Source organism: Anoplolepis gracilipes, chromosome 6, assembly GCF_047496725.1.
Source record: "Anoplolepis gracilipes chromosome 6, ASM4749672v1, whole genome shotgun sequence".
Taxonomy (NCBI): domain Eukaryota; kingdom Metazoa; phylum Arthropoda; class Insecta; order Hymenoptera; family Formicidae; genus Anoplolepis; species Anoplolepis gracilipes.
The window spans coordinates 2,931,816-3,186,806 of record NC_132975.1 but is presented as its reverse complement, the minus strand read 5'-3'; the positions used below and the strand labels follow the sequence as shown (position 1 = coordinate 3,186,806).

At 33.6% G+C, this 254,991-nt stretch overlaps 17 protein-coding genes, 4 non-coding genes and 1 pseudogene across 38 annotated transcripts; 10 read left to right on the top strand and 12 right to left on the bottom strand.

The window, feature by feature from the left end:
• Positions 1–2,155: 2,155 nt before the first annotated feature.
• LOC140667301 (uncharacterized) lies at positions 2,156–5,555 on the top strand. The gene is made up of 2 exons (XM_072895099.1): positions 2,156–3,061; positions 4,653–5,555. The coding sequence occupies exons 1-2, from the start codon at positions 2,559–2,561 to the stop codon at positions 5,176–5,178; spliced, it is 1,029 nt and encodes a 342-aa protein (XP_072751200.1). The 5' UTR covers positions 2,156–2,558; the 3' UTR covers positions 5,179–5,555.
• A 1,864-nt stretch (positions 5,556–7,419) lies between these two features.
• Positions 7,420–24,803, top strand: LOC140666596 (uncharacterized). Of its 8 annotated transcripts, none has more exons than XM_072893946.1 (7): positions 7,420–7,809; positions 9,348–9,413; positions 15,927–16,087; positions 19,629–19,759; positions 23,571–23,775; positions 24,171–24,286; positions 24,585–24,704. In XM_072893946.1, exons 3-6 carry the CDS (start codon positions 15,971–15,973, stop codon positions 24,264–24,266), a joined length of 549 nt encoding a protein of 182 aa, XP_072750047.1. In that variant the 5' UTR covers positions 7,420–7,809; positions 9,348–9,413; positions 15,927–15,970; the 3' UTR covers positions 24,267–24,286; positions 24,585–24,704. The 8 variants fall into 8 exon arrangements, with proteins under 8 accessions (XP_072750047.1, XP_072750039.1, XP_072750042.1 ...); XM_072893938.1 differs by having other exon boundaries at positions 7,449–7,809; positions 24,171–24,251; positions 24,585–24,803; XM_072893941.1 differs by lacking the exon at positions 15,927–16,087 and having other exon boundaries at positions 7,543–7,809; positions 19,615–19,759; positions 24,171–24,251; positions 24,585–24,803.
• Pcid2 (PCI domain-containing protein 2) lies at positions 23,571–27,361 on the bottom strand. Its single transcript, XM_072893937.1, has 5 exons — positions 27,229–27,361; positions 27,110–27,151; positions 26,916–27,037; positions 26,359–26,840; positions 23,571–26,275 (listed from the first exon to the last, which is right to left on the bottom strand). Exons 1-5 carry the CDS (start codon positions 27,247–27,249, stop codon positions 25,758–25,760), a joined length of 1,185 nt encoding a protein of 394 aa, XP_072750038.1. The 5' UTR covers positions 27,250–27,361; the 3' UTR covers positions 23,571–25,757.
• A 5,905-nt stretch (positions 27,362–33,266) lies between these two features.
• On the top strand, positions 33,267–52,783 carry Eps-15 (Epidermal growth factor receptor pathway substrate clone 15). Of its 7 annotated transcripts, none has more exons than XM_072893919.1 (14): positions 33,267–33,471; positions 33,895–33,939; positions 34,026–34,259; positions 34,336–34,608; positions 34,933–35,157; positions 35,250–35,410; positions 35,495–35,651; positions 41,877–42,122; positions 43,409–43,471; positions 44,527–44,870; positions 45,021–45,210; positions 45,311–45,433; positions 45,544–45,840; positions 50,730–52,783. In XM_072893919.1, the coding sequence occupies exons 1-14, from the start codon at positions 33,445–33,447 to the stop codon at positions 51,450–51,452; spliced, it is 3,108 nt and encodes a 1,035-aa protein (XP_072750020.1). In that variant the 5' UTR covers positions 33,267–33,444; the 3' UTR covers positions 51,453–52,783. The 7 variants fall into 7 exon arrangements, with proteins under 7 accessions (XP_072750020.1, XP_072750019.1, XP_072750023.1 ...); XM_072893918.1 differs by having other exon boundaries at positions 33,271–33,471; positions 45,535–45,840; XM_072893922.1 differs by having other exon boundaries at positions 33,271–33,471; positions 45,535–45,840; positions 50,734–50,924.
• Positions 35,882–39,704, bottom strand: LOC140666825 (uncharacterized). Its single transcript, XM_072894373.1, has 8 exons — positions 39,569–39,704; positions 39,222–39,405; positions 38,971–39,139; positions 38,617–38,899; positions 38,322–38,527; positions 36,728–36,906; positions 36,479–36,634; positions 35,882–36,053 (listed from the first exon to the last, which is right to left on the bottom strand). The coding sequence occupies exons 1-8, from the start codon at positions 39,702–39,704 to the stop codon at positions 35,882–35,884; spliced, it is 1,485 nt and encodes a 494-aa protein (XP_072750474.1).
• An 8,116-nt stretch (positions 52,784–60,899) lies between the features above and the next one.
• On the bottom strand, positions 60,900–60,971 carry Trnaq-uug (transfer RNA glutamine (anticodon UUG)). Its single transcript has one exon. It is a non-coding gene; the product is annotated as a tRNA-Gln (tRNA).
• Positions 60,972–62,326: 1,355 nt separating this feature from the next.
• Positions 62,327–63,212, top strand: Mrps16 (mitochondrial ribosomal protein S16). The gene is made up of 2 exons (XM_072894618.1): positions 62,327–62,623; positions 62,847–63,212. The coding sequence occupies exons 1-2, from the start codon at positions 62,501–62,503 to the stop codon at positions 63,135–63,137; spliced, it is 414 nt and encodes a 137-aa protein (XP_072750719.1). The 5' UTR covers positions 62,327–62,500; the 3' UTR covers positions 63,138–63,212.
• A 1,315-nt stretch (positions 63,213–64,527) lies between these two features.
• Trnai-uau (transfer RNA isoleucine (anticodon UAU)) lies at positions 64,528–64,621 on the bottom strand. The gene is made up of 2 exons: positions 64,584–64,621; positions 64,528–64,563 (listed from the first exon to the last, which is right to left on the bottom strand). It is a non-coding gene; the product is annotated as a tRNA-Ile (tRNA).
• Positions 64,622–67,816: 3,195 nt separating this feature from the next.
• Positions 67,817–69,292, bottom strand: LOC140666735 (uncharacterized). Its single transcript, XM_072894242.1, has 5 exons — positions 68,948–69,292; positions 68,653–68,863; positions 68,441–68,570; positions 68,140–68,373; positions 67,817–68,061 (listed from the first exon to the last, which is right to left on the bottom strand). The coding sequence occupies exons 1-5, from the start codon at positions 69,073–69,075 to the stop codon at positions 67,925–67,927; spliced, it is 840 nt and encodes a 279-aa protein (XP_072750343.1). The 5' UTR covers positions 69,076–69,292; the 3' UTR covers positions 67,817–67,924.
• A 12,411-nt stretch (positions 69,293–81,703) lies between these two features.
• On the top strand, positions 81,704–93,057 carry Adp (WD and tetratricopeptide repeats 1). Of its 2 annotated transcripts, XM_072894010.1 has the most exons (15): positions 81,704–81,863; positions 82,488–82,603; positions 82,775–82,905; positions 83,033–83,144; positions 86,542–86,925; positions 86,989–87,109; positions 87,207–87,377; positions 87,461–87,588; positions 87,985–88,112; positions 88,194–88,274; positions 88,608–88,750; positions 88,884–89,031; positions 89,162–89,354; positions 91,706–91,949; positions 92,633–93,057. In XM_072894010.1, exons 2-14 carry the CDS (start codon positions 82,538–82,540, stop codon positions 91,910–91,912), a joined length of 2,013 nt encoding a protein of 670 aa, XP_072750111.1. In that variant the 5' UTR covers positions 81,704–81,863; positions 82,488–82,537; the 3' UTR covers positions 91,913–91,949; positions 92,633–93,057. The 2 variants fall into 2 exon arrangements, with proteins under 2 accessions (XP_072750111.1, XP_072750110.1); XM_072894009.1 differs by lacking the exon at positions 92,633–93,057 and having other exon boundaries at positions 91,706–92,458.
• On the bottom strand, positions 92,360–96,287 carry Bbs5 (Bardet-Biedl syndrome 5 protein). Of its 2 annotated transcripts, none has more exons than XM_072894012.1 (8): positions 96,086–96,287; positions 95,698–95,846; positions 95,542–95,591; positions 95,351–95,478; positions 94,107–94,242; positions 93,919–94,020; positions 93,539–93,730; positions 92,360–92,690 (listed from the first exon to the last, which is right to left on the bottom strand). In XM_072894012.1, the coding sequence occupies exons 1-8, from the start codon at positions 96,124–96,126 to the stop codon at positions 92,475–92,477; spliced, it is 1,014 nt and encodes a 337-aa protein (XP_072750113.1). In that variant the 5' UTR covers positions 96,127–96,287; the 3' UTR covers positions 92,360–92,474. The 2 variants fall into 2 exon arrangements, with proteins under 2 accessions (XP_072750113.1, XP_072750114.1); XM_072894013.1 differs by having other exon boundaries at positions 94,107–94,215.
• Positions 96,288–96,366: 79 nt separating this feature from the next.
• Positions 96,367–98,114, bottom strand: LOC140666633 (pre-mRNA-splicing factor RBM22). The gene is made up of 3 exons (XM_072894011.1): positions 97,960–98,114; positions 97,758–97,811; positions 96,367–97,571 (listed from the first exon to the last, which is right to left on the bottom strand). Exons 1-3 carry the CDS (start codon positions 98,011–98,013, stop codon positions 96,444–96,446), a joined length of 1,236 nt encoding a protein of 411 aa, XP_072750112.1. The 5' UTR covers positions 98,014–98,114; the 3' UTR covers positions 96,367–96,443.
• A 2,357-nt stretch (positions 98,115–100,471) lies between these two features.
• On the top strand, positions 100,472–104,135 carry LOC140666829 (tubulin gamma-1 chain). Of its 2 annotated transcripts, none has more exons than XM_072894376.1 (8): positions 100,472–100,631; positions 100,960–101,162; positions 101,319–101,465; positions 101,808–101,944; positions 102,013–102,319; positions 102,740–102,871; positions 102,978–103,160; positions 103,280–104,135. In XM_072894376.1, exons 1-8 carry the CDS (start codon positions 100,583–100,585, stop codon positions 103,481–103,483), a joined length of 1,362 nt encoding a protein of 453 aa, XP_072750477.1. In that variant the 5' UTR covers positions 100,472–100,582; the 3' UTR covers positions 103,484–104,135. The 2 variants fall into 2 exon arrangements, with proteins under 2 accessions (XP_072750477.1, XP_072750478.1); XM_072894377.1 differs by lacking the exon at positions 100,472–100,631 and adding an exon at positions 100,663–100,818.
• Positions 103,823–105,418, bottom strand: Trmt61 (tRNA methyltransferase 61). Its single transcript, XM_072894378.1, has 4 exons — positions 104,981–105,418; positions 104,652–104,924; positions 104,256–104,425; positions 103,823–103,978 (listed from the first exon to the last, which is right to left on the bottom strand). Exons 1-4 carry the CDS (start codon positions 105,333–105,335, stop codon positions 103,823–103,825), a joined length of 954 nt encoding a protein of 317 aa, XP_072750479.1. The 5' UTR covers positions 105,336–105,418.
• Positions 105,419–107,147: 1,729 nt separating this feature from the next.
• Brf (Brf RNA polymerase III subunit) lies at positions 107,148–152,873 on the top strand. The gene is made up of 15 exons (XM_072895104.1): positions 107,148–107,406; positions 107,826–108,036; positions 108,117–108,198; positions 108,285–108,421; positions 108,965–109,081; positions 139,867–140,016; positions 146,092–146,185; positions 146,260–146,389; positions 146,519–146,615; positions 148,186–148,344; positions 148,429–148,505; positions 148,775–149,009; positions 149,098–149,245; positions 149,312–149,499; positions 149,636–152,873. Exons 2-15 carry the CDS (start codon positions 107,826–107,828, stop codon positions 149,761–149,763), a joined length of 1,953 nt encoding a protein of 650 aa, XP_072751205.1. The 5' UTR covers positions 107,148–107,406; the 3' UTR covers positions 149,764–152,873.
• Positions 118,192–118,263, bottom strand: Trnaa-ggc (transfer RNA alanine (anticodon GGC)). Its single transcript has one exon. It is a non-coding gene; the product is annotated as a tRNA-Ala (tRNA).
• Positions 118,423–118,494, top strand: Trnaa-ggc (transfer RNA alanine (anticodon GGC)). Its single transcript has one exon. It is a non-coding gene; the product is annotated as a tRNA-Ala (tRNA).
• Lute (BTB/POZ domain containing protein 3 lute) lies at positions 122,385–137,144 on the bottom strand. Of its 2 annotated transcripts, none has more exons than XM_072895106.1 (7): positions 136,626–136,789; positions 133,139–133,426; positions 132,874–133,021; positions 132,395–132,611; positions 127,095–127,281; positions 123,875–124,053; positions 122,385–123,284 (listed from the first exon to the last, which is right to left on the bottom strand). In XM_072895106.1, the coding sequence occupies exons 1-7, from the start codon at positions 136,642–136,644 to the stop codon at positions 122,820–122,822; spliced, it is 1,503 nt and encodes a 500-aa protein (XP_072751207.1). In that variant the 5' UTR covers positions 136,645–136,789; the 3' UTR covers positions 122,385–122,819. The 2 variants fall into 2 exon arrangements, with proteins under 2 accessions (XP_072751207.1, XP_072751206.1); XM_072895105.1 differs by lacking the exon at positions 136,626–136,789 and adding an exon at positions 136,860–137,144 and having other exon boundaries at positions 122,422–123,284.
• Positions 152,874–154,358: 1,485 nt separating the features above from the next.
• LOC140667204 (uncharacterized) lies at positions 154,359–159,864 on the top strand (annotated as a pseudogene).
• A 46,834-nt stretch (positions 159,865–206,698) lies between these two features.
• Positions 206,699–208,232, top strand: LOC140667203 (uncharacterized). Its single transcript, XM_072894951.1, has 2 exons — positions 206,699–206,807; positions 206,985–208,232. The coding sequence occupies exons 1-2, from the start codon at positions 206,699–206,701 to the stop codon at positions 207,971–207,973; spliced, it is 1,098 nt and encodes a 365-aa protein (XP_072751052.1). The 3' UTR covers positions 207,974–208,232.
• Positions 208,233–209,666: 1,434 nt separating this feature from the next.
• Positions 209,667–211,132, bottom strand: LOC140667143 (uncharacterized). Its single transcript, XM_072894863.1, has one exon. It carries the CDS (start codon positions 210,844–210,846, stop codon positions 210,025–210,027), a length of 822 nt encoding a protein of 273 aa, XP_072750964.1. The 5' UTR covers positions 210,847–211,132; the 3' UTR covers positions 209,667–210,024.
• A 414-nt stretch (positions 211,133–211,546) lies between these two features.
• Positions 211,547–213,327, bottom strand: LOC140667202 (uncharacterized). Its single transcript, XM_072894950.1, has 3 exons — positions 212,710–213,327; positions 211,750–212,593; positions 211,547–211,564 (listed from the first exon to the last, which is right to left on the bottom strand). Exons 1-3 carry the CDS (start codon positions 213,147–213,149, stop codon positions 211,547–211,549), a joined length of 1,302 nt encoding a protein of 433 aa, XP_072751051.1. The 5' UTR covers positions 213,150–213,327.
• Between the last annotated feature and the right edge of the window lie 41,664 nt (positions 213,328–254,991).

Here is a 254,991-nt window from a genome sequence, read left to right as displayed (position 1 = left end):
AAAGTATTAGACTAAGATAATCGAAAAATGAATATTTTACGAGATATCTTGCATTTTATGTCAAAATATTGCAACTTTGAAGCCTTATAATTCGAAAAGTACTTCACGATAAAACATTTGATGATAGTGTTTTGGAAAGTTCTCAAGATAAGCTACAAGAATATGCAATAATACATAGGGTGTTCCATTTAAAAAAATCGACGTGACCTTCACATAATCTTTAAATGAAAATTCAAGATCAAACCAATGGTACTATCTTATGGCCCCCCGAAACCCTACAACTTTTGTTTAAAACTTTTTTTCCGGCAACGCTTACTTTTCGAGATATTTCACTGGAGGAATTAAAATGGGACACCCTGTATAAGTATTATACAAGGTGTCCGGTAATAATCGCCTCACCGCTGATATACAGGTAGAATAGGTCAACTGAGTAGAAAAGTCTTCTACCATTTTTCGATTTTCGAAATAATTATCGAGAAATTAATTAACAAAGATTGACAAATTCGGGCAAGTATGTACAAGCTAGCGGCGAGAAGGCCCATCCTACTGCTACGCGGTTACTAGGCGCTCATTGAATGATAGGAAGAGCGGTGTACGACTGGAAATGGATGCATATGAGTAGAGACCATAGAGATATTATATATAGAGCACGGGAGAGGGCCGAAAACGCGATAGCGAAATAGAAAGAGAATATGGGCCCCTGCTGTCCTTGTCTATCGCGTATGCGTGTTATAAAAATGTTACTCTTGTTACACAGATTAATAGATAGATAGCCAAAGACCCCTATAAAAATGAGACCTCCATTTTCGTGCGACAGAGTTTGCCCCTTATCGACACACTTTGCCCCTGGTTTGAGTCCGTGTTAAATTCCGCAAAAGACTTTGCTCCTGGTTCGAGTCCGTGCTAAATTCCACAAAGGACTTTGCCTCTAATTCGAGTCCGTGCTAAATTCCGTTGACTTTATCAAAAGACTTTGCCCCTGGTTCGAGTCCGTGCTAAATTCCGTTGACTCTTCACTGATTTTGATCTCCTTTTTTGTGGTGAATCTGTATTAAAATTAAGTTGATCTGTGTTCGAGCTTTTTGTCCAATGTGCCTTGTAATATTTTTTTATACTTGAAATTTAGAGAAACATTCATGTTTGTTATAAGACCTAAAGAAATATGTATGTTCGATCAGTGTCGCTGGCGCAGTGAAATAGCATAAGAATATTAATTCAAGGATCTTAGGTTCAAAACTTGAGCTGTCATAATTTTTTTGTTATTTAATTTAAAAAAATTTTTTATTACTTTGTACGTCATGTAATATGTATTATTTATTACATAGTATTGAAGAAACATGTGATACCGACGTAGGACTGAGATAGAGAGTGCTCGATTTAAAGTTGGAGGCGCTTGAGCGGGCCCCGCGGGTCTGTCGCTGAGGCTTGCTCGTTCGGGGCTGGTTGCCTACGCGACGCGTTGTTTATCGGTGTGTATTTTCTTGCTTCCGAATTACGAGCGTTTTTGTTCTGTTATCCGTTTCTTCTTACCACGCGACATTTCTAGCCTTGATTGGTGTCAGAAAGTCCAACTGGGGACAACGTACTTGCCTTTTAAAAGTGTGAAATTTCGAATTGGGGACGATAAAGTTTACAAGCGAGTTGCTCTTCTCCCTTCAGCCGCAAGGTGTGAGTCTTCTCGACTCTTTCGCTTTTTGCCGACGACTCCCTACATTGGGACGAGGTGATGGATACTAGTCTCATTTTTTGATGATACGACAAGGAAACTAGTCCCAGATCGACCTGTTTTTCAAACATTACATTTCGAGCGACGAATCTCATAAAAAGAGAAATGTACGAGAGAGCCTAACCACATTACAACTTCCTTAGTCTAATATTGCAATTTATCCTTCCTTTTTTCAGCTAAGTATTATAAGCTTATTTTAGTTATTCTTTTAGTAATGTAAAATATTATTTTTTTGTGTTCGAGCTTGACATACATATGAAACATTTAATTTCTATAATTTTATTAGATTTTTAATTTTATTGTACTTTAACATAAACAATTTTTCTTCATATTAGATTAAGACTGAGATTAATAAATACAATATTTTGACGATTGTTTGGTTTATTAAACTTTTTAATATATAGTTATTTCAAAAAATCAAAAAACCGCGTGTGCATTAAAACGTTGCATTATATAAGATCAAAAGAAAGCAAATAATTTGATATTTTTATGTTACATTATACGTTATTTTTCTTATTAATTAAGATTTTCAGAAATTCATTTCATTTTTTAATTTTAATAAATATTCCTTTTCCTTACTTATTTTATAAAATTTCCTCAGCGTAATCATTCCTTCTACCAACACTAATTTTCAGCATAACACCTAGCAAACTACAACACATAGAAATAAATATTCGGCATATATTTATTGTTAGATGCATATATTTCCTCATATAGTTAAAATGCATAAAATAATCGTAATATAAATAAAATATTCTTACAGAGAAATATTTTTAAAAATATTTTTACTTAAAGAATTAAAAAATAAAATAAATAAAGAAATAAAACATAAATGTTTTTATTTTTATTTTTTACGGAGCTTCACTGGTGGTGCAAGGCCGCAACCTTCACTTCCAACCTCCACAAGAGGAAGACCACACACTTTCTAACCACAGACGCGGCAGATATAGAATGGGGAGCACAATTAAATAGGACTCTTCTGTCCGCAAACTGGTCGGTGGGACAAAGAAAATGGCACTCGAATCGCAAGGAGATGTACGCAGTGTTCGCGTCGATAAAACACGAGGCACAGTCTCTCAGGAAAGCCCACATTCTGTTGCAAACGGACAATCGTACGTTTGTAGTGGCCTACGTCCAGAAAGAAGGAGGCACGAAATCTCTAAATCTTCTCAATCTCACGTTCCAGCTACTAAGATTAGTAGACAACCTTCAGATAGAGCTATCGGCGGCTTATCTTCTGAGGAGGTACAATGGCATTGCAGATCGTCTCTCAAGGAAGAAAGCTCTGCCGGAATGGCATTTGCTCCCAGAGGCAACAGACTGGATCTTCAAAAGGTGGGGCATGCTGGACATCGACCTTTTCGCATCAGCAGAGTCAGCAGTAGTCAAACATGTATTCAGAGACTCCAGAGATCAGTGCGCCTTCTTTATAGACGCATTTAGTCGTCCATGGGAATGCAAGCTGGGATGGGTATTTTCACCACCCAATCTAATACTCAGAGTTTTAGCTCAGCTGAACAAATGCAAAGGACAGGTATTGATCATAACACCCAGATGGGAGAAGACATTTTAGATGTCAGATCTGGAACAGAAGAGCAAGGAGCCCCCAATGACCATCGAAAAATTAGAGGAGGTCCTGATAGATATCACAACACAACAACCTCCCCTAGAAGTGCAACGTCTTGGTCTCCAAGTGTGGAAAATTGGATGTGGGGACGGGAGAATCCCAGTTGCGCACAGACCGATTGAACACAACCAATCAACCGATGCTTAGGGTCACCAGCACAATTAGCCAATCAAACCAGTTTGTGTCCAATCGGTCTGTGTGCAACTGGGCCTCACTCGTGGGGAAACCTAGTCCAGAACTGGTCTCCTGAAGAAAAGGAGCTAGTTACAAAGAGCTGACGTCTGTCTACACTAGAGACCCAGGTAGCACTGTTCGTTTTATAAACGTTTTCTAAACGTATCTAATACGAAAAGATGCGTTTAGAAAACGTTATAAAACGTTTATAAAACGAACATGTGCTACTTGGGGACATATCCCAGGTAGCACATGTTCGTTTTATAAACGTTTTCTAAATGTATCCAATATTTTTTAACCGTCAAATACCAATAAGAAACGTTTCAACAGAAACATTTTTAAAGTCATGGTTTAAGAAACGTATTTTTTAAGTTTCTATAAATAGAACAAAAATTAATTTTTTAATTCAAAATTATATATATATACACATTATTAAGACGATCCCCAGATAGCACAGAAAACTAAAAGATGACGAAAAGATGTCTTTTTTAAATTATCTTTCTGACAAGGCTAAAAGATGTGTAAAAGGATGTCTTTCTACCTACAAAAAAAAAGTCATCTTTTGAAAGATGTCTAAAAGATGTCTTCTAAAAGTCATAATTAATTTTAGTCGACGAAAAGATGTCTTTTTGATCATCTTTTCGACAAGATAAAAAAGATCTATTTTATAATATACGTGTTCCTTTGTTTGCCGCTACGTGGCGTATTCAGACTTAAATAACTCGTATTCAAGTTTTCATAACATGTATATAAAGCCTAAAAGAACAGATACTAAAAGTATAATTTAAATTATGTCTTTTTTGTTAGTTTGACTTCTCATGTAATCTCGACAAGAGATTCAGAACATGATGAAAATAGATGGATTATATCCATATATGTATTATTTTATTGAATCTGTGAATAAACAAATTTTTCACAAATAAAGGAAAAAAACCGTATTTTGACAGTTTCTTAAACGTTTTTTTTTTTTGTTAGAAAATGACGTTTCCCTTAACGTTTTTTAAGTGGACATTTTAACCAATTAAAAACGTTTTCAAAAGCCGGTTTTAAAACGTTTCGCAGAAACATTTGTGAAACGTTTTTGAAACAAATATGTGCTACTTGGGATAAAACTCTCATCCGTAGATGGATTAACTGGTGCAGAGAAAACAACGTCGACCCTGAAAATCCGCGTACATGGGACCTGACAAGATTTTTGGCAAATCTGTTCATTACAAAGAGACTTGCTTACAGTACCATCTTAGTTTATAAATCAGCAATTACCACTTTCTGTTCTGGGAATTCGACTTCAGCCCTATCATTAGACTTCTTAGTACGCCAAGTCTTGAAAGTGATTTCCCTGGAGATGAGGACAGAGATCTGGGACGCTCAATTATTACTGAATTGGTTGAGCATAAGAACACAAAACTTATCCTTTTTTGAGATCTCGAGAAGGACGACAGCCCTACTTCTGTTTGCCTCGGAGCGTCGCATCCATGATCTCACTTTACTAAGGATATCAAAAAACTTTTTAACAAACCTCGGAGACGAGATAATTCTATGGCCGGCTTTCGGCTTAAAAACCGATCGAGAGCATTTTAGGCAGTCAGGATGGAAGCTATCAAAACACCCTAATATCTGGCTTTGTCCAATCATGGATCAGGGCCCTTAGTAAAAAGTCAGAGGAAAGACGAACAAAAGAAAAGTTGGACGAGCTTTTCATTACTGTCACAGGTCCAGTTAAGGCGGCTTCCAGAACAATAATTGCTGGATGGATCCGTTCTGTTTTAAAAGAAGCAGGAATAGATTCTCCTCCGGGGAGTGTTCGAGCGGCAGTAGCTTCCCGTAGTTGGCTAGAAGATTTACCAGTTCAGGACATTCTAGACAGGAGTAACTGGAGATGCGTCGAAACCTTCAGAAGATACTATTGCAAGCAGATCTCGAGTACGAACCAAAGCAGTTCTAGTTCACTATATTTAAGAGTTTTTCACCAATATAACACATATTAGAGTTATATAACTTTATAATTAAAAAAAAAAAAAAGAAGGAATTTATTTTCTTTTTAAATATTATATTGTTTCAGGTCTCAAGGACTTTACAATAAACAAGAGTTAGGTTAATTTTGTCGTATAGTATTCTACCTATTCCATTCTAAATCTTTTCAGCATCACATAGCGTTGAGTTGGTCGCCAGCAGATACCAAACACGTCTCTCTGGGGATGCCATGTATCGGCTAAGAGCACATAATGCAAGTGTTTTGAACTCCAACAAAACACGTATTATGTGCGGGAGCCGATACACGGCATCCCAGCAAGTATCTTGCTGGACGAGAGACACTATGACGAAAGACGTAGCTATTGCTGCGCAGCAGGCGACTCGCGCATGCTCAATATAAGGAGTGTGGGACAAGAAGTAGAATTAAGGTGGATACTCAATAGCTTCTTTCATGGGGATTCAAAACACTTACAAAACACAGTATAATATGAATGTATAGTGGTGTGTGAACGCTCACTGTGTCTTGCATAACCTTTATATGTAAAATAATAATATAATAATAATAATAATATAGAAATAAACATATAATAATATAGAAATAATATAAAAATAAATAATAATAATAATAATAATAATATATAGTAATAATTTCTTAATAATTCATATAGCTTGTTAAAAACCTCTCTGTTATGCAAAAACTGTATTTGTTCCGTTTGTAAAAAAAAAATGAAATATTAAATTATTCGAAACTAGTACCAATACGTTGTTTTAAAGAAAACGCATTGTTTTTTGTCAATCAAAGCAACATTTAATGCATTTTTACAAATGGAACGTATATTCCGACAATGTGAAAAAAATGTACAATTCTAAACCACATATTAACATAAGAAATGAATTACAAAAACTATTTGTAACTTATATACAATGCAATTTCATACCCAATTATCATAAATTAAAATTAAAAATTTTTCGAAGATTTGTTTTATTTAAATGTAAGATCGCATATAAAAACATAAAGAAAAAAAAAATTTTGATAGCAAAACAATAGCGATGCATAATACGATATAAAAAATAAAATTTATTATTTATATAACTCGTATCTTTTAATTTAAAGCCTTACAAAGGTTAATTTCGCGGCATTAGCTGAAACATGGCGGCACCAATCAACATCGAGGACCTTATTTCGCGACTCTTATTTGAGGGTCTCTAATTGAAAATTGAAAATTGAAGATTGAAGATTAAAAATTAGAATTTGATTAATCAGAACAAAAGGAACTAAAATTGCTTTGTCCTGATTGGTCAAATTTCAATTTCAATCTTTAATCTCAATTTTTAATGTGTAGTCTGATACGGGCTTAAATGTTTCTACATAATTCCTAAAAATGGATGCAATGGCGCTACTGCACGACATGTAGAAAGCGTCTCACGAAAAACGCCGGCATGGTCGCTCTCAAGTTTCTCTCTGGTATATAGAAGATAGAAATCTATGATATGTATTGTAATATTAAGGGTCGAGAGGACCCACGGTGAAGACCTCATGCGGAGACTTCGGAAGTACAAATTCTTTTCGACGATATTTCGCCTATAAATTAAAAAAGAATTATATTTAAAAATGATATTATTATTCAGGAGGATTTCTCGCAGCCCGCTAAAGAGCGATTTTTTTAAAAATAAAATTTCATAAAGTTGACATGAATAAGGTATACTGATCGTGAATGAAGTATACAGACCAGGTGCACCGATTGTAATTATTATAAATTTTTTAAAAGCCAAAATGCAAAATCCGGCTTTTTAGCGGGGTAATAAACTTTACAAGGAATGTAGCAAAAAAAGTTTTATAAAGAAATATAACTTCTTCGAGGCAAAATATTATCGAATAGAATATTATATCTGTACCTAAAGTGCAAGTGCAGCTAATTGTAAGAAATTGAGTTGGCAGCACCGCTTGCTAAGGAGAGACAATGAAAGACAATAACGTCGTCTTTGTCTCTCTTGAAATGCAATAATTGTACGTATACAGATATATACCAATACATTGAATAAGAATTCATTTCTCAACGTTGGTGACAGTGACACTGGAATTTTCTTATCGGTCCTGTCGATCCTTGATTGTAAACAAAATTTCTCATGTGAAAGTTTAATACTTTACATTATGGTATTTTGTTCTAATTGAGAAAATCTAAGACAAGAGAAGAAGAAGAACTTTCTCTTCTTAAATTTTGATAGAGTGTACTTCAAAATATATTTTTTCATATGAAAAAAATTACAAAATTTTTATGAAAAAATATATTTTTATATGCAAAACAAGGTTTGTAAAATTGCTTAATATAAGAATAATATAATTGCTTAATATAAGTGTTTAATTATAAGAAAATAATCAGTTATTAATAATGAATTTTATAGAGACAGCTAATCATTCCAAAATATAGAGATTTAAGAATGTGCTATGAAAAAAATTATAAAATTTATAATTTTTTAAATGAAATTATCAAAAATAAAGTTTATTTTTAACATTATATTAATTAAATTTTTTTATATGATAAACAAATTATTAAATTTTCAATAGACTGAAGAAAAGAAAAATTTTTTACTTTTTTTTAAATAGAATTATATATTTTTTTAACATATCAAGAAATAATATATTTCACACCAAGTCATGGATAGCGTACAATAATGAAGTAAACTATGTATTTGTACGCCATTCAATTATATAGGTTCTATGTTTTCACTGTATATTGAATTATAGGGATTGATCATATAATTTTTTACTTTTCGCAGAGAAAAAATTACATGATTGATACTGTGAACTGAGAAGTAAGAAAGTATCCAAGTTTTATTCTTTTACCTAATATTTTCAAATTTATTTTTTTTTAAATACATCCATTCATTTAATATGGATAAGTAATATCAAAACTTTCTTTTTTTTATTAATAAATATAAATGTTGATCAATATCATTATAAGATTTATTTTTGCTGCAAATGTTAAACATGTATATGAATTATACAAGAATTTATTGATACAAGATGACAAAAAAGTGAGTTTTCTGAATATTTTATTAATTTATCCATATTATTGAGAATAACTAATATTTAAAGAAACTTATTTACTTTAATATATTTTGCAAGAAAAAACTTGGATAAAATTTTTCCTTTTTGATATCATAATTCAATATGACATTAATAAAGGACTAAAAACTTTAAGAATTGAATCTTATTAATGAATGATCAATAAAGATTTAATCAATAACTTGAATCTTAACATATAATCTTACAAGTTGTTTTTGCTAAAGTTAAGTACAATTAAATATAATTATAAAGTTTTTATTATTGCTCTACGTATATATATATATATATATATATATATATATACATATATATATATATACATATATATATATATACATATATATATATATATACATATATATATATATATAGTAAGAACAGAGCAAAATTCTAATATGAAAATTTTTCTTTTAGTAGAGAGAAGTTTCTATCTGGGGTTTGCTTGTTTTGAAAAAGTAGTTTGCTGAAAGTAGTTAAATTCAAATTTAAAAACCAAATTTTTTTGCTTTTATAAAGATTTTAATATAACGATTACTACTAGAAAATTCTTTGATTGTGATTGTTTTTATAAATTTATTTTTAATTTATAATAGAAAAACTTAATTCCTAGAACTAAATTTTTATTAATTTGATAGAAATGATTATATTATTATACATTATATTGTTTATTATACATTTGATAAAAATGATTTAATATAAATAGCATAAGAATGATAACATAACACAATATACACACATAAACTCACATACATATGTTTATAAAAAAATTAATATTTTAGGTTATTACAAAAGAATGTTCTTGAAAAATGTCAAGACAACATTATTATGTGGCCCAAAAATATTGAGTAAGTCTTTTATGTTTGAGGTATGTAACATAAATATAACAAATTCTTAATCTTTTATTAACATTAACTTTTGGTGCTTATGAATCTTTCCATAAAATAACATTTTTACATAAAATACATAAAATAGAAAAATTGTAACAAAATTAATTATATTAGAATATAGTTATAAAAAATATTTTTAAAAATTGTATGTTTTTTTAATTAACATTGAATAACACATAGATACAACTTTGGAAACTTGCTCGTTTTAGAAATAGACAATGAGAGAAAAGAGAGAGAGAGAGAGAGAGAGAGAAAGAGAGAGAGAGAGAGAGAGAAAAAGAGTGTGTGAGAGAGAAAAAGAGAGAGAGAGAGAGAGAGAGTTCAACATTTAAGTAGCAAAAAAATATATAAACACATAAACAGAATTTATTGTAATGCTGAATAATGAAATATTTGCAAAACATTTATGATATAAAAATATTTGTAATTATTATTTAAATATAATTATAGTTACATTAATATGAAATTTATTATTTATATTCTTAATTGAAGAAAATATAACTGAATAAAAGGATTTTTTAGTTTATTTTTTAGTTTACTTTTTAGTTCATATTCTCTAATAAATATAAATGATGGTATCAAAAAATTCATTTATTTTTACATATAACTATAAGAATAAAAATAAAAATAAACGTGTACGATTTTTAATTATTTAGTTATTTAATATAGTGAAACTTTGAAATAGTGTTCTGTATAAGGCTCTATCTGCTTTTTCTCCTTTCTTTTTATTAGCACTGAACACTTTTGTTCATATTGCCAAAATACAAGTTCTTGCGGTCAAATTCAATTGACTTTTCAATCAGTTGTCACAATATAAAGATTGCATCAACTATTGATCTGTCTTGCCCTTATTGTTCCTCATTGATAGTTATCATCTATAGTCATTTCTTGATATAATTTTTGCCATTAGTTTTAATATATAAAATTAGAATAAATTTGATAAAATTATCCTTTTATAATTAGTTGGGTCCTTTTGGATCTTTTTTTTAAATATGATATTGTAATATTTATTTTCTATTTTCTATTATTTGTTACTATTCCATGCATAATCCTTTGGAATAGTGTAGTTATTTCTTATTGAATTTCCATATTTAATCAGCTTATTGGCGATATTGTCAGTACACCAGGTGTCTTTCGATTCTTAGAATTAATTATAGCTTGTTTTACTGTTGTTATTATTTCATAATTGTAGTTTTTCCATTAGTAATGTTTAGGTTTAGATTTAAATTCGCCTCTTCTTGTCTTGGCTCATGGTTCTTCAATAATATTTTAAAGCACTCATATTATCCATGTTTTCGATGTTATTGATTGACTTTTATTCCAGTGTTATGTTGTATTGATTTGTACTTCCTTATTTATTGATTTTTTTGTTTTTTTGTTCTAGACATTCTGATCGCCGTACATGTCCTTAGAGATTTTCAGTAATTCATTTTTAGTTGTTTAATAGTGTCAATTGTTCTATTTTTTATATTCTTCTTTATGTTCTTTATATCTACTGTATTTCTTCTGTAATTTGTTACTTAAGTAGGCTTTTTTTCCCTTTGCTAATGTTTTTATTTTTTTTGTAAATCAATATGTTTGATCCCTCTCATATACGAGGGCTGTATGATAAGTACCCGTTTTAGCGACTGATGGCACCACTGACGCAAAATGTGTATGCCATCATTTAACACCATCTTTCAAACGATGACTGTCAAAATTTCAGACAGATTTATCGAGTAGTTTTGTTTTGATAGCTGTTGAAAGTCGTCAAGTTCGTGTTTGTTTGCAACCATGGAGAAAGAGCAATATCGATCAGTGATTCGATTTCTTTTTTTGGATGGGAAGACGTGTGAGGAAATCAAAGTGAAGTTGCATGCCGTTTATAAGGACCATGCACCTTTGACGACTACCATCAGATATTGGTTTAATGAATTCAAGCGTGGCCGAACATCCGTTTTTGATGAAGAGCGCCCAGGCCGTCCGATTGAGGTGACTACGGAAGATATGGTTAACAAAATCCATGATATCGTGTTAACAGATTGCCGGGTGAAGATCAAAGAGATTGGTGACATTGTAGACATCTCAATTGAACGCATACAAAATATCCTACACGAAAAATTGGGCATGAGAAAGCTATCGGCGAGATGGGTGCCGTGTTTGCTCACAGAGGAACAAAAACGGAATCGCATGACAACTTCGGAGTACTGTTTGGACATGTTTAAGCGCAATCCGAAAGAGTTTCTATGGCGTTTCGTGACTGTTGACGAAACATGGATCCATCACTACACGCCAGAAATGGAAGAACAGTCAAAACAGTGGACTTCACCCGGCGAACCTGCTCCAAAGAAGGCGAAAACGGTTCCATGAAAGGTCATGGCCACCGTTTTTTGGGATTCTCGAGGCATCATCTTCACCGACTATTTGGAGAAAGGAAGGACAATCACGGGGCAGTACTATGCTGATTTATTAGACCGATTTGATGCTGAATTGATGAAAAAACGGCCTCATTTGGCGAAGAAAAAAGTGCTGTTTTACCATGACAACGCACCAGCTCACTCATCTGCAATCGCCACAGCAAAACTGGTCGAATTACGCTACGAATTGCTGCCTCATCCACCCTATTCTCCAGATTTGGCCCCATGCAATTTCTTTTTGTTTCCAAACATGAAAAAATGGCTTGGCGGAAAGCGATTCACGTCAAAAGTCAGGGGAAGTCATCGCCGCAACAGAGGCCTATTTTGCGGAGTTCAACAAACCATATTTTTTGGATGGCTTGAAAAAGTTAGAATATCGCTGGACTAAATGTATCGAGCTGAAAGGAGACTATATTGAGAAATAAATTAAAAAAAGTAAAAAAAAAATGCGTTTTCTTGCCTAACACGGGTACTTATCATACAGCCCTCGTATATTAACTTTTCTTAAACCTAAGGCTTTTGCTGCTTTAATATTTAATTTTATTCTATTTCACTCTTAATCCATGATGACTGTTTTTCTCATTGTCAAATATGATGAGAGTCATTAATTTTCTCTTTCATTCTTTGTTGATATAAATATTTTATAGAATCATTGACCAATGATTTTATATTGATTTTAGAAGTATATATTATTGGCTTATTCTTCTTTATCGTGATAGGAAGGCGATATGTACATCAAACTGTATTAAATTGTAATGTATTCCAGCATTTGTTAAAAATACTCAAGTAGCCAACTGTCTGTGAAGTTGCTATCACATTGTCAATAATTATGTTATTGTTGGCAACATGTCAAAAATATGATTTATCATATTAATCAACATGATTAATAGCAATATGATTAATCAAAATCAAAATCTGAATTATTACACTTGGTTATTTGATTAGTACTTTGACATTCAACATTTGACTGTGGCTAACTTTATTATTGGTGATTATGTAATTTTTGCTCGTTTGTGTTAGAGAAGGTGTATTTATATTGTATACATGTTGTATACTTTTATACATGTTGTTCATATGTAGATCATTTTGAACAAATAATGTTATGTACGTGTTCGCATTATCATTTATTAAACCTATTCGTTAAATCTTTGCTTAACGTTTGAACGACATTGTCATTTCTGATATTGAAAACACCTATGATAAAAATTTTCTCGTTCCATGGAAGAAGATTTAATATCTCTTGTGTTGAAAAATTATAAAATAATATATGGAGATTGAAAAGATAAAACTTTTTTATTTAAAGTAGTCGTGATGAACATACGTTAAGAAAAAAAACAAAGAACAAGATCAACATTGAGTATAGCATAGCATACTGTCGACTTAAAAAAGGGAAAAAAAAGAAGTACAAGAGTGTTGCCCTCGTGTTGAATCCTCTAGGAAATAATAGAGTCAAATTGCCATTGTCAGTATTCCTCTTCAATTTGACGATATATTTATTATCTTCATATCATTAGATCTTCGCAATCCAAGTCTTAATCAAAGTTTGATAACTTGAGTTTTGAATAACGGCTTCGGAAGGATGTCAGCTATTTGTTCCTTTGAGCTAATATACTCAATTTCTATCAGTCGCTTATCGAGTAAAGTATCGTACAAAATTATATTTTACATCAACATGCTTCAATCGTTTGTATTCCTAGTTTGTGAAAGAAGAGTACATGACTGGTTATCTTTGTGGATTTTGATAGCTTTTCACTGATTATCTTAAAATCAACGAGAAGATTTTTCACCCACATTAATTTTACTGATGCAGTAACTAAAACATGTTCGATCTCTGTTGATGATAGAGCAACTGATGTTTGTCTTCTGGTGACCCAGGAAACTGTGTTGCCAAATATTTTTATTAAAAATTTTTATTAAAAAAGAGATTGTTTTCCTATCTAACTTACAAAATCGGCGTCAGGATAGCATGACAGATATTCACCTTTTCCTTTCTTATAACAAAGACTAAAGTTCAGAGTTCCCTTACGTAGCATAATATTCTTTTTAGTCTTTTCCATCGAGTTCCTATCTATTCATGCTGAAATTCAGCTCGGATTTTGTAACTAATATAACGTACATTAAATAATCAACATTCTTTATATGGTTTTATATCGTTGAAAGATTTCTTTTTGTTGTCAGGAATAGCAGTGTCGATAGGTCTCTTTGTATTGCATTTCTCCATATTGAAACGCGTTAACCTTTCGAGATAAATTCGTTGGTTTAAGTGGAGTTCTCCATGCATTCGTTCGATGTTAAGGGAGCGTCCCGTTTGACCACGTCACGATTGACCACAGCCACTTATATCAACCGATGCCTAGGGTCATCAGCAACGATTAACCAATCAGAGAGCCTCATTTTAAACTGGCCAATTGGCGACGTGATTAATATACTCCCACCCGACGTTAATATCGAGAAACAAAAAGATTTCAATTCGCCCAGATTTTTCATGTGGAATCTGACTTTCAATGCATACTTTATGTAGTCGATTTTTTGTAAGTTGTTTCCTACAAGAATTATGTCATTAACGTACAGTAGAAAAATGTAGGCGTCACTATGTTTCCAAATATATAGACACTTGATTTCAGACTTTGATTTCAGATTGTTTAAAACTCAGTTCTATCAGAAAACTCAAAGGTCTTATTCCAGAGTGTCAGAGCCTGTTTGAAAGCGTAAATTCTTTAATTTGCAGACTAACAATGAACCATTTTTACTTTCGAATCCTGGTATTTTCATGTACCTCCTCTTTGAGCTCATCATGTAAAAAGGCATTCTTTACGTTCATGTGATTTGCCGCCAGATTTCTTTTGATGATTATTGATAGAAGAGTCCCCAAAGTACATTTAGTCACATAGGGAGCATACGTTTCCTCGTAATCGTACTCTTGTTTTTGAGCACAGTCTTTAATCACAAACCTTACCTACGTCTAACCTTATATTTTTTAATGTTTCTTTATCTCTGTTAATTTTAAAGATCTATTTATTAACCATCAGTCGTTTTTCCTTTGGGGAGATCAATTAATTCCTATGTATCGTTTTTTAGAAATGCGTGAATTTCTTTATTTATTGTTTACATCTTATTGGTTCTTGTACTCTTCACGTAAGGCGATTTTTTCAATGGTGTCTGGCACATCTTCTACAAATGTCTCTGTGTATAAGCAAAATAATATAATATAAAAAAAAACTGAAAAAGTCTTTGAAAAAGTCTTTCAAACTGTTAAATGACAAACATTATATTTAAAATAGTTATGAATAGTGGAGACTCTGAAGTTATGAATCGAAAACATACCTTGCATCTCCTGGCTTATTAACTAGAGAGGAGCGTGTTAAATAATTTTGATCCAGACAACAGCCAGATGTCTATGTCAGACAAGACAATATCAACGTTTTCTTTCCATGTATCACCATTCATGATTTATATGCGTTACAAGTATCATGTATTTATAATTGCGCTGAAGCGGGTCAAAAGATTTACCGAAACGTTCGCATTTTTAATTATATACTACATCTTTAAGAGCATTTTTTTGAAAGGTAATTTCATAGTATAACTAGTATGGGCACTCTTTGTCGGCACTTTGATCTTTTTGTCTTTGATCACGTGGTATTCCACCATGTTTTTGGACTAATATTCAGTGGCGTATCAATCGTTCAGGGAATCTGCGTTATATTCGTGCCGTGAATGGAATGTATAAAAATTTTATAAATTTTTAAAACATTAAGAAAAAGTTAAAAAATTATGTAAAAAATAAAATATAATTTAAATTAAACGTAATAAAAGCAATCAAGAACTAATGCGAGTGGAGGGCGTGAAAAAACTTCTCTCTCGATCGTGTTGAGTGTAAATCATCTATATTTCCTCAAGTTTTTCGGACTCTATTTTTGAGCCTTCTTTAGTGACTTTAACAAATAAAAAAATAATAATTAAAATGAGATAGCGATAATAGAATAGAGCAAAAGTGAAAAAAAATTTAAATTACATCATACCGCCGTTACAACGTACCGCGATACGTCACGTCCATAAACTTCATATATGTCTATAGTTACGTCATACTCCAACGTCTATCCAACGTAAAACGTCTCCTACATGGTGCCAAGTGCAAGGATAAATGCACTAATGGAATCACAACTTATGATGATTAAAAATTCGAGTGCGAGAATCGAAATAATTTTGAAAGAGGCAACTTACTTGAACCGACGAAGGGTAAGTTAAATTTTTTTTCACTTTTGCTCTATTCTATTATCGCTATTTCATTTTAATTATTATTTTTTTATTTGTTAAAATCACTGAAGAAGGCTCAAAAATAGAGTCCGAAACGTTTGAGGAAATATAGATGATTTACACTCAACACGATCGAGAAAGAAGTTTTTTCACGCCCTCCATCCGCGTTGGCTCTTGATTGCCTTTATTACGTTTAATTTAAATTATATATTATTATAAAGCTTAGAATTGGTAATTTTTTCGTAGTTTAAAAAATAAAAGAAATAAAAATTGTTTTATATATTTTTCGACGTTTTATATTCACAAATATATTATAGTATAACCTCTGTGATGCACTCTCACAGATTTCACACACACGGGAGTGTCCGAAATGGCCACGTTCGGATTGGACACCACCAATCATATCGACCGATGCTTAAGGTCACCAGCAACGATTAGCCAATCAGAGAGTCCTATTTGAATTGGCCAATCAGATACGTGGCCATTTTATACTCACTCATTTCACACTACCACATATACAACAATTGTCTGATTCGTTCTCCCCAAAAACATAGCGGATGCGCAGAACGAATCGACGCAAACCTCGAAAAAGCTCAGAGTACCCATACTAGTTATACTATGATAATTTTATGTGGTGCTCACTAATTACAGAGCTTAGTTCTTATTTGCCATTTGTATTATTTTGTATTTAATCTCTAAGAGCCTCTCCTATTCGTTTTATTATTCAAATTCTTTATCTATAACTTCTATTTCTTCTACTTTGTCTCTGTCTGTAGTTTCATTCTCTTCAAAACATGGCACTTCTTCCTTCATGATGAATCCATGCTCAAACTTTTGAAAAAGAAAATTTCATCAAATACATTATACCCAATTTTTCGTTCATTAGTGGCTTCAGAACTTATAATCGTTTTGGACAGTATCCTACAAAATAACAACCAATCTTAAATCAAATTTGCCTTAATTAATTCTTTCAGAAACTCAAATAACTGACACCCAAAAACTTTGAGTTTTTCAATATTAGATTTTATATCACCATAAACTTGCAGGAAGTCGACCATTTAAGGATGACGTTGCACTTCGATTTATCGAACACACCACAGTTTGACCAGCTTCAAGCCAAAATGATCTCAATTTGCAGTTGAGAAACATATATTGTGCCTTTTCCAAAATCGGCAATTCCGTTTTGCTGTGGAGTGTATCTAATCGTAAATCCAAATTGAATCTCTTTGCTTTCGAAATATTCTTTTATTTCTTTAGAGTTGTACTCTCGTTGCATCTAATTCACAAGGGAATTTCGTAAACCCGAAAATTCTGATTGTGATGAAACAGCATACATGTAGGGGGTCAATAGATGAATTTAGAAATTTTTAGTTGCTGTTAAAAAACGGTTCTAACAAGTAAGCTTGTAAGCAGTAAAACTATAAATAAAATTTAGAAACTAAAACTGTAAATAAAATTAAAAAAACTAAAACCATAAATAAAATTTACAAAAAAAATTTTTTTTTTTAATTCTTTTTTTTTTATTTTGTTAATGTGATTAGTGGTGATTTTATCATGAAACTTTTACAAAAAATATTTTTTTTTGTATTTTGAATAGTTTTTGAGATATATCTTGAAAATCGTAAAACTGCTTACACATGAGGAATGGTTTTACCTCTTAAAACTGTTTTTTAGCAGTAACTGAACATTTTTTAATTTATCTATTTACACTTTCTACATATGTGTATGTGTAAAGTTTTATTAAAATCAAAATTATCGGGTTCGTGATGTTTCCTTGTCAGCTTTAAAGCTTAAAAATTGATTAAAATGAGTAATCGCTATAGCTTCATCTATCTTGAAGTATTGTAAGATTTTGGATTTGAATTCTAAAATGTAACTCGTTGTTGCTACGTTGTTATATTCTGATGACATAATAAGGAGAAGATAACAGACAATATCTATTTCTTCTAGTTATATCCATCAAGCGTAGGTTACGTAGGTACAAGTTTATCAAATTTTAAAAAATAATAAGAGTTGTTTTTCGCATCAAATTTTATGCTTAAGAATGACTTACGTATCAGTAATTGACTGACTATTCCTTTATCTCGTACAAAGTCGTCTACAGATCAAACGCCGTATGTTTATCCTTAGCGTATTCACAATGACTGTCCGCCATTTTTTGAATTATTTAAGACTTTTCGTGTTTACTATGCTCATCCAGTTGCCTTTCTTTTCTTGCTTACTCTATAGCATTATCAGATTCATAAATCTGTACCATTTCCTTATAGGACTTTTCAACGTATTTGAGTAAGTTTATTTAATTTAAGAGTCTCTCATCCATTCGGAATTTCCAATTACTAAAATTGGTTCCATCAAACAATGAAATTCTGTACTTTTCCACTTCGTCAGCCATCTTTCACTTTTTGGTTACTTTCGCGGTCTAACGCTGTATAATTTTATATTTTATAGCATTTACAATATTTTTCTTATTCTTTTTTTATTCGCGTATACTTGGGCCTATAACCTGTTGGAAGGTGTATGAAATAATATATGGAGATTGAGAAGATAAAGTTTTTATTCAAGGCAATCATAATCAAACACACATCAAGAAAAAAAACAAAGAACAACAATTAATATTGAACGTAGCATATCTGCAATAAAGAAAAGGAAAAAAAGAAGTACAATAGGTGCTGCTCTCGTATTGAATCCTCTAAGAATTAACAGAGTCGAGTCAAATTACCATTCTCAACATTTTTCTATAACTTTTTTCGATCAATTACAAGAAATACTGAATCTTAGCATAGGCTTCTTTCAGAACTCATGTCTGATATATACACGGTCAGTATATTCTATTAGTATTGAATTTTATTCTAATATACATAATATTTTCGTAGGTATTTCTGTTCTTCAATAAGATTCTCATATTCTTAATGCACTAATATACCTACTCTAATCAGTACTCTGTCTTCTTTATTAATTTCGCTACAAAACAAGATATAATCCTGAAATTACCATTTTTTGTCTTTTTTTCTTTGTTTCAAACAATAGACATCTATTTATTTCTAGGATTTCTTTATTTTTTCCTTTTTTATTATTCCAAGATGTGACATTACAACATATTTTTATTTTTTTTTTGATATTTTTACTGTGTTATTTTTCCGTAAAATTCATCTTTTATCTAAAATTTAATTGACAGTATTAATTTAACATTTTTATAGGAGATAAGGTACTGACCTCTCAATCTTTCTCTTTTTTCAACCGAGCTTGAGGCCTAAAGCAGAGTAATGTTTAATATATTAAATTTTTTCAATATATTACATTTTGTGTGTAACAATTTATACTTAAAACTTTATACGGATTTTATTTAATAACTTTTTAATAAACAATGAGTGACAGCTAAAAACATAATACTACTATTTAATTATTTTGATTTAATATGAATTATTAAACTCAATATCCATGTGTTTTAACATTAAAATAGTTACGTATTTTTTTATTTACATTTCTTAATAATTTTATGTTTTAAATAGTTTTTTTTATGCAGACAGCAATATATTGGGCGGAAAAGGGACGACGTATCATTTATATTACGCCAACTCCTTTAGAAAGACGACCAGCGATTTGTCATGACAGAAATAATCCAGCAGTTGCGGCTCTCGATTTAATGAGATTTATGTAAGATTTATATAATATACTTTATATACAGGGTGTCCCGAAATTAAATATCAACAAAGAAAAGTTATGTAGAGATTTATTCGTTTTTGCCTTGTTTCCGAGAAAATCGCAAAAAAGCAAAAACAAACATTTTCATTTTTCTACTTATTTATTTATTTATTTATACTTACACTTATTATATTATCACTTTTTTAGTGAAGATTTTGTTCAAAATGTTGTCCTCTTGCAGCAATGCAAGCATTAGCTCTAGTATTCACAGCTCGCACTGCTATATATTTATACATTTATATTTATACATTTTTGTTTTTTTCCTGAATTAGTTACTCATAAGACGAAAATTTAAATATAAGGCAAAGACAGATTGTGTTCTTGCCTTATGTTTATATTTTTGCCTTTTTCCTGAATTAGTTAGGCTGGATTGGACGTGCAGGAGCAGTACCTTTGCCACTCGATCTGACACCGATGGATTTCTTCGTATAGGGAAAACAAAAAGTTGAAACAAAAAGTTTATTCGTTGAATCAAAGTTTATTCGGCAAAAACGAGCAAATCTCTACATAACTTTGGATAAATTTCCGAATAGGACATATGTCTAATTTTCTTGAAATTACGACTTACGTATTTTGACGTGCTGATTACAAATATGATAGTGAAAATTGGCGCAAATTTCATTTTCATGGTAAAAACCATAAAAAATCGTCAAAAATTGGCGTTTATTTTATTAAATACTAGAAAATTCAAAAAATGTTTCAAACAGAAGTTGTAGATCTCTCCGAAATATGCATTTTATGTCGTATTCATTTTTACATACAAGTGATAATTTTCGAGAAAATCAAAGTTAAAGATATATCTCAAACCAATTGCTGTGTAGGTGAAAAAATGTATGCGCGGATACATTCGGTTTCGCCTCCATGCGAAGGGCTCCACTTCCAATTGCTGTATAAGTGCGAAACAATCTGTACAGACACAGATATATAGTCCCGTTATACGTAGAAAAATATTGGAGGTATACGCAACAACAAAGAAATCAGAGGCTTTATAGAAGCTTTTCGAAAGTACAGCCCGCTTTTGTACTCAGCAGTGCAACTTATTGTTACATGTGTTACTTATTGTTAGTGTACCTTACTATAGCATATAGTATTTTCATTCAGTATTCAACGATATAACTCATAGCTGTTTAATTCGATATTTTATACGCGCAATCATTAGAATACCACCGTTGTGACCTAAACATACACACACACATACACACGGGGGGTGCAAGGGGGGCCTTCGGCCTCCCTCCCGCACTTACTCCGTCCATCTCGCTTCGCGTGGAAAGTTGCAAATCCATGTGGAACCTCGCTTTGCATAGAAAAGTGTATGCATAAAAACAGTGAGTTCGGCCCCTCTGTGGGAAGCTCCACTACCAAAAAATTAAACAAATAGGTTGCGTGAAATTTCACTTTGCGTGGAAAGTTGCAAACCCATGTGGAATCGTATATGTACTGCAAAGTACGTGCTTAGATGGGAAGACAGATATAAGATTTAAAGTCCATCGTGTTTCTCGAAAACTATCACTCGTATGATAAAAATAAATAGGATATAAAATGCATATTTCGGAGAGATCTACAACTTCTGTTTGAAACATTTTTTGAATTTTTCAGTATTTAATAAAATAAACGCCAATTTTTGACGATTTTTTATGATTTTCACCATGAAAGTGAAATTTGCGCCAATTTTCACTATCAGATTTGTAATCAGCACGTTGAAATACGTAAGTATACGTAGTTTCAAAAAAATCGGACATGTTCTATTCGGAAGTACACCCATAACTTTTCTCCTTAGTTTATCGATTCCCCACACGGTCCCGAAGTGTTGACATTTAGTTTCAGAACACCCTGTATATACAGGGTGTTCCATTTTAAGTGTGCATCCCAAATAACTTTCTTATTTTTTATTTTAAAGAAAAATGTTTCAGATAAAAGTTGCATGGTTTCGAGGAATACATAAGATGGTGTCATTGGTTTGACCTTGAATTTTTATTTGAAGGTCATGTAATGGTCACGTCGATTTTTTAAAATGAAACATCCTATATATTATTGCATATTCTTGTAGCTTATTTCGAGAGCTTTCCGAAACACTATAATAAAATGTTTTTTCATTAAATACTTTTCGAGTTATGAGACTTGAAAGTTTCAATATTTTGTTTCAAAATACAAAATATCTTGTAAAATATTTAGTTATAAAAAAATTAGTTTTATTTAAAAAAAATTAAGTTAATCTTTATATGGCCTTGAAAACTGATCTTACAATTAGTTAAAACTCAAGATCATCAATTTTTTCCCTCTTAAAATTACATAAATTTTGTCTGAAACATTTTTTGTGTGACGTCAAAAGAAAGAATACAACTGTTTTAAAGATAGAATACATCTTGTATATATACGCACAAATGCATGGAAACTCTGGATTAATATAATGCATCTTTTTTAAATTGAATAATGTAAAAACTTAATAGTAACAAGTTGATCAGAAAATCTTTTGTATTTTTTGAGTCGCTCTACTTAGTGCGTCTGCATTTAAAGTAAACCACGAGAGGGAGGGAAAAGGCAATTGTTTTGAATTCACCTAACCTTAACACACAAATTGTTGCAGACGGAAAGCGTCTGCGAACTATTGTGAGTTTACAAAAAAATCACAAAATGGAGCTTTCAAAGCAGCAAATTAAGTCAATTTTATTGTACTTTTAAAAGGGAACGAACGCATTTTAGGACTCATCGGTATAAAGCTTTCGGACAAGATGTAATTACCGTTTGGTCATGCAAATTTTGATTTGAAAAATTTCGAAATCATGATTTTAATCTGAAGAACGAGCCCAGATCCGGAAGATGTTCCATCATCGACAAAGACCGAAGCAGAGTGAAAGAAACCCCTGATATTACCACTCGCAAGATCGAGACAGAATTCGGGGTAGCTCACGGAACCAGTATCAACCGCTTTCATCAACAGCTTTGTGTCAAAAGTGAACAAGTGGGTGCTGCATGCATTAAGCGAGAGGAACAAGCTTAACCGCATCTCCAAGTTCATTACGGTGTTCAACCGGCATTACAAAGAACCTTTTCGCGATCGATTGATTACGTACAATGAAAAATGGATCTTTTTTGATAATGTAGTACGAAAATGAAGTTTTGGTGTATGCTCAGAATTACAGCTCAGAAGACTCCAAAGTGGAACATCTATGGAAGATATGTTAAATGTATGGTGGGAGTGCGCGGAATTGTCCATTATGAGCTCTTACCATGAAACCAAACGATCAATAGGAACCTCTACTATCAGCAGTTGGAAAGAGTTCAGAGAAAACTCAAGGAGCTCTCCAACTTGTTATCTGTAAAGATATCTTCTTCCATCAGGACAGCGTTATCGGCTCCATATAAATGCATTTACATTGAGAAAAATCAGAGAGCTTAATTGGGAACTTCTCGAGCACCTACTATACTCTCCTGACTTCGCACTATCCATCATCGTTTTAGACCCTGCAAAATTTTCTTAACGGAAAAAATTCAATTTAGTGGACAAAATCTAAAGAGAGTTTAATCTTTTTTTTCACGACTAATATCTTTTTCGAGGACGGAATTTTCAAGCTTGTAGATCGATAGAAGAGGTCATTAAACGAGACGAAGACTACATTGATAATTAAAATAAAAGCGCTTTTTGAAAAAGAATTTTTTTCTTTTTGCATAAAGTACAAAAGACTTTCTGACCAACCTAATGTATATTAAAATTATTAATATATACATATGTATACATATATACCATTTTAATACTTATTTACAGATATTTGCCGGATTATGAAACTCTTATAGAACAACTTGTGAAATTGCATACCTATGCAGCTGTACCTTCCGTACTTTTGATAGATGATTTGGATAACTACTTCAATGAAGAAGCCATTAAAAATGACTCATTTATGGATATTGCTAGAATTTGTGCTCTGATACTTCATTCAATGAAATCTTGTTCAAGAATTTTAAAAATGAACGTAAGTGAAGATATATTTGCATAATAGAAACAACTTTATTTTAAATAAAAACCTACAAGAATATGTCTGTTTTAAGTTTCAAATGTAGTACAGTATCTATAGCACTATACATATATGTGTACACAATGTATACAATATGGGTCATTCCATATCAAATCGACTACCCTCCTGCCCAAAATGAATTTGCAACTAGCAGTTACAAATTTTTACTTTAACATAATTATGTGTTTTAATTACGCCAATTGATTTGTCTCATTATTCTGTGCATAGAAGTATTAGGGTAAGATAATCGGAAAGTGAATATTTTACGAGATATTTTGTATTTTTATCAAAATATTACAACTTTCGAGCTTTATGATTCGAAAAGTAGGCAATAAAAAAACATTTGATTACAGTGTTTTGGAAAGCTCTCGAGGTCAGCTACAAGAATATGTAATAAAAAATGGGGGGGGGTGTGCCATTTAAAAAAAATTGAGGTAACCTTCACATGATCTTCAAGTGATTATCCAAGGTCAAACCAATGGTATCATTTTATAACCCCCTCGAAACCATACAACTTTTGTCTGAAACATTTTTCGATATTTCGCTTAGTTTACGAGAAAATTGACCGTGCTGTTTAAAATGGTCTACCCTGTATAGGCCACCTAACCTAACCTAAACTAACCTGTATAATCAGCGGTTTCAAATATTTTTAAATAGAGTTTTATATCAGTTAAAAAAAATTTTTATCATTAGAAACGTTATAATGTCTCTGCAACCTTGTAAAACATTTTTACATTGATAAAATTTAATTTTATTATTTATTATAGGTTTATGTGTGTGTGTGGACCAATTCGATTCTCGTCAATAATTTCCTTCAAACAATCTACTTTCGCAATATCTGGAATTTGATAGAAGTAGAAAATGGAAAAATAATATTAGTGGAAAGATTTGCTATTGGATTATCATTGAAGCCATCATATAAATATCATAAATTCAAAGATGGAATGCGGGCTCTTCAACAAATATACGATTCGGTGGAAGCTTAGTGATATATTTTAAATAAATTTATTTATTAATAATATAAATATTTTATTCCTTTTCCTTTTATTCTTTATAAAAAATAATATAAAAGTGAAATTTTCTAAAAATGATTATACAGAATGTTCTGCAATATGAATAATCTTTGGTAGGCATAAAACAGGTAAAAATAACTCCATAAGGTTTTATAAATGTCTTTCTACAATACATTTTTATCGAGATATATTCGTCTTAAAAACTAGATTTTTAAAAAGCATTTTTTAATAACTTTTATACTGCGTTGCAATTGTGATAATTTATAATAGTTATTTCCATATTAAGCAAAGATCTATAAAGTAGTTTGATACATTTTTTGATACCATGTTGCTCAGTCAGATGTGAGTTATTTTTAATTATTCTAATAAACAAAACTTCAAAACTAGTGAATTTGAATTTTTATATATTTTTTTAGATTCTGCGTATCGTTTTATAAAAAAAAAGTACTCTTGTTTCGATAAAACCAGTTCCCGAGAAAAACACATTAAAGTTTGTCGGTTTAATTTCCGAGCACCCTGTATATATATATATGCAGGATATATCGTATTAAACATATATAAAACATATCACGAGATATACAGAAGAACAATCCAAATATATATATATATATATATATAAGATTGAGAGAGAGAGAGAGAAAGAGAACAAGAGAGCAAGAAAGCGACAGAGCCAGAGAGGAAGGGAAGAGTGTGTAATGAAAAGAGAATTAAATAAAAATATAAATACAAATTTATAACATGCATGACTATAAAATTAATAGTGCGCGCCTGTGATGTTCTAGTTTCTCTAAAAAATGACAAGATTTGCACATGCTTTCTTTGATATATATATATTTTTTTTTCCTTTAGGTCTTTATCAATATTTACATTATAAAATTATAAAAAATAATTTATTGCAAAAATAATAATGATATAAATTACAATCATTTATAATACAATCGTTGATAATGGAGGAAAAGGATTTTGTTTGGATATAACTAACTTTTTATGTTGATAAGATATGTAGCCTTTAATCTTGCCTTCATATATCAAATTTGCAAGAAGACATTCCGTTTCATCCATATCTATATCTTCCATCCCATTTATTTGTAATGCTATAAGCAAACTTTGAACTGGTATTTGATATGTATTTAGTGTTAAATATACTTTTTTAAATAAATTTCTGTAAGCAATCAGTTTCAATTTTTCCACAATTAAATATATACCAGCATCTATAAAAAAAATTTCATGTTTTGCCATTACTCCTTCCAAAGAACGTAAATCTCCTTTTCTTACAGACTCCTTCAGCTCCCAGAATTCCATTAAATTATATTTTTCTAAAAGACTTTGTTTTGGCATATATCCTAATAACATTTTAACGGGTACAAGGTAAGTTAAGATTAATCTCTTATTTTTTGTACATTGTATATGACAATGTTCAAATGCATAAGTCAAATATTCATCAGCTGAAACAATTTTTCAACATCTATACATTCCAATAAAATTATAATATGATTGTGCTTATAAAGCTATAGAAAAGTGTACTTACCAATTTTATAATCGCTATCAAACATTGCTTTTCGACCAACAAAAAATTTATATGTAATTTGTTGTGCCAATGAAAAGTGGTCTTTATAAGGAGATGACTCTATGGCTCGTATTAAAGGTCTACACAAATGCAACTTATTGATTCTAAAATATACTTTCAATAATTGATTAATTAAAGCTAGCATTCCCCATCGCTTTGTATCTTCTTCTGAACTTCTATTATCAGCTGCGCAAACACGGAAACAAGCCATCAAACACTCGGCACACTTCTCAAGAACTTCTCCATGCTTTATATTTTTGTTAGATTTTGAATTTTCTGCACCTATCGCAGATAATCTTAATTCTAGACACATTACATTCATTACTGGTAACATCCAATTTTCTTCCTTTTGCATTTGGAGAATCTTAGCAAGACATTGTACAGCTGAACTTTGATAATTATACATAGTAAGGGCATCATTCTTATTCATAGCAGATATAGCTCTAGAAAAAAAAAACATAATATACAATGTAGTACATATTTTAATATATAAATATATTGAGGAGAATTAATCTTACTTTAAGTGACAAAGTACCAAATCATCTAATGGCGCAGATAAATGTTCTATAGCCTTGATTATAGCAGTTTCTGATCCAACTTGAGATATTGAGATATGATTATGTCTCAGAGATAAAAGATCCTTTAAAAAATGACATTTATACACAATTTATATAATTATCTTTAATTAAAATATATTCGTATATACACTTACTGCCAATGCTTCTCCATCCTGATTAAGCCATGCTCGTCGGATCTGCAAAATAAAAAATTAAGATAAAACATGAATTTTAATGTCACACGATATAAATAATTATTAAATTTTCATATTACCTGCATTATATAAGAATCCATTTTGATTAAAATACAAATAATAGATTTTCGTACGTGAAAATTGTCAGTCAAATCATACCCAAACTAGAAGTCTCAGAGCTATCACACCATAGAGTATAGAGTTATAGAGCATAGAGCTTATACCATAGACTTCTATGTTATAACTAGACCGCTAATTCCAGTAAAATACATAACACCGAAAATTATGTACTAAATTTATGCGCATGCGTCATCATTGGTGGTATGACAGTCACGCTGATTGGTTGAATTTAAAGCAATATATATATCAATATATATATATATATATATATATATATATATATATATATATTACATGCTACACGCAATGTTTTATGCGCATAATGATATGTTCTAATAAAAATATTTATAATTAATGTACTTTAACTTAAAAAAAATTGTTTTTAAAAATAAAATATTACAGACTGTGCCTTTTGTAATGTACATAAAATGTGGTTTAATATACAGGGTGATTCAAAACAACCTGATGCCTTTAAAATTACATATTCTTGACTGAATTCTAAGACGACTTTTCCTTTTACAAAATTTTATCTGAAGCTTAGTTTCTGAGTTATAATTGAAAATAGTTAGCCATTTACAAGCCGGATACAACGGGCATGCAAGGACGGCGCAACACGTCATCAGACTAATGGCCTCCTTACGATCAATAATATTGTATAATATCGTATATAGAATGCAATAATAATTCAATAAACTTTAAACGATAATATTATGTAATAATAATAATTATTGTGTATGTAATATTATTAGCCGTCTAGAGCACAGACTTCTATATATGTATAACTAAACTGCTAACTTCGGCAAAATACATAACTTCGAAAAGTATGTACTTATGTGTATGCGTCATCATTAGTAAGATGACAGTCACGCTGATTGGTTGAATTTAAAGCAATATCACTCACAAACGAGTTTTCTATAGTAGCCATATTATACATATCTATACCCTCCTTTTCTATCCTACTAATGTTATATATATTTTTCGAGGTCACTTTTTAGGTCTAGTATAAAGTAAGTTAGCGATCTAGTTATATATAGAAGTCTGGGGAGCGTCCCGTTTGACCACGTTACGATTGACCACAGCCACTTATATCGACCGATGCCTAGGGTTATCAGCAACAATTAACCAATCAGAGAGCCTCATTTTAAACTGGCCAATTGGCGACGTGGTCAATAGACTCCCACCCGAAGTCTGTGAATATACAGGGTGTTCCATAATTCGGAAACCACCTGTTACGTGCAGATAGAGTAGGTTAAACTGAGTAAAAAAATTATCTACCATTTTGCAATTTTCGCAATACTTAATAAGATATTAATTATAATTGATCAGCCAATCGACGCCCGACAGGAGCGCATGGCACAAAGAAACCTCCCATTGTTACTTGATACTAGGCGCGTCGACAAAGCGGTGAGAGGAACTTGCCTGCATTGACAACCTGAAGAGTCACACACATATCGGCGCGCTTAGTATCAAGTAACAGTGGGAGGGTTCTTTGTGCCGCGCGCTCCTGCCGGGCGCCGATTGGCTGATCTCTTATAATTAATATCTCATTAACTATTGCGAAAATTGCAAAATGGTAGATAAATTTTTTACTCAGTTTAACCTACTCTATCTGCACGTAATGGGTGGTTCGCGAATTATGGGACACCCTGTATAAGGAAGTTAGCGGTCTAGTTATACAGTCGGACCTCTTATTCTACGACATTTTCGGTCCGGAATCTTCCCCTTAAACCTCTGATCCTACGACAAAAATTTGAGAGTAGGGGTATAATTCCCCTTTGGCGGTCGTAGCATGAGAGGATTTTTTGTCGTAAGATAAGAGGTTTCATAGCATAAGAGGTCCGAACCTCTGTGAAGTTGGCTCCCCGAAATTGATTTTTTAATAATTTCTCTTATTATATCGTTTGTCGGTGTTTGTTGGATTAATTCCAACGTTTGTCGGATTTTCGTTTAGGAGAAATAAAAAAAAAATTTAATGTGAAGTTAGCAATAATTTTTTAAATTTTGATTATTTTTAATTGATCTATAGCTCAATCAAAAGCGCAATCGTTTGTCGATCACGATTATCATAATTAAAACGTTTGTCGGATTTCGGTTTTTTATAAAATAAATAAAAAAGAAATTTACTTAGCGGTGATTCGCGCGCGCATGCGCCGTCGCGTTCGATCGATGATTCGCAGATTTGAATTTTCTAGACCAATCATAAATAAACAGAGTTTATTTATCTAGTTTTACTATGATCGAAAAACATTTTCTACTTTATCGGCTGCATTCATTTTGCGATGAAAATAACGTTTTATTTTTCATATAATTCAGACTCTATATATATATATATGTATACTTTATAAACTATATCCTGTCTGACTTTTTACTTTTCGTCATTTTAAATCTATCCGGTCATGATGTAAGAACATATGTATTCATACATCATGTATCCGGATCAGTTTTTATTTTTTTAATTTAAAATTTATTAATTGTCGGAAAGGCTGAATCTTTCAGTGCTTTCTCTTAATTTTTTGACGGTTTAATTTACATCGTAAGTGAATATAAAACCGTGATTACACTATAGGTTCGATTGCGGTTGGGGTTACTGTTGGACATTGGGAACCAACCAATCATAACAAAGGTTGCTTTGCTGAAATGAAAATTCAGGTCTGCGAATCATCGATCAAACGCGGCGGCGCATGCGCGCGCGAATCACCGCTGAGTAAATTTCTTTTTTATTTATTTTATAAAAAACCGAGATCCGACAAACGTTTTAAATATGATAATCGTGACCGACAAACGATTGCGCTTTGATTGAGCTATAGATCAATTAAAAATAATCAAAATTTAAAAAATTACCGCTAACTTTACATTGAATTTTTTTTTTTTTATTTCTCCTAAGCGAAAATCCGACAAACGTTGGAATTAATCCAACAAACAACCGACAAACGATATAATAAGAGAAATTATTAAAAAATCAATTTCCGGGAGCCAACTTCACGGAGGTGAAGTTTGACTGTAGTATAGAAGTCTGTGATTGGTATTTTTATTTTTGGTCACGTGATGTCTTTTGACGCTGGTATATATAGGCATTTCCGTCCAAAGAGTAAAAAGAAACAGGAGGAGCATATGGCTCGAGCTAAACGGACGGAAATGCCTATACAGGGTGTCCTCGAATTAGCGGATCAACTCTCGTGGGTAGATAGAGCGTGTTTAACTGAAGAAAAAAATCTTATATCATTTTGCTAAATTCACAATAATTAATGAGATATAAATTAATAAAGATCTGCCAATCCGTGCCAGTATAAGCGCGCGGCGCGAAGAAACCTCCCAGTTGTTACTTGATACTAGACGCGCGGCAAGACATAAACGTAGAACGCAACTGTACGTATCTCTTTTAGTACGCCCTTTGTACGTCCGTTGTACAGCGCTTCGCCTACTGTCTCGCTGCGCTTAGGATGCGTTCCATATGAACGCTCACGCGCTGTAAGCGCTCACGCTTATAAGCGCTATTTTCAATCGTTCCGTTTGCTGCTTAAACGCTTAAAACTGCAAACGGAAAGTTGTTCCTTTTGGGTGCATGAGCATCGTGAGCATGTCAAAATGGCGGAAAAACAGACTGTTCTTTTGTGTTCGCTAATTGTAATAATGTTCGAAATATTATTTGATGACGATGGAGATTCTTTAAAAACTTAATACAGAAGTAGAAAACATTCTTTTAATTTTTAATAAGTATCGTGAGAAAACTGCAATATTACCCCTAAAGAATTACGTAGAAAAGATTTTACCATATACATTATACCGATGTACAATTTAAATCACATTTCAATTATTAATCATATATTAATCATATATTAATCATATATTAATCACATTACAATTTAAATCCATTTTTCTATTCATTATGCGATACTACAGGTGCGTTCCATATAAACGCTCACGCGCTGTAAGTGCTCACGCTTTTGCTGCCCTACCTCGATGAAATAAATATTTGTGAGCACGAGTTATGACGTCACAGTGACGTCATTAATGCGTTTATAAACGTTTATAACTCCAAATGGAACAGTGTAAACAATGCTTATAAGCGCTTTAAGCGTGTAAGCGTCCAAAAGGAACGCACTCGTAATATCAAGTAACAAGTAGGAGGTTTCTTCGCGCCACGCGCTTATCCTGGCACGTATTGACCCATCTTTATTAATTTATATCTCATTAATTATTGCAAATTTAATAAAATAATATTAGATTTTTCTTTTCAGTTTAACACGCTCTATCTACCCACGAGAGTTGATCCGCCAATTCGGGGACACCCTGTATATACCAGCATAAAAGTGGACACTCAAAATGGCTGCTTATGGGCGCCAAAATTGAATGGCTTTTCGGAGATGCTGGAAGAACAAAGTTTTAAATATAAATATGGAATATACTTAATATTTTTAATAAAATCAACTCAATAAGATTAAATTGAAATATATAATTTTAATATGCAACAAATAAAATAATATATATTAATAATATTGAAATTTTAACACATTGTTTACTGTCCTTTAAATTGTATATCTAAATAAAACATTAAATTCTTGTTATTATATTGATAACAATTATTAACCGATGAAATGTTATTCCATAATTTCGCGTTGTTGTTATACCACAGGCCTGACAATGCACCATAATTTTATTTCACTATTTTTTTTTAGAATTAATAATTGTGTAAAATAATATGCGCATGCGTGTCTCTCTGACAACAGCAGCAGACGATGCTAATAAGCGTCAAAAAAGTAGACACTCAAGATGGCGGCTTCCGTCAGCGATTTGACTAGCCCCCACCACCGATACATTCCCTCTTGTTTCTTTTTACTCTTTGGCCGGTATTCATAGTCCGATCTTATATTTAAGGTTGTCTTAAGAGCTCTTTCAACCAATAAAATGATGCTATGCGGCTACTTCATTGGTTTAACGGAATCTTAAGATGGTCTTAAATATAACATCGGACTATGAATACCGACCTTTGTATTCGTCCATTTAGCTCGAGCCATATGTTCCCTCCTGTTTCTTTTCACTTTTTGGACAAGATACTATAACCGGTATTCATAGGCCGATATTCATAGTCCGATCTTATATTTAAGATCGTCTTAAGATCCCGTTCAACCAATGAAGTAGCCGCATAGCATTATTTTATTGGTTAAATGAGATTTTAAGACGACCTTAAATATAAGATCGGACTATGAATACCGGCCTATATCTCGTCGGTGCCCCATAATATAACTAGTAGGGGCACTCTTTGTCGGCACTTTGATTTTTTTGTCTTTAATCACGTGGTATTTCGCAATGTTTTTGGACTAATATTCAGTGGCGTATCAATCGTTCAAAGAATCTGCGTTACATTTATGCCGTGAAAGGAATGTATAAAAATTTTATAAATTTTAAAAAATTAAGAAAAAGTTAAAAAATTATGTAAAAAATAAAAGAAATAAAAATAATTTATAGTTTTATATTCACAAATATATAATATTGTTACCTCTGTGATGCACTCTCACAGATTTTACACTACCACATATACAATAATTGTCTGATTGGTTCCTCTCAAAAACATGGCGGATGCGCAGAACGGATCGACGCAAACCCCGAAAAAGCTCGGAGTGCTCCTACTAGTTATACTATGGGTGCCCATAGCCTTTAAGCCCGTATCAGACTACGCATTAAAAATTGAGATTAAAAATTGAAGATTGAAATTTGACCAATCAAGACAAAGCAATTTTAGTTTTTTTTATTCTGATTAGTCAAATTCTAATCTTTTATCTTTAATCTTCAATTTTCAATTCGTAGTGTGATAGCGGGCTTTAGGGTTCTGGACTAATGCATATGTATAAGAAATTTGATTGGTCTATTTCCTGATGCATGTGCTAATGGACCAATCAAATTCCTTATGTTACGTGCATTATACAAAAGTCTGTGCTGCATTCTTAAAAATTATTTTGGACAAATACATGTATATTATAAAATATTTCCGTTATAATTTTCTCTTCACATGTCGCATATGATCGTTAGTTAAATCATGATAAAAGTGTGATAATAATAAAATAATTCGAAATACATGATATTAAAATACCGCCGTCATATGACATTAACGAAATAGTTAAAATCGTATATGCTATCGATTGAGAGTCTGATTGGTTAAGTCAGTATTTAATGCAAGCATGGCCGCTTTGCCGTCACCTACGCAGGTACATTGTAATTTTGACGATTTTATGAAGATATAACATTTGATATACGGTTCACACACATCGAAAGAGTTTCTTTTCATAAAATTTTATCATAATCCGCGCCAAAATTATTGCACTAATTAGCGAATTTTTACTTCCTTATCAGTAGTGCCTTGGACAGTCGAATTCGTAGTATCCCGATTCGATGGCGGAGTATTATTTTACATATATATCTTCGATAAATTTTTACTTATCTGAAAGAAATACTTTATTATTTTTCATCATTTATTCATCATATATTCGATAAAAATAAGAATTGAATTTTTTGTCAGTCTTTCACCAATTATTTTCTTACTGAATTATTTGCATATTATTTATGTTTACTATTATTGTTTTATTTTGTAAGCAACAAATTATTAAAGAACATGAATATCGTTTTTATAGGTGGCTGGAAGCCATAGCGCGATCTATGAAGCTTATTACAATCAGGTATATATTATCCGCATAAAAAGAGCAAATATTTTTATAAAGCATATAAACAGTTATATATAAATAAAAAGTACTATTACTCCTAGATTGACCCAAATGGATATGGACAAATTGAAGCGATGGATGCTGCAAGATTTCTTAAAAAATCCCAGCTGAGCGATGTTATTCTAAGTAAAATATGGGATATGGCTGATCCACAATCACGTGGTTTCTTAGATAAGTCTGGTCTCTTTGTCGCTTTGAAACTATGTGCATTAGCTCAAACAGGAAAAGATTTAAATATGTCTAATTTAAGTCTTGAATTGCCACCACCAAAAATGGTAAATATCTATTATCTGTGTTTTCTATGTCTGTTTAACTAGAATAAATACTACATTGCATATCTTATTTTATTAGGGAGATATTCCAGTTATTCCACAGAAGACTATTACTAATGCTCTGCCAGTAATAACATCTATCAACAATGGAGATTGGTCAATTAATCCTACAGAGCGAGCAAAATATGATCAACTTTTTGATAGCTTACAGCCATCGAATGGATATATATCTGGAAATAAAGTAAAAGGTGTTCTCATGGATAGCAAACTTCCTTTAGATACTCTTGGAAAAATTTGGGATTTGGCGGATATGGATAAGGATGGTATGCTGGATAGACATGAATTTGTAGTTGTAAGTATAACACTAATATAAGAATATATAAAATTACAAGTTATAATTATTTTTTTTTTTTTTTTACTATGTACTATATAACTTTTACTGCTGCAGTATTAGTAAATTAATTTTTTTTTTTTTTTTTGTGCATTGAAACATACTTTTTGGTATAGAAATATATTTTGCATTGAGCTGTACTTGATTAGCTGTACTTATTTGAATGATAAATATTGCTGATGTTATACTGCTTTTTCTAAAATTATTTTTTATAAAAATAACATTTGTATATAATTAAATTATATATTCTCTTTTTTTTATACAATTCTGATGGTTATTACACAGGCCATGCATCTTGTATATAAAGCATTAGAAAAATATGCCATTCCAAATGTACTTCCACCAGAATTAATGCCACTTAGTAAAAGAAAAGATATGATTCCTAAGACTAAATCTCCTATACCAATGAGCATAGTAGCTGCAGCATCACCATCATCGCAACCACCACCAATTCCACCTTTACCAAATACAACAGTTGTAAAAGGTTTAACTGCATTGGAGACTGTAAAAGTATGTACTTCCTGGACTGTAATTTAAAATTAATTACATTTTCATAATATTTTCATGTTGTCAAAAGTTGTTTGTGCTTTATATATTTGCAGACAGGCGTACAACAATGGGTCGTTTCGATTGAGGATCAAATAATCGCAGAGAAATTGTTTTTACAAGCTGACATGGATAGGGATGGATATGTCTCTGGGTTAGAAATCAAAGATGTCTTTCTGCAAAGTGGACTTCCGCATCCTGTATTAGCGCATATATGGTGAGAAAAATGTGAACTTAACAACAATTTGTTCAAAATTATTAATTATGATCATGATAAAGGTATATTTAATATGAATTATAGGAGTTTATGTGATACTTGCCAGAATGGTAAACTGAATAAGGAACAATTTGCCTTAGCTATGTGGTTCATTAAGCAAAAACTCAATGGCGTAGATCCTCCAGCAAGTTTAACTTCTGAAATGATACCACCTTCCATGAGGAAAGGAGAAACTATCGTGGTAACTTTTTATTCAAATATTTATTCAATATTCTATTAACGATATGTTGTACGGCGGAATCTCGTAATAGCGCATTTGGTTCGAGGTTCTACTGTATTTATAGTAAATTATTCATTACTTTTTGTGTGTGTATATGTATATGTTATATATATATATGTATATATGCATATTTGATTATATACAGAAAACAATGTTGATATAAGTAGTTTAATTTGTATCATTACAAAATTCTAATGTATTGTGTATCGTGTCCGTCCTTTGAACACTCTCCAGAATATTACTAAAAGTATGCTAATTATGAGGATGGCGCCAAGTGAAATAACATGGTGATTCAGTTTGATTTCTATTTCTCCAATCACGTTCAATTTTATTATTCCAACAATTTCATTACTTTGCCAGCAACTGATAATAAAAAAAAAACTAATAATAAAAATAAATTTTTAAATTAAATGCTATTCAGTTAACAATCTAACTGAATAAATTTCGGATTTAAATGAACTGATACTGATAGGTTCTCTAAAGTAAAATAATTTTAGATTCCTTGGATATAAATAAAGATCAATTGAATAATAATGCATAAGTTCTATAGAGAATTAATTTTTCAAGAAACTAAATAGTCGATTAAAATGATTTCAGAATTGAAGATTTTTATTTTTAATAAACAAAATGTTTAATAAATTGAGATTATTTTAATTATTTGAAATTGCACTAAAAGTCTCTCCCTAGTGCAATTATTTAGTTTCCAGAAAAATTAATTTTCTATAAAATTTACACGTTATTATCTGTAGTTAGATCTTTTTGTTCAGGGGATTTTCAATTTGACTTACCTATATATATTAGAATCCTCAAACTTTAAGGATTTAAATAATATATGAAATTGAGAATTAATGTGAATTCTTCCATTTGATTGAAGTTTGATGTAAGATGGAATTATCATTTTATCACCAATCTGCCAAATAATTGGAATATCTGCATTCAGATTTCTAAAATATTAACAAACATGTAGTGTTTTTTATTTTTAGTTATTTTTGATTATTGAAGAATCTTTGTAGCTAATTTTATGTGTTTTATATTACCCTGGACAGACGAGTTTGATTTTTTTATTATATTTTTCATAAATTACATTATGTATTATTGATGGTAATGGCTGAGGTATTTCTTGAGCCATAGAATAGATACCAGCAGTATTGTTTGCACTTTCAAGAATGTTACCTCTCTCATCACGCACTTCAAATATGTTTGTTTGGCATTTTTTCTGCATAAGAATAATTATCTACTTTTTTTATTTATTAAATTTTTGTTAAAGTTTTTGGTTCCTTATTGCAAACATGTTAAATTTATAACCAAGAAAGCATTTTTCTCTTGTATGTTGTATAATTCTATCTCCCTATATTGAAATATTTTTTATACGTATACAGGATAGGCCATTTTAATTTATGCACTGTAATATCTCAAAATCCATAAGTTTAAGACAAAAATGTTTCAGACAAAAGTTGTATGGTTTCGAGGGGACCATAAAAGGGTACCATTAATTTGACCTTGAATAGTTATTTGAAGGTCACATGAACGTCATGTTTAATTTTAACCTAACCCTATATATTATTGCATATTTTTGTATCTCGAGAGCTTTCCAAAACACTATAATCAAATGTTTTATCGTGAAGTACTTTTCGAGTTATAAGGCTTCAAAGTTCCAATATTTTGACATAAAATGGAAGATATCTCGTAAAATATTCATTTTTCGATTATCTTACCCTAATACTTTTATACAGAATAATGAGACGAATCAATTGGTGTAATTAAAACACATAGTTAGCTTTAAGAAAAAATCTGAATTTGCAACTAGCAGTTACACATTTTTACTTTAACATAATTATGTGTTTTAATTACGCCAATTGATTTGTCTCATTATTCTGTGCATAAAAGTATTAAGGTAAGATAATCGAAAAATGAATAATTTTCCAGATATCTTGTATTTTAAGTCCAAATGCTGCAACTTTGAAGCCTTATAATTCGAAAAGTGTTTAATGAAAGAACATTTGATTATAGTGTTTTGAAAAGCTCTCAAGATAAGCTACAAGAATATGCAATAATATATCGGGTGTCCCATTTAAAAAATTAAACGAAAATTTGACGTTCATGTGACCTTCAAATAACTCTCAAGGTCAAACCAATGGTACCCTCTTATGACCTCGAAACCATACAACTTTTGTGTGAAACATTTTTGTCTTAAGCTTATGGATTTTGAGATATTACAGTGCATAAATTAAAATGGCCTACCCTGTATACATATATACTACTTATTATTATTCATAGAATTTACTAAAATATTCTGAGAATTGAAAATTTTTTCCTTTTTTCAGCTTTTTTATGAATATTAATAAAGTAATTAATAAATAAAGTTATAAATTTTGATCAAAATAAAGTTCATCATATAGATTGTTGTAAATATATAATAGTATATAAAAATAGTATATAAAAAATAGGATATAAAAAAAGGGAATTTTCAACATAATAATCTATATTACTGATACGTGCGAATAGTGTCTAATTTTTTTTTCTTTTTTTACACATACAAAGAAGAAAAATCATACAGCTTTTTTCTGACATTATAATTCAATACAGTTACAGGAAGGGACCAGAAGCCTTAATAAAGTTTAATGTAAATACCTTGCAATATTGTCTCATAATTTTGGTGTTTCTGTTCTTAATAATCGGCATTGATTGTATTTGTTTTGGCACAAGACTCGATTTGCATGGTAATTCATTTTTAAATAACAATAATGCCATTCTTAATTGAACTTTCAGACTTGAATTTGTTATTGTCATTTGTTGAGTTGTATTTTCGTACATTTCATTCCACTCATATGTTTTAGCTTAAAGTAGAATAAGCGAAAAACTCTTTAAAAAACTTAATTTTTTATTTACCTTCGCATTTTGTATTATTTATCGATTATCAATGTACTTTTGCCAATGGAATATCCGTTTACTGATGTTTCTAAAAGAGAAATAGTGCAGTAACCATATCGAAGTTTTATTCCAACTGCATTGCACACAGAGCAGGGACTCCAAATAGTCCAACTAGTGTGAATCTTCAACTTATAATCCAGAATTTCAGTTGATGTTAGTTGTGACACATGAGATGCTATATTTAAATATAGATCTTCCGCCTCACTATCGATATGTAAATAGTGAGTTAGTCCCATGGTATCTCCCATTTCACACCAATACGCTCCCGCTTGTTCGATCTTAAGAAAAAAAGACGTTTTTCACGTATGATCTTTCGTGTTTACATATATATGTAGTTTGAATTTTATACTTTGACGTTATACATGATGATATATTGGTTATCCGGAGAATTAAGAATATGATTAGTATTTTGTACTGTATTTTGAACAGTACCGTTTGTATTGCTGTTATTGAAATACCACTTTATTAAATTGACCATGTGCATTTCCACAGGTGAGGTACAAATTTGACACTTCATACTGTAAATTACATTGTACAAACTTTTTATTTTTATCATAATTACATATTATAAATTCGCGATTATTTTCATTAAGAGCGCACGTTATAGATGTGCCTTCTAATGCTATGAGTGCACTTGGAGAGATGATCTTCTCAGGCCCTACATCTGCATATGTTTCTTTCAAACACTTGTAATAATCTAACCACTGTTGTTTATGTAATTGTCTTAAAGTTTCATTAGTTCTTGGATATTCATATTCATTAACATTTAGAAATATGTTATCATCTAGATTATTATAAGAAACTATTATAGACAATTATATAAATTGATATATACATATATATATATATATAAATTATTTATATGTATATAATTACCTATGTGTCCAAATCATAAACTTAATAATAATAATAATATACAGAAGTCTGTAATTCAAATACACTCTTACCTTGTTTGCTATTAAATGTATGATCAATCTTTTTTCGCAATTCTTTATGCTTACTTAATAAGTTTGGTTGTAGTAAAATTAAAGACACATTATTTAAATAATAGCAAACTAACACAGACAACACATACATCTTCATGATGTCATAATTATTATGACATGACTGTTACATGATTAGATCACACAAAGCTACTGTGAAGTTATTCACTGATGAAATAAAATATCAAGCCTGTCAATTTTTGAAATTATGTAAATTTATTTTTTAATGCTTAAATAATAACGGCAACTTATAAAAGTTTTTAGAGCTTACCTCGAGAGCTTTTCAAAATACTAAAATAAATTAGTCGATAAAAGGGGCTTTAATAGCCGAACGCAAGGTGAGGGGCGTGAATAAAAAAAATTGTTTTGCATAATAAATTCAAAATTTATTCAAACGTTTTGGTCCTTCTTCGGACCATCCTCAGCGATGCAATGTAATATATAAAAACAAAGCAGTCACTTACAGTCGCTTAGTTACAACCTATATACTGAATCACCTACCGGCCTCCCATTACACAGTTCAAATTGTGAAAGTACATACTCCAATACACTCTCAAGTATTACTCCATTAATCTGCATCCCTCATCTGCAATAACCACACTGTTTCTCTATTGTATATTAACTGTTATTACATTATAATAAAATATTTTTTTATTAAGTACCTTTCAAGTTATGAAACTCGACAGTTACAGTATTTTGATATAAAATATCTTATAAAATAGTTTTTGGTAATCTTATATATATATATGTATGTATGTATGTATGTATACATACATACGTATATACATATATATACACGCAGGGTGTCCCATTTTAATTCCTCCAGTGAAATATCTCGAAAAGTAAGCGTTGCCGGAAAAAAAGTTTCAAACAAAAGTTGTAGGGTTTTGAGGGGGCCATAAGATGGTACCATTAGTTTGACTTTGAATTTTCATTTGAAGGTCACGTCGATTTTTTTAAATGGAACACCCTACATATTTTTGCATATTCTTGTAGTTTATCTCGAGAGCTTTCCAAAACACTACAATAAAGTGTTTTTTTATTAAATACTTTCCGAGTTATAAGGCTTCAAAGTTGCAATAATTTGACATAAAATACAAGATATCTCGTAAAATATTCATTTCTTGATTATCTTACCCTTGGTGTAAAGAAAACACAAAGTTATCTTTAAGAAAAAATCTGAATTTGCAACTAGCAGTTACACATTTTTACTTTAATATAATTATGTGTTTTATTTACGCCAATTGATTTGTCTCATTATTCTGTGCATAAAAGTATTAGGGTAAGATAATCGAAAAATGAATATTTTACGAGATATCTTCCATTTTGTCAAAATATTGCAACTTTGAAGCCTTATAACTCGAAAAGTACTTCACGATAAAACATTTGATTATAGTGTTTTGGAAAGCTCTCGAGATAAGCTACAAGAATATGCAATAATATATAGGGTGTCCCATTTAAAAAATTAAACATGACGTTCATGTGACTTTCAAATAACTCTTCAAGATCAGACCAATGGTACCATCTTTTGGCCCCCTCGAAATCAAACAACTTTTGCCTGAAACATTTTTCTCTCCCGGGTTTGATTTTCGAGATATTCAACTGGATCGATTAAAATGGCCTACCCTGTATACACCTACATAAAATTATTATTTTAATTATTAATTATTATTCTTCAAACGGCACTACAGCGAACCTTTGGCCCACACCACTACATTCCTCTCTGTTGCGAGGCGTAGTAATGTTTTCGTGACAAGTTTTTAGTTAGGTTTAGGTAGGTTATCAGCTCTACGCTAATTATGACGACCCTTCTACATATTCTGCAGTGTGCGTTTCCTGCAGCTATATGGGACCTATTTTAACGCCGGTTCTGAACGGCCTAAATTAGAAGGGTTCGTGTGGCAAGATACTGTCGGTGGTTTGCCATTGCCTTCCGAGGGATGGCGATCGAATAGACTCGAATGAAAGTTCGGTGTTTCTTATCGGATTTAAACCCAGGATCTTTGGCATAGAGAGTAGACACGCAACTCACTGTGCCACGATCGCACACTATTAATTATTATAATATACATGAATTATTACAATTAACGAATCATACTTCATATGAAAATCCTAATTTGAATTAAGTTAATCGAAATTTTTGTAATTTGTAATTATCTTTTTATGATACAGATTAATTTTTTAAAATATACTTACACTGAATTGTATAATAAGAGATATTACAACAATAAAAAAGAGATATTAATATTCAGAACATGTTTATATTGTGCAGGAAAACAATAACATATCAGGTTATTCAAATCCAGAGCTAGATATGATAAGTAAAGATATAGCAGAGCTTGTACGTGAAAAACAAAACATGGAACAGGATATAGCGCAAAAGGAAGCAGATATTAAAATAAAAAACGGAGAGATTAAGAGCCTTCAAAGTGAATTGGACACACTTGCGGCAACTTTGAAACAGCTCGGAAATCAAAAGGGTGAGGCGCAGAAGAGATTAAATGATTTAAAAGCACAGGTAAACAATAGTTCTCAGTAAGTTATCGCGACTATGTTGCTTGCTTAGTGAATGTGCGCTGCTTTTTAGACACAACTACTTGCAGTGCACACTTGCAGTTGCTGTTTATACATTGCTTTTTTTAAAATAATTTCGATTTTCATAATAACAATGAATGTAATAAAGTAATAATAAAAAGATAGAAAATTTAGTATTTTAATTTTGCATGTGCCAGAGTATATTTTGATATACAACAACAAAATAATATAGATCACATTATATAGGGTGTCCCCAATTTAAATGGCAAAATTTCGGAAGCGTGTAGGGGACCGAGAAACTAAGATAAAAAATCCTTTAGAGATTTGCTCGTTTTTGCTCCATTTTGGAGAAAATCGCAAAAAAAGGAACAAAATAAGTTTTCGGTTTTTTACTTATTTATTTACATTTTATTTATGTTATCATCTATTTAATACAGATATTGTTCAAAATGCTGCCCTCTTGTAGCAATGCAAGCATTACATCTAGCATTGACTGCATTAATTGCAGCTATACATTGTTCTGGTACAACTGATTAAAGACTGATTAAGGATTCGTAGGAGCAATAATGTAAACAAACAAAAAAACGTAAAGAATATCAAGTGTTTACATATGTAAGGAACCTTGAAGCAAAATGTTTATTCGGTGCCAATCAACTCAAGAGAGCAATTTACAATAAAAGATTGAATTTTTATGATTTTCTCCAAAATGGAGCAAAAACTTTTTGTCTTAGTTTTTCCCTACACGCTCCCGAAGTTTGCCATTTAAATTGGAAACACCCTGTATAAGTATTTAATACTTACAGAAGCTGTTAAAATTGTGATTGTATTTATTTTACAATAATTTTTTATTTTTTACAAACAAGAAACTTAGAAATCTGAGCCACTAATTGTAAGCTAAACGTAGATGATCGTGTGTTGATTTTGCAGTAATTTATTATTATTTTTTGTTCTTTGTTATTATTTTATTTTAGTTTCTGCATATTTATAAATCAAATACTGTTTTACATAAGAGAGATAATTTAATAATCTCTATGCATATTTTACATGTCCTCAATTCTTTTCCCTTGTCAAAGGGTGGTGACCTTTCTACATATATCTGTGTTGTGCGTTTTCTGCAGCTATAGTTTACATAATTATAATTAATTATTAAATTGAGTGATATATTTGAAAAAAGAAAAGAAAAAGAGTAATAGAGAATCAATTATTTATTTATTTTGTCTCGTTTTTCATTTTTTTATGATTTTGTTTTTTTTATGTTTTGATTTGTAGAAGGCTGAAGTAGATAGAGATTTGAGTGAAATCGAAGAGAAGATACAGGAAGAACTGAAAAAGGTACATAAAAGATCACAGTATATCGCGGATTATTATTTTAATATATTTTTAATTTATGTTTAATATGTGATCTTTTCCGACAGGAAAAAAAGTTTTAGGTAAAAATCTTTTTTACTTTTTTTTCTTTTTTTTTTTTTTTTTTTTTTCTTACATAACTTTTATTTTTTCGAGACTTATATTATTTATATGCATCATATCTATATATGTATTTTTAAAAAATATTATCAAAGTAAATAAAACACAATATTATTGTTATTTTTTACTATGTGTATAAAAAAGTATACTGTTATATAAAACATGTTTACTAGATACAGAGTTGGGAACGTTACTTCATAAAAGTATCGCGTTACCATTAAGTACCGTCACTAATTTAAAAAAAATAGCCGTTATTCATTACTAATTTTAAAAAGTAACTCGTTACCGTTACCGTTACTAAGAAACTAGCGATTCGTTACTTTTTGTTATTAAAGATATATTCCAATATTTACTGCTAGTACTGAAAATCTATATGTATATTACATATACACTAATTAATATTTCTAGCCAATCAAGAATACCTAATACCCTATCAGCACGTGACCAGCGCTCGTTCTATTGATGAATAGGGATAACTAAAATAACAATAAAAGTAATGGTTAAATTCGTTACTGTTACTGTAAAAATGTAGCGATGTTACTATTACCGTTACGGATAAGAAAAGTAACGATTGTTATCAAAAATAAGTAACAGTAACAGCGTTAAGTAACGCGTTACTTCCCGACCCTGACTAGATAACGCTATAATGCATTATTAGCGCTTTGCAGGTGAACTGTTGCGTGCGTGCGTGCGTGTTGCATTCTTAGATGTACAAAATAAATAACATAAAATTGAAATGCACATATTTTCATATTTTTACTATTTTTTAATTTTGATTGAATAAATACATATAACACATACAAAGGCATATTAGTTAAAAATAAGTTATTCCTATTTTTAAAATGTCTTACACAATATTATTTAAATTTACACGAAAAAAACGATTCAAACTTTTCATGAATAAATCTTATGTATGTAAGGTTGATAAACTTCGTCAGCAAGCTGAAGAACAGGAGTCAGTTTTAAAAATTCAAGAAGACGAACTAAATCTTAAGAGACAAGAACTCGAGGGACTGCGCCAAGAGGAACAACAATTGGAACAGCAACAGAATAAAAACAGGGACCAATTAAACGAACTCACAAAAAAATTACAAGATACACAATTAGAAATTTGTCAAGCAAAGGCAAAGATCACACACTTGCAAGAGCAGCAACGTCAAATGAGCGATGTCATTGCACTTTACGATTCTGCACTTGCCGCAGGGAATGTTGATCTTGTACCTGATACTAGTTTACGATTTATGCCCGAGATCGAAGATATAGAGTGCGTATTTGCGCGTTTCACTTAAATATTATAATTATATAATTTTTCTTTTCTAAGAAAATTATATAATGACATGTATATATATACATATATATATATATATATATATATATATATATACTATATATTATATATATTATATATAAATAGGTATGAAACAAAAAATGCAGACGAAACAAAGGAAACAAAAGCAGATGAAATTTTTTCTGATGTAACCGGGACTGCTACTTTAGATGGATTTGGAGAACAAGATCTTTTTGCAACGAATAAAGCCAAAGAAGCATTTAGTACACCAGTATCTGATCCATTTGCAAATACATTCTCTGCACAGCCGTCTAATGTAAGTTTTTCATTAATTAACATTTATACATTTATAATATTTATTTTCTCGTTTCGATTTTGATCTTGTAAGCGTGGTCACTAATAAAAAAAATTTTTAGGATAATTTTAGAGCAGATCCTTTCGCCGCGTTTGACAATACTGGTACAACAAAGCAAGATCCGTTCGATCCGTTTAATAACGGAAAACGATCCGAAAACAAAACACCTACAAATGTAACATCGGTATGATTTTTATATTATTTCTATGAATATATTTTATACATATATTTAATATATTTTATAGAGACAACAATTATAAGACGCTAATACAATTTTCTATTAAGAACACAAAGGATCCATTTGGTGATGATCCTTTTGCAAATCTTCACGCTCCACCGCGTCCTGAAAGCCCTAGTCCTGCTCTTCCACCGAAAAAGGCAAAACAACCACCTCCACGACCAGCTCCACCACGACCGAGTCAAGGTCCTACTGGTCCATTAAGAGCCGCACCGGCCCCTCCAACGCCTTCGCCCACACCGGATCCATTTGCGAACGCAAATTCGGATCCATTTAGTGTTCAGCAGACGATCGACAACAATAATAGTTTCACATCTTCTGGATTTGCTGATTTCACCAATTTTGATTCTAAGGTTTGTATCTAGCAATCTTGTTTTTAAACAAGTTTTTTAATTTTTTCTTTTATCATTTTTTTCAAAATAGTATATTGTTTTTTAATAATTATTTCAACACAGTATGTTTTTTTTTTATAAAGTATTTCTATTATACCTGATATATTCCTAAACATACCTGAATTTCATTATTTGTAATATATTGTTTAATATTATATATTTAATAGCTTTTACACTACAAGGTGTCAATTTGTGCTTACTAGATACATAACGAAATTCAATTGAAAAATTAATTGAAAAATTCTGCATTATATCTGCAGTGCAACAAAGAATTATCAAATAAAATTTATTTAATTCAAACAGCGTTGTTTGTTGAACAGACATATGTGAGTTATGAACTGGTGATAATGTATAGATAATTACATCTATATAGTATTTAGCACGGAGTTCACGGACGTATTCCTGTTACATAATGACATTCTGTATGTAAGCGTACGTGCATGCGTGTATAAACGCGCGTATATTTGATTGAGTAAATCTTATTGATAATTATGCATAATAAAGGACGATCTCACAGATTTCAATTATCTTGACATACGCTATCAAGCTTATGACTGAATAATAACATTCAAAAATTTTAGCGTCACTAGTTGTTTATTAACCTTTTCAGTTATATATGTTTCCTTACATTCAAAATTTTTGCAAATTTATTTCTAGGGATTTTTTTTTATCGCTGAATCCGAATTGTGAGATCAAAATTTTCAATTTTAATAAATCCTGGCGGATCCAATATGCTAGACCAAAATACAAAAAAAAATAGTCACATTATATTTGAAACTGATTTATTGAGTTTTCTTTTATAGTTACAATCACATAGTGCTTTGCAATGGGTTTCTTCCTATGCGTTTTTATGTTTCATAACTTTAGTGTTTTGTTTTTATACTTATGATCTCTATGACTATATATGTCCACTATAATTATAAATTTTTTGTCTACTATAAATCTAAGATTCGCATTTAGCGACTCAGAAAACGTTTAAAAGACGAGTTAAAAAAATTAAACTATTTTTGGAAATTCCCATCTGCATATTGGCTCCGCCATCTTGAATTTTGAAAATTATAAATTTTTAACCTCAGATTTGTTATTAGTACCGAGCATGGAGAATAGAACCTAGAAGGATGAACTTCGGTGTTCTTTCCACCATGTGAGCTTAAACCTCGGTTTTAATGGTGTTTTAAAATACATGTCCCGATGGCGCTATGATCGACATACTCTTGTCAGTTGGGAGGGAATGAGTACAACTAAGCGATATCCGATATCTTGTACGTGCGTTTCGTTTTCGTGCAAAAACAGGAAAAATAACTGAAAAACGTAAATAGTCATTGCCATTTTCCTAAATAATGAAAAATTGTATATTGATTTATTTAAGTCCACTAATATACATATATTTCACATTGTCTCTACGTGGGACGGAGTCATAAAACGGAAACGACATCTCGATTAGCATTTTGAATTAGCGTTGTTAATAGTCAATTATTAATTGTACAAAAGTACCATATATAAACAAATAGTCAAAATTAGTATTTTTTCAGAGAGAAATGTATTTTCGGTGGACAAACTGAGCTCTCTTGTATTTTCCACTAATCTCTCTCAGATGGAATTTCCACAAATTACATGTAATTTTTGAACATTATGTATATTTTATAAAATGTATTCTTAATAGATATTATTTATTTATGTGTAATAAATTGAATGCTCGGAGAGGGACGGAACCTTCCGCGCCTGTTTTCAATTTACTATATGTAAATAAATGAACCATACTCGTCGATTTTATCATACGATTCCACATGAGTCTGTCGTGAAAAGAAATTTTAGGTTTTCAACTTTTCACGTGAAGCCAGATTAAAATTATTAACGTATACCAGTATGAGAGTAATACGAGTTGGTTTTTGTTGCATATACAGGGTGGATCATTTTAATCCATCCAGTCGAATATCTCGAAAACCAAGCCCGGGAGAGAAAAATGTTTCAGACAAAAATTGTACGGTTTCGAGGGGGCCATAAGATGGTACCATTGGTTTGACCTTGAAAAGTCATTTGAAGGTCACGTGAAGGTCACTTCAAGTTTTTTAAATGGAACACCTCATATATTTTTACATATTCTTGTAGCTCATCCCGAGAGCTTTCCAAAATACTTATGACAAAGTATTTTTCATTAAGTATTTTTTGAATTATAAGGCTTCAAAGTTGCAGTATTTTGACATAAAATACAAGATATCTCGTAAAATATTCATTTTTTGATTATCTTACTCTAATACTTTTATGCACAGAATAATAAGACAAATCAATTTGGTGTAAAGAAAACACATAATTATGTTAAAGTAAAAATGTGTAACTTAGTTGCAAATTCAGATTTTTACTTTAACATAATTATGTGTTTTCTTTACACCAAATTGATTTGTCTCATTATTCTGTGCGTAAAAGTATTAGAGTAAGATAATCAAAAAATGAATATTTTACGAGATCTTGTATTTTATGTCAAAATACTGCAACTTTGAAGCCTTATAACTCAAAAAATACTTAATGAAAAATACTTTGTCATAAGTGTTTTGGAAAGCTCTCGAGATGAGCTACAAGAATATGTAAAAATATATAGGGTGTTCCATTTAAAAAACTTGAAGTGACCTTCACGTGACGTTCAAATGACTTTTCAAGGTCAAACCAATGGTACCATCTTATGGCCCCCTCGAAACCATACAACTTTTGTTTGAAACATTTTTCTCTCCCGGGCTTGGTTTTCGAGATATTTGACTGGATGGATTAAAATGGTCCACCCTGTATTTTTGTGTATAACACATCATATATTTATTTCTCAAATGCATAAAGTGTCGGAAAATGATCTCATACTTGGAGAAGTTTAGATTATCATATTTAATACATGTTCTTACCCTACACGATTTAAAATTATTTAAATTGTGTCGGAAAATTACATGTAATTTGTGAAAATTCTTTTATTGTTTTAATAAACGAGACGACAGTTAAAAACCTTTGGAAGATTATTCAGGATCATGACCTTGACAACATATATCAAGGTTGTTCAAATGTGAGGTCACTTTTATTATGTATAATTACTATCTCTTTTAATAATTTCTTTTTGTTAAACATTGTCATTGACGTAATATTATTAATAAAGACTAATGGTCTTACGGGATTTAGCGTGACTAAAAAAAATTTCGCTGCTACTGTAAATAAATAAATATCATCCAACTATTGTTTTATTATTATAAATGTTTTGTTAGCAATAATTGCATTGTCAGTTGTGCAACAAAGTTGTGATTTGATACAATAAGATATTTATTTTGTTATTCTTAAGATAACTACATAAAAGATCTCTACATTTTTAATAATAAAACAATAGTTGGCTAAGTTAAAATATTCACATGATTTAAATAACTCGTATAATTTTCTTCAATGCAGTCAATCGGCCGAATTGCAACGAGCAATTACATATTTTTTCTCAAAAATAATAATTTATAAATTCTTAAATAAAACTAATAACATCAAGGAGAAAGGCGATATAAGCTAGCGCAGGGTGTAAGGGCGCAAATAAAAACTCAAGTTTTTTTAATAAAAAAAATGCACTTATTTGAACGTGTTAGTCTCATCTTCGGACCATATTCAACAATAGCTCACGTTACATATATTATAGATTTTCGATAGAGAAATTATAGAGTACTAACAATAAATTTTAGAACACAGCCTGTATATACTGTATCGTTAATTTTTTTAATCAGGGCTCTTCTTTAATTAAATCATTAACTATATAAAAGATATATACAGGAAGAAATGTAATTTGTATTAGATGCAATATTTTTTTTTATAAATATAAATATTTCTAGAAAAATTTATAAATATTTTTTTATAAATATTTATTAATAAATAATTATTAATAATTATAAATAAAATTATAATTATATTTTTTTCATATACATATAAATTTTTTAAGAATTTTACATTGCATAGAAAAGAAGAAGAGAAAGAAGAGAGGGAAGAGGGAGGGAGTGAAAAAGAGGAGGGAAAGAGTTTTTTTCCTTCCTTATGTTACGATTTATATATTTTTTATAAAATAACATTAAAAATAAATGTAATAAAAGAAACAAAAATAGTATTATTTTACAATTAAATAATTATCGAATTGAATGTGTTTTAAATTTAATTTGGATAAAATATGGTCATTATTGTTTTGAATTTCTTATTTTTTAATTATCAGTAAAATCCGGTTTCTTCTCTTAACAGACTCCATAAACGAGCGTCACCTCAACTAAATAAAGAAATACTAGCAATACTATTTGTTCAAATAATTTTTATCACGAATTATATACATATAATTATATTAATATTAAATATCTGAAAAAAACATAATTTTCTAATGTCGCTATTGAGTTTTTTTTTACAATACTTATCAATATACTAATTGGATTTCATTTTGTTTTATATTTAGGTAGAAGCTGCACAATTTTGAGTTTACCTACCATTGAGCTGCCTTCTGAAGCACACACACACACATATGCTGCCTCCAGATTAATTTATTTATTACTTTTTTCTTTCTCTATTTATATATTTATAGCATATTCTAAGTTTATTTATGTCATAAAAAATATAATTTTTATTACTAATCCTAAGTTGTATAGAAGATATTCGAATCACGTAAATGAATAATGATTCTTGCTTTGTCACGATCATCTTCCGATACGCGATTCGAATATCACGTAAAATTACAGCACTGCATCTTTATGATACAAGAATAATCTAATCTAGCTAGCAGCCAAAGGACGGTCGACGGTATCCGCGTTATTTTCTTCTACCTTTTCAGTAAAACAAAACTGACCAGTGACAAAAACCTGCTTCAGCCAGAACCAGCGCCTAATCGGACTGCATCATCGAGACCGACAAATAAAACGCACGTAGTATCGGAGCAATTGAAGCTATCAGATTTTACGGAGGATCCTTTCCGAGACTATCGTTACGAGGACCCCTTCAACATAACGGACCCGTTTGCCGATGAAACAGAAGACTTGAATGCGAATAAGAGCAGCAGGGTGGACAAAATGGATCTTTTCAACTTCGGGACAACATCTGCTTTTTCGGATAAAAATTCAACGGTTAAAGTTTTCGACAACGATTTCATAGCGAGCACTTTTTCGCATGTTAAAACAAAAGTCGAAAAAAGTAACGTGAATAAATTCGATGTCGATTTTGGGAAAGCATTTTCTGCTGATAACAGAAATATTAGAGGCATTGAAACTGATTCATTTACCAAAGTCAAGACGAGAACAATTGATCTCGATGACGCATTTTCAACTAAAAATGCGAAAGCCATTATGAGGCAAGAATCGGACATAGCACAAACTTCGAAGTATAATGTTCATAACGACGAGAAGTTCGCGAATAATTTCGGCAAGATGTGGAACAGTAATAACATAAGTAACTTATCGGAAGAGGAGCAATTAGTTTGGGCGGAGAAACAAAGTATAAGAGCGGAAGAAGAAAGGCTTAGACTTAAAGAAAAGGAAGACGCCGAATTAGCTCTAGCTATCGAACTGAGTCGACAAGGAAAATCAGAAAATGTCTGAAATTTAATCGGTATGCTATTTCTTTGTATTGGTATCGCCGTAAAAACTTGTTAAATTGCATGATAAAATTTTACATCTCATAATAATAGCATTGTTTAAGCTTACACTATCGTGTATTAGCACCACATATAAAAGCGAAATGTAGATGCAAATTATCAGATTGACAATAACGTCGGATACAAACATTTAAAAATATCCAAAAGAAGAGAAGTTATTATGGATGTTATTATAGCGTTTTCTCGATTTTGAAATAATTCATTACAATTTTCTAATATTTTCAAGTGAATACAAAATCGATAGATTTTTCTATTTTTTTTTCGATTTTTATTTTTTATCTTTTTTTTATCGATAATTAACAATAATTTGAGATTTACGTTATGAGCTTTATTTAACGTTTGTTGTGAACACTATTGATTCAAGTGCGCATTATGCGGCTATATATATTAAAGTCACAACTATAGATATATTAACGATAATAGATAAAAATATAATATATAGCGAATTTACGTTGTACAAGTTATTCAATTATAAGAGCAAACGATAATATAATATCATTAAATGCATTATCAATATGTAAACACCTTTTAACAACATATAGTAATTGAAAAATAATATATTATGAGATTTCAAACAATATTCATTGCTGATTGCACAATCATTTGCCATATGAAAGATCACTTTATCAGTTGTAACTTTATGTAAAAAAAAAAAAAAATGAGATGAATAAGTAAATATACATTGTCAATGAATAAAATATGTAATGTCTGCACCAATGCCATCTATTCAACTTTTGATTTGATAGAATATAGGTTCCAAAGAATATAGTGTTCAAAGATGTGTGTTCTGTGCTTGGCGGAAAGAGCTTTATTTGATAAAACTTTAAAACCAAACACGAAAGATCACGTTTACCTTGACTACATTATAGTATCGTATAATTTCGACAACGACGTTATATTTTATGTGTATATATTATCGTTACGATATATTAAATCGCGGTAATTCTTATTATGTAAGTTTCTATTATCTTGTCATAATTGTTTAGTTGTAAGATAGTATACACTGTATGTAAGGATGTATTCTATTATAAGATACCATTAATAACACCGGTGCAAAAAGCAAACTTACGATATAGCAATATTACGTGAGTCTTTATTCAGGTTCCCATATATTTGTTATGTATTTTTATTTTTATTTCATCTTTATAGGTGTTATAACATGTATGTGTGTATATGAGTATGTGTATGTACTATAGACACTCGTTACTTATACTGTAGATATATTATAGGTACGTATTAAGGTTTACCAAAATAAATGTATAATAATTTTAAAAACGTTCCATTTTAGTTTACATACACATATAACTCGTTCGACGTAGGCTAAGCAAGTTCTCAGTTTTCTTTTTAAAAAATTGTTGACCAAACTGGTTATTTTTTAAACGTTTTATTTGGATCTGTTTATCATCCTCGTGATTTACGGCACCAACGTCACTAATAAATATATATATTAATCTAAAAATATATAAATATATAGGGTGTCCCATAATTCGCAAACCACCCGTCAGGTGCAGGTAGAGTAGATTAAACTGAGTAAAAAAATTATGTGCCATTTTGCAATTTTCGCAATAGTTAATGAAATATTAATTATAAGAGATCAGCCAATCAGCGCGCGGCACAAACAAGCCTCCCACTGTTACTTGATACTAAGCGCGCCGACGATGTGTCTATGTGTACGACTCTTCAGGTTGTCAATGCAGAGCGTTTCTCCCACCGTTTCGTTGGCGCGCCTAGTATCAAGTAACAATGGGAGGCTTCTTCGTGCCGCGCGCCGATTGCGGCTGATCTCTTATTAATATCGTATTAACTATTGCGAAAATTGCAAAATGGTAGATAATTTTTTTACTCAATTTAACCTACTCTACCTGCACCTGACGGGTGGTTTACGAGTTATGGGACACTCTGTATATAGTATCATGAAAATACATGTGTGATGTTAAAACAGAATCGCACTTATGGTTTATTTGTTAGATCGCACATAATATACATAAGTACTTGCACATGTATCATATAACATTGTAAGTATACAGATTTCGTAACACAGAAGTGATTCTTTAAAATCGATAACAGGTTTGAACAAGCCCGGTAAAAAATTTCTCATATATAATTATATATAACAATATAAAAGTATATAAAAATATATAAAATTCTGTATAAGTTATGTATAGTTATGTATAGTATGCATAATTTTGTATTGTCGTTGACTGACATCTAGCCAACATTAATATAAAATTATATATAATTATATAATAATAAGTGATATATTATTATATATAATTATACATAACTTATACAAAATTTTATATATTTCTATATGATTTTATATGGTCATATATATCATTATATCATATATGATTATACATAACACATTTTTTACCGGGGACTTGAGACAATGTAATAAAAACCCATTATATTTTATCGAAAATAATTGATTGCAGCAGCAATCACTAATCAAATCATTTTATCGCTAGTATTCTCTGTGGAATATATTTTTAACCGTAATCTAATACTTAAAGATTCTTTTATAATATTTTTATGTTTATTACATTATAAACATGTACACACATAATACATACATTGAAATAAAATATTTATTTTTGTACATTTCAAGAAGCGCGTCTCAAAATAAAGAAAGTAAATTAACAATATTTCCTGAAATTATAATAATTAGTTAAAGTGGTGAAATAAATAAAATCTGAAAATAAAATTTATTTTTATCACTTTGAGACAATTACATAAAAAAATAAACTTTTAATTTTGGCAAGTATTATCTAGTTCTCTCATATAAAAGTAGTAGTGTGCACGTGTAATTTATAGGATTTTAGAACCTTTTGAATCGGAAAACTTCGAGACCATATTTACTGATTCCTCTCTCAATATAATTATTGAAGCTCTCTCTATAATAAGGTCCAACGCATAGAGAAAACAGAAATAAAAACTAATATTAGGAATAGAGAGAAAGAAAGAGCTTATCTCTCTTTTTTTCCTATTCCTAACACCTCTTCTATTATTATGTATATTGAGTCTAATTGTAAGTCTCCCGCACAATCAAAAATAAGAAACAAGGTACAGATATTAGTGATTTAGAAATGAAGAATGAGGAATATAACGCACAAAAATAAAAAAATATAAGTGATAGATTTCATAGCTTCACAAACCGATAGTTTTCGGTTTAATAAATGTCATTGCGCACACATTTTGATATAGCAACAAACATAGTAATCATGTATATGTATAGGATAGCGTCCCTGAAAAATTGACAAGAAAATTACTTTAACAAAAGTCAGTTGAGTGAGTTACTTCCCAAGTAGCACATATTCGTTTCAAAAACGTTTCACAAATGTTTCTGCGAAACGTTTTACAACCGGCTTTTAAAAACGTTTCTGATTGGTTAAAATGTCCACTTAAAAAACGTTAAGGGAAACGTCATTTTCTAACAAAAACAAACGTTTAAGAAACTGTCAAAATACAGTCTTTTTCCTTTATTTGTGAAAAATTTGTTTATTCACAAATTTAATAAAATAATGCATATCTGGATATAATCCATCTATTTTTATCATGTTCTGAATCTCTTGTCGAGATTACATCAAAAGTCAAACTGACAAAAAAGACATAATTTAAATTATACTTTTAGTACCTGTTCTTTTAGGCTATATATACATGTTATGAAAATTTGAATACGAATTATAGTTAAGTCTGAACACGCCACGTAGCGGCAAACAAAGGAACACGTATATTATAAAATAGATCTTTTTTGCCTTGTCGAAAAGATGATCAAAAAGACATCTTTTCGTTGACTAAAATTAATTATGACTTTTAGAAGACTAATATTTTAAAAAATTATTTTTTTTGTAGGTAGAAAAATATTCTTTTAGACATCTTCTAGCTTTGTCAGAAAGATAACTTAAAAAAGACATCTTTTCGTCATCTTTTAATTTTCTGTGCTATCTGGAGATCGTCTTAATAAGTACAGTCTTAATAATGTGTATATATATATATAATTTTGAATGAAAAAATTAATTTTTATTCTATTTATAGAAACGTAAAAAATGCGTTTCTTAAACCATGATTTTAAAAATGTTTCTGTTAAAGCGTTTCTTATTGGTGCTTGACGGTTAAAAAATATTGGATACGTTTAGAAAACGTTTATAAAACGAATATGTGCTACCTGGGTTGGTTCTCAAACTTTGTATGGATAGCGCGAATAAAACTAATTGTAAACGAGTCTGAATCTGCAAATGTTATATCTCATGTTTATTACTAAAGATGAGAAAAAGAAAATAAAAGATAACCCTGATGGAAATATTTTACTGAAAAATATAATGAAATTTTGTTAAAAATTTCTCTCAATTGAAAGAATCCCCGTTTCATTATTATTTCATCAATATTTACTATTTCAGTAATTTTTCATTTAAAAGTAACACAGTTTTCAGTTTAATTCAGTAAAATTCATATATAATGTCTGATATATTTCAAAACTGTTTTATTACTTTCAAAAATATATTTAACTTATTTCTTTATATTTTGCAGTATTGCATTGAATTTTATATGGAAAATTATGATTTATTTTGAAATATTATCTTTAGTATTTTTTCAATAAATATTTTTCCATAATTCTTTCATTTTACTTTTCATTGATTTCATAGTTTTTCAATAAAATTTTTCCATTAGTGGGTGTCACGACATTAATAGGAATTTTTAATTGTTTAGCTATTAAAAAATTAATTGTTAATTTCAATTGTTTAATTTTTTAATAGATTTATAATCTTTGCAATTTCCATCTACGCATTTTTTATTGTTGCATTATTTTTGTTTATCTTTTTTCTTGTGATAATTTTTTATATATGTGGATATGATCGAACTATAATAATGATCGTTATCTTCTTAACATTTTTGTGCACATTGAATAAGATTTTCTTTTCATTATATAGGGTGGACCATTTTAATCCATCCAGTCGAATATCTCGAAAACCAAGCCCGGAAGAGAAAAATGTTTCAGACAAAAGTTGTATGGTTTCGAGGGAGCCATAAGATGGTACCATTGGTTTGACCTTGAAAAGTTATTTGAAGGTCACGTGAAAGTCACTTCAAGTTTTTTAAATGGAACACCCTATATATTTTTACATATTCTTGTAGCTCATTTCGAGAGCTTTCCAAAATACTTATGACAAAGTATTTTTCATTAAGTATTTTTTGAATTATAAGGCTTCAAAGTTGCAGTATTTTGACATAAAATACAAGATATCTCGTAAAATATTCATTTTTTGATTATCTTACTCTAATACTTTTACGCACAGAATAATGAGACAAATCAATTTGGTGTAACTTAGTTGCAAATTCAGATTTTTACTTTAACATAATTATGTGTTTTCTTTACACCAAATTGATTTGTCTCATTATTCTGTGCATAAAAGTATTAGAGTAAGATAATCAAAAAATGAATATTTTATGAGATATCTTGTATTTTATGTCAAAATACTGCAACTTTGAAGCCTTATAATTCAAAAAATACTTAATGAAAAATACTTTGTCATAAGTATTTTGGAAAGCTCTCGGGATGAGCTACAAGAATATGTAAAAATATATAGGGTGTTCCATTTAAAAAACTTGAAGTGACCTTCACGTGACGTTCAAATGACTTTTCAAGGTCAAACCAATGGTACCATCTTATGGCCCCCTCGAAACTTTTGTCTGAAACATTTTTCTCTGCCGGGCTTGGTTTTCGAGATATTCGACTGGATGGATTAAAATGGTCCACCTGTATATATATATATTGTAGTGAAATTAATCAGGTATTAATGAGCGAATGCGCCATGACTGAATCGTGTATAATTTTACTAATTATTTATATTCTAACACATGTTTCTTGGTTTTATTCTTATTCCTTCATTGTTCGTTAAACTTTATATTTTCAAAAATCGAAACGCAACTGTTCTTTTGAATCTTTATCTATAATATCTGTTATTTGTTTCTTATATATTTTTGATTGTGCAGAAAACTTAACTCTATAAAATATATTGTTTTATTACATAATTTTTATGACCGGAATTAATAATCCGTCCTCCTATTTAAGGTCATCTTAAGTAAAGTCTTATTAAGATGCCATTCGGCTATCGGATTGACTGCGAACGAAGTCTATTAAGACGACTTAAACAAACTTAGGATAAACTTAAGTATAAGTACAGATTATGAATATCAGCTTACACCCAGTAAACGCTAGATATTCCTATAAAATATTCCATTATTCGTATTCTAAAAAATCTGTATATCCTGGAATAGTAGAGAAATGTTCATATATAGAACCTTCAAATAATTGTAAAATATTCAGAATATTCTATATGAATATTACCTGTATATTTAATAAGAAACATTCAGTGTAAATTTTGATATGTATGGAACATAAAAAATGAAATAAAAAATAGAATAAAACCCCAGTGAGAAATGACTTATCAAATCGATGTCGATTTGATATCAATTTGATGTAATTTCGATGATTTGACGTCAATTCGATGTCAATTTGATATCGACCCAGTAAAAAATTTGTTATGTATAATCATATATGATATATGACCATATAAAATTATATAAAAATATATAAAATTTTGTATAAGTTATGTATAATTATATATCATAATATATGACTTATTATATAATTATATATAATTTTATATTAATGTTGACTAGATGTCAGTCAACGATAATACAAAATTATGCATACTATACATAACTATACATAACTTATACAGAATTTTATATATTTCTATATATTTTTACATTGTTATATATAATTATATATGAGAAATTTTTTACCGGGGATCGATGGGTCATTTCTCACTGGGACAGTATACAAAATGATAAAAAATCAGTACATTTTGTGCTTATTTGAATATTCTTTGTACATTGTTTAAATATTCCGGAATGTTTTGGCATAATCTTGGGATGTTTATTTTGGATTTTAGGAACATACTATAAATATTTTAGGAATATCTAGCGTTTACTATGGGTATATGAAAAAAGTTTTATATACAATAGTTTTGAATCTGAAAAAAATGTTATGCTTTAACTTTATTTATTAAACGCATAAAAGCTTATCTTAATCTATTCTCAGAAAAAATACACACACACGCATACGCGCGCGTGTGTGTGTGTGTGTGTGCGTGTGTGTGTGCATGCGTGCATATGTGTAATTATAATTAATAATATAATTAATTATATCTAATAATAATTATTATAATAATTATTCTTTTTATTATTATATTTTTCTATATATAGGGACAGAGAGAATAAGCAAATTATTTCTTCAAGATTTTCTCTTATTTACTTATTTTTTTTACTTATACCCTAAGTCCATAATATTATATAATATTTAAGGTATATTCTTAGAATATTATATCTTCTAAAAATATACCTTGAATAGATCTTAAATATTATATGTATAATATTATGCGCTTATATATATAGGGTAACGGGTAGCCATATGTTTTGAATTCTGACCCGGTAAAAAATTTGTTATGTATAATCATATATGCTATATGACCATATAAAATTATATAGAAATATATAAAATTTTGTATACGTTATGTATAATTATATATAATAATATATGACTTATTATATAATTATATATAATTTTATATTAATGTTGGCTAGATGTCAGTCAACGATAATATAAAATTATGCATACTATACATAACTATACATAACTTATGCAGTATTTTATATATTTCTATATACTTTTATATTGTTATATATAATTATATATGAGAAATTTTTTACCGGGGATATCAGACGCGAAAATTAAATTCCACATTTAATTAAATTCTTTTATATATATAAAACATATATACGATATTATACGTATAAGTAAGCAATGAATAAAGTTTTACAACGAGAATTCCACAAATTTGCATTACCTCAGATTAGTGCACAAGATTTAATGTGTAATATGAAAAAGAATAATATTCATATATTATCACAAGTAGTACATATTCGTTTCAAAAACGTTTCACAAATGTTTCTGCGAAACGTTTTAGAACCGGCTTTTGAAAACGTTTCTGATTGGTTAAAATGTCCACTTAAAAAACGTTAAGGAAAACGTCATTTTCTAACAAAAAAAAAAGGTTTAAGAAACTGTCAAAATACGGTTTTCTTCCTTTATTTGTGAAAAATTTGTTTATTCACAGATTCAATAAAATAATGCATATATAGATATAATCCATCTATTTTCATCATGTTTGAAATCTCTTGTTGAGAGTACATCAAAAGTCAAATTGACAAAAAAAACATAATTTAAATTATAGTTTTAGTGCCTGTTCCTTTAAGCTTTATATACATGTTATGAAAACTTGAATACGAGTTATTTAAGTCTGAACACGCCACGTAGCGGCAAACAAAGGAACACGTATATTATAAAATAGATCTTTTTTGTCTTGTCGAAAAGATGATCAAAAAGATATCTTTTTGTCGACTAAAATTAATTATGACTTTTAGAAGACACATATTTTAAAAAATGACTTTTTTTGTAGGTAGAAAGATATTCTTTTAGACATCTTTTAGCCTTGTCAGAAAGATAACTTAAAAAAGACATCTTTTAATTGTCTGTGCTATCTAGGGATCGTCTTAATAAGTACAGTCTTAATAATGTGTATATATATAATTTTGAATTAAAAATTAATTTTTGTTCTATTTATAGAAATGTAAAAAATACGTTTCTTAAACCATGATTTTAAAAATGTTTCTGTTGAAACGTTTCTTATTGATGCTTGACGGTTAAAAAATATTGGATACGTTTAGAAAACGTTTATAAAACGAACATGTGCTATCTGGGACCCGGTAAAAAATTTGTTATGTATAATCATATATGATATATGACCATATAAAATTATATAGAAATATATAAAATTTTATATAAGTTATGTATAATTATATATAATAATATTTGACTTATTGTATAGTTATATATAATTTTATATTAATGTTGGCTAGATGTCAGTCAACAATAATACAAAATTATGCATAGTATACATAACTATACATAACTTATACAGAATTTTATATATTTCTATATACTTTTATATTGTTATATATAATTATATATGAGAAATTTTTTACCGGGGATACATTACTGTATATATAAAACGTATGAATATCTATTCACGTGTAGTAAGAAAATTACATATGTTAGCTCTTATGCGCTAATCTGATTTTAAGAAATTAATAATACAATAAATTTATAATATGATCCTCTTGTTTCATTGTTTACTTATATCGTTATTTATACTTAATATTATACACTTAATTTTGAAAACCTTTATTATTGTGTGCGTATTTGTATATCATTAAAAAATATCTATATATTTACATAAAACAAAAAAAAATAAAAATTATACTTGAAAGGTCCCACCGAGATTTGAACTCGGATCGCTGGATTCAAAGTCCAGAGTGCTAACCATTACACCATGGGACCGATACTAACAGCTGATTCTATTAAAGAACTTTTTTAGAGCATTTTAAGGATATTCTATCTAAACACATTTTCATAAACGTATAACCTAACACTTTCGATAATTCTCAGTGGATACCACTAAAATATGTACATACCACAGACTTCTATACTATAGAAGTCTGTGGTATATACTCCCCTACACGATATATACCTAGATGGAATATTGTGGGAATATTGTTTTGCAAGATTGGTATATTGCATGCAATATTAACAATATAGATGTTAAATTCGTTCGAATGAGGCTCAGTTGCACACAGACCAATTGGACACAAACTGGTTTGATTGGCTAATCGTGCTGGTGACTCTAAGCATTGGTTAATATGATTGGTTGTGTCTAATCGGTCTGTGCGCAACTGGGAACTGGGATTCTCCTATTCGTTCCATAGATATATTAAATATAAATAAAGCTTTATTGATCTTATCGAGTGTCAAGATAAGGGACAAGGGGACACCACAGACTTCTATACATATATTACTAGACTGCTAATGGGTGGGAGTCTATTGACCACGTCGCCAATTGGCCAGTTTAAAATGAGGCTCTCTGATTGGTTAATCGTTGCTGATGACCCTAGACATCGGTCGATATAAGTGGCTGTGGTCAATTGTGACGTGTCAAACGGGACGCTCCCCTGCTTAATTTTCCAAATTTTGCTTATATAAAATGTCCTCGAATTTTATGTACTAAGATAATTTTTTCTGTGTATGTGCTGACATGTGTCGATGCCATTATGATCAGTACCACGCACTAAAGGCCGCCGCACACACTTTTACATAACGCATAATGCATATACATAAGGAATTCGATTGGTTGAATTCCTTATGCATGTATTTATAGACCAATCTCATTAATTATTGCGAATTTAGTAAAATGATATAATAAAATTTTTCTCTTCTGTTTAACACGCTCTATCTATCCACGGGAGTTGATCCGCCAATTCGGGGACACCCTGTATAAGGAGCTTAGCGGTCTAGTATTATATAGATGTCTATGGTCTATACTGTGGCACAGTATATACAGGCTTCGTTCGAAAATATATTTAGTTGGGATTGGGAAAAAAAATAAATTAAATTAGTGGTTAATATAATTAAAAGAAATATTACGTATATAAAGATAATATTTTGACAATCAATAAAAGCATATATTTTTTTCGCAAACTGTTATTTCATAAGATTGAGAGAGAGTGCAATAAAGAAAAAAACAAAGACAGAAGATCTCTGCTCATGATTGGTTACACATCAAGTCCGCGCAAGTGCTATTTATTTTAACCCACGCTTAGATCAAATGTGCCGACAGAGAATTGCGCTACTGTATCTACTGTGACTGTGATCTAGTATATAGAAGTCTGTGGTCGCATGCCATACGATTCACTTAGTATGTATAGAGTTTGGTGCTACTAACTTTTAAGCCAATTTTTACATACACTATAAACATCGTGAAAAGTAATTACTCAAGTGTGTGTGTATGTAAATAGTTTTTAATATTAACAAATATGCCTCGACTGCCTTTGCATCCTGCATCTGGAACAGGTATTGTTACGCCGTTTGGCAAAGCAATACGAATGGTTCGTTATGGCTGCACTAATAGACCGTTCTATCATATTATTATAATTGATGTAAGTTCACCTGATTATTTTTAAAAAATTAGAATTACATAAATCCATCTTTTTTAACTATATTTAGTTTATATAATTTTTATATTTCTAAAAAACTTGTATTTTTAAAAAAAATGTAATTTATGTTTTTAAAATAGAAAAAAAGTGAAAAGGAACATATAATAAAATGAAAAAAAACAAAAGATATTTATAATGTCAATAAATTAATTTTTTTATATCATAGGTTAAAAGGTTGCAAAAGAGGCCACCAATAGAACAAGTTGGTACTTATGATCCTATTCCAAATATACACAATGAGAAACTAGTATCATTTAATTTTGAAAGAATACAATATTGGTTCGCTAAAGGAGCACAAGTATCTAAACCTGTTGCGGATTTATTAGGACTTGCTGGATTCTTACCTGTTCATCCAAGAACATATATGAGAGCATGGAGAAATCGCAAAATTGTAAAAGAAAGTGCTTCTAAAGACAAAGAAAGTATACTTAAAGAACAAACTATGTCTAAGAGTTAAAATATATTTCTTTTGTAATAAACATTTGTTTTTTTTTATATTTCACGGTTTATTAATAAAGTTTATGTTAAATAATTGTATGAAAAATGTATATATTGTTTTAATATTTAATTTCTGTTTGAGTTTTACAGACATATTTAATATAGAATAGAATCCAACTTCTGTAATTATGAATGTTGTTAAGTAAACAGTGTTTATACGCTCTGTTGGAAAACAATTAAATATTTATATTTTAAAGATGCTTTTACACGCGCACATACACACACACACACCCATATATATACAGGATGGGGCATTTATATTGAGATACCTAAATATCTAAAAAATAAAGCAAGATCGAAAGAAATGTTTCAGGCAAAAGTTGTTTGGTTTCGAGGGGATCATAAGATGGTACCATTGATCTGACCTTGAAGAGTCACGTGAAGGTCATTTTGAATTTCTTAAATGGAACGCCCTATATATTTTTGCATATCTTGTAGCTTATCTCGAGAGCTTTCCAAAATACTATAATCAAATGTTTTTTCATTGCGTACTTTTCGAGTTATAAGGCTTCAAAGTTTCAATATTTTGACATAAAATACAAGATATCTTGTAAAATATTCATTTTTCGATTATCTTACCCTAATACTTTTATGCACAGAATAATGCGACAAATCAATTGGCATAATTAAACACATAATTATGTTAAAGTAAAAATGTGTAACTGCTAGTTGCAAATTCAGATTTTTTCTTAAAGATAATTATGTATTTTACGGCAATTAATTTGTCTCATTATTCTGTGCATAAAAATATTAGGATAAGATAATCGAAAAATAAATATTTTACAAGATATCTTGTATTTTATGTCAAAATATTGAAACTTTGAAGCCTTATAACTCGAAAAGTACGCAATGAAAAAACATTTGATTATAGTATTTTGGAAAGCTCTCGAGATAAGCTACAAGAATATGCAAAAATATATAGGGCGTTCCATTTAAGAAATTCAAAATGACCTTCACGTGACTCTTCAAGGTCAGATCAATGGTACCATCTTATGATCCCCTCGAAACCAAACAACTTTTGCCTGAAACATTTCTTTCGATCTTGCTTTATTTTTTAGATATTTAGGTGTCTCAATATAAATGCCCCACCTTGTATATATTTATGTGTATATATATGTATATATATATATATATATATATATATATATATATATTTATTTATTTATTTATTTATTTATTTATTTATTTGTTTGTTTATTTATTTATTATATTGTCTCTCCCTCTGTGTATATACGTGTAAAAATTTTAATATGAATGCGTATTATTAATTAATATTATTAATTATAATCAATAATAATATGTCACTAACAATAATATATTATATAATACAAAAATAATAAAAAAAAATTTTCCCCAGGTGAGGCTCGAACTCACAACCCCGGCATTGCTCACAGAATTACTGTCTTATAAGTACCGTGCGCTAACCGATTGCGCCACTGGGGACTTGTATCAGTGTTTCTCTTATGTAGTAGATCCAATAGTGCAATATATATATATATGTATGGATAAGGATAAATGCCTACTTACATGAATTTATGCACATATAAGGACAAGTATACATTTTTCATATATGTATATATAAATGTATTGATAATTGATACGTGCATTTTGTAAAGACATTAATATTTATCCTTTTTTTGTACATGTCTTCATATATACACTCCTCAAAAAAATTAACGGAACAATTTTTTGACGTAAAAATTGTCAAACTTTGAAATGCTGTAACTTTGCGAGAAATTATCCTACTGAAACGAGCAAAAAAGTAATTAAAGTTTTTAAAAGTAATTAAAGTTTGAAATGTCTACTTTGTTCTTAGACCCATGACAATACATTCATTAATTTTGAAGTTATGTGATTTCGGAGCGGAATAATGCATAGAGGAAATGAAAGTCTCAACTTTAACGCACGTTTTGAATTGTAGGCGTGATGAAGAATACGTTCACTATATGCATATTCTGTTTAAAATTCTCTCACAAACTTTAAAGTTGAATATCTCCGCCAAAAATAATCAAATTTTAAAAAACCAAAGTGGACTTGAAAGAGTACATTTTCAACTTTTATTCTTAAGCTAGAGTAGTCGAAAGAATGATTTTTACATTATGTGCAGTCATCTTAATTTGTATTGACGTATTAAAATTTTGGAGCTAAGTTCAAAGTATAAAATGGCATGCAAAAAGAAATCATATCTGAAATTTAGTCTTACTACTTGAAAGTTGATACTTTCAACTTCAAAATGCTTTTTTTTCGTTCTTGTACATGATCTGTTCGCCTAATATGGCCTACTAAAGTTTAAAAAGAGTTTTTTCGTTTAAAGTGAAATTGACAAGAAAAAATCGTATGACAAAAAATAAAAAACAAAATTAAAGCTAAAGAAACAGCCTTCATGTGAAGTTGGTTTAATAAGCCACAAAAAATCGCCTCACTCGGTGTGAAGCGTTAAAGTTGAGATTTTCATTTTCTTATTTGTCTTATTCCTCATCAAAGTCACATAACTTCAAATGATTGTATCGTCATGGGCGCAAGAGCATCTCAATGTAGACATTTCAAATTTTAATTTGCTTTTTTGTTCGTTTCAGTAGTATAATTTCTCGTAAAGTTACAGCACTTCGAAGTTTGACAATTTTTTTGTCAAAAAATTGTCCCGTTAATGTTTTTGAGAAGTGTATACAGAGTGTCCCATAACTCGCGAACCACCGGTCAGGTGCAGATAGAGTAGGTTAAATTGAGTAAAAAAGTTATCTACCATTTTGCAATTTTCGCAATAATTAATGCAATATTATAAGAGATCAGCCAATCGGCGCCCGGCAACAGCGCGTGGCACGAAGAAGCCTTCCACTGTTACTTGATATTAGGCGCGCCGACGAAACGGTGGAAGGAACGCTCTGCATTGACAACCTGAAGAGTCATTCCTCAAGAGTCGTTCCTCCCACCGCTTCGTCGGCACGCCTAGTATCAAGTAACAGTAGAAGGCTTCTTCGTGTCGCGCGCTCCTGCCGAGCGCCGATTGGCTGATCTCTTATAATTAATATCTCATTAACTATTGCGAAAATTGCAAACTGGTAGATAACTTTTTTACTTAATTTAACCTACTCTACCTGCACCTGACCGGTGGTGCGTGAATTATGGGACACCCTGTGTATATATATATACACATAGTATCCGGTAAAGATTGAATCAACGTTCGTGAGCAGGTAGAGCGTATTAAACTGAACAGAATAGTGTCCTTTATCATTTTGCAATTTTCGTAATAATTATTGAGAAATTAATTAAAAAATGTCGACCAATTCGCGCCAATATATTAGCGCTCTGCAAAAAGACAGCCCGCTGTCAAGCAGTCGGTAAAGCACAGCGAGAAGAGACAACCCACTGTTACACGGGTATTATGCGTGCGACTATAGCAACTACATGACAGCGGGCTAGCTTTTCTTGCCACGTGTTAATACTCACACGAATTGGTCGATATTTTTAAATTAATTTCTCAATAATTATCGCAAAAATCGCAAAATGGTAAAGGACTTTTCTGTTCAGTTTAATACATTCTACTTGCTCACGAACGGTGATTCAATCTTTGCCGGATACCCTGTATTTAGAATTCTTTTGTCTCTCTTTCAGATGATTCCTGTAATTGAAAGACGAGTTTGGATATAAATGTCAAGTCAAGAAACAGAGTATTATTGAAATCATGATAATTTTCGTGTTTGTAGTGATTTATTTAAATTCACATATCCGAATAATATAACATTATTATTTAAATTCACTTAATATCCGAGTAATATAACATCAGAAATACCCAATTTATCAATACACAGAATTTTAAAAGTATAGCAATATTATACCTTCATCATATTATATCTATCAGACTTTTAGCAGAAAGAATAAAGTATTAGCCGGTTATGCGATTTTTTAAAATGTCAAAGATATAATAAATAATAAATTAACAAAAAATAATGTAAAAAATCGTAACTCAAAAAGTATTAATTATTAAATAGAATTTTATTATAATAAATTTTGAAAGTTTCGACGTGAACTTTAAAAATATGCAATAAAATAGGAATTCATTAAAAAAAGTTAAACTTGTTGTCGTAATTTTTTAATGCAATAGCTTTAATAGATTTTTAATATGCATGGTTAGGTTTTGTAGTACAAACAAAAATAGTTTTTGTTCCAAATATTTTTGTTTATAATGTTAAATTTTTGAAATAATTGTTCAAGCAAAAATATTCTGTACATGTATAATGTGCATGCGCACATGTATACACTTATAGAAAAAAAATATTAATAGTTATAATATATTGAAAAGAATAGTTTCTTTTAATAAATTTTATGCATCAACTTATTTAACATTATAAATGTCCCTTTATTTTCATTGCTGTTTGAATATTTTAAGAACTAAAATATACAAATTATATATTAATTATATATTTTTAAAATTATGTATATTAATTATATATAATTAAGTCTAATAATTCATTTTTAAACCAATTTAAAAAAAATTTTTAATAAATAAAAATTTTAAGAATAAAATAATGTAGTCTTTCTAATCAGCATGCTTACTTTTTTGGAATTGCTTTAAGGAATTTAAGTAAAGGAGTAAGAAAGAAAACTTTTTATATTTTAATTATAGAATTATTTAGTTATTAATATTGAAACTTCAAGCTTTTAATTTATTTAAATAATGAAATAGTTATAATTCATATAAAAATATTTTAAATATTCTCTGCAAATATTGTATTTTGAGAAATACATTTATGCATTTGTGTTTTTAGCATAATTATCAATAGCAATGCACAATCTATCCCATAATTCTACAAGTTTGTCCTTTGTCAAGCTAATTTCACAAAATTCTTTTAATAAAGTTCGATTTTCCTTAGAAAATTTTATTCCTAAATCAACAAATTAATAATATTTTGTATCTATTTAACTACTATTGTAATTTCTATTTAAAATGTTTATTTTTTTACCTATATCTGTAGGTTTTACTGTAAAAAAATGTTCAACGTGCCATGTTAGTTCCAAAAATTTCATTGTCCACTGGAATATTATATAGTTTTTTTCTGTATTTATGGATGAGTGCACATATAATAATATACCTCCATTTTCCTGAGTATAAGGTTGTATAGTTGCATATTTATTTGATTCTAAACTATGGAGAATCTTAGATCTAAGAATGTTATTTTCATTGTAATCGGAAAGTGCTGAAAGAAGGATGATTTATTATATGGCATTAAAATTGTTATAGTTTATATCATTGTGATTATTTACCAGACATAAGAAGAGAAAAGTTTTTTATGTTTGTAATTTTCTCAAACCAAGGAGATATTTCGAGCATGTAACAATGCTCAATGTCTATAAAGTAGCATATTATATTGTCAATTTTAAAGTCATCCATATCCTGAAAAGAGAAGTTAAAAAATTAAAAAAACAACATTAAAAAAATTAGTTACAACGTATTGAATTTTGCAATTCTCTTATACCATGAGAATCACTGTCAATTCAAGATTCAAGGAAATTGTTTTTGTTATCACTCTTGCTGTATAAATAAAAATATTGTTGCATAACCATTTTTTATTGATATCTTTGAATGTTATTCCTGTCACCTGACCCGCAATCTCACATAATTTAGCCTTGTATTTGATGGATTGTGGTTTCGATAATTTGTAATCTTCATTATCAAAAGATAGTGGGCTACAATTATTTGGAATGGATAAGTTTATTGATCAAAGAATTTGCATAGGAAAGAATTAATTACAGAAATAATTAATCAAATACATATTGAAATTAATTAATGGTTGATCTTTGTCATCTTCTTGAGCCTTTAGTTTGTCTTTTAATTGAATTGCTTTTTTTAAAAGTTCTTTTTTTTGCTTACGTAATTGTACTATCTCTTCATTTTCCATAATTTCACTACTATTTATTTTCTTTTTTTCTTTTTTTAATTTGAATATTAGATTAACAAGAGTCAAAGAGAGAAAGGTTAGAAAAAAACAACAACACCTCTAACAAGACCTTTACGGGCGCGTTTGAAGAGACACTATGGGTGCGTTCAGGGAACTCGCTATCACCAGAGAGAAGAATGAGAGGGATCATGCCCCCGTTTTTTAGAGAACGCTTTTTCTCCGCCGTACAGTGGCGCTAACTGGATCCACAATTGAGTTTTCGGAACTACGTGGCTGGATCCACTTTCCAGTGCCACGATAAAACGACCGATTGGTTCAAGTCCGTGCTAGATGCACAAATTATGGTTCGTGTCCGTGCTAGATCCATAATTATAGATCTCTAAAGTACGAAACATATAAGAGATTTATTAATATGTTTTATTAAATATTATTAGCTGCGTGATCTTTTTCCACTTTAGCATATATTATGAAGTAATATATATGTATATATAGAATTAAAATGCATATTTTATTTTACATAAAATTTAATATTTTAATAATTTTAATAAAAAAGTATTTTAATAAAATATATATGTGTATATTACTTCAATATATATTACCGAAATGAAAAATAAGATTATACGCAATAATGTTTCGTACTTTATTAAGTGCTATGTATATGTGTACCAATCAACTGACACAATATATATGTGTATATATATATATATAAAATTTTATAATAGGAAATAAAATCAAATAACTCTTTTATTTCATATTTTGTTAAAAGTAATTATTGGATTAGCAAGACATTTGCGTTTAAAATGACACTGATATACATATAAGACATAATCACAACAACTAAATCGGATAATTTTGAATTAGATTAAGGCTCCTGAGTACTCGCCACGAAACTTCGATGTCGACGGTGGCGACATATAATTCTGTCTCTTTCCTTCTTTTGGGAAATATGTCAGAAGCGAGAAATGACAACCCAATTTATGTTGCAACCTACGTCGTAATTATTTGCTTTTTACTAGTGTTGTAATGTGCAACGTATTTATGAAACTTATGAAAACGGACGGCTGCCAAGCTGTGTAAGGAATAAACTGTGTAAAGTAACATTTTCCTCTCTTTTCAACAGCTGTCAAATCGCGTGTTTTTCCGCATTTCAAGGATTCATTTTAGACTCAAGTTACAGTTATTTATCAATTGTCAAAAGAAAGGATTATCAGCCGTCCATTTTTACAAGTGTTCTGAAGAGATTGGTAGTATTATTTCGTTGAAATATGTTTTTATTTACATGTCAGTTGCAATATAAATCAGGGTGTCATTTCTCGCTATTTCTCGCTTGTGACGTTACGATTTCAGTATGGCCGCGGTGACTACTCAGGAGCCTAAAGATCTTCGATGCTGGAGCTCAAGGAAAGCGAGAGAGAGAACGAGTAAGGAGCAAGCGAGATAGCCAACATTAAAGAGAGTGCCGAAGTCTCGTCACGAGCCTTCTTTTATCTCCGGTCTTTCGAATCGTATTTCATTTTAGCATAGAAAATAAAATTTTAACATTTCGCATTTTATCGGTCCAAAAATAATTGTAATGGATTAATGAGATTTTTGCGATTAAAATGACATCATAATAAAAATATATTAATTATTTATCAATTTATGTAATTAAAAATTATGCGATTTATATCGTGTTTGATGTCAATATATATAAAATTATATATATATATATATATATATATATATATATATATATATATATATACATATATATATATATATACATATATATTGTGTCAGTTGATTGGTACACATATACATATCACTTAATAAAGTACGAAACATTATTGCGTATAATTTTATTTTTCATTTCGGTAATATTTATTGAAGTAATATACACATATATATTTTATTAAAATACTTTTTTATTGAAATTATTAAAACATTAAATTTTATGTGAAATAAAATATGCATTTTAATTCTATATATACGTATATATTACTTCATAATATATGTAAAGTGGAAAAAGATCACGCAGCTAATAATATTTAATAAAACATATTAATAAATCTATTATATGTTTCGTATTTTAGAAATCCACAATTATGGATCTAGCACGGACACGAACCACAATTTGTGGATTTAGCACGGACTCGAACCAATCGGTCGTTTTATCGTGGCACTGGAAAGTGGATCCAGCCACGTAGTTCCGAAAACTCAATTGTGGATCCAGTTAGCGCCACTGTACGGCGGGGAAAAAGCGTTCTCTAAAAAACGGGGGCATAACCCCTCTCATTCTTCTCTCTGCTACCAACGCTACCAAAAATGTTCGCGGAGCCAATAGCGTGATAGCGGTAGCAAGCTCTATGAACAGCAATAGCGTAGCATATTACCAATTTTAAACCTAACTAAATACTATTTCACATTTTAGGTATGATTTACTAATATTACTGATTTTTCTTTTTGGAAGAAAAAAAGTTATATTTTGATATAAATATTTATAAAATATTTAAATAATTATTATAAATATCTTGTAAATATTTTATAAATATTGTCAATATTGTCATATTTATCTAAATATTGATGTATATATATCGCTGAATTTTTCTTTATTACGTATTATGCCGGTCAGTTATAATAAATTAGGTTAGGTTAGGTTAGGTTATGCTGAACACTACTGGTGCGTTTGGAGAACTCGCTATCGCACTACCAACGCAAATGCTATCGACACACTTGTTTACACCGACATATTTTGATACGCGTACTAAATACTACTGGCCAATCATAGCCATTCCATTCTTTAGAAGACTGGCTATGATTGGCTAGTATAGTATTTAGTACACGTATCAAGTGCTCGGTGTAAACTAAGCTATAGAAGTTTGTGGTAGCAATAATTAATATTATATTGTATTATAGCTTAGTAGTATTTGGGTGCAATCGATACATCCTATTATGGATGGAAAGTTGACCATTTCATAAAATTGATTTTTATTCCTTCGACGTTTTTCTTCGGTGGAAAAATTAATATATACACTTAAGTGTGACGCTAAAATTCTGGAAACTCGTGCAACAATTCTCGATACTGATGCTTGACTGTATCCTCGTAAATCTCCATTAACAATCTGCAATTAAAACAGCATATAAATAAAATAAAAATAAATTATCTATTTTAATTTATATATATATATATATATATATCATAGTGTCGGAACAAAATTTACAAACCTGAAAGCTACTCGTTGCATAAAAACGCAGTGTTATTAAGACCTGCATTAACGGAGAAATCGGCAGTTCTCGATTATTGAACCGTCTTAACTTATCATTCACTAAAGGTAATAGGATCTCGATTATGGCTCCTTTGTTGAATCTATATCTTTTTTGAAAAGGAACATCTTCGAAAAATTCCACAGGATTTTCCCAATCACGAATATATCTTTTCGCAAGTCGCAACAAAATCCAATCCTCTACATTTTCATCTTCAAATCCTTCGTCAGAATCGTTAAAAAATTCGTTGTTCATCATGCACTTTTAATGTGAATGCGTAACATCACAAATAATAACAAATTGAAATGTGACAGCTAAACTTGAAAAGGTTATGTTTGCGCATCATCCGCTAAAAAAAGTTAAAATCTCCTCCTTAAGAAAGCTCGTGACCTTCTTTGAAATAAGGGAGCTAATAAAGTTCCTTGTTTGGTCAAGGAAGGTTTATGAAATGTCGAATGAGAAATAAGGAATCCTTATTCCTCAAGAAAGGACTATGAATGCAGGTATTAAATATAAGATCGGATTATGAATACCGACCTATATCTAGAATAAAACCACAGTATATACATTAGACAGTAGCGCAACTCTCTGTCGGCACCTTTGATCTTAGCGTGGATAAGACCGGGTCTACAATAGATGTAGTAAGCCTTAAGCCGTAAGAAATTAACCAATTACATTTGACTTTAGAGAAGAATAATGAATATGATTAGTTCATTTCTTACGACTTAAGGCTTACTACAGTTATTGTAGACTCGGCCTAAAAATCAACTGCACATGCATGTGTGAGTTATGTAACCAATCACGACAGTGCCTTCTGTCTTACTTACTCTCTTGTTTATAGTTATCTTTCTCTTTCTATCTTACTGCGTATACTTACACTATGGCATCTTACATTAAAATACATACACTATGGCTGCGTTTGTTTTAGGCGCTCGCACGCTGTAAGCGTCATTTTATCTCTGTTAAGGCACAATTTCACGCAGCGAGTAAAAGCTGGCGTTCTACCTTCACTCCATCAATTTTCGCTAGAATGGCGAATCCAGCGAATGAACGCTCAAAGTTCGACACAGTCCAACTTTTAGCGAATTGAAGCAACGCTGAAGTTTAAATTATTTTACATAATTAAAAGTGTATAAAAGAAGAAATTATGGCTGAAGGGTTTAATCAATTGACAGCACCCGAAAATATGGACGAAGTTAGTATACAGAGTGTCTCATAACTAACGAGCCAACGCTCGTGAGTGGGTAGAGCGGGTTAAATGGAATAGAAAAGTCCTGTACCATTTTGCGATTTTCAGAATAATTATTGAGAAATTAATTTACAAAGATCGGCAAATCCAACGCGAGTAACAGCCCGCCGCAAAAAAGATGGCGAGATGGACGACCCACCGCTAGGCCGGTCGCTAAATAATAATCGCTAATCTATTGTTCTTATCAACGCTTCTCGTCTATGCCCCTGGTACCGCGAGGCAATGGCGCCTATTTATGCCGCGCGCACTTAGCGACCGTCATTAGGGCCGTCTTTCTTGCTATCTTTTTTTGCGGCAGGCTGATACTCGCGTTGGATTTGCCATTCTGTATAAATTAATTTCTCAATAATTATTTTGAAAATCGCAAAATGGTACAGGATTTTTCTATTGCATTTAACCCGCTCTACCCGCTCACGAGCATTGGCTCGTTAGTTATGAGACACCCTGTATATTATATACATACAGTATTTTTTAATTTATATACATACAGTAAATTTTAAAAATTTAAAAATTTTTAAAAATCGGAGCTACCCAAAACCTTTTCTTCTTATATTTATTACTTTTTTTTTCACAAACACATCACAGCAACTGCAGCAGCTATACGCCGTCTTCTAATTTCAGCTATAACCGTTACTGTATGTCTATATTTTATGTACTCGACGTATTGATTATATTCTAACTCCATTTTTGCGGTTATATCAGCAATTATCGCTTTTTAAACGCTGCTTTGCGTTGTGATGAAATGAGGGTAAAACGCCAGCTTTTATTCGCTCCATGAAAAGGACAGAGGCGATAGTGAACAGCTTTTTAATGCTGCTTTGCGTGGCGGTGGAGTGGGGGTAAAATGCCAGCTTTTACTCGCTGCGTGAAATTGTGCCTTTACCAGGGTTGGGTAGTAACAAGTTAAATAGTTAAAAGGTAAGTTAAAAAGTTAATAACTTATAACTTAACTTAGTTAATTTTAATGCCATAAACTTTAAACTTTACACTAGTTAATTTTAACTTAACTTATTTTTATACCAGTTAATAAATAATTTATTAATATCAAAGTCATATGAAAATTGATGATTGTAATGTATAAAATATATATATATATATATATATTTAATATTTTATTTGTTTATATGTCGATTTGTTATTAGATAAAGAATTATTAGAGTACTTGGGAAAGAAATAAATTAGGGACTTTAGAAGAACTGTATTTAAAATTAACTAATAATTCATAAGTATTTATAATTAATATTATATTTTAATAAAAATATTTATTTAATAAAAATATTCTGCCTTTTTCTTGTATTTTATATCTTTTCTTTTGTATTTTAGATATATTTTAATAATATTAATTAATAATGTAATTTACCAATTAATAATATATAAAGAAAAATAAAAAATAATAAAAAGATAGTCTTTTATAATTTATAAGAAAGAAAAATATTATTTCTACTTTTTTATATATCTTTTTATTATAGCCTAAATTAAAATATTAATTAAAAGATTAATTATGCAAAAAATGTAGTTTTATATAATTAACGTTAACTTTTAACTTTAATTTTTAACTTTTTAATTTAACTTTTAACTAAGTTAGTTTTTGTTTTTAACTTTAAATGTTAACTTATTTAATTTATTACCAATTAACTTTCAACTTAACTTAGTTTAAAAAAAATTAACTTCTCCAACCTTTACTCATTATATGTCAAAAAGAGATAGAATGACGCTTATAGTGTGCGAGCAGCCAAAACGAGCGCAGTCTATATTTTTTGTTTATTAATTTTAATTCAATTATTTGTCTATACATTATAACTTAGGCCGGGTCTACAATAGCTGTAGTAACCCTTGGGTGGGAGTCTATTGACTACGTCGCCAATTGGCCAGTTTAAAAAGACTCTCTGATTGGTTAATCGTTGCTGATGACCCTAGGCATCGGTCGATATATATGGCTGTGGTCAATCGTGACGTGGTCAAACGGGACGCTCCCTAACCCTTAAGTCGTGATTACACTATAAGTTGCGGGTTCGGTTGCGGTTGGAATTAGTGACCTTGTTTACACCGAGCACTTGATACGCGTACTAAGTACTATACTAGCCAATCATGGTCAGTCTTCTAAAGAATGGAATGGCTATGATTGGCCAGTAGTATTTAATACGCGTATCAAACACCGGTATTCATAGTCCGATCTTATATTTAAGATCGTCTTAAGATCCCGTTCAACCAATGAAGTAGCCGCATAGCATCATTTTATTGGTTGAATGAAATCTTAAAGGTCGGCAGGACAGCTCCGTAAAGTTAGCCGAACTACTTTGATTTTTTTTAATTAAAATTAATTAATTGTTTGGAGATGATTGGAAGTCTAATTAAAATGTTTCATCGTTTTTTTTTAATTAAATAATTAAAATTTCGATGTAAAGTTAGTTGAACATTTTTATTTTTCGTTCAATCGAGTTAAACAAGAGTTTATTCGATGCAGAATCGTTAGGTCGTCACGAATAAATTATTTACAACGTTTGGTGATCCATAGTTTATCCGAAAAATAAAAAAAATCATGTGCGGTAAAATGACGACGATGACTGTGAAATTAGCTATGCAATCACGCGCGCATGCGTTTTAGTAACTTACACAAAATTTTAAATAAATCCTTTTTAAGGCTCCTGAGTACTCGCCACGAAACTTCGATGTCGACGGTGGCGACATATAGTTCTGTCTCTTTCCTTCTTTTGGGAAATATGTCAGAAGCGAGAAATGACAACCCAATTTATGTTACAACCTACGTCGTAATTATTTGCTTTTTACTAGTGTTGTGATGTGCAACGTATTTATGAAACTTGTGAAAATGTACGGCTGCCAAGCTGTGTAAGGAATAAACTGTGTAAAGTAACATTTTCCTCTCCTTTCGACAGCTCTCAAATCGCGTGTTTTTCCGCATTTCAAGGGTTCATTTCGGACTCAATTTACAGTTATTTATCAATTGTCAAAAGAAAGGATTACCAGCCGTACATTTTTACAGGTGTGCTGAAGAAGTTGGTAGTATCATTTCGTTGAAATATGTTTTTATTTACATGTCAGTTGCAATAAAAATTAGGGTGTCATTTCTCGCTATTTCTCGCTTGTGACGTCACGATTTCAGTATGGCCGCGGTGACTACTCAGGAGCCTTAATAATGTAACTATGCAAGTTGCCAACCCATGTGAAATTGTATATGCATTGCAAAGTACATGCTTAGATGAGAGTGCATAGGGGGACGGGGCTTCGCCCCATCCGTATGAAAAAATATGACAAAACTTGAAAGCGTAGAAACTACCAAGACTGACAGTACTGTGTGGAAGTTTCAAATAAAATCTTAATTCAACCTATGTCCGAACTCTTACATTATATTTATAATTTTTTATTCATAATCTTACAAAATAAATACTGAATGCATCGATGCACGATTCATAGAGCCATTTGCCTAACAACGCTTTAGTCAAATAGCATTTGCTTAGGAAAATAGAATTGAAACTTCCACACAGTACTGTCAGCCTTGGTAGTTTCTACGCTCTCAAGTTTTGTTATATTTTTTTAGTTAATGTTCGAAATATTATTTGATGTTCGAAATATTATTTGATGACGATGGAGATTCTTTAAAACTTAATACAGAAGTAGAAAACATTCTTTTAATTTTTAATAAGTATCGCGAGAAAACTGCAATATTACCCCTAAAGAATTACGTAGAAAAGATTTTACCATATACATTATACTGATGTACAATTTAAATCACATTTCAATTATTAATCATATATTAATTACATTACAATTTAAATCCATTTTTCTATTCATCATGCGATACCACGGGAGCGTTTTCCATATAAACGCTCACGCGCCGTAAGCGCTCACGCTTTTGCTGCCCTATCTCAATGAAATAAGCATTTGTGAGCACAAGTTGTGACGTCACAGTGACGTCATTAATGCGTTTATAAGCGCTTATAACTTCAAATGGAACAGCGTAAGCAATGCTTATAAGCGCTTTAAGCGTGTAAGCGTCCAAAAGGAACGCACCCAAAATTTTACGTGAAAAGGTGAAATCGAGCAATAATGAATAAATATATTATATATATTTATTAATAAACTAATTGTTTTATAATTTTTATATTAATATAATACATGATTTATATATATATATATATATATATATATATATATATATATAAATCATGTATTATATTAATATAAAAATTATGTATTAAAATAATAAAAATTATTATTATATTTATTATATATATATATGCATATATATATATTTAAATAATAATATTTATTTATTAATAATTAATGTAAATAATAAAATAAATATATATATATATATTAAGAATATATAATAAACAATAATTTTCAGTAATATTCATTTTTTTCTAATAATAAATAACTGTATATATATATATATATGTATATAATAAATATGTATATATATATATGTATTTATACATATATATACAGGGTGGACCATTTTAATCCATCCAGTCGAATATCTCGAAAACAAGTCCGGGAGAGAAAAATGTTTCAGACGAAAGTTGTATGGTTTCTCGGGGGTTATAAGATGGTACCATTGGTTTGACTTTGAAAAGTCATTTGAAGGTCACGTGAAAGTCACTTCAAGTTTTTTAAATGGAACACCCTATATATTTTTACATATTCTTGTAGCTCATCTCGAGAGCTTTCCAAAACACTTATGACAAAGTATTTTTCATTAAGTATTTTTTGAGTTATAAGGCTTCAAAGTTGCAGTATTTTGACATAAAATACAAGATATCTCGTAAAATATTCATTTTTTGATTATCTTACTCTAATACTTTTATGCACAGAATAATGAAACGAATCAATTGGTGTAAAGAAAACACATAATTATGTTAAAGTAAAAATGTGTAACTGTTAATTTCACAAATTCAGATTTTTACTTTAATATAATTATGTGTTTTAATTATGCCAATTGATTCGTCTCGTTATTCTGTGCATAAAAGTATTAGAGGAAGGTAATCAAAAAATAAATATTTTATGAGATATCTTGTATTTTATGTCAAAATACTGCAACTATGAAGCCTTATAACTTAAAAAATACTTAATGAAAAATACTTTGTCATAAGTGTTTTGGAAAGCTCTCGAGATGAGCTACAAGAATATGTAAAAATATATAGGGTGTTCCATTTAAAAAACTTGAAGTGACCTTCACGTGACGTTCAAATGACTTTTCAAGGTCAAACCAGTGGTACCATCTTATGGCCCCCTCAAAACCATACAACTTTTGTCTGAAACATTTTTCTCTCCCGGGCTTGATTTTCGAGATATTCGACTGGATGGATTAAAATGGTCCACCCTGTATATACATATTTATTATATAAATATATAATATGTATATATATATATATACATAAATCATGTATTGTATTAATATAAAAATTATAAAAATTATGTATTAAAATAATGAAAATTATTATATTATATATATATATATATGCATACATATATATATATATTTAAATAATAATATTTATTTATCAATAATTAATGTAAATAATAAAATATATATATATACATTAAGAATATATATACAGGGTGTCCGAAAAATCGCCTACTCCACTTCGGGAGATTCGGGATTCAAAAACAAGCAAAAAAGTTTATACAAACATAGGTCCGGAAATGAACCGTTTCCGAGTTATAGCCACTTTTATGTTCAAAAATCGTAATTTAGAATCCGTTTGGCATCCATCTTTCTTAATTATTTTTTAAATTAAAAATTTTTATTTTTTAATTTTTATTTGTTATTTTTATTTAATTTTTAATTTTCAATTTTTATTTTTACATTTTTTTCAATTTTTATTTTTAATTTTTTTTTATTTTTATTTTTTTAGTTTTTTTCAATTTTTCAATATTTGTAAATATGATTACATTGTTTTTAAAGTAAACATGAACAGATATTTAAATTGAATTAAATAAGGTGTTCAAAATGACCACCTTCAACACGAATGCAGGCCCTTATTCTTCTATCAAAGGAATTCCGAACTTTTTGAAAATTTGGATTAAAAATAAAAATTAAAAATAAAAATTTAAAAAAATTTAAAAATAAAAATTGAAAATTAAAAATTAAATAAAAATAACAAATAAAAATTAAAAAATAAAAATTTTTAATTTAAGAAATAATTAAGAAAGATGAATGCCAAGCGAATTCTAAATTACGATTTTTGAACATAAAAGTGGCTATAACTCGGAAACGACTCATTTCCGGACCTATGTTTGTATGAACTTTTTTGCTTGTTTTTGGGTCCCGAATCACCTCCCGAAGTGGGGTAGGCGATTTTTCGGACACCCTGTATAATAAACAATAATTTTCAGTAATATTCATTTTTTTTCTAATAATAAATAACTTTTATTATTTTAACCTTACTTTTACACTCTATGGTCATAAGTGAATTTGTGAAAACATGAGATTATTATTACCGAAAATGCCTAGTTACTTCACATTTTCATTCAACCGTTCCATAATTGAGTGACTAAAGTCACGTGGAATGATAATGTGAAAAGTGAGTAAACTCACCCAAAAACCGTAATAGACCTTCTGGTTATAAGCTCCGTAAAGTTAGCCGAACTACTTTGATTTTTTTATAATTAAAATTAATTAATCGTTTGGAAATCGTGTGGAGATGATCGGAAGTCTAATTAAAACGTTTGGAGGTTCATCGTTTTTTTTAATTAAATAATTAAAATTTCGATGTAAAGTTTGCCGAACATTTTTATTTTTCGTCCAATTGAGTTAAAGAAAAGTTTATTCGATGCAGAATCGTTAGGTGGTTACGAATAAATTCTTTACAATGTTTGGAGGTCCATACTTTATTCGAAAAATGAAAAAAATCATGTGCGATAAAATTCCAAATTCTTTTAAGGCTCATTCACACTTTGACAGAAAAACAGAAAGCAGACAGCAAAAGCTAATCAAAACTCGCGTTGGCAATTGGCTGTTGAGTAAAAAATTTCTAATGTTTTTATATGATAATATGATTGCGATCCAGACACGTCAGATGTTTCAAAACATTTGATTAATCAATTAAAATAAATTCAGTAAAGATTTCTTTAACTTGATTGGTTAATGCAGTACTTTTTAAAGCATCTGTAGCAATTTTTCGACTACGGCTCTAGCCTCGTTTACAATAGCCGTAGAACGTAAGGTCGCAAGCAAATTGACCAATGACAGTCAAGCATTTTCGAAAATGCTTGACTGTCATTGGTCAATTTGCTTGTGACCTTACGTTCTACGGCCATTGTAGACGAAACTTTAAGGCCGGTACAGAGTAAGGAGTAAGAAGTAAGGAGTATGAAATGGGATTTGCCCATTTCGTTACTCCCGGCTTTTAATTCGTCAGTTGTTACTTCTTATTCTGTCTCGCTTACTGCCATTGTAGATTGGCCTTTAGAAATTCTTTACTCAACAGCCAATTGCCAACGTGAGTTTTGATTGGCTTTTGCTATCTGCTTTCTGTTTTTCTGCCAAAGTGTGAATGAGCTTTAAAAGAATTTGGAATTTTATCGCACATGATTTTTTTTTATTTTTCGGATAAAGTATGGACCTTCAAACATTGTAAAGAATTTATTCGTGACCACCTAACGATTCTGCATCGAATAAACTTTTTTTAACTCGATTGGACAAAAAATAAAAATGTTCGGCAAACTTTACATCGAAATTTTAATTATTTAATTAAAAAAAAACGATGAACCTCCAAACGTTTTAATTAGACTTCCGATCATCTCCACATGATTTCCAAACGATTAGTTAATTTTAATTATAAAAAAATCAAAGTGGTTCGGCTAATTTTACGGAGCTCTGGTTATAATACTTTCGTACAATTGAAATGGCCGCGTAGCATGGAGTCAAAATGGCGGCTATTTTTCTTCTAATTGCAGTATGTACTTTACTATCTAGTAACTTTACCTTAAGGTTATGTTGAAACTGGATCTATCTAGAACTATGGGCGCGTTCGGGGAGACACTATTAGCGCTAACAGCGTCATTCTATCTTTGTTCAACTTTTAATGAGTAACAAAGATAGATTGACGCTGTTAGCGCTAATAGTGTCTCCCCGAACGCGCCCTATATCTACATTATTCTTTTTAGTTCTAACAAATTCCGATGGAGAGTATGTGGTAGGTGTACAACTTATACTTTTTGCTGTATACCGTGCTTTTAATTATACGTACGAGGAATGAATATTTATATGAAATGCACGAATCGGTCAGTGTGACAGTATGGAATTTATTTGCAAGCTGCTTCAAATAAACAGGTAAATATGTCGCGTTCTTATATATGTTTACACAATTTTAATATATACATATAATGTGTTCTTAAATGCCTTTCTTAAATATTTAAGTATTTTCTTAAACATATTTATATTTTTATTTGTGTGAATATGTGTGTGGCTATTAAGAAAAATATTCTATGTATTAATACGTTTTGTATTTTATTTCATTTATCAGTATCAGTATCTTATTAATAGAACTGATAAAGTAGTGTATATTATTAAAATGTTAAACTAAAAAAGTGTCACAATCTTCAACAAAATTTTATAACAAAATTAAAAGTCATAACAATAGGATTCTATTTTTTATCTATAAATACATTAAAACAAAATTGTACTTATATAAAACCAAAAAATTAGAATAAATCTTAGTGATTAAAAGAGATTTATTCAATGTATTTCAACGATTGTAATAAAATTATAGTGATTGCTTTAGCTAATTAATGAAAGCTCTAAAAAAAAAAAAAGGATTTTAAGTCAAATTACACATACTAAGATAAAATTTACTTTTTTTAATCAATACTTGTATTTTTTAAAATTATTTTTTAATTGTTTAATTATTATAATGAGTCTTTATGCACTAATTATATATATTTTTTTAATTTTCAGAAGTCTTTAGATTATTCTGTGCCATAATAAATAAATTGAATTATATCATAATGTTTCCTAATATCCAGAAGAAAGACTATAGGATCGTTGATCTAGTACGACAAAGAGAAATACAAGTAAGTTTTGAAATTACTTTTAACTATTAAATACTATATTTAGCTCTTAATAAACTTTTAATTTTATATATATATGTTATAATTAATTACATATTACTAATATATATTTTTATATGTTTTATTAACTATGTTATATAATTGTACAAAGTTAAAATTATAATTAAAATTTAGGACTCAGTGACCCATACAATTTTGCAAAAACTACATGTTACCGAAAATCTAATATCACGTCTAGGTTTAGAAAAGGAATTAAATGGTCATACAGGATGTGTTAATTGTTTAGAATGGAATGAAACTGGACAGTATGTATCTGTTATATTCATATTATTTTATTGTCTCCTAGTTTATATCGATTATTTGAAATATGTATTAAAGTATATTGGTATAAATTAGCCAATATCAATGATATAAAATATTATATTTATACAGAATACTTGCATCGGCATCAGATGATAAGGATATCATATTGTGGGACCCTTTTCGTTATGAAAAAAAATTGGTACTTCATTCTGGCCATCGTGGGAATATATTCTCTGTAAAGGTATATATATATATATATATTTTTTTTTTAAATTAATGTTAATCTATATTATTAATAATGTATATATATATTAACCTATTATTATTATTAATTAATATTGATCTAATCTTTAAGATATTACTTCATTTGATAATTATAAATAAAAATCACATCAAATAATTTTCAAAAAGAGCAGCCAAGTTTAGCTTTATTTTGGCATTCAAAATCTTAATAAATTATTTTTTGATAGAATTGTAGCTATTGATGTAAATAAATTAAAAGAGATATATATGTGTGTATATACAGGGTGTCCCATAACTCGCGAACCACCCGTGCAGGTAGAGTAGGTTAAATTGAGTAAAAAAGTTATCTATTTTACTTGCTACTAGGCGTACCGACGAAGCGATGGGAGGAACGACTCTTGAGGAATGACTCTTCAGGTTGTCAATACAGAGCGTTCCTCCCATCGTTTTGTTGGCGCGTCTAGTATCAAATAACAGTGGAAGACTTTGTGCCGCGCGCTGTTGCCGGGCGCCGATTGGCTGATCTCTTATAATTAATATCGCATTAACTATTGCGAAAATTGTAAAATGATAGATAACTTTTTTACTCAATTTAACCTACTCTACCTGCACCTGACGGGTGGTTCGCGAGTTATGGGACACCCTGTATATACAGAGTGTCCCATTTTAACTTGGACAGTAAAATATCTCGAAAGCTGAGCCCAGCAGACAAAAATGTTTCAGACAAAAGTTGTATGGTTTCTAGGAGGACATAAGATGGTGCCATCAGTTTAACCTTGAAGAGTCACTTGAAGGTCACGTGAAGATCATTTTGAATTTCTTAAATGGAACACCCTACATATTTTTGCATATTCTTGTAGGTTATCTCGAGAGCTTTCCAAAACACTATAATAAAATGTTTTTTCATTAAACTTTTTTTGAGTTATAAGGCTTCAAAGTTGCAGTATTTTGACATAAAATACAAGATATCTCATAAAATATTCATTTTTTGATTATCTTATTCTAATACTTTTATGCACAGAATAATGAGACGAATCAATTGGTGTAAAGAAAACACATAATTATAGTAAAATGTGTATAGTAAATGTGCAACTGCTAGTTGCAAATTTAGATTTTTTCTTAAAGATAACAATTTGTTTTCTTTACATCAATTGATTCGTCTCATTATTCTGTGTATAAAAGTATTAGGGTAAGATAATCGAAAAATGAATATTTTACGAGATATCTTCCATTTTATGTCAAAATATTGGAACTTTGAAGCCTTATAACTCGAAAAGTACTTCACGATAAAACATTTGATTATAGTGTTTTGGAAAGCTCTCGAGATAAGCTACAAGAATATGCAAAAATATATAGGGGGTTTCATTTAAGAAATTTAAACTGACCTTCATGTGACTCTTCAAGGTCAAACCAATGGCACCATCTTATAGCCCCTTGGAAACCTGCAACACATGTCTGAACCAATTTTCGATATTTCGCTTAGTTTACGAGAAAATTGACCGTATTGTTTAAAATGGGCTACCCTGTATATATATATATATATATATATATATATATATATATATATATATATATATAAGTATCAAAAATGATATGCCTTTTTTTGAGGGATAAAATGCCCTGAAAAGATACACTTTATATATCTGTCAAATTAATGGTATTGTTAAAACCCGTACAGGAAATGTATAGGAGTGTTACAAGAAATGAGAGGAAAATTTATCAATAAAATAATATGGATTATAAATCCTAATAATAAAATTTATTAATTTAGAGTGACTTTTAATAAATTTCAATTATTAGGTGTGTGAGTTAATTCGGTCCGTTTTTTTTCTTTCAAAAAAAGACTTTAGTGTGAAAAAACATGAAAAAGTACACTAATTAAAGTATTTGCCATCGCTTGCTATTATTTTATCCAATCTGTCTGGCAGTTGTTGTATTCCGTGACAGAAAAACGACTCATCTTTCGAAGCAATCCATTTATTTCTCTATTTCTTCATAATTGTTGAAGTGCTGGTCCGAAAGCCCGTGTGCCATCGATTTGAACAAGTGATAATCGGATGGAGCAATGTCTGGTGAATACGGCGGGTGAGGTAAAACGTTCCAGCCAAGTGCTTCCAAGGTGGCCTTCACAATCTTTCCAACATATGGCCGAGCGTTATCGTGCTGGAAGATCACTTTATCGTGTCTCTTTGCATATTCCGGCCGCTTATTCTTCAATGCGTTGTTTAAGCGGATCAATTGTTAGTAAAGTTCGGCAGTGATGGTTTGGCTCTGTTTTAATAGTTCATGATGCACTACACCCTTCTGGTCCCACCATATACAGAGCATTACTTTCTTACCGTGAATATTCCGCTTTAGTGTCGATGTGGATGGTTTTCCTGGGTCGCAAATGGATTTCCTTCGATTATTGAAATATATCCACTTTTCGTCTCCAGTCACAATACGATGCAAAAAACCTTTTCTTTTTTGCCTGGCAAGCAAGATTTCAGACATGGCTTTTCGCCTCTTGATGTCTCTTTCTTTCAGTTCGTATGGCACCCATCTTTCTTTGTAAATCTTTCCCATGGCTGCCAAACGCACAGAAATTGTTGATCGATCAACATTCAACAATTGTGCGAGCTCATGTTGCGATTGACATGGATCTTCATCGATTAGCGCCTGCAATTCCTTGTCCTCGAACTTCTTCGGCTGACCTGGACGAGGTTTGTCATCGACACTGAAATTATCACTTTTGAAACGTCAAAACCATTCTCTGCATGATTTATCGGTGGGAGCACTTTCACCATAAGCTTCTACGAGCATTCGATGAGCTTCAGCGGCTGATTTCTTCAAATGAAAACAAAATGAGAACTTCTCGGAAATGATGCTTTTTGGGCTCGAATTTCGACATTTTCGAATCAGATAAATACGATGTAATTGTTACTAACTCAAACGTTTATCAACTGAATATTATTGCCAGATGTCAACACTAAATCATAAAGTGCCTTTTGCAGACATTAGAGATTAGAAAATTACATAGTACAGCAATTGACCGCCAGATGGACCGAATTAATTCACACACCTAATAACTTAATCATCGATTAATTCTATTGTTTTTAATAGAATTAGCAATTTTTTTTATCATTTTCTCTCAAATGATGAGGCTTATCACTTTGATACTATCTTTAATCTATCACTGACTACAATGCTATCAACAAATAATTTAAGATTTTGAATGCTACAAAATGAGGTTGAAAGCTTACGAGAGTTTCGTTGCTCTCGTTATATTATATTACTACTTTGCACAAATATTGATATAAATATATATAATATATAAAAATAAAATTTTTCTTAAAGTTTTGTTTCTGATGATGTTGCATGAAATTTATTTTAATACTATTTGTGTTTGCTTTTAGTTTATGCCAAAATCAAATGACAGTATACTGGTGTCAGGTGCAGGGGATTGCAGAATTCGGGTGCATGATTTAACACTCTCTGAACCAATATTCACGTGTAAATGCCACAAACAACGTATTAAACGTATCGCCACTGTGCCCAGTATTCCCTTCTTGTTTTGGAGCGCGGGTGAAGATGGTCTCTTTTTGCAATATGACATTCGTACACCACATATTTGCAGGAATAACAACCACAGTGTTCTTGTGAACTTGGTTTATCACATGGGTCGTTATGCGGAGGGCAAATGCATTGCCGTAAATCCAAGAAAGCCTGAGCTGATAGCCATTGGCGCTAACGATGCTTACATTCGAATGTATGATCGACGAATGATAAAGTTATCACAGGTATTTTCAGCAGATTTCGGTCAATAAGTTTCACATTACATCTAACTTTTTGAAACTCCGTAGATGCCTCCATCTCCCTCCATACATGACAACTCAGATTGGGCAAATATTAGTACCTATCGAGCAGGAAAAGGTGATCCAGATGACAATATCCCATTGGGAAGCACACAATATTTTATTGCAGGTTTGTATAATCAGAGTTGTCATATGTGTTTTTATCTTTATTCTTTTTTTACGATATAATTTTAATTAAAATTATCATTCAATTTAATATTGAGCAGGCCATCTACACTCTCGTGATGGTAATAGGAGCATCACAACTACTTATTTGACATTTAGTGATAATGGAAATGAGTTACTCGTGAATATGGGTGGAGAACAAGTTTACTTATTTGATATCAATGAATCAAATAATTCAAAAACATTTTTTAGTTCATCAAAGAAATATTCAAGTAATTATTATATAGTTCGTCTATTTTATATGAACATTTACGCATGAAATTATTATATATGCAATAATTTTACATTTTACTAGAATTAATCGAGCGGGATCAAGAGCTTGGCAACTATTACATGAAACAAAACAACATAAGCTACACAGAAAATCTTGTAGACAAAACTGTAAAAATATTGCCACCACATATTGAAGAATTAAAACGTCAAGTGAGTTTATAGAGTTGTTTTTTACATGTATAAATAAGAAATTTATATTGCAATATAAAATATGAGGTAGCTTCAGAAAATTTTCATTTCAATTCTATATTATAAGCTGTATTAATATAATTATAATTTATAAAAATTTATCCTAAAATTAAATTTTCCCTAAGAAGCATTTTTTTATTCATTTCACGATAAATTTTGCATTATAAATTTTGTGTTTTTTTTTTTTGTGACATTTTCTTTTAATATCCAATTTTTATACTTATGTAATTTGAAAAGGAAAAATATGAAAAGTTAAAAACATGGAAAAAGAGTCAAAGTATATTTGAGAGTTAAATAAAATATTAAATAAAAAGATTTTTAATATTGTGATTAATATAAGACATTTTTTATTAACAGGCAAATGAGGGGTTTGAACAGCAAAAGTATTCATTAGCAATTAATTTGTATAATAAAGCAATTTCTTACTGTCCATGGGCAGCAGTACTGTTTGCCAATCGAGCAGCTGCCTACATGAAACGGGCTTGGTAACTTTTTGCTGATAATAAAAAATATGTAAATATTAAATAATTTACAAAAACATACTTCCATGTAATTTTGTGATATAGGGATGGCGATATTTATGCCGCTTTGCGAGATTGTCAGACAACATTACTTCTCGATTCAGAACATGTGAAAGCTCATTTTAGGTAAATTAAATAAACATTAGCCTTTATAGTTGATGAATTTGAGAAAATGCTCAATTACATCAGCAAAAAAACATGTGAAATTCTTGTCTTATAATTTTATTTACAATTCCAGTTATGATTCAGATAAAAAATTTATTGTTTTAAAGGACAATACATTCAGTTCAAAAGCTTCAATAAGAGTTTAAAAAGTAAAAAAAAAATGTTAAACGTGAATGTTTATTTTGCCTCAATAAACATTGTTATTATCGAATTCTTTAATTTAATTTTTTATGTTGGAATCAATCAATTTTTTTCTATCATTGAATTTTTATTATAACTTACACATGTGTACAGATTGGCGCGTTGTCTGTTTGATTTAAATCGATCAATTGAAGCTGACAAAGTACTCAAGAATTTTCAACAAAAATTTCCAGAATATACATCTAATTCAGCATGTAAAGCGTTGAAGATGGATATAAAGGAAGCTATCGATGCTGGTAACATTATTCGATTTCATTAATATAAAAATATGTATAAAATAATAATATATAACTTTATATGCATAAATGTGTGTAAGCTTATAACTATAGAATTACTAATGCTTTATGCTAATGTATTATTATTCATTAGGAAAAGATGTGACACAAACCAATCAAACATTTTTTCCAATATCAGAATATGAGCAAGAATGGAGACGTAATACAATCGATTACAAAATGAGGTTTTGTGGTCATTGTAATACTACGACTGATATAAAGGAGGCAAACTTCTTTGGAAAGTAAATGAGTTTAAATAGTATTAATGATATAATTAAAATTTTGTGCTTTATTTCAATTTCTTAACTTTACGCAATTTGTGTAAGAGATTTATCTCATCATGATCATGTAATAATTAATTTTTGCTTTAAGCAATGGTCAATATATAGTAGCTGGATCAGATGATGGTTCCTTTTTTATCTGGGATCGTAATACTACTAATATTATACGTGTGCTACGAGGAGATGACAGAATTGTCAATTGTTTACAACCACATCCATCTACATGCTTGTTAGCTACCAGTGGTATTGATCCAGTGATTAGATTATGGAGTCCATGGCCAGAGGTAAATCATATTTTTTTTTTCTTATTTAGTACTTGTGCATATAGTATATGTACACTTTGACTACATAAGTATGGATTGCTAGCTGCATATCCTATAGCAATGGACTGCTAGTTGCATATCTTATAGTAATGGACTGCTAGCTGCATATTTTATAGTAAAATCAAATGCATAGTGTTTCCATTTGGTCACTCGCATTTTGCGCTCAAAATATAAATCATTATCAGCTACATTTTTTTCAAATTCTTTTATATTATTTAATTCTTATTATTTAACAATAAACTGAAATTTTTAATTATTTTTTAATTATTTAATTATTTTATTCGCAATTTATAAGTTATCTGTTATCTATACTCTTTAGGATCACAAACACAAACTATCTAATTTTTAGTTCTTGGTTACTGATGGCGCTCTTATCTGACAACCAACCTGAACATAGCAACTGACAGTCCATGCTTATATAAGGCGCGTTCCGATATTCACTGCCAGTACTGAAAATCTATAATTTACGTCACGTACACTATAGATTTTTAGTACTGGCAGTGAATATCGGAACGCGCCTATAGTCAAAACATGTACTTTTTCAGGATATTATTATTATAATTTATTTAGATATTAACAAACTAAATAAAATCCTTCTATATTTCAATAATTATTTGTTCAATTATTTGAAAGAAATTATTGAAAGTATCTTAAAAGTTGAAATTTTGATTGTTTATTATATTTTACTCTCTTAATGAAATCAATTTATTAATTTTCAAATCTGAAATAAAACTAATTGATTAATTTTGAACTGTTTATTTGAAAAAAAAAATTGGCATACTTGTAGGTTAAAATCTATTGATAACTGAATACCTTAAATAGAAAATTTCTTACAAAAAATTAAAATATTTAATTTTTCTAATTAGGAAAAGATACTTTCGGTTTCATGGTTTTTGGTTTTTACTAACAATAACAATAGAATTCAATGAAAATGTTATGTGAGAATCCATTCTCATTTTGTCCATGCTACCAAATTCTCAAATATGTGATGGTTTGTGAGTCAAACTGACAGTGTAGATTGTCTACTTTTCCATGGCCCATTTATGAACCATAATACTCAAATCTCATGGCAAAAATAAATGGAGGAGAGCATTGAACTATACAATATACTAAATGAAAAAAACCTTTAGTAGAGATAATTGAACTGTCGAAGAAGCATATCTATATAACTGAATGAAATAACATCCTTATTTGTATGATGTTTCTAATTGACTAATTATAATTCTTTATAATTAATTCAATTTGTTAAATGTGTGAAATAAATATTTTTTAAGCTGTCGTTAAGCTGTTATTGCATGTTGATAGAACTTTAAATGACTTTAAAATACCTAGATCAAAATAGGAAAAGATTAGAGAGGAAAATGTCGATCAGGTACAAGAATTTAAAAAATTTAATATGATAAAAATTAGGAATTTCCACTTTAAAAAACCATGTGGACACAATCTTGATAATTTCAACCATAGGCAAACTATTATTGCCAGATTATTTCCCTATAAAAACTATAACTTTTGTTGGAAACATTTTTTTGAAAAATTATTTCTTTACAAATTATTTGACTAGATTGAAATCGATTATTCTGTGTGTGTGTGTGCGTGCGTGCGTGTGTGCGTGCGTGTATAACATTGTGTATATATATATATATATATATATATAAAAGTACACAAATTCTTTAAAGTATTTGATTCTGACTTCTAATTAGAACAAGAGAAGCAAAGATTTTTTACCTTGGTAAATTTTAAATTGTACATGGTAGGCCAAAATTCGTGAACCAATCAAAGGTTTCTATGTCTCAAAATAAATCAAAATGATTCAATAAAATTTTTTTTCGATTAAAGCTCCTCCTCCCCCCCCCCTGAAAAAAATGAGTTTGAAAAACTTTAAAGTACGTATACATTATTTTAAGACTTGAAGAATTAAAAGTGCAAACCCGGTAAAAAATTTCTCATATATAATTATATATAACAATATAAAAGTATATAGAAATATATAAAATTCTGTATAAGTTATGTATAGTTATGTATATAGTATGCATAATTTTGTCATCGTTGACTGACATCTAACATTAATATAAAATTATATATAATTATATAATAAGTCATATATTATTATATATAATTATACATAACTTATACAAAATTTTATATATTTCTATATAATTTTATATGGTCATATATCATATATGATTATACATAACAAATTTTTTTACCGGGAAACTAGAAGTACTTCAGCATAACTTAATTGCAGAAATTGTGCGAAAGATAACTTTGGCAAAACGACAAATATTATTAATTTAATTTAATTTTAATTATAGGATGGTAGTGTAAATGAAAGGGAAATTCAGAATCTAGATGATGCTGCATCAGCCAATCAAATACGTATGAACAGTGATCCATTCGAATTAATGCTTATGAACATGGGATACAGATTTCCTGTTCCTCAGCATGAATTTAGTGATGAAGATGGAGAGGATCAACAAGATCAGCCGATAACACAAGCTTTAAATTGCAGACCAAGTTAAACCTTGCAAGAAATCCATAAAAAAGGAGACTAAAATGGTTAGATAATTGAGGATCTATATTAATATACATATTATGATCTTTCACACTATTTTAATTCCAATTATTTATTTTTTCACCAAAACATCTTGAATTTTTATTTTATAATAATAAAAGCATTTTTGTAAGATTGAATACAAGCTAAGATTTTATTTGTTAAGATATAAATGTATTAAGAAATGTAAAACAAAATTGAACAAGAGATATATTTCGAATCTAAAAAAATATAATTAATATATTATGTATAGAGAGAGAGAGAGAGAGAGAGAGAGAGAGAGAGAGAGAGAGAGAGAGAGAGAGAGAGAGAGAGAGAGAGAGAGAGACTGTGTGTGTCGATGTGTATGTGTACGTGCGCGCACGTGTGAGTGCTTTGTACAAAATAAATTTGCTTCTATCCTCTTGTGAGTATATTGTTTTCTAAAATATAATAAAAACTATTATATAATCCATAAGTTGGCATAAGTTGGTGGCATTAATATGAATAAATAAAATTTAAAATTTCAAAAAAACGATTAAGCTAAAAATTTAATTAACATTTGATGGTATAAGGTCCCATAAATTCTGCAATGTACTGCTTTCTCTTGGCTCTTCCGCCGCGAGTCCTAAATGAATCGAAAAACTAGGTTTTCTTTGACCTGTATTTCCTTCGGAAAAATAATAACCAAACACATTTGATATTTCAGATTGATTATCTTGTATCTCAGTGAAATGTTCCACACTAATATCTTCTTGTGAAGGTGCCTGTAATACATACACACATAATTTAACTCTTTTCCATTGGGTGATGTTTCAATATGTCTACATTCCAAATTCGTCGAACAGCAAAATATTAATGTATACTTATGAGATATATGTCGTACTTAAAAAAAATTTATCAAGCAATTTGATTTAATTATACAAAAATATTCTTAAAGACGAAAAATAAGTGTTAGTTATTAAGACAAAGGCTACAGCTGGATAAGCATACTAAAAATGTCCTCGACGAGTTTTTCCAAATAACATTTGGCCTGTCATTTTCAAATTAAAAAAAAAATTCCTCAAAATCTCAGCTCCCTAACTCTATTATTTCCTGAGTTATCGAGAAAAACGTCATTTTCAGTTTTTATTTTTCTTTTCTGTAAATATTTGAGATGATTTTATACCGATGTTTTTCTGAATATTTATCAACAAAAAACACAAAAAAATATTTTTTCATTAATCTCGAATAAAAGTTCGATTTTTAAAAAAAGAATGAAATGAAGAAATGGCTTTTTTAACGTGTTCCTCGAAAGGAACATGTTAAAAAATCCATTTCTTCATCTCATTCTTTTTTTTTAAAATCAAACTTATTCGAGATTAAATTTTTTTTGTGTTTTTTGTTGATAAGTATTCAGAAAAACATCGATATGAGATCATCTCAAATATTTACAGAAAAAAAAAATAAAAACTGAAAATGATGTTCTTCTCAATAACTTAGAAAATAATATATAGAGCTATAATAATATATAGAACCTGAATTTTGAGAAAATTTTTTTTACAGTGAGGACAGACCAAAAATGTTATTTGAAAACTCGTCGGGGCATTTTTATAAAATATGCGTTATAAAGTACCTGATGTTCAAAAGTGTATTCCACACCAAAAATAGGAAACTTTCTGAATTCTGAAAGAAGTATTGATACTTCCTTATGAATAATGTGAAGCTGTTGTAAGGGATTAACTCTAAAACCTAAAACATATCCTCCACTGGCTTCTGTACTTAAAATTACTAAAGTCGGTCCAAATTTCGATGTCCTAATAGTAATCTGCAAGAAATTTATATCATATAATTCACACAATTTATCAAACATGTTAAATATTACGTATATGTTTCATAAATCTTTTTTTCCAATTTCTATATAAAGATATTAAATAAAAAATATATATTTTTTTCAAAGATCTCTCTGACAACTGTTTCTTATCACAATATGCATATTCGTGTTTTAAAACTTACATTTTCAATTATAAGATAAGGTATCGATACATTAAACTGATGATTTACATCTGCATACCATACCAAACGTATATTTGTTATAATAAAAGTTCCGATATTTCCCTATATAAAACAACTACTTTTTTTATTTGCGATTATCATATGTAACAATTTAATTCTGGCGATTAGAAATTAAAATTTTTCGAAACCTGTTCAACAGACAAATTCCAAACATCTTGTATAGAAGAATGCACTTTTTCTTGAGGTAACAAAACCAGTCGATTTTCACGTATGATACCACTTCTTAATTTAATTTCTCTGTAAATTTTCGACGATACGTAAGCTCTGCAATAAGTGTTTTATAAAAATAAAAATAACTTTTATCGGTATACAGAGTGTCCCATTTTAATTCTTCCAGTCGAATATCTCAAAAACCAAGCCTGGGAGAGAAAAATGTTTCAGGCAAAAGTTGTATGGTTTTGAGGGGGCCATAAGATGGTACCATTGGTCTGACCTTGAAGAGTCATTTGAAGGTCACGCGAAGGTCACCTCAATTTTTTTAAATGGCACCTCCTATTTTTTGTTACATATTCTTGTAGCTAACTTCGAGAGCTTTCCAAAACACTATGATAAAATATTTTTTCATTAAACACAAAAGAAAACACCTAGTTATCTTTAAGAAAAAATCTGAATTTGCAACTAGCAGTTACACATTTTTACTTTAACATAATTGTGTTTTAATTACGCCAATTGATTTGTCTCGTTATTCTGTGCATAAAAGTATTAGAGTAAGATAATCGAAAAATGAATATTTTACGAGATATCTTGTATTTTATGTCAAAAAATTGCAACTTTGAAGCCTTATAACTCGAAAAGTATTTAATAAAAAAACATTTTATCATAGTGTTTTGGAAAGCTCTCAAGATAAGCTATAAGAATATGCAAAAATATATAGGGTGTTCCATTTAAGAAATTTAAAATGACCTTTACGTGACCTTCATGTGGCTTTTCAAGGTCAAATTAATGCCACCATCTTATGTCTCCCTAAAAACCATACAACTTTTGTTTGAAACATTTTTTTCAAATTTTCCATATTTTTCGAGATATTTCACTGGAGGAATTAAAATAGGACACTCTGTATATATATGTGTGTGTGTGTGAGTTGTGTGTGTGAGTGTGTGTGTGTGTGTGTGTGCGCGTGCGTGTATTATTATGGTAGATATGTTTTACATAAAGTGTTACAAGGTGTTTTTTCCGAAATTTGACATCATACAAAAATGTTTCAGATAAAATTTGAGAAAGAAAAAAGTTGATAATCTTGAATTTTAACTAAGGTTATTTTTCCAAGTTATACGAAAGTCAATTTAATTTTTTTTAATGGATGAACCACCCAAATTATATATATATATATATATATGTCGATAAATAATATATAAAATGGTATGATGATCACCTGTAAACGCCTATAACCGAAGTATAATGTCTCGTACTTTTGATATCATGATTCGTAAATATAAATTCAAATCGACAGTTTCGAAATGAAGTTAATATATGAAGAGCTTGCGTATTTCCACCATGAATCTAAAAAAGAAGTTATTACTGTTATAGCAAAGCAATAAATATTCGCACTAAAATGATTCTTACCATATGAAGAATTTTCGTGTTTACTGTGACAAATGTATTGTAGCCTATGCCTAAAATCATACATCTTTTTCTCTTCCGTTCGAAAAAGTTATTTATATGAAGTAAATAAAATTATATTAAATTACAAATTATACTATATGTATTATTATATCATACTTAAATTGATTCGTGGCAAAGATAAAGAATGCCATATAATTCTCAAGTTTGTGACAATTAATTTTCCTAAATCTCCAGTATTGCCTTTTATATCTTCTATCATGTCAAGTTTATCAACAGTCAATTCACCAGGTTGCAACTGCATATTACTACATATAAAAATAATTATAATTTTAAAACATTGTACTCTTTTTATATAATTTAATTTCTCATGATACATTTCATACTAGATATATGACTATTTATTTACATATATGTTTGACTTATTTAATATATAAGGAATACTGTGATATAAATATGAAATAAAAATCGAATAGCTACATTTTTAGTATTAAATAACATATCAAAATCAAAAATAAATTTGAAAATGATAAAATTTTATAATTACGAGTGAGAAATATCAAATCTGACTTCATTGTCCTGCCACATTTTGGATATCAGCTAGCTCTAAGCTAAACAAGACTAGTTGACTTTAGTCAGACTGAAAATCAATAGTGTTGTCATGTCTACAGAACTGCACAACAGTATGCTTTGTAATGTAGGAGATTCTTTCTATATAAAATCAAACTTACCTTATTACTAATAAGAAATATTTAAATTAATTGCATACATAAATAAAAATCAACATTAATAAAAAGTTTAACGACAAAAAGAATTGAACACCATGTGTTGTAATTTTAAGGAATTCAAGGATATATATTTTTGCTCTCACATTTACAGTTACATTAAAAACTCATGTCATTATATTATTCTTCTGGCCAAGGTTTGCCTATACCCTGTGATGCACCCATTCTAGATGGATCTTGGCTTGGATAATGTATAGGAGTTGTTCCTGGAGGGAAAATCGGTGTCGCAGCTGTAGCCGCCATTTGCGGTGGAAACATAAATTGAGGTGCAACAGGCGGTGGTGGAATCATCATTGGCGGCATCATGCCAGGCGTTGTCTGCAGGTTGAAAAAATTATTACCCATCGTTTCTGGTGGCGGTGGTAACGCGCCAGGTAATCCCGGAACAGGTTCGAGAATTTCTCTCATTGCTTCTGTTGCGGATATAGTTTGCCTTCCCTGAGAACGGCCCCATTTTATAGTAAGTCGCCTACCACCCAATATCAACTTGTTGAACGTTCTTTCTGCCGCTGCTTCGGCAGCGCTTCTCTGCGTGTATTGAATGAAGGCACATTGTTGACGTGGCACCATAGTCACCGAACGTATCTCGCCATATTGATAGAAATGATCGCGCAATTGTTTTTCTGTCAGTACATCACCTAAATTGCCAATATACAACGTCGTAATAGATTTATCTTCTGGTGGATCGAGTTTGGGCATGGCTGCTGCTCTTCGCATAAGTTTATCTGCCACTGGATCATTCACACCATAATAACGATCCTTTATGTTCTGATCGGCTAACGGATCGTCAGGATCTGTCGGCTTTTCATGACGATAAGGACATTCCTCACCCCTTTTGCATTCGCCTTTTACCCAAAATGAACAAATATGCGGTCTATTTCTTTTATAATATGGACTTGTTCTAGCCAATTTCATTAAGAGATCACTAGCTGCGGCAGATTTGCCAACAGCACCAGCTGGCGTTGTTGGATCAATTTTTCCAATCTCATTGTCTATATTTTGTACATAATATTCCTTGTTTACATCTGAACGTGGTAAATCGTCCTTAATTTTCAAAGCAGCATCACGAACTTGAATAGGTAGACCATATTCCAAATCTAATAAACATGTTTGACAAACATTTTTCAACCGACTACATGTTTGACAAACTTCAGTCTTTTTAAATCTCATCCTTGCCCCAGGACACCATCTAAATACTGTAAATGGTCGCATACATATCTTGCATTCTTTTCCATATTTTTCCTTTGTCTATAAACAAATATATACTATAGTAGTTATGAAATATTTTAATAAAATAGACTTTATTGTCATTTGAAAGCAAATATACTAGATTTTACAATTTCATTGTTATTTATTAAATTCGAACAAATGTACCTATTGATATATATTACTTCATCATATAAAAACATTTGTAACAACTGTCAGATAACTTACCATACGGATATATGGATTATCTCCTAAACATGTTTGACATAGTATTGGAAATTCCTATATGAATAAAATAATAATATATAAAGCTGTAGATATATATAAGAAATAATATAAAGCTATACATACATATATTGTAGGAAAAAATTCACATCATTTTTAAAAATCAAAACATTGGTATAAAATGATTTAATTTCTTCATACTTACCGCATCCTCCCAATTTTGTCTGTTATATGTGTTGGTAGTTTTCGATGTAGCCATAATGCATTAGTTTATCTTAATATTCAGCCAGAAGAAATGTACCGTCACCATTTGCAATATAAGCATTGTGACACTATCATGGATCATGGATCCAACCATGGTGTAAGGATACAAGGGGCGCGTTCGAGGAGACGCTATTAGCGCTAACAGCATCGTTCTATCTCTGTTTAACTTTTAATGAGTAACAGAGATAGAATAACCCGTTAGCGCTATTAGCGTCTTCCTGGACGCACCTAAGGTGTAACATTGCGCATAATGGCGGCAGCAGAATGGAATTAGCCAATCAAAATTCGGTCCAAAATGCATCCGCGCAATTCAAATATATAATTAAAATTTGTAAATCTTATGGAAATATCAAAAATAAAATTAATAATAAATAATAATAATTAATAATAAAACTCAATAAAGTCTGTTATCTACTTTTTATCTTTTTTTTTTTAAAATAAGCATATTACTTTTACAACCATATTACTTTTCAGCATAGTTGATCAATCAAAGGTTCTCATTTTTATCTGACCAATAAGCATTGTGTCCGATTGATACTCACCCTTTCAAAATTCACTGCCAGTACTGGGAGTTTTCCAACAAGCGATACAGACCACACAGCGACACAGTGTAACACAGTGTCCATTAGTGTAAGTGAGACACAACGAATGTTCTCCCTCACACTAATGGACACTGTGTCGCCTGTGTTATTTGCTGAAAAACGTTCTATGTAAGCAAAATCTAGGGAGTTAGCAGTCTAGTATTATACGGCGAGACAGTAGGCGGAGCGCTCTACAAAGGACATACAAAGGCGTACAAAGGGCGTACTTAAAGAAACACGTACAGTGCGTTCTGCGTTTACGTCTTGCCGCGCGCCTAGTATCAAGTAACAACTGGGAGGTTTCTTCGCGCCGCACGCTTAAACTGGCACGGATTGGCCGATCTTTATTAATTTATATCTTATTAATTATTGCGAATTTAGCAAAATGATATAAGATTTTTTTCTTCAGTTTAACATGCTCTATCTACCGACGAGAGTTGATCCGCCAATTCGGGGATACCCTGTATAGAGCGCGTTCGGGGAGACGCTATTAGCGCTAACAGCGTTGTTCTATCTTTGTTCAACTTTTAATGAGTAACAAAGACAGAACGACACTGTTAGCGCTAATAGTATCTCCCCGAACCCGCCCATAGAAGTCTGTATTTCAGGTCCATAGAATCTAGTAACTATATAAGGAGCTTAATGATCTAGTATTATATAGATGTCTGTGGGTAGAGTCCATAGACTTAGGCCGGTATTCATAGTCCGTTCTTATATTCAAGCTCGTCTTAAGTAAGGTCTTAAAATTCTATTCGGCCATCTGATTGGCTGAACATAGTCTTAAGTCGACTAAAAACATGTCTTAAGATGATTTTATATATAAGAACGGACTTTGAATACCGGATTCAATTTACGATTATTTATCAATCAACCGGCCATAGGCCGGTATTCATAGTCCGTCCTTAAGGCTTCTGAGTAGTCACCGCGGCCATATTGAAATCGTGACGTCATAAGCGAGAAATAGCGAGAAATGACACCCTGATTTATATTGCGACTGACATGTAAATAAAAACATATTTCAACGAAATAATACTACCAATCTCTTCAGAACACTTGTAAAAATGGACGGCTGGTAATCCTTTCTTCTGACAATTGATAAATAACTGTAAATTGAGTCCGAAATGAACCCTTGAAATGCGGAAAAACACGCGATTTGACAGCTGTCGAAAGGAGAGGAAAATGTTACTTTACACAGTTTATTCCTTATACAGCCGTCCATTTTCACAAGTTTCATAAATACGTTGCACATCACAATACTAGCAAAAAGCAAATAATTACGACGTAGGTCGCAACATAAATTGGGCTGTCATTTCTCGCTTCTGACATATTTCCCAAAAGAGAGAAAGAGACAGAACTATATGTCGCCACCGTTGACATCGAAGTTCCGCGGCGAGTACTCAGGAGCTTTAAGGTGCCTTTTCATGCTGACGCTCAACGCTCATTTTTGCGTCAAAACAGATTACGTGATCAAAATTGACGAATTGGTATTTTTATTTTTGGTCACGTGATGTCTTTTGACGCTGAAAATGAGCGTCGAGCGTCAGCATGAAAAGGCACCTTTATATTTAAGATCATCTTAAGATCTCGTTCAACCAATAAAATAATGCTATGTTGTTACTTCATTGATTGAACGAGATCTTAAGATCGACTTTAAATATAAGATCGAGCTATGACTACCGGCTTATCTTTAGGAACCTGCGGATAATGTTGCTGATTAAAAATATCATAATTTTATTGCGATTTTCTCTAAATTTTAGCTGTAATACGACAAAAACGAATCCGTAGTTCGCAGCCGGCCGATAGGAGTCTTCACAGTGCCTCTAGCTGTCGATCCTTTATATCTATGGATGTCTACACATTTTATATATCAATATCTTATCTGTCTATTGTTTATGGTCACTAGTATCAGTTGTGTTTTTCTGTTTCTGTTTAAAGTAAAAAATAAAGTGATTTATATTTGAATATTGTTTGTAAACTGTCAAAATGCCGTGCGAAATGATAACTTTGCAACTTGGCCAATGTGGCAATCAAAGTATTATATTATTTTGCTATGGATATATTCCTTTCATGTGTTGAAATATTTTGATACAAAATTCTATATAATTTCCAAACAGTGGCAAAACATATTATGAAAATACAACAGTAGCAAAATACATTATGAAAAAATAATGAATATGTATCACATGCTTTTTTTACATGTCAGAAAACATATTTAGAAAGTAAAATCAAAAAGCTTGAAACATAATGATTCAAGATTTTTACAAACTTAAAATTTTTTTATTATAACTTATAAAAATATATATATATATTTTTTATATAATAAAATTTATATTTTTATTTATACATTATTTTATTTATAGTTGGATTTGAATTTTGGAAGAGATTATGTGCAGAACATGGCATTAGTCCAGAAGGAATCTTAGAAGATTATGCAATAGATGGAACAGATAGAAAGGATGTTTTTTTTTATCAATCGGATGATGAGCATTATATACCACGAGCTGTACTATTAGATTTAGAACCTAGAGTAATTCACACTATTATGAATTCTCAATATTCAAAGGTAATATTAATTTTTTATGTAATATCATATATATATATATATATATATACAGGAATATATATATATATATATATTCCTGTTTTTATATAGTTACTATATTAATAGTTATTTTATAATTGATATAAAATAAGTTAAAATTTTTTTAATTGTTACAAGCTGTATAATCCTGAAAATATCTATTTATCAAAACATGGTGGTGGTGCTGGAAATAACTGGGCATCAGGATACCATCAGGGTGAAAAGTTACAGGAAGAAATCTTCGATATACTAGATAGAGAAGCTGATGGCAGTGATAGCTTAGAAGTAATTATTTTTATTCTTTTAGATTTTACTAATAATATAATATAGATTTTTTTTCAAGTTAAGAAATCAAGAAGATTTTATTATGAAACATTTGAATCTCATGGACCAATAAGAGGTAGATGCAGGATAGTTGTGCATCATTTTTTTTTATTTCTATCCTGTCTATAGAACATAGTAAAATTTATTTGTTTAATCTTGAAGCACCCTTTATTATTTTAATTTCATGTCTACAAAAGCATATAAAAAGCTTATTATTAATTTCTTGTCATATAGTTATACAATCTATTTCAATATACTTTGATATAATTTATTACGATTAAAAAAAAACTATTCATTTTATAGGGTTTTGTTTTGTGTCATTCAATAGCAGGAGGTACAGGTTCTGGTATGGGATCTTTCATGTTAGAATCTCTTTCTGATAGATTTCCTAAGAAATTAATTGAAACATACAGTGTTTTTCCAAATCAAGATGAGATAAGGTAAATATTTATTTATTAAGAAAAAATTATTCGTCTTTAATGTTTAATATATCAAATTTTTGTTATAGCGATGTTGTAGTGCAACCATATAATTCATTGTTAACATTAAAAAGGCTGACTCAATGTGCAGATTGTGTGGTGGTCTTAGATAATACTGCTTTGAATAGAATTGCTTCAGATAGATTACATATTCAGAATCCTAGCTTCACACAAATTAATAAACTTGTTTCGACAATAATGTCCGTCAGTACAACAACTTTGAGATATCCTTCATATATGAATAACGATTTAGTTGGTTTGATTGCACCACTTATACCAACTCCTCGCTTACATTTTCTAATGACTGGGTACACTCCACTTACAACCGATCAAGAGGTAACTAATGATCAAAATTTAAAATTTATCATGTCTTATGATTACTGATAAATAGCATGCAAATGAAAACATTGCTCTCTATCAGTATTACAAGTGCAATGGGAAAATTGGCTATAAAAGACAATGACTTTTAAATCTTGTTAATGATTTGTATAGATAAAATTTGCTAATTGTATACATTGAAATTATATATGTGCACATCTGTATGTGTATTGTATATTTAATATTCTCATGCTATGTTTATCCAAGTTCAATTTCATATTTAAATTTTAAGTTCTGTCACATATAATTATAATATAAAATCAAAATTATTTTTTATAATTATACATTGCAAACAATGACTGAATTTTGTATAAAACATAACATATGATCTTGTTATAATATATATCTGTATTAATAAAAATTATTTTTAAAAAATAGGGTGCATCAGTTAGGAAAACATCTGTTTTGGATGTAATGCGACGACTGTTGCAACCAAAAAATATGATGGTTTCTACAGCATTAGATAGAAATGCATCTCATTGTTATATATCGATCTTAAACATAATTCAGGTAAATTTAACGAGATCACGTTTAAAATTATTTCTTGAATTTTTTAAACTTAAGATATACACATAAAACAATGGCATAAAATATTAATAATATATCTTATTGTTAGGGTGAAATAGATCCAACACAAGTGCATAAATCCTTACAAAGAATTAGAGAACGAAAGCTTGCACAATTTATTCCTTGGGGTCCAGCTAGTATACAAGTAGCTCTTTCAAGAAAATCTCCTTATATACAAAGTACACATCGTGTTTCTGGTTTGATGTTAGCCAATCATACTAATATATCATCGGTGAGTATTTTATGACCATTGCAGTCATTAAAAAATTGATCGGCACAATATGTGACTTACAATATTGAAACAAAAATGGACTGAAATATATACATATATATATATATATATATTTTTAGCTTTTTGACAGAGCTTTACAACAATATGACAAACTACGTAAGCGAGAAGCATTTCTGGAACAATTTCGTAAAGAAAAAATGTTTGAAGATAATCTTGATGAATTAGATAATTCGCGAGAAATTGTAGAATATTTAGTAAAAGAGTATCAGGCTGCAACTCGACTCGATTATCTTAGTTGGAATCCAAACAAGACAGATGCATAAAATATTTAACAAACAAATAACAAATGTGTGAATGATCAGTTTTTTTTTTTATTTTCCAGAATTCCATTTTTCTGATATTTTAATATACATTTTATATTTGTTTCATAAGTAACAGTAGATGTTTTCGAAAATTCCATTACAATTTAGTATAATTTCAGAAAAAAATATTTAATTTTAAAAACAAGCAATTACAACGTAGTTTTAAAATTATATAATTTTTATTTGAATGGCAGTGAATTTTATTAATTCTATACAACTGCTACTTGCATGTTCTAATTTTGTATTTTTGATTAGTTGTTTCTCTTGATCAAAATCTGTTTTTTTTTCTTTTTCTTTTTTTTACTTTTGTACATAATAATGACAGTAAGGGGGAAAGATGGCAATTGTAATAAAGCCTGTGTGTCCAGGTAATGACTGAGCATGCATGACTGTAAGGAGTTTTTCTTGTTTCCTCTCTCTTCTCTCATTCTTCTCAGTCATGTCCTCATTTGTGTGCTGTAATGAAACAATTATATATTTTATATTCTATGTGTTCTTATAATACACTATATTTTCATTATTTAAAATTTATTTAATTTTTTCAATGTCTTTTAACAAATTCATGTTAACAAATGTAAAAAAAAAAACAAAATAAAAAATTTTGAAAAAAGTATTTAAAGCTTTGGTTTAAGTACCCAAAAATATTCTACATTTTATATAAATTTCAACATTCTGTCAAACTTTTATTTCAATTAAAGATGGATATTCAATAAATAAAAAAAAATACACGAACCTTGTACTTCAAACAGTCAAAATCTAATATTGGCAAAGATCTGTATTGAACATTCATTTCTCTTTGCAAACATTCATATGTATTTAATTCTATGAATCCTTCACAAATAAGTTTGGCACAGGTACGTTGAACTTGCTCAATGCAAGGAGAAAAAAAACAAAGTTTTCCACCTAACGGATAACAAGCATTGTTATATATACATATTATGTATAATTCAGAATATAATTTTTGCAAAATATGCATATGTCTTTAATTATATTTATATATTGTAGTTTTTACTGTTACGATATAAATATATCTCTGTAAATATTATAAAATATTTTTATCATAAGAAAATCTATTATTATATTGATATATATTTTCCACGAATAATAACTAAATTAAAAAAAGCTTCACCTGTTCGTTTCAAAGCAACAGTAGCATGTTCTACAGCTAACCATGGATGTGGAAGATCCAGAAAGACTGCGTCAACTTTATGATTTAGCTCTTCTCCAAATCCTTCTAAACAAATATCCCTTTTTTTCAAAGTTACAAACTCACTCAGTCCATGTCTATCAAATTCTGTGCTAGCAACAGACACACGCTGTTCATGAAAATCAAAAGTATATAAATGACCACTTGGACGTATCACTCGAATTAAAGAATGTGATAATGAGCCACTACCAGTGCCTAAAATTAATTATGAAAAGAGTATAAAGTTTACTTCAATTAATATTATAACATACCTGTTTCGATAATTTTACTGCCTGGTTTAAGTTCCATTAAATGTATAATAAGACTTATATCTGGGCTATAAATGATCTGTGTTCTATGTGGCAATATCATCGTCCATAATTCCGGTGTTGGTTGTAATATATGCGCCCAACCTCTAGTTAACTCTATTTTTGAACCGTATTTTTGTCCGACAAGCGAGATGACCTTCAATGCGCCGTATGTAGTCTGGAACACATTATCCACGAACTCGCCTTTCTTGCTAACAATTTTTGCCTTTACTTCCAAAGAATGCATGTTACTTGGATTTAAATATAAAATAACAACATCTCCCTCTTCTATGATTTCTTTAGTTTTATTAAAACTCATCTTTTTTGCGAATGTTAAAGGGCCACTTTAAACAAACTTCAAACTTCGGTTAAAAGCACAGACTTCTATATATAACTAGATCGCTAACTCCGGCAAAGTACATAACATCGAAAAGTATGTACAAAACTTATGCGCATCCGTTATCATTGGTGGTATGACAGTCACGCTGATTGGTTGAATTTAAAGCAATATACAGTCGTATCCACAGACTTCTATATAATACTAGACTGCTAACTCCTTATGTATAAGGCAGCTCTAATTTTATGTACAAACAAGTATGTATGACATTCCTTTCTGCGCATGCGCTGTGAAGGCGCGTGTTGCACGCATATACAGGGTGTCTCATAACTAACGAGCCAACGCTCATGAGCGGGTAGAGCGGATTAAATGGAATAGAAAAGTCCTGTACCATTTTGCGATTTTCAGAATAATTATTGAGAAATTAATTTACAAAGAACGGCAAATCCGACGCGAGTATCAGCCTGCCGCAAAAAAAGATGGCGAGAAGGACGGCCCTAAGGACGATCGCTAAGCGCGCGTGGCGTAAATAGGCGCCATTGCCTCGCGGTTACCAGGGGTATAGACGAGAAGCGTTGATAAGAACAATAGATTAGCAATTATTATTTAGCGACCGGCCTAGCGGTGGGCCGTCCTTCTCGCCATCTTTTTTGCGGCGGGCTGATACTCGCGCCGGATTTGCCGATCTTTGTAAATTAATTTCTCATTAATTATTTTGAAAATCGTAAAATGGTACAGGCTTTTTCTATTCCATTTAACCCGCTCTACCCGCTCACGAGCGTTGGCTCGTTAGTTATGAGACACCCTGTATATACATACTAAGTATGATAAACAAGCTTACATGTATAAAAGATATAAAATAACTGCACATTTGTATCCCATAATTTAATATTTATATTTCTTACTTTTTTTTACTAATACGACATGTGTTCTGACAAGAATTAGAGACCGAAAGCAGGTTAGAAGTACATATACTGATCATAATGGCGTCGACACATGTCAGCGCATGCGCAGAAAGGATCACCTTAGCGCTCTTAATACATAAAATTCGAGGATACTTTATACAGGGTGTCCCATAATTCGCAAACCACCCGTCAGGTGCAGGTAGAGTAGGTTAAACCGAGTAAAAAAGTTATGTACCATTTTGCAATTTTCGCAATAGTTAAAGGTCGGCAGAGCCGACCAGAAAATTCCAGCGTCACTGTCACCAACATTGAGAAATGAATTCTTATTCAATGTATTGGTGTATGTCTGTACACATACAAACATTATTGCATTTCAAGAGAGACAAAGACGACGTTATTGTCTTTCATTGTCTCTCCTTAGTAAGCGGTGCTACCAACATCGATTCGTTAGCTGTATTTTAGATACAGATAGCGATATTCGTATTTTTCGTATTCAGCTTTGAAAAAGTTATATTTCTTTATGAGTTTTAATATATTCTTTATAAAAATTGGAAGGTTCCTAAAGAGCCGGATATTGCAATTTGACTCTTAAAAATTTATAATAAATTGAATTCGAAAAGAGTAGCTACACCTGATCCGCGGTTAGCAACACATTTTTGAAAATTTTATTTCGACCTTTTTTCCAAAAAATCGCCTTTAGGAACCTGCGGACAATGTTGCTGATTAAAAATATCATAATTTTATTGCAATTTTCTCTAAATTTTAGCTGTAATACGTAAAAAACGAATCCGTAGTTCGCAGCCGACCGATAGAAGTCTCTACAGTGCCTCCGGTATACTCTCACATAACCAGAGTGAGTTCTCTTTGGTATAAATTTTATGGCAGTATATAGGTCCTATCTCTTTATATCTGTTTCATCTGCAAAAAAAGATAGAAGATTTTAGTTGTACGCGACATACAAAGTATTTATGAGGTTTCAAAAATTACACGTGTTAAAAAGCTTAATTGTTTGATGCATTTTGCAATTGCGTATAATTTATTTACGATTTACAATATATAACGATATTTTTGCAATATTTAGTAAATAGATATTAACTTTTACAAAAGTTTGATTTATTTAATTAAATAAATAAACACAATTATCAAAGGTAAGTAAAATACAATGACATTTGTTTATTTAATTCATGTTTAATAAATATTAGTTTTATATTGCAAAAATTGTTTCCAAAAATTTATTTTTTTGTTAATTTTATGTATTGTGTATTATAATTAATTTAATCTTGTTATATATTTTAATGTAACATATGAGTTAATGGAAAAATTAATAAAATTTAATGAGAATATATACATATATACACATATATAATATATTTTATATTCGAACATTATGTTTAATAATAAATAATAATAATAATAATAATTATATATATATATAGACAATGATCTATTTTATTATAGTATTTTTTATCATATTCTTTTGCAATAAATCTCTTGTAATAAATGGACTAAAATAATAAATAAAAAAATGTATTTTATATATATATATATATTTATATTATTGTAACAGATGTCTGGAAATAAGTGTCGTAATTGTGGGTCTACAAATATTGAGACTGATCCTGCACGTGGAGATGCTATTTGTGTGGAATGTGGTTTTGTATTGGAGGATTCAGTTATTGTTAGTCAACCAACTTTTGAAGAATCATCCTCGGGTAAAGTAATGCCTAAATACTTTGTCCCTGAGGGTAGCTCAGGTGGTGCTACAAACTTTGGAGCACGTAAGTCATTTAATATATAATATTCTTTTTTTTTCTCTTAAAAGTTACAATATAAAAGCTTAACTCCTTTTAATTTGTAGGATATTCCAATGAAAAAGAATCCAGAAAAAACACTTTAGAAAATGCAAGGAAAGGTATAATACATCTTGGCATGCAGTTAGGGTAAAAAATTTTTTTTTATGATGTGTGTACATAATTAAATGAGATTTGTATTAAATAATTTTCAGAGTTAAAAATTTTTATTTTAGCTTAGACGAGAATGATATCAACACGTCTGTAAGATTTTATAAAATGGCTTTGGATCTTAATTTAACACGTGGGAGAAAACAGGTACATAACCAGGCTGCTTGTGTGTACATTACTTGTCGACATGGAAATAATTCACGTATCCTTTATATTTATAATAATGCAAAAAGAATAATATAGAACTTTATATTTTTCTTTTTATTTTTCTTCTACTTTTGCTATATTTATAAATTGTCTTTAATGCACAGTTGATTTTCGTTCATGTACACTTGAATTTGTTTATTAAGTTATACATAAAGGTTATCTTTATTTTTTTTTAAATAGAACTACTTTAATTTTACTTTAATTTTTTTTATATAAATCAATTTCTTGCAATATTCTCCTATGACTTGTTACACCAAATATATCGAGGAATCGATTTATATAAAAAAGTTATAGTGGTTCTATTTAAAAAAGTGAAGATGGTCTTTATAACTGAATAGGTTATGGGTAAAAAATGAATTTTTAAATGTGCTTTGTTGTGGACTAAAAACTGTGCAAATTTTATTAAACTTATTGTGATTTCAATCAGTTGTGAGATATTTGCTCGGATATTTATGAACAGATATCTTACATAAGTACAAATATAAAAGAATGGAAAAGAAAATGTAAAAAAAATATAAATTCTTAACAGTTTATACAGTTCTTCATCCTATTATGCTTATCGACATTAGTGATATTCTTCATATTTGTGTTTATGAACTTGGACGGACATATCTGCGGTTTACGCAAGCTCTTGGCGTCAACATCGTCTTTGCAGGTAAGCAACTTGAATATGATGTAACTTTATATGTTTTATAATAATTTATACATATTGTGTAGAAATACAAGCAATATTTTTTATTATGTCATTGCGATACTAAGAATTAAATTAATTTAATGTCTCAATAAATTATATAAAATTTTAAATTTATTACATAATTACATAAAGTTTTATAAACATTTTTTTATATTAATATATAAAACAACATTTATTATTCTTTATGTATTATTTATTATATACATATATATGAATATTTTACATAAAATTAACAATTTCCTTCAAAAAATTTATAATCTTGGTCAATGCTAATATAATATAAATAGCAGATAAATAAAAACTATGACTCTATGTAAAAAAGTTTTAAAATTTATACTTTAATTCAAATTTAATTAAAAATAATAAATTCTTAACTTTTATGTAAAAAACTTATTTATATTTTATTTTTTATTGTAATAAAACTTATTGTATATGTATATAATAAACTTATTGTATATGTATATAATAAACTTATTGTGTATATATATATATATATATATATATATATATATATATATATATATATATAGGGTGTTTAATTTTAATCGTCCCAGGCAAATATTTCGGAAAATAATGAAAATTCGAAAAATTTATTTTGACATAAAACACAAGATACCTCGTAAAATATTCATTTTTCAATTATCTTACCCTAATACTTTTATGCACCAATTGATTTGTCTCGTTAGTCTGTGTAACCATACAACTTTTGTCTGAAACATTTTTTTGAATTATTATTTTCTGAAATATTTGCCTGGGGTGATTAAAATAAAACACCCTGTACATGTATATATATATTGATAATAAATTAGATTAGACCTTATTATTATATGAATATATAAAAAAATCATTATTATTTTACATGTTAATTAAAATTTAATTATATAACATTTAATTAAATGTAATTTATTATTATATATATATATATATATATATATATATATATATATATATATATACAGGGTAGACCATTTTAATCCATCCAGTCGAATATCTCGAAAACAAGCCCGGGAGAGAAAAATGTTTCAGACAAAAGTTGTATGGTTTCTCGGGGGTTATAAGATGGTACCATTGGTTTGACTTTGAAAAGTCATTTGAAGGTCACGTGAAGGTCACTTTAAGTTTTTTAAATGGAACACCCTATATATTTTTGCATATTCTTGTAGGTTATCTCGAGAGCTTTCCAAAACACTATAATAAAATGTTTTTTCATTAAACATTTTTTGAGTTATAAGGCTTCAAAGTTGCAGTATTTTGACATAAAATACAAGATATCTCATAAAATATTCATTTTTTGATTATCTTACTCTAATACTTTTATGCACAGAATAATGAGACGAATCAATTGGTGTAAAGAAAACACATAATTATAGTAAAATGTGTAACTGCTAGTTGCAAATTCAGATTTTTACTTTAACATAATTATGTGTTTTCTTTACACCAATTGATTTGTCTCATTATTCTGTGCATAAAAGTATTAGAGTAAGATAATAAAAAAATGAATATTTTACGAGATATCTTGTATTTTATGTCAAAATACTGCAACTTTGAAGCTTTATAACTCAAAAAATACTTAATGAAAAATACTTTGTCACAAGTGTTTTGGAAAGCTCTCGAGATGAGCTACAAGAATATGTAAAAATATATAGGGTGTTCCATTTAAAAAACTTGAAGTGACCTTCACGTGACCTTCAAATGACTTTTCAAGGTCAAACCAATGGTACCATTTTATGGCCCCCTCGAAACCATACAACTTTTGTCTGAAACATTTTTCTCTCCCGGGCTTGGTTTTCGAGATATTCGACTGAATGGATTAAAATGGTCCACCCTGTATATATATATACATTTATGTACGAAAAAGCAGGATTTTGAAATAAAATATACAGTTATATTTTAATAACACATAAAATAATAATGATTGTTTATATATTTATATAATAATAATTTTTCATCTAATTTTTGTCTTTATAAGAAATGACATAAAGCTTCGAACGCGAATATATCAAAGTGTTAAAGCTTCTTTTCCGCAATGCTAACTGTTTCTGTTATACACTGTGATTTGTTTCATTTGTGTTATATAGGTATAGCATATATGCATTTATGATAATGTACCTTTCTTTATTTGTCTCTCTTTTTCTCTTCGTTTTTTTAACTTTATCTTTTTTAACTTTTTTTTAATTTAAGTTTTTACAAGTTGTCACACAAACTCAAAATTTGCGTGATAATTTGACATGAAGCAAGTCACAATGCACGAAACAACGAAACAACCACTCATTATCGCGGAAAAACGGCAACAATTAAATTGGTAATACGCCTTTTTTATATAAGGAAGGATAAAGAAGAAAAGGAAAGAAAACCTTTTTTATATAAGAGATAAATATTTGATTTTTCTGTATATGTAACATTACAACTGTTTTACAAAATCAATTATGATACTTTCTCTGGTGCAACTTTATTCTGTATTTAATATACATACAGGATAATCTCCTAGCAAATGTTGGGAGCCCAAGCTGTGTTTGCTAAACTATAACAATTTATCTACTGTGATTTTCTTGATAATTATTAATGCAAACAAATGATAAAGGGAAAAATGGATAACAGCAATGACTCTTCTAGTATAACTATGACCTGATTTTTTTCCTGAATGTAACGGATGAATACAATCGCTAATAGCGATGCTAAAAATGATGTAAGGACAGTCATATTTAAGGGGAACAGAAAATATATTAGTTTAGAGGATGTTTGTCCATAAGTGTCTGTGCAAATATCTCGTAACAAGTTGAGATTACAAACAAATTTAATAATAGAAATTTATACGGTTGTTTAGTTTAACAAAGCATGTAAAAAACTTTGTTTACTCGTGACTTTTTCGTGTTATAAAAATCCTCTTTATTTTTTAAATGGAATCACCCTAATTTGTTTATATAAATTAATTTTCTCTCAATATTTGGAGTAAAAAGATTATTATTAGGATAAAATGGCTAAATTGAATAATTTAGGAGATATTTTATACTTTAATTTGACATAATTTTACATAAATTATGAAATATTTTATAAAATATTCATTTTTTTATTATCTTGCCTCAATACTTGTGCACAGATTAATGAAGGAATCAATCATTGATACAAAGAAAACACAGTTATTTTTAAGCAAAAACAGCTACATATTTTTTCTTAAAAATTATGTGTTTTCTTTACACCAATTTATCTCTCTTATTAGTGCATAAAAATATTGAGGCAAGATAATTGAAAAATAAACGTTTTACGAGATATTAAATAATTTATGTAAAATTATGTCAAGCAACACTGTCTATCTAGAAAAGAAGGAGACTGATTTTCTGTATATTGTACAAATGGCGCTATTTGTCTGACTATTATGAAACTTTGTAATATCACCTCTCAGAAGTATATCAATTTTTTTCAGCCATTAGTAATTGGTTTGAAGTCGATCAGTGAGCAGTTAAAAATTTCTTACTTTTTTTATTGTGTCAATAGAAAAACAAACAGTAATTAAATTTCGATCTTGGCAAAATGCCTACAGAAATATTTAAAATTATGAAAAGTGTTTAAGTAGTATAAACGATTTCATGAAAGTTGAAAGTCGCTCAGAAACGACAAAAAATTGACTCCTTCGCTATAAATTTGAACGACGCTCATCGTTCGAAACGATTAATAACCTACTCACTAATCGTGGACAGAATTCATAGATCAGTCTTACATTCAAGATCATTTCAAGACTAGTTTTAGGTCGTCTTAAGACTCCGTTCAGCCAATGAGATGACTGAATGAAATCTTGAAAAATTACTTAAGTTTATGTTTCGTACAGAATGATTGCAGATGAGACTTACATTAGTAAAACAGTAGTATATGAGATTAGTACACGATCCGTTTTGACTTTTGCATCGTTGGAACGATAGCGGAGCACCATGATTGCTCGTCTCGACTCTTCGAGCGACTTTCAGCTTTTACGAAATTGTTTATACCACTTAAACACCTTTCATAATTTTTCATAATTTTAAATATTTCTTTAGGCATTTTGCCAAGTTTGGTCAAGTTTGAAGTTTAATTACTGCTCGTTGTTCCATTGATACGAAAAAAGTAACAAATTTTAACTGCACATTGATTTCAAACCGGCTACTAACAGTTGAAAAAATAGGCGTTCTGAGAAGTAATATTACTAGGTTTTATAATACGATTTAGAAAATCAGTCTCCTTTTTTTCCTGACAGATATAAAGTATAAAATGTCGTAAATTATTCAATTTTTGATCATCCTATCCCTATAATCGTTTACGTTTTTCTTGTGATTTCTTTCACATCAATTGATTCCTCTCATTATTCTGTGGATAAAAATATTGAAGGTAGTCAAAAAATGAATACAGGCAGCTTATTATTTGTTGTGGATAGGTTTTGCAAATATAGAGAATCGTGAATATGGGATTTTTTTTAATAATCAGGTTTCTTCTATTTATTTTTATTAAGGTTTTATAAAGATCATCATCATTATTATCGCCAACTTCCTCTCAGGAATATAGACTTAACAAAAAGCCTCTTTTATAAAGATAATAAAATACAACTAAAATTTTGGGTAAAAATCCCAAATAGGGAACCCAGTTCGAATGACCTTGACTTTGAAATATGTTATCAAGGTCATGACCCTGAGTAACATGCAAAAGGTTTTAGCCGTCGCTCGTTGTTTATTAAAAAATTATAAACAAAAAAGTTTTATAAATAGAATATAATTTTCAATTAATCAATAGCATATTTTCTGTTATAAGTTAAGCTTTTCTTATTACAGCAGAGAATATGTGGTTTACACATATATATCCATGCGTACCTGAAATACATGAAAAAAATTGAAACCTCCAAAACCTAATTCTGATTTTAAATGGAATTCGTAATTTTTGAAGTTGAAAACCCATATAATATCGTGCAATGATCGTTAACAAATGCGTGGGCGGGAGAGGGACTCTGCCCCTCCCTCTGCACCCCACACCAACAAAAAACTAACCCAATCTGTGCAAGTGATAATTCATGCTAGAGCATAAACACATTATAACAAATCTTCCTCAGTTGATTTTTACTCGTCAACATGACAAGTTGTAAGTTTCAGTAGTTAAATTTCAGTGTTAGAAAGTAAACGGAAGATGTTACTATATGAATTTTTACATCTCACACATAATAATAAAATGTATTTTTAATGATCTTTTAAGGATCTATTTATTTAAATGTGATACATTAAATGTGTAGACGCGGGAAGGGCAGAGCCCCTCCCCCTATATCCCCACCCCACAAAAAACTAACCTAACACGACCTGTGTTACGAACCAAAATCTATTTTATACTACAGGTTGGGTTTGGTTAGTTTTTTTGTGGGCAAGGGAAGCAGGGAGAGGGACTCCGCCTCTTCCTTGCCCACGCATTTAATATATTACATTTAAATAAATAGATCCATTAAAAGTACACCTCATTAAATATACATGATGTAAGAAAATTGTGTTTTATTTGTAAAACTTTTTTTATAACTTTTAAATAAACAACAAGCGACAGCTAAAATCGTTTGAATGTTACTCAGAATCATGACCTTGACATATGTTGTCAAAGTCATTGGAGCTGGGTCCTTTATTCGCAATTTTCACCAAATTTTGACTACAAATACAAAATTTTTTAGTCGTGAATAAAAATTGTGGCTACAAATTTTTATTCCATGACTATCGAAAATACCATGAATACGGAAAATATCACGAATAGTCAACTTGTGGGAGCTTTGACAATTTTATTTTATAAAATATTTCATAATTTATAAAATATAAAAGAAAAAACTAAAATATAAAATATTTCGTAAATATTTAATTTTTGTTATCTTATCCTTAAAAGTGTTTATATCGGAATTGTTAGGAATCGATTTATAAACAAATGTACAAATTAAAATAGGTTTATTTAACAAAAGGAAGATAACTCCTAATTCGAAAAGGTCACGAGTAACAAATTTTTTATATGCGTTTTATTGCGAACTAAAATTCGTGCAAATTTTTCTTATTAAACTTTCTTATAACTTCAATCATTTGCGAGATATTTGTACAGACATTTATGGATGGATACTCTATATACATATATCAGATTTTTATTTATCATATTAGATCATTAACATAGCTAATATCAATATTTTACTATATGAAACTTAACGATCTTATTGTTAGTTCAGTAGATCTTCAAAAATATTTTATCTGCTATTAATAATTATTATTCATTAAGGCTCCTGGGTACTGACCGCGACCATATTGGAATTGTGACGTCATAAGCGAGAAATAACTGTCAAATTATTCTTGCGTGCCATTTTTAAATAAAAAGATATTTCGACGAAACAAGACTACAGATCGGTTTAGCACACTTGTAAAATTATCCGAAAACTAAGCTTTTCCCTTAGCAGTTAATAGATAACCGTAATGAGGGTCAAAGTAAACCTACTTTTACGGAGAAACAGGCAGTTTGACAGCTGTCTAAAGAAGTGGCAAATGTTCCTTCCACATAGTATATTCCTTGCTAAGCTGAGTTTTCAAAGTATTTTACAAGTGTGCTGAAGCGATCTGTAGTGTTATTTTATTGAAATACTTTTTTATTTAAGAATGGCACGCAAGAATAATTTAGCTCTTATCATATGTGCTCTTTTTATACCGAGTTATAAGAAAACATTTATGAGTAAATAGTGTTGACCTAGTAGATAAGATGTCTTATTGTGTTACATTGTAATATTACCGGTTCGAATTTTATTTTTGAAACATGCATTTTAATAATCAGACGTCTTCTTCATTAGGTTACGCTGATTATAAATCTGCTTTTATAATGTAAATTTTTAAACGCGTTTTTTTGGGGAATGTTTGAGAATTGTATCGTCGCATTACTTTATATAATGGAAATAAGAGGAAAGGATAAGATTAATTCTTTAGACTCGGCAAAATCGAAGATCATGTCTAGAATTCTTCTTCATAGAATTAGATCAGTTAGAACTGGTAAAGTGATAAGGGTAGCCTTCTCCCCCCTCACACACATTATATATATACAGGGTAGGACATTTTAATCTTTCCACTGAAATATCTCAGAATCCATAAGTTTTAGACAAAAAGTTGTATGGTTTCGAGGGGGACATAAAATGGTGCCATTAGTTTGACCTTGAAGAGTCACTTGAAGGTCACGTGAAGGTCATCTTTAATTTCTTAAATGGAACCTACTATTTTTCATTACATATTCTTGTAGCTTATCTCGAAAGCTTTCCAAAACACTATAATAAAATATTTTTTCATTAAATACTTTTCGAGTTATAAGGCTTTAAAGTTGCAATATTTTGACATAAAATACAAGATATCTCGTAAAATATTCATTTTCCGATTATGTTACCCTAATACTTTTATGCACAGAATAATGAGACGAATCAAGTGGTGTAATTAAAACACATAGTTATCTTTAAGAAAAAATCTGAATTTGCAACTAGCAGTTACACATTTTTACTTTAACATAATTATGTATTTTAATTACGCCAATTGATTTGTCTCATTATTCTGTGCATAAAAGTATTAGGGTAAGATAATTGAGAAATGAATATTTTACGAGATATCTTGTATTTTATGTCAAAATATTGCAACTTTGAAGCCTTATAACTCGAAAACACAAAATAACATTTGATTAGAGTGTTTTGGAAAGCTCTCGAGATAAGCTATAAGAATATGCAATAACATATAGGGTGTTAATAAATTATTTAATAAAATCGACATGACCGTCATATGACCTTCAAATGACTCTTCAAGGTCAAACCAATGGTACCATCTTATGACCTCTCAAAACCATACAACTTTTGTCTGAAACATTTTTGTCTAAAACTTATAGATTCTGAGATATTTCAGTGGAAAGATTAAAATGTATATATATATATATACATGCTACATACCTACCCTGTATATATATATATATACATATATATATATATACAGGGTGTCTCAAAATGACCGTATCACCTCGGGTGCAGGTAGAGCGGGTTAAATAGAATAGAAAAGTCTTGTACCATTTTGCGATTTTCGCAATAATTATTGAGAAATTAATTTATAAAGATCGGCAAATTCGGCGCGAGTATCAGCGCGCCGCGAGACAGGACTTTTCTATTTTATTTAACCAGCTTTACCTGCACCCGAGAGGTGATACGGTCGTTTTGAGACACCCTGTATATATAAATTGCATATACATATACAGGGTGTCCGGTAATAATCGCTCAAACTTTCATGGGCAGATGGAGCAGGTCAAACCGAATAGAAAAGTCCTCTACCATTTTGCAATCTTTGTAATAATTACCAAGAAATTAATTAACAAAGATTGACAAATCTAGGCGAGTACAAGCGCGCGGCGAGAAGGGCCATCCTACTGCTATGCGGTTATTAGGCGCTCATTGAATGATAGGAGGAGCGGTCTACTGGCAATGGCTGCGTACAAGTAGCGCGCCTAGTAACCGTATAGTAGTAGGATTAGCCTTCTCGCTGCGCGCTTGTACTTATCTGGATTTGTCAATCTTTGTTAATTAATTTCTTGGTAATTATTACGAAGATTGCAAAATGGTAGAGGACTTTTCTATTCGGTTTGACTTGCTCTATCTGTCCATGAAAGGTTAGGCGATTATTACCGGACACCCTGTATATAAATTGACGCATTTTTTGGTAATTATGCATATTAAGGATCTTAGATTTTAGTGACTTTCATTTATGTTGTCAAAGTCATACCCTGACTAACATATAAAAGATTTTAGCCACTGCTTGTTGCTCAGAAAGTTATCAACAATTAAAAAACAAGTGATTTGAAATTATATTCGACTCCAATATTTACAAACATGATAAGTTATACTCGGCGATGTGAGCCCATGCGCGGATGTTGATGCGTAAAGAAACTGCGTAAAGAAATTAATTCTTTTCACGAAAGAATTTTTAATTAGTACCCAGAGCACATATCTTTCTAGATTCTCATTTTTGAGACCCCTAAAAAAACCCGCTCCATAACCCCCCAAAGAGATGTAGACGAGAAAAAATACCAGGGCGAAGTCGCTGAATCGGGAATTGAACCCGAGTCTTTCGCTTGCCGGGCGACTGCTCTTACCACTGAGCTATTCAGCCCCACACCGATACTTCACTCGTCTATTTGTTTATAAACCTCCTGATAGATAAATCAAAGAACGCGATTTTTCAGCCACGCGTGATTTTCAAATGATTTGAAATTATATTCGGCTCCAATATTTACAAACATGATAAGTTATACTCGGCGATGTGAGTATGGGCTGAATAGCTCAGTGGTAAGAGCAGTCGCCCGGCAAGCGAAAGACTCGGGTTCAATTCCCGATTCAGCGACTTCGTCCCGGTATTTTTTCTCGTCTACATCTCTTTGGGGGGTTATGGAGCGGGTTTTTTTAGGGGTCTCAAAAATGAGAATCTAGAAAGATATGTGCTCTGGGTACTAATTAAAAATTCTTTCGTGAAAAGAATTAATTTCTTTACGCAGTTTCTTTACGCATCAACATCCGCGCATGGGCTCACATCGCCGAGTATAACTTATCATGTTTTTAAAAAACAAGTATTAAGTGGAATAATCTGTACTTTGATAATGAACATTTTAGTTAGCAACTTTAGTTATACATATTTAGGTATTGAAGGGAACGTGTGTACAGGGCGGAGCCCCTTCCTCTACACTTCCACCCAAGAAAATTAACTTAACTTAAACATAATTTTTATTAAAAAATAAAAATTAGTTTGGGTTAGGTTAAAATTTCTTGGGGTAGGGATACAGACAAAAAGATAAAGCCTCTCCTTTGCTCCCACGTTCACTTTGCAATAAGCAATACAGACAATAATTTAGTGCTTACAATTGTCGCAACTGTGTTAACGATTATAATATTATATGACTTTACATTATCATAAATTCAGAGCTTTTTATACGAAGCAAGTCTTCTACATTAAATATGACAAATATACAGAATGACCCATTTTAATGTACCACCCCCAAAAACTTTTTTATTTTTGATTGTAGAAAAAAATACTTCAAACAAAAGTTGTTTGGTTCGAAGGGGGACATAAGATGATATCATTGGTTTGACCTTGGATAGTCGTTTGAAGGTCATTTTTAATTTCTTAAATGGAACCTACTATTTTTCATTATATATTCTTGTAGCTTACTTCAAAAGGTATGCTACATGACCTTCAAACGACTATCCAAGGTCAAACCAATGGTACCATCTTATGTCCCTTTTCGAATCAAATAACTTTTGTCTGAAGTATTTTTTTTTACAATAAAAAATAAAGATTTTGGGAGTGGTACATTAAAATGGCTCACCTTGTATATAAAAAAACAATAAATATGTTCTTGATAAATGTATAATTTATTCGATATCAATGTTATTATTAATTGTTTTGTAATTTCAAAAAACATCTGTGTAGTGTAAATAATAATATTAATAACATATATCTAATATTAAATATATATTTTGTTATCAGTTTATATATTCAGAGTTTCTTTTAAATACACATTTTTAATTGTTAATAACTTAATAACTTTTTAACAAATAACGATATTCCACTAAAACCTTTTGGATGTTACTCGAGATTATGACATTGACAATCTATATCTATATAAAGTCATTGAAATTTATAAGTCGTCTTTAATATGTGCAGGGTGCTTCTGCAACATACACACCAGTAAGTTGAGTTGCCTATCTATCTATCTGGGCATGCTTTACTGAATATGCAGAATAAAATCACAATACAAACCCAGGGAATGAAAAAAAGAGAAATCGATTTTTACTCTGGTATAGTATATAATAATTCCCCACCAAATTTGCATTTGAACTTTACAAGCCCAGTAAAGCATGCCCCTACCGATAAACAGATAGACAACCAAATTTACTGACTTGTATGTTGCGGAAGCACTTTGTATAATTAAAGATTATTAGTTTAATAATCTTGATTAAGTGACAAGGTCATGTAAAGATTAATTTAATTTTTTTATATAATATAACTACTCAATTTTCTTTATATTAATCAATATTTCTTGTAATGTTTTGCATAAAAAGGATAGGATGAAAATTCAATAGTTTACTTTAATTTGACATAATTTTACATAAACTATGAAATACCTCATAAAATATTAATTTTTAGATTATCTTATCTCAATACTTTTATGTACAGAATAATGAGAGGAATCGGTAAAAAAAGAGAAACTTAAAAAGAGAGAACTCTCTTATAATCTTGACTATATGTTGACAAGGTCATGACCCTGAGTAACCTCTAAAAGTTTTAGCTGTCGGTCACTGTTTATTAAAAATATTCAGGGTCATGATTTTGACAACATATGTCAAGGTCAACGTCATAGGACGAAGATCCTTTCTTAAGGTTTATTTAACTTATATAAAAAAATTAAAATGATTCCATTAACAAAAAAAGAATTAAATTGACATTTACATGATTTTGGCTCCTACACTCAAGATCAAACTAATATTGCTACCTTTTCTTTCCCTTCGATTAAAAAAACTTTTATTTGAATGGTTTTTAATATGTGTCTAAAAAGCAAAATTATTTGAGGTGTACAAGATAAATGGGACATCCTGAATAAGTAGACTGCATACTTTTATGCAATAGAGTTGACAAAAAGACAAGATTAAAGGACAAAGATATGTGTAGTTATTAGACACTCTCTGTGTCGTATAATATTTTAAAAAGGATGTAGAGAAAATGAAAGAATGAGAATGAGTGTTAAGCAACTGTTTCTTTTTTTCATTTTCCCTAATTATACAATCGAATAAGGAAAGTATTTAACTTTATTATTTCTCTTATTAATTTGTTCTTTAAAACTTCCAATGAAAACATACAATTTACATATTTTTGTAAATCTGGCTCAAAGAGTAAAAAAAACAGGAAAGAGCATATGGTGCTGGCGAAGCTGATGGAAATGACTTATATATAAAGCAAAAAAAGTGGGCGCTCATGATGGCTTCTCACAGGTGTCAAAATTAAATAATGGAAATAACTAATGCCGATGCTAATATATCTGTAACTTCAACAAGTGACGATAGATAATGCTGATAAACATAAAAAAAGTGAACGTTCAAGATGGTTGCTGTGACGTACTTCCATCAGCGAAAAATCATACACTCACTACCAATATATTCTTTCTTGTGTCTCTTTACTCTTTGGTCTGAACTGGAGGCATAAAGATAATATTAATAAAAGAAGAATTAGAGAAGATTAGATTTTTGTTTAATAAAAAATTAATCGGATGGTAATTTTTTAGAAAAATATTAAAGTTCAAAACTTTAATCATATCGGTAATATGTGGGATATCTTTGGAATGTTATTTAATAATATTTATAACTACATAGTTACATAAATAACATGAAGCATTTATAACTTTTATATAAAATTTTTATATTTAATATTAAAGTAATGAGAAGCAGGAGGGAGGGGGAGGAAGGGAGAGAGAGGAAGGAGGGAGAAGGAAGGGGGAGGGAGAGAGACTAATTTTATAAGTATTTAGTCTGTGATATATTTCGAATAAAAACATCTCTTTTCTTTACATTATATATTATATTATTACTCCAAGTATTTACAATTTTTAAATAATCTTTTTTTTAATTTAAAAGGGCAATCAAATTTATTATGTAAATCAAGTAAAAATGTGCAATCAAGCACATGTAATACAAAAAAATGCAATTTTTTAAAAATTGCTTACATAAATTCACAAATAAAGTAATAGAATATTTTGAAAACTTTTTCAAAGTTAAATATTTATACAATTTATATTATTAAATATTTATACAATTAAATGTTCACAAAATACAAATAATGATACTAGTGACAAATGTTGAACATCAAATGTAAATTTTTGAAAATTGTGTAAAAAATTTCTAATTAGCGCGAATCTAATTTTAAATATAATTATTAATTGTTACTTTTTCAATTTGCATAATATTGTACATAATAGATCTTTGCTTTCTACGAAAATATGATTTCTGAACAAGTTGCTTTTAGTCAATATAATATTGAATATGCAATAAAATTTGTTATCTCTCTTCATATTGAAACAACTTTTAGTATTATGCTTTGATCACATTTTGAGAAATTTATTAATAATAATGAAATAATAAAATTTGACATGTATTCTAAATTATACAGATAAGATCATTGTGTCTATAAATATAATCTCTTATTAAATTAATAAATTAGTTAACAGGGCTATAGGAGATGTCATACTTGAAAATATTTCTATATTATAGAAATAATTTCACTCATTAATTTAATAATTTCATAATTTTACGCCGATATTTTAAATTAACTATATAAAATAACTATATCTACAATAGAAGAGATAGTTTTTTGTAAGTTAACTGAACACCAGTTCAGTTTCATTTCTGAGAATATTATACATAATTTTATTATTTATTTCAAATATCGTCTTCCAAAATTTCATAAAAGTACTTTTATTTTTGAAATAATTTGAATATTGAATATTTAAAAAGTATTCCAATTTGAAATTTGAATATTCAATTCATAGAAAACTGAAATGTGCCTATAGAATACACGTTTCTTGTTCATATTTTAAAATTTGGCAGATTTGCAACGAAAAATTTGAATATTTTTTCGTTACAAATTATTATTTAAACTATATGTTCCGTTGTAATTTTCTGTCAGTCATCGGATGGCGGTCCATAGAAAATTAATTCGGGAATTTGCCCACCTTGTACACCGGTACCATTAGTGCTTTCGGAACTACATTGAAACTGAAAGTTTACACTGCCGATCGTCGCTTCCGACATACCTTCTTGACCGAAAAAACTCAATTCCCCACCGTCCAATATTGCACTTGCCGTGTACGAACATTCTGGTTCTATTTGTATCGGATTCTCAAAGTACACATGAAATGTGTTGCTCGAACCGTCAGAAAAAAATTTTGTGTTATTTTCTGCCAAAACATTCCCGAGCCTTTTGAGCTCTATTTTAACATTGTAATCTGCAGCACCAGATGAACTTCCGTATAAACCAAAACCCACCACAAATATTCTTTTATCAACGCTAAATTGAATCGAGTCACAGCGACCTCTGTATCGCCATTGATTTGATCTATATGCACAGGATTGAAATCTATGACAAACCTGCGAATAACACATATTCTTATTTATTCAAAATTATATATACCTAAGATATGTAATATAGAATTATTTATGAATATTAATATATATATATATATATATAATACTGATAATATAAAATAAATGTGCTCGACACAATGGCTAGATTAGGTTATTTATCAGAAATAAGTACAATAGTTTCTGTGAATAAGATGTATTTCTTTTATATTTAAAGACATTAAATTTTTCATCTTCCTAAACCTTAAGCGAACAAATGAGCGAAAACTTCAGTATTTATGAAAGGATTCTTTGATAATGACTTAGTTCGGTTGTCCTCTATTTGCTGTCACTTTTGATGTTAACATTTATGAGAGTTTTTGAAAGATAAATAGACCTATGTATGTGTATGTACACATATGTACATACACACCATTAATATGTCACTAATAACTTCTGATTAAGCATTCTATTCACAGAACCTACTAGACTATCGATATTTATTTAAAGTTTACAACTTGTTCTCAACGAAACAACATAATACTACCAAAACGAATATTATCAAACGAGATTTTCTATTACATTTTTTATATAATATAGATTTCGACGTTACTTACTTGAGTTTTTAGTCCTTGACGTGATTTGGTAGGAAAACACAGTTGTGGCTTATTACTGGCCGTAAAGTGTAAAAACAAATCAATTGTCTCTTGATGCGTTAGAATTCCTATCTGTGCGGCATTGTTTGCAAATTCTTCCAGATTCATAGCAGGAAGTCTAATTAAATACAAGGCAGACCCTAAAAAAATATACATATACACATATACACACACACACACACGCACACACACACACACACACACACACACACACACACACACACACACACACACACACATACATATACGCTAGAAACCTTGCTTTACACTATTTTTACAACATTTCTAATATTTTTAAAACTATTTCTTTTTGAAAAAAAAAAAAAAAAATAATTTGCAAATAAAAGGGTAAATATCCAGAAAAGGTCACATCTCGTTGATGATGTTGACCTTGATATATGTTATAGAGAGGAAAGTACTGATCAACTTTTCCTAATAATGTGAACATGTGAACTTTGCTTTGTCTTGCAACGTATATGTGTGTGTGTGTTATGAAAATATTCCCTCGCTCATATTTATATTATTCCATGCGAATAAAAATGAAAATTATTAGTACTATTGCACATGTATGTAGGAAAATTATAATACTTCAAAGTCGCATATCTCAGAAACCCAACGAGACCGCCGCAAAATTCAAAGCATGCGTTACTTAGGAGTGTACTCTCTACAATATATGTCAAGGTCATTGGAATCGGGGGTGGCTCCCTATAAGTAAACTATTACCATTAAATATCTCGGAAAGTATAAGAGACCGCGATTTAAGTTTATTAGGAAAAGTTGATCAATACTTTCCTCTCTATAACATATATCAAGGTCAACATCATCGGCGAGGTGTGACCTTTTCTGGATATTTACCAATAAAAGTTGTAAAAACACCTTGTGTCAATGATTTTGATTTCAATAGAAATGTTTTAGAAATTTGAAGATTATTTCTATTGAACTAAACCTATGTTGATCATACAGGATAACAACTTTTATTTGCGAACTATTTTTCGAATATATACATAAAATGTCCACTTTAAATAATATAGTAATAAAAAATATTTCAGAATATTCTGAAAAAAAGTATTTTAAACGAAAATGTGATATAAACATGTATGTATGTATGTGTAGTGCATATGTGTGCGTGCACGCATAAGGTTTATAAGCTGACATATAAGTTGAAGATGAATGTTCCTGAAATGATTTTAACTGAAAAATGTATAATATATAACGATCTCTAAGAAATCCTTATATGGATTTAATTTTTAACAATTCTTTAGATATTACTATACTACAAGGTATATTACTATTTTATATTAACACTGATCATTATTTTGAACAATTTATGTACTTTTTACACTTTGCTTTCTCAATATTTAAAGTTTGATTTTATTAATAAAAAGTAAAAATTTATTAACACGTAACTATTAACTGGGCAAATGAGAGCCATACGCGGATGTTAATGCGTGAATTTATTTAGAAATTAATTCTTACCGCGAAAATTGAATTGTGCCCTGTGCACATATTTTAATTGGTGTATTATACCAAGAAATAGATTCTCATTTTTGAGAAATTCTATAACCCCTCTTTATTCCCCTAAAGAGATGTAGGTGAGAAAAAATATCGGAGCGAAGTCGCTGAATCAGGAATCGAACCCGAGTCTTTCGCTTGCCGGGCGACTGCTCTTACCATTGAGTTATTCAGCCCCACACCGATATCACTCTCGTCTATTTGTTTATAAATCTATGTATCAATAACAGAAAACGTGATTTTTTAGCCCGCGTAAATTAAACATTTGAATAAATATTTATTATCAATTTTCGCGGTAAGAATTAATTTCTAAATAAATTCACGCATTAAGGCTCCTGAGTACTCGCCGCGAAACTTCGATGTCGACGGTGGCGACATATAGTTCTGTCTCTTTCCTTCTTTTGGGAAATATGTCAGAAGCGAGAAATGACAACCCAATTTATGTTACAACCTACGTCGTAATTATTTGCTTTTTACTAGTGTTGTGATGTGCAACGTATTTATGAAACTTGTGAAAATGTACGGCTGCCAAGCTGTGTAAGGAATAAACTGTGTAAAGTAACATTTTCCTCTCCTTTCGACAGCTCTCAAATCGCGTGTTTTTCCGCATTTCAAGGGTTCATTTCGGACTCAATTTACAGTTATTTATCAATTGTCAGGAGAAAGGATTACCAGCCGTACATTTTTACAGGTGTGCTGAAGAGATTGGTAGTATTATTTCGTTAAAATATGTTTTTATTTACATGTCAGTTGCAATATAAATCAGGGTGTCATTCCTCGCTATTTCTCGCTTGTGACGTCACGATTTCAATATGGCCGCGGTGACTACTCAGGAGCCTTAACATCCGCGTATGGCTCTCATTTGCCCAGTTAATAATTACGTGTTTGTAAATATTGGAGTCTTATTTATTCAAATGTAAAAATTTATTAATATATAAGTAAAAAAATAAAAAAAGATTTTTTTAGTTTGTTTTTATTAATAAAAATGTTCCACACAATATAAAAAATTGTTCTTTATTTACATGAAGTTTTAATGCTTATTTCTGGATATGTAAAATTGTTACGAATTGAATTTATATGTTTTTAAGACATTTTTTAGTTAAAATCTCTTCAAAAATATATGAATAACAAACGTATGCACATACGCACTTATTGTGTGTATGTTTGTATATGTGTAAGCACTCTCGTTAAATGTTCAGATTAACTTATACCTCATGGATCATTTTCATTTTCACTTTACATGATAGGGAGTACATGTCTGAGTAATATGCACTTTGAATTTTGTGGCGCTCTCTGTTGGTTTCTGAATTACATGATTTGTATTATTATTAAAATAATATTTTTAGAAAAAGAAATTTAATTGCAATGAACTTAACTTTGACATATGTTTCCAACATTTTTATCATAAAGGAAATGTATGGAAGCGAAGCCTCTCCTCCATCTACGCGTTTTCTAAATAATAAAAATACATAAGTAGGATATAACGAAAAGGTTATACAAATTAAGTACGAAATTATAATATTTTCAAATCGCGTAATGTAGAAACTAAGAGAAGCAAAATTCAAAGTGCGTATTACTCAAGAATGTACCTTTATCATGTGAAATTAAAATAAAAATGATCCGTGTAATATAAGTTAATCTGAACATTTACTGTACTTTCTGTTCTTACCTAATAACTGCCTTTGATTGACTGGAGTAGGCTCAAGATCTTGCCGAATACATTCCGCGGAAGCCCATCGTAATGCAGCATTCCATATATGGATTTCTTTGCAGTTTAGTGTCTCTCGAGATAAAACAGATTCGAGTGTATGAATGTCAATGTCCACAAAACCATCGGATCTTAGTGCCATTTCTGCCTGTCATAATAATTTTTAATGTTAAAGCTCAATTTTATATATTACTATTATTAATCTTATTTTTTCGATGACTTTTATAATTTAAAATTTATCTTAAAAAATATAATCTATAAATTTTCTTTAAATAAGAATTATACATATATTAGAATTTTGATTTAATAATGAATAAAATTTTTTTGAATTAATATATTTTTGTTTTCTGCATTTAGTTTGTATTATATGCTCTTACAATAATGTTACTTATATTAATATATAAGTGGTATCAATATCTGCATTATGAATGAATGTTAAAATATATATTATATATATGAAACTTTTTATAGAAGTAATGCGATAAAATTTAATTTATAAAATAATAATTATAAAAGCTTGATGCATAAAAATGGAAAAAATTAACAAGATATATATTAATTGTATAATTTTATATTTACGTATTAGAGAATTTCGTATGTTGCTACAAAACTAGTTTATTATTTAGTTGTACATAAACATTTCCATTATTTATTCAAAAAGTTATTTTATTCAAATTATTTCGTCTTATTTAATTATTACACTTAATGTAATGTAATGTTTTATATGAAAAATTTGCTTAATAAAAGTAACAAATACACGCGTACACACGCACACGCACACGCACACGCACACGCACACGCACACGCACACGCACACGCACACGCACACGCACACGCACACGCACACGCACACGCACACGCACACGCACACGCACACGCACACGCACATGCACACGCGACGCACACGCACACGCACACGCGACGAACACGCACACGCACACGCGACGCACACGCACACACACACGCAAACGCACACGCGCACGCACACGCACACGCACACGCACACGCACACGCACACGCGTACGCATACACAAAAGGTTTGCAATCTTTTTGAACTCAAAAGAGATATATCATTAATCAAAATTATAGCATATAATTTATATATGTGTGTATATATACATATATATATATACATATATACATATATACATATATACATATATACATATACAGGATATACATATATATATATACAGGGTGTCTCAAAATGATCGTATCACCTCTCGGGTGCAGGTAGAGCGGGTTAAATAGAATAGAAAAGTCCTGTGCCATTTTGCGATTTTCAGAATAATTATTGAGAAATTAATTTACAAAGATCGGCAAATCTGGCGCGAGATCAGCCCGCTGCAAAAAAGATGGCGAGAAGGACGGCCTACCACAAAAAAGATGGCGAGAAAGACGGCCCACCGCTAGGCCGGTCGCTAAATAATAATCGTTAATCTATTGTTCTTATCAACACTTCTCGTCTATGCCCCTCGTAACCGCGAGGCAATGGCGCCTATTTACGCCGCGCGCGCTTAGCGACCGTCCTTAGGGCCGTCTTTTTCGCCATCTTTTTTGCAGCGGCCTGATACTCGCGCCGGATTTGCCGATCTTTGTAAATTAATTTCTCAATAATTATTCCGAAAATCGCAAAATGGTAGAGGACTTTTCTATTCCACTTAAGCCGCTCTACCTGCACTCGAGAGGTGATACGGTCATTCTGAGATACCCTGTATATATGTATATGTATATATATATATATACAGGGTAGGTATGTAGCATGTATATATATATATATATATATATATATATATATATATATATATATATATAGGGTGTCTCATAACTAATGAGCCAACGCTCGTGAGTGGGTAGAGTACAGTGAACTAAACAAAAAAGTATTAAGTCATTTTGCAATTTTTGCAATAATTATTAAAATATTAATTAAAAACGCTTAGCGAACAATATTATACATATCTACAAGAAGTCCGGTAATAATCGCCCCAACTCTCTAGGGCAGATAGAGCAGGTCAAATACTGAATATGAAAGTCCTGTATCATTTTGCGATTAGCGCAATAATTATTGAACTATTAATTAAAAACGCTCAGGGTATGGCTGAGCGCGCTATATGCGGCGTGCGCTCATACGCTGAGCGTTTTTAATTAATATTTTAATAATTATTGCGAAAATCGGAAAATGATACAGGACTTTTATGTTCAGTTTGATCTGCTCTATCTGCCCTAGAGAGGTGGAGCGATTATTACCGGACATCTTGTACATATGTATAATATTGTTCGCTAAGCGTTTTTAATTAATATTTTAATAATTATTGCGAAAATCGCAAAATAACCTAATACTTTTTTATTCAATTCACTGTACTCTATCCGTTCATGAGCGTTGGCTCGTTAGTTATGAGACACTCTATATATATATACACACACACATAGAATATATAAAATTTTATATATATATATATTGTATATATAAATTTTTTTAAATAATTATATATTATATTAATACTTAAATTTATGACATTGGTACTAAAATATCATGAGTAAACAAAATCTAATCAAATTTTATTTATATATGTGATTCATGTTTAATGATAATTATATATTAGCACAACTTATATATTAACACTACTTGAATAATATTATGATAACAATTATTTTTAGCTTTATATATATATAAATATTTATTAATAAGAGTTCAAAATTCTTTATAAATTTTACTTTTGCTCTAAATTGAACTTGCCTAATTGAGCACAATACGTTGAACAAATACAAGTCAAACTTATCTTCGAAGATGTACTATTTCTGCAACATCTTACATATACATGCATATACATCATGTATATGTGTGTGTAGTCTAACAGACAAAAATGTCCTGCATAGACATTAATATAAATGTTTTTAAATAATCACAAAATAAAATGAATAAAAATAGCAAGTAACTGGCACAGTAAGTAGAGATCATAAACTTTATTTGAAATAAAAAAATATCTTTTATATGTGGATTAGGGGCCGAAAGTAACAATCTAAATATTTAAAAATATATAATAAATACGTATGTATGTGTTGGTTATATAATGAAATAAAACAATTCATGAACGTGCGTCAAGTAGGTATTTGAAGACGTAAAATTTTTCTTCTCAAGTGTGTTAAAATTATAATAAATATTTCCACTGCAAGTGAGTACTTTTTCTTTTATTTTTATTTGCGTTTAGTTATTTTTGCATATTATAACGATTGTATTTTAACCATTTTTAGCATTTTATGTAAGAAATTTCGAATAAAATGTGATCGGGGACTATTGTCAAAGTCGAATTTAATGTCATTTTATTGAAATTATTTCGTCTTATTTAATTATTATACTTAATGTAATATTTTATTTGAAAAATTTGATTAATATAAATGATAATAAGTAATAAGTGTACACACACACACGCGCGCACGCACACGCACACGCACACACACACACACACACACACACACACACACACACACACACGCACGCACGCACGCACGCACGCACGCACGCACGCACGCACGCACGCACGCACGCACGCACGCACGCACGCACGCACACGCACACGCACACGCACACGCACACACACACACACACAAAAAGTGTCCGGTATCTCTTTTGATTTGAAAACCTTTTGTGTGTGTGTGTGTGTGTGTGTGTGTGTGTGTGTGTGTGCGCGTGTGCGTATGTGTGTGTGTGCGTGTGTGTGTGTGTGTGTATCGTTCGCTGAGCGTTTTTAATTAATAGTTTAATAATTATTACGCAAATCGCAAAATGGTACAGGACTTTTATGTTCAGTTTGACCTGCTCTATCTGCCCTAGAGAGGTGGGGCGGTAATTACCGGACACCCTGTATATATATATACAATATATGTACTTATTACTTATAATCTTCTTGTTTAAGATTTTTAACTTTTTTAAATTTTATATAAACCATTACATTATATTAATACATTATATTAAGTGCAATAATTAAATTACGTTATAATCTAGTTTGGTTGATGTAATTTATTTCATTTGGGATCATAATTAAAATTTTTTTTATTAAAAAATGTTTTTTATCAAAGTTAAAAAGACTAATAATGATACAAAAGATATACTTTCATAATCAAGTATATCAATCAAGATATTATATTAATAAAGTGTTGTTTATATTCGAGCAACTGCAAAGAAATATGAGTATGCAACATATCTTTGGCAAGATATATGAAGAAAAGTCAAAAAGCTTTAAGAAAGAGTAGAAATGCTTCAGTTGTACAATCAATCCGGCATTGGGGCCAGTTGTAATAGTTTTCTTCATTTCAAATTTTGATTGCTAATTTTTATTTTATTAATCACAAGCTTAAATATTATAATTTCGATTTTGATGCAAAATATATACGTTAACTTGAGGTATCACAAATTTTTTTTATAACTATAATTTGTTCTTTCATAATCTAATTCCAAAGTCAAATTGTTACTTTCGATCCCGACCTATCCTATAATAAGCAATATAAGTATGTTACTTATTATATGATGTTACTTATTACATGAATTTAAACATCCTTTGACTTAAAATAGTTTGTGTTCTATTAAATGCACTGGTTCTTATTTGTTTTTTATTAATTTCACTTTTGTGATTATATTTCTAAAGTCTTTACATTAATATTTTTTTAAAGAATATTATTTTGCTATACTCATCCAAATTTTTATTAAAGGAATTTAAACAATGTTTCTTTATAATTGATCGTATACTTAAAAGCAATTTATATATAAAAATCTGTTTACTTTTATGTTTTTTTACTTAGCTGATTATTTGATTGGTATTCGTTGCTACTCTAAGAACATCACTATGATTAATTTTACCGCATTCATATTCATCTATTAAATTATCTTGATATGTAATGTTTTGCGTAACCTCAATATAATCCAATTTATTATCTGAAAAATAAGGTTCACTTCGCGTTCGAAAAAGCGATAAATGCTCATCTGTGATAATGTTTGTATAACAGTCATTTTCTGAGAGACTCAAGCAATGTGGCACCATTGATAATCTACCCTTTAGACGTTCATAATTATTATCGCTTAGTTTACCATTGTCATACGGGTTTTGAAATAAAAAATTATCGAATTTACTATTATAAACATAAGAATGTAAACTTGAAGCATAATTGATTGAGTTGCTGGAGGGACTCGAGTCATCTTCGAACGTCTCATCCAAATTCTTGTCATTCAAAGCAATAGCTTTTAACGATTTTTGGGTTTGACTTACTTGTGCGTCAATCACCTCCCAACAACGTTGCATAAGGTTGGGTTCTTCGAACAGTCGAGACTGACTCAAAAGTAAACATGCGTTCTTTGCTGTCAAACTCGTTTCCAAATAATTGACGCATGCCCGTGCTAAGTGTGGAACTATGTATTTTTTTGCAACATACAACGTAGCTAGAACTGTGTCCGCTTCCAGTTGCACTTCGTCGCAGTACATATACCTTGAAACAAATATATTATAATAATATATATGAATTATATATCTTGTTCTCTTTACAAACGCTACATATTTTTTCTATGGTTCTTCTTTTAACGGTAAATAATATAGCATAACATAAAAACTAAAAATTAAGTTTCTAAAAGCTAAAAGTCTATAATATAAATGTGTTTTATATTTATTTATTTATATTTTTAATAATTTCTGATAATATACAACTTTTTCTAATTAGTGCTTTCTCCAAGTTATTTTGAATTGATGCTTACTTTAATAGCGCGAGAAAGGCAGCTGGTTCAACATCAGGAACTTCAATATCTCTCTTATTTTCTGGTAACCCTCCATAGAACATAGCATAAAATACAGAACTACCAGTAGCAAGAACATATTTATGTGCTGGTATAGTTTGTGTGTGGCCTGTAGTATTAATGTATGATATTAACATTTTCATTTCTCACTTTCTTGTAATATTAAAAAATAAAATAATATTAAAGTAATATAAAGTAATAGTAAAAAAAAGAAATAGATAAGTACCTGGACTGCCAACAATAAATACGATATCAGCCATGAGATGATTATTAAACATGGCCGCATTACGTTCTCGAACTGTAGGTTTTGTTGCTTGCCAATTAGGATCCTGAGTGCAGTCTCCAGGTGATGGTAAATTTAATTGAGTTATAGGCGATGATAAGGAAGACAAAGGCGATGCAGGAGCACTCAGTGGTTGATTTATTGCATTGATTCCTTCGCGTTGTAATATGATGGATGAAGAAAGTGGACTAACTGATGGTGGCGAATCTGAGGCATTGCTTGGAGATTCCGCTAAGATAAAAAAACTTTAATATACATATGTATACATATATATGTATATATATATATATATATATATATATATATATATATATATACATATATCATATATATTTTTTTTAAATTTTATTATATCTATATCAATATTTAGCTTTTTCGATACAGTGATGTTTTAAAAAAAATGATATTCTATAAGAAAATGTAATGTGTTCAAAATTATAGAATCATTATAATACTAATTTTAACAAAGATTGAAGATCTTGAATACAAATAATTGAATAGATTCTATAATTGTTATTTTAGTTTTATCCGGTTTTAATAATTTACCTCTAGTTACATAAATATATAAGTAATTACATAAATATGTAATTACTTATATAATATATATTTTTACATACATATATATAAAATTATATATTTATCTTAATACCTATTAATTATATATCTTTATTTAAATTAAAAAATTTTTTTTATAATTCAGAGAGAGAAAAAAAGGAGACAAAATAGAAAAAGAAACAATATCATATAGAGATGTCATTACAAGCTATATAGAGTTTGCTGGATGTAGAAATTTTTGTGCAAAATTTTAAAAATGCATTTTGACGTATCTATTTTTCTACAAATAAATTTTTAATTTTCTAAAAAGAGTTTTTATCTTTAATATTACTCGTCGATCTTTAAACTTACTCGATTATTTATCGTACATTACTTCACGATATTGTTTATTAAGAGAAATTTATTAGTATCAATAATGGAGCTTTCCTGTCATGATGCATTAACATAATTTCACTTACAATCAGTCTTTACTAAACCTTTTTACTGATTTTTATATTTCAAATTGTTATAAGTACTCTAATAATAGTTAACACTGTGATAAAAATGGGTATATGTGTGTGTACACTAAATTGATCTGTATAATGAATACAATTGATATGTCCTAATCCTTGTGATTTAATTGAAAGAATTAAGTGATATAAACCACTTGATTTTTGTTTATGTATTTCTATATATACTTAACACGCAAGGAATACACGATTTTCTTTTTACAGCACGTCGATGAGAATACAAACAAATCTATAATACAAGAGAGAAAATATGAATTTGTAACGAGTAATTTTACATATTTTTTCTAAGACAACTATGTTTTTTTTTACCCCAATTGATTCCTTTCATTATTTTTCCATAAAAATATGATAATCAAAAAATGAATATTTTACAAGATATTTCATAATTTATGTAAAATTATATCAAATTAAAATATGAAATATCTCGTAAACTATTCAATTTTTGGTTATCATACTTCTATAACTTTTTACGCAGAATATTGAGAGAAATCGATTTATATAAAAAATTAGACTCATTCTGTTAAAAAAAATGAAGATTATCTTTATAACTCGAGGAGGTCACAAGTAAAAAAAATTATTTTTCATGCACTTTGTAGCAGACTCAAAGCTGTGCAAATTTCTGTTATTAAACTTTCTTATAACTTCAACCAGTTGTGAGATATTTGCTCGAACAGACACTTTGTAAAAATTACATAATTTTGAAAACTAAGATCAAAACATTATCATTGATGGCAGTTATGATTTTTATTTATCTCTGTTCGATAAGTACATGCAATTATGTACAGTTTATACAAATATGTGAATTTTTCTCCGGAAAGTTTTTTTTATCTTTGGTTTGTGTGTACTCTCTCTCTCTCTCTCTCTCTCTCTCTCTCTCTCTCTCTCTCTCTCTCTCTCTATATATATATATATATATATATATATATATATATATGTATGTATGTATGTATGTATAACTACACACACGCACATACACACACGCACACACACAAGCACACGCACGCGCGCACACACGCACGCACACGCACACATCAATTAAAATACATGAGCGTTTATATATTTTAATTTATAATAAAAAATAATTTTTATAAATGTTTGTCTTACAAGGAAAGGGTTGGAAGTGTCCCCCTCTGATTTTAATGAACTTTGAATATATTGTAGTCTAGGTCAAAATAGGAGACAGGTATTTTTTTATACGTGCTTTCAAAAATTGAAGGGGGGGGGATTTCGAAAAATGACATTTTCGAAAAATCTGATTATGCCATTTTAAAATACATTAAAAACCATAAAACTTTTTGAAACTTTTTTTTATATCTCTTATTGTTTTGACGGTATTCGCTCAGAAATATAAAAACTGATTTTTTTCAAGAGAGTGTTTCACCCCCTTAACGGCCGTAAGAGCACATATAAAAAAATACGTGTCTCCTATTTTGACCTAGACTGCAACATATTCAAAGCTCATTAAAATTGGAGGGGGACATTCCAACCCTTTCCTTGTTAGATTGAATATTTTTTATAAAAATTTTCTATTATAGACTGATATTTCTGTTATATTATATTCTATTATTGATACTATATTTATAAATCTTTTTTAATTATAAAAATAATTATTGTTTTATCTTCATCTTGTATCAGAAAGAAAGATGAAATATATTCATGCAATACTTTTTAAAATGTAGATGTATACAATATATGTGTGTATATATATATATATATATATATATATATATATATATATATATACACACACACACACACACACATATATTGTATACATCTACATTTTAAAAAGTATTGCATGAATATATTTCATCTTTCTTTCTGATACAAGATGAAGATAAAACAATAATTATTTTTATAATTAAAAAAGAATCTGTGGAAAATAAGGACATATTTAAGAGATAGTAATATTTATAAATATATGTAGTAATAGAGATAGTAATATTTATAAATATATATATATATATATATATATATATATATATATATATACATACACATATACGTACAAATTTATAGACTTTCACAGTTACTATATGTATGTATATGTATATATATAATTAATGCTGTTATATATATTACTATTTAGAGTATCTATATAATCTAAATAACAATATATATATATAAAACTTGTGTACAAATCTTGTGCATTTTTGTAGAAATTTAGTTATCAAATAAAATGGTTACATAAAGAATAAGTAGACTAACAAGAGATATTGTTATGTGGAATTTATATTTATATGCACAATATTAATATACTGTAAGTCTTATAAGTTTTTGTAAAACTTCTTTCAAAGCTAAAAAGGCAAGGAATAAATAAATATCTACCTAGAATCGCATATTGACCCTACATTCTACATACATACAAATATGAATTTTTGGCATGATCCCGCGTTTCGAAGATGATCGGCAAACTTTTAAAGATTCACACTCACGAAATCAGATGCGACATATAAATAGCAAACTCACTTATTCACACGACATACGAACAAAGCAGTTTTTCGCTGTTTCTCTTTCTCTTCTCTCTTTCTCTCTCTCTCTCTCTCTCTCTCTCTCTCTCCCCCCCCCTCTCTTTTTCTCTTTCTCTCTTTCTCTCTCACCGTTCATCCAGGCATTAGTCTGTTTCACTGCGACGTTGTCTTGAAAGCGTTTCATCGGTTTAGTAGAAATCTTCGAGTAGAGATTCGACATTGCCATCGTCGTCAGTCTTACTTGCTTTAATCTTTCGTCACGTCGTAATCCGTCCTCGGTGCGTGCAACACACAGAACGAATCTGAAAGCACTGAGAGGAGAGTGTATTGTCGGCTATACAGCCGCCATTTCTTGCACATAGGCGCTGTTTGAAGGGCGCCGCCACCTCCAGCGCTGCCGCTGCCGCTGCCGCCGTCGGTCGATAAACATCGAACGCAAAGAAACGGACGGCACACACATATACACACAGACACACACACATATACACACAGCACACACACATATACACACAGACACACACGCGCACGCGACACGCACACGCGCACTCGCACGCACGCACGCACGCACGCACGCACGCACGCACGCACGCACGCACACATACAGACACACCACACACACACACGCGCGCGCGCGCGCACACACACACACACAACACACACAGATAATCGCCATTTGGTTGTCATTTTTTAGAATAAAGAAAATAAAATATCGTGATACCATGTTCATAGATTTAGTTAAAATAAACAGAATTAATGATGAAATAAATATGAAGACTATGTAGAAATAGAGAAGTCAGAAATGAATTGTTTAACATAAAAAAGTGGGAATAATCAAACCATTAACAATAAGCGTCCAATACTTAAGCTCATCGTTTTCGGAAGAATAAGAAAAAATAATTTTACTTTTTGTTCTTTTTTATTTCTTCTGAATTTTGAGTTTCTTTTTTTCCATTTGGCCTTTATCAGTAAAATATTTTGAGCATAGATATTTGATTCTATTCTTTCTATATCTATATACATATATTTTTGAAGAAATATACTGTATGCATTATGGATCGACAGGAAAGAGTATGAAGACATCTTTTGGAATAACTAGGATTTATTTTAATTTGCAAATTACAGTCAAAATAAAAAGAATCTTATTATAATTGTATTAAATTTATATTACTAAATTCATTGAATAGAAAAGCGTACAATATGCTAAAGAATGATTTTTTGGAAAAAAAAATAAAAATGTATTGATAAAAAATATATAATCGCAGGTTGAAATTCACTGAATATGAGTCCGTATTTTATTTATTATAATTTTTTCAAGTCAAATTGTAAAATCTGCCTCTTTAGTGTACTTCTTAATTATGTTAAAGAATATATTAAGAAAAAATTTAGTAGAAATACAATTTTAAGACAAATATACAAAAAATATAAATATCACTAGATCTAAACGGTATCGTTGAATGTTGAAACTACAATTGGTGTAAATAAATGAACTTTATTATATTTTAAATTTTTATAATCAAATTAAGAATTAAATTACTTATACTAACTTTTTAATGCTATTTGTTAATGTAAGGAATATATCAAAAGTTATACGAAAAAATATAACTTTATTAAAATAAAATATGCAAAATGTGAATCATTTAGCTTTGTATTTAAAATATAATTGACTGTAAATCATGAACAAATTTCTGTGATAATATACTATTTCATGAAGAAAAATCAATCTTTGTCTCTCTTTATATTTCATTTATATTAGATACCCTCAAGTAAAAGTCTGTTTATGATTGACTATGTAGGCTGATTGGTGTTGACAAATAATTGAACTAATTTTTTATATGTCATAACATATAAAACGTAAACATATTACATGTCCCTAACTAATATATACACTTTACATATACAATGCATTGTTCTTTAATGCATCTGTCATTGTTTGTCAAAATTCCAGACTCTTACAAGGGCTCTAATTCATATATTTACGGACACGATTGCTGGAAAATAATGTTGAACAAAAACTTGCCATTACGCTAATCTTGTTTTTCTACTATGTCAATTCTTCATGGTTAATAACGATCAGAATTGAAATGTATTGCTGTATCCAAGATTCTGAAAATCTGGCTCCGTCCAAGACCTGAAAATATTTTGAGATTTTTTATCTCTGGTAGAAAGCAGCAATGCAATAAGGAATGCTAGAGACATACTTTTTATTAATTTTATATTTATTTATTTAAAGAAACCCCAACCATTCAAAATGGAAGTGAGATTGCGTCACATTAATAGAAAAAGTTATCGCTATTATATAGAATACATTTCAAATTGCAATAGGTAATTACAAAGGAATCAAACGATATATGTACATACGATTGCGCGAATGGTAACAGAACTTTAGATTGTTGTTCCCGTATTGCAGCAATTATATAAATATTATTTGTCACATGGGCGTTTTTTTATCATGGATTTTAAAACCAGCAGAAATATTAGTAAAAATGTTTTGTAGCAATAATTGTTCCAGTTGTAAATGATGATAGCGATGAAGAAAATTAAAAAAATAGAAAACTTTTTAATTTTGTCACTTATTTATATATATAAATATATAATATTTTTATAATTAATAATAAATATAATTCTAATATGTAGTTTTTCTTATATATGTTATATATAAAATATTACATTTTATGTAAAAATAATAATTAAATAACTTTTTTGATTTAAAAATAACGAAACATGAGTTAATTGTCATTTTTATTTTTTTAACCTGTTCCACCAAATCGACTTATTGTTAGTTGGTTAATTTTTTATATAAATAGAATAAAACAAGGTTTATTCTCAATTTTTTTCAAAAGGGTTACTTGAAAGGTTCACTTAGAAAAAGATTCTTAAAAAAATCTTGAATTTTTTTTGTGCATTAGCTGACTATAGACATTTGAAAAAGAATATTAAAAAATATAAATAATTCAAACTCACCTCCGTAACACCCTAATGAAGAGATCTTGGAAGCTGAAACATTGCATATTGCATTTACTCATTATAAATTACTTTCAAAGAGCCACTACATTAGATTATTTTCGGGGGCAATTTATTTCTCTTTATCCCTCTATACCCTTTATATGATAAATTTATTTTTGTCTGTTTTATGTAGACCCTTGTTTATACATTGAAAAGTTTGCACAGAAACTTGAATTTGGCGATAAAACTGACGCCGTAGGTAGGACAGCCACAAGAATACTTCAAAGAATGAACAAGGACAGCATTCATATTGGTCGTAGACCATCCGGTCTATGTGGAGCAGGTAAAAAATTTTATTTTAGATCTATTACTTTGGTAACAATGTGTTTCTTATGTTTCTATTATTGTGATAACAATAGGCGTTTTTCAGCAAGCATCACAGGCGACACAGTGTCCATTAGTGTGAGGGAGAACATATCAGTGTGTCACTCATACTAGTAAACACTGTCTTACACTCTGTTTTGCTGGAAAACCCCCAATGTTTTTAAAATGTTTTAAATCAGTCTTGTCAAAAAGTGAAACACGATAATAGTTTCGCTATTACTACCGCGACTCTATGCAAACAATTGCCTATCTAACTTTCTTTCCGCCCGTGTTTATTACACGACGATTTAAGACTTCTCGATACCAGTGAAAAGCACTTATTAAAAAAAGCAAATGTCTTACTTCCTATGTGCTAAATAACATCTACTACAACAATAGAGATAAATAAAGAAGTTGTTGCAGAAAACTTATTTATTGCCACTAAATTCATCTATTGCCATTTTTGAAAAACGCTGTTTGAGTGTTTTCAAATTTAAATAAAAAAAGCAAAGATAAAATATTCTGTAGAAAACTCTTTAAAGAAAACAAAAAATATATTGAAACAATATTAAATACAAATATCAGCAAAATATTAAATATAATCCATTTAATGGTGATATTACATTATATATCAATTTGATCTTGAGTTGATTTCCGATCATGGTTATTAAAAAATTTTGGTAATTATTTATCATTGAAGAGGCAGCTCAAATGACTTTGACTTTCACAAGTGTTGTCAAAGCTCTGAGTAACCTTCAAAAAGTTTTAACCATCCCTCGTTTTTTATTAAAAAATTATGAACAAGAGAATTTTCACAAATTATATGTAATTTTTAACAAAAATTGTTTATATTTTTTAATACATTTTATAAAATAATTTGGAAATACATAAGGCTCCAATATTTACAAACACGATAATATACTAGGCAATGAGAGCCATGCGTGGCTGTTGATGCGTAAAGAAATGCGTACAGAAATTAATTTTTTTCGTGTAAGAGCAGTCGCCCGGCAAGCGAAAGACTCGAGTTCAATTCTCGATTCAGCGACTTTGCCCCGATATTTTTTCTCGTCTACATCTCTTTAGGGGAGTAAAGAGGGGTATAAAATTCTCAAAAATGAGAATCTAAATATGTGCCCTGTGCACTAATTAAAAATTTCGCGAAAAGAATTAATTTCTATACGCATTTCTTTACGCATCAACATCCGCGCATGGCTCTCATTGCCTAGTATATTATCGTGTTTGTACATTTTATAAAACCTATTGTTAGCAAATATGTATATTTATTTATGTGTAGTAAATCGAACGCGTTGGCAGGACTTCTACCCCTCTACATCCGTATTTAAAAAAAGCTAATCTAATCAAACGCATATTACTCTTATTACTGGAATATGTTAATAATATTAATCTCGTTTTGTGTAAAATGGTATAAATATAGGCAGGGGAGTGGCTCCGTCTTTCCCTCTGTACTCCCCCTACCCTAAAAAAATCTAACCGTTACTCTTATACTGGTATACGTTAATAATTTTGGTTTCATTTTGTGTATAAAGTTGAAAATTTATATGTAACCGAGCGATGGTTAAAGCCTTTTGAAAGTTACTCAGGCTCATGATCTTGAGAACATATGTTAAGCTCAAGGTCATTTGAGTTGCCTTCTCTGTAGTAAATAATTACCTTTATAATTATTATAAAAAATCTATTTTTGATGATCACAAATTTTTAGAAATCACCTTCCGAAAATATCGAATATCACTATGTGTCTATCTGTTCTTATCTCTTGCTATCCTTTTCCAATTGGTAACCAACATCTTCCTCAGGAGCAGTATTATGTTCATTTTAACGACGAATGTCGCTATCATTAACTGTACTTATTGATTCCTGATTGGTTAGATCTAAAAGTATACACTAATCAGGGATCGATAAGTACAGTTAACGATAACGACATTCGTCATTAAGATGTACAGAATACTGCGGTCTCCTTCAACCTCGTCATGCCACCGCATTCTCTGTCTTTCACGGCGTCTCATAGACATGCATATGACCTTATATATTTTCTTTGGTATCCATTCTTGTCCATACGATTTAAATGTTCCAACCATTTTAGCCTGCGCGCTTTATGAATTTGACAATGTTCTTGCTTCTCATTAGATCTAATATTTCTTGATTATATCTAATTCGATAGTTCGTTGTTTTCCTCTCTTATCAAGCCAAAGATTTTTCTGAGTATCTCTTTCGAATGTCCATAGGTTATTTTTGTCTGCGGTAAACATTGTCCATTTTTCCGCATTGTAGGATAGGATCTAACAAATGTTTTGTATAATGTAAGTCTTGTATGCTCTTGATATTAGTCTGGACTTTAGCATCCCAAGTGAATAGTACGTTCTGTTAGCCGACATAATTCTGTGATTTATTTCTTCATGTATGTTAGTTGCATTGAGGTAGGCACCCAAATAGATAAAACCAGGTACATTCTCGAACTTGTATCCAGCTATAGAAATATTTTGTTCGACTTCTTTTGTTACGTTCTTGGACATTTTTAGATATTTTATCTTGTTTTGTTAATTGTAAGTTCTACTTCTCTTGTTCTTGTTTCCAGTTTCTCGAACGTTTCATTCATGCTTCTCAGGAATCTTGTTATTATCGTCACATTATCCGCATATGCCAGTATCTAAAAGGATTTATTCATTATTTGACCTTTGTACATGTCTCTTATCGCATAATGGTAAGATTAAATTGAATATTGAAGCTAGCTCATCTCCCTGTCTTACTGCAGTTTTATTTCGAAATCATCTGTTATTGCTCCTTGTATTAGTACTTTTGTCTTTGTACCCTTTAATGTCATTATGACCAGACTGTAGGCGTTCTAAGTATCTTGAACTTACCAAATATTTCGCATATTTTTAACCTATTAATAGAGTCGAAGGCCTGTTTAAAGTCTAGAAATAGCATATGTAGATTTGTGATATATTCCATACATTTTTCCATGCTTTGTCTTATTAAGTAAATATGTGGTTGATGGTAAACCTATTTAGTCTAAAGCCACCTTAATAGTCTGTAATGTATTGTGCTCCTTCAATTTCTTGTTGATAAACTTAGACATTATCTTATAAGTTACATTCAGCAATATTATGGATCTATAGTTAGCATATTCAGACCTAATGCCCTTCTTATAGATTGGTACTATTGTACCATTTTTCCATTCTTTAGGCATTGTTTCAAACTCCCATATCTTAAGGATGAGATTGTATATTCTTGCCAGCATACTGTCCTCGCATATTTTTATAACTCCGGAGTTATTGCATTAGGTGCTTTTCTATTCTTCAGCTTTCTTAGTGCATTAACTACTTCTGTATATTCTGGTGTAAAAGTTACATCTTCCTTGCTCTCTTCATTGTTGATTAAATTTGCTCGATTAGTCTGCATTCTGTTCTCCTTTTCTCTATTAAATACGTTTTTGAAGTATGTTTTGCATCAACTTATAATTTGTTTGCTCTCGTTCAACACTTCTCCGGATTCGCTCCTTATGTTGTTTAATCTAGGCTGATATCCTATTCTTTCATATCTAGTCCTCTTATACATTTCCCTTACAGTATGTCTGTCGTACTGCTCATCAATATATTGAAGTATCCTATTAATCGCCTCTTTCTTCTTAACTTACATAGTTTTCTTTGCCATTTTCCTCTTCTCGTGATCTTTTTGTGTTTTCCTGGTATGCAGCTTCTGCCTTACCTTGTTTTTACAATTTATAGTGTTAATGCATTCTTGAGCAAACCAATCTTTGTTGCGTTTATATTGCTTTTTCTCGATTTGGTTTGCAGCTTCTGTTATTGTACCTTTTATATTTTTCTGTTCGTTTTCAAGGTCCCCATTGTTACTGCGTAGGAGCTTTTTTAGTTGTTCTCTTATTTTTCTTTGAAACTTCTCTATCACTTCCTCAGTTCTTAGTTTCTCAATGTTTTATTTCTTTCTTTTGCTTCTTCTGCTTTTTTGAGCTGAATATTTTTTGTCTTACCTTTATCTTTATAAGATAGTGGTTACTGTCAATGTTTAGATTTCTGTATGTTCTTACATTGAGCATACACTAGATCTTCTCCCGTTGATTAAAACATGATCTATCTGGTTCGTTATTTCTCTTCCTAGCATTTTGCATGTGCCCTTGTGTATACAGGGTGTCCCATAATTCGCGAACCACTCGTTACGTGCAGGTAGAGTAAGTTAAACTGAATAAAAAAATTATCTACCATTTTGCAATTTTCGCAATAGTTAATGAGATATTAATTATAAAAGATCAGCCCATCGGCGCCCGGCAGGAGCGCGCGGCACAAAGAAGCCTCCCATTGTTACTTGATACTAGGCGCGCCGACGAAACAGTGGGAGGAACACTCTGCATTGACAACCTAAAGAGTCACACACATAGTCACACACACATATCGGCGCGCCTAGTATCAAGTAACAATGGGGAGGCTTCTTCGTGCCACGCGCTTCTGCCGGGCGCCGATTGGTTGATCTCTTATAATTAATATCTCATTAACTATTGCGAAAATTGCAAAATGGTACATAACTTTTTTACTCAGTTTAACCTACTCTACCTTCACCTGACGGGTGGTTCGCGAATTATGGGACATCCTGTATATATTATAGTCTTTTGTTGGAATGATGGAATACAGTGTTTACGATTTTCAATGTTGAGTTTTCCACTAGCTGACATAACTTCAATCCATTGGATGAGGTTTCATTATGTAATGAATACCTGTGACTGATTTTATGAAGCTTTCTTTTTCTATCTTTGTATTAAAATCTCATAATACGATTAGTGTATCGTGTTTATTAACTTTGTCACATACGCTTCCCAGTATATTATAGAAGAGTTATGATTCTTCCTCTTCGTTTATCCTCAGGTGTATATACACAGATAAAGGATTAATTGTTGTATCTCCCTTTAACTCTTAGTTTACATTCTCTCGTTTACTAGTTCAAAGTCTAATATTTTGTCTTTGGTTTTTCAGCTTACCCAAAAAATCTGTACTCTTTTGCTCTGATTTCCCTGTCACTCCACTGTAAAAAAGGGTATAACTCCTTTTCACAATTGCACCTGCATCTTTCCATCTTAATTCTTACAGAGTCATATCACTATATCAAATTTGATTTTGCTGAATTTTAATACTATTTCAGTCATTTTGCCATTATTGTTCTAATGTTCCAAGTATTAGATCAGATTATTTTTGTTCCTTTTTGAATTATGAGTCCGGCAGTCCGTGAATCTGTCCCTTATCCGAGGCTAGTGTTGTGTTCGTGACGAGTTGTTTTTCTTAGGTGGGTCAGCCCTACGCTAACTAGACTGTTGTATTTAAAATCCCTAAGTTTAGGGTGGCCCAGTTATTCTCCTGGACACTGAGACACCAGGGTCTCATTTGCGATCGCAGGAATCACCACTTGCAGGCGAGGTTGACATTTGGCTTGTGGAAGGTTTATGTTTAAGGCATAACATGTTCTTGATTCCCCATTATTTGACATAAAGACATAAGAAATTATTTGAATATTTTTTTGTGATCTTGATTTTCGGAAATCAATTCATAATCAAACTTGACATAATCAAACTAACAACTAATACTTTTAAATGTATTATTCAATGTACTATTGAACGTATTATTTTGAAATGTAATATTTAAAATTTTTTAAAAATATTTTGTCTCTCTGGATTTTTATACACTCTGTGCTTGCGTGCGTATGTGTATTTATGTAATATATATTACATTCAAGATCAAATCAATGGCACCATCTTATATTCTCCCTTCAAACTAAATAACTTTTGTCTAAGGACGCATTTACACGTTGACAGAAAAGCAAAAAACAGAAAAGCATCAATCAGAACTCGTGTTGGTAATGAGAAAAATAGAAAGTAAAAACTATTGACTACCAGCGCATGTTCTGATTGCTTCTGCTTTTCTGCTTTCTGTTTTTTTGCCAAGGTCTGAATGTACTTTAAAGTATTTTTTTCTACAATAGTTTTTTTATTTATATATTTTATGCATATATTTTTATTTTTTTTTTCATACAGCTTTACTGATTGCTGCGCGATTACATGAATTTAACAGATCACCTGCTGACATTATAAAAATTGTTAAGGTACATGAATCTACCCTACGTAAAAGGTAAAATGTATTTTCTATATATTTATTTCCATCATGGTAACAGATATAATAATAACTTTTTCTCTTATATATAGATTAATGGAATTTGGTGATACACCATCTAGTGCTTTAACTTTGGACGAATTTGAGACAGTGGATCTAGAAGAGGAAGATCCTCCAGCATTTAAAGCAGCACGTAAGAAGGACAGAGAACGTTTACAAGGGGTATGATGTTTTTTTTAATTGCATTTCTTACATTAGCTTGAAAAGAAAGTATTCTTACTTGAAAAAGTTTAAATTAAATTTAAGATCATCTTATATAGACTTTTTATATTTTAAAATATATTTTTTTAGTTAGAAAATATAGACATGGAAATAAGCGAATTACAAGCGGAAATTGATAAACAATTGGAAGATTATAGGATAGGGAAAGCAAGGAAACGGAAGAATGGTAATTGTAGTCTTATACATTATTTTATAAATACAAGAAAAGGACTAATTTTTTCTTATTTAGATATAATTAAGTTATAAGTTTTTCTATAATTATTTAGATCAAGCCTACGGTTGATTTACACTTTTCGGCTTTAAACATTACCCTCATACTATATTAGAATAATATCTTTAACTTTTTCTAATTTTTATTGCTACTCTGAAGTTATCCGCCAATTTTCCCATCATATCAGATTTTTTAGGAAAATAACGCAACAGGTCAATTCTGAAGACAGATTTAGAGTCAACGCACGAAATCACTGATTATAGATACAGGATGTGGCAAAAATCCGCCAACGGTTAATTATCTCTAAATTTAATTGATCTTGCAAATCGACCTCAAAGTTACCATCAAGTGCATCACTTTAAACCCTACAACTTTGGTCCTGAGCACTTTTTTCAGAAAATGTATCGTATCGGAAATAATTAGCCGTAGCTGTTCCTATCCCCATAGGAAATTGAGGGGTAATTTCTACCCTTAAAATGCGTATTTAGCAAAAACAAAAAAACCCGTCCAATATTTTTCGGTTTAATAAGTACAGTCGGACCTCTTATCCTACGATATTTTCGGAATCTTCCCCTTAAACTTCTGATCCTACGACAAAAATTTGAGAGTGGGGTATAATTCCCCTTTCGTAGCATGAGAGGATTTTTTGTCGTAGGATAAGAGGTCCGACTGTATGTTAAGTTTCATTCGAATCGGTGAGTGTCAGTTGGGTAGTGTTACTTGTAGGAGGAACTAAAATTATCGATAATACTATAATTTTCGTATTATATATTATGTTACTATAGAAAATAAAAATTTTTTATTGCACATTTTATCGGTTTGAAAATAATTTTAATGGATTAATGAGATTTTTGTGATTAAAATTATATCAAACACAACATAAATGATATAATATTGAATTAGAAAGATAATCATAATTATGACTATTGATTATAAATTATTCGATTTATGTCATATTTGTCATTTTATTTTCTATAGTGAGATAATATATCATATAAAAAACAATGGATAAAGGAATCCTTGCGAACGAGCTTCTGATTCTTTCATGTTAACTATTTCGCTTGCTCCTTATACTTATTCTCTCGCTCTCTGTTCGTTTGGAAACTTTCTTTGTCATACAAACAAATTGTCGCACCGTCTATCACGATATCACGCAACTAATCTACTGCTCTGTTTTACCTAATGTACTTCGATCTCGCCCTATACGCACATGTACGAAAACTTGGCGTGTATAAATATTTTTTTTTGCTACATAGATTGATAAATCCTTTTCCACAATTTAAGTACTAATAACTAAGAATGGGCGCTATACATTTTGTACGGAGAAAGCAGAATTTTTATTTCAAACAAATGTTTGACATGATGAAAAGGTAACAAAACTGTAATTTTATAATTTTTTCCCCTTTCTCACCTTAAATTATAGCGCCCATTCTTTATTCGTTTTGTCGGTAAATAAAATGGCTCAAGTATTCCCTTAATATAACTCTAATAATTAATAGATATCTCTTGCAAACATTTTTTACAGCATTTTCTATAGAAAACGAAGACGCAGATAGATTTATTCAGGAGAGTAATTTGAATATAATCCAACAATATGTTGAGAATCATATCGATGATCCTCAAAATGAAAACTTTCGAGATGATATAATAAATGAGAATAATAGTTCTTTTATTACAAAGTTAGGCAAGTTTTTAATGTATATAAAATTATATTACTTTATATTTTATTATTTTAGTACAAATTTGTAATTTCATGAATTGTGTATAGGCCCAGATATAGCATCGATGATGTTTCCGAACAATCGTCCAAATGAATCGAAAGAAAAAGATAATAATTTGGAAAATGTAAGTATTTTTCTTTTTATTCTTTATAAGTGTCCTGAATTCAAATTACAATTCTAATTATAAACTATAATTTTGGATGCTTCCCAACTACTGTACACAGTGTGACACAGTGTTACACATAGTGTTGAAAAATTTCAAATAAAATAAATAAAGCTAACAAATATTATTTTATAGCTGGAATGCTTTTTAAACTTTTTCTTACATATTGTCGGTTAATCTACGATATTATGTATTGAACATTTAAAATAACTAAGAAATTTTCTTCTTAGTTTTCTGAAGAAATTTATACGAATGACATTGATGATGAAGAATTAGATAGCTACATTCTCTCGGAAAAAGAATCACAATCTAAATCTGCTCTTTGGAACAAAGTAAATGCTGATTATCTTGTTCAGCAAAAGGAAAAAGAAGAAAAGCGTTTAAAAGAAAAGGAAGAAGGTAAAACTGAAAAGAAAAGGAGAAAGACAGTTTCTAGAAAGAACAAAATACCTGCGAATACTGCTGGTAAATTAATTTTAATTTTTTGTTTCATGTACATGTTGATACATTTATTATACGTATTTAAGCTTTCCTATATTTTTCGTTCCATTAGGTGAAGCAATTGAAAAAATGCTGCAAGAAAAAAAAATATCCTCCAAGATTAATTATGAAGTATTAAAAAGTATAAATAATCAGCAACAAAACAATCAAGAGTTTTCAAAAAATACCCCTGAATTGGACGACGAAACCGCTAATAACTTGTTAGTACATATTATTCTACAATTTTAATCGATTGATAAATGTATAATAATATTATGTTCAATTAGAATAACACTCAATTCTACACTGAAGACTGCAGAGGTTCCGCAAAATCTATCGAAAAAATATTGTCCTATTAAACCGAATACTGAGCAATCAAAAAGAATATGTAAAACATCAAAAAAAGAAGATGAAGAATTTACAAAAAAAGAAATTAATTTAGCGGATATAGCTGCAGCAGATGCGTCCGAAAATGGTTGTGTAATTTTTTCTATTTTTCATTTTTGGCTATTTCTTTATGTTATAATTACTTATAATTAATATTATAATTACTTATTATAGTGTTAGATATTAATAAATTTTATTAGTTATTCCTATTATTCCTATTACAGTTTATGATAATGATGATTATTTTGATGAAGAGGAACCTGATCCCACGGAAATATCACTTGGACAAATACTTGAATCTCATGCAACATCTGAAGATGAATTTTGTGATAATAGCTATGAGTATGAATAGAATGCTAAATATTCGTATTTTGTATATTTTAAATTTTATTATATATATTTAACTAGTCAAATATCTATTCTTTACATCTATTTTAAACACTATTATATACATTTTTAAACTTTCCGTAAATATATCCTATTAACTTTTTTCTATACTGCTTTCAAACTATGTTAGCTACTTAACTGCTCAAAAAACATCTTTAGTTTGTGTATGTATTATAGAGTGAGTCACATTTGGCCAAAATTCATAGATCGATCTTAACATTCAAGATTTTCTTAAGTCTAGTTTTAGGTTGTCTTAAGACTCCGTTCAGCCAATGAGATGGTTGAATGAAATTTTGAAAACTTACTTGAGACGATCTTGAATGTAAGACCGATCTATGAATCCTGTCCTTGGGTGAATCTGTCGATTTTAAAAATAAATAAATAAAATATACCTTAAAAATTTATTTTGTGCCAGATAACAATAAAATATAGAATGTGATTTGATATTACTTGATCTTATTCATTTTTAAAATTAAAAATTTTTTACATTTGTCCTTTGCATTTATCTTAATTGCTACAGTTTATTACACAGCATCGTTGTTTACTCCATGTTGTCTGGTATTAGTGTAATTTTTTCCTGTATATTAACAAATACAAAGCCAATATAATGCATCTGGCTTTCAACAAGCCCAATTCTTCATTAGTGAAGTTACATGTTAAGCCTTTCAATCAAATAAAAAATAAATAAGCTCAGGTAATATACTCAAATGACATTCTATCCCTTGATATTTAGCAAGAAATAAATATTTAAGTTATATTTTATTTTAAAAATTTCCATGATTTATTCTATAGTGGAATAAAATGCATATACAGTCAGACCTCTTATCTACGACATTTTCGGTCCGGAATCTTCCCGCTTAAACCTCTGATCCTACGACAAAAATTTGAGAATGGGGGTATAATTCCCCTTTCGCGGTCGTAGCATGAGAGGATTTTTTGTCGTAGGATAAGAGGTTTCGTAGCATAAGAGGGTCGATGGATAAAAAGTCCGATTGTATAGTAAGACTTAAGAAAAAAATGTTAAAAATAAGAAGTTTGTTTGGTAACAGTGCATACAGAATAACTGGATCGATACTATCATTATTATTAAAAATAAAAGCAAATATATACGTATATGTATAGTAACAGGCTATTGAATGTGTATTTAAAAAATAGTTCAATATTATTTTACAGTGATGATAATAACTAATATTTAGCTATGCATAGCTATTAATTCATCAAGATTTTCAAGAAAAAGTAAATAAAATTTTTAATAATAAATACTGAAGTTGTTTTATTTGACATTGTTTTATATTATTAATCAATTTAGAAATAATAAACTAAAGTCTATGGCACACGATGCTTGTTTTTTTTGGATCACATTCCAGCATCACGATGATTTGATAATTCTTTTATACTGAAATTACAATTGGCTAATTATGGTCCTGAAATGTGTTTCAGCACGAAAACAAGCATTGTGAGTCGTAGGTTTCTTTGTTAGACATACCTAAATTATAATATATTTTTCTTGTTTATTAGTAATTTCAAAAAAGAACTTTTATATATATATTGTAAAAAATTAGAATTAAATTATTAAATAATTACTTTTTAGAAAAAAAAGAAGAAAAATCTTGGAAATACATTAACGATCAAAATTATCGCATATGTAATTTATGTTAAATTTTGCATTAAAATATATATAACAAGCGCGTGCATATTGCGCGTCATATAACTTTTCATGTTAATATATTCTGTAAAACCTCTGTTTAGACAAGCCTTCTGTAATGATCTTGTTCTTGATATATCCCATGCAGCACGGAAATGTTGCAGAAACATTGCAATATTGCATAGAAGTTGCGAAATATCTCTGCAATGTTGTTGCAAGATTGCGGCAACATTGAAATGTCCGCCCTGGGAGATATTGCAATGAAACATTGCAGCAACATTGAAATGTATGCTTTCAGAAACATTGCAATAAAATATTACAGCAACATTGAAATGTGTGACCTCAGAAACATCCCAGACAGCACAAAGTCGACTAAAAATATTACTAAAACTGGGCATATTTTTGTCAAAGACATCTTTTAGTCGAAGCGTTTACTCTACGGAAAGTTGACTTAAAGCTGTCTTATGACCTGAATTCAGTCTCTTATAAGCCTATCCATATGTTGACTAAAAGATGACTATTGTAGATATCTTTCAGTCGTCTTTATAGCTTCTTTTAGACATCTTTTTAATCATTTCTAATATTTTTTTTACGTCTTAATTATAAGTTATTCTTAAAGGTTATATTTCATATTTTGTATCTCTTATTGGGATTATACCAGAAATTAAATTGATAAAAAAAAATATACTTTATATTTCATATTTAGTAGTACCTGTATTCTTTGTAGTCTTTATATATTATATGTTATGAAAACTTGAATACGAGTTACAGTTAAGAGCACGACACGTAGCGGCAAACAAAGGAACACGTATATTATAAAATAGATCTTTTTTGTCTTGTCGAAAAGATGACTAAAGAAATGATCAAAAAGACATCTTTTCGTCGACTAAAATTAATTATGACTTTTAGAAGACATCTGTTAAACATCTTTCAAAAGATGACTTTTTTGTGGGCAGAAAGATATCCTTTTAGACATCTTTTAGCCTGGTTAGAAAGATGACTTTAAAAAAAAGACATCCTCTCGTCATCTTTTAGTATTATGTGCTGTCTGGGCTTTACCGCGTTGACATATGCGTGCGCTACTAAACACTGAACACTGAACAGACGACGCATATTATAAAATTTAGCGCGTACAGCGCCGTCGTTTACGCAGAATGTTTCTGCAACATTGTTGGATCATTTCAATGAAATATTGCAATTGTATGTCTTTGTAATATCCATGCAATATTACATTGAAACTTGCAATGTTGCAACGTTGCTGCAATATAACTGAAAGTTTCGGTGCTGTATGGGATGTTGAATATTTTAAATATCGAACAAAAAAACAATGCTCCAAAACTTATATATTGTACTTAATTTATATACTTGTTTTTTATACATATAAATGTAAATTAACAAAAATTAAAAGAGAAAAGTGAGTATGTTGAAAATTGAAAATAAAGTTTTTGTTAAAGTCATATTCCTGAGTAACATGCAAAAGGTTTTTACATGTCGCTGGTTGTTTAATAAAAATTTATAAACAAAAGAGTTTTCAAAAAATTATACGTAATTTTCGGGCATCATATACATTTAGAACAATTTACTATTAGCAGATTAATATAATATTGTAAAAACTCGCTACTTGATTCTCTCTTTTTTTTTCAAAATCTTCTTGATTCACGACTGCAGTGAAACACTTAATCGAGAGGACTGGAAAAGGACGAAAAGTAGGAATCGGTTTCAATAAAAAATCTATAGACTGAAGAACACTAATTTATCACACCACAGAGTTTAATTGTTCACTGTTTTGTACACTCGAGGCAAACCTCGTATAAAATACAAGTGTTCAAGACGTTTTATATTTCGTGTATCGGTACTTCGTTTGCTATGGATTGGGCTGCCCGTACTAACGATCTGCGTAAGATGTTCTTTTTAGTTCTTCTTAGTTCTTTTCTTCTTAGTTCTTCTTCTTCTTCAGTTTTTTGGCAAGGGACCCCTTAGTCCATGCTGCCAGGGAGCAATGTCGGAGAGTCTGTTTCTCCAGTCAATGTTCGTGCCGATTTTCTTCTTTTGTTTGTCGATATGTATGTGTTTTTTGTTTTTTATATGTCTAATTGACAGGCACGGAAAAAGGATGTGATAGCGTGAACTATTTTTGGGGAAGGTCTTTTCAGAAGTTCAAATTGAAAACTTCTAGGGGAAGCAACTCTCCTTTTTTTTTTTTTTTTTTTTTGTTAAATAGTTGTCTGGATAGCTGCGCGTAACCTGTCACTGGATTCACTACAACCAGGTTAGTAATAATTACTAGTTTTGTTATAGGCCGCAGAACGAATAGGATGATGGGATCCGACGGATGCTGTAGGAGCCGGTGAGTATGCACAATAATGTTCACTTTTTAATTTCACTCGAATTTACTAAATCAAACAAATGATTACAAGAGTTTCAAATTGTAAAGACTACAGGTGCGAGCCGCGCGAAACAGCGTTACGGTAATGTAAGGGGTTAACTGTCAGTTGCCACTTACCGACAGCACAGATTGTGCGCACACGTAAATATAGGAGGGGGAAGGATCGAGAACTTTCCACGTGAGAGTCGATCTTGACAACGCGAGCGAGCGACGGCACTCTCCCTCGAGAAGAGATCAACGCTAGACGTGGTTTTCGGGAGTCATTTAGAATACGGAGTTATCAGGGAAAGAGTTCACTATCTAGAGTTTTTACTTTTGTAATCCATTTATACTTTATTGTCAAATAAATCCATTCTTTTAACACATAAGTTGCGAGTTCGATAATAATCGATCCAAACAACCAATCTCTTTCAACTATCAGAAGTGGGATCAAAGACGCGCGTGTATCGTTCGCGTTTGACCTTTGGCGGGTCGAAAAATAAAAAACCGATTTGAATCTAACGGCCAAAATCTTCAAAGACAAAAAACGATGGATCAACATAGGCAACGTCTACATACATTAACGCTTGAACAACTAAAACAGGAAGCGTTGCAATATCAGTTACCTGTCTTTAGTAATAAAAGAAAGCTCATAGACTCTATACTGGCGCATCTGCAGAGTTTTGGTCCAGTAGGTGATTTGTTGGAGATGGATCAACCGGTAGGAGTAGGAGCGAGCGGAATGGAACAGACGCGAGCACCGGTAGAGCATTCCGAGGGAGACGAGGACGAGCAACCGGTGACGGCCCAGAGGCTGAAGGGAGTTCTCACCACAGTGACGGCGGATATTAGTCGACAGCAGTTGGCGATGCAGCAACAGCAACAGGAGTTTCTCCAGCGCCAGCAACAGGAGTTCCTTCGGGAACAACAACGAGAAATGGTGAGACAGCAGCAACAGTTCCTTCAACAGCAACAGCAGCAGTTCGAGCAGCTAATCCAGCTGTTAAGACCAGGGAGGGACGGAGCGGTCGGAGCGGAGCCAGGGATCCCGGAGCATCAAGCGTCGGCTAGACGAGGTTCGTCGTCCGGGTCATCTCCGACATAAGGGCACTCCGAGAGTCAGTATCCTGGAAACAGCATTCAATGGATAGCGTCGCAGATTCCAGAGTTCGGGGGTACGGAGGAGGAAAACGTGCTCACATGGGTCCGCCGAGTAGAAAAGGTATCACTCATCCACGGGGCATCAGATAACGTCACGTTGTTAGCGGCTTCGAGTCGACTCGTAAATCCGGCGAGGAAATGGTACGAGGTGCAGACCGGAGAGGCCATGGAATCTTGGATAGGCCTTTGCCAGGCGCTGACGCGGATGTTTGAGCGCCAGGTACCCTTCTACAAGATGATGCAGAAGATTGAGGCCAGGAAGTGGAACCAGGCCAAGGAGACATTTGACCAATACGTGGTGGATAAAGTATCCCTCACTCAACGTCTGAATCTGTCGGTTAAAGATACCATTAATTTAATAATAGGCGGTATAATTCAGAGCTCCCTACGAGCTGTAGCATTATCGATAAATACGGAGACGTTAGAGGAGTTTTTGGATAAAATGAGAAAAATAACGGAAGGAGTTTCAGATCTAGATCGGAAGCAGCCTCCAAGCAGTAAGACATCCAAAGAAAAGCAAGCGGAGACCTGCAGGAACTGTGGGAAAAAGGGCCATTCCCACAAGGCTTGCAGAGGAGAGCTGATCTGCTTTTATTGTAAGGAGTGAGACCACAGAAAATTTGACTGCCCCAGCCTCAAGAAGAGAGTTAAGGCAGCGGCATCAGGACCATCAACGGCGGTTCGCACGGCGGCGGCGATATCAGCAGAGGCATCGTCGGAGACAGCGGCGGACTCGTCAACAGAGACATTAGTAGCGGCGATCCAGGAGGTAAAACGTACGCTAGAAATAGCAACCCCGTTTATCAGAGTTAGTAAATTAAATGGCAAGAATAGTAAAGATTACTATTCTATGGCATTAATTGATACAGGAAGAACGGTTTCATTTATAAGACACGATATATATAAGAAAATCGCTTTAAATCAAAAATTAATGCCGACTAAGAAACGGCTTAAAAATTTAAGTAACAAAGTAAACAAGCGTTAAAAATAGCCGGGACAATAGAATTAAGATTAGAGATAGAGGACATAAAAGATTTGAGTTTTTTAGTTAAATTTTATGTCTTGGAAGAAAATATTTTCGAAAATGATCTTATTTTGGGTCACGACATTTTCAATAAAGAAAAGCTTATTTTGATATAAAATCCTATTGTTCAAAAGGAAAGGATTAACTTGTTTACAACATTGCCTTATTGTATTAAAGATCTTTCGGTAAACAATATAGAACAAATAATAGAAGCTATTGAAATAGATTTTGATAACAAAGTAAAAGAGCGCTTAAAAGAGGTCATTTTAGAAAATAATAATATAAAAATATTACCTGTAGATGACAATTATGCAGTAGAGGTGCGATTGCGTGACCCTTCGATATACGCATATGCTCCGAGGCGTTTTGCATATGCCGAGCGTATAGAAATGCGAAAGATCGTCGATGATCTTTTGCAGCGCGGGATTGTACAGCCTAGTGTTTCTCCTTATTGCGCGAGAGTAGTTCCTGTGAAAAAGAAAAATGGGCAAATGAGATTATGCGTGGATTTGAGACCGCTGAATAGAGTAGGATAGAAAAACAAAAGTATCCGTTCCCAATTATTGAAGATTGCTTGTTACAATTGAATAATAGTAAAGTATATACATTATTAGATTTAAAGGATAGCTTTCATCAAATCAAAGTCCATAAAGATCACACAAAATATTTTTCGTTCGCTACACCTGACGCAATACGAATATAAATACTTGCCTTTCGGATATTTGGAAGCTCCGGCAGAATTTCAAAAAAGGCTTCGCCAAATTTTTAATCCGTTCATTCGCGAAAATAAAATAATTGTGTATATGGATGACGTCCTAATAGCCACTGAAAATGTCGAAGAAAACTTAGAAACACTTAAAGAAGTTATGACGACATTAAAAAGATATAAATTTAAATTAAATTATAACAAGTGTAGATTTCTTAAAGAAAAGCGTCGAGTTTTTAGGGTATATAATCTCAGGGGATGGAATAACGTTAAGCCCGTGGCACACAAAGGCTATAAATGAATTTAAGCAACCAAAAAATGTTACAGAAGTGCAAAAGTTCTTAGGTTTGACTAATTATTTTAGGAAATTCATCAAAGATTACGCATTAATTGCTAGCCCGTTACATGATTTGTTAAAGAAATCGATAGAGTTTGATTTTAATGAGATTTGTGTAAAGTCTTTCGAGAATTTGAAAAAGGAACTAGTCTCACCGTCAATATTGAAGTTGTACAATCCATCTGCAGATACTGAGTTGCATACCGACGCGTGTAGCATGGGTCTTGGGGCGATCTTGCTCCAGAAACAGAAGGATAACGTTTGGGCACTGGTAGCGTATTTCAGTCAGGCGACGAATCAGGCTGAAAAGAATTACCATTCGTTTGATCTAGAAATGCTGGCTATAGTGGAGCGTTTTCATTTGTATTTATACAGCATAACAATTAAGGTAATAACCGACTGCCATGCGTTAGTTCATGCGATTAACCGAGCGAATATGAATCCGAGAATAGCTAGGTGGACACTCACTCTGCAAAATTATCATTTTAGCGTCACGCATAGACCAGGAAAGCGGATGACTCACGTCGACGCGCTCAGCCGTGGCGTCGCGTATGTCAACGCCCTTCCTCTGGAAAGGGAGCTGGAGTATTGGCAACTCGCAGATCCCAAGCTACAAGAGATAAGCAAAGAATTAGAATATGTAGATAGCGATAAGTTTGCATTGGTAGATGGAATGGTTTATAAGAAAGATGGTAATATGTTGAGGTTTGCAGTACCTGAGTCCATGGTGACGAGTATTTTGAGAGCTCACCATGACGAAATGGGACATTGCGGGTCTGAAAAAACAATAGAGGGTATCAGACAAAATTATTGGTTTCCACATCTGAGGAGAAAAGTACACGAATATATAGAAAATTGCTTTTCATGTATAATGGCAAATAATTCAAGTAATAGATTTTAAGGGGAAACACATCTTTTTCCGTTACCAAATTTACCCATGGAAATACTACATGTCGATCATTTTGGTCCGTTGCAAGAAACCAAGAATAATTTTAAACATATATTTGTGGTAGTAGACGCGTTTACACGGTTTACATGGCTCTATCCAACAAAGTCGACTGGAAGTAGGGAGACAATAGAAAATTTAAACGAAGTCTTTAGTATTTTCGGTAACGCGGAAAAATTAGTATCGGATAAGAGCACTGCATTCACTTCAGCAGAATTTAAAGATTTTATGGATAAAAATAATATCAAGCATAGGCAAGTGGCAGTAGCTGCACCGTGGGCAAATGGTTTAGTAGAAAGGGTCAATCGTTTTCTGAAAAGCACGCTAACTAAAGTAATTGATTCTCCTTCGGAATGGAAAGTAAATTTAAGAAAGATACAGTATATTATCAACAATACATACCATTCTACAGTTAAATCCACTCCATCTAGATTAATGCTAGGATATGCGCAGAAAAGCCATTCAGATCACTTGTTTGCTCGATTTACACAGGATCTTCTAAACATAGATAGAAACCTGTAAAAAGAGAGAGAGCAAGTGAGAGAATCGGTGGAAGAAGCGACTGAGAAAATCAGGCAGTATAATAAAATGTATAAGGATAAGGGAACAGCGAAACCAACATTGTATAGAGAGGGACAATATGTAATAATTAGAGATAAAAACGTAAAACCAGGAGTCAGTAAAAAATTGAAACCTAATTATAAAGGCCCTTACGTAGTAGATAAGATCCTGGGTAACGACGGGTACGTTGTGAAAGATATACCTGGGTATAATCAGGGGCCTAGTCCGCTTAACACGGTATTATCCTCAGACAGAATTAAACTTTGGATAAAAGAATTAAAAAATTAAATCAGTTGTATAAATTTTCTTTTGTAAATAAAAAAATATTAGGTTAAGGCTAGATCTAAGATAATACCGATAAAAATGTAAGATGATTTTGTAATTTAGCGATAATTGCGTATTGTAAAAAAAAAAAAAAATTGAATTGCGCGCTTACGAAAGCTCCAAATTTTGACCATATCTTTAAAATAGCATTCCGAAGAGAAGTACGTACGGGATTTTCGATAAATTGATTTTAACATTATTTATTAACAAATGATTGCCCCTTTTTTTTGTCAAAAATTGAACTTTTCACTTCAAATGCTTGCCAATCACACAAAAATTAATGTTTTCAAAATCCCCTACGTATTTCTCTAGCTATACTCATGTAGATTAAGAGAAAATTTTTTGTTTTTTTCCAGATTCACATTTGCGTCAGTTACACTGCGTGCCGCAGAGCATCTCGGATTCAACATGCCTCGCGAGAATGGCTCCAACGTCGCCATTTTGTACTATTTTTGAATAAATATTTTTTTTGAACACTTAAAGACATGATTAATAACATCCTTGAATATTATTATCCTCTTACTTTTCCTTCCATCCAAAAAAAATCGCAAAAAACGCTTTATTTTAGAATTTTACAGTGGTGTTACCCCTTAACCCGTCAATCAACGTAAATTATTCATCGGTTCCAAATTCTAATTTATTCGCGATCTCTTTTAAATATTTATCTTGGAGCTGGCGAAATTATAGTTCTCGTTCTAACGAGAGCTCGTGAATGAAAGCGATCTGTCGATTCAGTGCGTCCACGTGTGCCATTTTTCCTTCCGGACGATGCAATACGTTAAATTTATAATTTTGTAACGCGAGTCCATCGCGCGATTCGTGGGTTAATGTTAGCCTTATTCATCGCGTGTACCAGAGCATTGCAATCCGTTACCACCGAGAAATTGATCCCATATAGGTATATATGGAATCTTTTAATTGCGCGCACGATGGCCAGCAATTCAAAGAAATGATAATTTTTTCCGCTGTGTTTGTTAGCTGGCTATAATAAGTTATCGGCGCCCAGTATCCGTCTTTTTGTTTTTGTAACAGAATTGCCGCGATTCCCTGCGTGCTCGCGTCCGTATACAATTCTGTCTCGGCCGTCGGATTGTAAATTCTTAGAACGGAATAAGTAGTCAGAATTTCTTTTACTCGGTTAAACGCGCTCCATCGTCGAATTCGAATTTAACTGCTTTCTTAGTTAAATGATATAGTGGCTTCACTATCAGCGCGTAATCCTGAATAAATTTTCGAAAGTAACTGGTCAGTCCCAGAAATCTCTGTACATCGTGAACGTTTCGCGGACAAGGAAATTCTCGCACCGTGCTCGTGTGCCGTTCGCTTAACGTTATCCCGCGTTCTGAGATCATGTAGCCCAGATATTTAACCGATGTTCTGAGGAATTGGCTTTTCTCTAGATTTATTTCGAAGTTATATTGCTTGAGTATCGTCAATACTTCTTTTAACGTTTGTAAATTTTCTGCGACTGATCCGGAAGCAATCATAATGTCGTCGATGTAGACCATCACTTTTTCCTTTCTAAGGGTTATAAGACTAGCTACGAGTCTCTTTTGGAATTCAGCCGGCGATTCGCTGTATCCAAAAGGTAGTATTTTATATTCGTATTGACCATCGGGGGTCGCAAACGAGAAAAATTTCGCACTCTCCGGGTCTACCTTGATTTGATGAAACCCGTCTCGCAAATCTATTAATGTAAATATGTTTTTATTACTGAGTCTCGCAAGGCAATCCTCGATCAAAGGAAAAGGAAACTTTTGCTTGACCACGTGACTATTCAGTGGTCGCAGGTCCACACACAGACGCATCTTTTTGACCGGTACAATTCTAGCGCAATAGGGTGAGATGCTCGTTTGGATGATATCTCGTTCAAGTAAATCATCTACGATGTCTTGATATTGCCGACGCTTCTCGAATGTGAAGTGTCGGGGCGCGTACGCGTACTCTGACGAGTCTTTTAAATGGACTTTTATCGCATAATTATCTTCAATTACTGGTACCTCGTTCTGTTGCATCACAGATGCCGGGTTGCCCACGCCAGCAACCGTATCTACGGCGTACGCATGCGCGCGCAACTGTAGACTGTAGGATAGGGAAACATACACAAGTATCGTATTGCGTACGTGTGAGCTCGGTGCTCGGCTAACTTCAGCTAGCTAATAAAAAAGAATAGATATAAGAGCTAAGAGCCGCGGCCGCAGTGATTGGTTTATAAACACATGCATAAGGAATTCAACCAATCGAATTCTTTATGTATGTGCCCGACCCTTAAGGCTGTCGCGCACAAATGCATAAGCTACATGTGCATAGCATAAAATTGTATGGACCAATGAGCATCGAGTATTAAGTCGCCATATTAATTTACATATTATTATTGGTCCATACGATCTTATGCTATGCATATGTAGCTTATGCATTTTGTGTGCGATAGCCTATACTGTTTCCTGTCTTCTTCCCACTAAGCTGGTAACGAGCGACGATCGACGCTGCTCGATTCTCGATTCTTGAGACGCGTAAAAACGTTAAATGCTTTTTTTTCACTTTTTGTATTAAATATATTATATTATATATTTATTATTATATTTATTATTTTATATATATTATACATATTATTATTATGATTTTAAGATGTATATACAAACTATTTAAAGTTTTATCTGGAATAATGTATCTTAAATTGTTGATTTATTGAAAGAATAAAGGATATATCCATGTATTAATGTATAAGGATATATCATGATTTTGCTTCTTGTCCTGGTTTTTAAAAACAAACTCAGATCGGCCAATATACAGGGCATCGAGATAACTCTCTGTTGAATTCCCTCTCACGTGGAAATCCTCGGCAACAAGATTGCCGACCTTCTTGCCAAGGAGGCATTGAAGGGGAGAGAGTGTTCAGAGTATCTGATCCCTCACTCCAGAGATTTTGCTTCTTGAAATGGTTTCCAGAACACTTCGGGAGTCAGAGAACAATGTAGCCCGTCGAATATTATTTTCTAAGATGAAATCGACGGCTTCGATCAAAGCCAGACATTCCCCCGAGTAGATTGAGGCATGTTTGTTTAGCCTGAGCAGTCTCCAGGCGTTATAGGTAAAAGAGTAGAAGGCGAGCCCTACAAGAGAATCAGATTCATCTTTCTTTGACGCATCTATAAAGAAGATGTGTTTGCCCTCAATTAAACGTCGCAAAGACTGTTGAAAGGCTATTTGCGGGAATTTTGCGGTGCGAAACCTTTCGACCATCTGGTCCGTCGTATATTCCACCGAGGAGGAAAATATCGACGTATCCAGGTCGAAAAGGTAAAGCGGAATCCTTGTAAATGACGCTAGAGTATTTTTAACCTCTCTACAGGAGCAAAAAGCTCGGTACAGAAGAAATTTATTTTCTGGGTTGTATTTCTTTCCATTAACAAGGATCGCCACCTAAGTCGCCCAATCTATCGATGAAAGGATTGGAGATCAGTGCCATGGTCTTCAAAATGAATTTGGAAGTTAGGGATAAAAAACGTTGTTTCAAGGGACATATCCCCGTTTCTGCATAGACTACATTGGTGGGAGTAGTACATCGCAGGCCGATGCAGTAGCGCAGAGCCTTCCTTTACACCCCTTTCAGAGGTCCCGAGAGACTCGCGTTGTGTGCCGGGAAAATAAATCCACAGTACTTTACAGAGCCGCGAACGAGAGCTTTAAAGAGGTCAAAAGGGTCTTGGATTCGCCACCCACCAAGTCCCCCTTACCGCTTTGATTATGTTAACGAGATTGTTACATTTGCGGGTCAGATGGCGAGCATGTTCATGACCCAACAGCTTGCGAGCCAGAACCATGCCAAAAAACTTTTACGACTGTACCGATTTAAAATGCAAGGCCATTGAGGGTGATAGAAATGCTCTTGCCACCTTGTTTTCTATCGAACACAATCAGAGCCGATTTGGAGGGAGACACCGCCAAACCCCTCGCCAAAAGAAACCGCGAGAGAGCCTCTGCAGATCTCTCAATGAATTTCGCGGATTTTGCCGCGTTTCCTGATCTGTGAAAAACTACAATATCGTTCGCAAACTGCAGGATTTGACATTTGTTAGAAAGAAATTCTTTACACCTTAAGGTGTAAAGATTAAATAATAACGAGCTGAGGATGGAGCCTTGAGGAAACCCTTGTGGGAAGCATAAGGGTCCGAAATTTTTCCGTTGATTACAAACTGCAGATTTTTATGGCTCATTATCTGGTACGTAAGCCATACAATTCGTGACGAAAGACCTAGGCTGATTAAGTCTTCTGTTAATATATTCGGGACCACATTGTCAAAGACTCCTTCTATGTCTAGAAATAGACCGGCCGTTGACTCGCCTGAAACAAAGCCCGTGGAAATTTCCGTCGACAGGTTACCACGTCACGATTGACCACAGCCACTTATATCGACCGATGCCTAGGGTCATCAGCAACGATTAACCAATCAGAGAGCCTTATTTTAAACTGGCCAATTGGCGACGTGGTCAATAGACTGCCACTCCGACCGTTTCGTTCCTCGGGATCCCAATGTGAGCGGGAATCCGGACTAGGTCAATAATAATATCCTGCAAAAAAGCAGATTTCAATTTATTTTTTAAGGTCAAAATAAGGTAACTTGTATCGCGATAGATTTTCCTGAAAGAAATTTTATTGATAACACTTAATGAGTCTGAAAAAATTACTACATTTTTAATATTGTTCTGGAAAATGTAATCTACAGTCATTATATTATGGCCAAGCATTCAGCAGAGAAAATGGAAAAATTTCCATTGGCTTTATACAGTCCACTGACGGCTAAAAAAGGGAAGAAAAAGACAAATCAACACAACGAGAACCCTCTCTTTTAGAAGCATGTAAAGAATAGATTACTTGAGTCAAAACGAGAATAAATGAGACGAAATTCCAAAGAAGGCGAAGGAGAATTAGCGATTCTATCAACTTCCCAAGGGAGAGTAATCTGTGTCTCTGGAAAAAGAAACAATGTATTGTTACGTCAAGGCGGGGTCGCGACTCCTGAGAGTACTGGGACCTCCCACCTGACCGGTCGCTTATTTCAGAAGCTAAGCTTCTGGGGATTTCCCGCGACTACGGCTATCCGGACGATGAATACTCTCCTTCAAAGGCGATGTATTAGGAAATATGTTGCCATGACGCGTGCCCCTTTTTTTTATTATCGGCGGTGGTGTTACTAGCTGCCGTATATGTGATGATATGGCAGCGGCGAAAACGGCAATCAAGGGAAGTCTTGCAATGTGAATCTCTCAGAAATAGTTCCACTAACGAATACTTTGATCGGGTCCGCTAACGAATAGTAGAAAATATTCCTATCTCTTAGACCTCTGAGAAAGTCAGCGTAGGCACTGATACACCTGTCGCAGTCGAAAAACTTTGCTAAGTTACGAAGGCATGCCGTGCAATATACACCGGTATAACGCGCGCTGTCGATGGCAAGGTGAGCTTTGAAGTATGCGTAAGAGTCCCTATTCGATATTATCCGAATTTACAAAGCACGACGCGCAATACGGAGTCAGTTCCGATTTATGAGCGAACCCGGAGATGTAGGTACAACGAACGTTCTCTAATCGGTGGCGTGCTTCGACGGCTGGAGTGGAGGGATGGCTCTCCTGAACAGGGCGCAGTTGTCCGTAGCACATGTAGATGTGTTGTTAACTGTTTATAGTTGTTTATTATTATTATTCGTATAAAATGTTATTGCGAGTCGCAGTCAGGGAAAAGGGGGGGGGGTAGCTAAGCCTACAAATAATCGAATAACGAAAGGTAGGTTTTTTGTATTTATTCAGATTTAAATTTCGGTTCTTTACAATTTATCAGGTAAAACAAAACGCGCGTTACATATTATTTGAAACGAATATTATTTTAAAGGCAAATATTCTTTTCGGAAAGATCTGGTCGAGAGTGAGACTGGGCAGCGTAAAACACAGGAAGCAAAAAAAAGGGTTGGTCGTAAAAGTGAACTCGATAACACGAAGGGAAAATACTATTTTGAAAAGGTTCGGTTGAGAGTGACCTGGCCCAAGTGAAACACAGGAAGCAAAAAAAAGGGTCGGTCATAAAAGTGAAACTCAACGGTACGAGAAAATCTGCGCGTTTCCAAGTTTTCGTGTTTTACGTGGTTTTATTACAAAATATTCGTTACGTTTTTACTCCGCGTAAAATTAGTCTAATATTATCGGCCGTTCTGCGGAACCCCAGTGTTCGGGGGTGGAACTCCCGTAGTTCAAATATAAGATCTCGTCGCGTATTTGAAGGTAACGCGTCCTTCTTGGGTCTCCTGGCACGTAATTCGGGGGCGGCAGTGGCGGAGAACAGTCGCTGCGTGTCTATCGGTGTTAGCTTGCACGGCCACCGAAAATATCCTATGGATTTTACGCAGATGTCCTTCCTCAGAGATTTGGCCTCCTTCACTCGAAAAGCCGGGTTGAAGTACACTTCGTACTCTTCGTCGAAATAAAGTCGCTTTGTCCCGAGCAACTCGCTATTCGCTTCGGTAACGGGAGCGTATTTAAATTCGTAATATAAGCGCCGTGCGTAATACTTGTGTCCGCCTTTTCTTACTTTTGGCATCTACGGAAAAGATTGAATTAATTTCGCGTACTTACTGGGTTCGACCATTAGTTTTGAAATAGGGAGGCGGCATGTGCAAAATATTAGCACGATGCTAGCGGGAGTAAGTGCAAGCATTGGTCTTGGAATAAGAGTGCTGCATGTGCAAAATATTAGCACGATGCCAGCAGGGAGCGGGATCCGTTAGCGCACGGTGCAATAGCCCACTACCCGATAGCACACGACAAATTTAACGTTATTCCCGATAGTCCACAACTCTTTAGCACACATCCCGATAGCACACCAAGTTGTTTTCGCTAGATGTAATCTCACTGTTCACCAACATCCCGATCAATTTAGCAGTAGAAAGCATATCAAAGAGATGGCAATATATCACAAATAATTGCAACATCCCAGAATCAGAATTTTTAACAGCAATAAACCTAGTCTACATACTTTGTTTTCAATAACAAATTTTGCCAACAAACTTTTGGCACACCAATGGCCAACCAAAAAAGAGGCACTATAATAGGCTTAATCGATAGAGTATTCTTATTATCACATCCCATGTTCCATGAAAAGAATATCAAATTTATAATAAAGATTTTACTGGACAACTCTTATCCAACCGATCTTATATTCAAGACAATTAACAACCGTATAAAGTTTTTAATTAACAATAGACCATCCGACAGAAAATCACAAACACCCAATAATAACTCATACTTCACAATTCCATATTTGCATTCAGTAACTGAAAATAAAGAATGCTCTAAAAGATGTCGACATCAAATTAGCCTACTACAGCATAAACAAAAACAACAAATTTATTAAGACACACAAAGATCCTATCCCTATTCCCATGAAAACAAACGTGGTATATAAAATTATTTGCCTAAATTGCGACGCTTCATATGTTGGTCAAACGGGCAGAAAGCTGAATACTAGGATAAAAGAACATAAGACCAACATAATGAAGCCCAATAACAACAAATCAGTGATCACTGACCACCGCCTAACATACAATCATGACTTTGACTGAGACAGTGCATAAATACTAGACAATGAGCCCTATTACACAAAAAGATTGATATCTGAAATGTTACACATCAAACGACAAATAAACAGCATAAATCTAGAAACAGATATAGAATGTTTGCCAGCTATTTACGATGATATAATAAACAAACTGCTTAAGATCTAATGTCACCTATCTAACTCTTTCCATTTTAAATGTATTTTTCACCCTTGAGCTTATTACCATCTGTACCATCGGCATAACCACACGTTAAATATCAGTTGCGCGATATATATACCATAGATTCAACAATACACAAACGGAATGCATATCCTGTAAGCTTTTTCTGAGTCACCACCATTATACACAAAGTAGCGGTAAATAACTTTATTACAAACAGGTATTTATTATACTCATTTTATTAATACAGACTTAACCCCTCAATCTAACTGCATACCTCCCTCGGTCTGGAAACCTCGGAGAATTGCCTCACGGGATTATTATGCAAGCCGTACAATAAAAGAGCCGAACAAGTTGGATCGTTTTATATATATGTAATTTATACAACTAACATGCGACAAATATGTACAGCGGTTCTAAGGCATTGATCTATTTAATCATGCGAATACGATCACGATTTTTAGTTCACACATTACTTACGCCTTTATTATGCGATGCTTTCTCATTAATTTCGTTTTTATCTATTTATAATTTACTTATTTATTTTATATATTATGCTGAAGAGGATTCAAAACATGAATCGAAACGTTCAGATTTTTATTATAATTTCCGTCTTTTTATAGAATGTTACTAATGTACTTAATGTCAACATACCTGCGACACATCACCTATATAAAAAACTTATAATTTGATTCACATCTCCTCGCTCCTATTGCCTCTTTCTTATTTACTTATTTATATTTAATAATTCGGAGCTCTTTCTGTATTCTTATTATTTTTATTAATTTTATTTAATTTATTGCTTATAGAAATGTTTCCATGTAAAATGTATTGGTCGCTCTGAAAAGAGGTTTTGATAGCCCATTATCCTTTAGCACACATCCCGATAGCGCACAATAAAAAAACACTAACCCGAAAGCGCACATTGTCGTGTGTCACTTGGATGGTGCGCTATCGAGAAAAGATGCGTTTTCGTCCCGATAGCGCACATCGTCGTTTGCTATTTAGATGGTGCGCTATCGAGAAAAGATGCGTTTTCGTCCCGATAGCGCACATCGTCGTGTGCTATTTAGATGATGCGCTATCGAGAAAAGATGCGTTTTTGTCTCGATAGCGCACAGACATGTAAATGCATGTTTTATGCAAGTTGCGACGCGACGACTCTCGCGTGATTGACGTCGAGGCGAACGTATAATGACGTACTTAAAAAAATTAATTATTTATTATAATTAAACACTCTTTCTAATTATAAAAAATAATTATTGGTGAAGACCGCGTCGTATAAAATATGCATTTACATGTCTGTACGCTATCGGGACAGAAACGCGTCTTTCTCGGTAGCGCACCATCCAAGTGACACACGACGATGTGCGCTATTGGGACAGAAACGCATTTTTTCTCGATAGCGCACCATCCAAGTGACACACGACGATGTGCGCTATCGGGACAGAAACGCATCTTTTCTCGATAGCGCACCATCCAAGTGACACACGACGATGTGCGCTATCGGGAAAATATCCAATTTACTTTGTGTGTTATCGGGATGTGTGCTAAAGAGTTGTAGGCTATCGGGAATAACGTTTTTGCCGTGTGCTATCGGGACAATATGCATTTTTATTGTGCGCTATCGGGATGATACACTTTTTATTTCGTGCGCTATCGGGAAAATATTCGATTTACTTGGTGTGCTATCGGGATGTGTGCTAAAGAGTTGTGGGCTATCGGGAATAACGTTAAATTTGCCGTGTGTTATTGGGTAGTGCGTTATCGAGACAATGTGCATTTTTATTATGCGCTATCGGGATGATACACTTTTTATTTCGTACGCTATCGGGAAAATATTCGATTTACTTGGTGTGCTATCGGGATGTGTGCTAAAGAGTTGTGGACCATCGGGAATAACGTTAAATTTGCCGTGTGCTATCGGGTAGTGCGCTATCGAGACAATGTGCATTTTTATTGTGCGCTATTGGGATGATGCATTTTTTATTTCGTGCGCTATCGGGAAAATACTCGATTTACTTGGTGTGCTATCGGGATGTGTGCTAAAGAGTTGTGGGCTATCGGGAATAATGTTAAATTTGTCGTATGCTATCGGGACAATATGCATTTTTATTATGCGCTATCGGGATGATACACTTTTTATTTCGTACGCTATCGGGAAAATATTCGATTTAAATGGTGTGCTATCGGGATGTGTGCTAAAGAGTTGTGGGCTATCGGGAATAACGTTAAATTTGTCGTGTGCTATCGGGTAGTGGGCTATCGCACCGTGCGCTAACGGGACCCTCCCCCAGCAGGATAGGAGTCGTAATGAGCGTGCAATTGTCCGCACCGGTGTGTCGTTGGTCTTTGTTAATGATTGAAACCAGGTTTTATCAGAGAATTGAATTGGCACTTGATACGACACCGAACGTAGAAGACGCGGACTGGCTTTAGGTGCGTTTCAGTTACTAGTACACAATATAATTTCACAAATATATGTATATATTTAACTACATTTACATTGAATGACTGATACAGTGGTAACGGGTACGAGTGAATTTGAGAGCTATCGGCACGGAGAGCTAACGCTGGGTGTACAGGCGCAGTATGAAGAAATAATAATACGGTGTACGCTCGCGTGAGGTTGAGTTCTGTGTTGAGGTAAAGCTATGTAAGCTGGAAACGCGTATCGAAATAGAATCGTGTATGGATATGGAAAAGCGTGCTGGCGTAGAATAGTATATGGAAATGGAATCGCGTATTGAAATGGTATCGCAGGAGTGAGGAGCACTTCTAGAGAGAGAAGTGCATCGCTCAGAGTCTCGCGTTAATATGTCGAATTTTGGGACTGTCCTGAGGTCCTTTGGTTTGTGCGGATCAGAGTTGAAGAGTGGGGTGAACGCGTAGGAAGGGTTATCTAAGGGTTCGGAACGGCGGGGGAGTCCCATGGTGGTGGGAAGGCGGCTACTTACAATTAGCGTTTTCGAACTGTCGGCTAGAGTCGATAACTAATATAATGAGTAACTTATACATTGAGTAACTTATCGGCTAAGATGCAGTAGGTAACTTAGACTATTGGTTATGATTAATGTTCTCTTAAAGTTAATGGGAAAAAATTTGATGCTGGGACGTAACAGTATCATAAAAGAATAAAAAAATAGGAATATTAGAAAATGAAGCTATGGAATTCCTGAAACGCCCGACAGAGACAAAGGCCTTGTAAAGGAGAAACTTTTCAAAAAGACAAAAACGGTTGTTATTTACAAAAATCGCAGTCTGCAAATTTCGAAGCCGTCCACCAGTGGAAGCAAGAGCCAAGGACTTAAGGGCTAAGGATAGATCCCTGTGGAACGCCCTTGAGAAAAATATATGATTGGGAAAGATTACCGTTAACAACAAACTGCAACACTCTGCGACCAATCAGGCAGTACACGAACCAGCAGACCTCCGCTGGGAGGCCGAGGTCCACAAGGTCCGAAATCAGGATACTGGGGACTACGTTGTTAAACGCTCCTTGTATTTATATCGAGAAAGAGACAGGACGTATCTTGGGCTGAAACAAATCCAGCATAAATTTCCATGGTAAAGATACCTAAATTGTCTTGGCAGGACCTTCTCTTTCTAAAACCGAACTGCGAAGGTGGGAGAAGGTTGGAAGACTCTACCCACCATTCTAAACGGAAAAGGATAAGCTCCATAATTTTGAGTAAACAAGAGGTCAAGGAAATGGGACGGTACCTGTCGGGGGAGCCCTTAGGAATGAGAAAAGCAGAATGGTTCCAGGAGCAAAGAAAGGAACCAGATTTAAAAATAAGATTATAAATTTCTAAAAGCATAAGAAGATATCCTTCAGGAAGAGATGCAATAATTTTATAGTCTATTTGATCAATGTCAGGAGAGGAGCGCAGCTTACTGGAAGCAATGGCCACCTTAAGTTCATCAAAAGAAAATGGTGGTGAAAAAAACTACATCGAGTTGAGAAAGGAAAATCGGAGATTGAATTATAACAGTTATGGAAAACAGAGAGGGGACATAAGGAATTGATAGCGGAAATGATACCAGATGAAGGGGAACAATTAGAGATAGAAGGAATAGGAGACACTATAGAGAAAAAATAAAAACAGCACAAAGCTACATTTAAGTGCGATAACAACTTGCTGAGAAATAAAATAAAATTCAAAAAAACAGATTTTTTATTCTGCAGATAGAAAGATGGGGGCAGGGAGGGTAAAAATCTTGTCAAAAATGTTTTTTCAGAGAGATTATCATAATTTTTATACTTTTCCACCATTTGAAGCGAGGGGCATTTTCACCATCTTATCCGGCTATAGCCTTTCTCGCTATGTCGCTTAGTTTTCTATCTTGTAATTGTCTGAATTCCAGCTCGCGCTCGAGCGGTAATTCGTTCGCTAACGCTACTTGCCTACTTACCGCATCTACGTGTAACATTTTTTGCGCCGGACGATGTGCGACCTTAAACCGGTAATTTTGAAACAGAAGGGTCCATCGCGCAATTCGCGGATTAATGTTCGCTTTATTAAGAGGATACCGAAGCGTCAGCCGAAGTCATACGCGGTTTTGAGCGCCGCCTTGAAAGAACTAAAAAAGTATTACCGACGTAGTCGGCATGAGAGCGAGCGAGATAGCAATAGCAGCGAGGGAGACAGTAGTTGCTTTCCATTTACACCAAAATTCAGATAATTCTCATTTATGACATCATAACTCAGTTGAGTATACGTTTCTTTTTATTCTCACAAGTGAGATTCAACTGAGTTTTTACCTATAATCTGCACAAGCTCGAGACCGTGTGCTTTAATGAGTTTTGTGAACTCACTTTAAAAGTGATCAATCCGATTCTGAATCATCTTCTGAAATCTAATGATATGATATTTAATGTATATTTAAGTGATATATTTATGTTACGTCCAGGCCCGTAGAGAGAATGGGTCAGAGGAAGGGCGTAACAAGAACTGTTCCGATGTCAAAAGTCTTATCGACGAGTGATTCGGTCGAGCGAGCGAATCTGATGCTGTACTATCGACTGATTTTAATTTTGTGGTGTTCGTAATGCGCGAGTCTTCCCTTTTTATATTAAATCTTGAGGGCGTGTTAACAATTTGGGCGGGAGTATTTTTGAGATTTTGACGTGTAAAAAGCTGTCGTTCGGTGAGATCCTTCTCCTCCTTATTTTTGATTGTTGCTGATTGGTGGGCTCTGTACGGCCTCTTAGGAAATTTGGAAATTCTTCATTTGGTTATCTCCTGAGATTATCCAGCTGTTTCTATCCATTTATTTATTTAGGGGATCTCGCTATCGATCCTTTTCAGTCATTTCTTTGAACATCGATTTCAATGTTTAAAACATTTTTTCGTTCCGCGGCCCTCTTATGACTGGTCGGGCAATTATTGCTTTATCTTTATAGGAGGTAAAGACGTGGAGCCGACAATGCGTAGCGGCGTTATTTGTTTCTTTCTTAAGATTATGCAGCTGTGTTTGTCGATTTATTCATTTAAAGGATCTCACTATCGATTCTTTCCGGTCGTTTCTTTTGACATCGTTTTCAATGTTTTAAAATATTTTTCGTCGCGCGATCCTTTTTATGATTAGTCGGGCGATTATTGCTTCATTTTCGTGGGAGGAAAAACGTGGAGCCGACAGTGCGTAGCGACATTATTTGTTTCTTTCTTAAGATTATGCAGTTGTGTTTGTCTGTTTCGTTGTTTAGAGGATTTCGTTATTGATCCCTTCCGATATTTGTTTAGATATCGTTTTTAGTAGGTCTAAACATTATTTGATAATAACGGTTCTTTTCTATTGCGCGACCCGTTTTTTATGACCGATCGGACGATTATTGTTCATTTCGTGGAAGGAAAAACGTGGAGCCGACAGGACGTAACATTTAATAAGTGATATAATATTTAATATATATTTAAGTGATAAACAATTAATATGTATTAACTTATCTTCATAATAACATTTGAAACAGTAAAAGTAGTCATCTTTAGCGTCTTTAATAGTTTTTAGTTCAAAATAAATTCATAATAATTATGACAATTTATATAATTCAACAATTTAAGGTTATTGAGAATAATCTCACTTGTGCGTTCCTTTAACTTACTGAATAATAACGTTATTATCTGAGTCTAAAAACTCAGATCACTTTAGATTCAGTATCACTTGTGTAATAATGGAAAGCAACTAGTAATAGGAGTGAGCGAGACAGTAATAGGAACGAGCGAGAGGGGAATAGCAGCGTGCAAGGAAAGGCTCGAGCCTCGAGTTTTCTCTGCCAGCTGCTATGCCCCTCTCGCTCGCTCCTATTACTGTCTCGCTCGCTCTTATTACTGTCTCGTTCGCTCTTATTACTGTCTTCCTCGTTCCTATTACTGTCTCGCTTCTATTATCGTCTCTTTTACTCACTCGTGAAGAGCTATTTGTTATATGGTAATAGTACACACTAATGCGTAATCTTTGTATGTGTCGTTTCAAATTGTTATAAAGAACGGCTTTTTTTCTCGACCAAAATTTCGTTGCAAGGCTGAACATAATGTAGAGGACTAATAGGCGTATACAAAATGTGTGTAAACAAATTAAATTTGAGAAATATGTGTATATAATATAAACATCTAATGTCATATACTTATTTTTAGGACGGGATCCGATAGCGCACAATGCTAATTGGCCAATGAACAATTGAACCTTCTGATTGGCTAACCGTGCTGGTTACCCTAGGTCAATATGTATGGTTGTGTGCTATCGGGATGTGTGTTAACGGAACCCTCCCTATTTTTATATCTATATAATAAATACAAATAAATTATTAAACTTTTTCTTTTATGAATGTATAGTATTATATATACATATATATGTATATATATACAGGGTGTCTCATAATTCGCGGACCAGCCGTCAGGTGCAGGTAGTCTAGGTTAAACTGAGTAAAAAAGTTATCTAGCATTTTGCAATTTTTGCAATAGTTAAATGAAATATTAATTATAAGAGATCAGCCAATCGGCACCCGGCAAGAGCACGCGGCACGAAGAAGCCTCCCATTGATGCTAGGCGCGCCGACGAAGCGGTGGGAGAAACGCTCTGCATTAACAACCTGAAGTCACACACATAGTCACAGAACACATAGACACATCGTCGGCGCGCCTAGTATCAAGTAACAGTGGGAGGCTTCTTCGTGCCGCGCGTTCCTGCCGGGCTGATCTCTTATAATTAATATCTCATTAACTGTTGCGAAAATTGCAAAATGGTACATAACTTTTTTACTCAGTTTAACCTACTCTACTTGCACCTGACGAGTTCGCGAATTATGGGACACTTTGTACATATATATATATATATATATATATGTATATACATACCAGAACATTCAAAGAATAATAATCTTTTCTATTTCTATAAATTTCATCAATATTTTGGAACCTTGCATGCGCTAAACAAATATATGTGCAATCTATTGCACCATCAATACTAGGAAAGCCTATACCTCCATTACCACGTCCAAGTTCTTTAAATAATTGTTTATTCTCAGTAAATATATTGTTTTTTCGCAATATTTTCTTTAATTATTCAAACAATAAATATATACACATATATATATATATATATATATATATATATATATATTTATTGTTTGAATAATTAAAGAAAATATTGCGAAAAAACAATATATATATAACAAAAATTCATTCTTAACTCATTTTTTCTCTTTGTACGCTATTGTCGGGTCACGCACTGAAATTTTAGATATTGTTCCAGAATGACCAGGTAGTCAGCACAATAGTCGAATCTTTCAAAATTCTTGCATATTTATGCGATATAGGCAAAACCAATTAGATGGGATGCTTGTTGGAGATGCTGGATATTCCGCATTGCCTTTTTCACTTACGCCAATTAATAATTCTACGACAGATGAAGAAATAAGGTTTGTTATATATGTATTTTACAACTATAATTTAAAAATGTTTATATAATAGTATTATGTTTTTTAATGATATATATTTTTTTTAGTTATAATATCATTCATAGAAGAACAAGAATAATTGTAGAAAGAACATTTGGTATATGGAAACGTAGATTTCCTTGTTTGTCAAAAGGGTTTACTACAAAATTGTCAACATTTACATCAATTGTTATGGCATGCGCTGTTTTTCATAATCTATCACTGATTTTTAATGATAAGTTAGATGAAGATGATAATGAAGAATTGGAAGATATAAATAACGAAATCCCACAGATCCCGTCTCACTGGCAGCCTGGAGAGGACTTTCTCATAATAAATGCTCTTATCGAACGACTTTTCAGATAAAATTTTCATTATACAGTGTGTCCCCAAATTAGCGGATCAACTCTCGTGGGTAGATAGAGCGTGTTAAACTGAAGAGAAAAATCTTATATTATTTTGCTAAATTCGCAATAATTAATGAGATATAAATTAATAAAGATCGACCAATTCGTGCCAAGATAAGCGCGCGGCGCGAAGAAGCCTCCTACTTGTTACTTGATACTAAGCGTGGGGATTTGAGTTTCGACCACCGAGCTGTAAGGACCTTGTGCGAAAGTGCCTCGATAAGAGACTATGTTTTCTTTTTTGCTCTCTTTTTGCTCGACGTGCACCTGAGACTGATACTCTTTATCCGCCCGGTGACTGCTGTGTTCTCCGACCGATCTCGGCTCACTTTTCGCAGTGGCCTCGTGGCGAGCATCCATTCGTGTGACGCTAACGGTTGGTCGGCCATTTTTCCTGTCTCGGCGATCCTCTTTTTCACCTATCATACCTTATTCTACGTAAGTCATGTCTATATATGACCCGGGAGAAAGTTTATCCTCTCTCGATGATCCTTCTCCCTTGGGACAAAAAGAAGACGATCGTCCGAAAGGACTTCCTGACGAAATCCTTCTCGATCAGATTGCATCATCTGTCCTTCCCCTTTCCCCTATACTTGACGATACTAATATGGACTGTGTTATAGTACCATCGACGGAGCGGAACCCTCCCGCATCACAGGACGTTTCTCCACGATTGGAGAAAAGAAATAATAATTTTTCTCGGATTTCGTTGCCCGAGACTTCCGGTTGTCAGATTCTTCAAGAGGCACAAAAAAAGCATAAGAGGGTGAGAGGCCACTAGTCCCCCCCAGATTGTAAGTGACTCCACAAACACTTCTATTAATCAGGGACCTAACATTCTCCAAACAGGTGAGCCATTTTTACATTCTTCCTACAATAACAAAAACCCGAATCATCTTGTTTATGACCTTACTTCCCAAGGTCCTTTTGATATTTCTATACAGTCCACTGATTCCAAAACAATCTCTTGATTATTGGTCGCATTCTTTCCCCTCTTTACAAAGACAATAGAAATTAAAAAATCTAGCTTTTCAACTATACGCGTTAAATTTAAGACTGGAAAGACTGCAAACAGCTGTTTGCTTAATCACACTTTGAAGGCAAAGAATTATAAAGTTTTTGTTCTTTTTTTTAGGATAGCGAAGAAGGGTATTATCAGGGGAGTGCCCTTTGATGTCTCGGAGGAGGAACTTATGACAGGTCTTGACTCTTCGTCTCAAGTCTTGGACGTCAAGAGACTCACCAAACGATCAAGACGCATGGAGGTCTCGCAATCTCCCGAAGCAGTCATCTTTAGACAGAACCTCTTCTAATACCTTTCTGTTCACTTTCAAGGGACAGCGCCTCCCAGATTATATTTTACTATTTAAAGTCAGGTATGTGGTGGAGCCTTTTATAATCAAAACCTCTCTTTGCTATTCCTGCTTCCGATACGGTCATTTGAAAGCTCACTGTAAGGGTCGTCCTCGCTGTTCTTTCTGTGGGGAGGATGCGCATAAGGATGGTCTTTTTCCTGCCCGAAGCGCTCGGATCCTCCATCCTGTATTAACTGCAGGGGCTTGCATAGGGTCTCTAGCGTGGAATGTAAGGAGTACATTGAGCAGAAAAGAATTAGAGAGATGGCTGCTTGCAATAATAGCACTCTTCTGGAAGCAAAAAACTTTTTTCTTACCAATACTTAACAATACTTCCTCCTCTAAGAGCTCTATTTATAACTTTAAAGATTTTCTTCCCTTGAACCCTTCAGTCCCCTTTGCATCTTCAGTCGTGCCCCCTATCGCCTCTACTTTTCTTTCCGCTCCCCCTCAATTTTCCAAGTCCTTCTCCCAAGCTCTTTCTTTCTTCTCTTCCCCTCCGGATTCCTTCCCTTCCCTTTTAACCCATAACAAACACTTTCCTGAGAATGGTCGCGACAATAATAATAACAAACATGGCACTGATAACCAAAACTCAATCCATATATTTGACTTTCATAACAGACTCAAGGATAGGGATGGAAACAGGAATAGGCGCACCTCCCTCCCTCCTTCCTCTTCCTCGTCTGTTTCATTCCTTTTTCAACCCTATCTTCCCCCTCCCTCTCTTTACGTTTTTCCACTGCCAATGAAAACTCAGACCATTCTCACTCCTCCTCCCTCCCTTCTTCTCCCTCTCGTCTCCGTCAAAACAAATTTTCTCCTTCTTCTAGTCCTGCTCCTTGGTGGAATGACGCCTGCCAGGATGCGGTTGACCTCAGGCGTCGTCTTCTTGCCTCTTATAAAAAGATTCCTTTCTATAACAATTTTCTAGCTTTTAAAAGACAGGAGGTACTGTCGAAGCGTATCTTGAAGCTTGAAAAAAGAAAAGGTTGGAGAGAATTCTGTCAGGGAATCTCTCCACGTATGGCCATTTTCCGCATATGGCAGATCGTCAAGCGGTTCAAGAATAGGCATTTGGGAGTGTCTCCTCTTCCTCCTGTCTCTAACTGCTCTCCCTCATCTGGTATCAGTTCCGCTATCAACTCCTTGTGTCCCTCCTCCGTTTTCCATAACTGTTATAATTCAATCTCTGACTTCCCTTTTTTTTTACATGGAGAAATGCTTTATGCATCCCCCTGGGAGCGACGGGGTATGTGGGACTCCCCCCTATAGACGGGGGTTTACCCACTAAAACTCCATAGTGGTCACTTCCTGTCGATTGCTGTGGGTGGGTCCTGTTAGCATTGGGGTCGCGTTAGTATTCAACCAGGACTCACCCTCGCCGATCTCCCCCAGATGGTCGGGATTTTCTTCCTTGGTGCATCACTGAAAAATTCAGTGATGCACCATCGGCGGCGTTTCGGTGACCACATCGAAACGCCGTCGCCTTCCCTGGAACGAAGTTGCAATGGGAAATATGTGATTCCCGCATCCACCCCCACTTGGCCCCCTAGGGGGAGGTGAGAATATAACTCTCACCTCTTCCCTATAATGGCCGGGTCTTTGGCCAGGTTCGGGGCGAGGGGGGTCTTATATCAAAAGTTCACTGCCTGTGAAGACTATGTCTTGCCCCCTACTCCCCCACAATACTGTCATCCCCCATTTTTGCAGGATGATGAAGAGAGAGGTTTCCTCCACCTCTCTCTGTCTACCGCTTTGGGGGGGATGGAGCATAGCTCCCCCCACCCAAAGCATGTCCGTCATCGACACCCAGTCCCCACAAAGGGGGCAACTGGGTGTCGATCTACACCCCCTCTGGAGTGGCCTGGTGTACCACAACGGTAACACCTGTCACCGCGGTCCACTCCAGAGCGACACGAGGTGCTAATATGGCCCAAGGCCAGGCATTTGTAGCTCCTCGGAGGGCGGGTTTTCGGGTCTTGGGTCCCACCCTTCTTTGTCTCCTTCCCATCCTTCTTGGCCTCAGTCTTATCAGACCGAGCCTTACCTTTCCCAAGCTTTCTCTCAACTACCGTTCTCCACTGCTCCTCCTGTCCCTTCCTCTTTTTACTCCCTATCCTTTCCCTCTCCTTAGGAGCCTTGGTGAGACCCTTACTCTTTAAGTGACTCGGACTCTCCGAGAGAGCCCGAGCCACTTCCTCTTTTATGAGGGTGCGCAGGGCACCCAAGTCTGGGATGGGTGTGGACGGGGGTGCCTCTCGCACCCCCGTTTCCACTCCTTTCTCGAGAGAGTTAGGAGCCTCCAACAGTTCTTCACACTCCATTAGCATCGTGTCCTGCGATTCGGATCTCGTTTTGTCACGAGGATCCTCCTTGCAGGACACTTCTATCTTCCTGCGCTCCGGAGCAGCCTGGAGGCCCACCTCCTTGCTTTCGGGAGCGATTTGGAGGCCTTTGCCTTTGTGTTTCGGCCGGGCTTGGATTTCTTGGTCCTTTTTCCCGGCTGAATCCTCTTCCTTTTGCTCTTCCAGGAGCCGTCTCACAACGCCAAGGTACTCCCTCACGTTGTCAATGACGTCACTCGCCAGACCCGCACTATACTCGGTCCAGTACCCAGCGTCATTGTACTCCCTCGTTTCTTCGATTTCCTCGAGCCATTGATACAAATCAAGGCCCGAGGATCGAATCTGCTCCACCCTGGCGATAGCCAATGCCCCCGAGGGTTTCGCCAACAAGCCCTCAGGTAGCCCTTCGCTTGATATCGACGAGGGGGCATCAGGGACAATAATCCGCCCCCCCCCCGCCGGTCCACCGTATCCGAACCGGTGGCAGATGTTCTTGTAGTTCGGCTCATCGACCCCTTCAGGGTCACCCGGGGGTTGTGAGTCCTAAGACCCGACAATCACACCGGGATCACCCTCCAGGTGAGCCTCCTTACCACGTCAAGGTGGTGTGACATCAGGGGGAATCTCTGATTTCCCTTCCTCAACTCGATGTAGCCTTTTTTAACACCATTTTCTTTTGATGAACTTAAGGTGGCCATTGCCTCTAGTAAGCTTCGCTCCTCTCCTGGCATTGATTAAATAGACTATAAAATTATTGCATCTTTTCCTGAAGGATATCTTCTTGCGCTTCTAGAAATTTACAATCTTATCTTTAAATCTGACTTCTTGTTCCTAGACCATTCTCTTGTTTTTCTCATTCCTAAGGGCTCCCCCGATAGGTACCGTCCCCATTTCCTTGACCTCCTGTCTTCTCAAAATTATGGAGAAGCTTATCCTTTTCCGTTTGGAATGGTGGGTAGAATCTTCCAGCTTTCTTCCACCTTCTCAGTTTGGTTTCAGAAAGAGAAGGTCCTGCCAAGACAACCTAGGAATTCTTACCACGGAAATCTATGCCAGATTTGTTTCGGCCCAAGACACGTCTTGTCTCTTTCGACATACAGGGAGCGTTTGACAACGTCGTCCCCAGTATTTTGATCTCGAACCTTGTGGACCTCGGCCTTTCAGGAGATCTGCTGATTCGTGTCTGATACCGCCTGACTGGTCGCAGAGTGTTGCAGTTCGTTGTCAACGGCAGTCTCTCTCAACCATATATTTCTCTCAAGAGCGTCCCTCAGGGATCCATACTTAGCCCTCTTTTATTTAACATCTATGTTTTAGGATGTACTCGCAACTTGGCGAAGCCTTGTCAGATTTTGCAATTTGCTGATAACATAGTTCTCTATGCCCGCACTCCCAAATTGCAAGGATCCATTCGATTCCTCGGGAGATCAGCAGACAGACTCTCACGATTCCTCTTACTCAGAGGTTTGGTGGTCTCTCCGACTAAATCGGCTTTTGTAATATTCACTCAGAGGAGGCTGGATTTCGCCTCTCTTACTCTCACTCTGGAAGGAGCCATCCTTTAACCGGTCGACTCCCACATATTCTTAGGTATCCATCTTGATCGCAAGCTGAACGGCCACACTCACGTGGCCTTTCTTGCACGTAAATGCAATAAATTAACCAATTTACTCAAATCTCTTTGTGGTGTTTGGTGGGGAGCGGATCTTGAGTCTCTTCTTATGATTTACAAATCTCTTGTGCGAGGATCTATCGAATATGAATGTTTCTTTCTTCCTTTCTAAAATAAAAACTCCAGAATAACATCAAGAACGTAGTAATTTTCTATTAATAAAATTTCTTCCAGGAAAATCTACCGCAACACAAGTTACCTTATTTTAACTTTAAAAAATAAATTGAGATCTGTCTTTTTACAGGGTATTGTTGTTGACCTGGTCTGGATTCCCGCTCACATTGGGATCCCGGAGAACGAGACGGCCGACAGACTAACAAAGAGAGCAATAGGTGAGGGTCTCTTACTGGATTACTTGCCTGTCCACTCTGACTTATATATTCATTCCTTCACGAAAATCTAATTGCTCTCACTCGCAATTTTCTGATCGAGCGGTATCGTTCTACGGGATCCGGTTATTTCCAGAAGTTTACATTCTCTCCTCTTAGACCCTGGTTCCTGGGTGAGGGTTTTGAGAGGTCAACGGTGGTTCTTGCCTGCTGGGTGCGTTCTAGACACAACCTTAATTCCAGTCTCCATCGCTGTAGGATCGTTCCGTCTCCGTCATGTGATTGTGGATACCCTAATCAGAACATTGATCATGTTTTGTGGCATTGCCCGACGTACCAGGTTAGGTACGTCACCTGCGTAATTGCCTTTCCTCGCCTCCCCCTTCTAGTGTTTCTTCCATCTTAAAAATCCCATCTATGGAAGTCCTAAATCAAATTTTGTCCATAAATCATATGATATAAAAATATAGACATCGACTGATTCCTGTAACCTTGTATTGCCTTGTCCATTGATTGGCTGACTATCTAGAAAATTGGATGCTCTCCGACAGCGTGGTTTGGCTTAAACCGGTGCCATTCAACTAAGAAGAAGAAGAAGAAGATACTAGGCGCGCGGCGAGACAATAGGCGGAGCGCTCTACAAAGGACGTATTGAAAGAGACACATACAGACACGTACAATTATGTTAAAGTAAAAATGTGTAACGGCTAGTTGCAAATTCAGATTTTTTCTTAAAGATAACTATGTGTTTTCATTACACCAATTGATTCGTCTCATTCTGTGCATAAAAGTATTAGAGTAAGATAATCGAAAAATGAATATTTTACGAGATATCTTGTATTTTATGTCAAAATATTGCAATTTTGACGCCTTATAACTCGAAAAGTATTTAATGAAAAAATATTTTATTTAGTGTTTTGGAAAGCTTTTGAGGTAAGCTACAAGAATATGTAATGAAAAATAGTAGGTTCCATTTAAGAAATTGAAGGTGACCTTCACGTGACTTTGACAACGCTATTCAAGTACGTAATATTATTATGTAATGCGTTACTTGAAATCCTACAACTTTTGTAGGAAACAATTTTGCCGTTCTCGGTTTTCGAGATATTCGGTTGGCACGGGTGGTCTGAATCACCCTGTATAATTATAAATTATATAAATATAATTTTGCTATAATTTATAAATATATATATTCTCATAAATTATTTATTGATAATTTATGGTTGCCTCTGTGAGTTTACGAAGAAAAAACCGTCGCTGTAAATAGCGAGTGTCATGAAGCAGCTAAAGCGCGCGTATAGTGGTATATAGAGATATTTTTTTAGCTTATTTCTGAAAAATGCGACTTCGGAATACAACTTTATCATACATGGTTGAATTTGTCGTTAAATGAGCTATAAGTTTTGCTATAAGACACAAATTTTAAAATTTTCAATAATTGAAGAAAGGGGGAGGATTTCGAAAAATATGACATTTTAGAAAAATCTAATTGTACAGTTTTAAAGTACAATAAAACGATAAAACTTTTATTGGGAACTTTTTTATATCTCTTATTGTTTTGACGGTATTCGTTCAGAAATATAAAAACCGATTTTTTTCAAGAGGGTGTTTCACCCCCTTAACGGTTGTAAGAGCACATATAAAAAAATACGTTTCTCCTATTTTGACCTAGACTACAACATATTCTAAGCTCATTAAAATCAGAGGGGGACACTTCCAACCCTTTCCTTGTAAGATCACCTTATATCACGACTATGAATTATATCGTCCTTGAGATTATTTTTATTAAATAAATCAATCTTCACCAAGACGGTCTTGGGCATTACCTTGAATTTCGACTATGAATAACCGGCTTTAGAGTCCTACATTCAATTATATCTTACAAATTAAATCAGAAGTGGGATGGTCGGATTAGTGTCGCACCGTTAGTGTTCCGTCGGACGGAGAAGAGGATAGTAGTGATATAGCAGGGATTCTAACCCAGGAGCTCGAGGGGGATACGGGGCAAGGAGGGAAACCGCGGGCGCGGAGGGAATGACGTCACGCGGGACCGCACTGTAACCGGTAGGCAAGGGGTCTGCGAAGTGGGGGAGAGGTCCACGGCGTAACGAATGGGTCCGCGAGTAGGGAGAGGGATAGAAAGAGAGAGAGCGCGCGATAGGCGTTTACAACGCGGTAGAAAGAGACGGCGCGATAGACGTGTGGTATAGAATAGGATAAAAAGAGCGCTATATGCATATTGCGGGAGGATCCCAGTTGCACAGACCGATTGGACACAATCAACCAATGCTTAGGGTCACCAGCATGATTAGCTAATCAAACCAGTTTGTGTCCAATCGGTCTGTATGCAACTGGGCCTCACTCCATATTGCAAGGCATAGAACAAGAAGAGCATGATGTGGGGGAAAAGGTGAGCGTTATATGCTGTAATGTGACCGTCACGACGGGCGTCTACCCCGCTAAAAATTATCGCGGAGCGCGAACCGAGTGTACGTGTCGGTCGAGTAATCGAGAGCCCTACCGCGATTCCCAAAGAGGCGAATGATTTCGATTGTTCAATTTACATATTTACCGTTGTAATTGTTATATTCTCGATGCCATAAATCACGGTGACAACGAGGGATTATGATGAAGAGCATTTCAAAGGAGACAATAGCGCAGGAATGCGGTAAACACTGAGCGCGACGACAACAAGGATCGGCCATCCTCGCGGAGCCTCGCGGAAGCCCGGAGAATCGGCCCGCCACGGGAGGGCCGCCCGACAGTAAAGAGCAAGAAAGGCGCCTTGATAACCACAAGAAAAATTGGAAAGCGACACGGGGAAGAGCGACGTCCGGCCTCGAAAGGACCTACGCAAGCAGAGACGAACCGCCACTCCGTCGGGAGAGGAGCACGCGAGGGAGCAAGCCGCACCCAAGCGATGCGAACCCCATCCGCCCAAGGCTCGGGCGCCCGAGCGCCTGATACGTCCGTGCGCAGAGCCCAAAATTTGAGCGCGCGAAGCGAATACCCCGCTCCCCGGTAACGATAAGAACGATAGGGCGGCGGGGATAAATAGAGATTCCTGAGGGCCTAGCGAGGTAGATTCGATCACGGATCATTGTAGCGCGATCACACAGCGAGATAACAGTTACGCGAAAGGTTATCGCGAACACTCGGCGCGACACGGACCGGACAACGGTAGTTGGTGACCACCTCAAGGAGCACATCCACCGGTGAGGCTGTCTCGAGTTTGTACAAATTACTGTCACGCGAAATATGCCACCACCGACACGATCCGTGTAGTCGACCCCTCTGACTCGGGCGCGCTATCGCGAAAAATCAGTGATTTTGTTTCGTTTTTTGTTTTTGCGTTTTGGGGTTGGAGAACGACCGCAGTTAAGGGGCTTGAAAGGATCGTAAGGCGTTGGCTTACCCGGCGTTCTCGTTCGCCTCTTTGCGAACCGACTCGCGTCGAAAATTTACTTCGTTGTCGACCTTCTACGGTCATCGTAAGTTGTCGCCGGGCGGAATCGCCAGATTCCCCCCGAGAGTGCTGTCGAGTGCCCGCGAAAAATCGTGAGATCCCAGTGTTCGTGTCGACGGGTGTAAAAGTGTGTGACCGCCACCCTCGTGGAGGAGCGGCATGGCTGGCGCATGCGGGGACCTAGCGAGGCCCAGAAAAGAACCAGCTCCCTTCCTCGCCAACGTAAAGTGAGTAAAGAATTCTCGTGAGCGGACTACGCGATTCGCATACGCAAAAAGGAGCCTCGATTCTCGACCACCAGTTTCGTTGTGTATTTTGCCTGAGCCAGGGCGATCGGCTGTCAGAGACACGAGCTGTTGACGTTATAACCGCCTCAAAAGTCTGGCCACGTCATCTCAGGAGCGTGCTGTTACGCTCTCTTAAACTGCGCGAGTTTGTAACCGTTGCGACCTTTCTTCTGTTTTCTCGCCACGACCGCGTCTTTCCGTCGTTTTCATCGACATTGTAAGCGACGGTCGTATTTTACGGTGTCGCCTTGTCGCCAATTTTATTAGCATTGCCGGGACGGTACGGACCGTCGTCGCGTACCCCTCACAGGGGTGTGTTACGTATTCGTCCGAGAAAATTGTTACCGTAGATCGATTCTTTTGTATCGTCGATATCGAATGGTTATCATTGCTGTATTCCTATTTGACTCGCGACTTTCTGAGTCGTTCGATATAATAAACTTGTTACGATTGCTTTTTTTATTATACTAACTCCGTGTTCTTTTTGGGAAAGGGGTCCCCCCCTGCTCGCAGCCTAGTATCCCCTTATCCTCCTTCGGAAGCCGTACCCTTCATAGCCGACCCTCCCCTCTACCGTCAGGCGAGCTAGCCAGCCGTGACGGACGGAGAAGTTTCGGATAGCGATTACCGATTTTCGCGAGTTTTTGCGACTTGGCGCGTGAAAGACCGCGCCTGACGCTCAGGGTTATATCTCACGTAGCTTCTTCTGTCCGCCACGTCGCCCCGCCTTTCGTTCCCTTTTCTAGACGGCGATTCATCGGCCAAACCACTCTCCTGTTCGCCTTCCCTCTCTCCACCCGCCGGGAAAAATTGTCGCAATGCGTTTAGCATAGCGTAGGACAAGGAGAGCGCACGTGGTGGGAAAAAAAGAGCACAATACGGCATGGTGGTAAGATAGTGAGAGAAAGAAGGATAAGATAGATGATACGAGAGAAAAAATGGAGAGAGGAAAGAGGATAGCGGGAAGATGAAGGCTAAAGGCGCACGAGGAAATAAATTTTTATATTCATTCTAGTAACATTTTTTCATATGTTAAATAATAACTTATTATATAATATATGGGGGAAGAAGGATAGGATAGATAAAGAAGGCGCAAAGCAATATACATACTTAGCATAATTTTTTATTTAAAAAGTGTGTGTGTGTGTATATATACATATAATGTGTGTGTATGTGTGTGCGTGTTCTAAATTTAAGAATATACCCAGACAACACAAGTATGTTCTATCGACATTCATAGAATAACATCGGAGAATGTTTGAATATTCTTAGAATGTTCCTATATAATACTTCGGAGTTCCGAAGTAGCACATATTCGTTTCAAAAACATTTCACAAATGTTTCTGCGAAACGTTTTAGAACCTGTCGGCTTTTAAAAATGTTTCTGATTGGTTAAAATGTCCACTTAAAAAACGTTAAGGAAAACGTCATTTTCTAACAAAAAAAAACGTTTAAGAAACTGTCAAAATACGGTTTTTTTGCTTTATTTGTGAAAAATTTGTTTATTTACAAATTCAATAAAATAATGCATATATGGATATAATCCATCTATTTTCATCATGTTCTGAATCTCTTGTCGAGATTATATCAGAAGTCAAACTGACAAAAAAGACATAATTTAAATTATACTTTTTTATTTGACAACTTTCGATTTTTTAGAACTCGAACATCTGAAGAAGACCCAAACCAAGGGTCGAAACGTAATGTAATATTTTATAAAGAATAAAATAAATATCCTTTGCCAGTCAGGTCAATATTTAAGATTGTTTCACTGTTTTTTAAAGAAAACTACTGGCGACTATTAATATTTCTACTTTTGTTTAAATTATACTTTTAGTACCTGTTCTTGTAGGCTTTATCTACACGTTATGAAAACTTGAATACGAATTTACACGTATATTATAAAATAGATCTTTTTTGTCTTGTCGAAAGGATGATCAAAAAGACATCTTTTCGTCGACTAAAATTAATTATGACTTTTTAGGAGACATCTTTTAAAAAATGACTTTTTGTAGGTAGAAAGATATTCTTTTAGACATCTTTTAGCCTTGTCAGAAAGATAACTTAAAAAAGACATTTTTTCGTCATCTTTTAATTTTCTGTGCTATCTGGGGATCGCCTTAATAAGTACAGTCTTAATAATGTGTATATAATTTTGAATTAAAAAATTAATTTTTGTTCTATTTATAGAAACGTAAAAAATACGTTTGTTAAACCATGATTTTAAAAATGTTTCTGTTGAAACGTTTCTTATTGGTGCTTGACGGTTAAAAAATATTGGATACGTTTAGAAAACGTTTATAAAACGAACATGTGCTACCTGGGTTCCTATGAACCTCCAATAGAACATTAAAAGTAGACAAAAAGTCATGTTCTGTGAACATCCTATGAATATTTTATAAAATATTCTATGAATATTACTTCATATAATATTTTAATAATATTCCGTAAATATTATGAATATTTTTTGAAAATAAAATGAACTTTCAGAAAACATTCTGCGTACTTTCATGGAGTATTTTTATAAAATATTCTATGAATATTCCATGGTTGAGATTTCACTTAACGTTTGTCGACGTTGCCGAACGTAGCAATTAGCTGTCAAAGAGAGAATTTCCAGAGTCTCTATCGAGATTCTAAGAAATTCTCTATCTGATAGCCAATTGCTATCCATCCGACACGTCGACAAATGTTAAGTAAAATCTCAGGCTAAAGAGAAAAGGTATAATGAAAGAAATAGGATATAGATATAGTTAATAAAGATTTTATATCATATAAGATACACACACACACACACACGCCCACGCCACGCTTACGCACACGTACACACGTACACACGTACACACACATATAGTTATAAATAAAAATATTTATACAATATCACTCTAATTTAAAAGTCGACAGGACCGGCGAGAAAATTCCAGCGTCACTGTCACCAACATTGAGAAATGAATTTTTATTCATTGTATTGGTGTATGTCTGTATACGTACAAACAAGCTCCATAAAGTTAGCCAACCACTTTGATTTTTTTATAATTAGAATTAATTAATCGTTTGGAAATCGTTCGGAGATGATTGGAAGTCTAATTAAAACGTTTGAAGGTTCATCGTTTTTTTTAATTAAATAATTAAAATTTCGATGTAAAGTTAGCTAAACATTTTTATTTTTCGTCCAATCGAGTTAAACAAGAGTTTATTCGATGTAGAATCGTTAGATGGTCACAAATAAATTCTTTACAACGTTTGGAGGTCCAGTTTATCCAAAAAATGAAAAAAATCATGTGCAGTAAAATTCCAAATTCTTTTAAGGCTGATTCACACTTTGGCAGAAAAGCAGGTAAATGTGAAGATGAGCGGTCCTCCTCACCGATTTTATTGAAAATTTTTTTAGTAATAGATTTTGGCTTGAAACGAACAAATCTGGCAAAAAAAAAATCGTCGCTCTGCCACGTGAAACGAGATATAAATTTTTTAAGATGATATAGTACTATTCCATATAGTACTGTCAGCCTTGGTAGTTTCTACGCTCTCAAGTTTTGTTATACTTTTTTATGGGGACAGGGCTTCACCCCGTCCCTCTATAAACTCCCATCTAAGTATGTACTTTGCAATGCATATACAATTTCACATGGGTTTGCAACTTGCATAGCTACATTATTAAAAAGGATTTATTTAAAATTAAAAAAGATTTATTTAAAATTTTGTATAAGTTACTAAAATGCATGCGCGCGTGACCGCAGCGCCATGTCACTATACGTCGCCCGAATGACAGGTTTCATAGTCTCAAAAGTGATCATCTTAAAAAATTTATATCTCGTTTCACGTGGCAGAGCGACGATTTTTTTTTTGCCAGATTTGTTCGTTTCAAGCCAAAATCTATTACTAAAAAAATTTTCAATAAAATCGGTGAGGAGGACCGCTCATCTTCACATTTACCTGCTTTTCTGCCAAAGTGTGAATCAGCCTTAAAAGAATTTGGAATTTTACTGCACATGATTTTTTTCATTTTTTGGATAAACTGGACCTCCAAACGTTGTAAAGAATTTATTTGTGACCATCTAACGATTCTACATCGAATAAACTCTTGTTTAACTCGATTGGACGAAAAATAAAAATGTTTAGCTAACTTTACATCGAAATATTAATTATTTAATTAAAAAAAACGATAAACCTCCAAACGTTTTAATTAGACTTCCAATCATCTCCAAACGATTTCCAAACGATTAGTTAATTTTAATTATAAAAAAATAAAAGTGGTTTGGCTAACTTTACGGAGGTGTACAAACATCATTCATTTCAAGAGAGACAAAGACGACGTTATTGTCTTTCATTATCTCTCCTTAACAAGCGGTGCTACCAACATCGATTCGTTAGCTGTATTTTAGGTACAGATAGCGATATTATAATTTTTCGTTTTCAGCTTCGAAAAAATTATATTTCTTTATGAATTTTGTTTTAATATATTCTTTATAAAAATTGGAAGATTCCTAAAGAGCCAGATTTTGCAATTTGACTCTTAAAAATTTATAATAAATTGAATTCGAATTCAAGGAGCAGCTACACCTAGGCAGCGATCGTGTAAAAATTGGTGAATTTTTTCACTTTTCACTTTCCACTATTCATAATCTCACATGAATATTTTCATTTTCCACAAATGCTCTAAGAGTGATCGTGTATGTAAAAAGTGAAAAAGTGAAATAACCAGAAAAATTCATAGTTAGAAACCACTTTCATCTCTATCCTATAACCTGAAAATATCTTGAAGAGTATTAGCACAGTATCTTATACTGTTATTAATAACACAATAACCAATTTTGTTACATATCTGTAAGAAATATCATGTATTTCGATACTACATGATATTTCGATACGTATTTTTAAGCTTTCTATTGGTTAATCGATCTGCGTCGATCTGTATAATTATATGTATAATATAATATATTAAATAAAAAGATATTATATGTTAACCGCTCATTTATTGCCTTCCACCACGTCTTTCTTATAATATATTAAATATATATATATTATAATATAATATAATATAATATATATATATATATATATATATATAATATATCATAATTATATGTATAATTATAGATGACACCATATAAAACATTACGTATATTTATATATAAATGGATTGATAGCTGCAATTAGAAATATGTATATGTAAGCTTATACATACTTATACACAATGCCTGCATCATTTTATGTATAATTATATATAATTATATATAAAATAAACAAATTCCGTATATAAATTTGTATAATTAGCAGCCATTTTCAGCAAATAAATGTTAATGATTTCAGAAATTCACTGATATTTCACATTTTCACAATATAGATTGCTATCGAAAAAGTTTACGTGAAATTTTTCACATTTCCGCATCACTAAAAATTACACGATTGCAAAATAGTTGAGTTCACCCAGAAATGTTCATTTTTCATCATTCCATCCTAGGGGAAGAGATACGTAATCGCTGCCCTGATCCGCGGTCAGCAGCACATTTTTGGAAATTTTATTTCGACCTTTTTTTCCAAAAAATTGCTTTTTAGGAACCTGCGGACAATGTTTCTGATTAAAAATATTATAATTTTATTGCGATTTTCTCTAAATTTTAGCTGTAATACGACAAAAACGAATCCGCAATTCGCAAGCCGGCCGATAGGAGTCTCCACAGTGCCTCCTGTCCAAAGAGTAAAAAGAAACAGGAGGGAATGTATCGGTGGTGGGGGTAGCCAAATCGCTGACGGAAGCCGTCATCTTGAGTGTCCACTTTTTTGACGCTTATTAGCATCTGCTGTTGTTGTCAGAGAGACACGCATGCGCGTATTATTTTGCACAATTATTAATTCTAAAAAAAATAATAAAATAAAATTATGGTGCATTGTCAGGCCTGTGGCATAACAACAGCGCGAAATTATGGGATAACATTTCACCGGTTAATAATTGTTATCAATATAATAACAAGAATTTAATATTTTATTTAGATATACTATTTAAAGGACAGTAAACAATGTGTTAAAATTTCAATATTATTAATATATATTATTTTATTTGTTGCATATTAAAATTATATATTTCAATTTAATCTTATTGAGTTGATTTTATTAAAAATATTAAGTATATACTATATTTATATTTATATTTTTATTCTTCCAGCATCTCCGAAAAGCCATTCAATTTTGGCGCCCATAAGCAGCCATTTTGAGTGTCCATTTTTATGCTGGTATATATAGGCATTTCCGTCCGTTTAGCTCGAGCCATATGCTACCTCCTGTCTCTTTTTACTCTTTACTCCTGTCGACCCTTAAATCCACAGACTTCTATATAATACTAGACTGCTAACTCTTTATGTATAAGGCAGCTCTAATTTTATGTACAAACAAGTATGTATGACATCCCTTTCTGCGCATGCGCTGTGAAGGCGCGTGTTGCACGCATGTATATACATACTAAGTATGATAAACAAGCTTATATAAAAGATATAAAATAACTGCACATTTGTATCCCATAATTTAATATTTATATTTCTTACTTTTTTTACTAACACGACATGTGTTCTGACAAGAATTAGAGACCGAAAGCAGGTTAGAAGTATGTACTGATCATAATGGCGTCGGCACATGTCAGCGCATGCGCAGAAAGGGTCACCTTAGCGCTAATAGTATCTCCCCGAACGCGCTCTTAGTACATAAAATTCGAGGACAATTTGGGTGCGTTCGGAGAACTCGCTATCACATTACCAACACAAACGCTACCAAAAATGTTCGCGGAGCCAATAGCGTGATAGCGGTATGAACAGCAATAGCGTAGCATATTACCAATTTCAAACCTAACTAAATACTATTTCACATTTTAGGTATGATTTACTAATATTAATGATTTTTCTTTTTGGAAGAAAAAAAGTTATATTTTGATATAAATATTTATAAAATATTTAAATAATTATTAGAAATCTTGTAAATATTTTATAAATATTGTCAATATTGTCATATTTATTTAAATATTGATGTATATATATTGCTGAATTTTTATTACGCATTATGCCGGTCAGTTATAATAATTGGTTATGCTGAACACTACTGGTACGTTCGGAGAACTCGCTATCGCACTACCAACGCAAACGCTATCGACACACTACCTCGGAAGGAATAGCATTGGTAGCGTAGAATTATGCCGTCACACACCATCATTAATGACGTCACGATTAGCATTGTCTGCAGCTATTGTCAGAGAGACATATGTGCGTATTATTTTGCACAATTATTAATTCTAAAAAAAAAATAGTGAAATAAAATTATGGCGCACTGTCAGGCCTGTGGCATAATAAAAACAGCGCAAAATTATGGGATAACATTTCATCGGTTAATAATTGTTATCAATATAATAACAAAAATTAATATTTTGAAGGTTATATTTAGATATACTATTTAAAGGACAGTAAACAATGTGTTAAAATTTCAATATCATTAATATATATTATTTTATTTGTTGCATATTAAAATTATTTATTTCAATTTAATCTTATTAAGTTGATTTTATTAAAAATATAAAGTATATTCCATATTTATACAGGATGTCTCATAACTAACGAGCCAACGCTCGTGAGCGGGTAGAGCGGGTTAAATGGAATAAAAAAGTCCTGTACTCCACCGCTAGGCCGGTCGCTAATTATTATTAATCACTAATCTATTGTTCTTATCAACGCTTCTCGTCTATGCCCCTGGTAACTGCAATGGCGCCTACTTACGCCGCACGTGCTTAGCGACCGTCCTTAGGGCCGTCCTTCTCGCGATCTTTTTTGCAGCAGGCTGATACTCGCGCCGGATTTGCCAATCTTTGTAAATTAATTTCTCAATAATTATTCTGAAAATCGCAAAATGGTACAGGACTTTTCTATTCCATTTAATCCGCTCTACTCGCTCACGAGCGTTGGCTCGTTAGTTATGAGACACCCTGTATTTAAAACTTTGTTCTTCCAACATCTCCGAAAAGCCATTCAATTTTGACGCCCATAAGCAGCCATTTTGAGTGTCCATTTTTATGCTGGTATATATAGGCATTTCCGTCCGTTTAGCTCGAGCCATATGCTCCCTCCTGTTTCTTTTTATTCTTTGTCCTAGAGAATTTCTAACCCATAGAGATATTATATATAGAGCACGGGAGGGGCATAGATATCGGAAGATAGAGATAGAGCATGAATCCAGTATTTAGACAAGGGGGGTGAAGCCACTGAGGGAGGGGCGACGAAGTAAACTGTAAGCACTTTCTATTGGATGGAATGATGCGCGTGCATAATGTCGTTTAATACGAAATAGAACTCCTGCCCACCGGTCACGGAAATGCTGGCCGCGCGACAAAAGAGAATGCGGTAGTCAATTAATTTATTATAACTGATGAATTTATTGGCTATCGCGTTATTTTTTGACGCGCGGCAAGTATTTCCGCGTCCAGTGGGCAGGAGCTCATATTTTAATATCTATGATTGCTTACAGTATTACAGAGCTATATATGTTTAATAAAAACAGTTATCAAATTTATTATATTTTACGTTTAAATGTCTTTTTTTTAAATAATAAATCATACCGTGATAAAAAGGTCACTAATAATAATAATTTGATTTCTGTAAAAAATATTAGACAAAAAGCATTAATACAACCATCAAAAGACGTTATTACAATTTGTAATAAATACGAAAGAATAATAAGACATGCAATTCATGTAAGCACAAATGGATTTATAACTAAAAAATTTTATGAAACATATATTACTAATGATGTGTTGAAATCGTTCCTTGATACTAATTTATTTCATTCATTACGAGAGCATACATTTGATCAGTCTCCTTTAGAAAATCATATTGTACATTTAATTCGGGCCATTGCTCAAAACTATATCAAAATCAGATTACATTATATAACATTAAATTCTATAGATAAATCTAAAAGCAAACGTCATTTATTTAATAAAATTGTATTGTTTAAGGATATGTAAAAAGCATAGACATATACAAATGTCTATGGTAAAAAGCGTTTGATCTATACTATTTACTTTAATGAAGTTATCTGTAAAATTTATTATAAATTTAACGAGTTTTATCTAACATATATAATTATAACTAATATATTTTTTAACTTTGCAGTATATTTATGTTCTTAAAGAATAAGTATCATTATGTTTATATCTATATCTTATGACTATGTTCCTATAGGAGTGTATCTTATATATGTACTTTGCCAATAAGTATAAACAAACTTGTAATAATATTTATACTATCTTTTATAATAAAGTGTATATGTATAAAGTCTCCATTAAGAATATATCGATTGTAATTATTTGAATTTGAATAAAAGTTTGCAATAAAATTTAAAATAATTATTATTATTAATGACCCTTTTATCATGGTATTATTTATTATTTAAAAAAAGGACATTTTAACGTAAAATATAATAAATTTGATAACTGTTTTTATTAAACATATACAGGATGTCCCGTAACTCTCAATTAATATTTTAAGGGGTGAAAGAAGATTGAATTTTGAATAAAAAGTTCCTTTTCTGATTTTGGCTCAGACCATTATTTACCGAGTTATTAAGAATTAAAGTTTACTAATCAGACGGCGTGCGGCCGGAGTACTTAGGAGCGTAGCATGCCATGGGACCTTTCGTGCTTACCGTACATTTTCTCCATTAAAATTTTATTTTAAATTTTCTTGTTAAATAACGAATGAATAAATAAATCAATAAATTGATAAATAAATAAAGAAGAATAAATACAGTTAGAAATGTATACAAATTTCTGATTGCTTTTTATTCTTATTTATTATTTCTTATTATTTTGTTTATTTAATTATGTATTATTTATTTATACATTTATTCAATTATTTAACCCATAAATTCTCACGGCTAATCAAGCAGTGATGGGAATAACTACGGGATGTTCGCCGTGAATATTTAGAAAGATTACTGTTAAAAAAGAACATTATTATAATAAATAAATTGTTCAAACAATTTCTTAAAAAATTGTCTTTACATGCGTCATATACATATGATACTTACGTAATTTTTTTCACGAAAACGACGGTGCTCTTAGTTTTTACTTAAATTTCAACTTTTTGAGAAATTTTTAAAACAATTTGTTTATAATTTAATTTGATAATTTCGTCATTTTGGCGTATCGTACATGATTTTTCATAAAAATCCATCGGATTGTATGAAAAAAAAATTTTTTCCGTCACAATTCGATGAATTTTTATGTATTACAATTTCGATAGCGCTATTATTTTAATCCGAAATTAATCAGTACGTAAGTATTTCATCATTAATCATCGCCAATTCTTCAAATAATTTTTTTATCTTTTAGTTATTTAGAAGAATTTTTCTTTTATAATGAGAAACATGAAAGGCAATAAGTTTGAAATAATAAAATATTAGGGATAATAAGCTTGAAATAATAAAATAATTTAAAAGTAATTTATTGTTAGCAAATCGGTTTATTTCAAGTTAAGTTTTGTGGCCGATTCTTTTTATATTTCCGGCTCAAAATGCCCTCCGTTTACTGCCAAACATGCGTGTGCTCTCCGGATGGCTTCGTTTCTTACGCGGAGAAGCATCTCCGCATTCACCGTTGCCACAGCAGCGTGTAGACGTGCAACCAATTCCTCTACATTTTCTGGCTCTTTTGCGTAAATTTTTTTCTTCAAATAACCCCAAAGGAAAAAATCCAGGGGTGAAAGATCAGGCGAACTGCAAATAAAAATCATATTAAAATTTATTTATGCAGATAGTTTTTTGTTGAAGTTCAAATGAATCTTACGGTGGAGGTCAGCGGAACGGGGCGCCAACACCGAACCAACGTCTAGGAAATTGGGATAATTCCTCACACGCCGAATATTATGCGGTGGTGCTCCGTCTCGTTGGAACCAATGAGGTCGGGCCGCAAGAGGAATGTCGTCCAGCAGCAAATCCGGAAGCACCTCTTCGAGGAAAATAGCGTATTGTTCACTCTGAAATAAAAAAAAACAACGCGTAATTCTATATGCTGTGTATCTGCGTGAGTGGATCAAATCTCGCAAAGGTACTTCACGACATGAATCATAGAAAATTTCGAACGCCATATGAATATATGGAATAAAGCGTTTAATCGAAGAGCGTGTGGCGTAGCGGCAGCGTGTTAGACTCGATTAAACGCTCTATTCCATGTATCGCCGTGTCTTTATACAGTGCTTTAAATTTTTAACTTTTTGTTAGATTTTCTCGCAAACGTTTGAGAAGAGCATTTTATCCCTTTACCCCGTAATACTTGACGTGATGATCTATCGGCTAAATGAGTTTCATCGATTGCTATCACGTTAAGTCAGATGTATAAATCAATAAATTACTATTAAATTATTTTATTATTTCAAGCTTATTATCCCTAATATTTTATTATTTCAAACTTATTGCCTTTCATGTTTCTCATTATAAAAGAAAAATTCTTCTAAATAATTAAAAGATAAAAAAATTATTTGAAGAATTGGCGATGATTAATGATGAAATACTTACGTACTGATTAATTTCGGATTAAAATAATAGTGCTATCGAAATTGTAATACATAAAAATTCATCGAATTGTGATGGAAAAAATTTTTTTTTCATACAATCCGATGGATTTTTATGAAAAATCATGTACGATACGCCAAAATGACGAAATTGTCAAATTAAATTATAAACAAATTGTTTTAAAAATTTCTCAAAAAGTTGAAATTTAAGTAAAAACTAAGAGCACCGTCGTTTTCGTGAAAAAAATTACGTAAGTATCATATGTATATGACGCATGTAAAGACAATTTTTTAAGAAATTGTTTAAACAATTTATTTATTATGATAATGTTCTTTTTTGACAGTAATCTTCCTAAATATTCACGGCGAACATCCCGTAGTTATTCTCATCACTGCTTGATTAGCCGTGAGAATTTATGGGTTAAATAATTGAATAAATGTATAAATAAATAATATATAATTAAATAAACAAAATAATAAGAAATAATAAATAAGAATAAAAAGCAATCAGAAATTTGTATACATTTTGTTACGTCCTGTAGACTTCACGATTCTTTCTTTTCGAGAGGAATGCATGAATATTTAGAGATAATGATTCTAAGAACTTTCTACGGCGAAATATCAAACCGTGAGAGCTGTCACTTTAGTCGCACTCCACGAATATTACGTTACGTGGATAATAAAATTTGTAACAAACCTCCGTAAGGCGAGACCAACTCTAAATAAGACAACCAAAGAAGTCTTAGAAATCGAATAAAGAATAAACACTTGAACTGCTCTCTAACTCTAAAAGAATTTTAAATAAAACAGAGTCACCGTAACTCGAAGCAGTTGTTTAGAACTGCAATCATAAATTTGAAACGGCGACGAAAACTTAAGAAGCATTCGATAAGCGAGCTCGCCTAACAGACTACCTAAAGTGACAGCTGTTTATAATAAATTTCTAAATAGCGATAAGCGACTCTGACGGTACCAAATTCCTCATTGGCCAAATGGAAAAATCTCTTGAACCAATAGAGAAGAAATTTTTGAGACTCGAAGTCGAAGGAAACACCCCCTAAGCATATGGGGGCGTTAATTAAAATTCTAATTCGTCCAATTGTCCAATGGAGAGGAGGTACGAATTCTAGTATTTAATGCGAAGAGCAATGCGCCGCGACATTATAATCATCATCACTACTTCGATCTCTCGTCCACGGTACATATATTTTCTTCGACCTCGGCCTCGAGACGCGGAATTAATTATTCCATCTTCATAGTTAATTATTCGAGCGTTAACACCTTCGGGTATTAATAGTTTTGATTCCGCGACGTGTGCTTCGACTGATATTTGACACAGACTCTCAGTGTAGTGGTTGAGTGTGCATTAAAAATTCAACACAGTATCGAGCGTTAGACGTTTCAAGTGTTAGTGCCATTCAACACGGAAGACTTGATCACTAACCAGGGCACCTGTAAAATACAGACGGACCCCACGAAATTCGCTGCCGAGGTCCTCTTCGGGATTTAAAACCGACCAACGCACTCAAGAAGTAGTAAGTCATTAGCAAATAGTTTTATTTGATTGGTACTCCTCTTAAACTAAAAATCTATGAAACAGTTCTTGGTCTATTGGTAGATAATTTAAAAATTAATATTTCAATTTTTGTTTGTCTATCCCCTCTTCTTCCCCTCTGTTTACTCTCATTTTTATTTTTTATTTATTCTCTTTTACCCCTGTATTTATGTACACCAACATTCACACGTCAGGTTACTAAATACAATTAGAGGCAATTTTTTTATTTCTCCTTTTATCCCTGTATTTATGTACACCAACATTCACACGTCAGGTTACTGAATACAGTTAGAGGTAATCTTGTTATTTTTCTCTTCCTACCTGTATTTATGTATACCGGGATTTCCACTCAGGTTACTAAATATAGTAGTAGATAATATAAGAGAGATCTAATCCAGGGATATGAGGGGGGTGAGGTAAGCGGGGGGGACGAGGCGAGGTACCTCGCCCCCCCGCACTGACGGGGGGGGGGAGTCCCCCTCAATCGCGGGGGGAAGGGGTAAATGTCCCCCCTAGACTGAGGGGGAAGGGGGAGGTACCAAATGCCCCACCCCCCAGATTAAGGGGGGAGGGTGGTACCAAACATCCCCTGATTGAGAGGGGGAGGGGGGAGGGGGAGGGGAGGGGGGCATACATATGGTTCCGCACGTGGAGGGAGTGTCCTCTCCGACTGACTGCGGAGGTCTGACGGTGAGAGAGAGGAATGTCAACTGTTATAGATAAAATAATCACCCCACTCTGTTTATTCATAATGTATATTTGCAATAATAGACGTTCGCAAGGCGGTAGAGGGAGACGGTGCGATAGCGTTCGCAAGGCGGTAGAGGGAGACGGTGCGATAGCGTTCGCAACGTGGTAGAGGGAGACGGTGCGATAGCGTTCGCAACGTGGTAGAGGGAGACGGTGCGATAGACGTCCGCAACGCGGTAGAGGGAGACGGTGCGATAGACGTCCGCAACGTGGTAGAGGGAGACGGTGCGATAGACGTTCGCAACGCGGTAGACGGAGACGGTGCGATAGACGTCCGCAACGTGGTAGAGGGAGACGGTGCGATAGACGTTCGCAACGCGGTAGAGGGAGACGGTGCGATAGCGTTCGCAACGTGTTAGAGGGATACGGTGCGATAGGCGTTCTATATAGCGTAGGACAAGGAGAGTATGACGTGGTGTGAGAAGGAAAGCGCTGTATGTGTATGACAAGGGAGTGCATGATGATAGGAAAAGGAGGGTATGATGGTAAGAAAAGGAGAGCATGATGGTCGGAAAAGGAGATATGAGTGCGAGAGAAAAGAATAGAGAAGAAGGATAGCGAGAGAAAGAATAGAGAGGAAGGAGGATAGCGGAGGCGCGATAAGACGGAGTCTAACGCGTACGCGAGAAAAAAGATAATTTTAGCATGTTAAGTTTTTTTTTTTATAATGTTAAATGTTATTACGCCAAAGCGTGAGATAAAATTTTTGGCTAAATGATAACATAAACAGACCGTTGACGGTACGGATGTTTGCGCTAAAGAATAACGTGCCGCACAGTGGGTGGGCATTATCATGTATATTTGACTATAAATGTAAATAATAAATATAATCAGGCGTTCTATAGTACGATGTGGTGTATGTGTATGACAAGGAGAGCACGATGGTAGGAAAAGGAGATATGGGTGCGAGAGAAAAGAATAGCGTGCATGGTGAGAGAAAGAATAGAGAGGAAGGAGAGCGCGCATGGTGAGAAAAGGACAGCGCTATAGACGTAGGACAAGGAGAGTATGATGTGTAAGGAAAGGAGAGAGCATGATGGTAAGGAAAGAAAGTGACAAGTAAAAGAAATATATAAATGTATAAAAATTCCAAATTTATTTAAAATTAAAAAAATTTAATTACAGAATAAAGAAAATAATACTTGAACTATAGTTTTTTAATGTAAATATGGGTTGATTGAACCTTCATGATGATGATGATTCGACCACCAATTGAATATTTTAAATACATTTTGTAAAGCGCAATTTCGTACATGTCTACCGCAACGCAGAGTAGCATCTAATTTATCTAAAGCAGGAACGTCGTCATAGTCGTTATCCAATGTCTCGATAATAAGACCGATTCTCGCATCGTCTTCCAGTAAATTTGTCAACCATTCTCGTTTTTCATGTCCTTTGACATACACTCGAGAAGATGTATTTTTCAACGTCACAGCCTCAGTGATTAAACGTTTAGCCATGTAGTATGGAACGTTTCCATCTTCCCATTGCAGATTGTGATGTTTTCCAACCAACCATGCAACCTGAGATCTCTCAGACCTCGTGAGCAAACGGAATGGTGTAAGACTCGTAAAAATATAATGAGAGAGTACAGATCCCTTCGTCAAAATCGCAACTTCTTTCACGATAAATTTTTTATCGATAATAAATCCTTGAAGATCCACAAACGTTGGCACAACCATAATGAAGAGATATTAGCGAGAACTACGACGACGAACGACTGACGTTAATCATCGAGTATCGCAAGTTTTTATGTTATATGATCCGGTATGCGATTCTCCAATTTCGTTTACAGAAGAATCGAACGTTGGTTGGTTGGCTGGCTGATAAGACGAGCGTTCCTGCTAGTGTTGATTCATGTAATTTTACGTACTACGTTCGTTAGAGGATTGTATTCGACAACGCGATCATGCAAAATGAGACAATAAGCGGTAGTGTTTGCCGGCACATTTTCTTTACAATCAAATTCTATTCTTACGTCTACGGTAGCATTTTTGACCGATTCGTTTTGTCGAGAACAATCGATGATTACAAACGGACCGTAAAGTAGAAACAGTGAGACGGTGAGGCTCGGTTCGAGGTACTCGTATCCGTAATAGTTTTTGCAGAAACGCGCGTACGTGTCGTATAGAATCGACCATCTGTTTTTATCGAAATCCAGATTCATATCGTCGTACGGATAACATTCCGAGTTCAGATAAAGTTTCATGTTTGTTAATTTGCAGTCGTCGAATTTACTCATATCCTCGAGCATAACATTCTTCCGACCTGTCTGCAGAGCAAAGATAACGTATCGTGGTTTCTCCAGCTGAGTCGCGGTCTTAATGGCCCACGAATGCTTGGTTGTACGCTGCAACAGCGGAAACTCGTACAGATCCCACGAGCGAAAACCCATGCTGAGGTAGCGTCCGCTTTCCAGAGCGCGCAGCATAGACAACTTCTTAATTTCACTCAACAGCACATGTGGCATTCGCCATTGTATCTTGAATATGTTGATCACAGGCTCCACCACCGAAGCTCCAACCAGACAATTGTTGTCATTGCGCGATCGTATTAAGATCAACTCGTGACGAGCGTTAATTACTATGCGTCTGTAATCCTCGCAAAATCCCAATAACATGTAGAGCGGTACGCAAAAATTAAAATGTCCATTTACAGTAGTTGGATCACTCCAGCCAGCATTTCTCATAATCACGCTTTTATCGGATGATATTGTTACATAGTTTTTGAGCATACTCGTTATTCCCACGTTTCTGTTGCGATCAATCTCCACGCCATTGAGTTCGTATCGAATCTCGTCAAACATGAATGCTACGCAATTATTTTGCAGTACCACATTAGATCCGTCAGTTGGATTGTTTATCTTCAATTCTCCCTCGATGTATAAGAAACTCTCGTACGGTAATGTATACAGATCCTGTTGTTGTATGGGTATTCTTATCTCGTCACTGTGTCCGAACGTTGTGTTGGCGAATGGGTTGTATGCGTGAGTCTCAATCTTGACGATGCGATCGTCAAAGATCGGTTCGTCCGCGATGTTGAGAATATCAGTCATCGTTCAAATGTTTCGCACCGCGAATCCCAAAGATTGTAAAAACGCAACGTTTGATGCGTTCAATTTCTTTTTCTTAGCGCAAGATGATTGCGTATTAGCAAATCTCGATGTTGTTGTTGTTGTTGTTGTCGTCACGGGCGTCGTAAAAATTGTGTTGTCTCTCACGTCTTTCGATCCGTTCAGCACGAGCATCACACGCTAATTTTGTCGCCGTCGTACATGCACTCTAATGGTGATCTCTTCTCCTCGAAAATCGAATTGTCCTTCCTGATCGACAACGCGTAACGTTAAATCCGTAATGCTCCGTACAATGATCGGTAGGTAAATGATGTGCGCCGGTGTTTCCGATATCTTATATCCTGGTGGTACCCTCGGTGAAAATTCATGTATCGTATGAACGAGTTTACCGTTGTTGTACGCACCCGCGGTGACATTACATTCGACGCGGATAATGTTCACGTTGATAATGTTAATCGGCACATCCGACTCGTACCATTTTCGCGGCTGCAGTATACGGTTCGAGAATCCTAGCAGCGATCCAATGTTGTTAGGCTTGCTAAAATTTATTCTGTAGGCGCATTTGATCTCGCTCCGCATCGTATTGTAATTAGCGCGGAGCACTATCGGCCATTCTCCAGCCTCGAAGTCATCGTCGTTAGTTTGTTTTTTATCGCTATCACGAACTGCGTGTTGCGAACGTTTTCGTGAAATTGTTTTTTTCAAAAATTCATGTATCGCTTGCAGCTTGTACGATCCCTCGGGAATCGTAATTTCCGCATCGTCTTTGCCAAAGTAAAATTTATTATTCGAGGAATTCACGTTCGATATCGTGTGATAACTCTCAAAATCCGCTAGACCGAGTTCGTATTCACCATCGCTTAAATCTACGGTGGGCGAGTAATTTGCCGCGAGAACGCTGCTCTTCCCAGTCAGCGTGAATGTCATAGACATGTTGACCAAACTGTTTAACGAATACTAAATTAAATAGCGGAATGTATGTCTTTAAATTCGCGTGCATCGACCGCTCGGAAAAACTGCAAGCACAATAGAGCGTATGACAAGGAGAGTACGACGTGGTGTAAGAAGGAAGGCGCTATAGACGTAGGACAAGGAGAGCATAATGGTGGGAAAAGGACAGCGCTATAGACGTAGCAAGGAGAGTATGATGTGTAAGGAAAGGAGAGAGAGAGAGAGAGCAAAGGAAAAGGTTGCAGTAAAAGAAATATAAACGTAACTTATTAAGATATTAAAAGTATTCTTGACACATTTCCAATAAACTATACATTTTCGATTAAAAAATATATCAATGTAACATATTATTATTATTATTATTATTATTATATAATATACAGGAAGAAGGATAGGATTTTGTAAAGAAGATACATAGCGATATATATGTTTAATATATATTTTTTATTTAAATTCACATGCATCGACCGTTCGGAGAAACTGCAAGCACAATTGTCCGCAGATGCTTTGATTATAAGTTTGATAGGATGTATGATTATAATCTATTTTTGACACATTTAAATATCGTATCAATTCATTCGGCGGGCGAAGATTGCCAAAATATATAGCGCGATTCCCTCTCTTTGCATACGCTACCCAGTGAGTACCCGAGCCTTTAGCGTTATCCAAATTTATGATACCGCTCTCGTTTCGATATACACCACCGATCGGTAATGAATCACGCATAAAAACGCCTCTAAAATACGGAATGCGCATAAGTTTTGCTAGTTGCAGTAGTTGTACGTTGGTAGTTGCACCCTCTGGCATTTTTAGTGTCTCTTTGACGTTTTTTTTTTTCTTCTTCTTTCTCATTGAGATTCCTCGTCCGTATTTGTATGGCGCGAGATACAATCCGCGACCTTCCATGGCGCGATTGTGACGTAGCATCTCTTGAAACTGACGTTGCGTAGATTTTCCGTCGTTTACCATCTTCGCTACACCAGCCGCTCCACCAATCAGAGATCCGAGAGCACCCAACACTGGTAGAATCGGTAATACGCCTCCGCGTTTCGCTACCGGAAGTATTCGTTTTTTCGTAATCTTTTTCTTCGTCGACGACTTTTTCATCCCCATACCCATTTTCGTCTTTGCTTTCATGACCGTCCAAACGGCCGTGGCGGCTGCTCTTTCGCCAAAATTCGAATCTTTCGCGGTAATACGTTCTCGCGCCCTCGCAGCTAGTATACTATCCGCTACGTGTCGTTCGCCGAGGTTGTTGCTTCGCGAGTAAGCTAAATCGTGTTCGCGACACGCGACGTCCAATGGGTTGATGCCTCGATCGCCTCTAACCAATCGTTCTTGTAAACGAGTTCCCGGTCCGCAAAACTGATATCCAGGAATATGTAATTCGATAGGGAGTGCGTTTATCGCGCGATTCAACAGACCACAGCCTCTTACGGTTTTCGCTGACATTCGTAACAATCTTTTATCATCGGCGCTGGACCGTCAATGTGCGTTCGTTGCCACGGTCGATTGTAATGTTCGAAACAGCGACGATAGGTCTGAACCTCCGAATCAGCCTTTATATATTCCGGAAGTTTGTCCCACAGACGTTCCACGTAACGACCAAACTGTTTCAATAAAATAATCTTCGGTATATATTGCAACTGTTCTGAGGTAAGGTTGAGAATATCACAGTCATCCGACAGTGAAAGAAACATGTTTGATACTGAGCGGTTTCGATTTGATGCGCATCTATAAATAGGCTCTCCTCACCCTCCTCCTCCTCATAAAGTATCGTTAAGTCTGATTAGACAAGTCATGCGATTCGTGCTACAACCAACGATAATTAAAGTAACAAATTTTGACAATAGACTAATGCCTGAAAAAGAAATACACAAACATGGAAAAATGTTACCGAATACAATACGCGGTCTCATTTGCGGCCCTTCGAATTGCGGTAAAACTAACTTGTTGATAAGCTTGATAGAAAGTCCAAACGGCATACGCTTTGAAAATTTATACATATATTCAAAATCGCTTCAACAACCAAAATATCAATATTTGGAAAATTTACTATCATCGATAGATGAAATTGGTTACTTTACGTTCTCTAATAACAGCGATGTCATTTCATCGAGAGAGGCGCTTCCGAATTCGGTTTTTATCTTCGATGACGTGGCATGCGACAAGCAAGATACGATAAGAGAGTACTTCTCAATGGGTCGACACTCAAGCGTCGATTGTTTCTATCTCTGTCAAACGTATGCCAAGATACCCAAGCATCTTATACGCGACAATGCTAATCTGTTGATTTTATTTAAACAAGACGGTACAAACTTGCGACATGTGTACAACGATCATGTAAATACTGACATGTCGTTATTACATGACATATTATTATTATTATTATTATTATTATATAATATACAGGAAGAAGGATAGGATTTTGTAAAGAAGATACATAGCGATATATATGTTTAATATATATTTTTTATTTAAATTCACATGCATCGACCGTTCGGAGAAACTGCAAGCACAATTGTCCGCAGATGCTTTGATTATAAGTTTGATAGGATGTATGATTATAATCTATTTTTGACACATTTAAATATCGTATCAATTCATTCGGCGGGCGAAGATTGCCAAAATATATAGCGCGATTCCCTCTCTTTGCATACGCTACCCAGTGAGTACCCGAGCCTTTAGCGTTATCCAAATTTATGATACCGCTCTCGTTTCGATATACACCACCGATCGGTAATGAATCACGCATAAAAACGCCTCTAAAATACGGAATGCGCATACGTTTTGCTAGTTGCAGTAGTTGTACGTTGGTAGTTGCACCCTCTGGCATTTTTAGTGTCTCTTTGACGTTTTTTTTTTTCTTCTTCTTTCTCATTGAGATTCCTCGTCCGTATTTGTATGGCGCGAGATACAATCCGCGACCTTCCATGGCGCGATTGTGACGTAGCATCTCTTGAAACTGACGTTGCGTAGATTTTCCGTCGTTTACCATCTTCGCTACACCAGCCGCTCCACCAATCAGAGATCCGAGAGCACCCAACACTGGTAGAATCGGTAATACGCCTCCGCGTTTCGCTACCGGAAGTATTCGTTTTTTCGTAATCTTTTTCTTCTTCGTCGACGACTTTTTCATCCCCATACCCATTTTCGTCTTTGCTTTCATGACCGTCCAAACGGCCGTGGCGGCTGCTCTTTCGCCAAAATTCGAATCTTTCGCGGTAATACGTTCTCGCGCCCTCGCAGCTAGTATACTATCCGCTACGTGTCGTTCGCCGAGGTTGTTGCTTCGCGAGTAAGCTAAATCGTGTTCGCGACACGCGACGTCCAATGGGTTGATGCCTCGATCGCCTCTAACCAATCGTTCTTGTAAACGAGTTCCCGGTCCGCAAAACTGATATCCAGGAATATGTAATTCGATAGGGAGTGCGTTTATCGCGCGATTCAACAGACCACAGCCTCTTACGGTTTTCGCTGACATTCGTAACAATCTTTTATCATCGGCGCTGGACCGTCAATGTGCGTTCGTTGCCACGGTCGATTGTAATGTTCGAAACAGCGACGATAGGTCTGAACCTCCGAATCAGCCTTTATATATTCCGGAAGTTTGTCCCACAGACGTTCCACGTAACGACCAAACTGTTTCAATAAAATAATCTTCGGTATATATTGCAACTGTTCTGAGGTAAGGTTGAGAATATCACAGTCATCCGACAGTGAAAGAAACATGTTTGATACTGAGCGGTTTCGATTTGATGCGCATCTATAAATAGGCTCTCCTCACCCTCCTCCTCCTCATAAAGTATCGTTAAGTCTGATTAGACAAGTCATGCGATTCGTGCTACAACCAACGATAATTAAAGTAACAAATTTTGACAATAGACTAATGCCTGAAAAAGAAATACACAAACATGGAAAAATGTTACCGAATACAATACGCGGTCTCATTTGCGGCCCTTCGAATTGCGGTAAAACTAACTTGTTGATAAGCTTGATAGAAAGTCCAAACGGCATACGCTTTGAAAATTTATACATATATTCAAAATCGCTTCAACAACCAAAATATCAATATTTGGAAAATTTACTATCATCGATAGATGAAATTGGTTACTTTACGTTCTCTAATAACAGCGATGTCATTTCATCGAGAGAGGCGCTTCCGAATTCGGTTTTTATCTTCGATGACGTGGCATGCGACAAGCAAGATACGATAAGAGAGTACTTCTCAATGGGTCGACACTCAAGCGTCGATTGTTTCTATCTCTGTCAAACGTATGCCAAGATACCCAAGCATCTTATACGCGACAATGCTAATCTGTTGATTTTATTTAAACAAGACGGTACAAACTTGCGACATGTGTACAACGATCATGTAAATACTGACATGTCGTACGATGATTTTAGCGCGTTATGCCAAAAATGTTGGCAGCACAAGCATGGATTTCTAGTAATTGACAAAGACAGTTCAATGAACAATGGACGTTACAGAAGAGGTTTTAATGAATTTGCGGTACCGTAAAATGATCAGTTGCTATCGAAACATTGACAGAGCAACGTCTACATAAAAAAAAACATGAGTGATCGTGAAAAGATTGCGCGAAAAATTGTACAGACGAGCGAGTCAATTCGCAAAAAATATCGCGCGTTAAAAACTGGTAAAATTGAGGAAGATGTAGCGTTGGAGAAACAGTTTAAACCGATTAGCGAGCCTCTAAAACAGCTTGTTCAAAATACCATCGATGTAGAATCTGACGTATCGAAAATCGAGCCGTTCGATATACTCGAAAAAGACCATGTGGAAAAGAAAATTATTAAAGTTAAAAAACGACCAAGAATCTCATATAATGATTTGAGCTCAAAGCAAAAACGATTAAACGTCTCATTAAATGATTTGCCGATAACTTCTACACCTAATCAAAGACGAACGATACCGGACACATCTACTCAGATAGAAATTGCGCAACCGCGTCAATTATCGTACGAGCAACCACCCGTCGACGAAATTTTTGAAACCACACCCGATTCGTTGGTTACGACGGTACAACGTGAATTGCAAACGTCCGCAGGTGTAAACATATTTCGAGAGCATTTAGGTCCACTCGGACAAAAATATATATTAACTGTTATGAATCAAGATAAAGATAAAGCTATGGATTATGTGTACGGCATTAAGTTTTCTAACGATGGAATAATGCTCGGTGATAAACATTTTGACGTAGACAAAAATGATAATATAATTATCAATGAAGTAAAATATACGGGAACGCCTGGTCTCTATGAATTAATTTTCAAAAAAATCCCCGACGATGAAATATACACCGAAGATGATTTGCTTAAATATAAAAGTATATTATTAGCGACGAATGCGCATAAACGTGGGAACAAAGCACATAATTCAGTATTAGGGACTAAAGGATATAAGTATAAAAATGTAATTGCGCCGTTATTGTCTAGCAGAAAAGCTGGAAAGGGTATACTACCGCGCGCTATGACTCTAAACGACAATAAGATCGACTACGTGCATTGGAACGATCCAAACGAGTTGGTAGATCGTCTGCGATTACTGGATGCTTCGCGTCGAGCCGGTAACAATGCTCACGACAATGAAATCATGTCGATTATCGAAGAACTTCGCGAAGATGGTCTTATTATAAATTGAATGATGTATCGACAAAACTAATCAGTCGATCAGCGTCGCGTGACACTTTACGAAGCGTCGGAAAAAAATGCCTATCAACAAATTTGGCTTATTCGATTCAAGAAATGATGCAACCGGTACAAACGGCTCTTGGGATAGATTGGTAAAAAGTTATGTGCACGAAAACGCTCTGTGTCGCGTCGTTACAGACTTCGATGCGAGGTCGCGTAAGATTCGTCGTGTAGCGCAACCTGAGGCTGACACCGATGCCGTCAACAAATTGTACGTGCAGTCTTGCGTTAAAAGATTAATGAATTGACAGAAACAATCAGACGAGAAGCTTACTTCGCTTGAGAAGGACGTGCGAGCATTACAGATTGTGCTAAACAATCTTCAACGCGCGGCTAACGCTAACTCAGAGACGGCTATCAACCCGAATGAGCATCAGTGAACGGGTTAGGAGCGGCTATCGAACGGCTATCGAACAGCTACGAAGGATTATCGAACGGCTGCGAACAATTATCGAACCGTTACGAAGAATTACCGAACTGCTATCTAACTACAATGAGTGGCAGTGGTAGTGAACGACCTAGCAGCAGCAGCAGCAGCAGCAGCAGCAACAACAACAACAACAACAACAACAACAACAACAACAACAACAACAGCCTCGAACAAGGCTATCAACATCTCAAACAGGGCTGTGAACGAGGCTACGAACACGTTCTTCACGGCTACACTCAAGGTTACAAACAACTCAAGAACTCCTACGATCGTTCGAAAGACGTCTGTGAACGAGGCTACGAACGGGTCAAAAGCGGCTACGAACGAGTCAAAAACGACTGTGAAAAAGGCTGTGAACGGATCAAGAACGATTTTCGAATGGGTGAAGGACGGCGGTGAACAACGCAAGAACGGATTAAGAACGGATCAGAAAACGTGAAAAAATAAAAAAAACATAGAAAAAACGGAACTTAAAGAACGGCTCTTAAAGGACGATAAACGAAAAATGAGTGATAAAAAAGCAAACAACAAACAACCATCGAGAAAAACTGGCAAAGCAAAGAATCAACATAGTTTGGAGAGACGGCAGTTGGTAAACGAGCTGCACGCGCCAGCGAGAAAAAATTTTCCCCGAAGACACGTCATAGTGCGGGGATACGATGATCTGTGGCAAGCCGACATCGTCGAGATGCGTCCGTATGCTCGAGTCAACAAGGGATACAATTACATACTCACTGTTATCGATGTGTTGAGCAAGTATGCGTGGGTCGTACCGCTCAAGAGTAAAGGTGGAAACGAGACGGCCGATGCGATTGCAGAGATAATTCGAGACGATGCGAGATGCCCGAAAAATTTTCAAACCGATCAAGGAAAAGAATTTTACAATGCAAATGTACAAAACCTCATGAAGAAACACGATATTAATCATTATTCGACATATTCCGTCATGAAAGCCTCGATCGTGGAACGCTTCAATCGTACTTTGAAGAATAAAATGTGGAAAATGTTTACGCTCAATGGAAACTACAAGTGGATCGACGAACTATCGAGACTCGTTGAAGAGTACAACACGCAAAAACATCGCACTATCGGTATGAGACCTGTCGATGTTACTCCAGCCGTCGCGGAGAAACTTTTACATACGGTGTACAGCAACGTAAAGATTGCGGCGCCGGCGAAATTTAAAATAGGCGATTCGATGCGCGTGAGTAAATTCAAGACTTTATTCGAAAAAGGCTACACACCAAATTGGACCACCGAAGTGTTTGAAATTGTTAAGATACAGAAAACTAATCCCGTGACATATATATTAAAAGATTCGCGCGGAAATCCCGTTGCCGGTGGATTTTACGAATACGAACTGCAACGCGTTGCTAATCCCGATATATATCTTGTGGAAAAGATATTGAAGAAGAGAGGGGATGAAGTTTTTGTGAAATGGTTGGGATTCGATAGTTCACGGAATTCTTGGATACATAAAAATAATGTATTGTAAAAATATAACAAATATTATATAAAGTTTACATATATAAATATATATAATATTCAAATATATACACTTTTTTTCTTTTTTACAACGGTGTTCTGTAATGCCCCCATGGTAGCGTATCGATACTTTTAGGTATTATATACCGTTTATCATCGTGTGGACTTAGAGCAATTTTTTTCTGCCGCATGGTATATACTTTATGCATTTTTGATCTTATACTCGATTGCTGTCGCGTCATTTCAATTCCTTCGTTCAAACACTGCATGTAATCGTCAAATGTTATCGTTTTCGCGACGACGCTATTCTTGACACCTTTTACCTTTTTCGTATCCTTTTTACCATCTATTTTTAGCGCATACATTTTTGCTCTAAGCCCGACAAATTCTGTCATTATCATACCGTTGTTTTCATCCTTCATCAGACCCGGTACCTTTTTATTCACGAGCGGTATACCGTACGCATTGTCTATCGCATAGTCGCTCGTGTCGAACTTGCCGATGTCGCGCTTCATATTCTCGTACACGTCTTCGCACTCAATGTGATATATGAGACTATCCGTGTCGGTGTACATGACTTTACATTTTTCTTTATACGTTGGAATCATGTAATCGTGATGAAATTCGTACAAACACATCTTGGATACATCAAGTATACACATACCTACATAGATTGGTTTGTAAAACTTCACCTCGAGTCTACGCAATTCCACAGCGATTAAATTTTCCGAAAAAACGCTCCTGCTATGAAAATTTGGTTTCGCGATCATTGCCTCTGCGCCGTACCTATCGTCCCATTTTGTTATAAGTTTTACATCTACGCGATTGCGCACATTTTCCATCGTTTTGCCGAAAACTGCATTATTCATTAATTTGTATAAATTCTTTTCAAAATCATTTTTCGCCATTGTTCTAAATTGTGTGTTTAATTCAATATATGTACGTAACCATGGAGATTGCGCGAATTGTAATATGCGATGAATTTTTGTAATGCGAAGACCGTGTCGCGTACATTGCTGCAGATTGCGGTAGTGTATTACGTATCGTTTCTTATCGTATAAGGTCGCGAGCAACTTGTTCTCTCTCTTGTCGGGTGGTTTGTCACGCGTCGGACAAAACGGTAAGTCAGTATGCGCGTCGTGAAGATGTTGCGGGTACTCGAGATCGACTTCGAGGATATAGCCTGTAGGCGAATCGGCCGCGATCGATGATAGATCAAAATTGTATATATTGTCGACCCATTGAAAATTAGCGTAAGGCAAAGGTTGACACATTGCCCATCCGTATAAATTATTTATATCGAAATACATTAGATACGATGACGGTTTCAATGGGTCGTATGACTGCATGTACTTGTTATTAGCATGCGCGTATCTGTTGGAACATTGACTCAAACCACCGCGTATACCTCGTTCTATAAACATTACCATATCGATGTCAGTGAGCAATTCAAACTTAATATTTGTATGCTTCAACATGGCATCCCACGTGTATCCGGGCAGAGTATAATAATGCGCAGGGTCGAGCCCGTAACTCTTGATACAATTGTCACGAAAATTTTCAAAAACATCGCCTAATAACAAGACATCGATTTTTAAATATAGATCGCTATATTCGCCTAGCGTTCTAATGGAGAATCGGTTCCAAACAGTCTCGGCGTGCGCGTAATCGCTCTCGGATACTGTGTCATCGGTCAAGGAACTGTAAAATAATTCGCGCGGAGGTAAACATGTATCGTGCAATTTATCTACACAATCGATATATTCGTACGGAAAGACACCTTTTCGCGTTAACAGATCAAAGTCTTCTACCCGCAAATTTTGATATTCAGATTGTAAAATTTTTAATTTATCTTTACTGAGAAAAGATGTTAATTTGTTGAGACTTGTTGTGAGAAATTTAAAAGAATCGATGAAACGTAATTTAATGTGATTTCGCGAATTGTCTTCCGTAAGTTTAACATCTTTCGTAAATGAAACGTATTTTTCTTTAGTTATCGGAAGTAGATCGATTCTTCCTTCGAACGCTGTAGCTATTTCCTCGATTATAAAATGTGAATCGTAACCGGATAAATTGTGGAAAATAATTGGAATATAAAAGGATTCCTTATAATTTAGATTGCAATTTGAATGCGCGGGACCTCTGTACCGCCCAGTGAGGTGGCAATGATCGTGTACGCGCGTATCGTCTTCCACGAATGGTTTCTCACATATGTGACATTGAGTAGCGCTGTTAAACTTTTCCAATTCTTCACGCGTCAAATTTATCATGGGAAGATTTGTAGATAAAATTGTTTTCACGCTCGTTGCTAAATTTTTTAATTCTTCAGCAAACCATGCGACGCAATTGGCTTCGCGACGAGAATGATACGCGGACAACAAATTATCGTACGAGCAATGTACATAATAAGCGATACTAAACACTTGATGATGCTGGTATACATTTTTTTCTGCTTCTTCTTCTTTGTCCGTCTTTCTCAAAACACATTCCAGGTCGGCATACACGACAAAAGGAACTTGCTCCTTCCTGTTATAGTTGTTAAAAGCGAGCCACTTATCTTTATCGCTCGGTAATCGAATAGCGCAGTCATTCATCTTCCCGCAGTCTACAGTATGTGACTGTAGTTTCTCATTCGAATAAAAATAATGTAGACATCTATAAAAAAGAAATAATAATTATATATGTATATATATTTTAACATTTATAAAAAAATAGAAATAATAATTATATATTTATTTTGAAAAAAAATCAATAATATTACATATACATACCGATCGCAGATATATTTTTGTCCATTGTGTTTATTGAGTTGCGAACTCACGAGTCGCGATAAATTCTTGATCCACGCGAAATGTCCGATATCTTGCGCATCTTGAATGTATAGCAAATTGGCGTGCTTGTCCCTCTTTTGCTCCGAAATACGAATAGGAACAATATTTTCGTTTTCGATGGTGTACACATTGATTGAAATATTGTTGTTAATTTCAAACTTTTTAATTTGATTAAGAGTCACTGGAAACTCAATGTCTCGAAGATTTAGCACATCCGTGTAACGCGGGTACGATAATTCTCGTTCAACCCTTCTTTCAGCGGGATACATAGCAGCAGTCACTGCCCATGCGAAACATGCATTGTCTTTGGATCGCACGTTAACTACCGCTCGCTTCATCATTATCTTTCGCGGTAATATAATATGACATCCCGCACGCATAGGATTATATTTATTTATATTTACAGTCAAATTAAGTATACGCGATAATGCCCACCCACTATCACGTTCTTGAAATTCTTCGAGAGATGCTAAAGTGGGCTCGATAACACGTTGCTCGTACCATTCGCGTAAATCAGATGTACGAAATAGTTCACAGTTTTTTGTACTTACACTTTTATCGTCGTGTTTTTCACCCGTCACAAACTTACCGTTAAACATAGTATTCACTTTCACACTGCAGTGTGTTTCGATAGCGTCTCGCACATGTTCAAGCACGATATCACTCGCGTCTTCGAGAAACTGGCGAGGTTCGATATAATTGCTATTGATTATCGCACCAGTCGATATACGGTTCTCGAACGCTGTATCAATTTCTCGCCAAAATAGTGCAGCTTGATGCGCGCTGTGTCCGGCACCCGCGTGTACGAAACGTTTGCGCAACGCATTTTTCAGTCCTTCGAGTCGCGCGATCTTTGCGATCAACAATTGTCGATATCCGATCGATATTCGCGGTCGTTTAATTCGACTCTGCTCTTCCAACGACTTGATATAATCATCGCATCGCACCTCCCATGCAAAGTACTCCTCCACCGAATTTACCAAGGTGGATTGATGCGTTAAAACCTGCTCCATTTTTTTACATATAAGGTACACTCGTGCAAGCTTCGACAATAATGGCGAGATGTGACTCTCTGTTCTGATTTATATCTAATCGTTATATTCTTTTCACCTTGCGAAAACATTATTCTTTCGTATAAACATCCGTCATTTCTATATTATCACGTCTCTTTATCTCACGCATATTTCGTGGTAATGTAATATAATATGACATCCTCTACGCATAGGATTATATTTATTATTTATAATCAAATTAAATATACATGATAATGCCCACCCACTATGCGACACGTTATTCTTTAGCGCAAACATTCGTACTGTCGGCGCGTTATTCTTTAGCGCAAACATCCGTACCGTCGACGGTCTGTTTATGTTATCATTTAGCCAAAAATTTTATCTCACGCTTTGGCGTATACATTTGTAACCGAATATTTCAATCGTCGTATACATTTGATTAGATTTCAATCATACGGCGGCCACACACGGCGCTCGAGAAAGCACGTGGAGACGCGATTTTTAATAATTTCTAGCAGCCTTACATTGGCGCTTGCAAAATTACGTCACAAATACTCCCCTCCTCATGACGTTTTGCGATATTACAAATTGATCGCAGTACTTTCAATAGTTTAGTATCGCATCAGTTGTCCGTGCATAAGGTTGTGCTAAAAAAAAAATGTGCTCCACAAAAGAAACCAGCAAGATGAATTTTTACATTCCGATTGAGAACGGTGAAATTCAATCAAAGAACATGTAAGTTTCAATTATTTTCTAAATATTATTTCCTAAAAATTATTTTCTAAATATTATTTTTTAATATATTTTAATATTTTATATAGCGTTTCATCTCGTCGTGCGGTTTGCATACTTGGAAGAAGGTATATCTTAACCCCGACATCTTACAAATATTTGGAGATTGGAATAAGCGTTGGAGCTATGTCGTATGTCGAATTGATACTTGGTGACAACCGAGGTAATCGATTAGTATTGCCTATCGTACTCTGGCACTCATTGATGCAGAAACGTGCAGACATTAAACGACATGTACAATCGACTGAAAGTCAACCATTATGGATCTGTGATCTATCTATCCAAATGATCGCATTAAACGGATCGAGAATTATTAAATTAACATTATCTAATAAGTCTTTGTATATGCAACCTCAAACATTATTACATTTATTCGATTTTGAAGATTGCATCGATCATATGCATTCATGGTTGTGTCAAAATACACATTTTGTGAATGAAAAATTTAAACAATTTTGTAACGTCTTGCAACGAAACAATATTACTGATGTAAATGATGCTGTAAAAGCGATTCGCGAGAGTGACGCGTTCGATAGCGGATCACTCGTAGATTGCGAATTGTTTGCGTGTGCTATAAATGATATACTTTATGATACTTGTAACAAATAAAAAATAAAAAATTATTATTAACATTAATGTTTCTATTAACACTATTTTATTCTACGACTCTTCCTCCTCCTCCTCCTCCTCCTCGCACTCTCTTAGTCTCAGTCAAACAAAGACGTTTACCTCTCATAGGATCATATGCATAGTCTATTTAAAAAGAGATACTCTATTTAGAGAGAGATGAGATATGGGATCTCGTGTATATATTTGAGATAAATGCGCGTGGCGCGTGGTTAGTTTTTTCCTATACGCTCTAAGAAGAACTCTAATGCGTTGCGAACGCTATCGCACCGTCTCCCTCTACCGCGTTGCGAACGCTATCGCACCGTCTCCCTCTACCGCGTTGCGAACGTCTATCGCATCGTCTCCCTCTACCACGTTGCGGACGTCTATCGCACCGTCTCCTTCTACCGCGTTGCGAACGTCTATCGCACCGTCTCCCTCTACCACGTTGCGGACGTCTATCGCACCGTCTCCCTCTACCGCGTTGCGGACGTCTATCGCACCGTCTCCCTCTACCACGTTGCGAACGCTATCGCACCGTCTCCCTCTACCACGTTGCGAACGCTATCGCACCGTCTCCCTCTACCGCCTTGCGAACGCTATCGCACCGTCTCCCTCTACCGCCTTGCGAACGTCTATTATTGCAAATATACATTATGAATAAACAGAGTGGGGTGATTATTTTATCTATAACAGTTGACATTCCTCTCTCTCACCGTCAGACCTCCGCAGTCAGTCGGAGAGGACACTCCCTCCACGTGCGGAACCATATGTATGCCCCCCCTCCCCTCCCCTCCCCCCTCCCCCTCTCAATCAGGGGATGTTTGGTACCACCCTCCCCCCTTAATCTGGGGGGTGGGGCATTTGGTACCTCCCCCTTCCCCCTCAGTCTAGGGGGGACATTTGCCCCTTCCCCCCGCGATTGAGGGGGACTCCCTCCCCGTCAGTGCGGGGGGGGGCGAGGTACCTCGCCTCGTCCCCCCCCGCTTACCTCACCCCCCTCATATTCCTGGATTAGATCTCTCTTATATTATCTACTTATAGTTAAGGGATCTTATATCCCTTCCTCGTTCATCCTAATACTGATAATAAAACCTTGTCAATTTGTATAGTCGTACTGTTATTACAACCAATTTAAAGCCTATTATTTTAATATTAGTGTCAATTTTTTCTATTCTAATACTATTGCACTTATTATCGACAGTATTCTATATTATTTTTTGTTCTCGGTTTGTCTCATTATTCTTACTAGTTTTGTGATTTAACAAATAAATTAACCAAGAACTGTTTCCCCAAAGAAAAATAAAACATTAACATTTCCTCGCGGGGGTTCATAGTGGATCCTGCCACCCTCAAGAGAATTAAATCGAGCGCAAGAGTAAACAAACGGCGCCGTAACCATCGCACGGTCAGAGTCGCGGCTAGGGCCTTAGCGGATAAGAATTTCATTGTAGACTTTTCAAAAATTAATGTAGAATTATTTAAGTTACTTATAGCTAAATAAACAAATCCGCAAACAAAAACTGACATCTCCCCTCCTATTTCAATAAACATTCCTCCTCCTCTTCGTCCTTCAAGAGAGCTGGAACCATCCCGCTCACTTGACCCAACTCCTCGTATCACCATCGATTCCCCTCCCTCTTCACACCCCATAGCATCGTCCTCTCACGAACAACCCTCCCCATCTCCTCTCGGTTTACCGGGCCCTTCCAACGAAACTCCTTCTACCTCTGAACCCCCTCCACGTCCACCCTCAGCAGCTTCTACCATCGTCCTTGGTGATTCACCCCCATCTTCCCCCCCACAATTCACCTGATTCTCAAGAAGAATCGGATGAAATTTGGGAGGCCCTTCGTGATATTGCCGAGGTCGTCGTCAACCTCGAGAAAGAAAGCGCAAGTTCCTTTAAAAAGGAACAGCCCCATAATTCCAAACACCAAAAACCTCCTTGTCCCCAACATCAGGATCCTATCCAATATTTAATCAATAACCTCCCAAGGATCCGACATCCCCTCCCAGACGGCTCGTATACAATCGGGCCTGGCCCTGTTGATTTGAAAACACTGCACTCCGTCCTTGCAAACAACCCTGCGGAATCCGTTATACCATGGTCATAGATATCCCCTCGCCGTTCCGATAGAGGCTCTCTGGAAGAAATTCCCTTCTTCCACGATTACCTTTGAAGAGTTTATAATTCTTTTCCTGGCCCTTCTCTTAGAATTTTAAATATTATTGTATGAATACCAGTCAGGTAATAAGTCCCTTTTTTTCACTTCCAATTTACCTGACTGACGTCCCTCCGAACTAATGTAACACCCGCGAATACACACACACATACACGCACTCAATCTATTAATAAGATTAATTAGTCTAACTAAAATGCTAATAATTTTCTAAATCTCATATATATATATAAATTTTCATTTTTATTTAATAAATGAATAAAAATTAAAATTTTAAAACTTTAATCAAATTTATTAACCCTTTCTAACACATTCCTTGACTCCCAGATCGCACAAGGTCCCGTCCGGCATAACATTAATTAACTTTCTTTACCAAAAAGGGACCACCGAACGAACGGCCTACTGACCTAGTAAAAGAGACCCTCTTTTAGAGGTCTTTGACCAAGTCCAGCCTTGCACAGTTCGTTCGAGTCGAGAGCGTTAAGGTTTTACGCGTTTCGACAAGGGTAAGTTCTGTCCTTTCGTTATCTCACTCTTTTTCCGAATCTGGACATAACAATTTCTAACTGTATTTATTCTTCTTTATTTATTTATTCATTTATTTATTTATCAATTTATTGATTTATTTATTTATTCGTTATTTAACAAGAAAATTTAAAATAAAATTTTAATGGAGAAAATGTACGGTAAGCACGAAAGGTCCCATGGCATGCTACGCTCCTAAGTACTCCGGCCGCGCGCCGTCTGATTAGTCAACTTTAATTCTTAATAACTCGGTAAATAATGGTCTGAGCCAAAATCAGAAAAGGAACTTTTTATTCAAAATTCAATCTTCTTTCACCCCTTAAAATATTAATTGAGAGTTACGGGACACCCTGTATAGCTGTGTAATACTAGCAGAGATATTAGAATATGAGCTCCTGCCCATTGGACGCGGAAATACTTGCTGCGCGGCAAAAAATAACGCGATAGTCAATAAATTCATGAGTTATAATAAATTAATTGACTACCGCGTACTCTTTTGTTGCGCGGCCAGCATTTCCGCGTCCGGTGGGCAGGAGTTCTATTTCGTATTAAACGCCATTACGCATGCGCATCATTCCATCCAATAGAAAGTGCTCACAGTTTACCTCGTCGCTCTCCCCGAAAAGGCTTCATCCCTGCGAACTCACTCTCCATCTCTATCTTCCGATATCTATGGGGAAGGAGCTGAGAACGCGATAGCGAAATAGAAAAGGAACGCTGCATATGCACAGTTTAACCAGTTACGACAGTAGCGTCGGCACCTTTTATGTTGTGGTTTATGAGTCACATGACCCATCGTGTTAGGGCAACGAGTAATACCGCCGCGATAAAGGCTTAGCCTCCGAAGGGGGAGCGCTGGCGGCAGAAAGGCTCTCCCTCCCTCTCGTTTTGCGGATCCTCGAGTGGCGGGGGTTTTCATTACTCGGATAGGTTTATTGCAACCATCGCACGTCACGCGTCGGACGCTTTACCTGCTCAGTTTTTGGTGATTTCATGTTTGTGTTCTGTTCGAAATTGCATTTTTATTGCATCTAACTGATCTATGTCCAACTGGGGACAGCCAAAGAGGTGACGTCTCGCAACGAGACCTTTACAAAGGAATTAGCCAAAGAGGTGACGTCTCGCAACGAGATCTTTACAAAGGAATTAGCCAAAGGGGTGACGTCTCGCAACGAGACCTTTACAAAGGAATTAGCCGAAAGGTGACGAGGAGGCCGTAATCTTGAGCGGCTCTCTCAGGCTCGACATCCCTCTTTACCGCGAGGTGACAGAATCCACATTTGATTCTTTTCTCACATCTCTGCCGACGACCCCCGCAACAAGGCGATGTGCGATAAGCAGCAGTTTATCCTACATTACTATTCCACCAGGTAAAGGATCAAAGAATCTCAGATTTTGTCTCGCCTCTATCTTGTCTCAAAGCCACGTAAATTCCTCCCACCCCATACTGAGGGGAGAGGGGGACGAGACAGTGCTTCTCGTTTTATTGAGCCACGGTCTAATTGAACTCTATTTAAAGGTTTTCTTACTTTTTCAGTTAGTTTTATGAATATACTGTCGATCGTCGATCAGACGATATAATTGCTTGAAAAATAGTATATCCTTAAGACTCACTAGTCAGTTCGCCACAAATAGTATTACATTTAGTTATAAGGAAAATATATTCGCTTACCACATGTTTTCTTTTGTGTTTCCTTTGTAAAGCATTCTTAATTATAACATGTCTCATTTATAGCCATTGGTTTAAGTAACATTTGATTATATAATTTTTTGTTAACATCAGCTCTTACTTATTACTTTGTTATGTACATTAAGTACGTTGTGTATTTTATTTTCAATTTAATGCTGATATGCAACCGATTGTTTTATTGACATATAGAAGAATAATTATATGTAATTTCTTTTTTTCATAAGCACGTTTAGCAATTTATCCTCATAGTTTCCTAAAATCCTTCCTCAATTCAAGATGCGATATTACTGACGCACGACAAGCAGAATAAAATAAAGGAATATTTGACTACATTACAACACATCGTCATATTCTTGATTGGAAAATGCGCCAAGTATAAATGTGAATAATTGCGACATATCATCTATATATAAAAAACTTACAATTTTATATTCACATCTCCTCGCTCCTATTGCCTCTTTATTATTTACTTATTTATTAATCGGAGCTCTTTATATAATTTTATTATTTTAACGCCGGCGAAAAAATGCGTACCTCTTACTCTTCATACTTTGATAGAGTCAACTTTTTATATGGACCCATAGCGGTAGACCATTTAAAGTCGTGGATAAAACGTAAGCAGATTATTCTTAACAAACTAAAAATCAATTTTCTACACAAATGCATGAATTATAACATACTTTCGCCGCATTGCCATAATTTAATAAAAAACAACAACATAACTTTTCTTAACCGCAAATCCCATAACATCTTTACACATTTTAGAAAGAATTTCCTCATGAAGGTGATACGCTTAGAAATCAAAGATTTATACGATTCTGTTAGGCTGGCACACAGGAAAATGTTTGAGATTACACATTTAATCCAATTACACACACCGATATCAGTCTATAACCTATTTTTTACATCTCAAAATCGACCTCTATACTCATATTTCATTAGAGAACGATCCAGACTTAACAAAAAATTCGACCATCTAATAAACAAACAACAAAAAGAACAAAAATTAACTACCCAACCTATTCGATATTTTCATCTACATAATATGTCAACACACCAACACAAATCAACCCATGACCAATCCGTCAATGCTTCTTACTCTTTAAAAAAACTTCCATTTTTTGATGATAAAATCGACACAAAAATTGAAATCGTACCAAAATTTGACAATCTACATCAGAACAACATATTTGACCTCAAAGACAATTGGTTTATAAATTTATCCTCTACACACTTTCCTAGAGAGATACAAGGCTTTCTACAATTAGGCGATAATTTCAGCGTACCTTCCACCTCTAGATCTAAGATAGCTACCGATTTTATCAAAAATTTTGAAAACAGTCTAAAAAAAGTTCTTGCCGAAAAAAGAACATTGTTGAGAAGTCGAACACAAACTATCATTAAATCACTTTCCACAACATCCTTTCCACAAAATGAAACCACTAAAAAACTAATCAACTTACAATCAACTACTAACAACTTCTTAAAAGAAAACTCGAATCTTATCCTTACCAGAGCGGATAAAGGTAACGTTACTGTTGCTTTGGATAAAGACAAATACACCCAAATAATGGAAAATTTATTGTCAGATAAAGAGACTTATATTTTATTAAACAAAAATTAATAAACTAATCTCAAGCCTCAATGACATACTGAAACGGTGGAAAAAACAAGAATACATCTCGACCATTGAATACCGTAAAATGTCCTTCAGTGAAGGTAATTTACCGCGAGTATATGGATTACCAAAAATTCATAAGATTAATATCCCTTACAGGTTGATTGTATCATCTATCAATAGCCCATTATACAACTTAGCCAGTTGGTTACATAAAATCATGTACGACAGCTTCCCGAAACCGAATAGTCACATTGCAAATAGTTTCGATCTAGTCAACAAATTATCTAATTTACATATTGACAATGATTATGAGTTATTTTCGCTAGATGTAATCTCATTGTTCACTAACATCCCGATCAATTTAGCAGTAGAAAGCATATCAAAGAGATGGCAATATATCACAAATAATTGCAACATCCCAGAATCAGAATTTTTAACAGCAATAAACCTGGTCTTAAACTCTACATACTTTGTCTTCAATAACAAATTTTATCAACAAACTTTTGGCACACCAATGGGCTCCCCACTCTCTTCGATCATCGCCGACATAGTCGTATAGTCCTACAAGACATAGAGGAGAAAGCATTGACGTTATTGAATTTTACCCCTCCCATTTACTTCAGATACGTGGACGACATATTAATATCGGTACCTCCAAAATTTATTGACGAGACATTGACAATTTTTAATTCTTTCCATAACAGAGTACAGTTCACTGTAGAAAAAAATGACCACAACAAGATTAACTTTTTAGACCTAATACTCATTTTAATTAATAACCATCTAATATTTGACTGGTACCATAAAAACACATTCTCGGGTAGATATCTCAATTTCTATTCCCAACATCCTAACAACCAAAAAAGAGGCACTGTAATAGGCTTAGTTGATAGAGTATTCTTATTATCACATCCCACGTTCCATGAAAAGAATATCCAATTTATAATAAAGATTTTACTGGACAACTCCTATCCAACCGATTTTATATTCAGAACAATTAACAACCGCATAAAGTTTTTAATTAACAATAGACCATCCGACAGAAAATTACAAACACCCAATAATAACTCATATTTCACAATTCCATATTTGCATACAGTAACTGATAAAATAAAGAATGCTCTAAAAGATGCCGACATCAGATTAGCCTACTATAGTATAAACAAAAACAACAAATTTATTAAGACACACAAAGATCCTATCCCTAGTCCCATGAAAACCAACGTGGTATATAAAATTAATTGTCTAAATTGCGACGCTTCTTATGTTGGTCAAACGGGCAGAAAGCTGAATACTAGGATAAAAGAACATAAGACCAACATAATGAAGCCCAATAACAACAAATCAGTGATCACTGACCACCGCCTAACATACAATCATGACTTTGACTGGGACAATGCACAAATACTAGACAACGAGCTCTATTACACAAAAAGACTGATATCTGAAATGTTATACATTAAACGACAAATAAATAGCATAAATCTACAAACAGATATAGAATGTTTGCCAGCTATTTACGATGATATAATAAACAAACTGCCTAAGATCTAATGTCACCTATTTAACTCTTTCCATTTTAAATGTATTTTTTGCCCTTGAGCTCATTACCATCTGTACCATCGGCATAACCACACGTTAAACATCAGTTGTCGCGATATATATACCATAGATTCAACAACACACAAACGGAGTGCATATCCTGTAAGCTTTTTCTGAGTTACCACCATTATACACAAAGTAGCGGTAAATAACTTTATTACAAACAGGTATTTATTATACTCATTTTATTAATACAGACTTAACCACTCAATCTAACTGCATACCTCCCTCGGTCTGGAAACCTCGGAGAATTGCCTCACAGGATTATTATGCAAGCCGTACAATAAAAGAGCCGAACAAGTTGGATCGTTTTATATATATGTAATTTATACAACTAACATGCGATAAATATGTACAGCGGTTCTGAGGCAGTGATCCTTTTAATCATGCGAATACGATCACGGATTTTATGTTCACACATGTCTTACGCCTTTATTATGCGATGTTTTATCATTAATTTTGTTTTTATTTATAATTCATTTATTTAATTTATATATTATGCTGAAGAGGATTCAAAACATGAATCGAAACGTTCAAATCTTTATTGTAATTTCCGTCATTCTATAGAATGTTACTAATGTACTTAATGTCAATACAATTGCGACATATCATCTATATATAAAAAACTTACAATTTTATATTCACATCTCCTCGCTCCTATTGCCTCTTTATTATTTACTTATAAATGTGAAATTAAAAATATTAAAAGTAAAATATTTTTATTTAAAAATTAAAACATACTAAAAATTAAAAAGAATAATATTTTGAAGATTTATTTATAAATACTTTTTTACATATAAAATATATAATAAGTAAGATAATAAAAAAAAACATACTAAAAAGTAAATTATATATATTTTATATACATATAGGATAATGCAAATGAATAAGATTTATATATGCATTTTATAAAGGAATATATAATTATAAGATAATTTATTTTGTTCTTAAAAGTATGAACAAAAATACACATAAATAAAAAAGTATAAATAATTTCCAAATTCTTTTTTTATTTCTTAATTTGTTATCAAAAAAGTTACAAATAGTTGAAGTGTTAAGGCACAAATAATTATATTCACATCCTGATGTTTTGCATTCAGCAGAAAACTAAAAAGAACCAAAAAATAATGAAAATTAAAAATAATTTAAACTAAAAATAAATAATAAAATTATAAAATAACACTAAAATAATAAATTAACAATAAATTAAAATTAAAAATTAAAATTAAAATTTTACCTTTTAGGATCTTTTATAAATAAAAAAAACTAATTCCTTTTGTACCCGTAACATTTTTACAATTTGTTACTGCACAAATATATCCGCTCATTTATATTTTATATGAATAGGCCTAACCTGTTCTCCATTCACTCTGACATAAACCAACAACGCTGCCATATTGTTAGTTAGATTTTTCGCGCATGCGCACTGCAACTCAGGACCCTGATTTTCGTCTACTGTCGTAACTGGTTAAACTGTGATATGGGACCCTGCTGCCCTTGTCTATCGCGCATGCGCGTTATAAAAATGTTACTCTTGTTATTCTGTGAGCAAAGGAGAGGGGCACTTGTATCAGTTTGCGCATGCGCGATAGACAAGGACAGCAGGAGCCCATATGCAGCGTTCTCCTTCTATTTCACTATCGCATCTACTCACGGGCTAGCACAGCACTCCCGTCCTCTATATATAATATCTCTATGCTCTAATCTCTAACTGCTTCTGCACGAGTGCGATTGTAGCGCCATAGGATATGGAATATAGGATGTTCAGAAAACAACTGTATTCTGAGAATATTCAAATATTCTCAGAATATATGGGAATCATCTTGTTAGAATATTCTGAGAATTTAACAAATAAAATATTCCAAAAATATTCAGAATATTCTTAGAACTAATAGGAATATTCTTTTCCAATATTCTCAGAATGTATGGAAATTGCCTTATTAGAACATTTAGAGAATATTTATTAAAATGTTATTAGAATATTCTGAGAACTTAACAAATAATATTCCAAAAATGTTGAGAACATTCTTTCCGAATATTCTTAAAATATATGGAAAGCATCTTGTTAGAATATTCTCCGAACATTATTCTGTGCTGTCTGGGTAAAATAATATAATATAAAATATAAAATATAATATAAAAATATAAAATATAATATAATATAATATATAATATACAATATACAGTCGGACCTCTTATCCTACAACCTTCTTATGCTACGAAACCTCTTATCCTACGACAAAAAATCCTCTCATGCTACGACCGCGAAAGGGAAATTATACCCCCACTCTCAAATTTTTGTCGTAGGATCAAAGGTTTAAGGAAAGATTCCGGACCGAAAATGTCGTAGGAGAAGAGGTCCGACTGTAATATATAAAGTGTGTGTATGTATGTGTTCTAAATTTAAAAATATAAAATATAATCGATATCGTGATTTATATTCAGAGATAAAACATTTTTAAAATATTATAATTTTCCTACATACATGTGCAATAGTACTAATAATTTTCATCTTTATTCGCATGGAATAATATAAATATAAGAGAGGGAATGTTTGCATAAGATGCACGCACGCACGCACGCACGCACGCACGCACGCACGCACGCACGCACGCACGCACGCACGCACGCACGCACGCACGCACGCACGCACGCACGCACGCACGCACGCACGCACGCACGCACGCACGCACGCACGCACGCACGCACGCACGCACGCACGCACGCACGCACGCACGCACGCACGCACGCACGCACGCACGCACGCACGCACGCACGCACGCACGCACGCACGCACGCACGCACGCACGCACGCACGCACGCACGCACGCACGCACGCACGCACGCACATGATGTCTTTTGACGCTGAAAATGAGCGTCGAGCGTCAGCATGAAAAGGCACCTTTATGTGTATGCGTCATCATTAGTAGGATGACAGTCATGCTGATTGGTTAAATTTAAAGCAATGTCACTCACAAACAAGTTTTCTATAGCAACCATATTACATATCTATTTCCTCCTTTTCTCTATCCTACTAATGTTGTACATACATATTTTTCGGGGTTACTTTTTAGGTCTAATATATAAGGAAGTTAGCGGTCTAGTTATAGTATAGAAGTCTGTGCTGTGAACCGAACCCGCAACCTATAGTGTAATCATGGCTTAAGGCTGCAAACCCATGCAACGGAATAGCGTAACGCGGAACGAGAGCGAAACCAATCACGAGAGTTCCGCGTTTTTCATTGCGTTGAAACCTGACCTCTAAATACCCATGGAGCGGAATAGCGTAACGCGGAACGAACAGTACGTCCCTGAAATGACCTTTAAATATTGTTAATGTCGTTCATTTTTATTATCATGTACATAAATACTAAATAAAATGCGTTTTTTATTGGAAATATTGACTAATGATGTTAATCTATGAAAAAAGTTTTAATGTGATTTTAACCCTTATGAAATAATGACTTGTGATTGGTTGTGCAAAATTCGCAGTGCGCTCGTTGCGCTCCATAGGTAGTTAAAGGTCAGGTTTCAACGCAACGAAAAACGCGGAACGCTTGTGATTGGTTTCGCTCTCGTTCCGTGTTACGCTATTCTGCTGCAAGCTCCGTACAGTTAGCTGAACCACTTTGATTTTTTTATAATTAAAATTAACTAATCGTTTGGTCATCGTTTGGTGATGATTGGTCATTCAATTAAAACGTTTGGTTATTCATTGTTTTTTTTAATTAAATAATTAAAATTTCGAAGTAAAGTTAGCCGAACATTTTTATTTTTTGTCCAATCGAGTTAAACAAGAGCTTATTCGATGCAGAATCGTTAGGTCGTCACAAATAAATTCTTTACAACGTTTGGAGGTCCATAGTTTATCCGAAAAATGAAAAAATCATGTGCAGTAAAATTCAAAATTCTTTTAAGGCTGATTCACACTTTGGCAGAAAAGCAGGTAAATGTGAAGATGAGCGGTCCTCCTCACCGATTTTATTGAAAATTTTTTTAGTAATAGATTTTAGCTTGAAACGAACAAATCTGGCGTTTTCACCCCTAGGGTTAATAGTGTTGGAACAACTGCCGTAATGCGCCGACGCGTTAAAAATAGACTCACAATTAATCACAAACAATTTACAAACGAAATACGCTAGAGAAAATTAAAAATAATTAAGTTTAATAATTTCTCCCGGCTAGCCTCATAGTAATGACCTCTGTAAAGTTAGCCGGATAAGTTTTACTTTTCTAATTTTTTTTTACGAATCGTTTGTTGGTCATTTGTTGATGATTGTTGGCACAATTTTGCCGTTTGTTGGTTGTTAATTTAATTGTTATTAACAAAATAAATTTCGGTATGAAGTTCGGTATGCAATTGAAATTTGCAATCTTTTTTCAATTATCATAGGTGAAATCGATAGAAAATTGTTAGTTGGTCACAATTATGAGTAGTGTTATAGTGGGGATTCTAAGCCATGGGGCGCCGAGGGGGTGCGGAGGCGGGGGTATCTGGGAGGCGCGAGGGGTCTGATGTTAGGGAAAGGGGGTGGGGTGGGGTGGGGGAAGGGTCCTATACACGTTCGAAAGTAGATGTTTATCTTTGCGGTTGATTTTATAGCCGAGGGTATTTTAGAAGTCATAAAACTGTTTTTTTTCTAGTTTTATGATCATTTTATGGTCATTATATCATTAGGATTTTAAGCGCCGACGTTCGGCAGCTTTGCACCCTCGCGGAAAATCTCCCATAAAACTGGAGCGAAATATCTTCCATAATTTTTAGGGAAAGAACTGCAACTGCAAGGTGTTTATCTTTGTGGTTGATTTATAGCCGGGGGACATTTTAGAAACCATAAAACTGTTTTTTTCTTTTTTTCTAATTTTTATGATCATTTTATGACCATTAGAATATTATGGAAAAAGAGATTTTAAGCGCCGGCGTTCGGCAGCTTTGTACCCTCGCGGAAAATCTCCCATAAAACTGGAGCGAAACATCTTCCATAATTTTAAGGAAAGAATGCAACGCATCAGCGCCATTATGGAAAAAAAGATTTTAATCGCCGGCGTTTGGCAGCTTTGCACCCTCGCGGAAAATCTCCCATAAAACTGGAGCGAAACATCTTCCATAATTTTTAAGGAAAGAACTGCAACTGCAAGGTGTTTATCTTTGTGGTTGATTTATAGCCGGGGGACATTTTAGAAGCCATAAAAGTCATGGGAAAACAATAGAAATTTTTGGCCAACGCTGCGACGAACATGTCGGAACATTTTTATAAATGCAAAAGCGTTGACGTTCGGTAGGATGTGTTAAGACAGCATTAGGCGAAATATAAGAAGAATGAGAACCCCGTCAAACCATAGTACGATTTGAAAGGGCATAGAGGAAGTGGTGGAAAAAAAAAATTGAGTGGTTACTGTCAGGCATTAGAATTGTTAGTGACACAATAGTGAATAAATGGAAAATATTAATTTCGAAGCGATAATAGACGAGTCGTCAGACGAAGAGCATGCGTTGTCGGACGATAGTAATTATATTAGTGATTGCAGTAATACCGATTTTGACGACAATGTAGTAGAAAATGAACAACTCCGTGCGCAAAATCAACGTAAGATTTGCGCCATACTTTTATTATTCAACGGGTGGTGCTCTAGTTCTTTCTCTGTGCTTCGTGTATGGACACCTTTCGAGATAACATCCGATTAATGTACGAAATACGGAGACATAAAGTTACATCGCCCGATGAGGTGGATATGCGATGGTGCAGTAGCTGTCAAATTTTATTACATATAATAATGTCGCGTAATATGTGTTATGTTTGCACACAAAAATAGAGAGAAAAAATGGAAAACGTACAGCAGAAAGAACGCGACTTGTTGGAGCGTTCCCACCAAGTCACCACATTGGGTGAATATTTTAGATGGCTGCAGCATTGCGAGTTTATCGAAGAGCTTGAAGAACGCAGCCGTGTCAAGCGTCCGCGACTCTCAATCGGAAATAGACAATCTTTGGTGACAAGAATTACGCGACTCGAGGGTGCAAAAACTCGATTGCAGAGACAGTTTATACCCAGTGGTGGTGATTATAGTAGTGAAAATAACTCGGAGAGACTCATATGGCGAGAGATTGATACGGCGTTTGAGAGCCGCATCTTGACTGGTGCGGTTATAAATTATAATCACATCGAACCTCGTCAATTTTTGGAAGATGCGAGTGACATTGTGCTCGAGCACGTGCGAGATGTTATGCAAAAACATAACAGTGTGAAAGTGAATACAGTGTTTAACGGCGAGTTTGTGGCAGACGATAAGCATGCCAATAAATCAATCAATACGAGAAACTGTGAACTCTTACATACATCCGATTTACGTGAGTGGTATGAGCGGCGAGTCGTCGAGCCAATCCTTGCATCGCTCGAAGAATTTCAGGAACGCGATAGCGGATGGGCATTATCGCGTATACTAAATTTGACTGTAAATATAAATAAATATAATCTTATGCGCGCCGGATGTTACGTGCAATTATCGCGAAAGATAATAATGAAACGAACAGTGGTTAACGTGCAATCTAAAGACAATGCATGTTTTGCGTGGGCGGTAGTGGCTGCTCTGTATCCAGCTGAAAGATGCACACACCGACAATCATCGTACCCGCATTAATACAACAGTACTAAATCTCCAAGATATTGAGTTTCCAGTCACTCTTAATCAAATTAAAAAATTTGAAATTTATAATGACATTTCAATCAACGTGTACAGTTTTGAAAACGAAAACATTGTCCCTATTCACCTTACGGAGCAAAAGAGAGACAAGCACGTCAACTTGCTCTACGTGCAAGATGCGCAAGATATCGGACATTTTGCATGGATCAAGAATCTATCTAGACTTGTTAGTATGCAACTCAGCAAACACAAGACTAAAAAATATATCTGCGATCGGTATGTATATTTAATAAAACTGTCTAAAAATATTTAAAACAAGGGTATAAAAATTTTAACTTTTATTTTACAGATGCATGCACTATTTTCACTCGGTCGAGAAATTGCAATCACATACAGTAGACTGTGGAAAGATGAACGACTGCGCTATCCGGTTACCGAGCGATAAGGATAAGTGGCTCGCATTCACCAACTACAACAGGAAGGAGCGACTACCTTTCGTCATGTACGCCGACCTGGAGTGCGTTTTGGTGAAAAAAGAAGAAGAAAATTTTTATCAACATCACCAAGTATTTAGTATGGCTTATTATGTATATTGCTCGTACGATAATTCGTTATCCGCGTATCATTCTCGTCGCGAAGCCAATTGCGTTGCATGGTTCACCGACGAACTTAAAAATTTGGCGCAACGTGTAGAAAATATTTTAACAACCAATGTCTCCATGGTAAATTTAACGCAAAATGAATGGAAAGAATTTCGAAGTGCGACTCAGTGTCATATATGTGAGAAACCATTCGTAGAAGATGATACGCGATCATTGTCATTTGACCGGGCGGTACAGAGGTCCCGCACATTCAAATTGCAATCTAAATTACAAAGAATCTTTTTGCATTCCAATAGTATTTCACAATTTATCTGGTTATGATTCTCACTTTATAATCGAGGAAATAGCCACAGCGTTCGAAGGGGGAATCGATTTACTTCCGATAACAAAAGAAAAATATATTTCATTTATAAAACATGTTAAAGATACGAAAGACAAACCGGGAAATCACATTAAATTACGTTTCATAGATTCATATAAATTTTTCACAATAAGTCTCGACAAATTGGCGTCTTTTCTGAGCAAGGATAAATTCAAAATTTTACAATCGGAATATAAAAATTTATCCGCCGAAGATTTCAATTTATTAACAAGAAAAGGTGTCTTCCCGTACGAGTACATTGACTGCGTAGATAAATTGCAAGATGCGTGTTTACCATCACGAGAATCATTTTACAGTTCCTTGACAGGTAACACAGTATCTGAGAGCGATTACGTGCACGCTGAGATTGTGTGGAAGCGATTCTCCATTCGAACGCTAGACGAATATAGCGATCTGTATTTAAAAATCGATGTTTTGTTATTAGCAGACATTTTTGAAAATTTCCGAGAGAGTTGTATCAAGAGTTATGGGCTCGACCCCGCGTATTACTATACTCTTCCCGGTTACACGTGGGACGCCATGTTAAAGTATACGAAAATTATATTTGAATTACTCACAGACATTGACATGGTTATGTTTATCGAACGAGGTATACGCGGTGGTTTGAGTCAATGTTCCAACAGGTACGCGCGTGCTAATAACAAGTACATGCAGTCGTATGACTTATCAAAACCATCAACGTACTTGATGTATTTCGATGTTAATAATTTATACGGATGGGCAATGTGTCAACCATTGCCTTACACCAATTTTCAGTAGGTCAATAATGTTTCCAATTTTGATGTATCATCGATCGCGCTCGATTCGTCTACAGGCTACATCCTCGAAGTCGATCTCGAGTATCCGCAGCATCTTCACGATTCGCACACTGACCTACCGTTTTGTCCGATACGCGACAAACCACCCGGCAAGCGCGAGGCCAAGCTTCTCGCAACCGTATACGATAAGAAGCGTTACGTGATACACTACCGCAACCTGCAGCAATGTTCACGTCACGGTCTTCGTGTTACAAAAATTCATCGTATATTACAATTCACTCAATCTCCGTGGCTCTGTACTTACATAGAACTCAACACAAAATTTAGAACACTGGCAAAAAATGATTTTGAAAATAATTTGTACAAACTAATGAATAATGCAGTGTTTGGCAAAACGATGGAAAATATGCGCAATCGCGTAGATGTTAAACTTTTAACAAAACGGAAGGTACGGCGCAGAGACATTGATTGCAAAACCAAATTTTCATAGCAGAAGCATTTTTTCGGAAAATCTAATCGCTGTAGAATTACGTAAACTCGAGGTGAAATTCTACAAACCAATTTACGTAAGTATGTGTATTCTCGATATATCCAAGACATGTTTGTACGAATTTCACCACGATTATATGGTACCAATGTATCGTGAGAGATGCAAAGTCATGTACACTGATACGGATAGTCTTATATATCATATTGAGTGCGACGATGTGTACAAGAATATGAAACGCGACGTCAGCAGATTTGATACGAGCGACTATGCGATAGACAATGCGTACGGTATACCGCTCGTGAATAAAAAGGTACCGGGTCTAATGAAGGATGAAAACAACGATACCATAATGACTGAATTTGTCGGGCTTAGAGCAAAAATGTATGCGTTGCGCGTGGATGGTAAGAAGGATACGAAAAAGGTAAAAGACGTCAAGAGTAACGTTGTTGCAAGAACAATAACGTTTGACGATTACACGCGGTGTTTGAACGAAGAGATTGAAATAACGCGTAGTCAATCGTGTATAAGATCAAAATTACACAAGGTATACACCATTCGCGAAACAAAAATTGCTCTAAGTCCGTACGACGACAAGCGGTATATCGTACCTACAACTACTGATACGTTACCGTGGGGACATTATAAGATATCTTTATAAAATATAATGTGTGTGATTTTTTTCTTGTATGTATATTTCATATTTTATATATTGTAATGACTTTTGGAAAGGATGTATTAATAAAGATTTTGTATATTTCAAATATTTCATATATTTTTATATTGAATACATTGTATTTCTTATAAAATTAAATTACATGATCCTTATGTACCCAAGAATTGTGCGAGCTATCAAATCCCAGCCATTTCACATAAACCTCGTCACCCCTCCTGCGCAGTACTTTCTCCACGAGATACACATCTGGATAATTCGCGCGATGCAACTCGTGCTCGTAAAATGCTCCAGCGATAGATTTTTTGCGATAATCCTCGAGTAGATATGTTACGGGATTAGTATGTTGCACTTTAACAATCTTAAACACCTCGGTTGTCCAATTTGGTGTGTAACCCTTTTCGAAAAGTTTTTTGTATTTGCTAACGCATACCAGGTCACCTACTTTTGCAGGAGCAGCAATTTTTATACTGTTGTATACCGTATTTAAAAGTCTATCAGCGATCGTGGGAGTAACATCGATAGGTCTCATATTGATAGTGCGATGTTTTCGCGCGTTATATTCTGCAACGAGTCGGGATAACGCGTCGATCCACTTGTAAGTTCCGTTCAGCGTAAACATCTTCCACATGTCGTTCTTCAGCGTGCGATTGAATCGCTCGACGACAGACGCCTTCAATACCGAATATGTGGAATAGTGATTAATGTTATGTTTCCGTATAAGCCGTTGCACATCGGTATTGTAAAATTCCTTCCCGTTATCAGTTTGTATGTTTTTCGGGCATCTCTTGCTATCTCGAATTATTTTGGCGATTGCATCAGCCGTCTCCCTTCCACCTTTACTCTTGAGTGGTACAGCCCATGCATACTTGCTCAACACATCGATGACGGTGAGTATGTAGTGGTAACCTTTGTTGAAACGAGAATACGGACGCATCTCGACGATGTCGGCTTGCCACAGATCATCGTATCCACATCGCATTCACTGATGCTCATTTAGGTTGATAGCTGTTTCTGAGTTAGCGTTAGCCGGGCGTTGAAGTTCGTTTAGCACAATCTGTATTGCTCGCACGTCCTTCTCAAGCGAAATCAGCTTCTCGTCTGATTCTTTCTGTTGATTCATTAATCTTTTAACGCAGGACTCCACGTACAGTTTGTTGACGGCATCGGTGTCAGCCTCTGGTTGCGCTACACGGTGAATCTTACGTGACCTTGCATCGAAGTCTGTAACGACGCGACACAAAGCGTTTTCGTGCACATAACTTTTTACCAATCTATCCCAAGAACCGTTTGTGCCGGTTGCATTATTTCTTGGATCGAATAATCCAAATTTGTTGATAGGCATTTTTTTCTGATGCTTCGTAAAGTGTCACGCAACGCTGATCGACTGATTAGTTTTGTCGAGACACCATTTAATTTATAATAATTCCTGCTTCACGAAGTTCCTCGATGATCGACTGGATCTCGTTGTCGTGAGCGTTGTGACCAGTTTGGCGCGAAGCGTTGAGCAATCGTAGCCGATCCACTAGTTCGTTGGAATCGTCCCAGTGCACGTAATCAATCATATTGTTGGTTAGCGTCATAGCGCGAGGCATAGATATCTCCCCTCCAGATTTTGTATTTTTCGATTCGAGCGACATCAACGGTGCAATTATATGTTTGTACTTGTACCCCCTGTTACCCTTTAAATGGCCCTGCGCATCATAATCGCGTCTATGCGCGTTCGTCACCAATAATATGCTCTTGTATTTTTCCAAATCGTCCCCCCTCGTGTAAAGTTCGTCATCGGGAATTCTCTTGAAGATCAACTCGTACAATCCTGGCGTTCCAATGTACCGCACGTCGTCTCTGATAATAGAGTCATCTTTGTTGATGTTGAATTGTTTGTTGCCGAGTCGCATTTCATTCTTTCTGTCGAAATAGACTCCATACACATGATCAATCTCGTGATTTTTGTCGCCACTGAGCAAAGCGCCTATGTACTTTTGCCCAAGTGGCCCAAAGTACTCCCGCAACGTTTCTTGACCTTCCGGCGTTTGTAACTTGTTTCGAACAAACGATGATTCGAGCATGTTGCCCGAGGTTTCGAAAACATCTTCGTTTACGCTTGTTGGTGCGGTTAACGGCGTAGAGGCTATCGACGGTTCATACAGTAAAACGTCCGATCGTTTCCTTTTTTTCGGTGTCGCATCTTCCTCTTCCTCTTCCTCTTCCTCTACCTCCTCATCTTTAGCCTCTTCCTTCTCATCCTCCTTGTATCGCTTGATTAAGGATAAGATTTTAATCTTTGCGCTACTCTCCGACTTATTTTTCACCGCGAACGAGTTGTCGACAATCTTTTGCAGCGGCTCGATAATAGGTTTAAAATGGGTCTTGACCGCGATATCGTCATCGATGTTACCGATCTTCAAAGCGCGATGTTTCTTGCGGATCGATTCGCTCGTTTTCGCAATCTCCTTCGCCATCTTTTCACGCTCGCGAATATTATCGCTCCCAGCCATATCGATAGAGAGTGTTGAACGCTCGCGTTTCATCCCTCACGACAGAATGTAGGCAACGACTAATCATTTTGTGGTATCGCAAACACGTTAAATCCGTTTCTGTATCGCCCGTTTGTAAGCAAGCTATCCTTGTCTATCACGATAAAATCCATACTTTTGCTGCCAACAAGTACGACATAACTCACTGAAATCCTCGTATGACATGTCGGTATTCACGTGATCGTTGTACACGTGTTTCAAGTTGGTGCCATCCTGTTTAAACAAGATTAGCAGGTTCGCATTGTCGCGTAAAAGATGTTTCGGTATTCTCGCGTATGTCTGGCAGAGATAGAAGCAGTCGACGTTCGAGTGGCGTCCCATTGAGAAATATTCTCTTATTGTATTTTGTTTGTCGCACGCCACGTCATCGAAAACGAAAATCGAGTTTGGACGTGCTTCGCTCGGTGGAATGACGTCACTGTTATTAGAGACTGTAAAATAGCCGATTTCATCGATTGACGTTAACAAATTCTCCAAATATCGATATTTTGGCTGTTGCAGTGACTTTGAATACACGTACACATTTTCAAAGCGGACGCCGTGCGGGCTTTCTATCAAACTAATCAACACGTTAGTTTTACCGCAATTCGAGGGGCCGCAAACGATTGCGCGTATAGTATTCGGCAGCATCGTACCGTGTCTACGCATCTCCACATTGTCACCCATCGAGCGTAATCTGACGTCGTAATTTGTCACGCGTATCGCGAAAGGTTGTCGCACGAATTTCATTTTCCCACTTCCGATTCGGATCGCACGCCTGTATATTTATAGCTGCGCGGAACTACAAAGTGTTCAGTAACGAAAAAATGTTTGTCCTGCTATCAAGTCCTTACGATATTCTCGATTTGAGTGCCGAACAGCTACAGTTTGTATCTAAAGCAGTTTTATTGCGAATGTGTGGCAATCACGTTCACTACGTGTGGGACAAACTTCCGGAATACATAAAGGCGGATTCGGAGGTTCAGACCTATCGTCGCTGTTTCGAACATTACAATCAATCGTGGCAACAAACGCACATTGACGGTCCAGCGCCAATGATAAAAGATTGTCGTGAATGTCAACGCAAATAAGCAGAGGTCTATTAAATCGTGCAATAAACGCGCTTCCTATCGAATTACATATTGGATACCAGTTTTGCGGTCCGGGCACGCGGCTAGAAAAACGATTGGCTAGAGGTGATCGAGGTATCAACCCATTGGACGCAGCGTGTCGTGAACACGATATAGCGTACTTTCGGAGTAACGATCTTGTCGAAAGACACGCGGCGGATAGGATACTTACCAAAAAGGCGCAAACTCGCATCACTGCGAAAGATTCGTCTCTCAATGAGAGAGCCGCAGCCACAGCTGTCTGGACAGCGATGAAAACCAAAACGAAGTTCGGTATGGGTCTAAAGACGAAAACGAAGAAAAAGATGGTGAAAAAACGAATACTTCCGGTAGCGAAACGCGGGGGTGTATTACCGATTCTACCATTGTTGGGCGCTCTCGGATCTCTGATTGGTGGAGCGGCTGGTGTAGCAAAGATGGTGAACGATGGAAAAGCTACACAACGTCAGTTTCAAGAAATGCTACGTCACAATCGTGCCATGGAAGGTCGCGGATTGTATCTCGCACCATACAAATACGGACGAGGAGTCTCAATGAGAAAGAAAAAGAAAAAAAAAAACGTCAAAGAGACGCTAAAAATGCCAGAGGGCGTAACTACCAACGTACAATTGCTGCAACTAGCAAAACGTATGCACATTCCATATTTTAGAGGTGTTTTTATGCGTAACTCATTACCGATCGGTGGTATATATCGAAACGAGAGCGGGATCATAAATTTGGATAACGCTAAAGGCTCGGGTACTCACTGGGTAGCGTATGCAAAGAGGGGGAATTGTGCTATATATTTTGACAGTTTTGGCAATCTTCGACCGCCGAATGAATTGGTGCGATATTTAAATGTGACAAAAATAGAATATAATCACACATCCTATCAAACTTATAATCAAAGTATCTGTGGACAATTGTGCTTGCAGTTTCTCCGAACGGTCAATGCACGCGAATTTAAAGACATACATTGCGCTATTTAACTTAGTATTCGTTAAACAGTTTGGCCAACATGTCTATGACATTCACGCTGACTGGAAAGAGCAGCGTTCTCGCGGCAAACTACTTTCCCAACGTAGATTTAAGCGACGGTGAATACGAGCTTGGTCTAGCGGATTTTGAAAGTTATCACACGATATCGAACGTGAATTCCTCGAATAATAAATTTTACTTTGGCAAAGACGATGCGGAAATTACGATTCCCGAGGGATCGTACGAGCTGCAAGCGATACATGAATTTTTGAAACATACAATTTTACGAAAACGTTCGCAACACACAGTTCGTGATGGTGATAAAAAACACACTGACGATAACTTTGAGCCTGGAGAATGGCCTATAGTGCTCCGCGCTAATTACAATACGATGAGGAGCGAGATCAAATGCGCCTACAGATTAAATTTTAGCAAACCTAACAATATTGGATCGCTGCTAGGATTCTCGAACCGTATACTGCAGCGAAAATGGTACGAGTCGGACGTGCCGATTAACATTATCAACGTGAACATTATCCGCGTCGAATGTAATGTGACCGCGGGTGCGTACAACAACGACAAACTCGTTCATACGATACACGAATTTTCACCGAGGGTACCACCAGGATATAAGATATCGGAAACACCGGCGCACATCATTTACCTACCGATCATCGTGCGGTGCATTACGGATTTAACGTTACGCGTTGTCGACCAGGAAGGACGATTACTCGATTTTCGAGGAGAAGAGATCACCATTAGGTTGCATGTACGGCGGCGGCAAAATTAGCGTGTGATGCTCGTGTTGAACGGATCGAAAGACGTGAGAGACAACACAATCTTTACGACGCCAGCGACAACAACATTGACATTTGCTAATATCCAATCATCTGGCACTAAGAAAAAGAAATTGAACGCATCAAACGTTGCGTTTTTACAATCTTTGGGATTCGTGGTGCGAAACATTTAAACGATGACTGACATTCTCGACATCGCGGATGAGCCAATCTTTGACGATCGCATCGTCAAGATTGAGACTCACTCCTATAACCCATTCGCCAACACAACGTTCGGACACAGTGATGAGATAAGAATACCCATACAACAACAGGATCTGTATACATTGCCGTATGAGAGTTTCTTATACATCGAGGGAGAATTAAAGATAAAGAAGCCAGCTGGCGGATTCAATGTGGTACTGCAAAATAATTGCGTTGATTCATGTTTGACGAGATTCGATATGAACTCGATGGTGTGGAGATTGATCGGAATAGAAACGTGGGAATAACAAGTATGCTCAAAAACTATGTAACAATATCATCCGATAGAAGCGTGATTATGAGAAATGCTGGCTGGAGTGAGCCAACTATTGTGAATGGACACTTTAATTTTTGCGTACCACTCTACATGTTATTAGGATTTTGCGAGGATTACAGACGCATAGTAATTAACGCTCGTCACGAATTGATCTTAATACGATCGCGCAATGACAACAATTGTCTGCTTGGAGCTTCGACGCTGGAGCCTGTGATCAATATATTCAAGATACAATGGCGAATGCCACATGTGTTGTTGAGTGAAATTAAAAAGCTGTCTATGCTGCGCGCTCTGGAAAGCGGACGCTACCTCAGCATGGATTTTCGCTCGTGGGATCTGTACGAGTTTCCGCTGTTGCAGCGTACAACCAAGCATTCGTGGGCCATTAAGACCGCGACTCAGCTGGAGAAACCACGATACGTTATCTTTGCTCTGCAGACAGGCCGGAAGAATGTTATGTCCGAGGATGCGAGTAAATTCGACGACTGTAAATTAACAAACGTGAAACTCTATCTGAACTCGAAATGTTATCCGTACGACGACATGAATCTGGATTTCGATAAAAACAGATGGTCGATTCTGTACGACACGTATGCGCGTTTCTGCAAAAACTATTACGGATACGAGTACCTCGAACCGAGTCTCACCGTCTCACTGTTTCTACAGTACGGTCCGTTTGTGATCATCGATTGTTCTCGACAAAACGAATCGGTCAAGAGTGCAACCGTGGATGTGCGATTGGAATTTGAGTGTAAGGAGAATGTGGCTAATAATATGACTGCGTACTGTCTCATCATACACGATCGCGTGATCCAGTACAACTCGTTGACCAACGTTGTGCGCAAAATTACCTAAGTGTTTGCGACAATAATTTAGAGAGAGGGGAAGCTGGATATAAATCCGAGTGTTACGAGATGGTTGTCATTCTTCTTAACTGACGAAAAGAGATCTCATCATGTCTGTACCAACGTTTGTCGATCTGCAAGGATTTGTCGTTTCGAATAAATTCATCGCAAAGGAGGTGGCGGTGCTGAGAAGAGGAACTGTTCTCGCACACTACATTTTTCGGAGTCCTATACCATGGCATCTCCTTACAAAATCCGAAAAGTGTCAAGCTTCATGGTTGATGGCGAATCATCATGGACTACAATGGGAGGATGGAATCGTTGCGTACAGCATGGCGAAACGATTGATTACAACAGCTGTAGTTGAAGAAGAAGATGATAAAATGCAGTGTATCGTATACGTTAAAGGATGCCAGAAACGAGAATGGCTAGCTAATATGCTCGGCGACGATGCGAGAGAAAATTTAATCATTGAGACCTTGGATGCTGATTACAACGATATCGAATCTCTAAAAAATCTAGATGTTAAAAATACTATACGATGTGAAAAACATGTTAAGAATTGCGCATTACAAAATGTATTCAAAATATTTAACTGGTGGTCGCAACGCCAGAAATAATTGCAAGATTTGGAAAAATAAAATATTTAAACACTAATATGTTTTATTTCTTATTCCCCCTCCTCATTCCCTCCCTCCCTCCCTCACGAGTCATTTAAGAATTCTTTTTATCCGAGTATCTCCTAAAAATTTCAGAGCACTAAAGTATTCTAGAATTTCCCACCACATTTACCACTAATCTCCCCCCACTACTTTGAAAAAACGGGATGTCACGTATATTTGATTCTTCATATTCGATTCTTCATACGGTCAGTGTTGCGTTAACCGTTCGTGAAAGTGGTCCACTTTTGAAATCTGGAAATATGTACTACGTCGAAAGAAGCAGTGGCGGCCCCAGCAGAAGCGTGAATAATTACGTACCGAATCGTTATGAAACTCCATTGTTTGAGAACAAATGTGACAAGTAAGTTTTTGTTTAACTTCTTTCTATTTTTTCACAAATTGTTTTTAAACTAATTTTTTATTTTATTTTTCTACAGCATTTCGTTGAAGCGTCGTGCGATTCGTATACTAGTAGACGATACGCATTGACAACCACGGAATTCAAATTCCTTGAAATTGGTATCAACGTGGGTACACCGAGTTACGTGGAAATTGTCATAGGAGATCATCAAGGAAAGGAACTGGTATTATCTCTCGAAACGTGGAAGGGACTCTACGAGCAATGTCGCAATATTCACGATTTACTGCGAAAGGACTCTAAAGATACCTATAATTTTATAAGCGTTGGACCGCTAACAGTGCGAGTTCATACGATTAACGATACTAAACTTATAAGTCTCGAATCTTTAAACGTACGCATGATGATAATTGAACCGACGTTACACCGTCGTTATGTTTGATCTCGATCAATGCATCGATGTAACCTTTGATCGATTGGTTAGAATCACCGAGACAGTCGATACTAAGTTTATACAATTCTCCAATATCGCGTCCATTATAACGGATAATAAAAAAGTGTCAAATGTAATATGCGCCAGCGACGCCTTCAATAAACATCAACTCGTCGATTGCAAACTGGTAGCTTTAGTTTTTAGTCACAATATGTAATAAAAAAAAAAAATATAAAAGAGAAGAATAAAGTTTTTTTAAATTTAAATCATGATATAATTTATTCGCACGCATTTCCCATCCGTGCTTCCTCCCATCCGTAAACAGTCCCAGTTCTCATATGTAGCTCGTTGCGGGGAATGACGTCATGCTGGGAAGGGAGATGCGAAGCTAGGGACTGCGAGAGAGTAAGCGCTAGGAAAGAAAGAGATAGCGCGAGGTGAAGGAGAGCGAGAGAGTAAACGCTAGGAAAGAAAGAGATAGCGCGAGGCGAAGGAGAGCGAGAGAGTAAGTGCTAGGAAAGAAAGAGATAGCGCGAGGCGAAGGAGAGCGAGAGAGTAAACGCTAGGAAAGAAAGAGATAGCGCGAGGCGAAGGAGAGCGAGAGAGTAAGTGCTAGGAAAGAAAGAAATAGCGCGAGGTGAAGGAAAGCGAGAACGCAAACAGTAATTTTTTTTCTTTTTTCTTTTTTTTCTTTTTTCTTTTTATTATTTTTTTCTTTTTCCTTTTTATTATTTTTTTCTTTTTTTTTCTTTTTATATTTTTTTTTTTATATTAAATATTAAGTTATTATATCTAATTATATCTAATATATGAAGGAAGAAGGATGGGATAGATGAAGGAAGCGCAAGCAAACAATTATATGTGTTTAACATAATTTTTTTTTATTTAAAAAAAGTGTGTTTATTTACAAAAATCTGTGTGTGTGTGTGTGTGTGTGTGTGTGTGTGTGTGTGTGTGTGTGTGTGTGTGTGTGTGTGTGTGTGTGTGTGTGTGTGTGTGTGTGTGTGTGTGTGTGTGTGTGTGTGTGTGTGTGTGTGTGTGTGTGTGTGTGTGTGTGTGTGTGTGTGTGTGTGTGTGTGTGTGTGTGTGTGTGTGTGTGTGTGTGTGTGTGTGTGTGTGTGTGTGTGTGTGTGTGTGTGTGTGTGTGTGTGTGTGTGTGTGTGTGTGTGTGTGTGTGTGTGTGTGTGTGTGTGTGTGTGTGTGTGTGTGTGTGTGTGTGTGTGTGTGTGTGTGTGTGTGTGTGTGTGTGTGTGTGTGTGTGTGTGTGTGTGTGTGTGTGTGTGTGTGTGTGTGTGTGTGTGTGTGTGTGTGTGTGTGTGTGTGTGTGTGTGTGTGTGTGTGTGTGTGTGTGTGTGTGTGTGTGTGTGTGTGTGTGTGTGTGTGTGTGTGTGTGTGTGTGTGTGTGTGTGTGTGTGTGTGTGTGTGTGTGTGTGTGTGTGTGTGTGTGTGTGTGTGTGTGTGTGTGTGTGTGTGTGTGTGTGTGTGTGTGTGTGTGTGTGTGTGTGTGTGTGTGTGTGTGTGTGTGTGTGTGTGTGTGTGTGTGTGTGTGTGCGTGTGTGCGTGTGTGCGTGTGTGCGTGTGTGCGTGTGTGCGTGTGTGCGTGTGTGCGTGTGTGCGTGTGTGTGTGTGTGTGTGTGTGTGTGTGTGTGTGTGTGTGTGTGTGTGTGTGTGTGTGTGTGTGTGTGTGTGTGAATTTAAAAATAAAAAGAAAAATATATAAAAAAAAATATATATATATATAAAAGATTGCACGCCGATGGTCGAGCGGTACGGCACGACGGCGACTGCTGCTGCGAGGCGCTGGAGGGGATGACCGGGCGGTGGTGGTGGCGTCCAGGTAGGACTCCTGCATAACAGAAAAAAAAATTTATTAATATTTTCATAATTTGAAAAAGAATACTTACTCATCAAGGATTACTTACAATTACTGATCAGAATCAGTATCAGAATCTGGATCATTGTCGATAACATGTTGTACATACAACATGTTATCGATATGTTGACGGATTTCCCGATGGATTTCTTGTAACTGCTCAGGACATGCTTGCCGATTTCCGCCTGGTAAACAGCAATTCTCGCAAGGCTTTCCCCTTAGTCTGTTGTTTTCATTCGTCCATATATAACTTTGTAGTTTAAAGATCACTGTTGAGGAATTTTTTATGTCAAGTTCGCGATTTCGTTGAAACTCCACCACCGCATTCAATAGTTTTTCGGTCATCATTTTTCACAGCACTTAGTCCTAGCAAATGTCTACAAAAGTTTATTGCTGCGCACAAAAACGGCACACACTACATGCTATTACTTGGCACAGTGAGTGTCCACAATTATTACACGAGTTCCAACCGTGATAAATATATTGTCCAGTTTCATGTTTATACACAATTTTACCTTGTGTATGTGAATCTTGAACTTCGATGAAACATCCCGAACAAAATTTTTCACTATTTTCCTCGTCGTTGTCATACTTTTTTACTTCGTAATAAAATATGATGTTACACATTTCCTGCCGTTCAGTTATAATTAGTAAATCTTCACGCACTAACGGCACTACTTGTTCATTCAAATAGTCTTCCGGATCACTCTCATAATCAGAGTCATTCACTATTTCCACTTCTTCATCGCTGTCGTCGATAATAACCACATCTTCATTGTCTTTATTGTCTTCGATGACAATCACATCTTCTACATTCATTTTAGCACTAAATCGAAAGACACTCGACGACTGTTGAATACGTTTTAACGCGGAGACAGATTCTCAAATTCGAGCAGCCGAATGTTGGCGCTGGTGCGTTGCATTCTTTCCTTAAAAATTATGGAAGATATTTCGCTCCAGTTTTATGGGAGATTTTCCGCGAGGGTGCAAAGCTGCCGAACGCCGGCGATTAAAATCTTTTTTTCCATAATGGCGCTGATGCGTTGCATTCTTTCCTTAAAATTATGGAAGATGTTTCGCTCCAATTTTATGGGAGATTTTCCGCGAGGGTACAAAGCTGCCGAACGCCGGCGCTTAAAATCTCTTTTTCCATAATATTCTAATGGTCATAAAATGATCATAAAAATTAGAAAAAATCAGTTTTATGGTTTCTAAAATGTCCCCCGGCTATAAATCAACCACAAAGATAAACACCTTGCAGTTGCAGTTCTTTCCCTAAAAATTATGGAAAATGTTTCGCTCCAGTTTTATGGGAGATTTTCCGCGAGGGTGCAAAGCTGCCGAACGTCGGCGCTTAAAATCCTAATGATATAATGACCATAAAATGATCATAAGCTAGAAAAAAAACAGTTTTATGACTTCTAAAATACCCCCGGCTATAAAATCAAACGCAAAGATAAACATCTACTTTCGAACGTGTGTAGGACCCTTTCCCTACCCCACCCCCTTTCCCTAACATCAGACCCCTCGCGCCTCCCAGATACCCCCGCCTCCGCACCCCCCTCGGCGCCCCATGGCTTAGAATTCCCACTATAACACTACTATTATGTTTTTTGAAACGTTTGTTAGTTGATTATTTATTAATTATAACAAAATAATAATTCTTACAATAGCGCGCATACTGCGCAAGCCCGACTAAAAGTCCTTAAATTCTCATCTTTATTTTTTAATCTCGTAATATGTTATGGCCCAATAAACTATAATCGAAATATTGTGAAATAAGGCGAGAAGCTCCACATACCGCGAATGCAGAGCATTGACCGCGCGAACTAATGACACAGCGATCCTCGCGCGGAACGATTGTGAAAACCGGAACACCGCGACGACAATTGCGACAGGGTACAAGCAAAGAATTCCGACCTTTGGACTCGCTACGCTTACACCCGATGTAGGGTTAAACGACCCGTACGAATTTTGCGCAAGTACACAGCACGATAAAAACCCGCACGCGCTTAGACACGCGGGCAGTCGCGAAATTAAGTTAGTAGTATCAAGTGCTGTACCGATTAACCGAAAATCAACAGTGATAAAGCGAGTATCCGACAACCAAGCAAGGAAGCGAAGAGAGTCGTGTAACCACACCTTGTAGAATTAAAGGACGCTTATTTGTTAAATCCGACTGAGTCTTTCTACTTCACGTCTTGGAACTCCTCTGGTCCGTTCCTTCCGGCAAATCCCGAATCCGTGTCGCTCAACCAGCGGCACTACAACTGGTGGCAGCGGAGGGATCCTGGAAGACTGCACCCAGGAGAAAATCACCATAGTGTGACAAGGACAGGCGAGACCCTAGAAGACTACAGCCAGGAAACTGACGAAGGACGCGAGCCAGTCAACGCCACGACCTACGACAACTCCACAATTAACAACGCAGCATCGCACGCCGTAGCAGCCGTTGAACCTGCAGCGTCAGCAGCCCGATCACGGGCGAGCGCAAAATGCGAGCCGTACTGTTACTGTAATTCCGAAATTCAATACTATTGTAATACATCGAGCGAATGCGAACCGATTCTCAGAAGCTGATTATAAAAATATAGCGTGAATGTCGGCACCAGCGAAACGCGTGACCTTCCATCGACCACGGTTTCTTAGTATACCGACGCAAATAGCAAATAGATTCGGTCACGTAACACCCGAACAGATAATCGAAGGAGCGACCCGCGATATTCACAAAAATGTGCGAAGAAATTTAGGAGATCAATATTCGGACGAAGAACTCGACCACACTGTTGAAAATCACCCCGACGCGAACGGACCAATCACTAGCCGTAATACCGTCGACCGCGTTTCCGTGAGAAGGACGTATTCACCCTTGTCGTTTGACGAAAGCATATTCGAGCCCGCTGTCGAATCAAACATGGCCCGATAACCGAATGTACCGTCAGCAGAAATAGATAGAGAAATTGAGCGTATGCGAACACAAGCAGGAGGAAATTCCACTGCACGACAAACAAAGACGGAACCAACAATAGGAAATAATACGAATAATGAGGTATTCTTAAAACTTTTACATAGTTTCCGGGAAATGTAAGCGGAAATAAGAGAATTACGACAACAAGTGCAAGATATGCACATCAATCGCGACGAATTAAACAGAACGCGAAACATACCCCGCGGTAATAACCTAGACCTTACGTACGGACGGACAGAGTACGATGTCAGGCACCGACAGAGTATAGCCCCACAGTTCGTGTCACTAAAAGAAGCGCGAACTCTAATTCCGGAATTTGATGGAACTTCGAGAAGTAATTTGAAAGATTTTATAAATTCATGCACCTACGCAATGAACACTATTAACCCACTGGACGAAGACGCATTACTGCAAGCGATCCTGTACACAAAGTTAAAAGGAAAGGCTAGGCAAGACTTTGAAACACGGGACATACAGTACGATGAGTTAAAACAACAACTCGAGGACTGTTATCAACCAAAACAGAGCACGATCCATTTACAAATAAAATTTAACTTACTGAAATAGAAAACGAACGAAACCGCTCACGCTTTTAGGCAACGCGTAGACCAACTTGCTATAAAACTATACGAATCAATGATAGAAGGGAAAGAACATTCGCCCATGTTCAAACGCGCAATCCAACGAACAATAAAGAAGCAGGCTCTAATTAATTTTGAAACGGGACTATGTGACGATATCAAACTATTAGTCCGAGCTCAACGATACACTACACTACAGGAGGCCATAAACGGAGCGAGTTCGGAAGAAAAACTCATAGGGCATACGGGAAAAATTCACAACTCATTTAATAAAAATAAAGTTGAAACAAAGTTTTCGCGACAAACTCAGAATTCGAGTCCGCAATGCTTCAACAGCGGTAAACCTGGACACTTCGGGCGCGATTGTCGAAGTAGCAAATATGTACTTCCCAAGCCAGATAAAACTACGCGAGTAACTGCGATAAGTAAATACTGCAATTACTGCAAAAAATCTGGACATAACCAAGATGAATGCTGGAGCCTAAAGGGACGACCAGAAACGACGACTAGTAAAATAAAAGAAAATAATAACAAAACACGCGGTGAAAGCACGCGCGAAAATAAGAATCCACATCGTCAGCGAAAGAAAAGCACTGCCTCAACAAATAGCGATAGTGACGACGGACAAGAAGAAATCAGAAGCAAACAGCCGCGACCTGCATCAACATACCGGATAGCACATTTAAAAAATACCCCGCGTTCACAAAACCCAACCGAACTACTAATAGCGAACTTGCCAATGCGCGAAGCAAAACGCGATAGAGTAAAAATGCTTTACGATTCTGGATCAACGATTTCCTTGATAAAATTAAACATTTGAAAGACAAAACTCTCATATATGAAAAGCGAATTACGCTTACAGGGGTAACAGGAGACCAAATACATACATTAGGAAAAATGTACGCTACAATTATATTAGATAAAATCAAAATAAAGCATGCCTTCTATGTCGTGAAAACGACGTTCCGATTGAACACGACGGAATTTTGGGGATTGACTTCCTACGAAAACACTCCGTGTCTTGTGACTATCAACGCGCGGTACTAAAAATAGGAGGTTCCGCTGTAAAACTCTACCTATTCAATAAAATCATTTTAAAACCACGTAATATAACTATAATAACCGCAAATACGGAAGGAAATAGAGTCGGCCTCGTGCAAGCCGAAGAAACCGCACCGGGCGTATACATAGGAAACTGTATGGTAAAAGCTGAAAAACATACATGCCCGATTAGCATTATTAACACCACGGAAAAAGAAGTCGAGATATGCACACCCATTGTCACCCTCGAAGAAATCGCACATGATACCGCAGCGGAAGTCAATACGATACAAACACGAGGAAACCAGAATCATAATTCAACGTGGCCCGCACACATTTGACAGTTACTGCGGACAGTTACTGCGGACAGACCATTTAAATACAGAAGAAAGACAGGCTCTTGAAAATATATGCGAACAATAAGCGAGCGTATTCCATGTGGAGGGAGAACCCCTGACAAGTACAACAGTAAAACACGAAATCAACACGCGAACCGACTCTTCGCCGGTTAACGTAAAACTATATCGCCTTCCGGAAAAACATAAAGCAGAGGTAGACAGACAAGTGAGAAAAATGTTAGAAGACGACATAATTCAAACAAGCGCTAGTCAATGGAACGCACCGTTATTAGTGGTCCCAAAAAAGGCAGACGCATCCGGGAAACCAAAGCTCCGAATAGTAGTAGATTTTCGGAAGCTCAATGACTTAACAATAGGAGATTCGTTTCCACTACCTAATATAACTGACATATTAGATCAGTTAGGAAACGCAAAATACTTTACCACACTGGACTTGACATCAGGGTATCACCAGATACCGATGGCTGAGCAAGATAAACAAAAGACAGCATTTTCAACACCCTACGGACATTATGAGTTTAACCGAATGCCGTTCGGGTTAAAAAATGCGCCAGCAACTTTTCAGCAACTAATGAATTCCGTCCTGACAGGACTGCAAGGGCTCAAATGCCTAGTTTACCTGGATGACATTGTTATATATGGAACAAGCCTGGAGAACCACAATAAGCGACTCAAGGAAGTACTGAAGAGACTCCGAGAGAATAACCTAAAACTACAACCAGATAAATGCGAATTTCTACGAAAAGAAGTAATTTATCTAGGGCATATAATTTCAGAAAAGGGGATCTCACCAGATTCATCAAAACTAACGGCCATAAAGGATTTTCCAACGCCAAAAAGAGTGAAGGACATACAATCCTTCATAGGGCTGGCAGGATACTACCGACGATTTATTGAAAATTTTTCGAAGATAGCCAGACCGATAACTAAGCTAACGAAGAAAAATTTGCGTGGACCACAGAGCAACAGCACGCATTCGATGCCCTCAAGGAAAAATTAATGACGGCACCAGTACTAAAATACCCTGATTTCACAGAAGAATTCAATGTGACCACCGATGCATTTGACCATGCAATCGGAGCGATACTATCACAGGGAAAGATAGGCAGCGACAGGCCCATCGCTTAGGCAAGCAGAGTGCTGAACAACGCTGAACGAAATTATAGCACCACCGAAAAAGAGCTACTAACCATTGTATGAGCTGTTAAACATTTCAGACCGTACGTGTTCGGAACGAAATTTAAAATTATTACGGACCACAAACCTTTGACATGGTTACTCCGTATAAATGACCCCGGATCAAGATTAATTCGATGGCGACTAAAATTAAAAGAGTATGATTACGAAATCATACACAAAGCTGGACGAGCGAACGCGAACGCCGACGCGCTGAGCCGAAACGTGACATCAGAAGTCTATAAGACAGAGAGAAAAGAAGAGATACTCGTAATGAACAGCGAAGAAAGAGATAAAGAAAAAGACGAAGAGGATAGCAGCGATACTATACGTACTTATAACGAAGAGGAAAAGAAACAGATATTATATGAATATCACGATGCCCCCACAGGTGGACACCAACGAATAGAAAGAACAATAAAGAGAATACGTCTAAAACACAATTGGACCGGTTTAACAAAGGACGTTGAAAAATACATAAAGAAATGCGAATTATGTCAGAAGAACAAACTTTCACGAAGAAATAAAGCACCTCTCGTTATAACAGATACGGCTAACAAACCGTTCGACAAATGCGCTCTAGATATTGTAGGACCGTTAACGCTAACCACTAACGGAAACAAATACGTGCTAACATTCCAAGATAACCTCACGAAATTTAGTAAGGCGATACCAATCCCGAACCAGGAGGCTAATACCGTGAGTAAAGAATTTGTAACTAAAATTATACTCAAACACGGAATACCAGAAGCGGTATTAACAGATCAAGGCACAAATTTCTTGAGCAAAATATTTAAAAACACATGCAAATTACTCAAAATAAACAAAATCCAAACAACCGCCTACCATCCGGAAAGTAATGGCGCACTAGAAAGGTCGCACCGAACCTTAGCGGAATACTTGCGACACTACATTAACGCGGACCAAACAGACTGGGATGAGTGGATACCGTACGCGATATTTACATACAATACTACCCCGCACACAGCAACGGGATATACGCCGTTCGAATTAATTTATGGACATCAAGCGGAAATACCGACAGCTCTAACGAAATCGCCCAAACCAACGTACAATTACGACGACTACGCGCAGGAACTAAGGGAGCGTTTAAGAGCAACGAATCAGATCGCAAAGGAAAACGTCAAGGAAGAGAAACAAAAAGCTAAGAAAAATTATGATGAAAATACGAGAGAAACAAATTTTAAAGTAGGCGGCAAAGTGTTAATTTTTGACGAAACCCTACGACGAGGATGTTCTAAAAAATTAGAATGTTTATGGACCGGACCGTATATAATAATCGAAAAGAACTCCGATGTAAACTATACAATAAAAAGGGGACGAAAAATAGTACGGCTACACATAAACAAACTAAAACTATTTATAGAACCATAAAGAAAAGACAACGACATAATATGAAGCCCTTCACATTACAGGAGTATTATTGCCTGGTGTGGCGAAGGACTAGGAAAATTGGAATTTTACGAAATCGAGCAATTTCAGCACAGCCCAGACATCTATTTCGAAAAAGTCGGAAACCTGAACTATGTAAAAGAAACGTGGAAATTAGTGATAAAACTAGATATAACGACTCTTAGTCAAAGATACGAGCAAATCATGCAATATCTAAAACAAACGGAAACGATGTGCGAAACCGCCCGATTCCAGCACGACCATTTCAAAGAAACAACTTAGTACAAACTTAGATATAATCGCGAAAAGAGAAGCGAAATATTTAAAGGGGATAATAACAAATCGAAACCATATATAAACAACCGATGGATAGACGTAGAGGTGTAGTAGATGGAATAGGCTCACTAGCGAAATCTTTATTCGGAACTATGGACGCGAACGATGAAAAACGAATCGACGAGCAGTTAAGTTTAATAGGAAATAATCAAAAAGTTTTACAACACGCGGTAAAACACCAATTAAAAATAATGAATACTACTATAGCGCATATCGACGAATTAGAAAATATAGTAGAGCGAAACGAAAGGCTCCTACGCAATGAACACTATTAACCCACTGGACGAAGACGCATTACTGCAAGCGATCCTATACACAAAGTTAAAAGGAAAGGCTAGGCAAGACTTTGAAACACGGGATGTTATGGCCCAAATATTTAATATTTAAATAATATTTAAATAATATTTAAATTGTTGTTGATTGGTTTTGGATTGTTCATTGATTATTGTTGCTTTAATTGATGTTTAATTTTGACATTTAGGCATTTAGTTATTAATAATTTATATAAATAATGTCATTTAATTGTTAAAAATAAAATAAATATTAATGTAAAGTTAAGCTATTACCTAATAACAATTTTTATTTTTATTCAATTATTATGTATGTCAAATCGATAGAAAATGATTATTGGTTTCAGTTTTATCTTTTAAACATTGCTTGATTATTTATTATAACGAAATAATTATTCTTCACAGCAGCAATTATTGTTATGTTAACAGTATCTTGCAAAAAGCTTTACTGGATAAATGGAATCAATCTTATTTATCCAACCAAATTACTCTAATGATATTTAAAATTTCATTTTTTATAAAATTTTACTATAATTCAAGAAATATTAAATATTTAAAATATTAACTTTTTACACACGTACACATAAAAATAACATACCTTCATCAAAATTTTATTTAAGTATATTTAGTAAATAAAGAAAGACCTTTTCCTTATTAAAACGTACTTTATTTTTTCGAAATTAAGTCTTCAGTAAATAAAAATTACAAACTTAAATTCATATTAAAACGTTCGCATACACACGTAAACACATACAGTTAGTTTTACTTCTTGTAAACATTGTTTTTTATTTTAACATTTTTATTAAAAATGTAAATATACATATATCTTATTAGTAAATAACTTAATAGATAATAGCTTAACTATACATTAAACTTCATTTTATTTTTAACAATTAAATTACATTATTTATATAAATTATTAATAACTAAATGCCTAAGGCCGTGTCTACAATAGATGTAGTAAGCCTTAAGCGTAAGAAATTAACCAATTACAATTGAGTTTAGAGAATAATGAATATGATTGGTTCATTTCTTACGACTTAAGGCTTATTACAGCTATTGTAGACCCGGCCTAAGGCTGGTTCTACATAGAGTCGGAAGTCGTAAGTCGTAAGCGAATTGACCAATCATAGTTGAATTTAAAAAAGAATAATCGAATATTCTTCTCTAAATTCAATTATGATTGGTCAATTCGCTTACGACTTACGACTTCCGACTCTATGTAGAACCAGCCTAATGGGTCATCTACAATGGCCGTAGAACGTAAGGTTGCAAGCAAATTAACCAATGACAGTCAAGCATTTTTGAAAATGCTTGACTGTCATTGGTTAATTTGCTTGCAACCTTACGTTCTACGGCTATTGTAGACGAAGCTTAAGGCCGGTTCTATAATAGCTGTCCAATAGCTTTGACCAATCACTGTTGACTTTAGAGAAGAATAATCGAATATGATTGGGCAACTGTTATGACATCCGACTTACGACAGCTATTGTAGAACCAGCCTAAATGTCAAAATTAAACGTCAATTAAAACAACAATAATCAATGAACGATCTAAAAACAATCAACAACAATTTAAATATTACGGGATTAAAAAATAAAGATTATAGGAATTTAGGGACTTTTAGTCGCGCTTGCGCAGTATGTGCGCTATTGTAAGAATTATTATTTTGTTATAATTAATAAATAATCAACCAACAAACGTTTCAGAAAACATAATTGTGACCAACAAACAATTTTCTATTGATTTCACCTATGATAATTGAAAAAAGATTGCAAATTTCAATTGTACCGGCTAACTTCACGCCGAAATTTATTTTGTTAATAACAATTAAATTAACAACCAGCAAACGTCAAAATTGTGCCAACAATCATCAACAAACGATCAACAAACGAACGTAAAAAAAATTAGAAAAGTGAAACTTGTCCGGCTAACTTTACGGAGGTCGAAAATAGCAGCACATTCCTTTATTGACAGAAAAAAGCGTTTTGTCTGCTGGAAGCATAGATATCGTAAAATAGAGATGGAGTGTGAATTCGCGGGGGGGAAGCTTTTTCGGGGAGGGTGACGAAGTGTAAGCACTTTTTATTGGCTGTTTTTCTACGCATGTGTACAATACATAAACCGGAATAAAACCAAGTGAAGAGGTTATTTGCGAAGGTTACTTGAACAAATAAAGCAACGAAAAAATAAATCAGCAGAGAAAGTGAAATAACAAGAAGTATATTATTCGAAAAATAAGCAGTTTGTGATTTTTACCAGATTTTTATTAGATATAAAAACATAATTGTGTGTAAACTTTTTTAACAGGTAAGCCCAAAATTATTATTTATAAAGTGTCTGAGGCCTTCTCTGATTATATTTTTATATGTATTAAATCAAAAGTACTTAGCATCAGATTCTAGGATGTCTTAAATGTGTGTGTGTTTATTTATAAATTATGTCGCAGATTAATAGCCATATACAATGGTATGCTGCTTAGTTCCATGCAAAAGCATCAGAATTAAGAGATTGAAAAAAAAGAATTGATACTGCAGAAACAAGAAGAAAAGTATCATTCCATAGGTAATAAATTTATGTATACTGTAATATAAGATTCTATATATATATATATATATATATATATATATATATGTGTGTGTGTATATATACAGGGTGTCCCAGACCTACCGAATCACCTGTTAATGGTGAATTCCTGAGGTCATTTGGAGACGAAAATCCTAATACCAAAATGTTGAGGCTACAAGTGTTTTCAAATGGTAAGAGTTTAAAGTTGACCAATTAGCATGACAAAACTTTGCGCGCTCAGGCACGTCGCATATTAAAAGTGCCACCGCACTAAATTTAATTATCGACATTGAAATATTGATAAATTATGTATTTAATTTATTATTAAGTTATTGTTGTGTAGTAATTTATTGTTATTTAAATAATTTTATAAATTTATCTCCTTCATGTGCGGTTAATAAATTTCGGTATTAGAATATCTCTGCAATGACAGAAAATCTTCGTAATTCCGCGCACAACATCGAAATTGAATTTAGTTGGGTGGTTACGAGGATTTTCTGTCATTGCAGAGATATTCTAATACCGAAATTTATTAACCGTACATGAATAAGATAAATTTATAAAATTATTTTGATAACAATAAATTACTACATAACAATAACTTAACAATAAATTAAATACATAATTTATCAATATTTCAATGTCGATAATTAAATTTAGTGCAGTGGCACTTTTAATATGCGACGTGCCTGAGCGCGCGAAGTTTTATTATGCTAATTGGTCAACTTTAAACTCTTACCATTTGAAAACACTTGTAGCCTCGACATTTTGGTATTAGGATTTTCGTCTCCAAATGACCTCAGGAATTCACCATTAACAGGTGATTCGGTAGGTCTGGGACACCCTGTATATATACACATATATATATATATATATATATATATATACATATAAATCATGTATTATATTAATATAAAAATTATTAGTATTATAAAAACAATTAGTTTATTAATAAATATATATAATATATTTATTCATTATTGCTCGATTTCATCTTTTCACGTAAAATTTTGTGTCGAATCAGCTCACGCGAATATTTTCATATTTTCATGAAGTGAGATTAATTGTAATTGGGTGAGTTGCTCACTTTCGTCATTTTCACCCAATCCGAAAACCGTAATAGATCTCCTGGAATGAGCGTATGAGTGGGTGGGAGTCTATTGACCACGTCGTCAATTGGCTAGTTTAAAATGAAGCTCTCTGATTGGTTAATCGTTGCTGATGACCCTAGGCATCGGTCGATATAAGTGGCTGTGGTCAATCGTGACGTCAAACGGGACGCTCCCGTATGAGCGAATAAAATCATAGACTTATTGTATATAGACCGTTGATTCCCTATCTTTCCTTTGTGTAGCAGCGTCCCAAAAATAAAAAGAGACACATTGCTTTGAACGGTGTTCTATCTTTGTCTAAAAGGGGAGGAGCAAAAGAAACGAGCTGCGTTGATTGGTAGAATATCCCTACTCTAGGTACTGAAAGACAAGGAAGAAGAGGTCTCAAAGCATGTTGTCTGTTTTTATTTTTGAGACATCTCTTTTACCAAATCAACGGTCTATATATAATAATCTTTCTATGAATAAAATGATTTTATTTCCTTACTCCTACTCCTATTCTTACTCTTACTTTTTATTGTAGATCGGGCTTTATATTTAAGATCGTCTTAAGATCCTGTTCAACCAATGAAGTAGCCGCATAGCATCTTTTTATTGGTTGAACGAGATCTTAAGACGACTTTAAATATAAGATCAAACTATAATATCGGCCTACTAGCGATATATGTGTATTATATGGAAAAAATAAGCTCTGTCATTGGATAT

What these genes read in the sequence shown, in the direction of transcription:
- LOC140667301 (XM_072895099.1), top strand. Translation starts at nt 2,559, where the DNA reads ATGTTTTTATTTTTATTTTTTACGGAGCTTCACTGGTGGTGCAAGGCC. An exon ending in ACAGACTGGATCTTCAAAAG is followed by an intron (nt 3,062 to 4,652) that starts GTGGGGCATGCT and finishes TCTCATCCGTAG; the next exon opens with ATGGATTAACTGGTGCAGAG.
- LOC140666829 (XM_072894376.1), top strand. Translation starts at nt 100,583, where the DNA reads ATGCCGTGCGAAATGATAACTTTGCAACTTGGCCAATGTGGCAATCAA. An exon ending in TGGCCAATGTGGCAATCAAA is followed by an intron (nt 100,632 to 100,959) that starts GTATTATATTAT and finishes TTTTATTTATAG; the next exon opens with TTGGATTTGAATTTTGGAAG. An exon ending in TGAATTCTCAATATTCAAAG is followed by an intron (nt 101,163 to 101,318) that starts GTAATATTAATT and finishes AATTGTTACAAG; the next exon opens with CTGTATAATCCTGAAAATAT.
- LOC140666735 (XM_072894242.1), bottom strand. Translation starts at nt 69,075, where the DNA reads ATGGAAAATGAAGAGATAGTACAATTACGTAAGCAAAAAAAAGAACTT. An exon ending in CCATTAATTAATTTCAATAT is followed by an intron (nt 68,864 to 68,947) that starts GTATTTGATTAA and finishes AAATAATTGTAG; the next exon opens with CCCACTATCTTTTGATAATG. An exon ending in AATTGACAGTGATTCTCATG is followed by an intron (nt 68,571 to 68,652) that starts GTATAAGAGAAT and finishes TTCTCTTTTCAG; the next exon opens with GATATGGATGACTTTAAAAT.
- LOC140667202 (XM_072894950.1), bottom strand. Translation starts at nt 213,149, where the DNA reads ATGCGTGCGGGATGTCATATTATATTACCGCGAAAGATAATGATGAAG. An exon ending in CAAAAATATATCTGCGATCG is followed by an intron (nt 212,594 to 212,709) that starts GTATGTATATGT and finishes TCTTTTTTATAG; the next exon opens with ATGTCTACATTATTTTTATT.
- Eps-15 (XM_072893918.1), top strand. Translation starts at nt 33,445, where the DNA reads ATGGCCGCTTTGCCGTCACCTACGCAG. An exon ending in ATAGACATGAATTTGTAGTT is followed by an intron (nt 34,609 to 34,932) that starts GTAAGTATAACA and finishes GTTATTACACAG; the next exon opens with GCCATGCATCTTGTATATAA. An exon ending in TCACCAATTTTGATTCTAAG is followed by an intron (nt 45,841 to 50,729) that starts GTTTGTATCTAG and finishes AACCTGCTTCAG; the next exon opens with CCAGAACCAGCGCCTAATCG.
- Brf (XM_072895104.1), top strand. Translation starts at nt 107,826, where the DNA reads ATGTCTGGAAATAAGTGTCGTAATTGTGGGTCTACAAATATTGAGACT. An exon ending in GAATCTACCCTACGTAAAAG is followed by an intron (nt 146,186 to 146,259) that starts GTAAAATGTATT and finishes TCTTATATATAG; the next exon opens with ATTAATGGAATTTGGTGATA. An exon ending in AATACCTGCGAATACTGCTG is followed by an intron (nt 149,010 to 149,097) that starts GTAAATTAATTT and finishes TCGTTCCATTAG; the next exon opens with GTGAAGCAATTGAAAAAATG.
- Mrps16 (XM_072894618.1), top strand. Translation starts at nt 62,501, where the DNA reads ATGCCTCGACTGCCTTTGCATCCTGCATCTGGAACAGGTATTGTTACG. An exon ending in ATCATATTATTATAATTGAT is followed by an intron (nt 62,624 to 62,846) that starts GTAAGTTCACCT and finishes TTTATATCATAG; the next exon opens with GTTAAAAGGTTGCAAAAGAG.
- Trmt61 (XM_072894378.1), bottom strand. Translation starts at nt 105,335, where the DNA reads ATGAGTTTTAATAAAACTAAAGAAATCATAGAAGAGGGAGATGTTGTT. An exon ending in TGTTGCTTTGAAACGAACAG is followed by an intron (nt 104,426 to 104,651) that starts GTGAAGCTTTTT and finishes GTTATCCGTTAG; the next exon opens with GTGGAAAACTTTGTTTTTTT. An exon ending in TTGACTGTTTGAAGTACAAG is followed by an intron (nt 103,979 to 104,255) that starts GTTCGTGTATTT and finishes GTTTCATTACAG; the next exon opens with CACACAAATGAGGACATGAC.
- Adp (XM_072894010.1), top strand. Translation starts at nt 82,538, where the DNA reads ATGTTTCCTAATATCCAGAAGAAAGACTATAGGATCGTTGATCTAGTA. An exon ending in GAATGATAAAGTTATCACAG is followed by an intron (nt 86,926 to 86,988) that starts GTATTTTCAGCA and finishes GAAACTCCGTAG; the next exon opens with ATGCCTCCATCTCCCTCCAT. An exon ending in TTCATCAAAGAAATATTCAA is followed by an intron (nt 87,378 to 87,460) that starts GTAATTATTATA and finishes ACATTTTACTAG; the next exon opens with AATTAATCGAGCGGGATCAA.
- LOC140666633 (XM_072894011.1), bottom strand. Translation starts at nt 98,013, where the DNA reads ATGGCTACATCGAAAACTACCAACACATATAACAGACAAAATTGGGAG. An exon ending in GACAAAATTGGGAGGATGCG is followed by an intron (nt 97,812 to 97,959) that starts GTAAGTATGAAG and finishes TTATTCATATAG; the next exon opens with GAATTTCCAATACTATGTCA. An exon ending in ATAATCCATATATCCGTATG is followed by an intron (nt 97,572 to 97,757) that starts GTAAGTTATCTG and finishes ATTTGTTTATAG; the next exon opens with ACAAAGGAAAAATATGGAAA.
- LOC140666596 (XM_072893938.1), top strand. Translation starts at nt 15,971, where the DNA reads ATGGTGCCAAGTGCAAGGATAAATGCACTAATGGAATCACAACTTATG. An exon ending in CTCGATTTAATGAGATTTAT is followed by an intron (nt 19,760 to 23,570) that starts GTAAGATTTATA and finishes ACTTATTTACAG; the next exon opens with ATATTTGCCGGATTATGAAA. An exon ending in GCCATTTAAAAAAAATTGAG is followed by an intron (nt 24,252 to 24,584) that starts GTAACCTTCACA and finishes TATTTATTATAG; the next exon opens with GTTTATGTGTGTGTGTGGAC.
- LOC140667143 (XM_072894863.1), bottom strand. Translation starts at nt 210,846, where the DNA reads ATGGCGAAAAATGATTTTGAAAAGAATTTATACAAATTAATGAATAAT.
- LOC140667203 (XM_072894951.1), top strand. Translation starts at nt 206,699, where the DNA reads ATGTCGTACGATGATTTTAGCGCGTTATGCCAAAAATGTTGGCAGCAC. An exon ending in CAATGGACGTTACAGAAGAG is followed by an intron (nt 206,808 to 206,984) that starts GTTTTAATGAAT and finishes AAATTGAGGAAG; the next exon opens with ATGTAGCGTTGGAGAAACAG.
- Pcid2 (XM_072893937.1), bottom strand. Translation starts at nt 27,249, where the DNA reads ATGGATTCTTATATAATGCAG. An exon ending in AGGATGGAGAAGCATTGGCA is followed by an intron (nt 27,038 to 27,109) that starts GTAAGTGTATAT and finishes CATTTTTTAAAG; the next exon opens with GATCTTTTATCTCTGAGACA. An exon ending in TGATAGCGATTATAAAATTG is followed by an intron (nt 26,276 to 26,358) that starts GTAAGTACACTT and finishes AAATTGTTTCAG; the next exon opens with CTGATGAATATTTGACTTAT.
- LOC140666825 (XM_072894373.1), bottom strand. Translation starts at nt 39,704, where the DNA reads ATGAAGATGTATGTGTTGTCTGTGTTAGTTTGCTATTATTTAAATAAT. An exon ending in TTAGAAGGCACATCTATAAC is followed by an intron (nt 39,140 to 39,221) that starts GTGCGCTCTTAA and finishes TGTAATTTACAG; the next exon opens with TATGAAGTGTCAAATTTGTA. An exon ending in TCATCATGTATAACGTCAAA is followed by an intron (nt 38,900 to 38,970) that starts GTATAAAATTCA and finishes TTTTTTCTTAAG; the next exon opens with ATCGAACAAGCGGGAGCGTA.
- Bbs5 (XM_072894012.1), bottom strand. Translation starts at nt 96,126, where the DNA reads ATGTGGCAGGACAATGAAGTCAGATTTGATATTTCTCACTC. An exon ending in TTTGCCACGAATCAATTTAA is followed by an intron (nt 95,592 to 95,697) that starts GTATGATATAAT and finishes GTATGATTTTAG; the next exon opens with GCATAGGCTACAATACATTT. An exon ending in CTTATCTTATAATTGAAAAT is followed by an intron (nt 93,731 to 93,918) that starts GTAAGTTTTAAA and finishes AATTTCTTGCAG; the next exon opens with ATTACTATTAGGACATCGAA.
- Lute (XM_072895105.1), bottom strand. Translation starts at nt 136,956, where the DNA reads ATGGCAATGTCGAATCTCTACTCGAAGATTTCTACTAAACCGATGAAA. An exon ending in GCCTTTCTCGCGCTATTAAA is followed by an intron (nt 132,612 to 132,873) that starts GTAAGCATCAAT and finishes ATTTGTTTCAAG; the next exon opens with GTATATGTACTGCGACGAAG. An exon ending in GGGAGGTGATTGACGCACAA is followed by an intron (nt 127,282 to 132,394) that starts GTAAGTCAAACC and finishes TTATTATGACAG; the next exon opens with GCAGAAATGGCACTAAGATC.